Source organism: Prionailurus viverrinus, chromosome X (assembly GCF_022837055.1).
Source record: "Prionailurus viverrinus isolate Anna chromosome X, UM_Priviv_1.0, whole genome shotgun sequence".
Lineage (NCBI taxonomy): Eukaryota > Metazoa > Chordata > Mammalia > Carnivora > Felidae > Prionailurus > Prionailurus viverrinus.
The window spans coordinates 32,826,620-33,114,977 of NC_062579.1; the positions used below are offsets into that span (position 1 = coordinate 32,826,620).

Below are 288,358 nucleotides of genomic sequence, written 5' to 3' on the forward strand. Positions count from 1 at the left end.
AGTTGGTTGCGTCCGACTCCGGCTCAGATCATGATCTCACAGTCCGTGAGTTCCAGCCCCGTGTCGGGCTCTGTGCTGACAGCTCAGAGCCTAGAGCCTGCTTCCGATTCTGTGTCTCTCTCTCTCTCTGCCCCTTCCCCACTCACACTCTGTCTCTGTCTCTCTCTCTCAAAAAATAAATAAAAAAACATTTAAAAATTTTTTAATTTGCCTTTCTATTATGAGCAAGGCCAAGCTTTTTCCATATGGTGAAGAGTCATTTGCATTTATTTCTCTTAAATTGATTGTCCGCATCTTTAGCCTGTTTCTAGAATTTCTTAGTCTTTTTCTTCTCTATTTAAATGTTTGTTTATTTATTTTGAAAGAGAGAGAGAGCGAGCAAGCACGTGGGGGAGAGGGGCAGAGAAAGAGGGAGAGAGAGAATCCCAAGCAGGCTCAGTGTGGAGCCCGATGCGGGGCTCCATCTCATGACTGGGAGATCACAACCTAAGCCAATACCAACAGTTGGATGTTCAACCAACTGAGTCACCTAGGTGCCCTCTTCTCTATTTTTAAAAGCTTATCAAAAAAAAAAAGCTTATCAAAAAATTTAAAAAAAAAAAATGGGGCGCCTGGGTGGCTCAGTCTGTTGAGAGTCTGACTTCAGCTCAGGTCATGATCTCATGGCTCATGAATTCGAGGCCCATGTTGGGCTCTGTGTTGACAGCTCGGAGCCTGGAGCCTGCTTTGGATTCTGGTTTCTCCTGGTTTCTCTGCCCCTCCACTGCTGGTGCTCTGTCTCTCTCAAAATAAATAAACATTAAAAATTGTGTTAATAAATAAATTTTCAAAAAAGCTTATCATATATTAGGGATAGTCATCCTTTATATGTGATACAAGTTGCAAATATTTTTTCCCATTTTGTCATTTATCTTTTTCTTCCATTAAAGATGTTTTTGGTTGTTTGGTTTTGGATCCAAGTCATTTTAAGGTAGCCACATTTACCTATTATTTCCTTGTGGCTTTGGTATTTTGAGTCATAGTCGTAGAAGTTTCTCTTTCTGTCAGCCTTGCTCCCTAAGCGCAGTCCTCAGATCAGCAATGTTGGCATTACCTATATTCTGTTAGAAATGCAGACTCTGCTTTTTAACAAGGTCACATTAGTTAGTTAATTTGCAGATTACAACTTGAGAAGCACAGTTTTAAGGAATTTCACCTACATTTTCTTCTAGAACTGGTGAGGTGGGTGAATGGTTCTTAATTGGAAGTCATTGGTGAGCTCTCGTCCACAGCTATGAGGAAAAACAAGGGAAAAAATGAGGCCAACACCAGCAAAGGGCATAAATTGAAGGCTGTGTGGAGCACCAACTTTATTAAATACAGATATGGGAATCGTCTATTAAAATGGTCTTTAAAAGTATGTCTTTTGCAGTGCTAAGATTATTTGATTGATCTGTCGAGCCATCATTTTATACACATCTATGGACGATATACTAGTGAAAACTGGGCTTTGGTTCTTTTCCAAATGAATAGCACTATCTCCTGCTGTTAAGCTTTTCATGATTCTCGTAACCATGGACTTTACAGAGGAAAAAATAAACCTCTTTAAGTCTTGCTGCACTACACAAGCAAATTCTCTTCCTCTGTCACAGACTTCAAAGATGGTCGCATGAACTCTGCTCAATGATTTGGTGGGTAAAAGATCCCACACAAAGATTCTTGTCAGACCTTTGCTTTAGTATCTTGTAGCTGTTTGTTGGTAATTTTCATTTCTGCCAGAATGTTATTTAATCTCCCTTGCTAATAGGTTATGTAGAACTTAATAAGAACGAACATACTGGAGAATTAGATCTTGACTCAGCTGTTTGTAACAGCTTTTTGCATTTTTCATTGTCTTGGAATGCAAAAAGGTTTTGCAGGAATGATTAAAGCAGGAATCAGCCACCATAATATGGTGCTGTCATTCATTTTTAATACATGGGCTTGGATTCAAGAGGCACTGAGAATTCCAAACACTATTAGAGGAAAAAAAATAACTGCTTTGAAATACAGAACTGGGCCTGTCGACATGAGGAACATGCCGGTATAAATTTGACAAATGATTTCTTGCTCTAGTTCTCGTTTGACTTTCCTAGTGTTTCTGAAGCCAAGTTCTTGAAATTTAGTACAGCACTTTATTTTATTATTTTTTTTCCCACTCTCTCCGTTTAGTATATCGTTTTCGACCTAGATTTTAGATTCGGGAAAAGGTAGGTTTAAAAATTCTGTGTGGGAAAACACTTCATAAACTATAAAGCAGCAGCCTTATTCTGGTCATCGTAGTGGGATTATGATTCACCTTTTAGCTTATAAAAAGCAGAGAATGTAATATTCCAAATTATAAAGATTTCTTAGTTAATGAGCTTCCCTAAATAAAGTAGCAGCTTTCTCCAACCTCATGAAAGACGTGAGGCGTCTGGCTTTGCCTTACCTGGTGACCTATGCTTGTAGCAACTGTTTCCATGAACTGTTTTTCCGTAGTCATAGCATCGGCCTTTCCACACAGCGAAAATACATAGTTAAAATATTTAGTTGCTAGTTGTTCTCATAAATTGCTAGTGGGAGCCTAAATCGGTATAACCTCAGAGGTTAATTTTGCAAAATTTATCAGAATTCCTAATATGTAGAGAATAAAAAGGCCAGAAATAAACCCATGCCTAAATGGTCGATTAATCAAAGGAGACAAAAACACACAGTAAACGGAGGGAAAACAAGCTCGTCAACAAATGGTGCTGGGAAAAACTGGACAGTTACATGCAAAAGAATGAAACTGGACCACTTTTCTACACCATACACAAAAATAACTAAAAATGGATTAAAGACCTAAATGTGAGATCCGAAACCATAAAACTCATAAAAGAAAACATAGGCAGGAACATCTTAGACATCAGCCATAGCAGCATTTTTCTACAGACTGCATTTCTTTTAATTGATTAAAAAATAAATCTGTATACTCAATATGGAACTCAAACTCACAATCCGAGGTCAAGAGTCACATGCTTTTTACTGTCTAAGCCAGCCAGGTGCCCACAACCTTTTTCCAGATGTGTCTTCTCAGGCAAGGGAAACAAAAGCAAAAAATAACACTACTGGAACTACACCAAAATAAAAGCTTTTACACTGCAAAGGAAACCAATAACAAAACAAAAACACAACCTACTGACTGGGAGATGATATTTGCAAATGATATATCTGATAAGTGGTTAATATCCAAAATATATAAAGAACTTACTAACCCAAACCAACACCAAAAAAAACCCCAAACAATCCAATTAGAAAGTGGGAAGAGGGGTGCCTGGGTGGCTCAGTCGGTTGAGCATCCGACTTCGGCTCAGGTCGTGATCTCACGGTTTGTGAGTTAGAGCCCCGTGTTGGGCTCTGTGCTGACAACTCAGAGCCTGGAGCCTGCTTCGGATTCTGTGTCTCCCTCTCTCTCTGCCCCTCCCCCCACCCCTCTCACTCTCTCTCAAAAATAAATAAACATTAAAAAAAAAATTGGAAGAGGACCTGAATGGACATTTTCCCAAAGAACACATACAGATGGACTATAGACACAATAAAAGATGTTCAGTATCACTAATCGTCAAGGAAATGCAGATCAAAACCACAATGAGGGGGCACCCAGGTGGCTCAGTGGGTTAAGTGTCTGACTTCGGCTCAGGTCATGGTCTCATGGTTCGTGAGTTCGAGCCCTGCGTTGGGTCTATGCTGACCGGTTGGAGCCTGGAGCTTGCTTCAGATTCTGTGTCTCCCTCTCTCTCTGCCCCTCCCTCTCTCTCTTTCTCTCTCTGTCTCTCTCTTTCAAAAGTGAATAAACATTAAATTTTTTTTTAAAAATGAGATATCTATCACCTTACACCTGGCTAGAATCAAAAAGCCAAGGAGTAACAAGTATTGACAAGAATTTGGAGAAAAAGGAACCCTTGTGCACCCGTTGGTGGGAATGCAAATTGATGCAGCTGCTGTGAAAAACAGTATGGAGGATGGCGGTTCCTCAAAAAATTAAAAATAGAGAAGTGCCTGGGTGGCTCAGTCAGTGAAGCATCCCAGTCTTGGTTCCGGCTCGGGTCATGATCTCATGAACTGTGAGATCTCTCTCCCTCTCTCTCTGCCCCTCCTCTGCCCACACTCTCTCTCAAAATAAATAAACTTAAAAAAAATAAAAACAGAAATACCATATAATTCAGTCATTCCATTACTGTTTACTTACCTAAAGAAAATGCAAACACTAATTTGAAAAGATATATAAACCCCTATGTTTATTGCAGCATTATTTTTTTTTTTAATGTTTACTTATTTTTGAAGGAGAGACAGAGAGTAGGCAGAGAAGGGGCGGAGAGAGACACACACACGGAATCCAAAGTAGACTCCAGGCTCTGAGCTTCAGCAAAGAGCCTGTTGCAGGGCTCAAACTCATGAACCATGAGACCATGAACTGAAGTCAGACACTTAACCGACTGGGCCACCCAGGCACCCCTATTGCAACATAATTTACAATAGCCAAAATATGGAAACAATCTAAGTGTCTGTCAATAGATGAATGGATAAAAGAGGATGTGGCATATATATAAATACACACACACACACACACACACACAATGGAATATTATTCAGTCATAAAAAGAATGAGATCTTGCCATTGGCAACAACATGGATGGACCTAGAGGGTTTAATGCTAAGTGAGATAATTCAGTAAGAGAAGGACAAATACCATATGATTTCACTCTTATGTGGAATTTAAGAAACAAAACAAGGAAACAAACTAAGAGAAAAAGATACAAACAAAAACACTCTTTTTTGAAATGTTTATTTCTTTTGAGAGAGAGAGAGAGAGAGAGAGAGAGTGGGGAGGGAGGTGGAGAGAGAGAAGGAGATGGAGAATCCCAAGCAAGCCCCATGCTGTCAGCGCAGAGCCCCATGTGGGGCTCGAACTCATGAATCGTGAGATCATGACCTGAGCTGAAATCAAGAGTCAGATGCTTAACTAACTGAGCCACCCAGGTGCCCCCCCAAAACAGACTCTTAAACACAGAGAACAAAATGGTGGTTGCCAGATGAGAGGTGAGTGGGGAGATGGGTGAGATAGATAAAGAAAAAAAATTACAAATACATAAATCATTTGACCCATCAATTCCACTTCTAGAGATTTTTACTACAGAAATACTTACACATGTGTGAACTAATATTCATGTAAGGCTATTTTGAACACCAAAGATTAAAAACAACTTAAATATCCATCAATGGGAGACTAGTTACACAAAATATGGTACATCCATGGAATATCATGCAATGATGAAAACAAAATGAAGAAGCCCTCCATGTGGTTATGTGGAAATATATCCAAGGTATATTGTTAATGGGGAAAAAAACAAGGAGTAGAACAATATAGTATGCTAGCATTTAGGTAAAAGGGGGACATTATATATACATACACAAACACAAAAGAGAAAATATATATACATAAAGAAAAATATATACACAAAAAGCGAACAGAGGTGCCTGGGTGGCTCAGTTGGTTAAGCATCTGATTCTTGATTTTGGCTCAGGTCATGATCTCACGGTCATGAGATCGAGCCCTGTATTGGGCTCTGCTCTGAGCATGGAGCCTGCTTAAGATTCTCTCTCTCTCCCTCTGCCCCTCTCCCCTGCTTGCTCAGTCTCTCTCTCTAAAAAAAAAAAAAAAAAGTACATCTCTTATTGGAGGGTCTTCTGTGCCTCTGAAATTTAGTGTGCTTGTAGTTTTTTTTTAAATGTCTATAATCTCTCAGTTACTCATTGGTAACATACACATTTAATGGAGGCTTAAAATTTCAACTTTTAAAGACAGTGCCAAGAAATAGATTAACTATAATCACTTACCACCGAAAGAGATTAGCAGAAGCCATAGAAGGCATTACAGTGGCTTAGAACAGTGGTTCTAAACTTTAGTGAGCATCAGGAGGGAGGGCTCATTAACGCACAGTGTTGAGCCCCACCTCCAGGGATTCTGATTCAGTATGTCTGGAGCGGGGCCAAGAATTTGCACTTTAAGGAAGTTCCCAGGTGGTGTCGATACTAGTGGTCTAGGTATACTGGTTAAGATGAGAATACCAGGGTAGAGAAGGATTATGTGACTTGCCTAAGATCATATAAGTAATAAGTAATATAGTAATAAGTAATATAAGTAATAAGTAATGGAGCTAGAATTTTGAACCCAGGTATTTTTACTCCAGAACCATCAGTACACCATTTTATTCTTTTTGGTAAAGACAAACAAACAAAAATGACAATATAAACACACTTAAAGTCTAAAGAAAAACATGGTCATTTTAGAACAATTATTGTGACTTAGCATTATTAAATGTATTGATTTTTTGGTAACATCTATTTATTCAGCAGCCTGACGTTCTCCACTAAATGCTAATGCTGTTAACCATTAAACATGTTTCCTCAAGTGTTTTAATTATTTTCACCTCAGAAGAAAAATATTTAGTGAGCATCTGATATGGTAATCAGGAATCGTAATTGTCAAAACTGTAATTAATAAACAACAGACCTCAGAAAAGCCTTTACTCAGAACGATCACCAATAATTTAAAATTTTTCTAGTTGGATTTTTAATGCAAAAAAAAATAGCCTAATGCAAAGCTATAATTTCACTGACAAGGATTCTGTTGAAAATATGTTCCTTAGTACCCTTTCTGCACTTTTCACAGTGGAATCTTTATGCATTTGAAAAATTTGGAGTGAGAAAGGCAAACAAGTCAGCAGTTGTCCTTACCCTTGAAATCATGTGTCTAGCCGGGTAGTTACTGTATCAATTACATGATTAAAAATAGTAAACTATGATTCCTTCCCCTACAAAAGTGCCAAAGTTATGGTGCTCTCACAAGCAGAGCAAAAATCATTCAAAAATCACTACATTTTGCTAACATGTGGCCAAATGAATCATCTATGCAAATAACATGAAAAAATATGTAATTATCTCATGTTTGAAGACAATCCTTTATTGATTTATTACATGTAATTCCAACTGACTTACTCATACATGCAGCTAGGAAATGGCCAATTATTAATCCATCTCTGCCATAGCATTTTATCTTTACCTTACCATCAAAGGTTCCAGAATCCTTTAGACTGAAAACCAGCAAGCTTAGAAAGCATCGGGAAATGCTCTGGACACAGCAGTGAACTATGGAGAGGCTCTCTGTGCACATACTGGCTTTGTTTCATTCCAACAATGGAAGCAGCAGTAACATGTAACAAGTGTGCTTTTTGGTGACATGGAGATTGTGAACCACTCAAAGTAATTTTCCCAGTAAAGTGATCTGGGAATACCAATTACATGTTTGTGTTCATATTTTCATCGTACTGTATAATTTGGCATAGTAATGCTTGGAACACAAGACCTAAATGAAAATGCAAAGCTAACAGAATGATTTATTACTGGAGAGGTCATTAGAATAGAGATTAGATCATTTAGAACATTCGTGGAATTTCACCCTCATTGTCGTTCAGGGCACCAAAATAAAATTTGCAAAACAAAATTTGTGGATCAGCACCATGAAATAGTAGGCATAATTCTAGGAGTTCTAGAAATCTGCAATAAGGTCCCACAGACCTAGAGTGAAACTCTACGTGGCTGGATAAAGAACTTCCCCACAAAGAACTACCAGAAAGTTGTATTAAGTTGATTCCCAGGGTTAACACAGGACGAGGTATCTTCATGTTCTTATCAACCTGAGAGACCCTGATCCCAGAAATGTCACACCTTAGGAGTGTAGTTAATTCAGCCCTGCAGGGAAAGCTACTCCAGACCTACCCTAAAAAATTCTTGAAAAGAAGTCTTGAAGGGATCAAGATGACCTAAAAAATAACATAACTGCCTGAAGAACAAAGTCCAACAGTATTTAAAGTAATATGGCAAATTCTAGGACTCAACTATGTAAACTTCTTAATACCTGACATCCAATCAGAAATTACCTAGCAGGCAAAGAAACAGAAAATATAACCAATAAATAAAAAATAGTCAATAGAGGGGCGCCTGGGTGGCGCAGTCGGTTAGGCGTCCGACTTCAGCCAGGTCACGATCTCACGGTCCCTGAGTTCGAGCCCCGCATCGGGCTCTGGGCTGATGGCTCAGAGCCTGGAGCCTGTTTCCGATTCTGTGACTCCCTCTCTCTCTGCCCCTCCCCCGTTCATGCTCTGTCTCTCTCTGTCCCAAAAATAAATAAACGTTGAAAAAAAAAATTAAAAAAAAAATAGTCAATAGAAACAGACACGGGAATTACGAAGTGCTAGGGATAACAGACAAAGATGATGAAGCAGCTATTATAAATATTCTCTTAAAAACAAGAAGCTTAGTGAAAGAAAATAGGAACAAATGAAAATAGAAAGGGAAGATATGGAAAAAAAAGAGCCAAGTGGAAATTCTAGATATGAAAAACACAGCACTTGAATTTATAATTTCACTGGATGGATTTAACAGAAAATTAAACACCACAGAAGAAAAGACCAGAGATCTTGAAGATATAGCAACAGAAACTATCCAAAATGAAGCACAAAGAGAAAAATGGCTAAGAAAAGAATACACAGAGCTTCAATAATCTATAGGAAAATATCAAATGTTTTAACATACGAACAAATTTGAATCCCAGGAGAGGAGAAAGAAGGGAACCCCAAAATATTTGAAGAAATAATGGCCAAAATTTTTCCAAAAATGATTTTTTAAATCTGATAAGCCTCAGTAAGTGAATGGATAAATAAACTGGGTACATCCTGACAATGGACTATTTATTCAGTGGTAAAAGAAGTTAGTTATCAAGCCATGAAAAGACAGGAAGGAATCTTAAATGCATAGTAATACGTGAAATCTGAGAATGCTATATACTGCATGATTCCAACCATATGACATTCTGGAAGAGGCACAAGTGTGGAGACAGTAAAAAGGTCAGTGGTTGCTGGGTAGGAGCAAGTGGTAGGAGTGGGGATGAAAAGAGCATGGAGGGTTTTTATGGCAGTGAAAATATTTTGTATGATATTATAATGATGGATATATGTCATTATACATGCATCCAAACCCACTGAATGTGCCAAGAGAGAACTCTAATGTAAACTATAAACTTTGGGTGATTATGTGGTGCCTGGGTGGCTCAGTCAGTTAAGCGTCCGACTTCGGCTGAGGTCATGATCTTGTGGTTTGTGGATTAAGCCCCGCGAAAGGCTCTGGGCTGACAGCTCAGAGCCTGGAGCCTGCTTCAAATTCTGTGCCTCCCTCTCTCTCTCTGCCCCTCCCCTGCTCGTGCTCTGTCTCTCTTTCTCTCTGAAAAATAAACATTCAAAAAAATTTAAACTTTGGGTGATTATGATATGTTAATGTAGGTTAATCCTTGACTTTAAAAAAATGTACCATTCTCGTAAGTGATGTTGATAATGGGAGAAACTGTATATATGGGAAATCTCTGTACCTTTGATTTTATTGAAAAGGCTAAAACTGCTCTAAAAAAATAAAGTCTTTTTAAAAATCCTATAAACTCACAGTTCCCAATAGCACAATGAACCCCAAGCAAGATAAACACAAAGAAAACCACATCAAGACACATCAAAATCAAATTGTTAGAAAAGCATGATAAATGGGTACCTGGCTAGATCCGTCAGAAGAATGTGTGATTCTTGATCTTGGGGTCATGAGTTCAAGCCCCATGTGGGCTATAGAGATTACTTAAATAAATGAAACTTTTAAAAGAGACTGATAAAGAGAAAATCTTGGCAGTTGTCCAAAAGCAGACTGTCTATTTCATGAAATGCTAAATAAAGTTTGTTTGTGTCACCTAAAAAGAGAGAGAGACAAAAAATTTTAACAGCAGCCAGAGAAGAAAGCCACATTATGTACAGATGTACAAGGTAAAAAATCAGTATAGTGTTTTCTTCAGAGACTATGAAAGACATAAATGCAGGTCTTTACAGAGCTAGAAGGAATTTTTTAAATTTTTTTAAAAATGTTTATTTATTTTTGAGACAGAGAGAGACAGAGCACGAGTGGCAGAGGAGCAGAGAGAGAGGGGGAGACACAGAATCTGAAGCAGGCTCCAGGCTCCAAGCTGTCAGCACAGAGCCCGATGTGGGGCCCGAACTCACAGACTGTGAGATCAGTCCTGAGCTGAAGTCAGAGCTTGATCAACTGACCCACCCAGGCACCCCTAGAAGGAATTTTTAAAAAGTCAACTTAGAATTCTCTACCCAGAAAACACCCTTCGAAAGTGAAGGTGAAACAAAATTTTTTTCAGGTAAATAATAACAGAGAATTTGGCACAAAGTGCACCTGCACTACAAGAAATGTTAAAAAAAAGTTCTTCCAGGGGCACCTAGGTGGCTCAGTCAGTTAAGTGTCTGACTCTTGATTTCTGCTCAGGTCATGATCTCACGGTTTGATCAAGTCCCACTTCTGGCTCAGCACTGATAGCGTGGAGCCTGCTTCGGAGTCTCTGCCTCTTTCTCTCTCTCTGTTAAAAAATAAACTTAAAAGAAGAAGAAGAAGAAGAAGAAGAAGAAGAAGAAGAAGAAACAGAAGAAGAGGAAGAAGTTGTTCCAGCAGAGGGATAGGATACCAAAAAGAAACTTAGATCTACACAAAGGAATGAAGAGTGCTAAAATGGCATATATGCAGTTAAACATCAAAGTCACTTTCTGGGGCACCTAGGTGGCTCAGTCAGTTAAGTGTCAGACTCTTGGTTTTGGCTCAGGTCATGATCTCCTGGTTTCGCGGGTTCGAGCCCTGCATCAGGCTCTGTGCTGATGGTATGGAGCCTGCTTGGGATTCTGTCTCCCTCTCTCTCTGCCCTTCCTCTGCCTGTGCTCTCTCTCTCTCTCTCTCAAAAATAACTAAATAAACATTTAAAAAATTTTAAGTCATTTTTCCAATTGTCTATTTTATGAGATAATTGTTTAAAGCAAAAATAATGATGTAAAGTAGGGTTTATAACGTGTAGAAATTAACACATAGGTCAGGAGGGAGAAAGGGAAGCACATTGTTGAATGGTTCTTACACTATATGTGAAATGGTACAATATTAACTGAAAATAAGTTGTGAGGAGATGACAAATTTCATAAAACCTAGAGCAACTACCTCAAAACAAAGAGGTACAGGGAACAAATCAATAGTGGAAATGAAATAGAATACAAAAGTAATCAATCTAAAAGAAGACAGGAAAAGAGGGAGAAAGGAACAAAAAACAAATGGGCAGATAAAGAGCAAATGTTAGATTTAAAACTAATCATACTAATACATTAAATGTAAATCATCTAAATCTTCCAGTTAAAAGGCAGAAATTAACCTCAAACTAAAAACCTTTTGCATAGTGAAGAAAACCATCAACAAAACAAAAAGGGAGGGCATGCCTGGGTGGCTCAGTTGTTTAAGCATCCAACTTACGCTCAGGACAGGATCTCATGGTTCATGAGTTCAAGCCCCATGTCAGTCTCTATGCAGACAGCTCAGAGCCTGGAGCCTGCTACCGATTCTGTGTCTCCCTCTCTCTCTGCCCTTCCCCCACTCACACTCTGTGTGTGTGTGTCTCTCTCTCTCAAATAAACATTAAAAATTTTTAAAACAAACAAACAAAAAAAGGGAACCTACTGAATGGGAGAAGTTATTTGCATCGTACATTCAATAAGGGGTGAATATCCAAATTATATAAAGAACTCACACAACTTAATATCAAAAAACACAACTAACTTGATTTTAAAAATGGGCACAGGACTTAAATAGACATTTTCCCAAAAAAAGACATACAGATTGGGAACAGGCCCACAAAAAGATACTCAACATCACTAATCATCAGGGAAATGTAAACTAGAATCACAATGAAATATCTCCTCACACCTGTCAGATTGGCTATTATAAAAAAGACAAAAACCAACAAATGTTGGCAGGGATGTGGGAAAAGGAGAACCCTCATATACTGTTGCTGAGAATGTAAATCAGTGCAACCATTATGGAAAACAGTACAGAGGTTCCTTAAAAAATTAAAAATAGAGCTACCATATGACCCGGGATTTCACTTCTGGGCATTAATCTGAAGAAAACCAAAACACCAATCTGAGGAATATATGCACCCCTATGCTCACTGCAGCATTTTTTACAATAGCCAAGATCTAGAAGCAACCTAAGTATCCATGAATAGATTAATGAATAAAGAAGTGGTACACACACACACACACACACACACACACACACTGGAATACTATTCATCCATAAAAACGAATGAGATCTTGCCGTTTGTAACAACATGGATGGACCTAGAGGGAATTACACTAAGTGACATAAGTCAGACAGAGGGAGACAAATATATGATTTCACTTACATGTAGAATCTAAAAAACAAGACAAAACAAAACAAAACAAAAACAGATGCATAGATACAGGAAACAAACTGTTGGTTACCAGAGTGGGGAGGGGTAGGGGGGCAGGCAAAATAAGTGAAGGGTGTTAAGAAGTACAATCTTCCAGTTATAAAATAAATAAGTCATGGGGATGTAATGTACAATATAGAGAATATTGTCAATAATATTGTAATAACTTGTATGATGACAGATGGTAACTAGACTTATTGTGGGGATCATTTTATAATGTATACAAATATTTTAAGTTTATTTATTTACTTTTAGAGAGAGTGAGTGAGGGAGGGGCAGAGAGGGAGAGAGAGAGAATCCCAAGCAGGCTCTGCACAGTCGGCACAGAGACTGATGCAGGACTTGAACTCATGAACAATGATATCATGACCTGAGCCAAAATCAAGAGTCAGATGCTCACTGACTGAGCCACCCAGGATCCCCTTGTAATGTATAAAAACATTAAATCACAATGATGTACATCTGAAACTAATAGGATATTGTATGTCAATTATACTTTAATTTTAAAATGGCAGAAATTATCAGACAGGGTTTAAAAATATTAAAAAGCAAGACCCAAGTATATGCTATCTACAAAAACTAACAGAAGTGAAATAAATAGATAAGGCCAAAATTATAATTGGAGATTTCAACATAATTCCCATAGTAATTGCAAGAAAAGCAGACCAAAAATCAATATGAGTAAAGAACACAACACGATTGTTCAACTTGACCTAGTTGCCATTTAAAAATACTCCACACAACTACAGAATACACATGTTGTTTTTTCAAGTGCACATGGAACATTCAGCAAAATAGACCATAAGCTGGGTCGTAAAACAAGTCTTAATAAGTTTAAGAGGATTATATCATACAGAGCATGCTCCTTAACCACAATGGAATTAAATTACAAACCAATTAGAGAAAGATATCTGAAAAATGCCCAAATATTTGGAAATTGAACAGTACACTTCTGAATAACACATGAGTCAAAGAAGAAATCACAAGGAAATGTTATAACTTTAAATACATTAGAAAAGAAGAGATGTCTACAGACAATGAGCTAAGCTTCTACATTAAGAAGCTAAAAAAAAAGAACATATGAGATCCAAAGTAATTACAAGGAAGGGAAAAGTAAAGATAGGAACAGAAATCAATAAAATAGAAAATGGACAGATAATAAAGAAAATCAATGAAACTAAAAACTGGTTCTTGGAAAATATCAATAAAATTGATACACCTCTAGCTAGATTGATCAAGAAGAAGAGAGAGAAGATATAAATCACCAGTATCAACAGGAATAGATCATGTAGATCATACAGGATATATATATTATATATAATATGTAAGATAATATATATAATATATAAAATAACTTAATACCAACAAGTTTAAGAACTAGATGAAACGGACAAATTTCTTGAAAGACAAAAATTACCAAAATGGACTCAACAAGAAATAAAAAAGAAGAAAAGCCCTATATCAATTATAAAACTTGAGTTCACAAATAATGACCATTCCAGAAAGAAAACTGTGTGCCCAGATGGCTTCACTGAATTCTACCAAACACATAACGAAGATATAACTCTAATCCTACTAAAATCTTTCAAAACATTGAAAAGAACCCTTCCCAACTCATTTTATGAGAAGAGCATTATCCTGATGATACTCAAACCTGGTAAAGACATTACAAGAAAATAAAACTACAAAGTGGTGTTCTTCATAAATGTAAACACACAAGGGGGCGCCTGGGTGGCTCAGTCGGTTGAGCGGCTGACTTCGGCTCAGGTCACGATCTCGCAGTCCGTGAGTTCGAGCCCCGCGTCGGGCTCTGTGCTGACAGCTCGGAGCCTGGAGCCTGTTTCGGATTCTGTGTCTCCCTCTCTCTGACCCTCCCCCATTCATGCTTTGTCTCTCTCTGTCTCAAAAATAAATAAACGTTAAAAAAAAATTTAAAAAAATGTAAACACACAAGTCCTTAATAAAATATTAACAACTCAAATCCAGCAATATATAAAAAGGATGATACACATGACCACATGACCAAATGATATTCATCTAAGTTATATAGATTGGTTCACCTTTTGAAAACCAATCAATAAAATTGGCCATATTAACAGACTAAAAAAAAAAAAAAACATATTATCACCTCAATACAACAAAACAAGACCATAGTTGACAATATTCAACACTCATTCATGATAAAATCTCTGAGAAAGTTGGGAATAAAAGAGAACTTCCTTAACCTGATAAAGAATGTCTGTGTTAAAATACAGCTAACATTATATTTAATATTAAATTATAGGTGTTTTCCCAGTAAGACCAGGAACAGGACCAAAATGCCCATCTCACAATACTGTACTACAAGCGCTAGCTAGTGTAATAAGTCAGGGAAAAGAAATAAATGGCATAAAGTTTGGAAAATAAAAGGTAAAATTGTACTTATTTATAGATAACATGAGCATATACATAAAACATCCTAAAGAATCTACAAAAAAGCTACTAGAACTAATAGGTGAGTTTAGCAAGTTAGCGAGATACAAGGAAAAAAATACAGTAATTTATTATATGTCTATATACAAGTAATGAACAATGGGAAATGGAAATGTTTAAAATGCCATTTACAATAGCATTCAAATACATGAGATAGGAATAGGTTTAACAAAATATGTTCAAGACCTATACACTAAATATTTCAAAATATTACATAGAGAAATTAAAGAAGACCTAAATAAATGGCAAGAGATACAATATTCATGGAGTAAAAGGTTCAATATTGTTAAAGTATCAGGTCTCCCCAAATTTATCTATAGATTCAACACATTCCAAATGAAATTTCCAAATAAAAATTCCACAGTGTTTCTCTCTCTCTTTTTTTTTTAAGAGACTGACAAACTGTTTCTGAATTTTACATGGAAATGCAAAGGAACTAGAATAGCCTAAATGATTTTGAAAAAGAATAATATTGGAGGATTTACATTACCTGATTTCAATACTTAGTAAACAATAGATATTCATATGGGAAAAAAATGAAGCTTTACTTTAGTTTACACCATACATATAAAAATATTAGCTCAAAATGGGTCATAGACCTAAATCTAAAACTGAAAAATAAAACTTCATAAGAAAACGTGAGAAAATTTTTGTCATCTTGGACTACGAAGAGATTTCTTAGGACACAAAAAATGTGAACTATACAAGAAAAAAATAATAAATTGCACCTGATCAAAATTAAAACTACAGCCCATTGAACATCAGTAGTAAGAAAGTGGAAAAAAACAAGATTGAGCACAAATATTCTCAATACATATGACAAAAGATTTGTATACAAAATGTATAACAAACTCTTAAAACAATAAGATAAACGATTCCCTAAAATACAGGCCAAAAATTTAAAAAGATACTTTAAAATGTTTTTATGTTTATTTCTTTATTTTTAATTTTTTTTTCGGTGTTTTTATTTATTTTTGACACAGAGAGAGACACACAGACAGACAGAACACAGGTGGCGGAAGGGCAGAGAGAGAGGGAGACAGAATCTGAAGCAGGCTCCAGGCTCTGAGCTGTCAGCACAGAGCCTGATGCAAGGCTTCAACGCATGAACCATGAGATCATGACCTGAACCAAAGTTGGACGCTTAACCAACTGAGCCACCCAGGCACCCTTTAGCAATTCCACTCTTAAATATTTACCCCAAAGAAGTGAAAACATACAAAAACTTGTGCACAAATGTTCATAGCAACTTTGTTTGTAGTAGCCAAAAATTAGAATGACATGAAAGTCTGTCAGTAGAAAAATGGATATACAGATTATGGCATATCCATATGAAATTATACTTTTCAGCAATAAAAAAGAACAAGCTACATATACAACATAGAGGAATCTCAGAAACATCATTAGTAAAAGCCACACATACTGGAGGATTTAATTCATACGAAATTATGGAGCGAGCAAAACTAATCTACAGTGAGAGAGAGCAGATCAATGGTTGCCTGGGGTTGGGGATGAAGGTAGGCATTGGCTGAAGAGATCAACAAGGAGACTTTTTTTGAAGGGATAGAAATGTTTTCTATCGGAGGTTGGTAAGCTACGCCCCCATGGGCCAAATCTGGCTCACTGTATATTTTCGTATGATCAGCTAAGAATGTCTTTTGCATTTTTCTTTAATCATTGAAAAAAGCTCAAAAGAAACACGTGAACATTACACGGAATTTGAATTTCAGCGTCCACCAACAAATTCTACAATAGTTACAAGAGGGACTGTATGGCCTTCAAACCTAAAGTATTTACTATCTTGACCCTTTGCAGAAGAAATGTGCTGAGCCCTGGACTAAGCCATAAAATGCCATGCAGTTCCACCTTGCTCACTAGATTACCCTCGTTTTGAGCCCTGAGCTGCCATGGAAGAAGTCCAACCACCGTGGAACTACTATCCTGGGATAGCCCACACCATAAGGAGAAAGGCACTGTGGTAGATAATCCAAGCTGACCCTAGACTTTGAAATATCCCATTCCAGGCACCAGACGTATAAATGAAAAGCCTCCAGGTGATTCTTTTCTCCAGCTGTTCCGAGTTATCCCCAGACATTTCAGTCCCCCAGTGAAAACCCCAGATATCATATAGCAGAAACAAGCCAACCTCGCTGTATCCTGCGTGACTCCCTGCTCCAACTGTAATAGAATACCAGGGTTTTTTTTTATGCCACTACATTTGGAGTGGTTTGTTATACAGCAATGCGTAACCAAAATAGATAACACCTACATTAATCAGAAAAGGATGGATAATTATGAATCTACTTTTAACAAGCACACACACACACACACACACACACACACACAGGCACACATACACACTCACTCACTCAAGAAACAACCAGTAAATCTTTTTAAAGATTTTTCCCATTTAGGTTATTACCTCTTAGAGAATACACTTTCCACAAAATTCCAGCACAAAACACCAAGAAACATTCAAAGCTCTAGAGGGCTGCCACTGTGAGTCATCATGACGCAGTCTGGGTAGAACTGCCAAAGACTGCCTTTTTATTTTTATGGAAAAGGATATGTTTATTTCAGAAATGCAGGATGGGTATGCAGTTTGAAAATAAATGCTAGTCACCATGTTAATAATAACAAGGGGCAGAATTAGGAGTATTTCAAGATGCATTAAAAGCATTTAATATAACATCCGTTCATGATAAAAATTCTTAGAAAGCTCAAAATAGAAATGGGCTTCCTTAAAGTGACACCAAGAAAACCCTACAGCGAGTGTCACACACAATGATAAAATATTTAAGGTTGTAAAATTGGAAGAAGACAAGGATGTCCACGCTCATCATTTAACCCCCGTTGTAACATAGCCAGTACAATAATAAGGCAAGAGGGGCACCCGGCTGGCTCAGTCAGTAGAGCATGTGACTCTTGATCTAGGGGTTGTAGGTTCAAGCCCCGCGTTGGGTGTAGAGATTACTTAAAAAAGAAATTTAAAAAAAAATAAGGCAAGAAAGAATAAGAATGCATCACGTCTAGCAAAAGAGAAATCAAATTGTCACTACTTGTTAGCAGCATGATTGTGTCTGTGGAAGGCTGTATATGAGGAAGGTCAGCAAGGTGCAGCATAAAATGTCAAAACAAAATCAGTTGCGTTCATAAAAGTCATCAAAAAATAATTAGGAAAAAATTAGAAAATGAAACTTTAAGAGAAGTCATTTATATTAGCATCACAAAAACACTAAATATGTAAAATAAATCTAGCATAGTTATGCCAGGACTCTGCAAAGAAAGCTATAAAATACTATTAATATTATTGATAGAAATGCAAGGAAACCTAGACTGGAAGAATTAACTAATTGCAAATATATCAGTTTCCCACCAATCACCTAAAGGTAAGCATTTATATGGTATTGTATCTATAAGAGCAGATTGTCTAGTTTATCCTTTCTTCCTTATGTGAATTTTAATATTTCAAGTTAGTGGTGCCCTCATTGAGAATATTAAGATGCTTTCATGTTGAAATTATTAAAATGATATTTGGAATCATGAATGACACAAATATCTCCCACACACATTTTTTTCTTTTTTAAGAAAAAGTTTAAAAATTATAAAGTATAAGGGAAAGCCTTCAGAAGCATTCTTCTGGGAAACTCAAGGTTGGGGGGCCATAAACAGAGGGTCAGTAGGTCCTAGAGGGTGATCTACTACAAGACTTGGAGGCTCACTACCTACAAAGAACCATACAGAATTCCTGCCCCCAGTAAATGAAAAGGAACTTGAACTACTCTGGAACATAGTATCATTTTCCTCCTACTTGTTCAAAAGCTAAAGATGCCTGTTAAAATAGATCTTTATATCTAGTATGGAGACTTTGCCAAGGTTGATTTGGAACCCAAATACTGCCTAAGCACTTAGGGCAGAGCTCCAAATGGAGTTGGCTTCTCCGCCCTTGCCAAAATTGCATCAGGCCCTTTTCAAACTACCTTAATTCCATTTTCCCAGCAGTATAGGTCACACACAAAGCAGTGCTTTTGGCTTTTGCAATCAGAACAAAGGTACCATCCTGCCCTAGAAGGGAGTCCCTATGGGACGGAAGGTTAGCTGAGCCCAAGCCTTGGCAAGGAACTCCTTCCGGTGTCATGGCAGCTCAGCCTGTTGGCCTGGAAATAGCTTTCCTTGAGTACCAATATAAACAGTCATCAACCCACCATAACTCCTGAGGGAAAACTCCAAGGAAGAGCTTTGCAGATTCCTCTCCCTGCCCTCACCTCCAATGCACCCCAAAGCAGCAGGATGAACTACGTTTCCTTGGGCAGAAGGGTCTATGTTAGCTCAGGAATAACCCTGGCATACAGTGGAGATGCCTCAACTCTCACTCCCTCATGGCACCCCCATCAACCTTTCATTTGCCACCAGAATAACCTTTTTGTTGCCTTCCTGTGGATTGCTTGAACATTTTTTTAGAATCCCATTTTGAGGAGCACCTGGCTGGCTCAGTCAGTAGAGCACGTGACTCTTGATCTGGGGTTGAGTTCAAACCCCAGGTTGTATATGGAGATTACTAAAAAGAAAAGAAAAGAAAAGAAAAGAAAAGAAAAGAAAAGAAAAGAAAAGAAAAAAAGAATCCTATTTTGATTTATCTATAGTGTTGTTGTTGTTGTTGTTGTTGTTATTGTTTTAAGAGAGAGAGCTTGAGTGGGGGTGAGGGGCAGAGGGAGAGAGAGAGAGAGAGAGAGAGAGAGAGAGAGAGAATCTCAAGCAGGTCCACACTTAGTGCAGAGCCTGATGGGGCAGGATCTGGGATCATGACCTGAGCCAAAATCAATACTTGGACACTCAACAGACTGAGCCACCCAGGCGCCCCTCTATAGCATTATAGTGTTCTTTGAATGTATCTCTTTGTAGATCTTTTTGGTGGTTGCTCTAAGAATTACATTATATATATATATATATGTAACTCATCAGTCTACTGTTGTCAGCATTTTACCAGTTCCAGTGAAGTGTAGAAAGCTTACTTCCTTTCCAACTCTTTACTGTCCCCCCATACATAATATAATTGTCTTAAATGTTTCCTTTACATAGAGAACTACATGAGTCAGTGTTATAATTTTGTTTCAGCCATCAAACACAATTTAGAAAACTCAAGAAGAAAATGGAAGTCTATGGTCTTTACCCATATATTTGCTGTCATTCTTTTTCTTCCTCTCTGATGGGCCAAGATTTCTTCTTTTATAGTTTTCTATTTAGAGAACTTCCTTTAGCAATTCATAAGGGTAGATCTGCTGGCAACAAATTCTCTTAGTTGTTTTGTCATCAGAAAATGTCTTGGTTTCCCCATTCATTCCTGAAGGATATTTTTGCGGGCTATACAATTCCGTGTTGAAAGCTCTTTGCTTTCAGCACTTGAATAATGTGCCTTTTTTTTTTTTTCTGGCCTCCACAGTTTCTGATGAGAAAAAAATCTGCTATTATTCTAATTGTTTTTCTCCCCATAGGTAATGTCATTTGTCTCTGGCTTTTCGCAAGATTTTTCCTTTGTTTTAATATTCAGAAGTTTGACTATGATAGGCCTTGGCATGGATTTCTTTAAATTTATCCTGTTTGGGGTTTGCTCAGCTTCTTGAATCTGTATGTTTATATCTTTTGCCAAACTTTGGAAATTTTTAGCTGTTGTTTCACTTCCACCTTTTTCCTCCTCTCCTTCTGGGACTCCTATGATCTGAATATTAGTTTTTTTGTTATAGTCTCACATGTCCCAAGCTCTATTCATTTTGTTCTTCAGTCTATTTCCTGTCTGCTGTTCACACTGGGGATTTTCTATTCTAGCCTCAAATTCTCTGATTCTTTCTTCTGTCTTCCATATTCTGCTCTTGAGTAAATGCATTGAGTTGTATTTTATGTACTGCAGTTTCTACCTCTAAAAGTTCCATTTGGTTCTTGCTTATATTTTGAATTTCTTTGCTGAGATTTTTTTTCATTTCTTTCAAGCATGTTTGTAATTATTCACTGAAGCATTTTTTTAAGTTTATTTATTTTGACAGAGAGAGTGGGGGAGGGGCAGAGAGAGAGAGAGAGGGAGAGAGAATCCCAAGCAGGCTGCATGCTGTCAGTGCAGAGCCCGACATGGAGCTCGAACTCAGGAGCCATGAGATCACAACCTGAGCCGAAATGGAGAGTTAGAGGCTTAACCGACTGAGCCACTCAGGTGCCCCTCACTGAAGCATTTTTATGACAGCTGCTTTAAGTCCTTGTCAGATAATTCTAACAATTCTGTTGCCTTTGTTAATTGTCTTCTCTCATTCAAACTGAGATCTCCCTGGTTCTTGGTATGACAACTCCTTTTTGATCGAAACCAGGACATTTGGGGCATGTTGTTATAAGATTCCAAATGTTATTTAAATCTTGTGATTTAGCAGACAACCAGTAAGTGAGAACCCTGCCTCACTACTGCCAGATGGGGGTGAAAGTCCATTTTCTCCACTCAGCTTTTGTTGACATTCGTGGGGAGGGGGGTGTTCCATGTTACCGCTGGGCAGTGGTGGGAGATCAGGCTCCCTACTAGGCCTCCACTGGAACTACGTTGGCTGCGGGGGCTAAAGGTGCTTTATTGCTGCCTTCACTGTGGAGTGGGGAGTAAGACAGTGGCTCCATAACCAGTGAGCGGTGGTGAAATCCTGATCCTCCACCCATGTCCCTACTGATATCACCCCGGAGAGGAGGAGGAGGGGCACCTTGCTACTTCCTGGTGTCAGTGGAAGCCCAGGCTCCCATGTTGTTTCTACTGACACCAATTGGTGGGGAGCTTGTTACTATGTAGCAGGAATGTTAAGTCCCACCTTCCCACTAAGCCTTCTGATACCACCTGGATGGGGAAGGTGTGATTTGGGGCACCTCCTTATAGTGTGGCAAGGCTGGAAGTCTAGGTTTCCCACTTGGCCTTTGCTGGCAGAGCGGGGCCACATTTTCCCCCCTGTGATGTTTGGCCAGAGTAAAGCAATTATTGATTAAAAGTTTTCTGTCTTGGGGTGCCTGGGTGGCTCAGTCCATAAAGCATCCTACTCTTGATTTCTGCTCAGGTCATGATCTCACAATTTGTGAGTTCGAGCCCTGTGTCAGGCTCCACGCCAACAACACAGAGCCTGCTTGGGACTCTCTCTCCCTCTCTCTCTGCCCCTCCCCTGCTCTCTGTCTTTCTCTCTCTGTCAATAAGTAAATAAACATTAAAAAAAGTTTTCTGTCTTGCTGGGCTGTCCTTTTCCTGGCCTTTTGGCTAGAAAGAGCAGGCTTTGCTTGGATTGTTTTTTCCTTGTTCTTATTGTTGTTGTTGTCTGTGCCTGTTCATGTTTCTGAGTTGCTCACTTTTCCAGCACGCAGTTGGAGAGTTGCTTGGTCCTGAGGTCCCTAATTGGTCTGATGTCTTCTCTCCACCTTTCAGTCTTCTTATGCTTATTTTACATATGAAATCAAGGAATAAGTACATTTACTGCATCCTCCTGAAAGCATCCCAAAGGTTGCTTTTTGATATTTAGCCATAGCCAGGAAACTATTGCTCCATTGCTCTATATTTGGGTTTGGTGGGTTTTTTCTACCATAAGAAAATCCACATATGGATGTGGAACGGTCTTTTTTTTTTTTAAGTTTATTCACTTATTCTGAGAGAGAGAGCACAAGTGAAGAAGAGAGAGGGAGAGAGAGAATCTCAAGCAGGCTCTGCACTCAGTGCAGAGCCCAATGTGGGGCTCAAACCCACAACCATTCAGATCATGACATGAGCCAAAGTCAGACACTTAACCAATTGAGACACCCAGGTGCCCCAAATGGAGAACAATCTTAGGTAATCCCCTGCCAAAATTTTTCTGTCTCCCTGTTGTCAAGATTATGTAAGACAACACAGATCCACTGTTTTGGGGTAGAGAAAAGTAAAGAACTCAAGTCTGGGCATGTCTTTGCATGGTTTTTTTTTATCTTTTTCAAATAAGCTATTTATTTATTTATTTATTTATTTATTTATTTATTTATTTATATTTTGTCTTGAGAGAGAGAGAGAGAGCACATGAGCAGGAGAGAGGGGCAGAGGGAGAGAAAGAATCTTAAGCACACTCCATGCTCAGCTCAGAGCCCAGTGCAAGGCTAGATCTCACCACCATGAGATCATGACCTGAGCTGAAATCAAGAGTCGGGTGCTTAACCCACTGAGCCACCCAGGCACCCCTCTTTGAATGTTTTTATTGAAGTATAATTGATAACACAAAAATCTGCACCTATTAATGTATAATTTGAAAACTATATATATATATATATATATATAATGTATAGTTTTATATTAATTGTATATAGTATATACCCATGAAATCATCACCACAATCAATATAGTGAAAATACCTATCACTCTCAAATTTTTCTGGTGCCCCTTTGTAATTTCTCCGCCCCTTCCCATACCACCCCAGCCCCAGGCAACTGCTAATCTGCTTTCAGTCATTATAGGCTATTTTGCATTTTTTCGAATTTTATATAAATGCAATTGTGCAGTACATACTCATTGTCTGGCTTCTTTCACACAGCGTGATTAGTTTGCAATTCATCCATGTTGTTGCATGTATCAATAATTCATCCCCTTTATTTTGAGTAGAATTCCAAAGTATGTATACACCACGATTTGTTTATCTGTTCACATGTTGATGGTATCTGGGTCGTTTCCAATTTTTGGCTATTACAAATAAAGTTGTTTTGAACATTCATGTGTAAGTCTTTGTATGGATATCCACTTTCTTTTCTCTTGGGTAAATACCTAGGAGTGGAGTAGCTGGATCATAAGGTAAGTGTATATTTAACTTTTAAGAAATTGTCAAATATTCTACAAAGTGCTTGTACCATTTCTACCAGCAGTGAGTGAGAGTTCCAGTCTTCTGCATCCTGGCCAATACTTGGTATAGTCAGTCTTTTTTAATTTTTCCAATTCTAATAGGTATATAGTGGTATCTCATGGTTTTAATTTGCATTTTCCTACTGATATTAATGGTTTGAGCATTTTTTCAAGTGCTTTTTTGCCATCCACATATCTTTTTCGGTGAAGTGTCTGTTCAAATCGTTTTCCCAAATGTTAGTGGGTTGTTTGTTTTCTTATTATTTAGTTTTGAGAGCTCTTTATATATATTAATACAAATCCTTTATAAAATATATGCTTCATAATTAACAATAGAATTATCACATAATCCAATTCTGCTTCTGAGTGTAGACTCAAAAAAATTGAATGAAGGAACCTAGGGGTGCCTGGGTGGCTCAGTTGGTTAAGCATCTAACTCTTGATTTCGGTTCAGGTCATGATCCAGGGTCGTGGGATTGAGCCCCATGCTCAGCATGGAGTCTGCTTGAGATTCTCTCTCTCCCTCTGCCCCTCCCCCCTGCTCATGTGCTCTCTCTCTCAATCTATAATAAAAAAAAAGAAAGAAAGAACTCAAAGAAATATCTGTACACCTATGTTCATTGTATTATTTACAATCACCAAAAGGTGGAAGCAACTCAAGTTTCCTTCAATGGATATGTTATAGGTAAAATGTGGTCTACCCATACGATGGAATATTATTCAGCCTTAAAAAGGAAGGGAATTCTAACATGTGCTACAACTTGGATGAATCTTGAGGATATTATGCTGAGTGAAATAAACTAGTCACAAAAAGACAAATGCTGTATGATTCCACTTACATGAAGTACTTAGCGTGGTTAAATTCATAGAGACAGAAAGTAGAATGGTGATTGCCAGGGGCTAGGGAGAGGGGAGAATGAATTGTTTAATGGGTACAGTCTCTCTTTTTTTTTTCAGTATTTATTTATTCTTGAGAGAGAGAGGGTGGGGATGGGGCAGAGAAAGGGCGACAGAGGATCTGAAGCAGCGTGGAGCCCCATGCAGGGCTCGAACACACGAACTGTGAGATCATGACCTGAGCTGAAGTTAGACACTCAACTGACTGAGCCACCTAGGCTCCCCTTTTTAAATTTTTTTTAACGTTTATTTATTTATTTTAAGAAAGAAAGAGAGAGAGACCACACGCGCGAGCAAGGGAGGAACAGAGAGAGAGGGAGAGAGAGAGAATCCCAAGCAGGCTCAGCACTGTCAGCACAAAGCCCGATATGGAGCTCAGACACACAAACCGTGAGACCATGAACTGAGCCAAAATCAAAGGTCAGACGCTTAACCAGCTGAGCTACCCAGGCACCCCTAATGAATACAGTTTCAGTTTTGCAAGATGAACAATTCCAGTGGTTGGTTGTAAAACTAAATGAATGCAATTAATTCTATTTAAACTGTATACTTGGGGTGCGTGGCTTGCTCAGTCCATGAAGTGTGAAACTCTTGATCTTGAGGTTATGGGTTTGAGCTACACATTGTGTGTACCAATTACTTAAAAAATAAAATCTAGGGGCGCCTGGGTGGCGCAGTCGGTTAAGCGTCCGACTTCAGCCAGGTCACGATGTCGCGGTCCGTGAGTTCGAGCCCCGCGTCGGGCTCTGGGCTGATGGCTCAGAGCCTGGAGCCTGTTTCCGATTCTGTGTCTCCCTCTCTCTCTGCCCCTCCCCCGTTCATGCTCTGTCTCTCTCTGTCCCAAAAATAAATAAACGTTGAAAAAAAAAATAAAATAAAATCTAAAAGAAATAAAAATAAACTGTACACTTATAAATGGTTAAGATGTAAAAAAAATTTTAATTAAAACTAAAAAAATGATTAGGATGGTACATTTTATGTTATATGAACTTTGCCACAATTTTAAAAAGTTAAATGTGTATTTTTAAAAATTTTATTTTTAAAGTAATCTCTATACCCAGTGTGGAGCTTGGATTCACAACCCTGAGATTAAGAGTTGCATGCTCCACCAACCGAACCAGACAGGTACCCTTAAATGTGTAAGTTTTATGAATATTTTTTCTAAGTGTATGGCTTGTTTTTTCATTCTCTTATGTCTTTAAAAAGGCAAAAGTTTTTTTATTTTGATGAAGTTCAATTTATCACTTGGGGAAGGATTATACTTTTGGTATTATATCTAAGACATCTTTGCCTAACCCCGGGTCATTTTCCTGCCTCTTTGCATGCCTAGTAATCTTTGGGTGCCAGATGTTGTGAATTTTACCTTGTTGGTTGGTGGATGTTTTTGTGTTCCTATAAATATCCCTAAGATTTGTGCTGGAATGCAGTTTAGCTACTTAAAATAGTTTTATCCTTTTGGGTCTTGCTCTCATGATTTGTTAGGTGGGTCTGGAGTAATGATCAGTTTGGTGCTAATTATTCCCCATTACTGACACAAGACCTTTCTGAGTACTTGAGTTTCTTATACGCAGCATACAATTGCCTTTTAATTTAGGTGTTTAAGCCATTTATATGTAATGTAATTTTTTTCAACTTCTTTTTTTTTTCAGTTTAAAATTTATGGGGCGCCTGGGTGGCGCAGTCGGTTAAGCGTCCAACTTCAGCCAGGTCACGATCTCGCAGTCCGTGAGTTCGAGCCCCGCGTCAGGCTCTGGGCTGATGGCTCAGAGCCTGGAGCCTGTTTCCGATTCTGTGTCTCCCTCTCTCTCTGCCCCTCCCCCGTTCATGCTCTGTCTCTCTCTGTCCCAAAAATAAATAAACGTTGAAAAAAAAATTAAAAAAAAAAGAAAAAAAATTTGTTTTTTTATGGTAATTTTTTTTAATTTACATCCAAATTAGTTAGCATATAGTGCAACAATGACTTTAGGAGTAGATTCCTTAGTGCCCCTTACCCATTTAGCCCATCCCCCCTCCCACAACCCTTCCAGTAACCCTCAGTTTGTTCTCCATATTTATGAGTCTCTTGTGTTTTGTCCCCCTCCCTGTTTTTATATTATTTTTGTTTCCCTTCCCTTATGTTCATCTGTTTTGTCTCTTAAAGTCCTCTTATGAGTGAAGTCATATGATTTTTGTCTTTCTCTGACTGACTAATTTCACTTAGCATAATACCCTCCAGGTCCATCCACGTAGTTTCAAATGGCAAGATTTCATTCTTTTGGATTGCCGAGTAAAACTTCATTGTGTATATATACCACTTCTTCTTTATCCATTCATCCATCGATGGACATTTGGGCTCTCTCCATACTTTGGCTCCTGTTGATAGTGCTGCTATAAACATGGGGGTGCATGTGTCCCTTCAAAACAGCACACCTGTATCCCGTGGATAAATGCCTAGTAGTGCAATTGCTGGGTCATAGAGTAGTTCTATTTTTAGTTTTTTGAGGAACCTCCATACTCTTTTCCAGAGTGGCTGCACCAGCTTGCATTCCATGTAATGTAATTTTTATATGGCTAGGTTTGAGTCCATCATCTTGCTATTTGTTTCTATCTGACTCATCTGTTTTTTGTTCCCTTTTCCCCATTTTTCTCCTTTTTTTGTTGTTGTTTATAATTGAATATTTTGTATAATTCCTTTTTACCACCTTTGTTGGTTAATAGCAAAAGAGAAAGTCAAAGATTCAAAGCACCAGAAGGATTGATTGTGTTGTTGCTGCCTTAAAAGTAGAGGAAGCCATGTGTCAAAGAATGTGAGTGACCTCTAGGAACTGAGAGGTACCCAGAAAGGACAACTAGCAAGGAAATGTAGACCTCAGCTCAACAACCACAAAGAACTGAAGTCTGTCAGCAACAAGAATTAACTTGGAAGTGGATTTTCCCCCAGAACTGCCACACAACTTGATTTCAGTTTGTGATACATTGAGCAGAAAACCTAGCCATCCTGTGCCTGACTTCTAACTTATAGGACTACGAGCTAATAAATGGGTGTTGTTTTAAGCTGCCAAATTTGTGGTAACTTATCAAGCAGCAATAGAAAATAACTATACGTTATTTTTAAATGTTTATGATTGTCTTGGGGTTTATAATATACCTATTTAACTTACCAGTTTACTTTTAAGTGATATTATACCACTTCAATTGTAGTGTAAGAATCTTACAACAGTAAGGGGCGCCTGGGTGGCGCAGTCGGTTAAGCGTCCGGCTTCAGCCAGGTCACGATCTCGCGGTCCGTGAGTTCGAGCCCCGCGTCAGGCTCTGGGCTGATGGCTCGGAGCCTGGAGCCTGTTTCCGATTCTGTGTCTCCCTCTCTCTCTGCCCCTCCCCCGTTCATGCTCTGTCTCTCTCTGTCCCAAAAATAAATAAAAACGTTGAAAAAAAAAAATTTTAAAAAAGAATCTTACAACAGTATACTTCCATTTATCTCCTCTTGGTCTTTATGTTATTGTTGCCATGTTCTTTTTTTTTTAATTTTTTTTTAACCTTTATTTATTTTTGAGACAGAGCATGAATGGGGGAGGGGCAGAGAGAGAGGGAGACACAGAATCAGAAGCAGGCTCCAGGCTCCGAGCCATCAGCCCAGAGCCCGCCGCGGGGCTCGAACCCACGGACCGCGAGATCGGTACCTGAGCTGAAGTCGGACGCCCAACCGACTGAGCCACCCAGGCGCCCCTGTTGCCACGTTCTTAACTTCTATATAGGTTATCAATCTCATAATACATTGTGATTATTTTTGCTTAATCAGTCAATTATCTTGTAAAGAGATTTACATAATTAAAAAATCGTATATATTTACCCATGTAGTTAACTTTTTCTTTGTGTAGATCCAGATTTCCATCTGGTATCACTTTTCTTCTGCTTGAAGGATCTCTGTTAACATTTCTTGCGCTGCACGTGTGCTGGTGATGAAGTCTTTCAAATTTCATGTGTTTGGAAATGACTTCATATTCCTTTACTTTGAGAAAGATATGTTCCCAGGTATAGAATTCTAGTTTTTTGTTTGTTACTTGTGTTTGTTGAGTTTCTAGGACCTGTGGATTTATGATTTTCATGAAGTTGAGAATGTTTTGTCCGTTATTTCTTCAAATTTGTTTTTGTTCTTCCCTGTCAGGGACTCTAATTACCATGTACTAGACCACTTTAAGTGGTCAAAGATGTCACTAATGCACTTTTAATTTTAAAAAATTTCTTGTTCTCTATGCATTTAATTTTGGATAGTTTCTACTACTATGTCTTGAAATGAATTATTTTCCTCCTCCAAAATCACAAAGGGCACCTACCAAAAAATCCTACAGCTAACATTATACTTAATGGCAAAATAGTGAACATTTTCTCCTTAAAAGCAGGAACAAGGTAAAATGCCATTCTCACTACTGCTATTCAACATCATACTGAAAGCCTGCCTGACCCAGTGCAGCAAGCCAAGAAAGATAAAATGCATACAGATCAGAAAGGAGACAGTAAAACTGTCTGTATTTGCAGATGACACAAGTATTTATTTAGAAAACCTTAAGGAATATACACAACTACAACCTAATCTTTCAAAGTCACAGAATACAAAGTTAATTTTTAAATCTCAATTATATATATTTTTATTAAAAATTTTAATGTTTATTTTTGAGACACAGAGAGACTGAGCACGAGCTGGGGAGGGGCAGAGAGAGAAAGAGACAGAATCTGAAGCAGGCTCCAGGCTCTGAGCTATCAGTACAGAGCCCAACTTGGGGCTCAAACTCATGAACCGTGAGATCATGACCTAAGCCAAAGTCCGACACTCAAGTGACTGAGCTACCCACATACCCCCCTGCCAAGGCAATCTTTATCCATATATCAGCAGTTATTTTTGTAGACATTGAAAATCTAGTTCTAAAGTTATGATAATATAAAGAACCTGGACGACCCAAAGCATTTGAAAAAGAGCAAAGTTTGAGAACTTGCACTACTGGCTTCGAGGCTAATTTTAAAGCTACACTAATCAAGAGAGTATGACATGTAAATTGACAGGATAGAGAGCTAGAAATAGACCCACACTTACATGGGCATTTGATTTTTTACAAAAGCACCAAAGCAATCCAATAAAGAAAGAAAAGTTTATACAATAAATGATGTATAGTAACTATCTATCCATGTGTAAAAATACAAATGTTAACCTCTACCTCACACCATACACAAAAATTAATCTGAGATGGATCATACACCTAAATGTAAGTGGTAAACTATATATTTTTAAAGGAAACTTTAAAAGAATATCTTCATGATTTGAGATAGGTAAAGTTGGCTTAGCATGTCACAGGAAGCAGTATCATGAAAGAAAACATTGATCAATTAGATTTCATCAAAATTTAAAACTCTGCTCATCAAGACACCACTGAAAATACTGAAAGACAATCTACAGACTAGGAAAAAATATTCAGAAGACATTTATTTGACAGAGAACTGCTCCGTTAGAAATATAAAGAACTCTATAACTCAGTAGTAAAAAACAAAAAGAACCCAACTTAAAACAGGCAACAGCTGTGAAAAGACATTTCTCAGAAGAAAATAGCCAATTATCACATGAAAAAGTGATCAAGGTCATTAGTCATGAGAGAAATACAAATTAAAACCACAATGAAATACTGATGTGGGGTCACCCATTGAACAGTCAAGAAAGAATTCTTGACACATTTTCCACGCAAAAAAAGGTGCTTTTTTAATAGCATGGGCAGGGACAGAGCTGCACGGGGTTTGTGAGAAATGACTGATTATATACTTTTCAGTGTGGGTTAGGGATAACATAAGTCTCTGAGGAATTTGTGCATGTTAAAAAGCAAGGTCTCCAGGACCTTGGAGGGCTAGCTATTGTTAAGATAAGGTTGCTTTTAGTCTCTAATAAAACATCAACATTAAGGCAGCCATAAGTTCCTTGGGGAACGTCACACTCTGCACGGCTCAGGGATCTATCCAGGGGCTGCAAGTTGTAAGGAGATCTAGCTTGAGCTACATTGTTTTAGCTACATTTCTCTTGTGTTCTCCTCACCGATACCACTATACGTCTATCAGAATGGCGAAATTTAGGGGTGCCTGGGTGGCTCAGTCAGTTAAGCGTCCGACTTCGGCTCAGGTCATGATCTCACAGTCTGTGGGTTCAAGCCCCACGACAGGCTCTGTGCTGACAGCTCAGAGCCTGGAGCCTGCTTCCGATTCTGTGTCTCCCTCTCTCTCTGCCCCTCCCCTGCTCATGCTCTGTCTCTCTCTGTCACATAAATAAATAAAAACATTATAAAAAAAAAAAGAATGGTGAAATTTAGGGGCGCCTGGCTGGCTCAGTCCGTGGAGCATGTGCATCTTGATCTTGAGGTTAGTTATGAGTTCGAGCCCCACATTGAGTGGAGGGCTTACTTAAAAAATAGATCGAAATGAATTTTAAAAAAGAATGACCAAATTTAAATGACCGACAACCCCACCTTGTTGGTGAGAATGTAAACTTGTAGAACAACTTTAGAAAAAGATGTGGCAAGTTTCCTATAAAACTAAACATTGACTACCCTGTAACCCAGCCATTCCAAACCCAGCCATTCCAACCCAGCCATTCCAAATTCCATAGTTACCCCAAAGAAATGAAAACATATGTGTACACAGACTTCTACGTGAATCTTCATAACAGCTTTATTTTATAATAGTCAAGATGAGCAAATATCAATAGGAAAATGAGCCCAGGTGTCCATCAATAGGGTCATAGGATTGAGCCCCATGTCAGGCTCCACTCAGCACGTGGAGCCTGCTTAATATTCTCTCTCTCTCTCTCTCTCTCTCTCTCTCCCTCCCTCCCTCTGCCCCCTCCCCTGCTCGCATGTGTTCTCTCTCTCTCTCTAAAATTAAAAAAAAAAAAACTTATTAGAAAAAAAAAGATTCTCCCTCTCCCTCTCCCCCGCAGTGCATACACATGCCTGTGCTCTCTCTCTTTCTCAAAAGAAAATAAAAAGGAAGGAGTGAGCTATTGATACGTGCAACAGCATAAAGAATCTCAAACACATAATGCTGAGTGAAAGAAGCCTTACACAAAAGAGTAAATACTGTATGATTTCATTTGTATGATATTGTAGAATGAACAAAACCAATCTACACTGGAAAAAATAAGAGTAGTGGGTAGTGACAGGGAAAGAACATGAGGAAACTTTGACGCATGATGGAAGTGTTATACGTCTTTTTTTTTAACGTATATCTTTTTACTTTTTTAAGCTTATTTATTTATTTTGAGAAAGACAGAGAGAGCACACAAGCAGGGGAGGGGCAGAGGGAGGGGCGGCACAGACGATCTAAAGCAGGCTCTGTGCTAACAGCAGAAAGCCTGACGTGGGGCTCGAACCCCTGAGCCAAGAGATCATGACCTGAGCTGAAGTCAGACACTTCACCGACTCAGCCACCCAGGCGCCCCTTAACATATTTTTTTAAGTAAGCTTTGCACCCAACATGAGGTTCAAAGTTACTACCCCGAGATCAAGAGTCACATACTCCACCACGTGAGCCAGCCAGGTGCCCCTGGACGTGTTGTATATCTTGGTAAGGATTTGGATCACATGTCATTGTCAAAAGTCCGTGAATATACTTTTGAAATTTGTGTCCTGAGGTGGCCGGCTGGCACAGTCAGTGGAACATGTGAATCTTAATCTCGAGGTTGTGAATTCAAGCCCCATGATGGGTGTAGATTACTTAAAAAATATATGTTATGTATCTAATTATAGATAGATTTTTATATCAAGTAAAAACTGTAAACAAATGTTCAATTCCAGTTAATTCTTTGCTTGCTAAAGTATTTTTGGGGTGTGCACCGATGTCTACAATTTAGTTCAAGGTGCATTAAAAATTAACGGATGGACAGAGGCATGGGTTAATAGATTTGTGATAAAAACAAGTCTAGTAAAATGTTGATGGTAAAGTCTAGGTGGGTTATACCAGTGTTCACTATCAAATTCAATTTTGCTGTATGTTTGAAAAAAAAATTAAATTTATTTATTTTGAGAGAGAGAGAGAGAGAGAGAGAGCATGAACAGTGAAGGGGCAGAGAGAGAGAGAGAGGGAGAGAGAGAATCCTAAGCAGGCTCCACGCTGGCAGCGCAGAGCCTAATGCAGGGCTCGAACTCAGGAACTGAGATTATGACCTGAGCCCAGATCAAGAGTCAGACACTTAATGGACTGAGCCATCCCGGGGCCCTGTTTGAAAATTTTCATAATAAGATGTTGAGAAAAATTAAAAGAACATAGAAAAAGATTTAGTAAAAAGTAAAAGTTCCCCTTTTTCTACCCCAAACTTTGCACCTTTCCAGAAGTAACCACTGTTCACAGTTTGGTAGATAGCTTTCCAAATCCTTTTCTTTGAGTTGCATATGTATGTATATTGAAATATATAAATATATGGTTATCTTTTTAAAACATGAAGGGGATTATACAATTAACATATTGAGTAATTTACTTTATTCACTTGATATTTTGTCTTGGAGATCATTCTATGTCAGCACGTGTACATTAGCTTCTTTTTTTTTTTTAACTGCCACCTACTACCCTGTAGAATGTGCCATAGTTTATTCATTCCCCAGTAGAAATTTAGGTTGCTTAAACTGTTTTGCGATTAAAAGTTACTCACCGGGGGCACCTGACTGGCTCAGTCAGTAGAACATGCAACTCTTAATCTCAGGGTTGTAAATTCGAGCCCCACGTTGGGTGTAGATTACTTTAAAAAAAATCTAGGGTGCCTGAGTGGCTCAGGCAGTTAAGCATCTGACTCTTGACTTCAGCCCAGCCATGATCTCGAGGTTCGTGAGTTTCAGCCCTGCATCGGGCTCTGAATTGACAGCTTGGAGCCTGCTTGGGAGTCGTCTCTCTCTCTCCCTCTCTCTCTGCCCCTCCCCTACTCATATGCATATGCTCTCTCTCTGTCTCTCTCTTTCTCTCAAAAATAAATAAACATTAAAAAATAATATTAAAAAAGTAGGTCTTAAAACAACTTAAATCTTAAAATCTTAAAAAAAAATAAAATCTTGAAAAAAAATTACTGTCCACAAAAGCTGGGCCAAATTACCTATAAAAGGCTGTTTTTTAGTATTACATATCGATGTTTGTATTGATATATAGTATTATATATCTTGCCATCATTTCAATTTTGTCTATCCAACGGCTAAAAAATGATTTGCATTTTCCTGAGAGTTGGTGAGGTTGCAAGTCTCTTTAATATTTCGTTGGCCATATATGATTTTTCTTTTGTGAATTGTTTTTCTTATTCTTTGCCCTCTTTTCTATTGGATTTGACTTTTTCTAATCAATTCTTTGTATTCTGGATACAGTCCTCAGCTATCATGTTGAAAATATAAAAATATTGCCTCCTAGTTTGTGGCTTATGGTTTCACTTTTTCATGTATGTCTTTTGATTATCATTAGGTTTTAGTTTAAGTGTGTTCAAATGTGTAAGTCTTACTGTCTGGATTGTACTTTTGATGTCTTATTTAAGAAATTTTCCACTATCACAAGATCATAAAGATAATTTTCCTATATTACCTCCTAAAAAATTCTCCAGATTTTTTTTTCTCTGCAGATATATAATTTGTGTAATAAGAAAACAGGACAACATCATGTGTAGTACTTTATAACTTGTTTTGTCATTTAGCAATACATTTTCTTCTTTTTTAAGTTTATTTATTTTGAGAGACAAGAGAGAGGAAACTTGAGCAGGGGAGGAGCAGAGAGAGAGAGAGAGAGAGAGGGAGAGAGAGAATCCCACACGGGGCCTGACTCAGGGCTCAAACTCACCCACCGTGAGATCGTGACCTGAGGCGAAAGCAAGAGTCAGACTCTTAACGGACTGAGCCACCCAGGCGCCTGGCAATATATTTTCAACATATTTTCATGTGAATAAATGTATCAGTAGTGTTGTGGGTGGGGTTTCCCAGGAAACAGACTCAGATAGAGATTTGGGTACAGGAAGTTTATTGGGTGAGGCTTTCAGGATCAACATGTATGGGGGAGAGGAATGAAGTAGGATTTGAGAGGACAGCAAGTTAGGCCACAGCGCAGCTGCAACAGGGGCTCCAAGTTCATAGTTTATAGGGCCTTGTAAGTCCTAAAATGAAGAGACTTGGCCTTTATTAGGTGTTGTTAGGTGTGGCTGCCTCACTGAGTAAGGCAGCTGTCTTCAAGGGAACACAATTCCTGGAGATAGCTAGCAGATGAAGGCTGTTAGCCTCTAATACTCCCAACAGCTGGAAGTCCTGAAGGGGTATCTGAGCAGCACATCACAGAATCCACCATAGTTAGGGACAGTTTTGACTCTGAATGGCAGAAAACCCGGCCATTCGGCTTAATAAATAGGAGTCTGTCTCACTTAACAGAATGTCTGCAGTAGATAATTGCGGGCATCAACAGTCTCTGTCCTTTTTATCTGGAAAGCAAAAAAAAAAAAAAAAAAAAGACCCCAAAAAACAAAACAAAAAAAACCACAAACCGTTCTCAGAAGTCCCCAGAAGACCTTCCCTTAAAATTAATTGGCCAGAACTGGATTACAAGCCCATCCCTAGGCACAGGGGAAGCTGAGAAAGTGGGAACAGGACTGTCAAACGATTTTGTGCCTGGAGCAGTGAACATTGCCCCCCGCCCCCCGCCCTAAACAATCCCTGGGTCCCGTTAGCATAGAGGAATAGGGGAAAGGATATTAGGTGTGCACTTAACAAAGCCTGACACAAATAGACGTCTACAACATTATTTTGAATAATTGCATATGGATATAGCTTACTGAAACAGTATCCATATTGCTAGACATTTGGTTGTTTCCATCTTTTTGCTATTATTCACTGTGCTGCAATAAACATCCTTGTAATTTTTCTCTGCCGGTATCCTCAGTTATCTCTTCAGAATGAAATGCTACATATGCAATTGCTAGGAGGAGGGAATGTACCTTTTAAAGAATCTTGATGCAGATTACCAAGGTGTACCTTAGAAAGGCCTCTAAGCCCTTCAAAAGGCCTTTTGTACCTTTGCAAATTTATGTCTTCCTTGAGCAGTGAATGAAGAGGCCTGTCCTTACTGAACACTGGATAGTCACATTCTCATTAATTTTTATCAGTTTTATATTTTCAAAAAGTACCTAGGTTTAGTTTGCATTTTCTATTGATTTTTACTGTCCATATTTGCTAATTTCTGCATTGTGGTTTTTTGGAAAGTATTGAGATGTAATCAGTGTTTTGCTATTGTGCTGCGGGGGTTAATTCCAGCAGGCCTGAGTTGTTTTGCCGGTCAAGGCATGAAACATACTGATTAACAATGTTTCCATTTAACCGCTGCCCAGAAGAATTTCAGTACATTTCAACCCAGTTTGTTAGACTTGTTTATTGATAACAGTGTGATAATTTGCAGGTGGTCTTGGTGTTAGCGACTCCCACCCCCCACTTCACCCCCTGGAGGGCTCTGCTGCTGAGTCTGGTTACATTTCAGGAAAATGGCTACGTGTTACGAATACCTAAATATATATTCATAATTAGTATTCACAGCAGCAGCAGCAGCAGAACTATGCAAGAATACTTTGTAACATGAATATTTTTATGACCTATAAATTGTACTCTGTATAAATGCCAAAAATATTTTTAAAATATCACTCAGAAAGGTAAAAGGAGAAAAAAATCATTGTGCTAATTAATCCAGTGAAGAATGATGACATGAATTTAGAAACATATGCCATCGGTATCTTAATGAGAAACATGGCAGTGCTGTTTTAAAAACATTTACTGAATATGTAGTTAATGAATAATAGATCTCTTACTCCAGTAGATATTTTCTTCCTGAAAAAGGGTTAACATCTATGTTTATAGCAAAAATTAAACCATAGTGCCACAAATCCAGCAAAATGACTTGAATATTTTACAATCTCTGAATGTATGAATATATTCTACTAAAAATTGCTGGAATAATTTTTATTGCATTTTATATTACTTGTGTGATCATTATTGCCCTTTATAATTTTTGCACACATTTATAGGCTTGCATGTAAGTACTAAATATTTACTAGCTCAGAAAAATATCCTAGAAGTCCACATGCACTTCAGGTTAAAGATAGAGAAAAAGAAATTTAAATAGTAAAAAATGAACTTTGATATAATATAGTTTCGAGATTAGTCAGCATTATCTTTGAAATACAGAGTAATAAAGTAAACTAGCTTAGTACTAAAATATCACATGAAAATACATGGCCACTACAAGAATATACTTAAGTATATCTGTCAATCAAATTAGTAAAGATTAAAAAGAATTAGGCTACGCAAGTCAGATAAGAAGTGCAGAGAAAATGAACACACTATATACATTGTAGGTAGAGATGTAATGCAGTGTAGCTCTTTTGTGAACCAATTTTGCAGTACACAAACAGAGCATAAAAATTATTCATACCTTTGACTTAATAAATATGTGAGTTTAGTAGTCTAAGGTAAGAATCTTATATGCAGAGAAATCTGTATACACAAAGATATTTGTTGCAGCATAATGTATAATCATGAAAATCATAAGCAACTTAGACATCCAAAAATTGGAGAAGAATTAATAAACAATGGAGCCATTAAAATGTTATTTAAACTATAGGATATCTATATAATGAAGTTTAATGAAGCTGTAAAATGGAGTGAGGAAAATCTCTGTGTTTTGGTTTAAGGTGATCTTTAGAATATGGCCTTAAATGAAAAAACAAGGTGCAGGAAAGTTGTGGTACAGAATATATTTTGGGAATATAAATACAGGTATGTATTTTCTGGTATTTTCCCTCTTTTAAAAATACTTATTTCTTTTTGAGGGACAGAGCACAAGAAGGGGAGGGGCAGAGAGAGAGAGAGAGAGAGAGAGAGAGAGAGAGAGGAAGACAGAGAAATGAAGCAGGCTCCAGGCTGCAAACTCAACTGCAAGCTGAACACAGGGCTTGAACTCACAAACGTGAAATCATGACCTGAGCTCAAGTCAGACGCCCAACTGACTGAGCCACCCAGGTGCCCCTTTTCTGATATTTTTCAGTAGAAAACAACAGAGAGATAAAGCAAGGAATAATAAAAGTGGTTCCCTAAAGGGGACTCAGGCAGTGTGGAAAGCACAAAGATGGAAGCTAGACCTCTCAGAATATATCTTGTTTTATATTTTTGTTGTGAGTAAAAAATGGCCTCCAAGGATTCCTCCCTCCTGGTATTTACATCCTTGTGAAGTTCCCTTGACATTGTAGCAGGGTTGTTCTGTGTGACCAGTAGAATTTGGCAGAAGTGATAGTATGTAACTTCCAAGATTAAACTCTAAAAGACAATAAGGCCTCTGTTTTATTCTTTCTTTCTTTTGGATCACTTGTTCTGGAGGAAGCCAGTTGCCCTGTTGTGCAGTCCCACATGGTGAGGATCTGAGGTCTGCCAACAGTCACGTGGGTGAACCATTTTGGAAGCAGATGTCCAGTTAAACCTTGAGCTGACTGCAGCCCTAGCTGACATCTTGACTGTATTTAATGAGAGACCCTGAACTAGAACCACCCAGCAAAGCCGTTCCAGATTTCTGACCCTCAGAAACTGTGAGATAATAAATCTATGTTATTTTAAGTTAGGTTTAATTTGTTATGCGGCAATAGATCACTAGTACATGTTGGAACCATAAGATTATCTAAAATAATTTAAAAACTGAATATAATCCTTAAAAATGGAAGACAGACTGAAACAAATGAACCTGAGTGTATATCAAGTTGGTGGCAAAACTACACAGACAATAATTATTTCGAGTGACTTGCAAACACAGTATTTTTACAGTATATCCCTAGTGAGCTAGATCCACAGGACAGTAAGAACTGCAAATAAATCTTAAACGGCATTCAGTGGTGGTCTGTCAGCAATAACATTGACAGTGTTACCCTGATGCTACTCTTTCCATATAGTAGAATCAAGCCAATGTGTCATTATGGTAGTATCATTAAGAACCACGGTTTTATATGTGAGAGAAAGATACAAACGCAGAATCAAAGACATTAAGTAAAAACCCTTTCATCTTTAATTTGGATGGGAAATGGCAGTGTGAATTCATCGTTCATTTTTCTTTTTCTAAGAAATAGGTCTTTCCTAGCTGTGTGCACTGAAAAGACCTAAAGGGAGTGACAACATGATAGTAATAAATACCCAGCATCCAGATTACAGTGACTAAATAGAATTTAAAACAAACATGCAGAGCTCCTTAGGGAAATAGCTAATTTCAATTCTGAGACTGTAATGTAAAAGATGAACCTGGAATATTCTGTCTTACTAGAAATTAAGGACTACAAGGGTTGTATTAAAGGACTAGGGAACCAACTTTTTTAGGGGTTCTCACTGGCCCAAGATAGAACACTTTAAGCATTGAAAGGCAGAATGACTGCAAAGTAGTATATATATTTATGTATCAAATATTTTAGAACTCCATGAGTTCATAGGGATACTAAAAGATAGAACCTCATTGGTCATTTTTTGGAGGCTGCTAGGACACCAACTTTGTCATAGAGTTGACAAAGGAAAAAAAAAATTAAACATCCTGCCAGGCCATATTCCAGAGCATTCAGAATTGATGACAAAGTTCTTCATTAAAAAAGAATTCAAACTCTCAAAGGATAACAGAACTGGAAAATCACCATTTATGATGGAATGGACTGGGTTACGGAAATGCTTATAATATATTGATCTGAGTGGTGGTTACATGCATGCATAATCTGTAAATATGCCTCCAGCTGTTTACTTAGTTTTTATGCATTGTATTATAGATAAAGTATACCCCAATTTAACAATTTTACCTCTATTTTATTTCTTTAAATTTTTTAAACATTTATTTATTTGAGAGAGAGAGAATTTGAGAAAGCAGAGGAGGGGCAGAGAGAGAGGGAGAGAGAGAATCTGGAGCAGGCTCCCCACTGTCAGTGCAAAGCCTGATGTGGGGCTCAAACCCACGAACCATGGGATCATGACCTGAGCTGAAGTCAAGTGCTCAACCAACTGAGCCACCCAGGTGCCTCTATACTTCAGTTTAAACAAATGACCATAGTGGGGGCACCTGGTTGGCTCAGTGGGTTAAGTGTCCGACTCTTGATTTTGGCTCAAGTCATGATCTCATGGTGGGGAGTTGACAGTGAGGAGCCTGCTTGAGATTCTCTTTCTCTCCTCTCTCTCTGCCCCTCTCCTTGTTCATGCTCTCTCTCTTTCTCTCTCTCTCTCTCTCTCAAAATAAATAAATAAACTAAAAAAAAAAAAAATGACCATAGTGTCTTCCAATGAAGGGTAATAGGAAGTACACAGTAAGCTATGAAATATCCTTGCCAAAAAATTGAACTTGAATCTAACCAGGTCTCCAGATGTTAACTATCAGCTTACAGAAAATACAAGGGACAGAAGAACATGTTGAATGATACCAACAGGATTTGCAGGATTTGGCCAGACAATTTAGAATATGGGACGTTTCTACAGGACAAATGACATGATTTCTTTGGTGAATTAAAATGATATATAGAAAACAGGGAAGGGGGAAGAAAGGATTATAGATTAAGAGAGACTTCAGACATACATTAACAAAAACGATACCTGGACATTGTTTGGGTCTTGACTCAAACCAACTGTAAAAAGCCATTTTTTAAAAGTTAATTTACTTATTTTGAGACAGAACCAGCGGGGAAGAGAGAGAGAGGGAGAGAGAGGACCTGAAGCGGGCTCGAACTCACAAACCATGAAATCATAACCTGAACTGAAGTTGGATGCTTAACCAACTGAGCCACCCAGACACCCCAACTAAAAAGGCATTTTTGAGACAATCAGGAAAACTTGAACACATTTCTTATATTAAGAAATTAGTGTTAATTTTATTAGGTGTGATAATGGTATTGTATTCCTAAAGTCTGTATCCTATTAGACACTGAAGTATTTATGGGTGAAATTATGTCATTTGCTCTATAACACTCCAGGGGAAAACTATGGAGGGAAACAAATGAAGCAAGAAAGCCAAAGTAGTAATAACCCTTGAGGGTGAGTGATAGATGAACTGGGGCGCAGTAAACTATTCTCTACCTTTGTGCATGCCATTAAGTTACGAAGCTTCAAACTCACCCTCCTATACTCTGCCTTTTGATTCTGGGGATGGGATTCTACCTTCTACATTTCTGCTTTGCCAGCGGCTTCCTGCTAGACTCTGCCTATAGGGGGCGATAGAAGGAGACTACAAGGCTGGAGGGGTCGAAGCCGCTTAAATTGCTTCCTGTTTTTCTGTGTTCCCTCCTGTTTCTTGTTTCTGTCAAAATCCCCCAAGGAACATTTCTTCCAACCCCTCCCCCACCTGCTGCGCCTTCCCTTGTCTACTGCTGAATCCAATTTGCGGTTTTCCAGCAGTTCCAGAACCAGTCTCATCACCCTCCCCATCAGAGACACCAGCCTCAGGTGAGCAGCACCCCATCCTCAGAGGGGAGCCCTTCTTCCAAGCTTCTGGGTTGTAATAATTCCGTTCTCTCTCCTTTCTACCCCATCCCTGGGGGTGGTGGGTGGGGGGGTAGCAGCTTCTTGCTATTACTTTCTTTATCAGACCTTAGAGTTCTCTTTTCACCCCTTGGGGTACCCACTTAACAACTTTATGCCTAGTTAACAGTTTTTTTTGGTTTTGTTTTGTTTTGTTTTTCAATAGGAAATCCTGTCTGTCCAAATAACTAATGTGGCTTCTTCCTCCTGACTGGTCTCTAATGAGAGGTACGGATAGCACCTCCCATCAGTCATTGGTTGAAGGCTGTGTACAGGGAGCTTATTCCCCAGCATTTCTGGTGGGCCGCAGGCGTAGCAAAGCCACCCCCAAATCCTGAGCAGGTTCCGGTGGCCAGAGAAAGCCCGTAGGCAAAGTAACGCAGGCGCTACCAACTGGAAGTTGGGCCAGCCTGAGCTAAAGTGATAAAAGAGAAGGTGAGGGCCGCAGACAGTTTTGCTACACAGCCAAATGCCCTTTATAAAACATTCATTTCTAATTACAGAAGCATTAATTGTTCTTGAAGGATGGTTATTAAGAAAAGGCTAAAGTCCTCTGCATCACCAGCCCCCATTCTGATTCCCTTCTCTTCCCTCCTACCCGAGGCAGCCACTGTTACCGATTACCATGTACATGTACTCTTCTAGGTATGTATGTTTATTAAAGCGTATACGGCATTGTTTGTAGATTTTTCAATTTTTATTTCACAGTGTACATATCTTTTTGCAATTTGCTTTATTTACCAATTTGTCTTGGAAGTCACCTGCTGCGTCTGTTCTTTAGTGTGCATATACCGTTGTTTATTCCGCTGTTGCCCTATGTTTACTTTAAGTTTGTTTATTTTGAGAGAGCGCGAGCAAGAGCGAGCACGAGTGGGGGAGGGGCAGGGAGCTAGGGAGACCGAGAGGATCCCAAGTAGGCTCCCATCTGTCGGTGCAGAGCTGGTCCTGGGGCTGGATCCTGGGAACTGTGAGATCGTGACCTGAACCGAGATCAAGAGTCAGAAGCTCAACCGACTGAGCCACCCAGGTGTCCCGCCCTATGTTCACTCTTAATCAAATTCTATGATGAATGTTAATGCCCCTGCATCTTTGTACCTGTTTAGGAGTGTTTCTCTAAAGTAGAGTAGTGGAAATGCTAGGTCAGAGAGAATGCATATGTACAACTTGCATCAGGTGTTAAAAATATGTCCTCCGAAATGTAGTTCCAATTTACAAGCTGCGATACTGTGATTTATAATAAGGAATATGTATTTGGCCTCCATTTCATTTCTGGCATAGAGCTCCTAAAACCCTTGGAATTTCCTAAGCGAGGAGAGCTACAAAGGTGTCTTTTGTTATGTTAACGAGTGACTTTTGGGCTGCACCTAAAGGCTGGGGGCTGGTTGCCAGGGGAACTAAGTGTGAATTGAGAGTTGGGACTTCCAGTCCCACCCTCTGACCTCTGGGGAGGGGAGAGGGGTTGGAGGTTGAATCGATCACCAATGGCCAATGATTAAATCAATCATGACTATGTAATGAAGCCTCCATAAAAACTGAGAGGACGGGGCCCACAGATCTTCCAGGTGGTCCAACACGTGGAGTTTCCGGAGAGTGGCGCGCCTCGAGAGGGCACGGAAGCTCCTCATCCTTCCCCTGCACCTCGCCCTATGCATCTTTTCCATCTAGCTGTTTCTGAGTTATATCCTTTTATAATAAATAGGTGATCTAGTAAGTAAGATGTTCTCTGAGTTGTGTGAGCCACTCAAGCAAATGAATTGAACCCAAGGAGAGGGTCATTGGAATCTCCACTGTATAGCTTGGTCAGTGAGAAGCACAGGTAACAGCCTGGGCTTGTGGTTAACATCTGAAGTTGAAGTAGGGTGGTGGGGGAGGGGACAGTCTTGTAGGACTGAATTCTTAACCGGTGGCATCTGATGCTCTCTCCCGGTAAGTAGTATCGGAATTGAGTTGAGTTCTTGGGACTCACTGCTGATGTCAGGAATTGCTTGGTTTTGTGTGGGGAGCCCTCCCCCACCCCCGAGCTTTGGGTTTGGGTCCGGGAACCCAAAAGAGTTGGTGGTCAGTGAGTTGGGATTTGCTCAACGGTCCTGGCTCACAGAAACATGTGGGTTGGGAAGAGAAGGTATGAAGGGAGGTAGGGTGGGGATGAGGAACCTTTGATTCCTAGGTGTGCGTGTGGTCATCCAAGGTATGGAACGGCAGCTGGGCCGTGTTGTTACTAAAGATGGACCCAACTCCCCGGCAGTTGGAATAAGGAAATGCATACTAATAAGAAAAAGGCAAAATATTCCATCCCTTCGTCATTGTTCTCTGTAATAGCTAAACTAAAAGGGAAAGTCGGTTGGACTTTGATGCTAGTCCAAAGTCCGATTTCAGTGAGTCTGAGCTTTGGCCATTAGCCTCAAAACCGCCCCCCCCAAAGGTAATAATCACCATGGGGGAAGGGCAAAACCAAGAAACTATTGAACCTACGGGGATTAGTGTGAAAGAGTTGTTTTCGTCTTGTAGATCGGTATCCTCAGCTTCCTGAGGAAGCCTCGCCGAGCTGGATTGGGGAGAGAAACTGATTGGGGGCGGTGTCTTCGGTCTGAACGCTGCTGGGGGGAAGGGCATGTTTGGGCTGGTGCGGGACCCACGGCTCGCTGTGCCACAGCCACAGGCGGCTGTACGTGATCCAGACACTCCCGAGGGAACAGCCAGCCTGGTGGACTGGGCAAAAGCCACCCGAAGGCTTTCTAATCCTTAGAGAGAGCTCTGTCCTTAACCCCGATAAATGCCTAGTGGAAAACCCCGGATGAAGCAGCTGCGAGGCTTCCTGGCGTGTGGGACCGGCTTTATGACGACCCAGATGTTAACCCGCCGAATATGCCCGTTACCCAGGTCACGGTAAATGCCAGGGTTGAGGGGGCCCCTTTCAACTGGGCGCCCCACGTAACCTCATTGTTACAAAACCAAAAAAACATCTCTGGAAGCCTCCTCGAGTTTGCAGTCTCCGCTTCACCTCAGGGTCTTACAGATGCTAATAGAAACCTTAGGTTAATTAACAAGCCAATGGGGAAAGTCACAGGACGCTCGCTTCCGAACCAGGTGGAAATTTTTTGTTATTAAGAAATCTGGTGAGTAAAGTGACTTATTGATAGGTGCGAAACAAAAAGGAAACAGGAAGGGGATTCGTTCCGGTGGGTGGAAATTTTTACATGATTATTAAATGGGTAAACTGGGTTTTTTGTTTAATATATATAAGTTGCATAATTTAAAAAAAGTATAGAAGGAAACAGACATTGATGGGGTTATGACAAAGGTTTTAATAAAGCACTACATGAGGTTGGTCAGGTCAGATGGATCCCTGTTAGTCTCCCAGCATTAAAGGGCCCCAAACAATTCTGTTTCATTTACCCCTATTTGGAGAAATTTTACAAGCTGGAAGGCAAAAAATCACAATTAAATACCTGACCAGCAAGTGCTTGGGCCAATAGTTAGGCAGATTAATCAAGAGAAGATGGACCCCCCTCACTGGGGATCCAAAGCCTTTAGGATGAGAGTGGGTAAAATGGTCAAAGAAGAGGTTTCCAGGACTCTTTGTCATGGGAGTCCCATGAACTATGGTAACAAAGCCCATTGGTGAAGCCCTAACTCTTGCTTCAATAAGATTGAGAGATTGTAAACACCTAGGGTTGATAGGATTATGAAAGTTGGAATGTGTAAGCTGGTATTCTCTAAAGAACTTGTATTACCTTTACCTGAATGTTTTATAGGAATGAATATTAAGTGTGGTTGAGGAACACTTCCTTTACCCTATTGTAAAACCATAACCTGTTGATGAAGTCCTAACAAGCTACAGCTAGGAACAGAAGAGTTGATGGAATTACTGTAAAAGTTTGTAGGAGAATTTGTATGTTTGAATAGACTTTATGTGAAGTGGTTTTCTTTTCTCTGATTGTCAAAAGGCAAAATATTGGGGGATCGCTAAGGGGTAGATGTTATATATCTGACTGGGGCACACTACCCCTACCTAGTATTGTAACACAGAAGGCACGTATGCCTGCCCTTCAAGCAAAAGTAATTAGACATGCTAAATGGGAACCAGTGAGACGCCTGCGCACACATGGTGTAGGGTAGAAGCAGGAATGCTGGTAGAGACCAATTCTCTGCAATAGCCCTTTTTAGGGTGTAGACTGGGGTTTATGGCAAGAGCCTGCGAGCGCCTCCCAGTGACCACTATTGGGACTCTGGAGAAGATAATTTTGAGGGGCATTTACTATCTTGCTATTGGATATTATTATTTTAGTTTTTAGTTTATTTTAAGAGAAAGAGAGCAAGCAGGGGAGGAGCAGAGAGAGAAGGAGAGAATCCCAAGCAGGCGCTGTGCTACCTGGCTCCAACTGATGAACCGTGAGATCGTGACCTGAGCCAAAATCAAGTTGGACACTTAACCAGCTAAGCCACCCAGGTGCCCCGCTATTGGATATTATTGATTGAAGCCAGTCCTGTGACTGAAAGACATACGTGATCTTGAAACCTGAAATACCCACAATGTCTAGGATGGTGTTAGAGAAACACCTTTATGGGGATGGCAATGCCTGGAGAATGCAAGGGGGAGCTTGCTCATAGGCAGGGAGCCCCATTCCCCCTGGGACTCATTCTGGAGCTTTGTGAGTTGCTTACTGGATTCTGTCCTCACTTGGTCAATGCCCTATAAACAGCTCTTGACTAAGAGCTGCTTGATGTGTAGACAGAAATTCCATGGGGAAAGGACCACAACTTGCTTGGAAGGCCTCCATTCTGCCTGGAAAAAGTAAAAACCAATCAGCTCAGTGGTCTGAATTGCATGCTATTTTGCTAGCAGTGATGGAAGAATTGAACAGGGATGAAAAGCCTGTAGGTTTGACTTTTTACTGACAAATGGTCAGTGGCTGGTGGTCTGGGCTTATGGTCAGCAGGAGGGTAACAGACACGTGGCTTATTAAAGGGATGTCCATGCATGGCATAGCCCTATGGAAATTTGAGAGGTGCATTACAGTGGGACATATCAATGCCCATCAGAATCCCCTTCCAGGTTTGGCAGGGGATTGGAACAAACAAGCAGATACCCCCTGGGTTCCCTTCAGGTATCCACCTGGGTCCCCGAGATGAGTGGACACGGGGGGTCTGCAGCAATGCAGAGATGGGCTGGTTCCAGACCTATTCCTCTTTGCCTCTTCTGAGACACAAAATATCAATAAGACCTGCTCCATTAGCAGAGGAGACAAAGCCTGCAGATGGCTGTGTGGCAGGTTCCCTGGTGGGAAGGCCCTGAACATAGCTGGCGAGAGAGGCTCATGCTGGCAGTCCTGGGGCTACAAGTGGGTCCTGATAAGAATCGTCACTGACTCTAGACTGAGCTTTGCCTACCCAGCCCAAGGGGCAGATGCTCGGAGTGCTGTGAAAGAGCCAGATCCGAAGATACTGTGCTACTTTGGACGGCCCATTGTCATTTCTTCAGACCAAAGAATATACCTTATAGCTGATGACGTCCAACAGTGGGCAGGGGTATCCTCCTGAGAGTATTGGTTTCACAGAGAATGGAGTGGGGAATTAAACAGTGGTTGTCTAGGGTGGGTGGCTGGATGGCTCAGTCAGTTGAGCATCCGACTCTTGATTTCGGCTCAGGTCATGAACAGGGCTGTGGGGTCAAGCCCCACATTGGGCTCCAAGCTGAGCATGAAGCCTACTTGAGATTCTCTCTTCCTGTGCCCCTATCCCCAACTTGCGCTCTCCTTTCTCTCTCTTTTTTTTCTTTTTTTTTTTTTTTTTTTTTTTTTTTTAATTTTTTTTTTTTTTTTTCTCAACGTTTATTTATTTTTGGGACAGAGAGAGACAGAGCATGAACGGGGGAGGGGCAGAGAGAGAGGGAAACACAGAATCGGAAACAGGCTCCAGGCTCTGAGCCATCAGCCCAGAGCCTGACGCGGGGCTCGAACTCCCGAACCGCGAGATCGTGACCTGGCTGAAGTCGGACGCTTAACCGACTGCGCCACCCAGGCGCCCCTCCTTTCTCTCTCTTAAAAACAAAACGAAAAACAGTGGTTGTCTAAAAGTGGAGGGGCAGGGGGGACCAGGTGGGAGAGAAACCCATTTAGGAGGCTGGCTTACGAGGCCTTCACGAGTGTGTGCTCACTCGACAGCAGCACGAGGGGGGCTGCAGGAATGTCCCCACTGGATAGATTCTTCTGTTTCTCTGCTGGATCTGGAGAAGAGGAGGGGTGGAAGGTGCTAGTATTCTTTGCTTTTCCACATCACCTCAACCTTCCCCCCCCCCCCCCCCCCCGCCCCGACTTGATGTAGTGGTCACAGGACCCAGGACCACGAGGGCTGGATTTCTAAGCAAGAAACCGTAACTGTGTTTTTAACCTTTATGTCAGGATTCCTAAGGGCCTGATGGGGCAGGATGGCCATCGTCCCTTCGGGCGAAATTGGGGCTGACAGTGAATGCAGCTATATTGCCTGGTGGCAAAGATAGCCCACTAGTTCTGCACGTGTGTAACCTTACCTTATCTGACTAGAGCTGGACTGAGGGGAAGTGACTTGCTAGACTAGTTTTGTTGCATACAGTCTACACCAGCACAGTGAACGAACCCAATGTCCCTTCTAAAGGTGGAAATGTTTGGGTATAAATGGAGGGATGGAAAAATAGTAGCTGAGGGTAAGGGAATGAATACATGGGTTATGTAATGGGGGGTGGGGGGAGAGTCCAATATTACGTTAACATCTCCAAAGAGGCTCAGGGCAGGAGATGATCTTAGTTCTTAGCTTGAGTGTACCAGATGCCTGAGAGGGTGAAGACCACTCTTCATTTGGGAACCTGACAGGATCGAATGGAAGCCTGCAAACCTGAGTGGCCTCTGCCTGGGAGACCTTTTCAAAATAGGATATGATGCTGGACATGTAGTTATTAATGACTGGATGAGATTCTAGTGATGTGCCAGTATCTTTTGACTTTTATGATTGCTTTGCTGTTAGGGATCCGTGTTCGAAAACCAGGGTTTCTGGTTTGTGGTTTATAATAAGTATATGTGGTCTTGGACCCGTTTCTGGCACAGAACTCCTAAACCTTTTGGAATCTCCTCCTTGTAGTGAGCCCTAAATGTGTCTTTTGTTATGTTAATGGTGACTTGGACTTGGAAGGCACCTATGGATGGGGGCTGGTTGCCAGGGGAACCGACCTTGTGATTGGAGGGGTGGGAATTTCATTCCCACCTCTGATGGTTGGGGGCTGGTGTTGAATCAATCACCTTTGGCCATTGATTTAAACTAAAAGTCCGAGGTTCAGAGAGCTTCCGGGTTGGTGAGCACCCAGAGATGTGGGGAGAGTGGCGGGCCTGGAGAGGGCATGGAAGCTCCCCTCTCTGTTCCCCTCTTCCATCTGACTGCTCCTGAATTATATCCTTTTATAGTAAGTCAATGATCTAGTAAGTAAAACGTTTCTCTGGGTCCTGTGAGCCATTCTAGCAAATGAATTGAACCCAAGGAGTAGGTTGTTGGGACCTAGCCAGTCAGAAGTACAGGTTACAACGTAGACTTGCAACTGGTGTTTGAGTTGAGTTACCAAGAACTCCTATCTAGAGACAGTCGGTCAGAAGGACAGGTAACAACCTGAGCTTGCAACCGGCCTCTAAACTGAGGTGTGGGTGGGTGGGTGGGTGGGAGGGGGGCAGGTAGGTAGAGTCAGGATTGAGTTGAATTCTCAGACACCCTGTTGGCTTCTGAGAATTGTTCATCAGTGTGGGGAAACCTGCCCCCCACCCCACACATTGGAAATTGTGTTTCAGAATACCCTAAAGACAAGAGTACTAGGAGGGTGCCAGTGTTCTTACTAGAGGACTCACTATAGCTGCCCTTATCCTACATTTCCCATCTGGCACTGCTCTGGGCAGCTTTCCCAGAAGATAACACGGCGAGAGAGGTGTTCACCCTAACCACTCCACAAACCAGTAGGCGCCTTCTGCACCCTCCTCAGGGTGCCCTCGGGCTACCAAGGCGGTAGTGTAATTGAGCTGGAGCTACCAATACTCCCAAGGGGGGCTTCAGAGTGGCCCCCATGTCTGTGGTATCCAGCTGAGAGTAGTAGTGTGTCATGGGGTCTGTTGGATTGGACTTGTTCCTGAGTGCATGTGACAACCCCTAGCAAGTCCTGGAAATAATCAGGTACGTCTTCTGGGGCTTTGAGGTCCTTGCACGACCAGGCGGCCAGGCAGTTGGGTTAGGCCTGGCTTTTGTTTTATGCAACCGACGGTGGACCTGGTTGCTGTGGAGTGGCAACTGCAGGAAGAAAAAGCTAGTTTCTTTCAGTTCCTCCTTAGTGTAGCCTGGGCTGGGGATCCATGATGGACCTTGTGAATATATGAAATGCCTAAAAACGAAACACTGTAAATATCTGAAAAGAAAGGTTTGTCAGGGACAGGAAGGAACCAGCGAAGGCCAAAGATCTGAGGTGGGAATGTGCTTGTCATGTTCAGGGAATGGTCAGGAGGCTGGTCGGTACCGAGAGTGAGGGGGGCAAGAAGGAACTGACCCTAGAGAGTTAATGATGGGGACTACGTCTGCTTTCCCAGATCGCTTCCCGCCCAAGCATTGTTTTAAACCTCACAGCTTTTTCAGACCGGGTCTTGGTTCCTTTGGTGATTCAGTTCCCTTAATACCTTAGTAGTCCTCTGATCTGTTCGCTTCGGATGTTGCCAGAGTTCTTTTCTGGACATAGTTGTAAAGTCTGCTTTGCGTATTTGCCTCCTCGTTCCTGTGCTGCTCCCTTTTGCAATGAACGGTGGCTGCCTTGGTGCCATCGCAAACAGCAGGCCCAGATGAGAAGGACCCCACCTCTTTCAATCTACTTTTTTATTTTTATTTTTTTAATGTTTATTTTTGAGAGAGAGAGAGCATGCGCGCAAGTAGGGGAGGGGCAGAGAGAAAGGGGGCAGAGGATCCCAAGCAGGCTCCGGGGACAGTGAGTGGAGCAATAGAGTTATTTGACAGAAAGTACTAAGCTCTCAAGAGTGAGAGGGGTCCCAACTGGGTAGCCGCCGCCGATTTCTGTCCCTGACTTTTGGGATCTTATGAGAAAGTTTGTGAGAGACTACGCATGGCACCTAGCCTGGGCAGGTCTGGAATACAAGTATCCCTCCCCTCCCCCGCGTTTTCAGCCTCCTACTTGTAGCTGCAATGTGCCTTCCTGAAGTTCTCTTATCTCTCCCTGCCTAATGTGAACCCTCAAGATCAAGACCTGAGCCGAAGTCAGACGCTTACCCAGTGGAGCCACCCAGGCGCACCGAGTCCCCCTATTTAACTAAGGAGTCTTCTAAGTCTTTGTGTCAAGAGGTGACACGGTCCCTGAGCAACGGCAGGGTGGCTGACCCGATTATAGCTGTTAGGCTGGTATGAGGTAATGAGGCCAAATAGTTTTTAGATAGCATATTACTTACAGAGACAACATAAGATCAGATCAGCACGGTGTCATCTCCCCATGTCCCTAGCCCCACAGGGTAACACTGAACATGAAGAACCAAATGACAGACCACCAGAGTGGTAAGCCACTCTGCTGTGGAGCCAAGCTGTTTTATAGAAGGCCACAGAAGCTGCCAGCTGGATCCTAGCAGGGAGGTGGGGAAGCTAGAAAGCATTGCTCTCCCCCAGACCAGGGAGATGGATAAGAAACAGCCTTGTGGCAGTCTCCCACAAGATAGGGACGAAAAACAACACTGTATGTAGCAGCTGCCTGTTCTTATCTCCCCTTGTTCCAGGAGGAATCACAGAGGATTCTGCCCATGGGTTGAGTCAGACTGCAGACACCTTGTTTATGTGGCCTACATGGAGATATGCAGAGTCATCGCTCTGTCACGATGGAGCTGTTCCCTTACACTTTCGTTACACAAAGCCTTTTTCAGTATTCTTATTTGGGAGACAGAGGCGCAGTCTGCTTTTCTAATCTCACATCCCCAAATTTCTTACTTCTGCACCTTAACCAGCCAATTCTTGCCTGAGCTTTTGTCTTTCTTGTAACGCCTTGCTTAAATACAGCAAGTAACCGTCAACACACGCTAACATCACTTTCCATCGTCTTTTCCTAAAGCTGTAGGCTCAGAAGGCACTTGGCCTGACTTCCTTTTATTATAGGTAACATCTGCTATTTAACAAGACTCTCCGTCTTTCTTTTTTTTTTTTAGCTTTTTTTTCTTTTTTTGGATTCTCCATCTTTCTAGCCTCCAATATCATTTTTCTCGTCGTTCACTGGTTCAAACAACAAAAATTTCTTTATTGCTTATCCTATCATACCTGGTGGGTGAACAGGTCATTGGGACAGCCCTCCATGCTTTCATTCTGACAAGAGGCTTTGTCTTCAACACATGGCTACCAAGGTCAACCTTAGGGTTAAGGTTCAGAGCCATCTCTGTTACAGCAAGCTTCAAGTGGAGAAAAGCACACAGGAGTATGCTTGGTAGGTTCACGTAGGCTGAAACTGGTACATGGAATCTATTCTCCCATTCCATGTGGCCACACCTAACTGCAAGGGAAGCTGGGAAATGTCTGTCCAGGAAGAAGAGGAGACCATGGATTAGGTGAGTGGCCAAGAGTCTCTGCCACAGCGTGTTGTGGAATAGTGTTTTGGTAGTGCAGGTGGTGAGCAGTGGCTGAATTCTGGATTTCTGTAGAAGGTAGGGACCCCAGAATTTGTTGACATCAAGGGTTTTGGCCTGAAAAATTAGAAGAATAGAGTTGCTGTATGCCAAGATGGTAAAGGCTATCGAGAACTCAGTTTTAGGCATGTGAGTTTTGAGGTCTCTGAGCATCCACGTGGAGACATTAAATTAGCAGTTGGAGATGCAGGTTTCCATTTCAAAGGAGTGATTGCGACTGAATATATAATGTGGGGCCCCTCAGTACATGCATGGTATTTAAAGCTATTAAACAACATAACTGCAAAGCTATATATAGTAATACTGAATTTCATTCATTCTACAAAGTACATTTTTTTTTTTTTACATCTAAAGATCTTTGAAATTGGAATGCATCTTACAACACTAAATACAGCCTTCAATTATGATTGACAGTGTTTTCTTTGTTAGTAGCATTTTAAATAGTGATGTGTCAGGGCACCTGGGTGGCTCAGTCGGTTGAGTGTCCGACTTGGGGTCAGGTCATGATCTCGCAGTTTGTGAGTTTGAGCCCCACATCAGGCTCTGTTCTGACAGCTCAGAGCCTGCAGCCTGCTTCAGATTCTGTGTCTCCTCTCTCTCTGCCCCTCCCCTGCTCATGCTCTGTCTCTCTCTGTCTCTCTCTCTCTCTCAAAAATAACGTTAAAATTTTTTTTTGAATAATAATGTGTTTTATAATTGATGGCACCCCAGATTCAATGAAACTAATAATAGTAAAGATGATGATATCAAGCACTTAATAGTGTGCATCAGACACTGTGTTAAGCTGCTTCCCTGATTATCTTTACATGTTGTTATAGGAACGTTAAGAACTCAGATACTGGGGCATGACTGCATGGGTCTGAATTCTGGCTCTGACATTACAAACCATACGCCCTTGGCCAAAGGCTTAATCTGTTTCTGCCCCCTGGGTGTCGTGTGTAAGAGATCAATCACTGGGTTCTACTCCTGAAGCCAAGACTACAGTGTATGTTAACTAATTTGAGAATAAAAAAATCTGTGCCCTAGTTTCCTCATCTCTAAAATGGATGATAATAGTACCTAATTTATAGGTTTGTTATGAGGATTAAAGGAATTAGTACATGTGAAGTTCTTAGAACAGTGCTTAACACATGGTAACTGCTAAATTATTAACATTAACAAAATTAACATTGTTACAACTGTGGAAATTGTATGTGTGTATGTAAAAATTCATCAAGCGTGAAATCTTGCCATTTGCAACGACATGGATGGAGGTAGAGAGTATTAATGCTAAGCGAAATCAGAGAAAGATAACAATATGATTTCACTCATGTGGAATTTAAGAAACAAAACAAACAAGCAAAGAGAAAAAAATAGAGAGCAAACCAAGAAACAGACTCTTAACTATAAAGAACAAACTGTTTACCAGAGGGGAGGTGGGTGAGTGGATGGGTGAAATACATGGTGAGGATCAAGGAGTGCACTTGTGATCAGCACTTTGTGTTGTATGGACATGTTACATCACTATATTGTATACCTGAAACTAACACTGTATGTTACCTAACTGGAATGTAAGTAAGTTTTTATTAACGAAAAAACAAATGAAAAAACAAAAGAACAGGGGCACCTAGGCGGCTTACTCGGTTGAGCATCCAACCCTTGATTTGGGCTCAGGTCATGATCCCAGGGTTGTGTGATCGAGCCCCTGGTTGGGCTCCACACTGACATACTGAGTGTAGAGCCTGCTTGATGTTCATTCTCTCCCTCTCTCTCTCCCTCCCCCGTCTGTCCCTCTCCCCCATTTGTGCTCTCTCTCAAATGATAAAAACGATTAAAAACATTAAAAAAAAAAAGTTTCAAGCAAAACAAATCATCAAGCTGTACTGTTTCATGGATTTTACCCACATTATGGTGTGTATTTTACACCTCAGTAAGAAGAAAACCAAAACAGAAAAGTTTAGAGAAAAAGAGATCATATGTCTTATAAATGAGAAAAAAAAGTTATGTGTACAACCATATTCATAAAGATATTTTTGTCTGAAATTAATATAGTTACTCTAGCTTTCTTTGAATTAGTGTCAGCATAGTACATCTTTTTCTGTCCCTTTACTTTTAATTTATCTGTGTCTTTATATTTAAAGTGGGTTTCCTATAGACAACAAGTAGTTTGGTCTGGTGTTTTTTGTTTTTGTGCGCTCTGACAGTTTCTTTCATTTGATACATTTAAACCATTGATGCTTACTGATACAGTTGGGTTAATATTTGTCATATTTGTTCCTGTTTTCCATTCACTGTCCTCATTCTTTGTGTTTTGTTTTTTGTCTTCTACTCTTTTTCTGCATTTTCTTTTCTTTTAAATGAGGTATAATTGACCTATAACATTGTATTAGTCTCAGGTGTGCAACGTGAATCACTATTTGCGTATATTGTGACATGATCACCACAGTTAATCCAGCTAACTTACATCACCATACAAACTGAATTTTAAAAAAAATTTTTAAGATTTACTTTAACTCTCTTCAAATATCCAATACAATATTATTATTATTATTTAAAAAAAAATTTTTTTTTTTCTTTTCAACGTTTATTTATTTTTGGGACAGAGAGAGACAGAGCATGAACGGGGGAGGGGCAGAGAGAGAGGGAGACACAGAATCGGAAACAGGCTCCAGGCTCTGAGCCATCAGCCCAGAGCCCGACGCGGGGCTCGAATGCACGGACCACGAGATCGTGACTTGGCTGAAGTCGGTCGCTTAACCGACTGCGCCACCCAGGCGCCCCTATTATTATTATTATTATTATTATTATTTTAGACAGAGCATGAGAGGGGGAGAAGGGCAGAGGGAGAGAAAGAGAATCTTAAGCAGGTTTCACGCTCAGAGTGGAGCCCACAAAGGGCTTGATTCCAAAATGCTGACATCATGACCTGAGCTAAAATCAAGAGTCTGACACTCAACCGACTGAGCCATCCAGGTGCCCCTCTAATACAGTATTATTAACTGTAATCTCCATGCTGTAAACTATGTCCCTATGCCTTATTTATTTTCTAACTGGATGTTTATACCTTTTGACCCCCTTCACCCATTTTTCCCAGGTCCCCACCCCCCTACCTCTGACAATCACCAATCTATTCTCTGTATCTATGGGTTGTTTTTTTTTTTTTTTTTTAAGATTCCACATGTAAATGAGATCATATGGTCTTTCTCTTTTTCTGTCTGACTTATTTCACTTAGGCCCTCAAGGTCTATCCATGATGTCACAAAATGGCAAGATTTCATTCTTTTTATGGGTGAATAATATTCCATCGTGTATGTGTGTGTGCATGTGCGTATCACATTTTCTTTATTCGTCCATTAATGGACACTTGGGTTGTTTCCATATCTTGGCCTTTGTAAATAATGCAGTGAACATGGGGGTGCTGTATTCTCCGGTTATAACAGGACTTTTTTTTTTTTTTTTCAGTTTAATTTTAATTTAATTTTTTTAAATTTACATCCAAATTAGTTAGCATATAGTACAACAGTGATTTCAGGAGTAGATTCCTTAATGCTCCTTACCCATTTAGCCCATCCCCCCTCCCACAACCCCTCCAGCAACCCTCTGTTTGTTCTCCATATTTATGAGTCTCTTGTGTTTTGTCCCCCTCCCTGTTTTTATATTATTTTTGCTTCCCTTCCTTTATGTTCATCTGTTTTGTCTCCTAAAGTCCTCATATGAGTGAAGTCATATGGTTTTTGTCTTTCTCTAATTTCACTTAAGCATAATACCCTCTACTTCCATCCATGTAGTTGCAAATGCAAGATCTCATTCTTTTTGATTGCCGAGTAATTCTCTCTCTCTATATATATGCCACATCTTTATCCATTCATCCGTCAATGGACATTTGGGCTCTCTCCATACTTTGTTGTTGATAGTGCTGCTATAAACATTGGGGTACATGTGCCCCCTTCGAAACAGCATCCCTGTATCCCTTGGATAAATACCTAGTAGTGTGATTGCTGGGTCATAGGGTAGTTCTATTTTTAATTTTTTGAGGAACCTCCATACTGTTTTCCAGAGTGGCTGCACCAGTTTACATTCCCACCAGCAGTGCAAAAGAGATCCTCTTTCTCCGCATCCTCGCCAACATCTGTTGTTCCCTGAGTTGTTCATGTTAGCCATTCTGACAGGTGTGAGGTGGTATCTCATGGGGTTTTGATTTGTATTTCCCTGATGATGAGTGATGTTGAACATTTTTTCATGCGTCTGTTGGCCATCTGGATGTCGTCTTTGAAGAAGTGTCTATTCATGTCTTTTGCCCATTTCTTCACTGGATTATTTGTTTTTTGGGTGTTGAGTGTGATAAGTTCTTTATAGATTTTGGATACTAACCCTTTATCTGATATGTCGTTTGCAAATATCTTCTCCCATTCTGTTGGTTACCTTTTAGTTTTGCTGATTGTTTCCTTCGCTGTGCAGAAGCTTTTTATTTTGATGAGGTCTCAATAGTTCATTTTTGCTTTTGTTTGTCTTACCTCCAGAGACGTGTTGAGTAAGAAGTTGCTGTGGCCAAGATCAAAGAGGTTTTTGTCTGCTTTCTCCTCTAGGATTTTAATGGCTTCCTGTCTTAACATTTAGGTCTTTCATCCATTTTGAGTTTATTTTTGTGTCTGGTTTAAGAAAGTGGTCCAGGGGCGCCTGGGTGGCGCAGTCGGTTAAGCGTCCGACTTTAGCCAGGTCACGATCTCACGGTCCGTGAGTTCGAGCCCCGCGTCAGGCTCTGGGCCGATGGCTCAGAGCCTGGAGCCTGTTTCCGATTCTGTGTCTCCCTCTCTCTCTGCCCCTCCCCCGTTCATGCTCTGTCTCTCTCTGTCCCAAAAATAAATAAACGTTGAAAAAAAAAAAGTAAAAAAAAAAAAAAAGAAAGTGGTCCAGGTTCATTCTGCTGCACATCGCTGTCCAGTTTTCCCAGCACCACTTGCTGACGAGACTGTCTTTATTCCATTGGATATTCTTTCCTGCTTTGTCAAAGATTAGTTGGCCATATGTTTGTGGGTCCATTTCTGGGTTCTCTATTCTGTTCCATTGATCTGAGTGTCTGTTTTTGTGCCATTAACAGGACATTTTGTATGATTCTGTTTTCTTTCCTCTCAGCATACCAATTATACTCCTTTTTTAAATGATGGCCCTAGAGGGTGCAATATACATTTGAAACTAGTCCATATCCACTTTCAAGTAACACTATATCACTTCATGATAGTTGCAAGTACCTTAGAATATTCCCAGTTCCTCCCTTATATTCCTTATAACATTGCTGTTGTTTATATCACTTATCTGTAAGCTTATTAAATGTTGTGATTGCTATTATTGTTGCTAACGTTGTCACTATTATTATTTTGAACAAACTGTTATCTGTTAGATCCATTAAGCATAAAAATATGTTTTATTTTACCTTCATTTATTTCTTATCTAATGTTCTTCCTTTCTTTGTGTTGGTCCAAGTTTCTCACCTATATATTCTTTTTTTCTGATGCACTTTTAACAGGTCTGCTCTCAACAAGTCCCCTCAATTTTTGTTTGTCTGAGAGTGTATTTATTTCCCCTGCACTTCAGAAGGATAATTGGCTGGATATAGAATTCTGCGTTGGTGGTTTTTTCTTTCAACACTAAATATTTCACTCCACTCTTGTCTCTTCTCATTTGCTTGGTTTCTGAAGAAAACTCCAAAGTAATTATTATTATTATTATTATTATTATTATTATTATTTTTGCTCCTCTGTTAGGTAGGGTGTTTTTCCCTCTGGCTTTTAAGATTTTATCTTTGATTTTCTATAGTTTGAGGAGGGTATGTCTAGGTACACATTCATTGGCATTTATCATGCTTGGTATTCTCTGAGCTTCCTGGATCTGTGGTTTGGTGCCACTAACATTAGAGAGTTCTCAGCCTGGGACGACTGGATGGCTTGGTTGGTTAGCATCAGACTCCAGGTCAGGTCATGATCTCACAGTTCATGGTTCCAGCCCTGCATCAGGCTCTGTGCTGACAGCTCAGGACCTGGAGCCTGCTTCAGATTCTGTGTCTCCCTATCTCTCTGCTCCGACCCTGCTCACGCTCTCTGTCTCAAAAATAAATAAATATTTAAGAAAAAAAAATTCTCAGCCATTATTACTTTAAATATTCCTTCTGTTCCTTTCTTTCTCTTTTTTTTTCCTTCTGTTATTCCCATTGTGTGTATGTAACACCTTTTGCAATTGCCTCACAGTTCTTGGATATTCCATTCTTTTTATTTAATTTTTTCTCTTTGCATTTCAGTTTTGGAAGTTTATGTTAACTTATTCAGGCTCACGCATTCTTTGGCCATGTCTGATCTATCAATGAGCCCATCAAAGGCATTCTTTTTGTTAATTTTTTAAAATGTTTATTTGTTTTTGAGAGAGAGAGAAAGCATGAGCAACGGGGGGGGGGGGGGGGGGGGGGGTAGAGACAGACGGAGACACAGAAACCGAAGCAGCTTCCAGGCTCTGAGCTGTCAGCATAGCTGACACGGGGCACGGGGCTGGAACTCACAAACTGCAAGATCATCACCTGAGCTGAAGTCAGATGCTTAACTTACTAAGCCACCCAGGCACCCCTTCTTTTTTTTTAATGTTTGTTTATTTTGAGAGAGAGAGTGGGGGAGGGGCAGAGAGAGAGTGGGAGAGAGAGAATCCCAAGCAGGCTCCACACTGTTGGCTCTGTTGCAGGGCTCTGTCCCAGGACCGCGAGATCATGACCTGAGCCAAGATCAAGAGTTGGACCCTTGATAGACTGAGCCACCCAGGCACCCCTCAGAACCATTCTTCATTGCTGTTACAGTGTCTCTGTTTCTAGCATTTCCTTTTGATTCTTTCTTAAGAGTTTCCAACTCTATGCTTACATTACTTATCTGTTCTTACATGTTGTCTACTTTTCCCACTAGAGCTCTTAGCATGGTAATCCTAGACTTACAAAATTCCTGGTTTCATTATTCTCACATCTCATCCAAATCTGAGTTTGGTTCTGATGCTTGCTCTGTCTCCTCATACTGTGGCTTGTGTGTGTGTGTGTGTGTGTGTGTGTGTGTGTGTCTTTGGTATGCCTTGTAATTTTTGGTTGAATGTTGGAGATCATATACTGGGGAAAAGGAACTGTGGTAAATGGACCTTTAGTGATGTGGTAATAAGTGGGGGGCATTCTATAGCCCTATGATTAGGTCTCAGTCTTCAGTGAGCCTGGGCCCCTGAGCTGTGCCCTTTATGAGTGCTTCTCATTTCTTTCCTTTCCCTCCAATTGAGGTGAAACACAAAGGCTAGAGGGGGCTGGTGCTGGAGTTAGAGATACCCCCTCACCCCCTTAGGCTTACTTTCCCTTTCCCCCTACTGACAGGCAGGAGGCGCATTTCCCTTGAAAATATGGTGGAGCTCCTAGAGGTCGAATTATGGAGTTCCTCCCCCATAATTGGACTGGACCTTCCCCCAACTCTAACTCCCTCTCTCTCTCTTTCACACACACACAGACACACACACACACACACACACACACACACACACACACACACACCCCTGGTGTCTTGAACTCTAGCTTGTCCACACTGAGCCTCCAGTGATTCATCATTATAGTTTAAATTTTTTTAGCCTGGTACTGGTTTCCAGCTTTAGGCTTCGGTTCTAAGGCTTCTGCTGTAGTAAACTGGTAATTATCTGTATTTGCCTGTCTCTCGATTTTGGGAGTCCACAGCTCTGTGACCTTAAATTGCTGATGGATCTAAGAAGAGCTGTTGATTTTCATCTGTTCAGCCTTTCTGGTAAGGATGCCGGTAATGACTTCCAAGCTTCTTACATGTTGGGCCAGAAACTGGAAGTCAGCATTTTCTTATAACAGCAAATGATTAAAAACATGCCAAATGTGTATCATACATCAGTAAAGGACGGGTTATTTAAATTCTCATGCATACACCCAATGGAATACTATGTAATCAAAAAGGTCAGTTCTGCATGTCCTGATACGGAAAGATTTGCAAGATATTTTAAGTGACAAAATGCAAGGTACAGAAAATAAATAGCATGAATGAATGTTCTTCGCTGAATGTTCTTTGAAGGGAAATAAATGTTTGTTTTAAAAAAGGATAGGGGCGCCTGGGTGGCTCAGTTGGTTAAGCGTCCGACTTCGGCACTAGTCATGATCTTGCGGTTCGTGAGTTCAAGCCCCACATTGGGCTCTGTGCTGACAGCTCAGAGCCTGGAGCCTGTTTCAGATTCTGTGTCTCACTCTCTCTCTCTGACCCTCCCCCGTTCATGCTCTGTCTCTCTCTGTCTCAAAAATAAATAAAAACGTTAAAAAAAATTAAAAAAAATAAAAAAGGATAGATACCCATACCTACTATCTTAAAAATAAGTAAAGGAAATGTAATTTCAGAAGATTAGCAGAAAATACACCAAAATTATAGCAATCACATTTTAGCATTATAGAGGTTGTTTTTATTTGTTTTTCAATTTTCCAAACTTTCTTAATTTGGTTACATTGTTTCTGTAGTTTTTTAGAGGAGTATTCATATGAAAAAATCTGGAAGATAATACACAAAAATGATAGTGGTTATTAGTTTTGGTGATGGAAGTAAGGAAAATTTCTCCCATTTGCCAGACATTTTGTAATTTTATATTACATATACAGTAATGTTTATTTGTGATACACATGCAACTTTTATTTTGTTTAAATATCTGGTGTCCAGGTTAGGCTTGGACCAGGTTGGTTATACCACCTGTTACACTAGCATTCCTAGCACACATTTAAAAGCTATTATAGGAGCTCCTGGGTGCCTCGGTCGGTTAAACATCCGAGTTCGGTTCAGGTCATGATCTCGTAGTTCGTGAGTTTGAGCCCCGGCATCAGTCTCTGTGCTGACAGCTCAGACCCTGGAGCCAGCTTTGGATTCTGTGTCTCCCTCTCTCTCCCTCACCTGCTTGCTCTCTCCCCCGCCCCCCCAAAAAATAAACATTAAGAAAAAAGCTATTATAAATCAGTATTTTGATATACAGTCCCTTATTTGTTGAAGGACTTGGTAAAGCAGAAAAGAGTGGCTGATTTGCAGACAATGTATTTTTTCTCCAGTCTTTGAGCAAATTGAGTGAGTGATACAGCCACAAATAGCACCTTCTGCAAATGGCTTCTTGAGTTTGCAAACCCAAGAGCAGAGCACTGATGTCCTCTCTATTACCTAGATCAACCCAAAAAGAAGAAGTCCTGAAATGGGCCCAAAAATAAAAAGAAGGGAAAGAATTGATGCTATTTGACAAATCGTCATTTGCATGCTTTCTAAAAAAAATAAATTTTATCTAAAAGAAAGAGGCAAAACATGTACGGAAGAGCCAAGAAAGAATAGCTGTTTCTAGCAGTCAAAAATGCAATGCTTAGACGACAAATGTAAACGAAAGCAAAAAACCAGAAACCTCACCAAATTTGGTTGAAAGAAAGCCTCTTTGTATTTGTGAAAAATTGGAATTGCAGAGTGTATTTAGAGAAATAGCATTTTATTGCATCTTCCATGTAGAACGTGTTTATATGTATTAGAATATGTACAAATGACAGTTGAACAATAGAGGTTTGAACTGTGCAGATCCACTTATACGTGGGTTATTTTTGATACAGTACAGCACCGTAAATGTATTTTCTTTTTTTGATTTGTTTAAAGTAACATTTTCTTTTCTCTAGCTTATGTGACTGTAAGAATCCAATATAAGCTGCACATACATATTATGTGTTAATTGTTTATGTTATCAGTAAGGCTTCTGGTCAACAGTAGGCTAAAGGTAGTTAAGTCTTTGGGGAGTCAAGTTTTATGTGGATTTTTGACTGCTTGTGGGGGGGTCGGTGCCCCTAACCCTATGTTGTTCAAAGGCCAGCTGTATGTTATATATTCCTAGCAGATGAATTCTTCCCTGGTCACCCTGGTGGGGGCACCTATTGATTCTTGAAAGCTCTGTGTGAAACTGAGCCCTCAAGTCATTCTTACGCTTTTCTCAGATGCCTTAGAGAAGCTGTGTTAATTGCTAAGAATGATTTAGGAGTTAAGTTGTTTGTTGTTGTTGTTGTTGTTTTGAGGGAGAGACAGATAGAGGGACTCTAACTCATGAAACTGTGAGATCATGACCCAAGCAGAAACTGAGTTGGATGCTCAACCAACTGAGCCACCCAGGTGCCCCCAGGAGTTTAGCATTTTGTTTTTCTAAGTTTGCTTACTTATTTTGAGAGAGACAGAGACAGCGTGGGGAGGGGAGGGGCGGAGAGAGAGAAAGAGAATCCCAGCCAGGCTCCACACTATAAGCGCAGAGCCAAACCTAGGGCTCAAATCCATGAAACTGAGATGATGACCTAAGCCGAAACTGAGAGTCAGATGCTTAACCCACTTAGCCACCCAGATGCCCCCCAGGAGTTTAGTATTTTAACAGATTTGTCTAAAATTTCAAAAGAACTGTACTGAGAGACAAGATTGTAAATGATTCTTACAATTTTGTTTATACTATTGATTTGATTAATGCCTTTTAAAAAAATCTAATGAATGATAGGGCAAGCATAGAATTCTAGACTGTTTCTGTCTGAATACCATGTTCTAATTTAGTAAGTTCCAAATTAATTATGTTGAAGTATATGAAGTAGTAGCAAATGAGGATATTTATGAGCTTGCGGTATTGTGATTTATAAGAAATACATATTTGCTCATTCAGATGACCAAAATATATTTCTCGTATCTTTGGTCTTTCTCCAAGGTTCCTGGCTCCTAGCTCCCAAAATCCTTGGAATTTCCTGAGCAGTAAGAGCAGTGGGAACATCTTTTGTCCTAATATTTGGCCTTTTGTCCTCCGTTCCTGAAACTTTATGGCTTCAGAGCCATAAAGGTGAAATGGGTGTCTTGTTATTCATAACAAGCGCCTCTCCACCACAACTGGGTTCATGTAATGAGGTGACTTCTGGAAAGCACCTAAAGATGGGGGCTCCAATCTTCAGGGAACAGAGAGGGACTGGAGATTGAATAGATCACCAATGGTCAATAAGTTAATCAACCTTGCCTGTGTAATAAAGCCTCCATAAAAACCCAAAAGTGAGAGGGTCCATAGAGCTTCCAGGCTGGCGAATGAATGGAGATATGGGAGGATGGCACGCTTGGATAGGGCATGGACTCTCCATGCCTCTTACCCACCTGTCCTGTCCCTATGCATCTTTTCTATCTGGCTGTTCTTGAGTTATGTCCTTTTATATAGTAGGTCAGTAATCTAGTAAGTAAAATGTTTCTCCAAGTTCTGTGAATTGCTCTTGCCAATTAATGGAACCTAACGAGGGTGTCACGGGAACCTTTGATTTATAGGCCATGTGGACGGAAGCATAGGTGACATCCTGGTTTTGCATTTGACATCTGAAGTGGGGTGAGGTGGGCAGTCTTGTAGGACAGAGCCCTTAATCTGTAAGGAAGAGTTGGTTGAAAATTTGCCTTTTTTTACAAAATTTCCAGGCTGGCCATGAGGAAATAGAGAGGGTGTGCTAAGGCAGAAAGCAAAATGGAGCTGAAGTTTCACCAGGCTGCAACCACGTAGAGAGAATGTAGTAAGAATTTGGGTTGGTGTTTGAATGACCAAATGGGTGGTCTGGGTGACTGCAGTGCAATTTTGATTGTAAAAATGGTTGAGAAAACCAGGTTGACTTTGTAGGTTCACTTTTTTTTTTTTAAGTTTATTTATTCGGGGCGGGGAGGGTGGGGGGAGAGTGCATGCTGACAAGCAGGGGAGGGGCAGAGAGAGGGAGAGAATCACTGGCATCATGGAGCCAGCCAGATGTAGGGCTGAAACTCATGAACCATGAAATCATGACCTGAGCTGTAACCAGGAGTCGGTCGCTTAACCAACTGAGCCACCCAGGTGCCCCACTTTTATTTTTATTTATTTATTTATTTTTTAAATTTTTTTTTTTCAACGTTTATTTATTTTTTGGGACAGAGAGAGACAGAGCATGAACGGGGGAGGGGCAGAGAGAGAGGGAGACACAGAATCGGAAACAGGCTCCAGGCTCTGAGCCATCAGCCCAGAGCCTGACGCGGGGCTCGAACTCCCGGACCGCGAGATCGTGACCTGGCTGAAGTCGGACGCTTAACCGACTGCGCCACCCAGGCGCCCCACTTTTATTTTTTTTTAATGTTTATTTATTTTGGGGCGCCTAGGTGGCTCAGTCGGTTGGGCGTCCGACTTCGACTCCCTTATCTATAGAATTTTGGAATTTGTAGCCCTGTAAGTATTAAATAGTATCAAGCACTTACCTAGGAAGTTCTGTTCTTTTTTTTCTTTTTAATTGAAGTGTTGTTGACACATAATGTTATATTAGTTTCAGGTGTATAACATGGTGTTACACAACTCTACATTTTGCTATGCTCATCACAAATGTAGATACAATCTATCAGTGTACAACACTGTTACTGTACCTTGACTATATTCCCTGTGCTGTACCTTTCATCCCTGTAATTTTTTCATTCCATAACTGGAAGCCAGTTCCTTTCACTCCCCTGCCCCCCTTTTTGCCTACCCTCAGCCCCCTCTCCTGTGGCAATCACCAGTTTGTCCTCCACATTTATGGGTCTGTTTCTGTTTTGTTTGTTTTGGATTTTAGATTCCACATATAAGTGAGATCCTATGATATTTGTCTTTGTCTGACTTATTTCACATTGTGTCTGTTCCTGAAGATAAGTGTCCTAGTAAACAATGAGTATACTTATTAAGCATTTCTGGTTGGACAAATAAGAGTGCAATGGGAAATTTTATGAGGAAATGTAATATAATAAGGCTTTGCCCTATCAAGACAGAACCAGGAAGTAAAAAATTACAGTTTTAAAGGTAAAGGGCACGTGTTAGAAAAGAGAAACTAGGGGCGCCTGGGTAACTCAGTTGGTCGAACCCTGCTTCTGGGTTTCGGTTCAGGTTATGATCTTCAGGTCATGATCCCAGGGTTGTGGGATTGAGCCCCGGGTCGGGCTCTGCGTTGAGCATGGAGCCTGCTTGGGATCTTCTCTCTCTCTCTCTCTCTCTCTCTCCCTCTCCCTCTCCCTCTCCCTCTCCCTCTCTCCCTCTCTCCTTCTCCCCCCCCCGCCCCCTCCCCTGCTCATGCTCTCTCTCTAAAATAAAATTAAAAAAAAAATACTAAAAACAAAACAAAAGAAATAAGAAAGAATGCCTGGACTATATGGACATTAAGGAGCTTGCACTTTGGCATTGAACCTATTCTTTTAACTTGGAATTGTTCATTGCCTATCCCATTAACTGAGTGGATATCAGAGGTGTCAAAAGTGGGCAGTCCTGCATGCCACACACCTCCTGGGAGCCAAGGTGCATATGGTAGCTTCACAGAGCATAGGAAAGAGTGAGTTGCTGGTGAGTTGATAGACTTGATAAACTAAGTCCCCCTAGAACAGCTGGTGGGAGTGTAATTTATAGGCTAAACCATATGAAATTGAATTTTTTCCCACTTTTGAAAGATTGTGGTAAAATATATATATAACATAAATCATTTTAAGCATTTTAAAAAATTTTTGTTAATGTTTATTTTTGAAAGAGAGCACAGGAGGGGCAGAGAGAGGGAGACAGAAAGCCTGAAGCAGGCTCCACACTGACAGCAAAGAGCCTGATGTGGGGCTCGAACTCACGAACTACAAGATCATAACCTCAGCCAAAGTCTTAAGCGACTGAGCCATCCAGGCACCCCCATTTTAACTGTTTTTAAGTGTAGCTTTTATTGGCTTTGAGTAGATTCACAACATTGTACAGCCATCAACAGCTTTCACTTCCAGACTTTTTCATCATCCCAAACAGAAACACACCTTACCCATTAAACAGTTTCCCTTCCCTCCTCCTACAGCCCCTGGTAACCTCTGTTCTGCTTGTAGTCTATGAATTTTTCTGTTATAGGTGCCTTATTAAGTGGAATCCTACAATATGTGACCTTTTGTGTCTGGCTGCTTTCACTTAGCATGTTTTCAAGGTCCATTCATGTTGTAGCATGTATTGGAATTTCATTCCTTTTAAAGTCTGAATAGTATTTCATTGTATATACCACAGCTTATTTTTTTCACTCATCTATTGGTGGATGTTTGGATTGTTTCTCCATTTTGGCTATTGTGAATAGTGCAGCCATGAACAAGGATGAAAACGTGTCTGAGTCCCTGCTTTCAGTTCTTGTGGGTATATGCTTAGGAGTGGAATTGCTGGTTCATATGGTGATTTTATGTTTAGGTTTTGGGGAACAGCCAAACACTGTTCTCTACAGCAGCTGCCCCATTTTTCATTCCCACCAGCAGTGCACAAGTGTTCCAATTTCTTCACATCCTTGCCAACACTTTTTATTTTCCACTTTTTTTTTTTATTAAAGCCATCCTAGTGGGTTTGAAGTGGTATCTCATTGTGGTTTTGATTTGCATTTCCCTCTAGACTAGTGATGTTGAACATCTTTTCATGGCTTATTGCAAAGACGTCTGCTGGGATTTTGATAGGGATTGGGTTGGCTCTGAAGATCAAGTTGGGGATATTGCTATCTTAACAAAATTAAGTGTTCTAACTCTTGAAAGTGGGCTGTTTTTCCATTTATTTTGGTCATCTTTAATTTCTTTTAATGATTTGTAGTTTTCATTGTACCAGTCTTGTACTTTGTTAAATTCATTCATTAGTATTTTACTCTTTTTGATGTAATGATGTAATGGAATTTTTTCTTAATTTTATTTTTTATTATTTAAAAATATTTTAATGTTTATTTTTGAGAGAGAGAGAGACCCAGTGTGAGTTGGGGAGGGGCAGAGAGAGAGGGAGACACAGAATCCGGAGCAGGCTCCAGGTTCTGAGCTGTCAGCACAGATCCCACGCGGGGCTTGAACCCACGAACTGTGAGATCACGCCCTGAGCTGAAAACAGACGCTTAACTGACTGAGCCACTCAGGAGCCCCTTAATTTCGTTTTTAGATTATTGCTAGTATATAAAAATACAATTGGCTTTTTATTGATCTTATATCCTGCAACTTTGCTAAACTCATTTATTAGCTCTAACAGTTTTTTCTAGTGGATTTCCCAGGAGTTTCTATATATAAGATCATGTCATCTGCAAATAGAGGATAGAGATGGTTTAATTGCTCCTTTCTTACCTAGGTGTCTTCTAGTTCTTTTTCTTGCTGTGGTTTCAAACCACAAGTACAATGTTGAATAGAATTGGTGAGAGTGGATATTTTTTTAAAGGTGCAGTTTTGATAGGGTTAAAAGCACTTTCCAATCCTGACTGATCCTGGGTAAATTGCTTATCCTTTGTTTCTTTATCTAAAGTTAGTGATAGCAGTATATGTTTGGACTACCCCAGAGAGTTTATAAGGATTAAGTAAAATCGTGTATGTAGCAAACCTACAATGTAAAATGTGCTATGAATTATTAGGGCTATGAATTATTTTTTGGACATCTCATTAGATAATTTTTGTGGTGAAAACAGTCTAGTAGTGTATAAAGGATTTTAAAATTTAAGACCCTAGTAGTGTGCTGTCATCCCAAATTAGTTTGATTCCATTTTAACAACTCTATTACAAATTGACATAATTATAGCATAACTAAATCTGTTTCATACAAAATATAATAATCTTGTTTTGGTACAATTTTGCATTTAGTGCCCAGAAGCATTTTTAAGTCAAAATGAAATCTGTGGTAGATTAGGAACCACATTTCTTTTCTCTTCATTTGGGCATCCAAGGTGGACTGTATAGAATTGTTGCAAGCATCCCATTTATTTGAGATTAGCCTGATAACCTTCAGTTTGGAATATAAACATGTAGAAAGTCGTCCATGACATACATAGTGGGTCATGGGTTCTTAAACCCCTTCCGGGTTTTAACTCTGAATTGTGGTGATGATTGGGCAAAAGAGAATAATCTTGCTACATTTAGTACTGCTTAGTCGCTATGCCTTCCGTGGCACTTAATCATTTTTTCTTTGCTGTTCTAAGGGCTCTTAGGCTAAAGGGTGGTCGGTCATAGGCTGTGAGGGAGCCCAAGTGCTTTCAGCTACTGATGCTGCAGGATCATGTGAGTTTCTCAGAGCACCTGTTTCCTAGAGTGGGGAGAAGGCCCTCCTCCTCTTATTCTCCCCCCCCCTCCCACCCCGCAGGAGATAGCCACACCTTCCCACTATCGGGGCGGAGCAGGTGGCCAGGCCTTGGAGACCTTGCACCGCTGCCACCTCCAAGGAAACCGCCCAGTGGGTCTGGCTGGCTCACGAGCCAAGTGACGCGGGTCAGCTGCGCCCCCCGGGACCCCCACGCATCGCGGGTGCGACCGCCCAGCGCGTGGTCTCCAGATCTAGTCTTTCCGCTACCCCTCCCCCCACAATCCCGGAAAAAGGGGGAGGCTGGTGACGTCATCATCCGGGCACTCGCCGGCGGGGCCACGGTTCACAATGGAACAAAAACAAGCGGCCCGAGTCAAACTCTGAGGGACGCAGATGCGGCTTGCGCGATTAACCCTGTCCTGACCACACACTCTGCCAGTCCTGGTCTCCCAGCTCCTTCTCCAGCGTGGTGCGCCAGATCCTTCCGGGCTTCCCTTCCCCCGGTTTTCCCCGTCCTCGTGTCACCTCTGCCCTCACAACGGTCTTGACTTGAGGGGTTTGGAACACAGTTCCTGGTCATAGTGGGACCCTACAGGGGCCGGCCGGAAGCAACGGTTGTGCGTGAAGTGTCTTTACCGCATTGTGTTCCCCTCCCCCACTTTAGCTCTCCCGGTTCCAAGCGTCTCTCGCCTGGCCCGGCTTCCCCCGTGGCACGCGCAACTCCCCCTGGCTCAACGGCCCGGAGTGGAGGAGAAGGGAGCAGAAGGAGCAGCTGAGCGAGGGGGGGTGGGGGGGGTGGGGGGGGTGGGGTAGGTAGGAGAGGGAGGAGGAGGGCCAAGGGGTGGGTCCTGTGAGGGGCGGGACTTGACGGGGGGGCGGGGAACCTCACGGTTTTGGGCGGTGCTGGGGCTAGTGGGAGTCTGCGCGCCGCCGCGCTGCTGCCTCCACCGCCACCAGTGCTGCTGCCGCCGCCGCCACAACCGCCGCCACTGGCCGAGCGGTTTTTTTCTTTTTTTCTTTTTTTTTCTTTTTTTTTTCTTTTTTTTTTTTTTGGTTTGCCGGATCCGCCATATTGGCGAGGACGGGCGTCCGCGGCTGCGGAAGCTAGTCTCCGCCGCCGCCGGAGCCGCAACCTTACAGCACCCGGCCCGTCCGGGCCTCTGCCGTGCGGAGCCCCTCCCCGCGTTGCTCAGCTCACAGGCCTCGCGGGAGCCCGCCGCTGCCGCCTCTCTCTCGGGAGGCGGCCGCCTTAGCCCCCGGTGCTCCGGTCGGCGCCGGGAGCGAAGAGCAAGTCGCAGCAAAGCGACCAGGCCCGGAGCGAGGACAGAGGCGGCGACCAGGGAAAGGTGAAGCCGCCACTGCAGGAGGAGGAGCAGCAGGAGGTGACGCAGGAGAAACGCACCGCCCGGAGCCCCGTCTGAGCCGAGCGAGAGCCCCGGCCCGAGGGAAGAAGGGGGAAGAGGGCCGCCAACGCCGCTGGTGGAGGAGGAGGAGGAGGAGGCGGCGGCCGAGGCCACCGCTACCGCTGCTGCAGGGCGGGCGCGGCGAGCAGCGAATTCCGGCGCCCCCTGTGCAGCTCCCTGGTGTTAACGGACACTTTGTCGCCCGTCACCGTCGGGCCTGGGATGCACCCGGGGTCGGCCTTGTCCTAGGACTGAGTGAATCTCGCAGTTGCCTGCTGCCTCCGCCTGCCCTGGTTCTGAAGACAAGACGCCTGTGTCGTGCGGTTAGTAGCCTGCCGCGCTGGGACAACGCGCTTTTCCGGGGCCAACAGCTGGATCCGAGTGAGGGGAGGAGGGCTAGGGGGGTGTGCGAGCCCACGGTACCACCCCCCCCCCCCACCCGCGGCTGGCCGCCGTCGGGTCCGGGGGGCTTACCCGCTCCCCCTCCTCCGCCCGGGGCTGGGCGACGGCGCGTTGCGCGGGTGGGGGCGCAGGGCCCGGCTCCGTGCCGAGCCGGTGTCCCGGGAGCGTGTCTGTGTGTTTTGGACTGTGAGGGAAAATGGCTGACGGCTTCGTCCCTCCCCCTCCTCCCCCTTCCAGTCCTGTCTGGGGCCGAGTGGGAGGATGGAGTCTCCGGGCCCGGCGTGCGTCCCCCGCATCGGCGCCCAGGGGGCTCGGTCGGCGGCGGGGGGCTAGTCGCCCCCCCCCCCCCCCCCCCGGTCCCCGGGCTTGCAGCTTGGTCGGCTCGCGGCCGCTCTCCTCCCCAGTCTCGTTCCACTTGACACCAAACGCCATTACTGAGGTGGAGTGATTTGGAGCAGCAGAGCTAGGCCTCGGATACGCCTGGCTATCAGGCCCGACGACTTGTCCGCCGCCCCCCCACCCTCCCGCGATAACCGGCAGCTTCTCCTAGGCCGTGTGGCCTGGGAGCCTGAGCCGGGTTATCGGCCTGCTACACCTCCTTCCCCCGCTTCATTCGCTGAGGGCCGAAGCCGCGAAACATGTTTTGGATGCAAAAATCGCTTCCAAGCCAGCTTGGACCCATCACTTTTCTATTTTTAACCTTTTCTGCAAAAATACTAGCATGTGCGAGCTTGTTAATAATGAAATCTTCAGATTCTCGTGGTGTGAGGCTTTGGGTTTGATACATTGTTTATTTTTCATTCATTGTGAAATACTAAGAGGTACGGAGCAGGTGTATACACTGTTTTGTAATCTTTGTAGGGACTTCTGTGGCGACTGGAACTTACACGGGAATTTTTTTAGGATTTCCAATAGAACCTTCTTAAACTGAGAGTATTTTTTGAAAGTTCCCTAGTTACAACGTTAATTGGATTTTCCAGCGGACAGTTTACAGGTGTGAGTAATTTATTCGGACTGTCTTTGAATTTAACTGAGCGGGTTGTAGCTGTAAATATTCGTGCCTTATTTTGGGCGGAGGGAAATATTTGTAACAGTCTTTCACCGTGAATCCCCTGAGCCTCCAGAGTCCACATAACGATTGTATGCCTTCATTTCTGACGAAGAATCTGGGGTGTATTTATTGATTAGGAAACTTTTCAGCAGGTACTTAACCCCCTCTTGCTGCTCATGATCTACTCTTAGCGATTTATATGGTAAGGACTCGTTAACCACGACTAGCTTGGCTTTCTTAATCCCTACACTTGAATTTAAAAATAGAGACCGCAAACTCTGCTTTAGATCTCTCTGGTCTACTGATTCGGTGGGCTGCCATTTTGGTTTCAGCAAATGCCTTCCAAGTTCTTAAAGATTAAGCGTTATTGTTTAGAGTGTCTGCATAGAGTGAAAATCAGAAGTATTTGGAATTGGTGCACCAAAGGTGAACTCAAAATGTTTATTACGTTTTGTTTTCTCTATTTTGAAAATAAGGTATTTGGAGTATACGAATTTTTCCCCCTACAGTTTTTCCTATATATGTTTTTTTGCAAGGACATTTAACTTGTATTTTTTAACGTGTTATCTTAATGTGCTCACGCCATTTCTTCCTTTTGTTTGCTGACCTTGGTAGTTTCTGAGAGGGAAAATTTCTGGAGGTATTTAATAACAGCAAGAACAGTACATGTGAGAATCGAAATTCTTCAGAAAGTTACTTTACGGGCAGATTTTACTTTTCACCAAATTATTGTAATCTCTTTTTGGTGTTCCATGGTTCTCTTGTTAAATCAATGGAATGCTGAAGTAGGATTTACTTTGGATCTTTTTTTCTTCCAGGATCTTGAAATAAATTTTCTGGCCTCAAGAAGATGAGGGATTTCGTGGCTGTCTCTTCAAAGATAATTTTTTTTTTTACGTGGTATTAATAACGTTCCTTACAGTTTTTGAAAATGTTCGTCGTGAATTTGCTAGTCAAGTTCTTGATTAGTTAGACACATACATTCAGCTTATTTATTTGATAAGTTCACCTTTAGCGAAGTTTTTATATTTTAGTTTTAGAATTTTAATATTGAAACTAATCCTTGTTTAAATTAGGTTAAAGAAAATCGTTTGAAATATATGGAGGGAGGTGTTAAAGGATCAGTCCTCTTGTAAGTCTTCTGGGCAGTTAGGGGAGGGATCTTATTCTGTGGTTCTTGAGCTAGTTGGGTTGGTTTTTGTTTTCTTTTTTGAATTCTGAAATAATGTGATAGTTTCATGATAGATAGTCTGTGTTATATTTTGCTTCTTGCTAGTATGTTTTCCGAATCTTGGAGTTTTTTTTCTAAAAATTGGAAAAAAGGATTTTCGCTTTTCCTTTTGTTATTGTAGCTGTGCTGTCCTATTTGTTACTAAGTTCTTGTCTTATAGGCTCTAACATTAGTGTTTGGAAAGGGTTGATACGTTGCCCTCCGCCCTGACTGCACGTTGGAATCGCTTAGGGAAAAAAAATACTGATGCCTGGGTTTCACTCCCTAAGACCGATTAGGTCTGATACGGGTCCTGGGCAAAGGCTTACTTTAAAACCACTGTGGGTGATTTTCATGAGGTCAGGGTTGAACATCACCGTTAATGCTGTTAATATGTTCTCACTGAACTTTCAAGCAGATAAATAAAATGAATTATTTTGTCAAATGTTTTCAGTTATCAGCATAATTGTAATTTTTTGAGCATTAATAACCGGCCAGGACTATGTTAAACATTTGCCATTTATTACCTTATGTAGGTAGTGTTGTTTGTATCCTATAGATGGGGGACTGAGCTCTGTAAACCAGTGACGCTTCAACTACTGTGCCACATTAGTGAAATGACCCTGATCACTGTTAAAACAACAAAAAAATCAATCTTTGGTTTGTTTCCTGAACCAGGTAGCTTTAGATTAAAATTTTAATAAAAATATGGCAATTAGCTGCAATTTGGGAAATAACTTGGTTAGCCAGGGAGGTGCTAAAAGCTCTGCAGCAAGTAGGTTCTTCCTCTTCCGTGTGTCTCTCAACATATTCTGGTTGATAGTTTAGTTGGTGTGTGTGTTTATGACTAAAATAATGTTACGCGCTGTAACATTCCTAAAAGGTGCAAAATCCAGGCATTTGTCTCCCAATAATTTATTTAAATCATCTCATAAATGAACACTTAGTATCATGTGAACTTCTATTATCTCAATTAGAAAATTCTCAGTTTTATTTAGCTTAGTTTAAAATCAGTGTAATTTTTACAAAAAGTTTTCAAAAGTAAGGGTTTCATCTTGCATTTTTGTAGTATTGGTCAATAATGTTATGGAATAAATGAAGTACCAATAAACACCTTTATTTGGTGTTTATTTCTTGTAATTCTCTTGGTCCATTGTGTTAAATTCTATATTGAGGCTGCGAGAAGAGCCCGCTAATGTGGAATCTATGAGCTTTCTTATTGTGTGTGACACAAGATCTGTGAAAGACCTTTCTGTTAATGATCATGTAGTCCTATTTTCTATGCTACAAAGTGTCACAAGGAAAAAAGACTTTGTGGAACTTCTGATATTCATATTGGAGTTTGAATTCATTCAGTTGTTACTGTAGAATATAATGACACTGTTAATGTACTTCTAAGGAATAAGGTGTGAAAAAGTATACTGTTAGATATCTTCCCTAAATTTATTCTTCAAATGTGCCTGTTTTAGTCTTGTGGGCTCCAGTACACACACACACACACACACACTCACACTCTCTCTCTCTCTCTCTCTCTCTCTCTCTCTCTCTCTCTCTCTCTCTCTGTATGTGTATTTGGCAGCAGATGGGTTTTTGATTCTATTTCCAGTCACTAACAATGATTTTCTACCTCAGCTGCGTATCAGAATTACACGTAGAGCTTTTTCAAAATGTATTTTCCTAGATCTTACACTTTGGAAATTGTAGTTAAGTTTGGGGTGGAATCTAGGCATTTAAAAAACTCAAAAGAGAATTCTAATATGCAGCTAAGGCCTTCTTTGCACTTCATTTCAGGGAAAAGGGAGATTTGAGACTGAGTTCTGTGACCTATCACTAAGCAGTAATGTTCTTGCTCAAGCTTGATTTTGCCAGTCACATTGCCAAAAATTCCAGGCACAAAGTAGCAAAAAGTTCAGACACTAGGTTAATAGTTTGGAGAGACCAGGGTTCCAGAGTTTTATGTATATACGTACATACACACAGAAGACAATTCGTAACGTCTTTCTGAACATCTTGGAGTTACGGTCCCAGATCTAGTACTGACATTAATATCTGTTCTAAGGCGTTAGTTTGCTTATTATCCATTCGACAAATATTTATTGGGCATCTACTATGTGCTAGGCACTTTCTAGAGATTGCGATTTTCTAGTAGCTTATGTTGTATGAAGTGAGGGGCATGGGACTAGCTGATCTGTGAAGTTCTTGCAAGCTCTAATTTTGTCATTTATTGTGCCTCCTAGATGGAGACTGAATTTTGTTATAAGAAATATACCTAGTTATGGTATAAGCCAACGGAATTTTATTTTACATTTCAGTTTCTTTTAGTTAAATAGAATTTCATTCTGAACTCTGGTCTTCTCCAGTGAGCACGAATGTCAAGTACAGTAGAAATGGATTAGAATTGTTGCATATTGGGTTTAGGAGTAGCTGTACTTGACCAACGCTTTTACTTTTTGGCCAGGAATTACATACTCTGGTGTCAGCCATTCCTCTTGCCATTCCTTTTCTGTATTGATGCTCTGTCAGTTACCTCTACACCGTTGGTGTGCTTTTCTTTTTGCTTTACTTATTTTATTCAGATGCTTTGCTTGATTTTTGTCCTCCAAATTCTTTTAGGTTAGTGGCTTTCATTTGATATCAGACTCCAGACCCTAAGTCACTGATATATCTCTAGCACCTAGAAAGTGCCTGGCACATAGATGAATAATTATTTGTTGTATGAACAGTCAGTTAATCATATTATATTCTGGTATGATTTCTCTTTCTTTCTTTTTTTTTTTTTTTTTTTTAAATTCTCTTTATTGCGTGGAGTCCCTTACTTTGACCTGATAATTGTTTCATGATGAGCAGTCCTGGAAGGAGTCTTAGATCTACTCAGACTCCTTGCTTTTCAAATGAAGAACATGGCTCAAAAAGCTGCTGAAGTAACTTGACTAAGATAGTGTGTGTAGACTGCCTCCTGCATGAAGCTATTTCCGTATCTAACAAGACAGTAATTATTCTTGGGTTTCCATTACCTTTGTAGTCACTGTCCTAAAATCCACACTTAAATTCTCTCTGGTAATGGATAATAAATAAGGTCAGTAATTCTGTCCTTTACCTTTTTGTATTACGGAGCATGTAGAATAATCTTGTTTATGATAATTGCCTAAATGGCAAAATCTGGAGGAATATTTGACTCGCATTATCTGAAACTACATACAAAATTGATGGGTCATCATGTTATGGCTCCTTTCCGTTTATCCTTCTGTAAGTGATCAATTATAAAAGTTTTGAACACTTTAGACCCAAATTGATTGGGCAACCATTATCAGAGGAATTGTTTTCCTTGGGATGATTTTGAGCTGGTAGTCTTGGATCCCATCCTTGGTTATAGAGCCTATGAAGTGGGAAGAGAAGAAAATTTAGGAAGAAAAAAAAGGAGTGGGAGAAGACTCCCTTTCCTACCCTATTTGTACCCATTTCCTCCGTACTGACTTTGGTGTTTATTCAGAGTTTAGGTTGTTGGTTACATCTCTCATCTGGTCTTTTCTCTCAGCTGGTTACTTCTAAGAATTTCTAAGTATGTCTACTCAATTAACTTGGACACCAGAAAGCATGAGAATTATTACATGGTATTAGACCCCTTTGTATCCTAATAGAGTGTTTCATCTCTGATCAAGGTAGTGTAGAAAGATTTGGTTGGTCTCCTTGATAACACCTCCCGAATTTAAGTGTGAGATCAGCAAACTTTTCTGTAAAAAGCCATATCAGAAATATTTAGGTTTTGCATGCTAAGAGACAAAATTGAGGATATTAGGTCAATTCTCTGTTGATGAAATTCAAAATCTGATAATTGGTGCAATCATTTGTAATTCAGGCCTGATAAGAATAGAATGGGGAGGGGCTAATAAGTACAGTATTTTGCCTAATTGGGGATTAAAAAGTTAGTGTTCCCTGTCATCAAATTGATGGTACATGTTTCTGTGTAAAATCCATTCTCAGCACTGGATTTGGTCTGTGAACATAGTTTCCCAGCCCTGGTTTAGAGCAAGATTCTAAAGTCCAGCCCCCAGAGTTTGATTTAGTAAGTATGGAATGGGGTTCAAGAGTATACATTTCTAACAAGTTCCCAAGGATGGAAACACCCTTGGAAAATTACTGGTTTAGAGATACTTCTAGCATATCTTAGCTTTCTTCAGGCTTACCATTGTGTCTAATTTTTCTTGAATCTTTTTTATTTTGTGCTTTGTTTTAAATTCTGCAATTGATATGTTATAAATGTCTTAAATCCTGCAATTAGTATGTTAAATGTTTGTTATGTGGTAGGTGTTGTACCAGATGACAGGAATACAAGGTGAGCAAGACAATTGTTCTGTCATATATACCAGTTTGAATGAGTTTAAAAATCAATTTCTACAAACCATTAAGAGCTAGGGTCTATACCACTTTTTCTTTCTTTTTTTTTTTTTTTAATGTTTGTTTATTTTTGAGACTGAGAGAGACAGCATGAGCAGGGAAGGGGCAGAGAGAGAGGGGAGACACAGAATGTGAAGCAGGCTCCAGGCTCTGAGTTGTCGGCACAGAGCCTGACGCGGGGCTCGAACTCACGAACTGTGAGATCATGACCTGAGCCGAAGTCGGACGCTTAACCGACTGAGCCACCCAGGTGCCCCAAGGGTCTATACCACTTTGAAAGCAGGGCAGTGATGTTTGTTCGCTAAAGGAAAGCTAAATTGGAAGAGGAGGCATTACAAAATACTTCATTAATTTGATGTCTTAGGGGATATTGTTTTGTATAAGTGAATTTTTCATATCACCAAAGCTTCCTTTTAAATACTTTAAACCAGTTTGTTATTTGATGGAAAACTTTCTAAAGATGTTACTTTATAATTTTTCACCTGATTATGAAATTAATCTATTCTATTAAAAAGTTCGGGGAGCATGAGGGAATAAAAAGCAAAACACAAACCCCACCTCTGATAATTCCATCATTTAGAAGCAACAGTGTTGCTTAGATGTGTGTTATTCAAACGTTCTCATTGGTCACATAATTTACTAAGTCACGTATCCTCGTGTCTTCTGCCCTCTGCCTCTACTTACTCCTGCCTCAGGACTTGAGTGTGTGCCATTTGTTCATCCCGGCTAGGAGACAGTTTCATGTCCCTCCTCCCTCCCCGGCTCCTTTTTTAGATACTGCTTTTGTAAACACTGCTCCAAACTTTCATCATGAAATTGATTTTAATATAACTTTCCAACTTAATTACCTACCATGTTTTTCTTTATCTCCCCCCTCCACCCTTCATTTACTTGACTCTCCTAATGCTCTATACACTCCTTATTCTTTCACACTTCTATTATTTAACCCTTTAGTATCCTTTTTAGGGGTTTCCTATCCTTTGCATCAGCTCGAGGTCCCACACTTAGTATCCTTGATGGGGAACTGATTAGGGATATAAATCTTTAACATTACAGGGTTAGATTGTGCTCATTGGTTATGTTGGTTGACTTCATTCAGTGGTGACACAGGAAATCTTGGCAAATGTGTACTAAAGCTTGTATGTGAAAGGTGAGGTATAATTAAGGATTTTAAAATACTTTCCTGCACTCAGTTGGAAAAACTTCTAGGGAACATGTGAATCTGTAGTTTAGCTTTGTAATATTTGACTTCTGTCATATTTTCAGGAATGCATTCTGTATGAAAAGGAAGGGTACTATGTAGGCTCTTGTGAAAATGACTGCAGAAAAACTCATTTACTCCTACTTAATCAGTATGTATATATCTATTTACTGTGTCCTTTGTAGATCTGTATTAATTATCCAATGTTCTTGAGGGAGTTTGACTTGGAGCTTGTTGAGCTGGGGTGAAAGGGATTGTGATTCCAGGCTGAGGGTTGGAGGAGGAACCTAATGGTACTTCCTGCAGGTGCATTCCTTGTCTGACTGTGGATGTCATTATCTGAGCCACATAAATGTCAGCTGTCTTAAATTGTTCCTACTCAGGGATTACCTTAGTTATTCCCAGTGCATCATGGGAAAAAGAATCACGTCAGTGAAAGGAGAAATCATGGAAAGGTTCTCTGGCTTCTATTCATCTACAGAGCCAGAAGAATCACGTTCAAGTACCTCCTTACCTCTTCCCACTTTTTCTCCAAATACCGCTCAGAATTGGGGTGCCTGGCTGGCTCAGATGGTGGAAACATGAGACTCTTGATCTCTGGGTCGTGAGTTCAAGCCCTATGTTGACTGTAGAGCTTGCTTAAAATAGAAAAATGCTGCTTAAAATTTACCCTGCCAGTTCTACCCAAAAAAGGTCATTTTGACATAGTTCCAGTCTGCTTTTCCAAGTTGATTTGTTGTTCTCCCACCTAATCAAACAATCCATACGTGATGTGGGTGCTCCAGCCTTTTCTATTTCCATTGCTTTACTTCTTAGAGCCTGACCTCTCCCTTTATGGCTAGCCTCCAGTGTCTAACTCACATGCCGTATACATGAAGTTTTTTTTTTTTTTTTTTTTTTTTTTTTTTTTTTAGTCGGAAAGTGGTCTTTACTTTCTCTGAATTCTGGTAGCATTTTTCCAATGTTTTTCTTTTGGCTTTAACTTACTCTACTTCTTTTTGTGATTCTTCAGATACAGGCCCTGGAAGGTGGCTCTGAGAAGTTCCTGGGGCTCTGTCTTTTGTTAGGTGTTCAGAACCTCCCTCAGCCTGATTCAGAGAGTAGAGTAGTGGGTAGTAAAGAGCTCTAATCTCAGTCAAAAGGTTTACGTTGCAGTTGTAATTACTCTATCAACTAGTGAGCAAGTTACTTAACCTCCAACATGAAATTGTAAAGTGAAGGCTTTGGATTGGGTGATGGCGATCTTACAACATTTGAATTGAATTCATTCATTTAATACCATTCTGGCACAAGGGATACAAAGATGATTATTACCTTCTAAGTTCTATTGTCAAGTAGATCAGACAATTATGTGTGATAAGTGCTGTGTTACATATGGAAATCATTGTAGTTTGAGATTGAGTGAGGTTTGCTCAATCAAGTGTAGTTTTGTTGGCCGTGTGAATTAGAACAGGGACTTCTGGGCAGAGGGAGCAACTTGAGATCAGGATTTTTAACCTTAACATGATTGACAGTTTGAGCCAGATAATTCTTTGTTGTGTGAGGTAGCATCCTATTCCTCCCTGCCTCTACCTACAAGATGCCAGTAGTACCTGCTCCCCCCACCCCCCTGGTTGCCAACTCTGTCCTGGGGACAAAATTGGAGGACAACTACTTGAAACCTAGGCATGGAAGTCAAAGTATAGTGTTTTAGAGAAAAGTTAGTAGTAGAATGTAGGAGTGTTGGAGATAATTGGGAGAGAAGGGATTGTGGGAGGTGAGGCTAGATCACGAGGGCCAACCTTGAGTGCCACATTACGGCACTTATGTTTTTAGAGTAATGAGGTGGACCCTGAAATTAAGTGAGAGATGATTAGATTTGGGGTTTTGAAAGATAATACTGATGGCATCAGGCAGCCATGTCGGAGGAGAGTTGGGGAGCCAGGAGGAGTTGAGACAGTATTTTTAACACTGTGGATGATAAAGAGAATGGTTTAGAGAATGGAGTAAAGGAAGGATGATAAGGGAATGGTTTAGGGAATGGAGTAAAGGAAGTGTGACACCTGGGACTCCCTCGTAAGAGGGAGTTGGTGCTAATTTGACTTTGGCTCTGTCACTGAAGAGAAGGCTGAGCTGGAAAGCAAAGCACCTTTATTGTCTCTCGTTTCTTCAGCTCTTCCTCTGTCTCCAGTTTCATGTCTCCACTTGAGAGCTTCTGTCTGTTCTATCAAAAGGTCAGAGAGGAATCTGGGTTATAGGATGACTGTATTTTTATTTTCCCAGTGTGGCTGTATTACTTAAACAGTGGATTGTCAAAGTACATGCCTTTCTTACCATCTCCCTCCCCTAAAATGTAAGGGACTAGAATCTGGCATCCAGAGAGTGTTAACTGTTGGCTTTCCATAGTTTGTATAGGTGTTATTTTACAGCTTTTAAATTAGATTGATATACAGAAGTAGATTAATAATCTTACTGTTTAAACAATCGTATTAATTCCATTGGCTCCTAGTTGGGAGGTTTTTTGTTTCGAAACAGCACTCGTATTTGAAGTGAAAAAGGTGTAGTCAGTGGAAGAGTACTGTTTTAGTTTCACTTACTGTGCTTTCTTTGTGTTAACACTTAATTCTTGGGACCTCACTACTATTATCTGTAAAACCATGGTGTTGGACAAGAGATGACTTTAGCTACCTTTTTTTTTTTTTTTTTTTGAGTTAATTTTATCTTAAAAAAATTTTTTTTTTCCAACGTTTATTTATTTTTGGGACAGAGAGAGACAGAGCATGAACGGGGGAGGGGCAGAGAGAGAGGGAGACACAGAATCGGAAACAGGCTCCAGGCTCTGAGCCATCAGCCCAGAGCCCGACGCGGGGCTCAAACTCACGGACCGCGAGATCGTGACCTGGCTGAAGTCGGACACTTAACCGACTGCGCCACCCAGGCGCCCCAAATTTTATCTTTAGAGATGTGGAAGAAACTGGATTCCGGAGAAGAAAAATTTTTAAGTACAGGAGCATAGGAAAGGTAAAAAAAGGGTTAATAGATTTAGGAGTTGTTGAATTTGTATTGACTAGTAAAGGGAAGGGTAATAAAATAATTTGAGTGTTTCCTCTAACTTGTTTTTCCTTTGTGTGTCTTTGTGTCTGGATTTTTCTGGAGGGCTTTATTTTATTTAGATTCGTATGGGCTAATTGTGCTTGGCCAACAGCTTGTAGTATGAATTTAGGGACCACAGAGTTGGTAGCCAGGATATAATTTCTTTGCTGGCAGAGCAGCTTAAAGTTTGGTTAAGTTTTCATCTGAAGTCTAGCTTAAGCTTTAAGGACAAACTGCTGTTAAAAACTGATGTAGCTAGCTAGGGAAAATAATATTCAGGGGAAGTTGTTTTTTCTGAATCGAGGATGAAAGTATGCAGATAAATATAGTAGCTGTGATTTGTCTGGCGCAGATGGTTTCAGAGAAAATGTACCTTATTTTTCGTCACTACAAGAGAAGTAGCAAAAGAAGCTTATTTTCATTGTATATCATTTAGGCCAGCCATTCTCAAACTTCATGGTCTCAGGACCCCTTTATGATTGTGGAGGATGTCAAAGAGCTTTCGTTTACATGGGCTTATATCCATTGAAGTTTATTATGTTGGAAATTAAAATGGAAAAAAAATTTAAATTTGTGTACACATTTAGAAATAAAACTCCTTGCATCTTAATGTAAAGAATACTTTTATGAAAAAAAGCTTTTCCAAGAAAACAAAAATTACTAGTGAGCGGTATGGTATTCTACATTTTTGCAGATATTTCATTTGGCTTAGTAGAAGAAAGCTGGCTTCTCTGCTTCTGCCTTCAATCTCTTGTGATAGAATACGTCATTGTAGCCTTTGGAAGCACTGCACTGTATACTGGAGAGAGAATGACCGTGATGATAGCATATAGTGTCATCTTATTGTGAAAACAGTTTTGACCTCTTGGGTCTCCTGAAAGGGTCTCGGTGGACCACATTTGAGAACCAGTGTCTTAGACAACCAAAGGAGGTTTGACACTATCTTTTGAGTGGCTTGCCTACTATAAATTTTTATTTTTTTAATTGAGATATAACTTAGATACAGTCAAGTCCACAGATCTTGTGTATAGCAATGTACATATCTGTATAACTACCATTCAGATCAGTGTATCATTTCCAGCATTCCAGAAGGAATGCACCTTCCTGCTCTCTTGCACCTTCCTGCTCCCCCAAAAGAAACCCCAATACTCCTTCTTTCAGTGAATTAATTATGCATGTTTTTTGTGCTTCACATAATTGGAATAACACAATATAAACTCTTGTGTCTGGCTTCTTTTGCTCCACATAAGAATTTCTTCTTTTTGTTACTGGGTAGTTACTGTATGAAATACACCATGACTGATGTATTCATTGTATTGTTTGTGGACATTTGGACTGGCTGTGGTGTTTCCACTAATTATAAAGAATGTGCCATGATCATTTTAGTACGCGTCTTTTGATACACACCCAGAAGTGGAATTGCTGGATTGTAGGATATGTATCTGTTTAGTTTTTTTTTTTTTAATTTTTTTTTTTCAACGTTTATTTATTTTTCGGACAGAGAGAGACAGAGCATGAACGGGGGAAGGGCAGAGAGAGAGGGAGACACAGAATCGGAAACAGGCTCCAGGCTCCGAGCCATCAGCCCAGAGCCTGACGCGGGGCTCGAACTCACGGACCGCGAGATCGTGACCTGGCTGAAGTCGGACGCTTAACCGACTGCGCCACCCAGGCGCCCCTATATCTGTTTAGTTTTAATAGATACTGCCAAACAGATTTCCCAAGTAGTTGGTTGCACCAGTTTAGAATCCCACCGATGTAGTTCATACGGCTCTTCCTTAACAACACTTAGTATTGTCAGTCCTTTTAATTTTAGCCAGTTTAGTGGAGACTTAGGAATATCTGATTGTAGCCTAAATATTCATTTGTGTGTGTCTAATGATGGTTAGAACCTTTTCATATGCTTACTGGTATTTTGGCTATTTAATTCTTGCTGCCTGTAAGATTTGAAGTTTGGCTAGTAGACAGCTTGAAGTCTCTAGTGGCTCACAATCACTAGCTGACAAAAAATATCAGTTGAGTGAATTGCTGAAAATATGAGCTATTTTTTAATGAATTTATTAGTGATAAGGAAGTTAAACATTACTGTTAAAGCTATGTTTGGCTTTAGAGTATGTCTGCAAAGATCTTCGCTCTTGAAAGATTCAATACTTCAGATTAAAATATGGCCTTTAGAAATAAACCATGAAGGTAAGAAATAAGTGTTGGTAAAGATGTGGAGAAAAGGGAACCTTTGTGCACTGTTGGTGGAAAAGTAAATTGATGCAGCCACTATGGAAAACATTATGGAGGTTCCTCAAAAAAATTAAAAAATAGAACTACCATCTGATCCAATAACTCCACTACTGGGAATCTGAAGAAAATGAAAACGCTAACTTGAATAGATTGATGCACTTGCATGTTTGTTGCAGCAGCACTGTTTACAGTAGCCAAAATACAGAAAGAATCTAAGTATCCATCAGTGCAGTGGATAAAGAGATTGTGTACATATATTCCATGGTGTGTGTATGTACAATGGGTTGTTATTTCAGCCATAGGAAAGAATGAAATCTTGCCGTTTGTGACAGTGTGAATGGACCTGGAGGGCATTATGATAAGTGAAATCAGCCAAAGACAAACACCATATGATCTTTTATATGTGGAATCAAAAAACAAAAACCAAGCTCAGATACAGAGAATAGATTGGTGGCTGCCAGAGGTGGGTGGGCGTGGGGGAAGACATGGATGAAGGGAGTCAAAAAGTAAAAAGGGGGTGACGCCTGGGTGGCTCAGGCTTTTGAGCATCCATCTTTGGCTCAGGTCATGAACTCACATTTGACTTGCTACTTACGGTTACTCTTTCAGATGCAGCTCATAGGTTCTGAGAAGATTTTGTAGATATCCTCTGCCTTTGGAGAACTTATTTCTCTCTTTTCCAAGCTTTTTAAAAAAGTTTTTATTTAAATTCCAGTTAACATGTGGTGTAATACTAGTTTCAGGTGTACAGTATAGTGAATTAACACTTCCATATAACACCTGGTGCTCATCACAGGTGTACTCCTTAATCCCCATCACCTATTCAACCCATCCTCCATCCAACCTTTTTCTAAGGAAAGATCAAACATACAAAAATGTGAATAAACTCCCATTAACTAGCTTTATTTTTATTTATTTATTTATTTTTTTAAATTTTTTTTTCAACGTTTATTTATTTTTGGGACAGAGAGAGACAGAGCATGAACAGGGGAGGGGCAGAGAGAGAGGGAGACAAGAATCGGAAACAGGCTCCAGGCTCTGAGCCATCAGCCCAGAGCCCGACGTGGGGCTCGAACTCACGGACCGCGAGATCGTGACCTGGCTGAAGTCGGACACTTAACCGACTGCGCCACCCAGGCGCCCCAACTAGCTTTATTTTTAGCGCTGTTCTTTTTTTTTTATACCTTCTATGTTTAGAAGCAAATCCTGGGGCCCCTGGGTAGCTCAGTCAATGGTCTGACTCCTGCTCAGGTCATGATCGTGTGGTTTGTGAATTCGAGCCACACGTTGGGCTCTGTGCTGACAGCTCAGAACCTGGAGCCTCCTTCGGATTCTGTGTCTCCCTCTCTCTGCTCCTCCCTGCTCATGCTCTCTAGATCGCTCTCAAAAAAATAATATATATAGAAGCAAATCCCAGACAGAATTTCATCTTCAATATTTCTGTATATTCCAGTTGGTGCAAAGGACAAATGATGTCCTAGCACACCATGTCTACACAGTGATGTAGTAATTCAAGTAGGAGGGCTGAGTCTCCCACGTGGCATGTGATGGTGGTAGGATAGCTGTGCAAAACTCAAGAACAGTGCATGCCTTCCCAGTCAGCAATGTGCTGCCATCTGTCACATTCTATTATTATTAATTTTGTTTGTATTTAGTCTGTAGGAGAGCAATTAGCATAAGGAGTATGATTCTTAATTTCATAATTGCATATGTTTTAACAGTGTTAAAATAGAAAGGAATTTAGTTTTTAAAAGTTTTGTTAGGGTAGAACCAAAACTGGCAAACTTGAGCCAGCCATGGTGCTTGGAGTCCAGTGACTGGAACTGGGACTCTAATTCCATATTTACTAAATGAAACATGTACTTCTATTTCTACCTAAAAGGTGGTGGTTTTGTTCATTCTTTTACTTGACAGATAATTAGTAAATTGTGTAGCACCACAGAATTTTGATGTCTTATTACTGGTTTCCTTATTCTCCCTACTGTCACGTTTTCTTTAGAGGCAGCACAAATTCTGATAGGAATACTGTGCTATGCGTTGTATTATAAATGGTAAGATAATCTTTGATTTGAAACTTTTTGAAAAGTAGGACAAAATTTTGAAGTATGGTTAGGATTCTGCATTAAAGCAATACAATAAAAAAAAGTCAGCTATATTAGTATAAAACTGTTGAGGCTATTAATTTATTTTAAAAAGCAACTTGAGCACTTGTGATACATACATAAGGAGGATCGAATCCTGGTAATTTATAGTTGGGAGAATACTTTTTCTCTGAACTGATCTAGTGATCATATTTATAGGGAGCCTGGGAAGGTTAAAAAATGAGGAGTTGTCAAAAGTACATAATCATCTAATTAGCATCTCTAGGGAAAAGTAACCAGCACTTGTTAGAACACCTACTGTTTATTGGGTGCCTTCTATGTGCAAGGCAGTTAACATACATTTTTCCATTTGAGCTTCCCAACAATCTCTGAAGGTATTAGCCAACTTGAGGGAAAGAAAAAATGATACTTTGAGATTAAACAGTACCTGTTCTAAACATATTTGTTACATAGTAGTTGCTGACAAACCTCATGCTCTGCAAAATCACACCCCAAGATGTAACCAGATTTATGGGGAAAATAGGATTAAGAGCAAAGGGATCACTGAAAAGCTTATGTAACTTTGTAATTTAGAGCACTAACAGAAACAATAAGAATTCTAATAAAACAAACAGCACAGTTGAAAACATCTTGAATTCCTGACAAGCTATAGTAAATATGATTTTTTAAAAACAGGTAACCTAATGGAACCCTTCCGGATAGGGAAGGGTTGAGGTTACAGAGGTAGGGAGCACATGGGGGAAATAAAATGCACAAAGGATCAGAGAGAACAGAAATATGTCTAAGAGCGTGTAGCCAGAATGAGCCAAAAAGAATGTGAGGTGATCGCTGTCCCAGTTCAGACCTTTTTTTTTTTTTTTTTTTTTTTTAAATGTTTGCTTATTTTTGAGAGAGAGACAGAGCTTGAGAGGGGACAGGGCAGAGAGAGTGGGACACACAGAATCCAAAGCCGGTTCCAGGCTCCTAGCTGTCAGCACAGAGCCTGATGCAGGGTCCAAACCCACAAACCGTGAGATTATGACCTGAGCCGAAGTCAGAAGCTTAACCGACTGAGCCACCTAGGTGCCCCTATCCAGTTCACACCTTTGTGCCCCACCCTCATGCTGCTGCTATTTGGTGCAAGACATTATGCATTGAGGGAAAAATTCCTTCCAAATTAACATGACTTGCAAGTGTGTTTGCTGACATTTGCCGGTGTACTAAATGCCATTACAAAACGGCATCCTTTGTAGCAAAACAGACTTCATGTGGACCAAGTCTTTTGCACTTCAAAATCCACACTCCTGTTCCACCTTCAGTACTAAATTGCAAATAGTTGTCTTTAACATGTCTCCCTTCCAGTGGAATGTTGTTAGAAAAGGGAGCTAATACTTCACTGGAGACCTTCTGGCATTTAAAGATAATCATTACCTTACATTTAATCGTCACAACCATAGCCTAGTATCCTCAAGTGGGGAAACTGAGTCCCAAAGAGGTTTGGGAACTTTGTCCAATATCGTACAGTAGGTATTAGAGTAGAAATTTAAATCCATGTGTTTCTGGTTACAAATTTGCTTTTGTATACCCCGCTGCTTCTGGCAAAACAATTTTATCAGGCCATTAACAAGAGCAGTTGTCTAGCACACCTAATAGGGTTGATGAAGTCATTCTATTCCTTCCCACTGGTCTCTTAATAGCACTGCAAATAGGCCAAAAAAAAAAAAAAAAAAAAAAGTGATGGAGCATGGCAAGGGAATGGGCAGAGGCAATGGTTCCAAGGTGTCTGGATTTGAAATCTAGATTTGCTACCTTTTTCCCCCAATAGCTATTTCAAACTACCTCTTGGGATTGTTATGAATGTTAAATAAGCTAATCAAAATCCTTTAAATGATACCTGGCTCATGGTAAGTGCTTAATAAATGTCACCCGTGCCCCATTGCTTCTCACTTTTTGGTTCTTTTTCTGCTCTTAATCCATACTGTTCTATTTCTCCCCTTCCTCCCTATCTCTTCATATCATTAATTTGAAATAGATTAAATGTAGATAGTACTTAACTGAATATTGATGTTTTTAACACTTCCTAACCTTTCATTGATATTTTGGGTGTATATATTTGGATGCCTATTGTTTATGCAGGGCTGGACAATTTTAAAAAGTAGTGGTGTATGGGGTGCCTGATATGGCTCAGTTGGTTGGGCATCTGACTTCAGCCCAGGTCACTGTCTCCCGGTTTGTGAGTTCAAGCCCTGTGTCAGGCTGTCTGCTGTTAGCGCAGAGCTCGTTTTGGATTCTGTCTCCCTCTCTCTGCCCCTCCCCTGCTCACATTCTCCCCTCTCTCAAAAATAAAAAAAAATAGTGGTGTTTGAGGGTTTGTAATGTTTTAGTTTCCAGGGTACAAGCTGTGGAACTCAGTACATAGGTGTGCTATTTTAGTTTCATCTTTTTGTGTGCCTAAATTTCTGCATTTATTAAATATACGTGTGTAAATTTAACGTATAAATACACACATTAAGAATAACCAGAAGAACGGCTGCCTCGGTGGTTTAGTCAGTTAAGTGTCTTGACTCAGGTCATGATCTCCTGGTTTGGTGAGATTGAGCCCTGCATCTGGTGCTGAGCTGACAGCATGGAGCCTGCTTGGGATTCATTCCCTCCCTCCCTCCCTCCCTCCCTCCCCCCCCCCCTCTCTCAAATAAATATTAAAAAACAGAAGAAATAGTCCTCTCAAACATTAAAAAAAAAAAAAAAACTAGTCTTACAGTATATTTCAGTGACAAGATCATGCCTTTATTTTGTCTTTAAGGAGAATTCAGAATTTTTATTATTTGTAGATAGCAGGTTTAAAAAGAATCGAGGAAGTAGCAAATGGCTTGAATATGATCACTGTGCCAAAATAAATTATTTAATTTCTACATATTTGTGAATTTCCCAAATTTCCTTTCATTGAATTCTAGTTTTATTTCTCCATGTTCAAAGAACATAGTTTCTGTCCTTTAAATTTGAGACTTGATTTACAGCCTAGCATATGGTCCATTTTGGAGAATGTTCATGTGCACTCAAGAAGAATATGTATTTTGTTGTTGGTAGAGTGTTCTATTACATGTGTGATCTAGTTGGTGTAGTGTTGTTAAAGTCTCCTTCCTTAATCTTTTTAGTTGTTCTATGCATTATTGAAAGTGGTGAGTTGGAAGTCTATTTCCCTGTCCTTTTCTGTCTTTTTTTGCTTCATATGTTTTGGGGCTACTGGTAGGTTGCGTGTATATATATATATTTATAATTGTTAAATCTGGATGAATGGACGTTTTTATTATAAAGTGTTCCTTTTTATCTTTAGGAATTTATTTTTGTCTTAAAGTCTATTTTTTCGTGGTAGATCTATAGACACTTCACCTTTCTTATGGTTGCTATTTTGCATGATGCATATTTCCCCATCCTTTTACCTTTATTTTTTTTTTTTTAAAGCTCTGCACCCAACATGGGGCTCAAACTCAAGACCCCAAGATCAAGAGTTGCATGTTCTATCCACTGAGCCAGCCAGGTGCCACCCTCATCCTTTTACTGTTAACAGATTTGTATCCTTGGATCTAAAATTCTCCTATTGATAGCATGTCCTTGGATCTTCCTTTTTTAAATCCAGTCTATCTCTGCGTTTGAATTTTATGAGCCATTCACATTTAAAGTCATTAATCTGACTAGATTTACATCTGCCATTTTACTTTGTTTTCTGTATCTCATGTGGTTTTTTTATCTTTTTCTCTTACTGATTTCTTTTGCCTTAAGCAGATATTGTCGACTGTGGTATTTTAATTCCTTTTAATGATTTTTTTCACCACATTTTTTGTTTACATTTACTCTTCGTAGATGTATTGATATTTTCATATCCTACAATTCATCCATTTAAAGTGTACAGTTCAATGGTTTTGGGTGTATCATTTAAAAAAAATTTTTTTTAATGTTTTATTTATTCTTGAGAGAGAGAGAGAGAGAGAGAGAGCATAAGCAAGGGGAAGGGCAGGACGAGGGAGGGACACAGAATCCGAAGCAGGCTCCAGGCTCTGAGCTGTAGTAACACAGCTGTAGCAGGGCTGGAACCCACAAGTCTTGAGATCATGACCTGAGCGGAAACCAAGAGTCGGAAGCCCAACTGATTGAGCCACCCAGGCACCCTTAAACTTCACTATTCTACGTGCCATAAATAAGTGGAATCGTACATTGTTTACCCTTTTGTGACTGGCTTGTTTCACTTAGTGTAACATCACATGTTCCAAACATGTGTCGATTTCCTTTTTAAAGCTGAATGATCTTCCATTGTTTGTATATACCACATTTTATCATTTATCGATGGACACTTGGTTTACTTCCATCTTTTGGCTACTGTGAATAGTACTTGCGATGAACATGGATTTGCAAATACTTGTTTGAACTTCTGGTTTTCAGCTTTTTGGGTGTAGAATTGCTGGATAATGTTAGCAAGTCTATATTTACTCTTTTGAGCAATGGCCACACCACTTTCCACAGTGGCTACACCATTTTACACTGCCACCAGCAATGCACAAGGATTCTAATCTCTCCACATCCTAACACTGGTTATTTTCTTTTTTATTATAATCATTCCAGTTGATGGGAGGAATCTATCTCACTAAGGCTTTGATTTGCAGTTTCCTGGTGGCTAATGATGTGTTGAGCATCTTTTCGTGTATTTACTAGCCGTTTGTACATCTTTGGAGAAATGCCTATTCAGATGCTTTCTCCGTTTTTAAATTGGTTGTCTTTTTTTATTACTGAGTTGTAGGAGTCTTTTTGTGTATTCTAGATACAAGTCCCTTATTAGATTCATGATTTGTAGTGTTGTTTATTTTTCCTTCCATTCTCTGGGGGTGTCTGTCTTTTCAGTTTTAATATATACAATTTTTATTTTAAGTAGGCTATATGCCCAACGTGGGGCTCAAACTCATGACCCTGAGATCAAGAGTCACATGCTTCACTGACTGAGCCAGCCAGGTGCCCCTTCACTGTCTTAATATTACAAATGTCTTTTGAAGCAAACATTTTTAATTTTGGTGAAGTCCATTTTGTCTGTTTTGTTGCTCCTGCTTTTGGTGTCATACCTGTAAGAATCCATTGCTGAAATGCTAGGTCATGAAGATTTACCGTTATTTTTTCCCTAAGAATTTTCTAGTTTTTGATCTTATGTGTAGGTCTTTGATTCATTTCATGTTAAATCATTCAGTTATTGGGAAACATTTCTATATGAAATCCAATTATGCATTATGTACACTTTGTTTATACAGTGCTTTTTAAATCAGTTAAAAAAGGAGAAGAAAGGCCTTTATATTGTTCTTTATGATTATATTTTCCAGTGCTCCTTCACTGGGGATTGGGTCTGTTAAGCACCGTAGGCTGTCATGCTAGAAGTTGACCTCAGGCTTCAATTTTGAAACAGTTCTGGTTGACAGGCTTTTTTTATTTCAGTGCTGTGAATGTGTCATCCCACTGCTTTCTGGCCTCCATATTGTCTGATGAGAAATCAGCGGACAGTGTTATTGAGGAACCTATATATGCAATGATTGCTTCTTCCTGCTTCCTCATTTCTCTTTGTATTTGGCTTTTGACATTTTGATTATGATGTTTTACAGTCTGGTCTCTGAATTTATCCTGCTTGGAGTTTGCTGAGCTTCTTGGATGTGTAGATGAATGTGTTTCATGAATGTGGGGGAGTTTGGGCCATAATTTCCTCAAATACCTTTTCTCTTTCTGGACTCCATAACATATATGTTAGTATGCTTAATTGTATTCCACATTTCTCTGAAACTCATTTTTCTCTGTTTTTCAGAATGCTTAATCTGTTCATCTTCTAGTTTGCCGATTTTTTTTTTTCTGACAGCTCATATCTTGAGCCATTTCAGTTAATTTTTTCATTTTAGTTATTGTACGTTTTCTTTTAAAAATTTCTTAAGTAGGGTCCATGCCCAGCATGGGGCCCAAATTCATTACCCCAAGGTCAAGTGTCTCCTCCACCTACTGAGCCAGCCAGGTGCCCCAGTTACTATACTTTTGGACTCCAGAAATTTTCATTTGGTTCTTTTAAAAAATTTTCTAGCTCTTACATCTTTTTTTATAGTCTGTGTTTAAACGTGGTCATATTTTTCTTTACTTCTTTTAAGCATGGTTTCCTTTAGTTCTTTGAACATACTTGTAATAGCTGTGTTGAAGTCTTAGCTAACTAAGCCTGACATCTGGACCCTCTCAAAGCCAGTTTCTTTTGGCTGCTTCCCCTACCCCACCCTGGTGTATGGGCCACAGTTCCCCTTCTTCACACCTGTCGGGTAAACTTTTTTTTTGGGGGGGGGGGGCGGGGGGGGGGAGGCGGCTCTTTTATCTAATGTAGCAACTTTGGATACTGATTCCCCACTACCCATACCTGGGGACTTGTTGTTACTTGCTTGTCTGTCTCACTACTGGCCAAACTGCTGTAATGAAATCCATTTTCCTTGCAATGTGTAGCCTGTGATTTCATATTCTTCAGAGGGTACAGGCTTAGTCATATCTGTGTTAAGCTGTCTCCCTCTGTTGGTGTCACATGCAAATGTTAGTCTCCACTAATTGTTGGCTGATTGCTTTATTGTTTCAGGTGATGGCCTGGGATTTAATTGCCCCACAGTCTGAGCCAATTCAGTTTTTTTCTTTCTAGAAGGTAATGTTTGAGTTCGGTCTTTAAGGTTTGCTCTGACTTCAGGGAGGCTCTTAGCTGTCTCTTTCCCTGATTCTTTCTGGTAAACTGCTAGCTGGTTTAAAGTTTATAGCTTGTTGCTCTCATGAGATTAACCAGCGTCTTAATTGCTTACTGCCTTGCTCTCCATTGTTTTTAGTGCACTCTCAGGTTTGAACTTCCCTGTACTTTGTTCCAAATAAAGTCGGTTCACTTTGAGAGAAATTTGAAGCTTTTTGATGGCCTGCCTTTCCCCCTGGGCGAAACCTTTACATCATTTCTTCAGAACTGGGGGTGAAACAATGGCTCATTTCTGTCAGATTGACACGCTTGCTTCATGAGTAGGGTGCTGGGTGAGAACAGCAGCCTCTGGTGTTGTCACCTTGTCTCTCCTGGTGTGGAACCTCAGTCCTATGAGTGAGATGGAGTGAAGGCCATTAGGAGCACATTATTCTTGGCCTGAAGAACCTGGGGCCAAACTTCTCCACAAGTGGAGCTTGGATAGAAGAAAGGAGCCCCGGACATCCCAGCTGCTTGTGCCTGCAATAGAGCCCCTGCAAGTCACAGTTGGGAATGAGGAGAAATGCTAGCTGTTTTTCCTCTCTTGGGCAGATACCTTGATTGGGAGGTTGGAGGAGAAGAGCCCTGTATTCTTGGCTGCACCCACCTGGAATGGAGCTTCTGTCCTGCTGAGCTGGCCCAAAATGCCACAGACTCTGTTCTTAGTGAGATATACATTTTCTTTAATAAGTATTTCTTCATTTACTGTATACCCTTAGGACAATTCTGGGGACCTCAAAAAAATTTTTTTATGTAATCTTCACTGGTTATTGGTTTCACTGGGGAGAATATCCACAGAGGTTCTGATGCCAGCATTCCAGAAGTCATTTTTAATTTAAAATTACTCCTTGCCTGCAGCCACTTAAAAACTCCCACTTGAGAATGCCTTGGAAAGGATGCTGGAATTTATTGAAGCTTTAATGTACATATAAAAGCTTCCAGTACCCTAATTGTGTACATACGACTTTACAGACACTTAGCACGGAGGTTTGAATAAGAGTGTTTAGCCAATTACCAAGCATTTCTAGATGAATACGTTTTTGCTGCAATGAACAAAACTTAGAATGCAAGATATGGTTCTGTTGTGATGCCATAATAGGAAGTTATCCATAGGAGGCAGCAGTGAGTGTACGTAGTGATTTTATTAAAAAAATTTTGAATTTATTTTGTTATTGAAGTACAGTTTATCCAATGTTACATTTGTATATGGTGATTTGGTGACAAAAATTAAGGGCTGTGGGTGTTTAATAGTGGTGGTAATAGGATATGAGCATTTGAATTCAACAAAGATTAGACCTCTTCGTTTGTGTTAGCCTGAGTTATTGATTGAATGTGAAGCTGTCTAGAGTTAGCGTCACATTTGGGGGCAGGGGAACCTGTGCTTAATAATAGCTGCCTTGACTGGTTTTGTGTCTAATTTATCATAATTGTGAGAAGAATTAGGGGTCCTATGTTAATGATAATGGCAGTGCTGGTGGAACTAGGAGAAGAATGTCCTTTACTCTTGAGCAAGGACTACATTATAAAATTGCTTAGGGATATTTAGGTACATAACTGTGGACTCGGCTATATTGACAATATCTTGCTGCATTTTAAACTCCTGAAACCTCATCTCCCACTGAACAATAGTTTGTTATAGCATAGTTTTTGCATGCTGTATTTCTTAGGGATACAGTGCTAGTGTTTTAGAAGAAAATTCTGTGGCCATAGCTATTAGCAATGTTGTAAAAGAATAATCAACATGGGGAAATTTCAAATGAAGCAAAACAGTTTTATGAAATGTGTTTCTGCATCAAAAACATTTTGATAGAGTTTATCTTGGAGTTGGGGATATGGTGAAATTAATGGTAGCCTTTTCCTTATTTTCCAACATTATTGATGTATGGCGTGGTGGTTAAAACTGTAGAACCCTGGAGCTTGTAGTTGTAGTACGTGGGGTAGAATCCTGGCTGTACCACTTTGCCTATGTATTCACTCTGCCCTAGTTTCTTTACTCCTGAAAGGGGGCCAGTAATAGGCTTGTTCTGAGGATTAAATAATTATATATATATATAACTTAGAATAGTGCCTGACACAAAGTAAACACTCAAATGTTATTACCACTATTAATAAGAAAAAAAATTTTTTTGAATTTTTTAATGTTTATTTTTGAGAGAGAGAGAGTGGATGAGCGCATGCGTTGGAGAGGTTGGCAGAGGATCCAAAGGGGCTCCATGCTGACGGCAGAGAGCCTTATGCGGGGCTTGAACTCATGAATTGTGTGTGAAATCAGGACCTAAGCTAAAGTCGGATGCCCACTGACTAAGCCACATAGGTGCCCCTATAAGAAAAAAATTCTTAAATGTTTATTTTTGAGAGAGAGAGTGCATGGGGGGTAGGAGAAGAGAGAACCTCCACAAGGTTCCGCACTGTCAGCCCAGAGCCCCACGTCGGGCTTGAACTCATGAACTGTGAGACCATGACCTGAGCCGAAATCAAGAGTCAGACGCTTAACAGAATGAGCCACCCAGGCACCCCAGTGAGGAAATTTTTATTTAAAATCTGAGGTATGTCAACCTGGCTATAGTAGTATTGAAATTGGGGAATGAGAGAGGAAAAATAAGGGCTGATTGAGAATGACCTCGAATAGTACTTACAGAAAAGGTAGAGAGGAGGATGACACTAAAGGTTTTAGAGACTGAAAATGTTGGCTTAATTTACAGTTAATATGCTAAACAGATTGGTAGTGTGGAGATCAGCCAGGATGCTGTTAACATTGGAGTCTCTTAAAGTGGAGTGGGAATGGAAAAGATAATTTTGGACACATTATAAAAGAGGAATTGTTGGCGATGGGAAGGGAGACGGTTTGTTTGACTTTGTTACTAACCCCCCCCCCCCCCATTTTTTCTTTTGAGCACCTACCTGTTGTGTGTCAGTGAATCCTTGGGATACAACGATGACTACAGTTCATATAACTTTTACCCTTATGGAACTTTTGTTTTTGTAGAGGGTTTGATCATCACATAGATGCTTTAAAGGAAAGTGTAGCTGGCTCTCAGAGCCTCAGATAGGAGTACTTGATGAGTTCTTAGGTGAGTTGAGCACTGGTGAAGGTGAATTCTTATGGGCAAAACTAAGCAGACTGCTTGTTCAGAGGCTTCAGAGTCCTTGTGAGGGGAGTACGTTTGAAGGAACAAGAAGGCAGATTGAATGGGATTAGAACAGGTGGCTGGGGAATAGTTGCAAGGTGAGGCTGAAGTTGGGTATTTGAAGACCTTGTAGACTGTTAGAGAAGCATTTCGGTCTTTGTCCTGGTCTTTTAAGATTTTTAAGCAGGGCCTTATGGTATTGTACAGTTTGCATTTTAGTAAGAGTCATGGTGATTGTTTCTAATGCCAAAAAGGTAAAACATAATTGGAGGGATGGGTACAAGCTTGATAGTAACCATGATTTAAAGAGAAAGATCACAATCCCTTATCATTGTTCCCTCCGCATCCCTTTTTATTTTCCATCTTAATTCTCCCCCTTTGAATTCAGAGAGAACATGTTGGGAGCTGTGGAGAACCTTCATGGTTGAATGGAAGAGCCAGTGGCTTTAGAGTCTAACATATGTTGGCATCTGCCATCTTAGACAAGCTCAAGTCACTTTTAATCTTTTAGCTTCTGTTTGTTAAACTGGATTAGTAGCCATATGGGATAGGTGTCATGGTGATTACATGAGTGTATAACAATAATTTATTTGTATAACAATAAAGCACCTACTATTGTGCCTGATACATAAGTGCTCATAACTTTCCTAGAGTAATGTATAAATTAAGATGGAACTGTAAGGGAGCCTGTGATACTGTAATTTATAATACATATTGAGTCGTCTCTCCAGTTTCTGGCACAGAGCTTCAAAAACCTTAGGAGTTTCCTAACTAGTGAGAGCCAAAAAAGGGCATCTTACGTTACGTTAATGAAGTGACTTTTGGAAAGCCCCTAAGGATTGGGGGATGATTGCCAGGGGAAGGGACCATGTGACTAGAGTGTTGGAACTTTCAGCCCCTTCTGCCTCCTTGGGCTGTGCGGAGAGACTAGAGATTGAGTTCAACCTTCAACAGTCAATGATTTAATCGTCATGGCTGTGTAATGAAACCTCCATAAAACTCCAAAAAGACGGGGTTCAGAGAGGTGCTGGATTGGTAAACATCTGGAAACCTGAGGGGAGTGGTGGGCCCAGAAAGAACACAGAAGTTCCTTGCCCTTTCTCCATGCTTTGTCTTACGTATCTCTTCTATCTACCTATTTCCGAGTTATATACCTTTAATAATAAACTGTAATCTAGCAAGTAAAATGTTTCTCTGAGTTCTGTGAGCTTCTCTAGCAAATTAATCAAACCCAAGGCTTAGGGGTCATTGGAACCTCCAGTCTATAGCCCGTTAGAAACATAGATGACAACTTGGACTTGTGACTGGCAACTGAAGTGGGGGACAGGGAGTAATCTTGTAGGACTGACGGAGCCCTTAACCTGTGGGATCTGATGCTATCTCCAGGCAGATGGTGTCAGAATTTTAGCTGAATTGTAGGACACCCACCTGGTGTCTGAGAATTGCTTGGTATGAGGGAATCACACATTGTAACTAAGTGCAGAATTGTAGAGTCACAGAGAAACTTTGAATGGAATGGAACCAAAAGTCCACGAAACAATTCCTTGGGTAGTGTAAATACTGAAACCTTTTTTGCCTTTACCCACTAGAGTGGTTATGGATCATAGTATCTGAATATAATTGATTATGAGGTGTGTCACAAGAAATAATAAGTAGATAATTAGTTAAAGCAAATATAATAGCAATGCTTGCAAATGAGGTTACCTAAAAATTAGAGTCAGGAATATTACCAGTAATTATTTTTACTCACATTTCAATGTTTTCTTAGGGATTAAAAAAAAAGTCCTGGAAGTCCAGCTATTGGTGTAGATAATTAACTGTGTTATTACTATTTGTTAAAAGTGTTTGCTTTTATTTTGTGTTCTTTTTGGATTTTGGCATTCTCTGTGTGTGTCAGTGGAAGTGTATAAAACCTGCAATAGCTATTTATGTCCTTTCTCATGTAGTGGAAAAACTTCTACGTAGGATAGGATACATTTTCTTCCAGCTAACAACGCATACATAAAAAGTTTGCATTTAATATTGAATCTGTCATAGCGATAGAAATTCCAGTTTAAAATTCAAAAAGTTCTAAATACTATTGGCCTAAATATGAGTATCTTTGTACTCAAAAATGGTGGTTTGTAGTTTTTTTAATGCTTATTTTTGAGAGAGCGCAAGAGGAGGAGGGGCAGACTAGGGAGACAGAGGATCCAAAGCAGGCTCTTCCCTGACAGCAGCAAGCTTGATGTGGGACTTGAACTCACAAACCACAAGATTATGACCTGAGCCGAAGTCGGACACTCAACTGACTGAGACACCCATCTGCCCCCAAAATGGTTATTTTGAAATAAAGCTTAGTACTAAAAAGATGTTTCGCAGTGGATTATAATGAAGATAGAATAATTTTTACATTTCATATTAACATTTTAAATATGTATAATTTAAGTTCTGCCTTTCCTCTATATGGTAGTGTATTAACTGCAAAATAATAGTTTGTCTAAGACCATTGTAATTAAGGTTTTCATTTTGTAGTGATCAGTAGAAGTAATGAGGTCTAATGCCTGGTGAAGGCTAAGTACAGCTTGTTTCACAGTTATGTCTCTCGCCTCTGGTGAGTCAAGTATTTTAAGAAGGGAAAAACGAGTTATGGATGTCAGTTAAACATAGAAAGGCATTAGAAAAGAAAAATAATTGAGTAATTTTCCCCTTTGGTTTTGGTACATAATAGATAAAATTCACAAGCTAAGATAATTTCCAAGGATGAGTTTAAGGATCTATCACATTGGTTTTTCTTTTCTTTTTTTTTTTAATGTTTATTTTTGAGAGAGAGCAAGGGAGACAGGTTCTGAAGCAGGCTCTGCACTGACAGCAGAGAGCCCGATGCGGGACTCCCAACTCACCAACTGTGAGCCAAAATCGAGAGTCAGGCACTTAAACAATTGAGCTACCCAGGCCCCTCTATCATGTTGTTTTCTAAGAGACTCAACTCCTTCTGATGTCCAGTAAAGGAAATAATTTGTTTGACTGTTGGGCTTGTTTTTGCTTGTTTATAAGGCTCTATCCTCAATCTGTTAATGCTAATTCCAGAGAGAGAGATTTGCCCGCTGTGCTCTGCCATATTCCCTTATGCTTAAAACAATATGTGGCCTGTTGTAAACACTTAACACATATTTCTTGAATAAATAAGCTTTGAGTTTTTGTTTAATTAAACTTTTATTTTTTGGACAAAAAGTTTCAGAAAGAGAAGGAACTCTAAGTATATTAGGATCATATACATATGTGGAATTGTAGAGAGTTTCAATGTGCTGTATAAGAGAGAGATTTTGAAATACAGGAAACGTTTCAGCAGAGGTGGAATAATGACTGGATAGAGAGTGACCATTCTTTGTCTTGAGGGTTTCTCTGGTATTAAGGCCCTCCCATTTGAAAGCTGTTGTAGAAATTCAGTTCTGCAAGCTTTAAAATGAGTATGAATGGTTGCCGCTTATGAAGTACTAGCTTATTAAAAGGAATGACGCCAACCTTTTTCCAGGTAAAGGTGTTGCTTCTCCCATCTTGGAAGATATTGAGATGCTGAGTTTGGATATGAAAAAAATGCTGTCTTCTAAAGACAATCTAATACTATCATTTTGGTTACATGTTGCATTGCAGAAAATCCAACATAATTTCTGGTAAAACCTGAGTGAAAGGGAGAACAATGACCCTTACAGTACTTTTGTTTTTCTGAAATAAAACTTGACACTTTATGTAAAGCTTGAAACTTTACACAGTACAGTTGCACCTTGGATTTGTTGAATTTGAGCATTTTTTTTTTTTAATGTTTGTTTATTTTTGAAAGAGGCAGAGCATAAGCAGTGGAGGGGCAAAGAGAGGGAGACATAGAATCTGAAGCAGGCTCCAGGCTCTGAGCTGTCAGCACAGAGCCCGACGTAGGGCTCGAACCCAGGAACCGCAAGATGATGACCTGAGCCGAAGTTGGGTGCTAAACTGACTGAGCCTCCCAGGCACCCCTGATTTGAATAATTTTTGAGTTGCTCAGTGGATGACATTGCTGCTTTGACTTTGTAGAAAGCTTGTCCTAGCCTTGCTAGGTATGCCTAAATATCTCCTGGAAAACAAGTTCTGGTAGAGTCTTAGGACTGTGTCTTGAAATCAAGTAAAACAGTGTGATTCCCATCTGTTCCTCCACTTAAATGGGATTTGTTTTTAAGAAAGGTAGCAGTGTTGGGACTCCTGGGTAGCTCAGTCAGTTGAGAGTTTGACTCTTGATCTCAGCTCAGGTCTTGATCTCTGGGATGTGAGTTCAAGCTCCCACATTGGGATCTGTGCTGGGCATGGAGCCTACTTTGAATGAATGAATGAATGAAATGAATGAATGAGAAAGAAAGAAAAAGGGAGGAAGAAAGGTAGCAGTGTTATACTTAGTTGTAATATATCTTTGATATTTTTTTTCCCATTCAAAGCTTTTCACATTATCTGAAAACATTATTTTCCAATTATTACCTCAGATATTCAAGAACCCTGCCTGCACAGTACATTATAGAAAGGGAAAAGAAAATTACATATTTTGAGAATTGTGTTTTGGATTTGCAAAAACACCTTTATTAAGATTATCCTTGTGGCATTTTTATGGGTGGCATTATCATTTTTAAAGACTTGCAAAAATAGAGTGGATGTTACTGGCCTTTAAGATAGGCAGCTTGTAGGGGTTCCTGGGTGGCTCAGTCAGTTAAGTGGCTATTTCAGCTCAGGTCATGATCTCACAGTTGTAAGTTTGAGCCCTGTGTTGGGCTCTGTGCTGACAGCTCAGAGCCTGGAGCATGCTTCAGATTCTGTCTCCCCTCTCTCTCTTCCCCTCCCCCACTCGTGCTCAGTCTCTCTCTCTCTCAAAAATAAACATCAAAAAAAAAAAAAAAAAACAGCTTGTAAGTGGCAGAGGTTGGATTTTGTGTTTTTTAATGTTTGTTTATTTTTGAGAGAGAGAGACAGACAGCACAAGTTGGGGAGGTACAGAGAGAGGGAGACACAGAATCCGAAGCAGGCTCCAGCCTCCAAGCTGTCAGCACAGAGCCCGATGCGGGGCTCCAACCCAGGAACTGTGAGATCATGACCTGACCCGAAGTCAGACATTCAACTGACTGAGCCACCCAGATGCCCCGGGATTTTGTTTTAATCCAGAAGATACTTTTCTTTGCTCCATACCTATTTCTTGCTCTTCCATTTGTTGATCCTAGCATACTGAGGAAAAGGTATCATCAAATTCTTAATGTGGTGGTAGAGAGATGGCTGTTAAAAATGCCAGAATACAGCAGAGTATGCTATGCTGAGCTCTGTCATACCTGCTCAGCAGTACTGGGAATCTTGAAATGTGGAGGACTTGACAGAGGTAGAAGACAGAAAGGTGAGAAGAACTAATAGAGCGGGATGGCAGGCAGCTTGAAGCTTTGTCAATGGGTTATTCTGCCAGAAGCAGAAGATGGCTTAGTTCTGTGGGCAGAGTAAAAGGTACATTGTTGGCGGAAAGGTTACACTTCTCCCTTTTCCGTTTACTTTAAAGTTACTTTGTTTAAAGAGTTCTTGGGGCGCCTGGGTGGCTGAGTGTGTTGAGCATCTGACTTAAGCTCAGGTCATGATCTCCTGGTTTGTGAGTTCAAGCCCAGTGTGGCGTTCTGTGCTGACAGCTCAGAGCCTGGAGCCTGCTTCCGATTCTGTGTCTCCCTCTCTCTGCCCCCGCTTGTGCTCGCGCTTGCTCTCTCTCTCTCAAAAATAAAACACACACACAAAAAAAGTTCTTTAGTAATCCACACAATACTTTGTCTAGAATAATTTATGCCCTGACTTTTGCTAGATAGTTTTGATTTATCTATAGATGGAGGGTTATTGGGATACATAATTGATAGAAGGATAGTGAGTGTAAACAAAACAACATGAGGATATAATTTTAAGATATTTTAATTCATATGATCTCCATCTGTTAAAAGGACTGCAAAAGCAAGACAGCAGTTAGTGTTTTATATATATAATTTTATTGTGGGAAAATATATATAACCTAAAATTTGCCTTTAAGCATATTTTCATTGTGCAACCCATCATTCATTTCAAGAACTTTTTTTATCTTCCAGGCTGAAACTGTGAACTCCCCAGTCTTCTCTCCCCACCACCATCCCCCTTTAATCCCCTGGTAACCACTTTTCTACTTTCTGTATCAGTGGAATCATAGAGTATTTGTTTCTTTGTGACTTATTTCACTGAGCAGAATGTCTGCAAGTTTCATCCATGTTGTATCATGTGTTGGAATGTCTCATTGTATGTACACACCACATTTTGTTTATTTTTTTGTCCTTGGATTGCTTCCTGGAAAGACTTTTTAAAGAGAGAGAGTATTGGGACACTTGGGTGGCTTAGTCGGTTAAACATCTGACTCTTGGTTTCTGCTCTAGGTCATGATCTCATGGTTTGCTAGATTAAGCCCCACATTGGGTTCTGTGCTGACAGCATAGAGCCTGCTTGGGATTCTCTCTCCCTCTCTGTTTGCCTCTCCCTTGTTCATGCTGTTTCTCTCTCTCAAAATAAATATTTTTTCAAAAAACAGAGATAGTATTGGTTTAATGGACAAGGTAATAGAATTCTAGACTTGTTAACTGAATACTTGTGCTTTGGTCAAGTCACTTCTTAGATGATTAGTTTTCTATTTATGGAAGAATACCACAAATTGTGTGTAAATGGTAAAGATTTGCCTTAAACCCACTTTAATTTTGGTGTGTCTCAGGATTCATCATCTCTCCTTGATTTACCTGACACTTGGGGTATATAGTCTACTTCTTAACACCCCACAAGATTGTGGCCCCTTTACTCTCAGAATGAGGTAGTAGTTGTGTGGAGGTTGTGTTTATGGGTGGGTGGGAAGCTCATAGGTAATACTGTTAACTAATAAGTCCATCTCCCTTTACCCTTTAGTGAATAATAGACTTTATATTCAAGACCCCAAAGTTTTGGTTCAGTTCCAGACTTGGAGAGTCAACTGTCTAGTGGATGTTTTCAACTCTGTTTCAGTATTCAAAACCATACTCCTCACTGACGTCATTACTACCTGCCACCATCCCCTTTAAAAAGAAATAGAAAGGAAGCCTGGAGTCCAGGATTGCGTGAGCCTACGAATCTCAGGGGCTCAAAAAGGGAGGGTGGAAGAGGCCAACATGGTGAACAGCAAGAAGCAATTATTTGATTTGTCAGTAGAGCATTGATGATCTGTGAATTAGAACGTCTCTCCCCACCAAATGCACACATTCACGAAGCTTTGTGTGTAGTTTTAGGAGAGTTGCTCTTCAAATCTATCCATAGACCTCAGTTAAAACCCGGTGGCTTAAAAGCAACTTTGGTAGCTTAGACTTAGCCAGATGACAGAAAATGGAAGATGTAAAAGGAGACGAGACATTCTTCTTAAGATTTTTGGGAAAAGGGAAGGGCAGAAACTGGTCATTTTTCAGTAAGGAAGATACAAGCATAATATTTATAGGCTAAGATCTAGGAAAAGAGTGAGGAGATGGTGATGGGAACATCATCCTTTGGGGGAGAGTATACAAGCGGATTATGAACCCAGGTTGGGAAATAAAAGGAAGAGATTGGAATAAATTTGAGTTGGAAAAGAATCAAGTGAATTGATCAGCTGATAATTTTGAGTGGTAAGAGAAGACAGTTACTCAAGTAATCTGCTAGCCGACTCAAAATGGCTAAGGAAAATTATAGGCTAGTTTCTCCAGATTTTTCAAATTGTTTACTTCACATGAAGTTTTTTGTAACGTAGGGTGTTTGAAAATGGGAAACAAAAGTGAAAGAGAGCCTGCTCAATCATTTATCTTTTATATTTTTGCTTTACATATTAAACATTTTTCTGTGTTTAGTCTCACCAGTGGCTAGATCTTACTGGTCTTAAACTTCTTTGTTGTTGTTATACCAATTTGACAAGTGAAACAGAATCTCGTTAGAAACCCATCTCTGGGTTAAATGATTGTATTTAAATTGGAGGTTAATAAATAGGTAAACATGGATTGTTCTGGACTAATGAAAAGTATGGTCACTTTATAACCAAATACCTAGAACTCCTCAGCTAAGGTTCTCAATCTGATGGCACAGTTCTCAATCTCCAGGGGAGAATTGTTGGAATGTGTTGATGCCTAGGCTTCACTCTCAAATGTAGTAATTCATTCATTTTGGAGAGGAGTGTGCACATTAGTGTTTTTCAGAGCCTGTCAGATGACTTTAGTATGCAGCTAAGGATGAGAGCCATTGGTCTTAATGAATATAGATTTGAGGGTTTGGTGGCATTCCCCTATATTCCTTTGCTGGTCAGGTAACAAAGAATTCCATTGTTAAACAGTTGTCCATAATCCTGTCCTGTCTTTCGGAATGCCTGTGACCTAAATCTTGCCAAAAGTGGAGAGTCAGGGTCACTTGACAAATTGGGTTCTTTTGGAGTAGTAGTATATAGCTTGAGCTTTTTCCAAAGAAAATTTCCCCCAAAGTTTTTAAAAGTTTCTGTTAAAACCTTTCATAAGCTTGTTCAAAAACTACTGACAATGCTCTGGTACTGGTGATAAGCTTTAGTTAGGCAATCTTTCCTGAAATGGTTTTAAAAATTAATATTTTGTTACCTGGTTTGTCTTGAGTATACATATTTTTTGCAAAGTATTTATGGCATTGGCAAGTCGAAGACAGTTTTTGCCATTCCGTGATTGAATCAAAATGGCAACTAAATAAATACCTTTATAATAATGTCTTTGGAATCCCAGGAGAAAACTGAAATCTATCATAAGGTTGTGCTTTGATGCAAGCTGATCTACAGTTACCAGTTTAAGTTGAATGTGGTATCAGTGTGACTTTAGCTTTTCACTTTACCCTCCCATTGTATAGCCATCTTCTCTTGACTAGATTCACTGGTAACATTAAGCTGGAACAGTTCCTTGGGGTCCCTGGGTGGCTCAGTCGGTTGAGCGTCCCACTTTGGCTCAGGTCGTGATCTCGCGGTGTGTGGGTTCAAGCCCCACGTCGGGCTCTTTGCTGACAGCTCAGAGCCTGGACCCTACTTTGGATTCTGTGTCACTCTCTCTCTCTGCTCCTCCCCCACTCACACTCTGTCTGTCTCTCTCAAAAATAAATAAACATTAAAAAAAAAAAAAAGATGGAACAGTTCCTTCATGGTTTTTAAATCTAAAAGAAATGTACTTTTTTTTCTTGTAGGTTATGCAATGGTCTCTGCAAGATGGTTTATTCTTGAATTGGAGCTTTTTAAGACTGACAAATGCTGGTACTTCATCTTCTATAAGTGGACTATAATTTCTTTTCTCAAGACAACTACATAAGCAGACAAAATTGCAAAGATCTGCCCTGTGTCGAGTATGACAGCCACGACTCGTGGCTCTCCAGTAGGAGGGAATGACAGCCAGGGCCAGGCTCCTGATGGACAGTCTCAGCCCCCCCTCCAACAGAATCAGGTAGGACATTTAACTTACTAGTTAAAGTTACATTGGTTTGTCTACCATGAGATAGTAAATAATGAAGCATGTTCTGAATGGTTTGTGAAGTAACCATAAAACAGTTATTTTAAGAAAAGTAGACCGTAATAAGAAAGCTCAGGTGCTGTAGATGGTGATGCTTGAGCATATGGTGCCTCTTTTGCTGGTGTCTTACTTACACGGTCAGTTATCAGATGAAGTATTTAAGCCCTGTGTCATTTCCATAGCAAAGCCTGAAGTCATTCAGTGTAGCCTCTGTTACAGAGCATGGACTCCAGTCATGTTGTGTTCAAATTTGTGCTTTTCAGCATACTAGTCTATGACTGGGTAACATATGTAACCTCTGAGCCTCGGGTTTTCATCTGTAAAATGGGGATAACAGTAATAACTATTTCATAGGATTGTTACAAGGATTGAGTGAAATAATGTTTGCAAATAGTTTAAAATAGATTTTAGTATCAAGATTTTATGCTGGCCTTAAAACTCAGGGTAATATTTTTTTCTTTTTTTCTATTCTGTGGATGAATTTGTGTGAGATTCTGTTACTTCTTTCATATCTTTTTCATGTCTTAGACTCGTGGTAACATCTCGTCTTTCATTTCTGACAATGCTAATTTGCATTCTTTCCTGATACTCTTTCCTAGGGATTTATTAGTTTCTTTAAACTTGGCCCAGAACCAGCTTTTGGCTTCGATTCTCTCTCCCTTCCCTATGTGTGCTTTTACCCTCATGTCTTTGTTCCTTTCATTTCCTTTGAATTTGAATTGCTAATACTGTCATTTCTTGAAGTGGAAGTTTAGTAATTAATTTTCAGCTACTTTTTCTAATATATACAGTTTTAAGTTGGGAAATACCCAGGTAAGACATACATAGTAAAATTTGTGACGCGCAGCTCTAACGGCACTTACGGGTGAATTTATAACTGAGTTGCGTGCACGTGAACCATAGACCTGCTGCTTACAGTTGGTACATGTTTACATAGAATTCTGTATGGATGAGTTTTTAGGCAAAAATACTGTTACCGTGGGATACTTAAATTTGGCACTTGGGGATAAGTTCTTATTGTCCAGTTATTATTAGATTAGTCTATTACAAGTATGGTAGAAAAGAGACACACATGCACTCCCTTTGCCCCTCCTCTCTTCCTCTTCCTCTGCCATTTTAGAGAAGCAAGCAAGTCAGGTTTTAATTTTATTTTTCCAAATAAGTGTGTCAACGTCATTCCTTTTCCTCCCCAGTTCCCACTTTTAGGCCATAAAATACCGAAGTACATGGTCATAGATATTGGACAGAGTTGTTAAGTCTTCTTGTGTCATAAATTTGTTATCCACTATTTAGGTTTCTTTAAACATAGTCAAAGGTTGTGTTGGATGCCCAAGATGCTATTTTTAAACCAGGAACTAGTAGAGATTCGATAGGTTTGCTCTTTTTTGTTTGTTTTGAATTTTACTTATTTTTGATATCCAAATATAATTACCATACAATGTTATATTAGTTTCAGCTGTATGATTCAACAATCCTGTACATTACTCCGTGCTCATCACAAGAAATGTGGTTTCATACTTGTCTAGTAATTCCTGTTGTGACAGGGCTCACATAATGGGAAATGTAAGTAGAGGAGCAGTATACATCATGGTTAACACAAACCTGGATTCAAATCCTGACCATAGAGTTGGAGCTGTGTGACCTTGGGCTAATTTCTTACTGTCTGAGTTTGTTTTTTCATCTATAAAATAGCCGTCTAATACTTTCTTAGGCTCTTGAGGATTAGGTGAAATTACAGCACACTAGCACAGAGACTTCCTGAAGCATCATAAACTTACTATGATTTTATCTTTAAAGTTTTACTCTTTTACTCTAATCTGTGTTGGTGTTTGAATTATTAAACGTACGTATGGTATAGAAACCTAAATCTGGAATATCTGATTTTTAAGACTTCATCGCCTGATTCTTCCAATGAAAATTCCCCGGCAACTCCCCCAGATGAACAAGGTCAAGGTGATGCTCCACCACAGCTTGAAGATGAGGAACCTGCATTTCCACATACTGACCTGGCAAAGTTGGATGACATGATCAATAGGTGAGTTAATTTGTTTTGTTTTCTTAATGTGTGTAATACACAGGAGAACCAATGGTTTCTTAGCACAGTGATTAGTAGTAAGTAAGAAAAGAGGAAGAGTGGACAGAAATACCACAGTTAGCCACGCTGCCTCCTTAATAGCCTTAACATCTTGGTGAATACCAAGTACTTTGTAACCCATGGTTCTTAAAGGATTTGAAAAACGAAAGGGAGTAACAGTGTCAGTAAAGTTTTTAGAATTGATGACCCAAGCTGGTGTGTTTCTGAAGTAGAACCATATGTATGATTTCCCTCTTTGAATGTTTATGAAGTTTTTTTTTCTTTTTGGTATCTTGGTTGTCCTGATTGCTGGGTGATTTTCATGATTTTTACATGGTCCTGAGGTAAGCCAGGTCACAAGAACATGAGTTCCTCAGAGCCTGCCCCTTGCGAACCCTTTACTTCCCTGAGGCATTTAACCATCTCTGCTATTTGTTTCTCTTGATCTTCATTTCAGGGGCAAGTTTAGAGTATAATTTTTTGTACTTGTAGTGGAAGACTCCAGGAGAATGTAAGTTTAAGGCTTGTGTGCAGAGGAAGAAAAAGATTTGAAGAAGATAAGGGAGTGGGGTACCTAGGTGGCTCAGTAGGTTAAGCATCTGACTTCAGCTGAGGTCTTGATCTCACAGTTTATGAGTTCAAGTGCCTCGTTGGGCTCTGTGCTGACAGCTCAGAGCCTGGATCCTGCTTTGGATTCTGTGTCTCCCTCTGTTCCTCCCCCTCCACCCCCAAATAAACATTAAAAAAAAAAAAGATGAGGGAAGAGTGTGTTGGGGGGAACCACATATGGCTGTGGTCTTCACCAGGCTGTGGGGTCAACAAATGAGTGCTAGGGAGGTGTGACACATCCCTTTAACTCCTAAAAAGGAAAGTAAGGAAAATACACAAGACTTAAAAGCATTTGCGTTACTAAATTTTCTTTATTCTTTGACTTTGTAAAAAAATCCGTTGATACTTAATATATATAATAGCAGGGGAAATAGAACCCCCCCTTTTTCCCCCCAAAATCTTGATTACATAAGTAATAGAAGTATGCATTGTTATACGTGGAAATACAGTGTTGATAAAGTTCTCTATAATTTCCTTCTTCTGTATACACGTCTCAAGAAAAAATTACTAACAATAGGGGTGCCTGAGGGGTGCCTCAGTCGGTTGAGCATCCAACTTTGGCCCAGGTCATAATTTTACAGTTTGTGGGTTTGAGCTCCGCGCCAGGCAGGCTTTGCTCTGACAGCGGAGCCTGCTTCAGATTCTCTGTCTTCCTCTCCCTCTCTGCTCCTTCTCCACTCTCACTCTTTGTCTTTCTCTCAAAAATAAATAAGCATTTTAAAACATCTTAATTACTAACAATAAGGAGTAGACTCTTCAGATTATCTTTGTGTTTACTATGATTTGTATTGATTTTTCTACAAATGTGAGATTTCTTACCAAATGTCTTGCTTTTCTCACTTCATTTATCTTGAAAAATTTTCTATTAATACATTTTTTAACTCATTTTATTTAATAAGTATATTTGAAAGAACACATTAGCTGTGATTCTGGTAGTATACAATATATACATTGAAATTGTATAAAGTTATTTGTTTTGTCCCTGGTTATTCTTTCTCTGTAGCAGAGACCTAGCAAAAGGTTTTATTGTTGCGTTTTGATCTTTGTCTGGTGATTGTTATTAAAGGGTACTTGTTATGCAGACTTGAAGACAAAAGTTTGCATATATTAGTCATGGAGCACTCCCCCCCCCCCCCCAAAATCAAGGGTTTTTGGAGCAGTGAGAAGGATGAGGAAGAAGGGGTAGGAAAAGGATGGACTCGCAGATGGTTGGGCTGCCACTGGGACCACAGAAAGCACCACCTGGGTGTGCGCTGCATCCTTGTTGGAGGGAGGAGGGTACCTATGGAGGCAGAGAGGCCTGGAGACCCACATCCTTCAGGATAAATTGATGAATTATGTGAATTGAGGCAGAAAACCCTCATTTTCCACCTAAATTTTTTTCTTTGTGAAGAAATTGAAGTCAACTAAGAGGTTCATCATAATTCTGAAAGAGCTCTTTCCTATGAACTCAAACAATAAGTATCCATTTAATTGATACTTGGTTGTTACGGTAGTTTTATATTCTTTGTTATTAAAATAATTTCCTTTTGGGGCACATGGGTGGCTGAGGTCATGACTGAACAGTTCAGTTTGTGAGTTTGAGCCCCGCGTTGGGCTCTGTGCTGACAGCTCAGAGCCTAGACCCTGCTTCAGATTCTGTATCTGGCCCTCCCCTGCTCTCGCGGTGTCTCTCTCTCAAAAAATTAAAAAAATAGTTTTCTCTCCCCTCCTTGCTATCTTTTGTTTGACAATTCTTTAAAAAATTGTAGAGACAACAGATGGAGCTTAGTTTCACAAAGCAGATACTCTGCCAGCCTTGTTTTAAAATTTTAATGTTTTTTAGAGTTAATATTTAATTTTTTCGTGGTGAGGTGAATAATTATAATTGGTAACTCATTTATAGTGCCTCTTTTAGAGTGCAGCCAATAAACATCTTTTTATATTATTAAAATCCTTAGGCCTCGATGGGTGGTTCCAGTTTTGCCGAAAGGGGAATTAGAAGTGCTTTTAGAAGCTGCTATTGATCTTAGTAAAAAAGGTAAGTTTAGATGTTCTTATGCTTTTCATAATGTATGTTACTAGATTCACTTTCACTTTATCCTCAAACATTTGTTTTCCTCTCTTATGAACATTTAACTGGGTATTCCTAGACTAGAACATCTTAAGTTTTCTTGCTGTGGCTTATGATATATACCTAGAACAAGGGTTCAGGTCCTTTGGTCAGCCTTCAGGGGTATTCATTAACTAGCTGAAGTTATGCATAAAATTGGTGTATATTCATTTTTAAACAAAACTGTTCAGCTTACATGTTTATTATTTTTCTTAATACACTAAAAAGATTTGATTTTTCTCTAAAAGAAAAAAGGCTTGAAACTTTCTGGTCTGGTGTTTTTACCTTGTCGTCTAGAAGTGAAACCTCAGTGCCTGAATTGATCATTTTTTCTAGTGGCTTTGGTCTGCTCTAGGTGTAGTTGAAATCTCTTAGCAAAGGACTATAACATTCTTTTAATTTTAAGGCATTGGATATTAAAATAAATGACATTTTAGTTTTTGAAATAGGGTAGCCATGGATGTGTTCTAACTATCAATAGGCATTTATCACCATTGAAGTTGATCATTATAAAAATTAATATGCTTATTTGTCTCCATGGCAAGGGTAATATTTTGTTTTATCTTAAAATAGTTTCCTTCCTTCATTTAAAGAATGTCTCTCCACATCTTTTTAATCTTGAAAAATAATCTAATTATGAAAACACATTTCCATATTATAATTATTTTCTACTACCCAAATTTCTTTTGTTCGTTTACACATTTATTGAGGAAATTTTTGAAGACATTTGTAATATGCATGTTCTAGGTCCTGACTCTACAGTGATAGGTAAGAACACGTAATGGTATCTCATTTAATATTCCTTGAGATTCACTGGATGTAGAACCCCCTGCCCCCCCCATGGGACCATGGTTTATTTTAAGCAAGGTTCAGATTTTTAAATACAGTACTGAGTTTAAATGTTCTCTTTTCTGCAGTCAAAATCAGAGAACATTTTATATACAGATTGAATCACTTTTCATTGTGTTATCAAGAGTTAAAGATTTTCTCTGTGTTTGGCAGGGCGAAGCATTCAGCTCTGTTGCCTTTCTGAAATCAGATGAAACTCAGCAAAAATACAAAGAAGCATAAATGCTGGGACAGTGAAAGAGAGACAAAAACAATTCATCTTATTTAATCAAACACTTATGTAGAATAGTATGAAGATACTGATGTCTAACGGATCGTTTACAACCAAAATAAGATTTTAAAAATAGTTGTGAAACCTCATTTTTTAAGTTTTAAATTTTATTTTCAGGGAGTAAAACGCTCTGAAGCATTTAGATTCCTTCTCAGTGGCACTGATAATCTTTGTGTGGTTAAGGTCTAGTGTCATAATTTGAAATGTTTTCAATTCACCTATTACTTGATTTCATGTACTTTTATACAGTTAAATAATTTTGAAATTCATTGATTATTTTGGTTTCTGAATCTGTTACCTTCTTGACACATAGGAACTTTGATAATACTTGTAGTGTATTTGTCTTTTTTGACCTTTTACGATAATGTTTTTTCCAAAGCTAGTCTGAATTTCTTACTTATCAGTGAGTAGTTTATTACTTTTTATCATGTAATCGGGCATTGTGAGACAATCAGAAGAATACTTTGTTCACATTTATTTTTCTTCCCTTAGGCCTTGATGTTAAAAGTGAAGCATGTCAACGATTTTTCAGAGATGGGCTAACAATATCATTCACTAAAATCCTTACAGATGAGGCAGTGAGTGGCTGGAAGTTTGAAATTCATGTGAGTCTTGCATGTGACTTTAAAAAATCAGATTTCCACAGTGATGCCTATGTTGAGTGTTTTCTCCTATGTATGTGAAATACATATTTGGTTATATATTTGATTCATTAATTGAATTAAATTCAAGGGTCTAAAACTGAGAAACTTTAAAAATATTTCTTATAAGTTATAATTTCTATAGAAGAAAGCATGATCATTTTAGTGTGAGATTTAGAGACCTTTGGTTTAATAATCTGTCTCCTGGGTTCTCAAGTGCCTTTATGACCACGTTCATCAGTTTTGAGATGTACCATGTACTCATTGTATGTACCACTAAGGAAGAAAAACAGCTAAGATTAGGGAGTCTAGCTAGTATCTGGGACATAAAGGTCAAAGCAGAGAAATAAAGTTACCACACAGAAAGGGATGCAAAAAAACCTGTATGTCTCAACCGTGGCATCTTAGAGGAGGTAAAAATCACCTGAAAATTTAAACCACAGGCCAGTATTCAGAGTTTTGTAGTCTAAATTCAGATTACGGCTATGAAACAAAAAAAAATCCTCAAATGGATAAAGTGGTCTCTGGTTCATGGTATGCCCAAGTGACCAGAAGAAGCAAATGCAAGTTTTCTCTATACCGTCAGTCTAAGAAACTAGTATGCATTGATTATAAGATATAATCACATTCCAGAGATTTAAAAAAAAGTAAAAAAAAAAAAGTGCATCTTCGATTGATGAAATGCCATCCATGATTACTTCAAGTTTTTGTTCCATATTCATACTGTGGAAATGTCATAAGCTGTGAAGCAGATATTTTTGTGCTCTGTGAACTATTTTTCAAATGTAACCATAGCACAAAAATCGCAAAATCTTCTAATTCAACATGTAACTTTGTAAGTAAAGAAATGGAAACTTTGGAAGTGCTATTAGACTTTTGCCTTGAGGCTTAGGTAGCAAATCTACTCCATCTTGGGTACTTACTGTATTGCGTAGATGTTAGAATTGCTGCCTCTAGTGTATAAATTGCAAAGACAAAAAAAAAGGTAACTTGCATCTTGTCTATGGACATCATAGGCTTGGGCATTGCCTACTTCATTTTGTAAGCCATTACAAATGGCTTTTTTCAAGTAGGTACTATATAAAGGATAGTAAATGTTAATTCATTTTTTAAATATATCTGTTTGATCCCAATATTAAACAGTTTAAATGATCACGATAGAAAAATGGAGAGATGGTAATTAAAATATAATTAACATGGGAGGATCTTTCTATTTGGAGTTGCAATGATCTGATCTTCTAAATCACCTTTCCCCCTTATATAACAGAGGTGTATTATCAACAATACGCATCGCCTGGTGGAGCTATGTGTGGCCAAGTTATCCCAAGACTGGTTTCCACTTCTAGAACTTCTCTCCATGGCCTTAAATCCTCATTGCAAATTCCATATCTACAATGGTACACGTCCGTGTGAATCCGTTTCTTCAAGTGTTCAGTTGCCTGAAGATGAACTCTTCGCTCGTTCTCCAGACCCTCGATCACCAAAAGTGTGTTGGTTTATTTTCATAATTAATGGTTTTGCTCTGCCTCATAGCTGTCAAAGATCTGAACCACCTGTTAATGTGAAGAAGCGTAATTTCATGTTACTATTAAAGGGATTCTGCATTATTTTGTAGTTTGGATTCTAACCAGCCACCCCCCAGCTTTATTGAATTATAAGTGACAAAATTGTTTGGGATTATGGTTTTGTTTGTTTTAGCCCTCTCCACGTAGTTCGTCCCCATTGACTTCTGCCAGCCTTTTGGGGAATAGTCATAAATTGGGTTAATGTGAAACAGGCCTTAATTGTCCTCATAAATAAGAGTAGAATAGATGAGATGACTTCTTTGACCAAGGCCATGATCACTGTAGACATTCTGATGTTTTGACTTCAAGACCAAGTATATCCTATGTCTAGTAATGTATCACAAAAGTAAAATTAGAGAAATTATAAATGAAAGCAAAATAGTAAAACTTAGAACATGTCATACATCATCGTAAAATTTCTCAAATGTAAATTTTCTATATTTGCATAGACAGTATGCAAAATAAAAAAAACTACATCCCTAACTGTACATCTTTTAATAAATACTATATAACAATACATAGTTTTTAAATTTTAGAATTTAGGGAAACTTTAATATTGTGAGCCTTACAAAAAGGAAAACCCAGCATGGAAAATTTGAATTTATACATAAAATTCTTGGTTTATTCATTTAAAAGTGGAAATCCTCAAAATGTGTTAAACTTAGAGCTGGGATTTTTTATATTTCCCAAGATTCATATTGTTTCCACTTCGTGCCTTTTTTTGTTTTGGTAAATCAAATTAATGACCAAACAATGACAGTCTCCAAAATATATCTGTATTTCTTTCTTTAATTTTTGCTCTATAGGTCAATGATCATCTTTACAGACTCCCAGGAAACAACTTGATTTAAGATGGCTTCTGGTTGAAGATCTTTTTATGTCTTTCTTTGAAACCTAGCCCTGCTTGAGTATTACTAATAACAGAATGTTCCTAATTGCTTAAACATACAGTATAGCTGAAAACCTAGGATTAGCTTTAGACTGATTATTTTACTGTGTGCATGCATATGCTATTATAGGGGGGTGTGTGTGTGTGTGTATATATATATGTATTTATAATACATAATGAGTATGTACTTTCCTAGAATTGCTGAATGCCGAAAGGGACTGGTGGATTAAAATGCTCAGATTTTTAATTGTTCTGGAATTAGCTTTTTAAGACCAAATAACAAGGCAGGAAAATACTATAATGAAAACTTACATAGAGAAATGGTGGTTAATTTTGTAGAGAATTTAATTGATTTAGACTTAAAGGTAGTTTTGACAGGATTTTAGGTACTCTATTGTCTCTTTAGAGCAATTACCTTATATTTCTGTTTTCCCTTTGTCCTGGACATGGTTTTTATGTTTTTGTTTTTTAAGTAGCTATAGAAATTATTTTTGCTTAAGAATCAGTAAAGAAATTACCTTTAAGTTTTACATATTAGGCATGCTTTTAACTCCACAAACCATTGGCTATCCCAGCTGCATTGTACTTTTGAGTATTGCTATCCCCTAGTGAAGAGGTTGAAAGACAATCCATACTATTACATCCTGGTTATCTCTAAGGTGAGAATTGGGGCATTCACATGAGCCAGCAAAAGTATCAACCAGCATGTTCTAGTTAGGAGCAACAGATACAATACCAGGGGTTTGTATTTAATAGTTCACTCTCAGGCTTTAAGATTATTGTATTTATAGGGAATTTTTAATTATTCACAGCTACAATAAAAAATGAATTCAAATATTGTCTTATGTCATCAAATACCTTTTTCTTATTTAAAATTTTTTTTTATCCTCTTAAGTTTAAAATTTTTCAGGTAATAAGGTATTCTCATATAATGAGGTCTCTGAAATAGAAACATGGCTTCTCGTTCCTGTTCAGCGATAATTGGTACGAACACACAACTGTGACCTAGTGATTTCACTTGTACTGCCATTCATGCTTCTTTCTCACAGAGAGGATTACTATGAATAATATGTCCTATTTTGTTTTATTTCACAGATGATATTACATAATTTATTGAGTTTCCTGTTTCTAGTATTTTTCAATCAAGAAATTATTTCAGATGGTCCTTTTCTTCCCTGAAAGCAGGACGTTAACCTTTTTCATTAACTGTATTGCAGGGTTGGCTGGTGGATCTTCTCAACAAATTCGGCACTTTAAATGGGTTCCAGATTTTGCATGATCGTTTTATTAATGGATCAGCATTAAATGTTCAAATAATTGCAGCCCTTATTAAGTAAGTTACATTTTTAAATGAATCTTCAGTGTATTATAGGAATTCCTATTTAATTGCGTGATAAAACTTTTCTTCTTGCAAGTATGGTTTCCACTTCACCTGGTAACTTGGATTTTTTAAGTATAAATAAATCTGAGTTCAGTCCTAGTTAATTGTAAGAAAGTATAAAGCGTGTTTGTTTGTTTTTGTTCTTTCAGACCATTTGGGCAATGCTATGAGTTTCTCACTCTTCATACAGTGAAAAAGTACTTTCTTCCAGTAATAGAAATGGTCCCACATTTTTTAGAAAACTTAACTGATGAAGAACTGAAAAAAGAAGCAAAAAATGAAGCCAAAAATGACGCTCTTTCCATGATTATTAAATCTTTGAAGAATTTAGCTTCAAGAGTCCCAGGACAAGAAGAAACTGTAAAAAATTTAGAAATATTTAGGTTAAAAATGATACTTAGGTAAGATGTTTACCTCTTGAAATAAATGATTATATGGATGTTTAGAATCTTACTTAACACTGAAATTCTCTTCTAGATTACTGCAAATTTCTTCTTTCAACGGAAAGATGAACGCACTGAATGAAGTTAATAAGGTGATATCTAGTGTATCCTACTATACTCATCGACATGGTAACCCTGAGGAGGAAGAATGGCTCACAGCTGAACGAATGGCAGTAAGTCCGTTGATTTTTCTTCCATGGATAAGAATCTGCCCCAAACAAAAATTAGAATAGCTTTACTTAATATTAGCAATAACATTTTAAAGAAACCTTAGAACTGGGAGGTGTTCAGATTGATTTAGGACTCTTAATCCTCAGAACTTTTTGTAATAACACAATTTATTTGGTAGTGATCTAGGTAGCTTAGCACATCTTTGATAAACTTACTGCTGAATGTAGGTATTCTGAATTAATTAGCTTGTCTGGGGGGTTTGGTTGAAATGGAACAGATAACGGTGATGTTGGGATTAGAGCGGGTAGTATCTGGTATCTGATGCATGAAGTGGCCTGTTGTTCATTTGACCAATTCCACTTACAGATTTTAATATTGGAAATATAATCACTGGAATAAGATATACACGAATTGATGTTTTATCGTGTTAAGAATTTAAACACTTCTATTTATATTGTTCTAGCATTGAAAGTTTAAGAGACTATTTACCATAGATACTTCAGTATTTTGTAGTTTTAAAATGCGTAAGTATGCCATTTAGGAAACATTGGTTGAGTAACTTCAGTGCATACTGTCTGGTGCAGTAAATCTGTAAAAGAACTGTCCTTACCCTCATGGTGGCCTCAGTTTAATAGGGGAGACAATAAATAGAATGTGGTAAAAGATGTGGAGGATTCATAAACATTGGCTCTGTGTTTGGGGGCAGGTGTTAAACCTCTGATTTTGTGTATGTGATTTGTCTGTCTGCCTTGTTGGCAGGTTGAACACCATGCTTCTCAGAGTGTAGTCTGAGGTCTGGTTCTGGTTCTTGAACTGTTGCCAGTCCTGGATGAGTACAGAAAATGGCATCAAGTGTTCAGAAACTGTTGTAGCAATTTGAAGTTGCCACATGTTTATTTTCACAGACATACCTGCAACAGATTAGAAATAAAAATGGACCTTTACCACCTAGAACTCTATTTCTGTAGCACATTTTGGGGCTAAATACTTCTTATTCTCACTAGGTTGAATACTGTGAAATTTCACAGTATGAGCTAGTACCTATTTGTATACTGAGGGAGTTTTCTTCTATTGGTATAGGTATTAAATAAATGCCAGTCAGCAACATAGCATAGTGTTATAGAAACACAGACTTGGGAAGCATGCAACGTTGATTTAGATTCCAGTTCTAACCCTTCTGAGCCTGTTTACTCTTCTGTAATAGGGTAATATATTCCCTCATTAGGATTGTTCAGAAGATTAAAGAGCTAATGGATAAGCAATAATAGCATAATTGGTTAATAAATAAGAGCAAGAAATAAAAGGGCATATTTTCACCCAAACAAAACTGACGTAAGGAGTCCAAAGACCCTAAAATGGGTCCCTTCTCATTACCTAAACCTTGGTGTTTGCTGCACTAAAATAATACTTCTCTGCATAAATGCTGAAGTAGAATCTCTTTAATGATTTCACTCTTTTCTGATTGGTGGAAACATTTCTGTGCAAAATTCAGTTTCACGGAATTACTGTTTTTCATAGTTTTGAGTTAAAACACATAAACCTATTGCACTAGTATATTTATTTTGTATTTTTTAGTCCCTACTACTGTTGTTTAAAAGTATTAACAATCTTTCGTACATTTTAAAAGCTTCTGTGTTTCAATTTCTTTCAAACAAGTTTTTGAATTATATTTAGGAATGGATACAGCAGAACAATATCTTATCTATAGTATTGCGAGACAGTCTGCATCAACCACAGTATGTAGAAAAGCTAGAGAAGATTCTTCGTTTTGTCATCAAAGAAAAAGCTCTGACTTTACAAGATCTTGATAATATCTGGGCAGCACAGGTAAGGAATTTCAGATGGTGGCTATTCGGATTCTAAAAAGAGCTACTAAAAACTAATAGTAGTCGTTCTAAAATGAGATATGAAGGCTTACTTTGTTTGATTTGTACTGTGTTTAAATGTTCATCATTTATAGAAAGCCTGTCAAGAATCTAGTCAACGATATTTTAAATATATTCATCATTTACTGTATGTTTGGCAAAGGTTGGCAATTTGTACGTGGTTTTGTTTAGTATTTACTACAAATTTTTGAAGTATTTCCCCCCCCCTTTTTCCCCCCCCCCTTTTCTTTTTTTTAATATATATTTTTGAGAGAGACGGAGACAACATTAGCGGGGAGGGACAGAGAGAGGAGGAGACGGGAATCCCAAGCAGGCTCCACACTGTCCAGCACGGAGCCCAGTGTGCGGTCTGAACTCATGAACCGTGAGATCATGACCTGAGCCAAAATCGAGTCAAATGCTTAACCAAGACTGAGCCACCCAGGCACTTCATTATTTCTTTTATTTATATGATATTACATCACATAATATAGGTGGTTTTAAATGAGTCAAACAGTAAATTAATATAAGGAATGTCTCTTGCAAGAATATAAGACATCTGTAATTGGTTTTTCATAAACTTTTAATGCAAAGAAAACTTCAATAGGAGAGTTAAATCACTATTTAAAAAGACCTATAATAATCTAAAGGATTTATAGCTTTTCTGAAGGATAAGTCACTTTTTTGGTTTCAGAGCCAGAAACTAGGTGATTTGATTATCTTAAATGCAAGTTTCTATTCAGATCACTTAGGAAGTATTGTTGAGTTTTAGATTACAAAGCTTTGTTTTTTGAGTCTGTAGAAACCAAAAAAACTTTGTTTTCCTTTGAATGTTTAAGTTTCCAGTTTTGAAACAAGATCATTGGTGTACCTTGTTGTTCTACTTGCAATGTTAAAATTGGCACGTTAAATTCAATAAACTTTAATAAAGGCTCACATGAATTCCCAAAGTACACATTAGCCTTGTATATCAAGGAATTAAGTTGTCCGGTTTTAGAGGGCAATTCTAAAACATTTAAAATGTTACGAGTTTTCTCATGGTACACACTTAGGTGAAGATGATGGGAATAGTTTGTCAATAATAGCTGTCAGACAGTATATACAACTTATCTGCTGTCCAGATTCTAATATGCTGCTTGCTCTTTGGTTTTTTAATAGGCGGGGAAGCATGAAGCCATTGTGAAGAATGTACATGATCTACTGGCAAAGTTGGCATGGGATTTTTCTCCTGAACAACTTGATCATCTTTTTGATTGCTTTAAGGTAATAGCATAGTAAAGTAGTGCCGCTTCATTTTTAATAAAATTAATTCATTAGATCTTTGAGTTGCTCTTAGCCAGTAAATACAGAAGTAGAAATTATTAAACAATTTCAGGTGTGAAGGAATTGGTAATTTTTTTTCCCCAATAAGAACTTAATGTTCATTTTTATATTAATAGCCCTCATAAATAATTAAAAAAAAATTTTTTTTTTTCATGTTGATTTTTGAAAGACAGCATGAGCAGGGGAGGGGCAGATGGAGGGAGACACAGAATCCTGACCTGTCAGCACAGAGCCCGACACTGGGCTCAAACTTGTGAATCACGACATCATGACCTGAGCTGATGTCAGATGCTTAACCGACTGAGCCACCCAGGCGTCCCATAAATAAGGAATCTTTTAAACTCAGATTGTCAATTTGGATTCCTTTCCGCTAGCAGTTTGAATTTCTATTAAAATGCTTAAGTGCACTGTAGGACTTCAGGGAAGGATGATTAGTTGTAATAAAAAATAAAGCGTCAATAACACGGATTACCAATACCGTGGTATTCTGTGGTGAAATGCATAGACAAGTGCAAATACAACTCATAAGGTATTCCAATTGCCCCTGTAGTGCTATCTGCATTGGTACCATCATGTATCTTTTAAGGCCATACTGGGTAGTGGTCTCTCTACAGTTGGCTGGTGTTGGGTTTGTAAAAACCATATGATTGGTGAATTTGTGGATTTAAGAACATGTGACCTTATGGCCATGTTAATAAGGGGTGTTGTATTAACAACTGGCATTAGATGACCAAAGTATCATAGGGGCACCTGGGTGGCTCAGTCGGTTAAGCATCTGACTTCAACTCAGGTCATGATCTCCTGGTTTGTGAGCGTGAGTCCCACTTTCTTTCTCCCTCTCCCCCTCTCCCCCCTCCCTCTCCTTTGTGGGATTCTCTCTTTCTCCCTTCCTTCCTGCTCCTCGCTCACTTGTGCCCTCTGTATCTAATTAATTAATATAAAATAAAATAAATTCTGATTGCTGGTGGTACATAAGTTGTTACAATCACCAGATTGATATTTCTCAAAGTGTAAGATTCTCATGACTCATCAGTTAGGTCTTCTAGAGAAAGGCATATGTGCACCAGGGTACACATTTAACATTTGTAGCAGAATTATTTGTAATAGCAAGCAGAATTATTTGTAATGGATAAATTGTGGAATGTTCATATCCTGAAAGATCTCACAATGAGAAAAAGCAAATTTGAGCAATTCAACCATATGGATGGGTCTAATAAAGTTGAAGAAAGGAATAAAATCACACAAGAAGTCCTACATCTTGTTTGCGATTGCATTAACATAAACTTCAGAAATAGACCCAGCAAGCCTCTGGAGTGCTGCTTGCCATGTGTTATTTTTGACCTGAGTAATAGTTACATAGGTTTTTACATTATGTATTGTAGTAATGCTGTATACTTGTACTACCTTTCTTGATGTGTCACAATAGAAGAAAAAAATGTGAATTATTGGTTTCTACCTCACAGGCAACTAAATCTGAATTGCTAGGTATGGGGCCTGAGAAGCCTGTATTTTAAGCAGCATTCTCAGTTGTATCTTAGGCAACATTAAAGTTGTAAATCATTGCCTTATGGAAAAATTCAGTTTGATATCTTTCAAAGGCAGCTGAGGAAATAATAGAGTCCATTATCATGGGTACTCTAAAGTTAATTGCCATTCATTTTTAATCTTGAGATGACTTCTGAAATACCACAGTGCGTGACCAAGGATGGCCATGATGGAAGAAGGAAAGAGGTCAATTGTTACTATAGCCCCTGGACCCTCCTCTTTTGAGGATGGTCTAAATGCAATAATAGGCTAAATGTAAACATGGTTCCATTTGATCTTTTTCCCCGTTGGCTTAGCAGGTATTTACTAAGCACTTACTGTTTGATAACAAGCACTGTTTTCTGAGCTCTTGTAACTTTCTACAAAAGATGGTTCAAAGGAAACATGAAGTCCAGGTCAGTTTGCAGTTCTTCGTGGACTGGAACCAAATGATTTCAGACTTGTTAATTAGCCTGAAAGTACCTATATATTTGTGTATTTGCCCAGTCTAGTTTTTAAATGTTTTAGTTTTAGGTTTTTTTAGTTTATTTATTTATTTATTTATTTTGAGAGAGAGTGACCGACCATGAGCTAGGGAGTGACAGAGAGAGGTGGGGAGAGAATCCCAAGCAGGCTCCATGCTGTCAGCACAGAGCCCAATGCAGGGCTCGATTTCTCGAACCTTGAGATCATGACCTGAGCTGAAATCAAGGGTCAGATGCTCAACTGACTGAGCGATCCAGGTGCCCCTCAATCTTTATTTTTGAAGTTTGTTTGAACCAGGATTCTTACTTTGTATTTGGTTGTGCACATCTTCTAAGTCTCTTTGAATCTACACTTTCCCCCTTTATCTTTTTCTTTCCTTGCAGTCTATTTGTTGGAAGAAACTGGATTGATTGTTGTGTTTATATCAATAGCATAAAATAGAGGCTTGGGGGTTTTTTGTTTGTTTTTTTTCCTTTTGCTAGAGTACATACATCCTAAGTGGTCATGTGCTCTTTATTCAGGAGGCATGTAATGCCTAGTTATCTTTCTTTATAAGATGTTCTTAATTATAATATCTAATGTTTCAGTTTTTTCCTGTATCCTTAGCAGTTTCCAGGTGTCTAGGAGGAATCAGAAGTATGCATTCAAGTTGTCTTCGAAGACATCCTTATTTATCTCATTGTAAATGTGTAATAATTCCGTTGAAAGGATCTGCTGTAATTTACATAGCTATCCTTCTGTTGTTTGCCTTTAGGTTGATTTCACTTTATTTTCCTATAAAGACTCATTGGCAACTTTATGCATAGAGCTTTTCTCATTCTTTAGCTGCATCCCTGGCCTTTACCCGTTAGATGCCACCATCATACACATCCCACCCAATCCCTATTGTATAAACTGGGCATTTGTAAAAATACCATTTTCAGAGGTTCCCTCCCCCTCCCCACCCCCCATCGTATAGATTTAAAATTAGCATTATATCTTCTAAATGGAAATGGTGCTGTATCATTTCTGCATAAGTTAGAAATTGTTTTTACTGGTTAATAACAGACTTTGCTACAGCTGTTTGTTTTCATATGTATAATGCACAGTGCTCTCTTACCAGCTTTTCAAATTTATTATGAACATCTTTGTATGTCAGGTTATGTTTGCCATCTTTTAATATAATTTTAAAGTCACAAATAACAGACTGAATCTACGGCAATGGTTTTCAACAGGCCAGTTCTGCCCCTCAGCCCACTCTTCAGAGATACTCAGCAGTATATGGAGATAATTCTGGTTCTCACAGCTGAGAAGAAGAGTGTCTACTATCTTCTGGGTAGAGGCCCAAGTATGCTGCTAAACATTCTGTGCACAGAGCAGCCCCACAACAAAGATTTCTCCAGCCTCAAATGTCAATTCCAAGGTTGAAAAACCCTGGTCTTAGGTATTTAACTGTAAATAGAGACTTTTTTTTGTCCTCATGTTTAAGTCTGCCCTATCTTATTTCTCATATATCGCTAGAATAACTCTGTGCTCAGCTGCGTTTTCTGATGAACATAGTTAATCCCATGACACGTCATTTAATCAGTGATGGGCAAATGTGTTGTTTTCATGCCATATAAAATTTTTTTCTAGGCCAGTTGGACAAATGCAAGTAAAAAGCAACGTGAAAAGCTACTTGAGCTGATACGTCGCCTTGCAGAAGATGATAAAGATGGTGTGATGGCACATAAGGTGTTGAACCTTCTGTGGAATCTGGCCCATAGTGATGATGTACCTGTAGACATCATGGACCTGGCTCTCAGTGCCCACATCAAAATATTAGACTATAGTTGCTCACAGGTAAGGTGTGCTTCCTTAGCACACTTTTTCTGACCCTTCTTCCTTATCAGGATGGCTTAGGAACAGAATAGTTCCTGATTTTCTTGACATTGTTATTTTTGAAATTATCTTCAAGAATTAACTCATTTTCTTCATCTAAGTCCACCTTCCTCTTCTCAGGTCTCTAGGTCAGAATTTTGTTTCTCATCTGAAAAGCATTTAATCTCCTTGGGAGAAAGACAGTATAAAAAACAGATTATATAGTGGTAGAATTGTCAAATGCATGGTGCTGAAGTGTAAGTTTCAAATAGATCGTAAAATACTGAAGGTGATGAGGGACTTTAGAGGTAAGAGAATTTGGGTTTTCTTTGCTCATGGGGAAATTAAGAACAATTAATAGAGTTTCCTCAATAGTAAAACACTTCGAGTCTTGCCTGTGAGAAAATCACACAACAGCTTCCCTGCATTCTGACTTGTGGCATGTAAACTGTTAACTTGCAGTAAAATGGAAATTGCTGAATAATTTTCAATTTGTGAAAACTATTTGCTACACCAGTGAACTGAAATGTAGATGAGAGCTAAGAAATTAAGTTCAAGTAGGTATATGTGATTCAGATGCTATTCAGGTTTTTACTATACTTGCTTGTGACAGTTCATTAAATATTTATTCAGTATCTTCGATACTGATAACTTTCTTTTTCTTTTTTTTTTTTTTTTAAACGTTTATTTATTTTTGAGACAGAGACAGAGCATGAACAGGGGCGGGGCAGAGAGAGAGGGAGACACAGAAGGGGAAGCAGGCTCCAGGCTCTGAGCCATCAGCCCAGAGCCCGACGCGGGGCTGGAACTCACGGACCGTGAGATCGTGACCTGAGCTGAAGTCGGACGCTTAACCGACTGAGCCACCAGGCGCCCCAATACTGATAACCTTCGATATAAATTATTTCAATTAAACAGAGACTCAATGTGCTCAAATAAGTAATCAAACTTAAAATTGTTAGGTACAGAAAACTGCATTTCTGATTACTATTGATTTAGGGGAAGGAATAAAGTAAATAAGGTATGGGAAGTAAAATATCATTGAAATAATTAGTTGAGTTTATAATACTTTTGTAACTGTTCTCCCTTTATCTTTTTGTATATGTGTTATGTCCTTAGTTTGATTTTTGGTGAAAAATTTTTTAACTTAGTTGCCATACCATTTTTTTGGGTAAAATATAAATTTTCAGTGTTCTTCCTTCATTGTTGCTAAAACAAATCTATATAGAATAACACTCAGGGTTATGTGTTATTGCTGAATTTTGTTTTATGGTAGAATCCTATAAAGCATTTCACTTTTTGTAGTTTTGGTAGTAAACGTGAAATAAAAATGGACTCAATGCTGCTTTTGTTTATTAAACCCTTTACTGCAATTATTACGTGTTTCTGAGGATAATCTTAAACCCTGTTTTATAATTGAAGCTGGAGTTTTTCTGAGTATGACCTACCTAAAACATTGAAATTGTTCGTTTAAGGACCGTGACACACAGAAGATCCAGTGGATAGATCGCTTTATAGAAGAACTTCGTACGAATGACAAATGGGTAATTCCTGCACTGAAACAAATTAGAGAAATTTGTAGTTTGTTTGGTGAAGCCCCTCAAAACTTGAGGTAAGGCTTTTAACAGAAAATTTCAGTATTTTTGTTTTTGTATTTTATTGAAAAGAAATTACATTGTCACTTGGTAAAAGCAAACTTTTCAAAAGAAAATTAGAGTGGGGAGGGGGTGATAGGAGGCTGAGGGAAGTTTCAATTTGGAACCAGAAATTCATTTATCATATCCACATCCTTGACTTTATTGAGAACGTAAGCCACAATTAAATGATACGCATCAGAATCTGCAGTATCCTGTATTACTCATGAAAGACAACAAGATCTGGTTTAAAGTATTTTTTTTATTGATTTTAGTGAAATTTCGATTTAAATAGTGGTCTTTATATTATCTTACATGCTGAGTTCTTACTGGAATCATATTTTCTAGCATTTTCTGTTTATAAAAGTTAGAACACATGATGTGAAAAGTTAAAAAATAATATGCAGGGAATGAAAGCCAGGTGTAGTACAAAGAATATTTACAGTGAGGTCAGGATTCCTGGGTATGGCCCTTACGTCTAACCAATCCATACTATCTTGTAAAGATTTACTAATCAAAAGAAATGTGTTTTTCTTATGTGTAAAGTTAGATGATTGCCAAGGTCCTTTTTTTTTTTTTTAATTTTTTTTTTTCAACGTTTATTTACTTTTGGGACAGAGAGAGACAGAGCTTGAACGGGGGAGGGGCAGAGAGAGAGGGAGACACAGAATCGGAAACAGGCTCCAGGCTCCGAGCTACCAGCCCAGAGCCTGACGCGGGGCTCGAACTCCCGGACCGCGAGACCGTGACCTGGCTGAAGTCGGACGCTTAACCGACTGCGCCACCCAGGCGCCCCTGCCAAGGTCCTTGTTAGCTCTAGATTATTATGATCATGCCTAGGACAGAATAGGCCATATATGTTTTGGTTTTAATGTTTCAACTTTGTCTCATTTTTTTTGTGGAGTCTTAAAAAGTTATGAAATTTAAAAAGCTATAAGGATAAGCCTTGGAGAAAATCCAGATTTATGTCTTAGTAACTAACATTTTTTTCAGGGAGATATTTTGATTTGGGAGCCACTGTACGTAATGCCTTTTTGCCTTTCTCAATTGAATTAAATTTGTTGCAGAATATTTTACATACTCTCCCAGGGTACAGTGGCTTCATCTCCACTAGAATAGTAATGGCTCTAAGAGTTTATTGGTTTCAGTGAAGGTGGCAGAACAGGTTGGAAAGGAACTAGATGTTTTGTTGATGATAACCTGTGGGCAAACATGGCTACAAACCAAGTGACCCAGAATGTACCTTGAATGGCTAATCAGATTTTTTCTGAACGCATTTTCTTTGTTCAAATTTTTCACTCCAACCATAGCATAATCTTGTGGTGCTAATCTTGCAAGGGTTATGTTCCCGTTTTACAATTTTGGAAATAATCCTGTAAACTGACACAAGTGCTTTGGTACTGCTATAGGACAGGAGTGGAAATTGGTCATTGAAGTAGACTCCCATGGTGTGAGACGGGAGAATATTAACATAGTGTCCACGTAAATGAGAATAACAGAATAAGTGTCTTTTTGAAACAATATTTTATTTTAAATTGCTTGATCTTGTTATTGAAGTAAATGGCCAAGAGAGTGTAATTCTGTAATGACGGAGAAACCATTTTAAGATTTTAAATTAGTAGCTAAGAATTTAGATTGTATAAGCTCTTTTGATTACAACAGAGTTTAATTGCCTAATTATATTGTTAAGTTCTTCTCGTTTCAGTCAAACTCAGCGAAGTCCCCATGTATTTTATCGCCATGACTTAATCAATCAACTTCAGCACAATCATGCCCTAGTTACTTTGGTAGCAGAAAACCTTGCGACTTATATGGAAAGCATGAGACTGTATGCTAGAGGTATGTATTATACGCTAACATGAAATACGGGAAATAACAGCAACTTCTCGGCATTTGTTCTATCAATTACCTTAAAGATGACAACACCTATATTTTAAATGATGCAAGATAATTGGTTTTATTAGCTGTATTCTTTATGAGCTTATGTTCCACTTTTACTCTCAACTTCTATTCACCCTAAATTCCAACCCAGCATTGCAAAGCTCTCCTTATTAAATTGATTTACTTTTCTTCTTTGGGACTTCTGCCTGCCTGTACTGTAACTGGTTGCTACTTTCTTTGGAATGAACTTAACTCATTCTCAACCTTTGTTTCCTTACTACCACTATCTTTATTTTTTTTTCCTCAACAAAATTTGTTTTGTCTGTGTCTATTGTACATATTATAGTTCCTTTATAATCCTAAGTCCACATTTCACAAGTGTTTCAGACTCTGAATTAGAAAATGCACAAGAATAACCAAGTGAAGCTATACGAATCTTCATGTTTATGTTGGTTTTCAAAGTGTGAATTTGTTTAAACGTGTCAGGGTAGAGTTTCCTGAGGTTTCAACAGCCAGTTTTTAAGTTCCTGCCATATGTAAAACTCGGTTTCAATACTCTTTTCCTCTCTGACAGCCGTGTCTATCTGTGCTCCAGTACAGATTGGTTTTTAGTACGTATTCTACCGTCATGTAAACCAAACTTTGTTCCCATAGCCGTAGATAGAAAATTTTATGCTACTACCAGTGCTAGAGATTGAATTGAACATAATGGTTACTGAACATGCTACTCATTTAACATGTTATGCTAGATAAGAGTTTGCAGAAGCCAATAGTATATATTAAAAATGATTTTTTAAAGTTTATTTTTCGGAGAGACAGAATTGGGGAGAGACTGAGAATCTCAGGATCAGCACTGTCAGTGCAGAGCACAACACAGGGCTTGATCCCGTGAACCACGAGATCATGACCTGAGCCAAAATTACGAGTTGGACGCTTAACTGACTGAGCTACTTAGACACCCCAAAAATGATACTTCTGATACTCCTCATTTGAAGAGTAGATTGGGTTCTTGGCATTCTTGAATAAAATCCTAAGATGCTTATAAATCATAGGATTTCTTTAACATTTACAGGATACATATTCCCATATAAAATTCAGATAAGCATAATAGAAAAATTAAGCAGCTCTTCAGGTATGCCACCTGATTGTGTTGGCTGTTTATTCTTCCGTGTACCCCACCCTCTGGGCCAGCTGAGTCCTCCTAGGCAGTAGATTGTAGAGCTAGATAAGCAGTCTAAGCATCAGGAGGCTGTTAGGCCCCAGGCAATGATCTTTTATCATTTTAGGCCCGAGTTCCTTCTAAGCATGATAGACTAATTGGAGCAGTATAGACATGTGACCATGTGATTTATGTTCTGTACCAAATGCAACCAAAATCTGAGAGAAGCACCAGAGGTTTGCATGTAATACACCCAGTCACTGGGAGCCTCTGGGCTCAGTTTAGCATAATGTAGATTCTTTGTTACGATCTCCTCTCTTCTTGCTGGTACAAAGTCCTCACATATGCCATTGCAGGCCTTCCCCCAAAATGGAGCCATATAAATCATACGTGCTGCAATGCTAATTTTGCTTACTTCATTTGTATGTGATGTTTTAATTTATTTCATTGCCAGAAGTTGAGTACTGTGCTGTCGGGACACTCAGGAGATGATGTTGCATGTGCAGTTCAGCCTCACTTGGGTTTCCAGCTTTGTTTTAGTCCAGTTCCATATAAGTCATTGCCTCTTCTCAATTTCATTGTCAAAAGAATGTTTTTCAGTCTTTAGTTTTCCCTCCTTAAATTACCTGTAGTTCCATAAAATGAGAGGTATGACTCTTCATAGTCAGATTGTCTACTTGTGAAAAATGACCTACATTAGCTAGGCGTATGACCTTGGGCAAGTTATTTATGTGAGAACAATGCCTAGTACATATTAAGCACTTGAGTTTTTGTTGCTATGGATGTTCCCTTAAATTCATTGACACACCTTATGTTTTTTTCCTAATTCTGATAACTTTTCCTCATTATGGTACTCCTCTGATTAAGATCTTAATCCTTAAATATGGCGTGGGGGGTGGGGGGAAGTATATTTTACAACTAGTAAGATTCTCCTACACAATAAGCTTTTTGCAGCATTAAGTGACTTCTGTGATAAGGTCAACCACCAATTTCTGAATTTGAAATTCTAAAGTAAATTACAGCCTTTGTCTCTGTATAATAGAAATGTTTTATAAGATCTCATTAGGTATGAGACCTGTTATCTAGCAGGATACATCAAGGCTTCAGAATGTACTGATAGTCTTAATTTCTGGTAACTATTACATCAGCGTCACATATCTGTCCTGCTCATGTTTCATGTCCACTTGTGTCTTTTGCTTTGGAATAAAATGTTTTCACAGTACTTAGGTCAGCTGATTCTACCTCCTGTTTTGTTATTATTTAGATAAAGTTAATGAGTTTATTAAAATTCCAGTATTTACTCCTGTATTCTTTTTTTTTTTTTTTTTTTTTAAATGTTTATTTTTGAGAGAGAGCGTGAGCCAGGGAGGGCCAGAGACAGAGGGAGACACAGAATCTGAAACAGTCTCCAGGCTCTAGGCTGTAAGCACAGAGCCTGATGCAGGACTCGATCCACAAACCATGAGATCATGACCTGAGCTGAAGTTGGCTGCCCAACCGAGCCACCCAGGCACCCCTCGTATGTTCTTACTAGTAGTAGTGCCTTCGGATAATGGTGCTTACCAAGTCATCCTTTAAAAGTTTTTTAATGCATACAACAAAGTAAAAAACCACTTCTAATTTTCACTCAAGTTTTGCTTTATGATAGGATTATCATTGTACTGACTTGAACGCTAATTGATAGTTTTATTTACCGTTTTTCCCTGGCTTCTAGATAGAAGAGCCTGCCATGGGGCTCGAACTCATGAACTGTAAGATCATGACCTGAGCCAAAATCGAGTCAGATGCTTAACTACTAAGCCACTCATGCACCCCTGCATTCTATTTTCTATAGACTACCACTTCCCCATGACTTCTTCCCAACCTCTTATATCTAGTACTGGCAATTTTTAGGAACGTTTTTCCACGTAAACAATTTCTTCATGAGTGTCATTCACCAACAGTGCTGTGGGTTAAGGTCAAATCCTAGGCTAGACTTTCTCAGCTCTGGCTCATTCCTACACAACAGCCATGAAATATGGCTAAGTCTGTGTGGGTTCTTTGTGACTTAAAAAAAATTAATTTAGTATCCATTTTATGAATGGCTTATAGTTCTCTAGAGTGATGGTTATTTCCAAGGTCTGTGTAAGAAATTTAGAAATTGTGTTTAGAAATTGAGAAAGGGCTTAAAGAATCTTGTCGACATGTCAAAAAAAAAAAAAAATAGGAGTTGGCTCTTACTGGTGAAAATTAGGCCAAAATAAATAAAAGTAACTAAACCGTTAAATGAAGTACAAACTCTTCAGTCTATGCTGAAAGAAAGGGAAGTATCAACTAATATATGTGGAACATGTGATGATCATAAAAAACCAAGGGATGAGGGATTTAATTTTTTGAATGGTGGGAGTAAGATGCTCAGTGGATCTCCTCAACAAAAGAACCATTTCACTGAAGAAAATTTTAAAGTTTTTTTTTTTTTAATTTTAATGTTTGTTTAGATTTGAGTGAGAGAAAGAGAGCATGAGCAGAGGAGGGGCAGAGAGTAAAGGAGACCCAGAATCTGAAACAGGTTCCAGGCTCTGAGCTGTCAGCACAGAGCCCGACGTAGGGCTCGAACCCACAAACTGTGAGATCATGCCCTGAGCCGAAGTTGGATGCTTAACTAACTGAACCACCCAGGCACCCCATGATTTGTGAGAGACGGGCTGTGAGGATGAAGAGCTCAGCAGTTAGGCTTCAAGGGATTCACCTTATTTGGACAAGAGCATGCCATTCCCAAGAGCATTATTAAAATTTTGGTGAAGAACAATTAGGAGGGTGCTTGCAGCTCCGTGTACTCATATTGGTAAATGAAACAGCAGAGCAACCAGGAGTTTAACAGATTTTAGATCAAGAGACAAGATGAGCCCTCCTGGGAGTAGTCAGCCCTAGAGGGTCACATGTGTTAGGTTGCACCCACTCAGAAGCAATCAGAGCAAGACCGGGACAAGTTGAAAACATTAAGTCCACGCACCATTCCATTAGCAAAGGTTTTGAGCTTCAGTGGCTGAAGTATTTAAATTGAATTTCTGATCAAACCCTGGGTGAATAATAAGCTACCCTTACCTGGGGACAACTCTTAGGAAGCCAGGCTTAAAAGTAAAATTTGATCCCTTTTGAAAGTAAAAGGAATAAAACGTATTCCTTGTAGTCAAGAAGACTATGCATCATGCCTAAGACTGCACCCTCCTGAGTGAGTGGGAAGAAAAGATCACAGCTTTGTCATTGAATGTGGGGCATAAACAAACTCCTTGAACTGGGATGGTAGCTTCCAAGCCACTCACATCCACTGGTAAAGGGTAAAGGGTAATAATCTAGCCAAAGCGGGACTTAATTACAGCATTTCACCAATAAGGGGCTTATGTTGTAAGTAGCAGGAACAGCTTACATATAGCAAGGCTGAAAGGTAAAAGGAGGAAAAATACTGTGGGTGAGATAGACCTCAGAGAGTTCAGACTATTCACTAAACAACCAAGCAAACAACACCAACCTGGGTGTTGGTGGGTGGTGTCAAAATTAGGTTGCAATAATATATTTAAATACCCAGATTTCAACCAAAAAAAAATTAAAGGTGTCACCCATATATATACAGACCACAGAAACTGCCTCTGAATGGGCCCAGATGGTAGACTTTGCAGACAAAGACTTGAAAGCAGTTACTACAAATATGCCCAAGGAGCTGTATGAACTTGTGTCTAATGAATTAAAGGAAAGTATTGTGACAGTCAGTTGAGAATAATGTCAACGAGATAGAATTTTTTCTTTAAAGAGTAGGAATCAAATGGAAATTCTGGAGTTGAAAACTCCAACACCCAAAATGAAAAATTTGGAACAGGGGCTGAACAGAGCTTGCAAGCTTGCGGAAGACTCAATCTGAATTTAAGATTGATGAATAGAGATTATGCAATCTGAAAAACAGTGAAGAAGGAATGAAAATCCTATAGAAATACTGGACATCGTTAAGAGTACCAACATGCATGCAGTGGGAGTACCGGAAGGAGATGCAGGAGACAGAAGGGAGCAGGAAAAAACATCATCACCGAAGACTTCCTAGATGGATTTAGAAACCTTAACCCATATACCAAGAAGCTTAAAGAATTCCAAGTAAGGTAACGTTAGACCCAGATGCAGGCACTTCATAGGTGTAAGAAAATTTGAAAGTTGTAAGAGAAAAATGAACTCTTCATAAGGAAACACAAGTAAAATTAACAATTTGTTTTGTAGAACATTGGAGACTAGAAAGTATTAGGATAAATGTATATGAAGTGCTAGGGGCAGTGGAGGGACCTGACAACTAAGTAACATACAGCAAAACTATCTTTCAAAAATGAAGACAAAATAAAGGCATTCCCAGATAAATGCTGAGAGAATTTATTGCTAGCAGACTTGCCTTGCAAGAAATACTAAAGAAAGTAATTAGACTGACAGGTGACACCAGTCATTCAAAGCCTAAGGGGGGGGAAATACAGTTATGCCTTGTTTTACTGCTTTTTGAAGATAACTGCATATTTTACAAATTGAAGGTTTATGACAACTCTGCATCGAGCAAGTCTATATCAGTGCCATTTTTCCAGTAACATTTGTTCACTTCATGTCTCTGTCACATTTTGGTAATTCTCAGGATTTTAAACTCTTTTATTGTATTTGTCAAGGTGATCTGTGATTGGTGATTATGACTTGAGCACTCAGTTACCATTTTTTAGCAATAAAGTATTTTTAAGGTATTTACGTTGTGTTTTAAGACATAATGCTATTTCATGCTTAATAGACTATAGTACAAAGTATACCTAACTTTCATATGCATTGGAAAGCCAAAGACTTCATCTTACTTACTTTATTGCAATACTTGATTTGTTTTGGGGGTCTGGAACCAAACTTGCAGTATCTCTCGTGTGCCTGTAGAAATTTTGAACACTATAAACCCATTATCCATACCTAACAGGCATATAAGGAATACTCCATCCAACAAGAGCAGAATGTACTTTCTTCTCAAGTACAAATAGAATATTTTGTAGGACACACCATATTCTAGGCCATACAGAGTAGGATTTTTGTCCACAGTTGAATTAAATTGTAAATTAAGGAAACTTGGGGATTTCACAAGTTCGTGTCCATTATATGCTCCTGACTAATCAGTGGGTCAAAGAAGAAATGACACCTGTGAAATGAGAATATACTGAGATGAATGAAAACACAAAATGCGGTAACTTTGGGAGAGTTGCTAAGTCAGTGCTCAGAGGGAAATTTATACCTCTGAGTGTTCATAGTAAAGAAGACAGTTACCAAATCAGTAACCTTCAGAAACTAGGAAAGAGCAAACTAAACCCATAGAACAAAGGAAGGAAATAAGATTAGAGTTGAAATCAAGTAAGGTAAGGGAGAGAAAACTTAGAGATCAATGGAACTGAAAGTTGGTTTTTTGAAAAGGTCAGCAAAATTGACAAACCTGTAGCTAGGCTAAGAAAATAAGACTCAATTATGAAAATCAAAAGTAAGAGGCCATCTCTACTGATCTTACAAAAAAAATAGAGTACCAAATTGCTGAAATTGGAGAAGCAATTAAAATTTTGAATAAATTTAAGTGAAAAAATTGAATGAGTAAGAAACCACAAAGAAATTCTGGGACCAGGTGGTTTCATTGGTGAATTTTATTGAACATTTGAAGAATTACCACCACTTCTTCACAAATTCTTTCAGAAAATAAAAGTACACTTCTCAATGCCTTCTGTGAAGCCATTATTACCCTGATACCAAAACAATACAAAGACATCAGAAGAAAACACGGACCAGTATCCCTTATGAGTAAAGATTAAAAATCCTTGAAAAAAAAAGGTGGGGGGGGGGAGGGCAAATCAAATTCAGCAACATATAACAAGGACTATGTATCATGACTAAATAGAACATATGTCTGGAACACAATGTTGATTTCACACCCAGAAGTCCATTGTGATACACCAATAGAATAAAGGACCAAAACTGCTTCTCAGTAGGTGAAGAAAAATTATTTGACAAAATCCAATACCTTTTCATTTTAAAATCATTGAACAAACTAAGAATAGAAGGTGACTTTATCAGCCTGATGAAGGGCATCTCAAAACTCTCCTAGCTAACTTCATACTTAATGGTGAAAGATCTGCTGCTTTCCCCCAGGATCAGGAATGAGATAAAGATGTGTATGCTAATCACTTCCATTTAACATTCTGTGGAGGTGCTAGCCTGAGCAACTAGGCAAGAAAAATGAGCATCCACATTTGAAAAGAGGCATAGCTATCTGTAATTACAGAAATCAACACTTGTATATAGAAATCTTTAAGAATCCACTAAAATCTATTAAAGCTAATAAGTGAGTTAAACTAGATGGCAGGAATTAAGATCAGTGTACAAATGTCAGTTATATTTCTGTATGCTCAGTAATGACCAACCTGAAAAGAAAATTAAGAAAATAATTTTATTTACAATAGCTTCATAAAGTATGAAATACTTACAATTGAACAAAAATACAAAAGTTGTTTGTACATTTTAGTTATTTTTTTAAGATTTTTAAAAAAGTAATCTCTACACCCAATGTGGGGCTTGAACTCATAACCTTGAGATAGTCACATGCTCCATTGACTGAGCCAACCAGGCACCCCCAAAATTTGTACATTTTAAACTATGGAACAGAATTGTGGAAAGCAGTTAAAGATCTAAATAAATGGACAGACAGCCCGTGTTCATTGAATGGAAGACTTAATATTGTTACAGTCATTGTACTCTGTAAATTGATCTACAGATTCAAAATAATCCCTATAAAAATCCCAACTTACTCTTGTACAGAAATCGATCAGTTGATCCTAAAGATCGTGGAAATGCAAGGGACCATTGGACCATATAATAGCCAACATAATCTTATTTGCTGAAAACCAAAGTTGGCTGACCTATATATATAATAATTCCTGATTTCAAAACTTAATACAAAATAACAGTGTAGTACTAACATGAGAATAGATGTATGCATCAGTGGAATAGATAGTCTAGAAATAAATTGTTAAATTTGTTAACTGATTTTTGTGAGTGGGAAGAATATTCGGTGGGAAAAGAAGTGATTTTTTGATAAATGTTGCTGGCAAGTTTGTATATGCACATCTAGAAGAATAAAGTTTGATCCCCTACCTCACACCATACACAAAACTTAAAATAGATCATAGACCTAAAAGTATAAAAGTCTTAGGAAGAAAACAAATTTTTGTGGCCTAAGGAGGAGAAAAGGTGGTGTATTGGAACACATCAAAGCTTAAAACTTAACTGCTTCAAATGATTCAATAAAGAAAGTAAAATGACAGTCCAAGAATTGGAAAAAAAAAAAAATCTAAGTCCTATGTCTAATAAAGGACTTCTATCCAAAATATAGAAGAACTCTTAACAATTAAAACACAACCCAATTAGGAAATGGGCAGAGGATATTGTATTTCTCCAAAGGCCAAAAGCACAAAAAAGATGCTCAGTATCATTAGTTACTAAGGAAATGTGAATCAAAACTACATTGAGAACCTACTTCACACTTAGGATGACAAAAATAAAGATGGCAAACGTTTACACAGCTCAGACTATACTAAAAATCACTAAATTGTGAATTTCATGGTATTTGAGTTATGTCTTGATGCTTTCTCAAAACTGAGCTGCTTTTATGAGTTATTAAACAGTCTCTAGGCAATTTGCATTCTGTAATGACAACCAATTTATGTTAGCCATAGCCACTTGGATTTAATTTTGTCTGATTTAATATCTCCTGCTCTCGTCAGTTGGATGCGACAAGAGTCACAAATGCATCATCGTCTTTGGCTGCTAACTAGAGCTGAATGTTTACAAGGAAGACCACCAAACATGCTGTTTATGTTCTGGCAGCCCAGAATCTCCTCTGTAGTAACGTGTCAAGTCTCTCCCTTTCTATTTAGCAATGAGGGATCGTCTTATTTCTCGACTATTTATTCTTGATTATTGACATTCGTTGAATATTTTCAAAGTTCTAACCTGTGTTCAGGTTCTCCAGGAGTTTTTTGTGTGTATTTTTTTAAAGGAGGCTTTATGCCTAACATGGAGCTCAGACTCACAACCCCAAGATCAAGAGTTGCATGCTCTACCAACTGAGCCAGCCAGCTGTCCAGGGTCTAGTTCTTGATAAAATGCTGGCACCTAAAAAGGGATGCGGGTATTAAAACTAGTGGGTAAAAGTTTAAGAAGCAAGATACTTACATAGTCTGAAGGCATCTCCCCACTACTTAAGAAGAAGAGAAAAATAGTAAGTTTACACTGCAAAATCCTAATGGAAACACTTTGACCAAATGATCAAAGTTAACTTCGGTATTGTATCAGTGTTAATTGTAATGTGTTTATTTAAACAAATGTCTTCGTTATTTGGAAATATTTAAGTATCGGGGTAGTGGGGGCAGGTACAGAGCTATGTCTTCAACTGACTGTCAAATGGTTTAGAAAAATTACACTTAGGTTATATGTGGCAACTAATGAAATAGATGCAGCGAAATGTAAACAACTGGTCAATGTGGGTGAAGTTGATAAGGGAATTCACCCATTATTTTTGAAACTTGTGTTAGATGTGAAATTACTAAAATATAGAATTTCCCCTAAAAAGGAACATGGCAGGCGAACAAAGCTGTGCATAAACTCCTTGTTTAGACAATAACAAAAAAGGCAACTGAAGTCCATTGATGATTCAGATATTTCAAGACTAATTCTCTGAAAAAGAAAAGTTCTACATAGTTGATTAGAATTTGATCTTCTATCCAGTTTCTTGAGAAACTGCTTTAAGTCTGCATCTTGAGGAAATGGACTTTGATGGAAGTTGAGAAAACATGTTTAGGACTTTTGGTAGATGGCAATACATGTGGAAGTAGAAAGCGGTTCTAATATATTTTGTTTGCTTTTCTTCCAAAAACATTAAAGGCAGATTTTATTTGTTTAAAGTTTATTTTTTGAGAGCCCGCGCACACAGCAGGGCAAGGGCAGAGAGGGAGAGAGAGAATCCCAAGCAGGCTCTGCACTGTCAGCACAGAGCCCGATGCGAGGCTCGAACTCACAAACCATGAGATTGTGACCTGAGCCGAAATGAAGAGTGGGATGCGTAACCGACTGAACCACGCACGCGCCCCGAAAAGCAGATGTTTTTAAACACTCTATGTTCCATATATGTTCCATCTTTACATCAGTCCCAAGATTTTCTTCAGAGAAGAAACCCTAGTTTTGAAGTTTTTTACTATTTCTGGAAGGTCTCAAACAATTAGAATTCTTTGGCAGTAGGACACACGTACCATAAAGTCCATGATCTGGTATGCAAATATCAGTAATTAATGTTAAAGGAAAGCCACACAATTTCTTGTTCCTCCATACTTTGTACAACTTGCTGGAAGAAATGTCAATGATTTCCTCATGTTTGATAGCACTTGTCAGCATTTGCTTCGTGTCTCTTTAGCCCCAAGCCACAGATGAACTTGACCATTTCCAGGTCACACCACTTTTTCCAACGAAGTCAAAACAGAAAACAACTGTCCATAGTGTTTTCAGTACAGTGGGTTCTTTTTAAGATTTTTTGCTGTGGCCTTTCATTCCAAATAGACTTTTCCACCCATTGTATATTTGAAATCAATGTAAAACCAAAGAGTTTACTACTAGCTTTTTTTTTTTTTTTTTTTTTTTTTAAGAAGGAATTTATGGTTTAAGCTAGGCTTAGTGACCAACACTTACCCATGGTCATGATTGAAGGGTAAGTTCTTTTGAATTTCTATGAGACTGTTCTAGACTTTTGTAACATGCTACTGATAATAACTATGATAACTGTACAGAATGGCACCTTATGTTTTTAGGTAAACATGAGTAATATTTTAACTAATTTTTCTCCATGAAGGTAGTTGTTAGTAGAACAGGAAGGAAGTTGAAACAGTTTTGTCTTGGTAGCTTATTTTCACAGATCACTCGGGTCAGTCTTAGGCTGTAATCAAAAATTGCTTGTGTATACAGATAAGGCAAAAGGGCTGTGATCAAAAATTATTTTTGATAGCACATATAAAAGATCATTTTCTTTGGTTATGTAAAAGAAAAGGTTATTTTTGTAGGGAAGGTAGGAGATGGGTAGAAGCCATCAATAATTAGTAAACTTCAGGTTGCCTTTTAATAAAGAATGGCTTTTTAACTGACTTAAATTTCTATTGATTAAATTTGGTGATGTGGATATCCATGTGTGTAATGCCTGATTTTTCTTAATTTGCAGATCATGAAGACTATGACCCACAAACTGTGAGGCTGGGAAGTAGATATAGTCATGTTCAAGAAGTCCAAGAACGGCTTAACTTCCTTAGGTTTGTTTTAAATTATCAGTGTTCCTCTCTTTAAGACCCAGATAAGGAATGCTTAGTTAATGTGCTGTATGGTTAGGTCTTTGTTAGGTGATCTTTTCCCCTGCCATCTCGTATTTTCCCACGTGGAAACGATTACCTGAAAGTCCCAAGGACATTTCCCTATGTGTTTATTGTTAAATACTTTAAAATTATTGGCTGATTTTTAACTCTTATTCTTTGCAATATTTGAACACATTTTCAGCTTTTGTATATACTTGTCCTTCATGTTTCTTTATGCTAGAAATAGGTTTATTTTTAGAGAATAAATTTCCATACTTTGACACAACCAGCTAGAGAATCGTATTGACCTTAATGGTATCCTAGTCCGTAGGGAAATGGAGTCAAAAGGCTGCTGGCCCAGCACCTCGAAAGAGTGGTTTGCATCCAGTGGTGTCTTGTTCATCCTAGCAGTGGCTGACAGAGGCCATCTGAATGAATAACATTATTCTGATGGGGATGAAGAAAAGAGGTTTATTCCCTTGAGCCAAAGCTAAATGTAGTCCATGGCTGAATTTGAATTTGCTCAGGGATAATTAGCCTTTAATGATCATACATTTAACAGATTTGAAATTGTTAAAAAGTTTTGTTGATGAGCGGTTTCTTGTGAATTCAGAAACCGCAGGCTGCAGAAGTGCTTATTCAGTTCCTAAGTGTGCTAAGAGAGATGCCCAGATTGTCAGTGCTTTGGGAAATCTATTGCGTTTATTATTTTGATACATTGGAGAATTTTCTCCTAAGCTCAGTTAATTAGGGACTTGTTTATTGAACTGTGTGCTTATTTACTGGAAAACATTTACATAAATAGTTACATAATGATTGTAACTTGAGGAAAAACTCTAGCCACCAAATTCCAAGAAATTTAGCATTGGTTTAAAGTGAAATGTTTTTTCTGTGTGTGTTTTGATTTTCAACCACCTGGATAGAAGGACCTGCCTCCCCAGATTGAGAATCACTTCCATAGTGAGTCATCGTTATTGATGGGTTTGTGTTGTATCCCATAGGTTTCCTAGAACAGAAAAATGGTTATGAGTCCTACTGTATTCAAGTTTGGAATCAGAGGACCTATTCTGCTCGTTGTTTTGTTAGTACCCGTCTTCATGACTTGTAGCAAAACACACTCAAGGGAAGAGAACCTCACATTACTTACAATATACTTGGCCTGTGTTAAACAGTTTACACTTAATCCTCAGAGCAATGCGGAAGGCAGATATTATCCCCATTTGATTCATAAAAAAATGGAGATTGACATGGCTTAATAGCTTCTTTGATATCTGGAAGCCCATACATAATGGCATTGCACTGCTCGACTGGATCTGTCTGACTTCAGGGTCGGTGCTCTTTATATTAGACCAGTGATTTTTGGAAATCTGTCTTGGAGCCGTAGGGCTTCTAAGGAGCTTCCTCCAAGATTTCTGAACAAGCGGTGGAGATTTGGTCCCCATTTCTTCTTTCTTTCCTCCTCTTCCCAACAACTAGGGCAACCCTGCTTTTATATATCAGACTTGAGAATAGAATTTTTGCTTTAAGAAAGTTTTCTGCTTGTTGTACTTTAAAAAAACAAACAAAAAACTTTGAAAACAAATTCATGTTACCACACAGGACATTGCATATCATATCTATAAGTTAGAAGTAGCAGGGTTAGGTAGGACAAGGTGCTAGATACCTTCTTTAAGCTCACCAATGCTTTTAAAATATCAAAGACCCTAGAGTTGAGATCCCAAAATGCTTTGAGATAATGAGAGAACCTACTCCCATGAAATACATGCACCTTACTTTTTAACTGGGCAGGGAATCATCATTATGTGAGCTAAAAATTATGTGCTACTCAGAATAAAGTGTCTCGTTTCCTTTCCTTCATAGATAGGGCAGTCAGGGTGGGTGGAGGAATGCTGAAAGAAATCTAAAGCTATGATAGAAGAGACTGCCACTGTCCCAAAATTCACCTTCATTGTCTTAATAACCAGTAGTCACAATACTAAAAAGACCCTAGAGAGCATCACTGAATAATTAATAAGCATTCTGTTAGATACTGACATAAAAAGTTTAAGTCATATGTAGATTATTCTGTTTAATGTGGCGAGGTACTGAGTGATGCATCTTAGACCATCAGGAAGCATTAAAACTTAAGTAGTTTTGACCTAAAATTCGTTAATGAAATGGTTATCTGTGAAAGTCACTTGGGAACTACCTCATTTTCCAATAATGGCATATTAGCAGAATGGTAAAAGTCAAACAACCCATTAAATATAGTTTTGAAATGGCTAGATTCAAAGACCAAACTGTTTAAGTTCAGGAAACAAATACTTAATTCAGTTTAAGTTCAATCACCTCACAGAGTTCCTGGCACATTGTAGGTGCCCAGTATGTGCTTGTTAAATGAATGAATGAATACCTAAGGGTTTCTTACTACAAGATGAAAGTTGAGGAATAAGTAAGCTTAAGATGTCAATAAGAATTGACATCTTTTTATCTGTAATTAATACGTAATTATGATATATGGATTATTTCTACATATACTGCTAGATTGCCTTTCAGGATAAAAATTATGTAGATCTAATTGCTAATTTTCTATGTTTTTCCAAGATTTTTATTGAAGGATGGCCAACTATGGCTATGTGCTCCTCAGGCAAAACAAATATGGAAGTGCTTAGCAGAGAATGCAGTTTACCTTTGTGATCGTGAAGCCTGTTTTAAGTGGTATTCCAAGTTGATGGGAGATGAACCAGACTTGGATCCTGATATTAATAAAGACTTCTTTGAAAGTAACGTGCTTCAGCTTGATCCTTCCCTGTTAACTGAAAACGGAATGAAATGTTTTGAGCGATTCTTCAAAGCTGTGAATTGTCGAGAAGGAAAACTAGTAGCAAAAAGGAGGGCATATATGATGGATGATTTGGAGTTAATAGGATTAGACTACCTTTGGAGGGTAAGTGAAAAGTAGGAACTTTGTCAACATTCTTTCTGATGAAATATTTCAAATAGAGAAGGAGTCACAAGTTTGCATGTAAATTACATATATATGCTGATCTGATGCTTGTCTAGAAGGTAGTGGTAGTTCACCTTTGTCTTATTGTATCATTTGTCATTAGATTTTTTTCTTCTCTCTCTCCCTTCCCCTCCCGTTTTGTCACTGATAATCCTTTTTGTCTTGGCTTAGAGTCTGATCATTCCAGGTGCATTTAGAAATATACTTACCATATAGATTTTTCATTCCCCTGCTCCCCATAAAAGTCATTGTTCTTCCTTTTGTTTCATTCATTGTAGATCCTGTTTCTTCTCCTTCATTGTTTTTTGTTGTTTTTTTTAACGTTTATTTATTTTTGAGACAGAGACAGAGCATGAATGGGGGAGCGGCAGAGAGAGAGGGAGACACAGAATTGGAAGCAGGCTCCACGCTCTGAGCCATCAGCCCAGAGCCTGACCCGGGGCTCGAATTCACGGACCGTGAGATCGTGACCTGGGCCAAAGTCGGACGCTTAACTGACTGAGCCACCCAGGCGCCCCTCTTTCATTGTTAATTTTACATTATTATACATGCAATGCTAAATAGAGGACAGAAGAGAAGACTATTTAGAATGGGTTACAAATGTATACTTTATTGGCACAGTTTTAACTTGTGATGTTTTTAAACACCCGAGGGAATGAAATATTACTGTCTTATTTTTCCACCGTTGTATTTTTTTTTATTAAAAATTTTTTTAAATGTTTATTTATTGATTATTTTTTTATTTTTTAAAATTTTTTTTCAACGTTTATTTATTTTTGGGACAGAGAGAGACAGAGCATGGACGGGGGAGGGGCAGAGAGAGAGGGAGACACAGAATGGGAAACAGGCTCCAGGCTCTGAGCCATCAGCCCAGAGCCTGACGCGGGGCTCGAACTCACGGACCGCGAGATCGTGACCTGGCTGAAGTCGGACGCTTAACCGACTGCGCCACCCAGGCGCCCCTTAAATGTTTATTTTTGAGACTGAGACAGAGCCTGAAGGGGGGGGGGGGCGCAGAGAGTAAGTGAGAGACAGAATCTGGAGCTGGCTCCAGGCTCTGAGCTGTCAGCACAGAGCTGGACGCAGGGCTTGAACCCACGAACCATAAGATCATGACTTGAGCCAGAGTCGGACACTCAACCAACTGAGCCACCCAGGCGCTCCTCCACCGTTTTAGTATTAAAATATATATGTGCTTGAGATAAAATGGATACAACATCATATTAGTTTCAGGTGCACAGCATAATGATCTGATGATTGTATATATTGTGAAATGATCACCACAATAAATCTAGTTAACAATCATCACCACAAGTCATTACAAATTTTTTTCTTGTGATGAAAACATTGAAAATTTAGTCTCCTAGCAACATTCAAGTATGCAGTACAGTATTAACTGTAGCCACTGTGTTGTACATTACATCCTCAGTATTTGTTTTATAAATGGAAATTTGTACCTTTTGACCACTTTCACCCATTTTGTCTATTCCCCGCCTCTGGCAACTGCCAGTCTGTTCTGAGTTGTTTTTTATTTGTTTTTAGATACCACGTACACATGAGATCATGCAGTATTTGTCTTTCTCTGAACTTTTTTCACTTCGCACAATGTCTTCAATGTCTCTCCATGTTGTGCCAATATAGTATTAATATATTATTTTTACTTTTAAAAATCTGACTTGTTCATAGCAGTTTATATTGTTTTTTGGATATATTTTTCTGCAAACTGTAGACTCTCTACTGTGTCATTTGATTTTTCAGACTTTTTCATTAAGTGGGTTTCAATATTTTTAAACAGCCAGAACCTTTTTTAAAAGTAAAAATTTATAGGGGCGCCTGGGTGGCTCAGTTAGTTGAGCATCCTTCTTCAGCTCAGGTCATGATCTCATGGCTCGTGAGTTTGAGCCCTACATCAGGTTCTGTGTTGACAGCTCAGAGCCTGGAGCCTGCTTCCGATTCTGTGTCTCCCTCCTTTTCTCTCTCTGCCCTTCTCCCGCTCGCACTCTTTATCTCTCTCAAAAATAATAAACGTTTTAAAAAATTTAAATAAAAATATATACAGTACTCCAAAATGTAAAACTGGTTGGACAAGGGAGAGCCAGTTTTTTTGTTTCTGTTTTTTTTTTTCTCTGCTCATTCTCCCTGAGAATTCTCCCTCATTCACACTCTTTGTTTCTTTTTAACTAATTTTCACACTCTTTTAAAATTTCTTTTTAACTAATTCTTAACGTATCTTTTATTTCCTTGTAACTAATTTGAATTCCTCCTTCAGTCTCACAACTTGGTTACCAAGTTGATTTGCAGGGTTCACTAATACTACTCAAAGCATATTTTATTCTTAGTAAAATGTGTCTTCCATTCTTAAATTGCTTTAGTCAAAGACTTGAGTTTTGCATTTTATTACTCTTTTCAGTCTCTTAATTTTACTTGACTTACTTGATTATCAAAGTAAATATACCCTTAAATTATGGAGTACTATATTGAAAATAATGGTTTTTCATGGATATGAAATATCCATATTTCAATGGATATGGTTTGAATTGAAATGTCCACCTAAAATATGTCATAAAAGTTGTTTACACTTGAATCTTTTTGAACCTAGGTGGTGATTCAAAGTAATGATGATATTGCCAGCAGAGCTATAGATCTACTTAAAGAGATATATACAAACCTTGGTCCAAGGCTGCAGGTCAATCAGGTGAGGATTTACATTCACTAAAATGTCCACAAAGTAGAATTCTAGTAACGAACTCTTTTGCTTATAAGAATTTTTTGAATTCTGAATTAACTAAGTTGTTTGTTTCAACTCTGATTAAATGTATACCTACAATATTTGTCTGTATTATCATTCCACAAAATGCTATTTAGACAACATGAATCTTGATGATTACTTCAAGTGATGATTTTGTGTATATTTATGGCATGAGATATCAACTGAATTTCTTTTGATTTTACTACCTACTTTGAAGCTCATTCTTTATCTAATTTATACTTGTTAACTTACGTAACTCTGGCTTCCTTTGACAAAATGTAGTGTGTTTTATTATCAGTGTAGACATTGGTTAAATATGATGGCAATGAAAGTATCTTGGACTGGCTTTATTTGGCCCATTATTTGTAGGTGGTGATCCATGAAGACTTCATTCAGTCTTGCTTTGATCGTTTGAAAGCCTCTTATGACACGTTGTGTGTTTTGGATGGTGACAAAGACAGTATTAATTGTGCAAGGCAAGAAGCTGTTCGAATGGTTCGAGTGTTAACTGTGTTAAGGGAATATATAAATGAATGTGACAGTGATTATCACGAGGAAAGAACAATTCTACCTATGTCAAGGTTTGTGAATAACTGATCTACTAATTAATTACTTGGTATTTTTCCTAGACCTTTTTTCCCAGGATCTTTTTTTTGTTGTTGTTGTTGGTAGGGCATTAAGTCTAGTTTTCTCCATCTATTGCCGTTCACTTTATTGCCTTTTAGTTAAGTCTTGTCAAGGATATTTTGCAGTTGGAAGTATTTTGATGCTGTTTATTTATACGGTTAAAAATAATTCATAGATTGGAGAATTAACTGGAAATAACTCTTAAAAGCTGCTTTTGACAGATAGCTGATACGTCAAGAAATACTTCCAAATGATGTACTGGTATTTTTGTTAAAGTCTCACCATTGAGTAATTCAAATAGTATTTATAATTTAGAGATGTTTATAGAATGAATGCCATCAGTATTTATTTTAAAAGAGTTCTCATTGTTAACCATGAAACTATATTAAGTTGCCTCTTGAATGTGAATTTTAGTTTTTGTCTTATCTATAAGAAGATATTATCAACAAATATTCGGCGTCTAAATTTTGATATTAATAATTTTTCACGAAATATTTACATCTTTGCATTTTTGTTAATATTCTCAAGCTAAAGTATCTTTCACATTTAAAAATAGTCTTAGTGAGTTGCATTTTCATTGCATTACATAGAGTGTTGTTAACTCAGGTCTCTGATTTAATTTCTTAAAACAAGACCTCTCATTTTCTGCAACCATAGGTACAAGAATAAAATGACATAGGATTGTTGTATTTTTAAAGATTGCTTAAAATATTTATAATTAGAGGGCAGTAGGGGCACCTGTATGGCTCAGTCGGTTGAGTGTTCAACTCTTGATTATAAATTTTTATTTTCAAGATCCTAGAAATAAGTATCCTTTAACTCACTTTTTCTTATTTAATAAGAAGTTAGGAAATTCTGATGAGGGTGATTTTTTTTTTTTTTTTTCTTTTCTTCCCCCCCAGAGCTTTCCGTGGTAAACACCTCTCTTTTATAGTTCGATTTCCAAACCAGGGCAGACAAGTTGATGACTTGGATGTATGGTCTCATACAAATGATACGATCGGTTCAGTACGACGATACATTCTCAATCGTATTAAAGCCAATGTTGCCCATACAAAAATTGAGCTCTTTGTGGGTGGTGAACTGATAGATCCTGCAGATGACAGAAAGTTAATTGGACAATTAAACTTAAAAGATAAATCAGTAAGTATCTACAGTTGCCATCCTTTTCAAGAAAGCCAAACCTGAGACTGTTTTTCATTTCACTAGTTAATATTTCATTTGACATGTTATGTGTGAGGCTGTATATTAGTTACTTGGATTACAACCCTACATAAGATTGGCATTATGGTACTTACAATATAGTAGAAGAACGGATTTCTAAAAACAAAACTATTTAAGTGGTTATTAGGCAACACCTATAAATTGAATTTCTAGAAGTATAGCCTGTAGGTTTTTGTTTGTTTGTTGGTACGTTACTGACTTCTGTTTTGCATAGTTTTCCTGGTTTTTGATATTAACTTAGTGTATTATTTTCAGCTAATTACAGCCAAACTTACACAAATAAGTTCCAATATGCCTTCAAGCCCTGATAGCTCTTCTGATTCCTCAACTGGTTCTCCTGGAAACCATGGGAATCATTACAGTGATGGTCCCAATCCAGAAGTGGAAAGCTGTTTGCCTGGGGTGGTGAGTAGATGGTTTTGAGTTACTGTATGCAAGGCATTATGTGAGGTTCTTTGAGAATAAAGAAATAAGGTTTGACCTTGTATCAACCACCTGCTCCCTGCCCCCCCATGCAGTGGAAAATTCACATATAACTTAAAAACTCCCCCAAAACACACATATTCATAGCCTAGTGCTGACTGGAGGCCTTACCAGTAACATGAACAGTTGATGAACATGTTATTTTGTATGTTACAGGTATTGTTTATTGTGTTTTCACTGTTTTATACTGAATGTATGTATTATATACTGTATTTTTGCAATAAGCTACAGAAAAGAAAATGTTAAGAAAATCATAAAGAGAAAACATTTACTGTACTTCTTGGGAAAAAAATGTGTGTAAGTGAACCTGTGCAGTTTAAACCCATGTTGTTCAAGGGCTCTAGCTATATACAGAATAGTTCTTTTTTGTTGAGAAGCTTAGTTTAATGAAGCAAAATATCAAAGAACTGTATAGTGAACTATCGGCTTCAGAATAGATCTCTCTCCCCTCCTCCTCCCACTCATGGTTGCGCTCTCAAAATTAAGTAAACCTTAAAAAAAATTTTTTTCCCTTTAGATACAATAATATGTTTACTATTATACAGCGTAATTATAACTATTGAATGTATAAACTTAGAAAACTGCCACTGTATTTTGTATTTGTACCACAGAAACGAACCCTTTCTTCACAACTGTTTCTGTAGGAAAATGTCTACAATCTTTCTCAAGTCAGTTACATATCTCGTATGTTAAGAAACCCTGATTCCTCTCTTACTTCCCCTCCCCAAGAGAATTTTAATGGCTATGGTGATAACCAGCCACTCCAGTGTCAGAATTGGCTCCCTACAACAATTGAATTAGGAATTTATTAGGCATGACAGCCTTTTGTATGTATAGAGTCTAACTTGTAGGTATGAGAGAAATAATGTAACAAAATAGTAAAAGAGCTGTCACACAGAAATTACCGAAGATGGCTTGGGTAATATATTCAGTCTGCATTGTGAAGGATTTATACAGGCGGGAAGATGGGTAAGACAGGCCTTTTTAGAGAGTAGAAATGAAATAAACAAAACTGGAAATTAATTTATTTGGGGGTTCTTTTATTGGGGGACGTATAATTTATAGGTCGATATTTTGTGTTGTGTATTCTAGATTATGTCACTACATCCCAGATACATCTCTTTCCTTTGGCAAGTTGCAGACTTAGGTAGCAGCCTAAATATGCCGCCTCTTAGAGATGGAGCAAGAGTACTTATGAAACTTATGCCTCCAGGTAAGAATTTTTTTTTATATGTATAATGTTCGTGAAGTACATGCTGGACAATAATGTATATTAATAAATTCTGTTTCTAGATGGAACATACTTTGTGGTATAGAATGCCATGTCAGGAAATGGCATAATACAGCCCACTGCCTGCTTTTGTACAGCCCAGGAGCCAAGGATGGTTTTTACATTTTTAAATAGGTGGGGGGAGAAAATTAAGAGAATACCATTTTATAGCTTATGTAAATTGTATGAAATTTACATTTTAGTGTTCTAAACAAACTTCTATCAGTGTACAGCCATGCCCATTCGCTTATATACTATCTGTGGCTGCTTTTGTTTTAAAACCGTAGAGCTCAGTAGTTGTGGCCAACATGCTATGGCCTGCAAAGCCTTAAGTATTTACTATCTGGCTCTTTACAGAAAAAATGTGCTGACCTCTGCACTGTACTATGGGCCATGTGTCTTCTGTGGCACTGCTCCTTTTTTATTCCTTAGAGACAACCACTTTAACGTGCGACTCTTTTCTTGTATGTGGATATTGCTATTCTGTCTATAAATCTCTTAACCTGTATGTGTCAATTTTGGGTACCTACTGAGTTTTTTACGGAGATGAAAACTTTATTCTCACATCCTCCCCATTTTTGCTTAAATTCTTATCTAAAATTGACACTAAAGGAGCATCTGGCTGGCTCATTTGAGAGAGTATGCAACTCTTGATCTCAGGGTCACGTGGTCGAGCCCCCCACTAACTAGGACACTAAAATGTAGATTTACATTTGGTGAAAAGTAGTTTGCCTGGATTACTGACAACTTTGTTCCTGGATTTAATGATTTCCCCTTTTCGTTTTCTTAATTTTCTGTACACCTATTACTAGTTCATCCCACATATCTTCTAGTAACTTCTCAAAATAAGTTCCCATTATTATTTGCATTATATAATCTGTTAGGTTTCACTATTTTCTAGAGCTTTTCCTCCTCCTCGTCTTCCTCCTCCTCGTATGTGGTTGTTTCTTTCTCTGGCAGGATCCCTATTCTCAGGTTGCTATATCTTGGGCCTTTCTTGATTTTTTCTTATTTTTTTTTCTCGCCTCCCCCATGAATGTCTTCCTCACCCTGCTTGGGCTGTAATATCCTAGACTAGGCAGCCCTGTCACATAGAGTTTAAATAGCACGAGTAAAAATAATTAGTATCTTCAGAGATAACTTGAACAGCCCACCAGGTAGTTGAGTATGGCTGAAGACTGCCTCAAGAGTCTTCATAAAAGACATGGGACCAATAGAAATTGATGAGTTGATAGTGCTGAGATTATAATAAAGATGGAAGTGGAGCTCAGAGACAGATGAGCTACCATTAAAGTGGGCACAGAACAAAGTAAAGCCTGCCTAGAGTCGTGAAAGGCCGGGAGTGTACCGGGGAAGGTGCTCACTTTTCATTTTCCTAAAAAGTTAAAAGGGCTTCGTCCTGCACAGCTGCCAGGCCAAGGGGTTTTTGGTTAGTTGGGTTTGGGTTTGGTTTTGGTTTTGGTTGTTCTTAAAAGTTACACTTCTTCTCCTGCTATACTGGCTCATTGGGAGAAATCACGTATGAGCAAGCTTACCTTTCACATCATACTGACACCCTTTTGTTTGCCATTTGAATGTGAGCTAATTGGGGTTTTAGAAAGAAGTGTTACAACTTAACAGACTGTACTTAACTACCCTGAAAGCTATTACTGATAGATACATTATTCTGTTCCCTGCTTGTCTCTGCTTTTTGTAGAGTCCCTTTTTCCTATTAAAAACTTTTTTTCTGGGGCCTCTTGGTGGCTCAGTTGGTTAAGCATCCAACTTCAGCTCAGGTCACGATATCACAGTTAGTGAGTTCAAGCCCCGCATTAGGTTCTCTGCTGTCCACGCACAGCCCACTTCAGATCCTCTGTCCCCCTCTATCTTTGCCCCTCCCTCCCCTCAAAAATAAACATTAAAGGGGTACCTGGTTGGCTCAGTCGGTTAAGCTTCTGAATTTGGCTCAGGTCGTGGTCTCAGCATTCATGAGTTCAAGCCCCGCTTCGGGCTCTGTGCTGACAGCTCAGAGCCTGGAGCCTGCTTCCGATTCTGTGCTGCCTCCTCTCTCTGCCTCTGCCCCTCTCCCACTCATACTCTTGTTTCTCTTTCAGAACATTGAAAAAAAATTTCTTAATAAATAAGCATTTAAAAAACCTGTTATTCTTATTGAAATAACTTCAAACTTACAAAGAATAGTACAATCTTCCCTTCCCCAGATTCAATAGTTAACATTTTGCTATAGTTGTTACATCTCTCTCTCTCATCTGCATCAGAGATTGATGATCTCCTTTGGAGAACAAGTTGTAGATACCGTATCTTTTTATCCCTGAATACGTATTGCTTTCTAAGAACGACATTCTCTTAATACTACCACAGTATTAATCAAAATCAGAAAATATATAGCACTGATAATTTATTATAATTTACAGACCTTACACACATTTTCCCAATAATCAACCTTACAACAGTGTTTTCTGGTTGAGGGTCCAATTCAGGTTCTTATATTGCATCATTCATTGGTATCTTTAATCTGGAGCAGTTTCTCAGTCTTTGTCTTTTATGACTTAGACGGTTTTGAAAAGCATGGATCAGTAGTGGTGTTGAATGTGTCTGTTTGGGGTTTTGTCTGTTTACTGATGGTTATATACAGGTTGTACATTTTGTCAGAGTACCACTTATGTGATGCTCTGTCTTTCTAAGAGCATTCTATCAGGAGGCACATGTCCATTTGTCCTTTATTGGTGACATTATCCAAGATCACTTAATTGATACCTGTCAGGTTTCTCCAATGTAAAGTTATTTTTCCCTTTTTTGGAGAGATGTTTTGAGACCCTGTAACTTTTTCCTCATCAAACTTTGACTCGTTTCACCATTCTTTGTGATGATTGCCTGAATCCGTTCTTCCTGTGATGGTTACAACATGGTGATTTTGTTTTACTTGATCTTTCTTTCTTCGTTTATTGGTTGGCAAAGTAGAACCCCATTTGTTGTGTTTTATATGTTTATATAACCCTGTTGGGTTATAGCTGTTTTAATCATAACTGATTTTGATGTGCAGTTGTCCCAGATGTGGTCAGTGGATGGACCTAATGCCTTGTTCTATAGCCTCATCATTATTTCAGTATGTTATTACTTTCTGGTAAAAGATGTTTGCAGCTCATCTAGTACTTTATCCTAGCCCTGTAGTCAGCCATTTCTCCTTTCAGTGATGATGGAGGATATTTAGGAACAAAATCTGAGAACTAAATTGTGTTCAATACTGGGGTATCTTGTTTCTAGGCCTTTTCATTAAATTGAGGAAGTTAATGCACATCTCTGTCAGTTTCTGTGTCTGTCTCTATTAGGAAAAAACACGGGTTCATACTGGTCCTACTCCAGCTTCTTGGTCTCTCGCCATTTCATATTTGTATCTGTCTCTACATTTCCAAGCTGTTTTCTTCCCATTTTCATCAATTTGTTGTTGGGTTGGGGCATGGCTTATGTATGCAGACTTCAGCAACTTTTGTTTGGTACTTTCCCAACTACCTATTGTTTTCACATTCTTAGCTTTTCTAGGATTCAGTGGGGGCATTAACTTACTAAGTACCCTCTTCCCCTCCCTCTTCCCCTCACAAGTGCTTCCTGGTTCATCGAAGCCAGATTATCTGTCTCCCATCTCCTCTATACCTTCAATGATTTGTTCATATCTTTCTAATGTTTCTTCATCTCCTATTTGTATGTCCTTTTGATATTGTATATTTTGTAATCATTCTCTTTGTGGTGTGGTTTGTGGATTCATTGCTGATAAAAACAGTTCAATAATTGTCCCAGGTAATTTTTAAAACTGCTTTGTGTTACCATTATCTCCTTTTTCTAAAGCAAACATCATGTTGACATTTCCCGTCTTCTTTTCTGACTCCTATGGGACAGAATCAGTTCAAGTATTTAGGTTCTTATCTAAAGCTTCTCTCAACCATTTAATTTAATCCTTAACCCTTACCTGTTGTATTATTTAGGATTTGTATTGTCTTATTTACTAGTGTTTGAGTAACAGTTACTGTTGCTTTATGTATGCAGAGTCCTCCTTCACAGCGTACTTGAAAACACCTTAGAATCTCCAATCTCCTGATTTGCGCATAATGCCACCACATAGAGTGAGCTCTTGCCAGAAGTTCAAGCAAGAGTGCTTTTTTCATATTTCAAAGTATAGTACCTAAATTTGAAAAGGCCAGTAGACCTTTTCATATTCATATTACAGTAGACAAATCAGGCTTTGGACACAGATGGACTTGCGTTCAAGTTCTGATTCAAGTTGCTATTCCATGCCTTCAACATGTTTTCTTTGTCTTTCAAAACTTCCTTATTTATGTAACTGGGCTAATAACTATTTCATGGGATTACAGGGATTATATGAGTGGCATATGGAAAACCTATTGCCTAATGACTGATACTAAATGAGTATTCAACAAAATGTTAAACTCACTGTGACTATGGTTGCTACATGCACATACACACCTGCTTGTGCACGTGCTCTCCTTCAAGAAAGGAAGCAGATAATCATTTAGTGTTTGTACACACTTGCTGCATATATTTTAAAGGGGGAGAACACCAAGATGGAATTAGTAGCTTTTTTCCAAGCCATCAACTTTACCTCTCTTCATTCATTCTGAATCTGCCTGAAGTCCGGTGCCTCCGGTATGGGTTGCTGTTAAACTTAGAATGTTGTCCAGTCTTCTCTGTGTAGGTAATTTAATCTCTTGTAATTTAGACTGTACTCAGGAGTTCCTGTGTCCTTTCCCTACATGCACCAGGAAAACAGATTCTTCCTTCATACTAGGTGGTTAAAATGTATACAGCTTTACCAAGCACAATGAGTTGCTTTTCCTATTCAGTGCTTCCTTTTTCCCACTAGTTTGGTCTAATTAATATCTTAAAATACGTCAGAATCCATTATAAGCACTTCATATTTATTAGCTCATTGAAGCCTCACAACATCCCTATGAAGCTATTAACTATTTTTAATCTATATTGTAAAGATGAGGAAACCGAGACCCAGCTATTAAGTTACTAGACTAGGGACACGTAGCTTAAACGACACTTCTAGGTTTCACATGCAGGCGGTTGGCATTTATACTGTTATAACTCTGTGTTACTGTGCGTTTTCTATACATTTTAATAATCCACTGCAACATATAATTGATTAGGTTTAGGTATCTTTTTGAAAGACAAGGGAATAAACTAAACTCTTAACTATATCTGGATGACAAGATTGTGGATGGTTTAAATTTTCCTCCGTTTTCCATGTTGTGTGAAATGAGCTTTGCATATCATTGGGCATCTGAGATCATTTAGATTGAAGAATGCTATAGTTGGAATAGCCACTAATGATCATTTGGTTTACATAGCACAGGTGAATAACATAATGCAACATTAAATGATTTGCTTAGTATTCACTGCTTTTTCTTAGCTTGTTTTTCCTCCTACTCCCTTTTGCCTTCATCCTTCACTCAATATTTTTAAACCAAGCAAGACATTCTCATACAGCATATGAATTTGTTTTTTAGAAAGCAATTTGATGATATATGCAGAGGTCTTGGACGTTGGTGATTCTGCTTGCAGGATTTTTTCCTGATGAAATAAATAATTGCAAGATTTAGCTGCTAGGATCTTGAGTGTTTAAAAAAATATGTATTGGAAACAACCTAAATGCCTAATAATATGCAACTGGTAAAATGACACAATGTCATTTTACTCACCAATTAAAATAATACAGGGGAAGGGGCACCTGGGTGGCTCAGTCAGTTAAGCTTCCAACTCCCGATCTCGGCTCAGGTCATGATCTCACAGTTTGTGGGTTCGAGCCCTGCATCGGGCTCTGCACTAACAATGCAGAGCCTTCTTGGGATTCCCTCTCCCTCTCCCTCCCCCTCCCCCCCCTCCCTCTCTCCCTCTCTCCCTCCCTCTCCCTCTCTCTCTCCCTTCCCTGCTCACGCTTGCTTGCTCGCTCTGTCACCAAATAACTAAATAATATTTTTTTTAAATAAATCTTTAAAAATAATACAGGGGATGACTATTTAATGACCTGAGAAGCTATTCACAGATGTTTGATGATAAGTTAATATTTTAGTTACATTATATGTCAGTATCTCTTCAGAAAAGGGAAAACCATCAGTTGTAAAACAAACTGAAGATTTTTTTTTTTACTAAGATATTTATTTCTAGCCTATGGAAATTATAGTAGTATATCTTTATTCTTCAAAAAAGCTTTTAATTTTTTTAAAGCAATCTTACCAAGTGGTGTTTTAATCATAGCACATTTAATTACTTGGGAGATAATTTGATCAACAGAGTACTTCTTAGCAAACCGTAAGAGACTCTTAATGATAGAACAAACTGTTGATGGAGGGAGGTGGGTGAGGGGTGGGCTCAATGGGTGATGGGCATTAAGATGGACACTTGTTGGGATGAGCACTGGATGTTGTATGTAAGTGATAAATCACTAAATTCTGCTCTTGAAACCAATATTACACTGTATATTCACTAGAATTTATATAAAAATTTGCAAACAGTAAAGTACTTTCTAAAGTTGATGGACTATTCTTAAGTGTGAATGTTTGGTAGCTAATGCCAAATTGTATCATGGGATTTTTTTTTTTTTAACTGTCTTTTCACTATGACTTAAAAGAAACTTGTATTTTAATACCATGAAGGGAAAAAAAAAAAAGCTGTGCTTGCTTTGAGGTGAACATTAATCACTACAGGTTTCTCCTGCTACTCCAAAGTAGAGTGTTCCTATGAAACCTTTTATAAGCCAAAACTGGTATAAAGCAAAGAGGCATTTACCATTTATGTGGAAAAATTTTTTAGTGTTTCCAGTTAACCTCTTAGGCTTTTCTGATACCTAAGGGCACATCTTAACAGATGCACAAATTAAGAAAGAGCATAGATGCTCACTCACAGAGGCAGCTCGAAGCTCTGGCGGCTTGATGCTGAGATGCTGAGTGTAGTTCCCAGGGAAGGAGCTTGGCGTGGCCACTCTCGCTGCTCAGGGCTGTGTGCTGCCTCTTTAACAGTTCTCTGCAGAATAAACACTGAGTGCTATTTTTGCTTTTTGCCTCTTTTCATAAAGGTGAAGTTGTGTTAGGTGGAGGGTCCCTATGTTCCTTTTTTTTTCTTCCCATCTTTCCTGTTAAAGTTCAGTTTCTAAGGTAACCACTAGGCCCCTTTCAGGAAAATAAACTAGTTAGCGCATAGTGTCATAAAGGTTAATAATAGAGAAGTTGGAAGGAAGGGCTTCTCATTTTTTATCTTGTTCTTTTCAATAAGAATTACTTCCTTTTGAAGTGTACTGTATTTTTTAGGTTTCCACTGGCTGAAGAGGCATGTTGATTTGAGATCTTTTAGTGGAGACTGCCTCATGTTTGGGTTGACTGATTAGAGAGTCCTGGTTCATTGTAATGTTTATTCTTATTTTTTAATCCAGATCTGGCTATTTCTTGAGAAGTATGAGTCTGTAATTCAATGAATTGATTGTTATGCCATATTAAAGTAGTCTTCAAAATATCAAAAGTGAAGTACTATGAATGCATGAATTATGTTTTTAGACTATATCTCCTGTTTTCTTACAGATAGCACAACAATAGAAAAATTAAGAGCTATTTGTTTAGACCATGCCAAACTTGGAGAAAGCAGCCTTAGTCCATCTCTTGACTCGCTTTTCTTTGGTCCTTCAGCCTCACAAGTGCTATACCTAACAGAGGTTAGTTTTTTCCCTTTTGAATTTACTTCATGTTCTTTGAACTTGACCTTTTACATGGTATTGTGAAGAACGTGGATAAAATTTATAATGAAAATTTTTTCGAATGGTCAAGAATTTCTTCACAATGATGATAGGGAAAATATCTTTTTAAACCCTTTTAATACAGTTCTTTTCTTTTTCCAGGTAGTCTATGCCTTGTTAATGCCTGCTGGTGCACCTCTGGCTGATGATTCCTCTGATTTTCAGTTTCACTTCTTAAAAAGTGGTGGCCTACCCCTTGTCCTGAGCATGCTAACCAGAAATAACTTCCTACCAAATGCAGATATGGAAACTCGAAGGGGTGCTTACCTCAATGCTCTTAAAATAGCCAAACTGTTGCTAACTGCCATTGGCTATGGCCACGTTCGAGCTGTGGCAGAAGCTTGTCAGCCAGGTGTAGAAGGCGTGAATCCCATGACATCGGTAATAGACTTTTTAAAAATGTCTTATTTATAGTAATAGTAATAGTAATTTTTAAAGTTTGAGTTCAGAGGTGATTCAGAATGTTTCAAGTTCCTTTCCAGTGGTACCCTATTTTAAAGGTTTTCTTCTATTAAATGATATTTGTATTGAAAGTGAAAGTGCTTTTTACTGACTATCCTCTAATTTTAAGAGGACAATTCCTCCCTGTCCCTTTAAACTTTTTTTTGACTTTCAGCTATTTTAAACCTGATAAAAACTGCATATGAATCTCTTATTAATTTGTAGCTAGCAGATATATGAAGATACATTTGGTAATAAGAAAATTGTAATTGGCTTAGCCTGTGGCCAGCCTTTCTTCCCATCTTGATAAGCTTAACCTTCAGGTCTGAGCTTATTCTTAATCTGTCTTTCCTTGGTGGTATCCTTGCTCCACTTCATTCTGACTAAAATTTGAGGTTTTCTGTATTCATCATAAGTGGCCAAAGAAGATAAAAGCTTCAGGAATATAGATTCTCTCTTTTGTAAATGGCTTAGGTCTTAATCAGGGAATTGGAATGTTGATTAGATCAGTAATATGATAAATCTGTGATACTGAATAATATATATCATGAAAATAGCATTTATAATTGTTTTAGGTGTGATAATGATATTGTGGTTATGTTTTAAAGGAAGTGCCCTCCCTTTTTGTTTTTAATAATTGCTGAGGAGCACCTGGGTAGCTCAGACCCTTGAGCCTCTGACTCTTGACTTTGGCTCAGGTCATGATCTCATGGTTCATGAAATCCAGCCTGGTGTTGGGCTCTGTGCTGAGCATGGAGTGTGCTTGGGATTCTCTCTCCCTCTCTCTCTGCCCCTCCCCTACTCATTCTCTCTCAAAATAAGCATTTAAAAAAATAATTGCTGATATATTACAGATGAAACTATATGATATCCAGGATTTGCTTCAAAATAATTCTGGTGTTGGAGGGATTGGAAAGTGAGAGGGAGTGGCTAGATAAAACACTCTTGGTCCTTCTTTCATAATTATCGAAGCTGGGCTGTGAGTATGTGAGAGTTTATAATACTGTTCTCTCCCCTCTTGTATATGTAAGAAGTTTTACATTAAAACAGTAAAGAAAAACAAATGGCCTAAGTTTATATTGGTTTTTAGGGTCCCATGTTGGTTGGGATAAAAAATAGTGCTTCTATATCAAGATAAACAGATTCAAACCATGGTCCTTCACACACAGGTGCTTATGAAGTACGCAGAAAGTGATTACATGCTTTCCTCTTTCACTTTTCTCCAATATTTATTCAGAAAATATGCCACTGTAGATACAAAGGTTTATAAATAATAGTCTCTAATCTCAAGGAACACACAGTTTATTAAAGAGATAAAGGCAAACTTAGTAAAACAGACATGTCTTAAATACTAAGTATTTCCTACAACATAGAGAAAAGGAGTTAACTTGAAAGGCAGTCAGAATGGCCTGGCTAATAAGTACGAGGTTTTTTTATAGGTTTAAAAACTTGGTTATACTATTAAATAGAACAGTGGTACCTTTCATACATTGGTAATTTTATTCTGTTACGAAAATTCCTTAATGTTTCTCCTTTTCAAAGAAGATAAATGATGACCAGGGGAAATGGGAGCAGGGTCTCCCAGGAGCATGCACGTAAGAGACATGGAGTAATTTATTGAGCCTCTAGATAGGGTTGTGGAACCATCACTTCAGTTTATCACTTACCTCTACAAGTTACACTGAGCCCAGATGTAGAGATACAAGTTGAATTGAGCTAGAATGGGCGTTTGCAGAGGGACATGTAGCACTAAGCACAAGAAAAAGTGGAAGCCCACATTGTTTGCAAGATGGACTTTTTGTGTAAATCCCTGTGGTTCTCCAGTGTGTATGTATATATGGAAGGGGGGTCATCTTGAGGGAGTGGTGATGGGTGGGAGCTCTGCACAACTTACTTCCCAGGTAAAATGGTTCTGTTTTTTTCAGGTCAACCAAGTTACTCATGATCAAGCTGTGGTGCTACAAAGTGCCCTTCAGAGCATTCCTAATCCATCATCTGAATGCATGCTTAGAAATGTGTCAATTCGTCTTGCTCAGCAAATATCTGATGAGGTTAGTATTAAAGTTTTTAAGCTCTGAAATCCTGCAAGGTTTGTTTCTTCCCAGTTTTGACCCTCTGTTTAAGAAATAACCCTTATCACAATTTAGGGCTCAGTTTTCCTAGGCCCACTTTAGTCACTGTCTCACTCTAGAGTTCCCGTAATATGAATTTTATCTAATATCAATGTTAGTACTTTCCAGTTAGAATCCTCTTCATGTGCAATAAACAGCATCCTTAAAGTATGTAATTCAATTTTGACAAATGCATGTATGTTTAAGTCCACCATCATTTCCATTGCTCTGTATGCCCCTTTGCAGTCCTTCTTCCCTCTACTCCTTAACCCCAGGTAACCAGTCATCTTTTGTCAGTATAGAATAGTTTTCATTTTCTAGAATTTTGTGCAGTGTGTGTTCTTTCATGTCTGGCTTCTTCCACTCCGCATAATGACATTGAGAATTGTCTGTGCTGTGTGGACCATTGATTAGTCCATTCCTCTTTACTGCTGTGAGTAGTATCCCATTGTGAGTATTCCACATTCGTACACTTGGCGAGGGACTTTTGGATAATTTCCCTGTTCTGGCTGTGAGTAAAGCTGCTGTGACTATTCTATACAGGTGTTTGTGTGGACTTGGTTTTCATTTTTCATGGGTTAAAAAAACGAGGAGTATAATGATGTGGGTCATCTTTGTAGTCATTTTAAGATTCTTCTGAAAGTAGTATAGGGCCAGATAATTTCTCATATTGCTGTTAAATTGGGGGGGGGGGGGGGGGAAGGAAAGGATAAAAGCAATTTGGGAACCTAAAAATAATAGTACTGCTTTATAGCCATTCCTATCTCCTTTATAAGGAGAAGCATTTTTTTTCTTGTTAATATCTTACTTTAATACTCTATCAAACAGTTTTTTTATTATTTATTGTCTTGCAGGCTTCAAGATATATGCCTGATATTTGTGTAATTAGAGCTATTCAGAAAATTATCTGGGCATCAGGGTGTGGGGCCCTACAGCTAGTATTTAGCCCAAATGAGGAAATCACTAAAATTTATGAGAAGGTAAGAATTATCTCAAAAATGTTTTCCTTTTAAATAAGTGTTGTTTAATTGTGCACGAGGCCCAAATTATTACATCTGCTACCTTTAAAAATGCAATCATTTGCATCTTAATGGCTGAAAATTAGAGGGTAGCTATAGGTAAGATGAGAATACAGTAAAATTTTACTTTTGAAATAACGTACTTCAGAATCCTGCCATGAGGCTGCTTTTTTAAAATAAGAAACCTTTTCTACTTCTCACTAAGGTGAGCTATAATAATCTTGTGTTGAATGTGTTTTTTCCCATTCTCTCCATTCTTCTTTCATCTTTCTGTCCTAATGTTTCTGTCCTAAATATTTGTTTAGGTAACTGTCAGCTGTGGTATCCTGGTGCTTAAATATTTTTGATTCTCTTAAAGCCGTCAAAAGTAGAAAGTGTCAGCCAATTTAGGTATCATGTCTGACCTTCCCTTAGATTAAATTAAGCAAATTGTTTACAGAGGCAAGTCTGTGTTTGACTCTTTGATTTCCTGTCCTATGTACCTTGCCTTTGATAACCACTATGCATATTTAGAAGAGGAAATTAAACTGTAGGACCTTCGCAGCTCGGTAGAGCTTCCTTGTTATGGCCAATATAACCCTGTTTTTCCCAGGATATATGTTGGAGTCCTATAGCATCTGTCTGGTACAGTGCGTGGGCTAGTATTTGAATGTTTATTCTATTTTAGGCATGTAGTGTAATTACTACTTTTTGATAGATTAGAATTTAATAACTACCTACCGAAGCATATTTTAGATTGTAAAACCTTCCTGAATGATTGGCCAAGACAGTGGCTTTCAAATAAAACGGCACTATACGTACACTACGCTTTGGAACTAGTCCTAAGTTCCTAACTCTGCAGTGCTAGAGTGGTTCTTGAGAAAGGAATGATTATTCAGAAGGTCCTGAGAAGCCTGAAGGACAAAAAGGCAGGTGGTATTCTCAGTGTCCTCCTTGGATGATGTAGAAAAATACTCCCTCCTTGGGATGTAGAAAAATACTGGAATTAGACTTCATTGTCTATTGTAGTCATTTCCATACTATTCTAAACTGGTCTCAAATTGCAGGTAAAGAGACTGAGGCCAAATGGTTTAAGTGAGTCGGTAAGTTTTAAGCACTATCTTGAAGTTGTATGAGATTTTTCTTAAGTGCATCTCTAGGTAATTTGCCTCTGACCATAATTTTACAGACCAATGCAGGCAATGAGCCAGACTTGGAGGATGAACAGGTTTGCTGTGAAGCATTGGAAGTGATGACATTATGTTTTGCCTTGATTCCGACAGCCTTAGATGCTCTTAGTAAAGAAAAGGCTTGGCAGACATTCATTATTGACTTACTGTTGCACTGTCACAGCAAGTAAGTATCTTTTTTAATTGTAAAAAACTTGATCTTTTGTTAAGCAGAAATGTATGCTGGCAGGATTTATCCCAGATATAAAATATTTATTGTCTCTACAGCATGGTAATGTTCAGGGAAATTTTGTTTAACTATGTTTTTGCCTGGACCTAAATTTGTTTGGTTTTAGTCTCGCAAAATGGCAACATTAAATCTCAGAGTACAATTAATTTTTCTCTAATTTCAGAATTTAGTCTTGCCTAAGTGAGGTACATATTTTATCCTCTTTTAAAATCTGGTTTACAGGGGCGCCTGGGTGGCGCAGTCGGTTAAGTGTCCGACTTCAGCCAGGTCACGATCTTGCGGTTCGTGAGTTTGAGCCCCGCGTCAGGCTCTGGGCTGATGGCTCAGAGCCTGGAGCCTGTTTCCGATTCTGTGTCTCCCTCTCTCTCTCTGCCCCTCCCCCATTCATGCTCTGTCTCTCTCTGTCCCAAAAATAAATAAATGTTGAAAAAAATTAAAAAAATAAAAAAAATAAAATCTGGTTTACAGGAATTTTTTTTTTAATGTTTATTTTTGAGAGAGAGACAGAGCATGAGCAGGGGAGCGGCAGAGACAAAGGGAGACACAGAATCGGAAACAGGCTCAAGGCTCTGAGCTGTCAGCACAGAGCCGGACATGGGGCTCAAACTCCCCAACCAAGAGATCATGACCTGAGCCAAAGTCGAACACGCAACCGACTGAGTCACCCAGGTGCCCCTCGTTTATAGGATTTAAATTAAATAGGGGAGCCTGGGTGACTCAGGTGGTTAAGCGTTTGGTTCTTGATTTTGGCTCAGGTCATAATATCTTGTTTCATGGGCTCAAGCCCCTGCATTGGGCTCTGCACTGATAGTGCAGAGCCTGCTTGGGATTCTCTCTCTCTGCCCCTCCGCCACTCATGCTCTCCCCCTACATCTGTCTCTCAAAATAAATAAACTTTAAATCAATTAAATGGGACATTAACATTCTGTCTTGGATACTTACATGCCAGGTTTTTTTAAGAGAAATTGTTGATTCGGTATGAAATTCACAAAGTAGGGTTATGGTAAGAGCTTCTGCATTCTATACTGAGAATAAAGACCAACTTTATATAAAGCCCTCGTTTTCAGTTCAGGATCATTTAATCATTGACATAAACTTTGTTTCGGACTTCTTTTTGTGCAAGTCAGTTAGATTTGTAGAAAATACTGGTTTCCATCCTCTTGTGTCATTCTAATCCTGACGTTCATAAGGTGATTTTTTAAAGTCGAGCTCTAATTTGTGTCCCTGTTCTATGTAATTAATCTGTCTTGCATGCATTTTGTGAAAAGACCAAAAATGCTCACTTTTATTCTCTCAAATGCCATTCAGCAGTGACAGAAATCACTGATTAATGTAAAGTCAGAATAAACAGTTGTTGAAATAAAACCCAGTGATAAGACTTTTTAAAAAGTGCTCATTCCATAGGATGCTGTAATGTGAATTGAGAATGTGTACTATTTTAGAAGTTCCTTGGTAATTTCCTTGAAGACCTCTATTACAGCCTATTCCGAAAGTCCTTTGACAGGACCTACCGTCGCCCCCCCCCCCCCCCCCCAATAATACTGAGCTTGCTATCTGCTTGAGAAGACTTGATCATCATTGGACAGCCCTGTATGTTAAGAAAAATAGGTTGAGTGACTTTGGTTTTATTTCAACGTTTATTTATTTTTGGGACAGAGAGAGACAGAGCATGAACGGGGGAGGGGCAGAGAGAGAGGGAGACACAGAATCAGAAACAGGCTCCAGGCTCTGAGCCATCGGCCCAGAGCCCGACGCGGGGCTCGAACTCACGGACCGCGAGATCGTGACCTGGCTGAAGTCGGACGCTTAACCGACTGCGCCACCCAGGCGCCCCGAGTTTGGTTTTATTTAATAATGCATTGGGTGGAGGGAGGAGAGGAAAGATGATTGGCCAAACAATTATAGTGAAGTCAAACCTAGAGGTAGCAAATTTTTCATTCTATGTTGAATTTTAAATCTGAAACTAAATTTGGAACTTACTTCACTTCCTTGGCTGCTAAGTATTAAGGAACTTGGTTTTGCACGTTTTTCTGCTCTCTATCCTTTATGAAAATTCCCCCTTATAGGAAATTAGAACCATTTCCCTCTTCCTCTTCCCAAAATTTCACACAATGAAGTAAAATTCTGTAGACAGCACTTCATCTCAGTTCTCCTCTGTCACTTTGTCTTCAACAACACAATAGGTCTTGTAGGGTCAAAATCTCTTTGAGCTTTAGGTATCTGATTTTCTGTAGTACTGGCTCTCCTCTTGCCCTGAGTTTTCAATTATTTTATATATAGCCGAGTACTTATGGTAGGTTCAAAATCCCTTATTTCCAGTTTGTAAGAATTTGACAGCAAACCTGACTTGACCATAATTTTTTGGCATTACCTTTCTAAAATCTGAATCCCCAAACATATCTGGCTCCCAACAGTTTCAGTTATGGCATTGTGGACCTGCCTACATGAGGCTATTCTTCAGATCAAATTTATAGGTATACCAGTATACCTATATACAGTGCATTTCCCACATGTGTTTTCTCACTTAATTCTGTAGCAACTCAGAAGTAGACTGCTGCTAAAGGGACTAAGGCTGAAGTTCTGTGACAGTGTCATACCTCTTGAGATCTAACTTTCTGCTACACAGTTGTATTCGGTGTAATCATAACCCATGAGCAAATTAATGTGAGCCCCTACTATGTGCTTGGCAATGAAAAGTCCAAAGTTGGGGCGCCTGGGTGGCGCAGTCGGTTAAGCGTCCGACTTCAGCCAGGTCACGATCTCGCGGTTCGTGAGTTCGAGCCCCGCGTCAGGCTCTGGGCTGATGGCTCAGAGCCTGGAGTCTGTTTCCGATTCTGTGTCTCCCTCTCTCTCTGCCCCTGCCCCGTTCATGCTCTGTCTCTCTCTGTCCCAAAAATAAATAAACGTTGAAAAAAAAAAATTAAAAAAAAAAAAAAAAAAAAAGTCCAAAGTTAAATAAGATCGGTTCCTTGTACTCATGAAACTTTGAGACAGAAATTAGGTTCATAAAAGGCAAAGTACTCTGGGAATTAGAAGAGTAACAATTACTTTCTACCTGGAATGAGCAGAAGTAAAGGTTCTTTGCAGAACATAACGTGTGAGTCTTGGGTAAGACTTACGCATACATACAAATTGAAGATGGGCATTGGCAGTGCTCCCCCTCAACCTCACTCCCCATTATGTTGTTTTTACTTCTGTATTGTTAGACTCCATATACTTTTCTACCTCCTCCATATTGCTTTCACCCTCATCTAAGCAGCCAGCACCCATTGCCTGCACAACCACAGTATCCTTAATCTTCCCACCCTAGTGCTGCACCACTAAAGGATTATTCTAATCTGGTGACCACACTTCAGACAGTGTGATCTTTGCCAAGCATGATCATGTTTTCCTATTAAAGTCTTTCTGTGCCTTTCCATTGCCTTTGAATGAAGTCTAAATATTTAAATTTGATTTATAACCACTCCACAGTTTGGCCCTTGCTTCTACTCATGTTTTAACTTAAAGTGCCACACTTTCCAGTACGTTTTCTGGAAAGCCTCCCAGACCTCTGTTCATATTAGATGAAGTCTGTTTCCACATCATAACACGGAATTTATTGTAATCACTCACAACTGGGTTTAAATTCCTTTAGGTGGCTATGTTTTTTCTAGCCCCTTCTAGCACCTGTTGCTTTATACCCTGCCTATTTAACTCCTTTATGGTACCTCTGATTGATGAAGGCATTTGAGTTTGCCACCCCTGGCATAGTGCTTTCAGGAAAAAGCTGAGTATTCTGGTTTGATGTGTGAAGGAGGAGTACAGGATAATATTGTAACGGGGATTAGTGGGAGTTGGTTTACAGAAGGTCTTTGATGTTGAGATCTAAGTAGTGTTTAATTTTAATACGGTAGGCAGTCTTGTTGGTGAATAATTTCTCAAGTACCTATTGTGTATCAAGCACTATCGTAGCTACTAGGGACATATAGCACTAAACAAAACAAACCATCAGCCTTGTTAGAATATAAGAACTAATGAGGATGGGGAGTGGGAAGGACAGACATGCGAAAATATATAGTATGTTAGATAGTAATAAATGCTATGGAGAGAAATAAAGCAGGGAAGGTGATAAGGAGTAGTAGGGAGTCCATTGAGTTTTCTTTTATATAGGATAGAGAAGGCTGCCTAAGAAAGTGACATATTTAAACAAAGCTCTGAAAGAGTAAGGTAGTGATCCATGTAGGATAATGGGGCAAGTGCCTTTTAACCATAAGGAACAACAGATGTAAATGTCCTGAGGCAGGAACATGCCTAATGTGCTAAAGAACAGCAAGGAGACCAGTATGGCTGGAGCAGTGAGTGAGGAGTAGGCAGTTGTAGGAGGTGAGGTCAGAAAATTAACAGGCAGCCTGTTAAGATTTTATAGATGATCGTAACGACATGGATTTTTTGTTTTGTTTTTTTACTATAAGTGAGATGGGAATCCTGTTTTACGGTTTTGAGGAGAAGAATCATGTGCTCTGAGTTATTAACATTTTGAGTTTATTCTGGTTGCTTTGTTGAGAATAAGTTCTAGATTGTCAAGAAAAACAGATTTTTAATCCAAATAAAACATTGACAGTGCCTGGAGGGTGGTAGTATTAGAAATGGTGAGAAATGAATTTTTGAGTAATTTGTAAAGGTATGAGCAACAAGATTTGTTGATAGGCAAATGTTTCTTTGGAAGCATTACAGAAATCTGCATGTATGTGAGAGGTTACATCAAGAAATGACAAATAATCTGTATAGATCCCTACTTTATTTGGGCTGTATACCTAACTTTTTAAAAAAATAAACTAGGATAGTGCGAATGACCTATACTTTTGAAAATCTAATAAAAGTTTCTTTAGAAGCATTGCAGAAATCTGCATGTATGTGAGAGATTTCATCAGGAAATGACAAATACTCTGTATAGATCCCTACTTTATTTGGGCTGTATACTTATCTTTTTAAAAAAATTAACTAGGATAGTGCAAATGACATACTTTTGGAAATCTAATAAAAGTTATGGACTTTCTCCCCAGAAAACTTAGGTACTCCTGACTTCAGTTTATTTGTGTTCCACCAAACTCAACCCACAAATCTTCAGAAGTCCCTCTGGTTTATAAGATCATATACAAGTTTCTAGAAACATTCAGGCGGGAGGTTAGTACACAGAATATGTGCTGTCAAGTCCTTTACCTTGAGCTAGAAATTTGGTTCTAAGCTGTCTGTCAGCACAAAGAAATATGATAGTTACTCACAAAATGTAGTTTGCAGTGTCTGTTAAGATACACAAATGCTTGGCAGATACTTGTTAAGCATCTTCCATATGTCAGACATTGTTCTGGGTGTCAGAAACTCTGGCATCTGTAAAGCAAAGCCCTCCACTTTCTAATGGAGACAAACCACTGTTTTCTAAACAAACAACATTTATGCATGTGGTAACTGAACTGGTTCTCAACATCTGTATTATGTCGGACACTATTCTAGGTTCTGGAGGGACAACGGTAAACTATATGATGTCTCTACTCTCTTGGACATTTACTCTAGTGAGATCTATATAGTATATAATTTTTTTTAATGTTTATTTTTGAGAGAGAGAAAAAGCATGAGTGGGGAAGAGGGCAGAGAGAGACAGAGACACAGGATCTGAAGCAGGCTCCAGGCTCTGAGCTGTCAGCACAGAGCCTGATACGGGGCTCGAACCCATGAGCCGTGACATCATGACCTGAGCCGAAGTCCGATGCTTAAACAACTGAGCCACCCACATATTAACGTCACTTGAAGGATTTGTTAAAATAACAGATTGCTGGGTACCACCCCCAGTATTTCTGATTCAGCAGGTCCGGGATGCGACCTGATAATTTGCATTTTCAACAAGTTCCCAAATGATGCTGATGCTGTTGATCTGAGGACCATGTTTTGGGAACCACTAGTATAATATAAGGGACATTGCAGCAATATCCTTACTGTCATTGCAACAGAATTCCTACAGAGTTCTTTGCTCCAAAGTGCAGTTGAGTAAAAATTCTGTGGACGGCCAAAAAGATGTGTAAGATTCCCTATGGAACATCTTGTATCTAGCGGACCATTTCCAGCCTTTTTCAAGAAACTGGTGTTACAGAACATCCCTTAAACTCTTCTGTGACAATTTGAGGTTCTAGTTCTTGGCATACAGCCTACTAAGTTGTCTGTTTTATGTTGCCTTCTTAAGGGGGTGTTACCTTGTATCCTTGTATTTTTACTTTTCATTTACCCTTTATTCCACCCCACCCCCTTCCCCAAAGAAAAACCAGTGTTGGAATTTTGTTATTTTTCTTCATGCAAATAACATATTAAATATGAAACATTTTTATTTCAGAACTGTTCGCCAGGTGGCTCAGGAGCAGTTCTTTTTAATGTGCACCAGATGTTGCATGGGACACAGGCCTCTACTTTTCTTCATTACTCTGCTCTTTACCGTTTTGGGGGTGAGACATTTTTTAATATGCTTATATCAATGTGATTAATTCTGTAAACAAAGCATTCAGGAATTTATGGTTATAGGTTAAAGTTAGAACAGTCTATATTTATTAAATAAATGATAATTTCCCATACTAATTTAGTATCTGCTCTGGTTAACTCTAGGTTTTTAAAAAGTAGATTCTGAGCTTGGACATGTAAATTCACATTATTCTCTTTTATTGTTTCAGAGCACAGCCAGAGAGAGAGCTAAACATTCAGGCGACTACTTCACCCTTTTAAGGCATCTTCTTAATTATGCTTACAATAGTAATATTAATATACCCAATGCTGAAGTTCTTCTCAATAATGAAATTGATTGGCTTAAAAGAATTAGGGTAAGTTGCTTCTAATACTGTGTTCATTATATCAGTAAGAGTGTTTTATAAATAGTTTGTAGTTTTGAGCATTTTGGTTAAGTGAAAAATATCGAAGAGTAATAGAAAGAGCTAAAGAATACCTTAGTAACTCATGAGTCACAGAATGAATGCATAACTAGTTTTATAAAATGCTTTGTTTTACCTGAAACTTGAAATACTTAATTTCAGCTTCTTGCATTTTAGAATCTTGAGCCTTTTTGCAGATTTTTATCTTCTAAAAAGTTTGGGTTGTTTTCATCAAAAATCAGTCTGTAGACTAGCACTTAACTTTTGATTTTAACACTAGATACTCTTTACTCAGAATTGTGTGAGAAATTTATTTCTAAAGAGATTCATAGCTTTTGCTTGTAGCCTTCAGAAAGTTCTGAAAAGAACTTCCATCTTGCTTAGAAGGGAACAATTTGGCAAGAAAGGGAGTCTTAATTTTAGAGAACAGATGGTTACCAAAGGGGAGGTGGATGAGGGGACCAGGGAATAGGTAATAGGGATTATTAAGGAGGGCACTTCTTGTGATAAGCATTGAGTAATGTGTGGAATCACTGTATTGTACACCTGAAACTAATAGAACAAACACTGTATGTTAACTACACTGGAACACACACCCACACACATATATATTTGTTGATTTATTTTTAAAATTATTTTAAAAGAATGGGAAGGTTTAGGGGAATTATCTCACATATGTCCAGTTCACTCTTGTCTGGCTCCTCCCTCCCTTTCATAAGTTAGGCATTTGGGATTTTCTCTTTGGCAGGATGATGTTAAACGAACAGGTGAAACCGGTGTTGAAGAGACGATCTTGGAAGGCCACCTTGGGGTAACAAAAGAATTACTGGCCTTTCAAACCCCTGAGAAAAAGTATCACATTGGTTGTGAAAAAGGAGGTGCTAATCTCATTAAAGTAAGTTTTGTCCTAAGCTAGATATCATAACCTAAATGTTTGTTACCAAGTGTGTTGGTTTATAGTATGTCTTTGGTGTATTGTCTTAATTTTTTCTCTCTTCTACTTTTTGAGAATTGTTAGAGGTTACAGTAATTTTTTAAATACAGTTTCTAAATTTTGTGTATAAATAAAATGTGAGTAAAATAACACATATTTCATAAATAAGCACTAATTTTTTTACTTAGAAAATCTTTTTTACTTCATCGGACTATATAAAACAAGACAAACCTATTTGTCAGACTATGCATCTTGTTTATCATTTTTAATGAGTTTCTTTACATATGTGTAGTTAAAGGAAACAAGAAGTATCAGTACATGTTATTTTTATTCAAAATGAGCTTTGGGGGTGCCCGGGTGGCTCTGTCATTTAAGCGTGTCAATCTTGATTTCAGTTCTCCGTCTCTCTCTTTCTCTCTCTCTTTCTCTCTCTCTTTCTCTCTCAAGCTCAAATAAAAATAAATGAATAAATAACCAAAATGAGTTTTGGTATACATATGATTAAAGGAATAAACTTATTTAAAATGTAAATTTTGTTAAGCGCTACAGTCAACCTGGGGCTTAAAAAATTTTTTTAGCCTGAGAAATTGGGTATAAGTTGTAGTAAATAGTGGTTTGACGTGGAATCTTTTTATTAGAAAATCCAAGTAAGTTTTCTCGGATGTGAGGATACCTTTAATTATGACCATTAATTTTAGCACTGTTTCCCTTCCAAGAGAGATTTCTTTCCTTAAAAAGGCATATATATATATACACACACAACTTTGTGTGTCATACGTATAAACATTATATAAATATAGCTATACATATATGTAAAAAATATAACAGACATCTACAACTGCTAAATGTGTAATCCTCTTTTCATCTCTTGTAGGAATTAATTGATGATTTCATCTTCCCTGCATCCAATGTTTACCTGCAATATATGAGAAATGGAGAGTTGCCCGCTGAACAAGCAATTCCAGTCTGTAGCTCCCCAGCTACCATTAATGCTGGTTTTGAGTTACTTGTAGCATTAGCGGTTGGCTGCGTGAGGAATCTTAAACAGATAGTAGATTCCTTGACTGAAATGTATTACATTGGCACAGCAATAACTAGTAAGTATAGTAAAAGACAGTGTTGTGCTGACAGGTAATTCTCTGATGTGTTCAAATTCTGTTTTCCTATTTTTCTTTTAGTAAACATCTTCAACTCCTGTTTTTCTTTCAGGAACTAGCAAATGGATGTGTAATTTAACACCATTACAAGCAAAGAGGCTTGATGTAGAAAAAAAATATCAGTTGTTTATTAAATGTCTTCCTGTAAGGGGTTTGAGTATTTAGCAAAATAAATTTTGTCTCAGCAAATCTGGAGTAAAACCCAAACTACAGAGTAATAACTAGTCAAAATAAGTGCCAGAGTTCAAAGCTAAAACTCAAGTTCCGGGGGCACCTGGGTGGCTCAGTCAGTTAATCATCTGACTTCAGCTCAGGTCATGATCTCCACAGTTCATAAGTTAAAGCCCCACATCAGGCTTGTTGCTATCAGCACAGAGCCTGCTTCAGATTCTCTACCCCTTCCCTGCTTGCACTGGCTTCAAAAACAAAAAACAAAAACCTCAAGTTGCATGACTTAGAAAACCTTTCAGGCCCTCCTCACTTAGAAGCTCTTTAATACTGTTTTCATATGAGCTTGAAGGAAATCTGGTTTTAAAGATTAGAAGATGAAAAGATAACCTTCTAATGCACCTTATGTTCTCAGCTAATGCCCACATGAAGCCCTTGAAATTAGTTGTGGGCTCCAGATCTCATGGATGTGGAACTGAGGCCCCAAAGGGATTGGGGCAATAATCAGTGACCAAAAAAGCAGAAATAAATCAAACATAATGGAGGCTGTTTTGATTTGAGAAAACCAGTGTTTATCTACAAAGCTTAAGGATGTGTCATTGATTGTAGTAAATCTTTAAAAACATCAATTTATTTTTTGATATATTGTATTTCATAAGGACATTTTTAATAACATTTTCGGAGGTTCTAATTAAACTGCTTAAAAGGTTAGACCTGGGACACCTGAGTGGCTCAGTCGGTTAAGGTCAAGATCTTGTGGTTTGTGGGTTCAAGCCCCAGATCAGGCTCTGTGCTGACAGCTCAGAGCCTGGAGCCTGCTTTCAGATTCTGTGTCTCTATCAAAAATGAATAAACGTTTAAAAAAAGTTTAAGTTTAAAAAAAAAGAAAAAAAAAGGTTAGACCTTTAACTATTCTAGCAAATCCATGTTCAGTAAGGTGCGGTTTTTGTTTTAAAGAAGGATCTTTGTTTTTAATAAATTCACACATTCATTTAATTTTCAGTAAGTTGAAATCCTCAAGGGGTACAGTATCATAGATTCTATGTCCAGTGGCTTTGTCCAGATTCCAAGTCCAGGAAGCTTGCTTTGGAATTTGGCATGAACCATACCATGGCTTCCATGAGCGTGGGTTACCTTTCCTCAGAGTACTCTGGTTTTGTTCAGTTTCCCCACCAGGAGTCACTATGTTGTTCTTTGCTTTGTACACATGAGCACATCTCTTGAACCCAGATAGAATTAATTTCATCTTGGGCGTGAACACCTTCTATTTTAAGATGAGCTGTGTGCTCACTCTGTTTTTGGAGGACCCCATGTCTAACCAGCAAAAAGGTAGCCTTGGACCGCAGCCTTCCAGATAGATTTGCTGTTTTAAAAGTCCTATTCTGAGTACCCCTTCACAGGCTTGAAGATGGCAGAAACAGAAAGGTTACTTGTTTTTTAAGTAGTACGTTTGCATGGTAAAAATATGAAATACCAAAGAAGCTACATACTAAAAAGTATGTTTCCTGCCCATTTTAGTCCCCAGCTGCCCTTTAATAGCTTAACTGTTATTATCAGTTTGTGTCTGTCCTTCCAGCATCTCTGTCTGTATGGAAAATCCACATTGAAATTTTTTTTTTGTTTAGTTTTTTTTTTTTTTTTTACTACAGATTGTCATGTGTACGCCGTGTCTTCACTTTCTTTTCTTCTTAATATATCTGCAATTGTTCCCTATCAACACATACATATTTGCCTAATTCCATTTATTGGCTCTATGTTGTGCAATTCAGTATACTGTGATGTATATAATGAGTCCCATGAACAGTGATAATATTTACATTGTTTCCAGGTTTATACTAGTTAGAGGGAGACGTACAGTGATTTACAATTCTCACAGAACTTTCAAACACTATTTTGTTACTTCCTCAAAATAACATTGTGGATACAGGCAAAGCAAGTGTTCCTCTTACATTAATAGTAAGAAAACAGAAGCTTACCTGAAGGGGAAGGAGTTGCTAAGCATCAGAACCTGGATGTGAACCCAGTGGTGCTAAAATGCTTTAAACCTGAACAAGCTATAAAATATGTGGATGGATTTATGTTAACGTGTCATGTCAGAATGAATTTGAAGACCCTTTAAAAAAACCTACAAAAGTTGAAAGTTCACAGTGACTAAATAATAAAGTGAGCACATAGAAATCAGCATTGTACAATCTCATGAAATGGTTTGTGACACTTCTGTAGAAGCAACATCCAGTGAAACACGGGATTCTCACATAGTGGGGTGTAGGAATCCCTACAGTGGTGGAAATGCACTCTCTGTGCTGCTTCAGCTACCTGGAGCAGTAGTGGGGTTGTTGGTGATGTTAACTTATCAGCTTAATAGAGCTAATCGTGGACAAAAAGGCTATATTCCTGCTACAAGAATCTTTTCTCCTTTCTCAGCTTGTGAAGCGCTTACAGAGTGGGAATATCTGCCACCTGTTGGACCCCGTCCACCTAAAGGATTTGTGGGGCTGAAAAATGCCGGTGCTACTTGTTACATGAATTCTGTGATTCAGCAACTCTACATGATTCCCTCCATCAGGAACGGTATTCTTGCAATTGAAGGCACAGGTAGTGATGTAGATGATGATATGTCTGGGGATGAGAAGCAGGACAATGAGGTAAATTTTATTTAGCATTTTCCTTTCTTGTTTGAAATTCTGATACCAGATACTGTCATTCTGTCGTATGGAGTGTTGTACTTTCACTGGACTTGTTGACTTAGATTTAAAAATAAAGCTGGAGTCTTCCCAGCATGGGCTGCTGTGTCTTGACATAGTCTAGTGCTCACTATCTACCAGACTTAAAACTGCAGTTAATGTTCATGGTAGTTTACTTTTTTAGAGCTGCTGTTCACATACTCCGTTTTTGTATGTGAAAAGTGTTTAGTATAATTTGGAGTGTGCATAATGATAAGGATTTTCATTTTTATAACAGTTTCAATTATATTTTCACTTTTCTACTTGATATTTTTAATTATATCTCCATTAATTTATGCCAAGTTATATACTATGCCAGTTTCATTTTGTGTGCTTGCTTTTAGGTTACTTTTACATTTGCCCCAGATCATAGCTCTTCTTACTTAGGAAACACACTTCTCTGTACTTTAAATATTACATGGTCTTGTGACAAAATTTATGCTGCTTTCCGAGTATCCAGTGCACAATAAAGCTATGCAGAAGTTAGGTTGTAGTGACGGATCAGGTTGGACATAATGGTGGCACGGCTCTGTAAACAAGAGAATATTGCAAAACTTAAGTTGTGGTCATGTTTATATATCCATTCTGTATTTCTTTGCTTTTATTTGATCTTTTCCTGTTCATGGCATTGGTGAGAACTGCAGAAAGAAACCAGAGTGGGTTTTTTTTTTTAATTTATTTTTGATAGCACAAGTGGGGGAGGGGCAGAGAGAAGGGGAGACACAGAATCTGAAACGGGCTCCAGGCTCTGAGCTGTCAGCACAGCTGAGACACGGGGCTCGAACCCACGAACCGTGAGATCATGACCTGAGCCGAAGTCGGATGCTCAACTGACTGAGCCACTCAGGCACCCCGAGAAACCAGAGAGTGTTTTAATTGTAGTTCATGTCTTTAGTGGTTCTTCCCTCATTCCCTGTCTTCAGTCACCAGAACTATTTGCTGTGAGGTAGTTTAACACTTACAGGGCTTCTGAAACATAGACTTGTCCCAGTTCCTTCCCAAATCCACCAAACCACATCATCCAGGGGTTAGCATCTGCACATTTTTTACTTTTTATTTTTATTAAAAAAAAATTTTTTTTAATGTTTATTTTTGAGAGAGAGCATGAGCAGGGGAGGGGTAGAGAGCAATGGAGACACAGAATCCGAAGCAAGCTCTAGGCCCTGAGCTGTCAGTACAGAGCCTGACATGGGGCTCAAACTCACAGACTGAAATCATGGCCTGAACTGAAGTTGGACGCTTAACCGACTGAGCCACCCAGGCGCCCCCATTTTTTACTCTTTACAAAAGCTTTGTAGTGGGAATGCTTAACACCTCTACCAGATTAGGAACCACTGCTTCAAGTGGAAATTAAAATTCTAGTTCAGAATTTTACAGCCCATCACATCTCTGGGATGATGAGGGTAAGCACGGGGAGAGATAGCTGATTATATTCGCAAAGAGTAAATAAGGCAGAAAAGATAGGATAAGATTTCAATAAGGTGTCCTATCTTTGCTCTCGTGGGACCTTCTGCTCTGTGTTGTCTCAGCTCTGTACTGCACTTGTGGGGTTTTGTGGTTCTTTGCCTGTTGCCTATGTTCTTTCCTTCCCTAGACTGGGAGTTTCTCATGGGCAGGGACTGGATGTTATCTGTTTCTGTATCCAAGGTCTATGTTGCCACAAACTTCTTTCCATCTCCTTAACCATGGCTGTTCTGGGTACCTCGTATAAGTGGAATCGTACCATATTTATCCTGTTGTTACTGGCTTATTTCACTTAACATAATGTTCTCAAAGTGTATCCATGTTCTAGCATGTGTCCAGATTTTCTTCCTTTTTAAGGCTGAATAATATTCCATTGTATGGATAGACCATGTTTTGTTTATTTGTCCATCAGTGGACGCTTGGGTTGCTTCCACCTTTTGATCACTGTGAATGGTACTCCTGTGAACATGGGTGTACAAATATCTCATCGAGGCCTTTTAGTTCTGGGTATATACCCACACATGGAATTGCTGGATCATGTGGTAATTCTGCTTTTAATTTTTAAGGAACTGGTCCACGGTGGCTGCACCACTTTACGTTTCTGTCAACAATGCACAACTATTCTAGTTTCTTCGCACCACAGGTTTTCATTTTCATGAGGTCTAGTATGTCTCATTTTTCTTTCATTACTTGCGCTTTTGCTGTCATATCCAGTAATCATCACCAAATCCAGTGTCATGACGTTTCTGCCCTAAGAGCTTCATAGTTTTAGCTCTTGCATTCAGGTCTTTGATCTGTATTGAGTGAATTTTTGTATCTAGTGTTACGGAAGAGTCCAACTTTATTCTTCCGCATACGGGTATCTACTTTTTCTGGCATCGTTTTTTGAAGAGTGCTCCTCTTAATATGCATACTTTATTGACTGTTTATAGTTCTGAGTGAGTACCTCATAATCCTCACCACAGCTGCATATCCCCAGGAAGAAACTGAAGCTTACACAGGTTAAGTAGCTGACTTGCTCAAAGTTACCTGGCTTCTAAGTGGCAGCGTCTGCATTGGGGTCCAGTTCAGTCTAACTTACACCCAACGCTCTACTCCTCTGTGTTGCCTTTATTATCGGCCTTTCCCATACATGGTCAGCATCATTCTTTCATGACAACTACTCTGTGAAATGGTGGGGATGAACACTAACTTAATTAAAATTTATAAATTGGAAGTTAAGTGCTTTGGATATAAGAAATTAGAAGTACAAATGATTAATCATTTGTTCACTAACTGTTGGGCATTTGTCTCAACATATTCTACTGTACTTTAAACTTAGATTAGCTTATTGATGACATTTTTTTTTTTAATTCTAGAGCAATGTTGATCCCCGAGATGATGTGTTTGGATACCCTCAACAATTTGAAGACAAGCCAGCATTAAGTAAAACAGAAGACAGGAAAGAATATAACATTGGTGTTCTAAGGCACCTTCAGGTCATCTTTGGTCATTTAGCTGCTTCTCGACTACAGTACTATGTGCCCAGAGGATTTTGGAAACAGTTCAGGTAAACTATAAGTGGACAGAAATGGGGATACTGCTTAAGCCTTTATGAATATCTCTGTACCCTAACATTAAACTTCTAAAATACATGTTGAAGGTATCTTTATGTTGAATATTTAAGCAGTAGTACACTTGACCCTGAACAACATGGGTTTCAACTCCACGGGTCCACTTACACACAGAAATTCCCACCCCACCCCCACGCCCCAATGAATACAGTACTTCCAATATATTTTCTTTTCCCTCTGGTTTCTCAATAGCATTTCCTTTTCCCTAGCTTACTTTATTGTGAGAATACACACAATACATAAAACATAACAAAATATGTGTTAATGGCCTATTTATGTTGTAGGTAAGACTTCCGGTCAACAGTAGGCTATGAGTAGCTAAGTTTTGGGGAGTCAGAAGTTCTAGGCAGATTTTCAGCTGCATGGGGTTCGGCACCCCTAGCCTTCATGTTCAAGTGTCAGCTATAATATTTAAAGCTTCTTAGGTTTTTTTTTTTCTCCTTGTCATTAGAGTTGGAGGTAGAAAGCGTCCTACTTCAGAGAGACAGCATTCTTTTGTCTCTTAAGATGTTAGTAATTTTTTTTATCTTGAAAACTTTAATGTACAGAAGTAGGGACAATAGTGTGAACCCCTATGTATTCATCATCCAACTTCGGCAGTTGTCAACTCAGGCCCAATCTTGTTTAATCTACATTCCCCATCTGCTTTTTTCCAAATTGTTTGAAGCAAATCTCACACATTTTCACCTATAAATATTGTAGTATTTATCTCTGGTTTTTTAAAAACATAACCATAATACTATTACCATGTTTTGTGAAAATCCTTAACATCCTTGTATTTTTTTGAAATCGGGATCCAAATGAAGTCCATATACCTCAAATGTTGCTCTGACTCTTCTCTCTTCTAATCTTTTTTCACCCTTGAGATTTGTTGGAAAAAAACAGGTAGTTTTACCCTGTAAAGTTTCCCACCATCTGGATTTTATTGATGGGCTCTCTGTGGTATTTTTGTATTTTCTGTTTCCCTCGGTCTACTGTATTTCCTATAAATAAAGTAGCAAGATCTAGACACTTGATCAGATTGAGGTGGTATTTTTCTCTTTTTTTGAAATGACACTCAAAGCTACTTTATAGGTGGTAATGTTTACCTCGGTGAGAATTACATAATGTCTGTCTCCCATGATAACAGCCATTAATCGTCATTGCCTAAAGTATTTCATCAGGGTTACAACATGGCAGTATTCTAATTTTATCATTCTTTGATTTATTAGCTAGAATACATCTATAAAGGGATACTTTCCTCACCAACAACATGACTGTCCTCATGTACAATTTTGTAGGGACGGTGGAATACTTTTTTTTAATTAATAAAATTCTCAATTGTATCTTGGTTTTGTTTTTTTACTTCACTTATTTTAATTTCTTTTTTTAAATCATCGCCTACTATGTGTCCTGCACTGTGCTAAAATACCACAGTACAACCACCTCACTCTTTGGTGTGTATGAAAGAGGCTGTACTCCTACACAGCAGTGGGTTTTTTAACACTCCTCAGCATTTCTTTAAGGTCTCGCACACAGCTGAGAACAGGGGAAGCGAAGGGTCACCCGACACTCCTGCCCCCATCTTCCTTGCTTCTGTCAGAGCAGCTTCCCTTTTCCCTACAAGGACACTGTTTCAGTTCCTTTTGAAACCACTGCTTCGTAGTATGATGGCTTTCCTGTGACTCACCATACAAATTTCTCTGATTCCCCTAAGCCCCCTGCTTCGTCCGTACTACTGGCTTGCATGCTCCACCCTCCTTCCCAGCTCTGCTTTTACTCTTTCCGTCCCATCACCTGGCACACTACACACCCTCCTCTCTGCCTACCCCAGGTTTTTCGTTCCCCAGCCTGTCCCATCTCTGCCATAAGGCTTTTAGCATTTCTGTTCTTCCTCTTCCAGATTACGCTCACACTTCTCATGCTTCTATTTTAAAATTTATCGTTGTTATAAATCATTTTCTCTCTTATAATATGTTTGTGTGTGTGTGTTTGTTTATTTTGAGAGATGGGGAGAGAGAATCCCAAACAGGCTGCACCCTGGCAATGCAGAGCCCGATGCAAATCTGCATGTCATGAATGGTGAGGTCATGACCCGAGTCAGGCGCTCAACCAACTGATCCACGCAGGCACCCCTCTCTTCTAATACGTTTGCATTTTGATTTCTAAATTACTTCCTATACTAGTGGAACTTCCAGTTTATCTAGACTAGCACTTCTGGATTATTCTCTTTTTAAACATGTAATATACTCCTCATACATGGTGGTTAATCACATTCCCCACCCCATGCCCAATTTTTTATTTTGGAAATTTGAAACCAACAGAAAAAGCGACAAAGTAGTATAATGACCAGCTTTATATTCTCTACCCAGATTTACCAACTGTTAACATTTTGCCATGCTTGCTTATGTGTATACAGTTAGCCCTTGAACAATGTGGAGGTTAGGAGCATTGGTTCCCCTCACAGTTGAAAATCCGCATATAACTTTTGATGCCCCATAACTGGAAGCCTTTACTGATAACATAAACAATTAACATTTTGTATGTTCTGTGTATTATATACTGTATTCTTATAATCAGGTAAGCTGCAGAAGAAATATTATGAAAATCATAAGAGAAAATACATTGACAGTACACTATATTTATGGTGAAAAAATCCATGTATAAGTCCACGTTACTTCAAACCTTTATTGTTCCAGGTGTCAGCTGTACGTGGGTTTTGGTTCTTCTAAACCAGTTGATAGTAAGTTGTAAGCATGATCCTTTATCCCCTCACACACATACATGTGCTTCATTGTATCTGCCAAGAATAAAGACATTTCCTGGGGTGCCTGGGTGGCTCAATTAAGCGTCCGACTTTGGCTCAGGTCACAATCTCACAGTTTGTGGGTTCGGGCCCCTCATCGGGCTCTTTGCTGACAGCTCAGCCTGGAGCTTGCTTCAGATACTGTGTCTCCCCCTCTCTCTCTGTGCCCTTCCCCTGCTCACACTATGTCTCTCTTTCTCTCTCAAAAATAAACATTTTAAGAAATTAAAGAAAAAACCTTTCCTACTTCTATATAATACCATTATCACACTCAATGAATTCAATTATTAAATTTAATACTGATTTAATAATGCCTAATATGGGGTACCTGACTGGCTCAGTCAGTAGAGCCTGCGACTCTTGATCTCTGGGTTGTGAATTTGAGTGCCACATTGGGTGTAGATCTTATGAAGAAAGAAAAGGAAAATAAATTATCTACCTTTAAATATTTTTTAAAAATAAAAATGATGCTTAATACTCATCATTATGTATTCTGATTTCCCCCAAAATATTCTTTGTAACTTTTTTTTTTTCAATGCCAGACTGGTATCCTGGAAGCGAACCACAAGAGGTGATTACCTCTTTAGTTTTCTTTAAAATAATGTCCCCAACTTGTGATTTTATGGCACTGAAATTTTTGAAGAGTTTAGACCGGTTGTCTTGCAGAATGTCTCTCACTTTGATTTGTGTGATTATTTCCTCATAATTAGGTTCAGGTTAAACGTTTTTTGGCAAGAAAACTACAGTAGGTGGTGTTAAATGCTTCTTATAGCATTATATTGGGAGATACATGGTATCAGTTTATCTGATTATTGGTGATACTAACTAATTGTCTTAGATCTATTCATTATGAAAGTACCTTTTCCCTTTTGTAATTAATGGTTGACTACATGTTTGAAAGTTAGGGGAATCAGTGATAATTTGAAATTAAGTACAATGGATTGGTGTCATTTCCAGTGGTGAAATAAATTGATTTTTTATTTTAAACTCAACTGTATCAAATGTGTTAAATATAATTGGAATAAGATTATTTACTATGTAGAAAAAATGTTACGAATACTATATCAAAAGACAATTCCTCTACCATATTTAAAATACATTTGTCATAATTCTTGCTTAGAATGCTTTCATACTTCTATTCTCTATGTATGTCACTCTGTAAATACAAAATTAGATGTCATTGATATTTTCCAGCAGTGTATAGGTTTTTAGCAGTGTCTGGTCTCATTTTTGTGAAACACCCAATCGAAGACTTGTTTTCTCAAGATTGATTTGCATACTTTACTCAGATTACTCAGACCATGTCAAACCTTTCTCTTTTCACTTGGAAAAAGCAGTTTAATTAAGATTAAAATAGGGATGGGCGCCTGGGTGGCGCAGTCGGTTAAGCGTCCGACTTCAGCCAGGTCACGATCTCGCGGTCCGGGAGTTCGAGCCCCGCGTCGGGCTCTGGGCTGATGGCTCAGAGCCTGGAGCCTGTTTCCGATTCTGTGTCTCCCTCTCTCTCTGCCCCTTCCCCGTTCATGCTCTGTCTCTCTCTGTCCCAAAAAAATAAACGTTGAAAAAAAAAATTAAAAAAAAAAGATTAAAATAGGGGTGCCTGGGTGACTCAGTCAGTTGGGTGTCAGACTTTGGCTCAGGTCATGATCTCACAGTTTGTTAGTTCAGGGCCTGCATCAGGCTCTCTGCTGTCAGCTCAGAGCCTGCTTTGGATCCTCTGTCCCTCCCCCACTCATTCTCTCATGCTCTCTCTCAAAAATAAACATTTTTTTCAAAAAGTAAATTAATCTTCGCACTGTACCTATAACATGAAATTTAAGCAAAATGGAAGAAATAGTAATTTATAACCTCTACCTAAGAGTGAGATCCACCACATGCTGTCTTCAAGTAGAATCAGAATGAATGCACTCACCATGTTACCTGAAGCAGCCAGCTTTGTTGGATCCTGTCATACCTGTCAGCCACACTGACAGTTTACAGTAACTCCTCTTGCACATGAGTGCACTTTCACTCTGAGCCTCAGTTTCTCTCCCACTACACTCTATACATAAAGAGCATTTATTTTTTTTTCACTTCTGTAGTTGAGGGGGGAAAATGTATTTATGTATTGTCATTTGTGGTGTATCCCTTCTTTTCCCGTGAAAAAAGATTGCATATGTTGTTAGAGTATGACATGTTACATGTTTTATTCCATTTATTTCTTAGGCTTTGGGGTGAACCTGTTAATCTGCGCGAACAGCATGACGCTTTAGAATTTTTTAATTCATTGGTGGATAGTTTAGATGAAGCTTTGAAAGCCTTAGGACATCCAGCTATGCTAAGTAAAGTCTTAGGAGGTTCTTTTGCTGACCAGAAGATTTGCCAGGGCTGCCCACATAGGTAAGTGGCGATTATCTATTTAAATTGTACTGTTGATTTACTAACGAAAATAAAACCTTGATTATGTACAAGAGTGGAGTATGCCACCAATTTATATGCCTCAGACTGGATGAATTACAGTGTGGGTACCTCACTATTGTGGGTTTCGATTTTGTGTGTGGTGGTGGTGGTGGCGGTGGTGGCTTCATGGAGGTTTTTGGTTCCTTTTGTTTTATGTGTGGTCATTCCTGGGGAAATCAAATAACATTTTGCATGTAGCTACAGGTGTTACTTATAAATTTGTCCTTGGGGCACCTGGGTGGCTCAGTCGGTTAAACGTCCGACTTCAGCCAGGTCACGATCTCGCGGTCCGTGAGTTCGAGCCCCGCGTCAGGCTCTGGGCTGATGGCTCAGAGCCTGGAGCCTGTTTCCCATTCTGTGTCTCCCTCTCTCTCTGCCCCTCCCCCGTTCATGCTCTGTCTCTCTCTGTCCCAAAAATAAATAAACGTTGGAAAAAAAAATTTTTTTTTTTTTTTAAATAAAAAAAAATAAATTTGTCCTTTATGTTAGAATTAAAGTAAGTAAGCTTAGGAAATGACAGGCATGGAGTACTATTTCCTCTGTAAGTGAAATACTAATTTTTAAAAAAAATTTTTAAATGTTTATTTTTGAGAGAAAGAGAGCGTGAGTGGGGGAGGGGCAGAGAGAGAGGGAGACACAGAATCCGAAGCAGGCTCCGGGCTCTGAGCTGTCAGCACAGAGCCGGACGCAGGACTGGAACTCACAGCCCGTGAGATTGTGACCTGAGCTGAAGTTGGACACTTTAACCAACTGAGCCACTCAGACACCCCTAATTTTTAAAATAGCATTGATTATGGTGGGGTACCTGGGTGGATAAGTTGGTTAAGCGTCCAGCTCTTGATTTGGGCTCAGATCATGATCTCATGGTTCATGACATCAAGCCCTACATCAGTCAGGCTCTGTGCTGACAGTGCAGAAACTGCTTGGGTTTCTGTCTCTGGCCCTCCCCTGCTTGTGCTCTGTCTCTCTCAAAATAAACAAACATTTAAAAATTAAAAAATAAAACAGCATTGATTATGGTGTGAATATCCTTAAAGTATGTTTCCAGTAGAAAACAAAGCAAGAGTTGACTGAACAAATTGTGTTTTTGACTTAAAAGGGAAATTAAGGTCTCTTACTGAAAATAGTTAAACGACTGTTACAGTTCACTCTTGTAGGTACACATTTATCCCTGTCACATGGAAGTTTTACTTCGGAACTTCTCTTGCATGTTATTGATTAATGTTGCTTTCATATCACTTCTCACCAAAATATCACAGTAAGACAGTGTTTTCTACAAGCCCAAACATTATTATATACAGTGTTGTGTGTGTATATGGCTGGTGGGAGTGCTTCATAATTTTGGTCAAAGGGAAATGATTGATGGAGAGGTAATGAGAAGTTTCTGTGAGGTTAAACCGTTCACTCAGAACAAGACCCATGTATTGTTCATGTAGCCTGGACAACTCTTGGTCCTTTTGGAAGACCTTTTGCATTACGTGGGCAATAAAACTGTCATTTTAACCTTTTGTTTTTTTTTTGTTTTTTTTTTTTTTTAATTTTTTTTTTCAACGTTTATTTATTTTTGGGACAGAGAGAGACAGAGCATGAACGGGGGAGGGGCAGAGAGAGAGGGAGACACAGAATCGGAAACAGGCTCCAGGCTCTGAGCCATCAGCCCAGAGCCCGACACGGGGCTCGAACTCACGGACCGTGAGATCGTGACCTGGCTGAAGTCGGACGCTTAACCGACTGTGCCACCCAGGCGCCCCAACCTTTTGTTTTTAAAATAGCCACCTTTTTCGTCATTTATTCTAATCAGTCCTTCTTGGTTTGTTTTAAACTTGGTTTTGTTATGTTTTCAAAGTTATTTGGATATTATTGCTTTTCTTTGCTAAGTGAAAATGTCCAGAGAGCATGATCATAGGTAAGATCCCTAAAGTTCAGATATCTGCTCCACAACTAAGCTAGTCTTGTTATTAGTACATGCCAGAAGGTTATATAAAGCATCCCAAGTCTGTCTGTTTTAGAGTATTATTTGTGTAGGTCACAGGTTAACAAATTGTGCACCATAGGTCAAATCCAGCCTTGCATCTGTTTTTATAAAGGGTTATTGGAACATACCCATCTCTGTACCTGATCTCCGGCTGCTTTCCCTGTAACAGCACAGTCACAGAGACCTCATGGCCCAAGAAAAACTTGTAATCATTACTTTTTATAGAAAAATGTTGCTGGCTTCTCATCTTCAAGTGCCCTACTTTTTAAGTGAAGTCATAAGTTTTGACTCCTTTTTTCTCTTTTATGGGTGGTTCGTTCATTATAATAAGTAGCAGTATGCTTAATATCTACTTCATATTCCATTTGTGCCACTTAAAAATACCTTTGTCTACCTTTTTTCCCCTAACTAAACTGAAAAGCCCTAAATATAAGGGACTGTCTTCAACAGTGGCTATTCCAGAGTACTTTTATCAAAGGCACTTTGAATATATTTGTCGAATGAATTTGATGGTTGAGAGTGTATTCCCCACATCCCATGTTCTGAATTTATGGAATGTGTCTCCTCAGAAATCTGAAAATCCCCTTAGTAGAAAATTTCCACACGGTGAGATTCTATCTCTGATAGTTGACCTTTCCCGATGTTTCCAGATGTTGATGAATTCATGCTTTGGTCTTGGCACGTATTTAACCACCTAAACAGGTGACGGTGGAAGCAGCCCAGTAGACTGTAAAGACTTTAAGCTGTGAAGCTAGACAGACCGGCTTCAAAACCGTTTTGCCTAGTCATCTTGACCAGATTAACCTTTCTGAACCCCTGTTCATCTCTGAAATGGAGATGGTGCAGGTTTGTCATGAAGACCAAGAACCTGGTGCATAGGTAGTGTATAAACAACTTAATGTGGTGCCCAACACTGGATAAGTGACCCAAAAACATGTCCTTTATTGCTGATTTTCTGTGACTTACGGGTTTCATGTTACAAGTATCACAAATTTAGTTTTCATTAAGTCTGTAACTAAAAATGTTTAGAAAACTAAGAAATCCTTTTTGATTATTTCTTAAATGATACCTTTAGATACGAGTGTGAAGAATCTTTTACGACTTTGAATGTAGACATCAGAAATCACCAAAATCTTCTTGATTCTTTGGAACAATATGTCAAAGGAGATTTATTAGAAGGTGCAAATGCATATCATTGTGAAAAATGCAATAAAAAGGTATGATTTATCCAGGTTTTTAAAGTAATTATGATTACCATTAATGGATTTGAAAGTTGATTGCTTTTGTCATCAGAGTTCACCCTGTTTTTATTCCCTACCCTGCTTTGTTAGGGTGGTAACAGAAGGTAGTTAAGATAACTGATATAAAGGTTTTTAAGGGATACAAGATTGAGAGAAACTAGTGCCAGAAGGGCTAGGGAAATGGGTGAGAGTGAACATTTTAGAAATCATAATAGTTTAATACCACATTGTCTTCTTGGAGTTCCACATACTCTTTCCATCCATGTCCAGCCAAACTGCGATTGAACCCCTCAAAGCTATAGAGCTGGTGGGAAAACATTTCTCCTATCATATCTAGTTATTGTAAGGACCAAGAAGTTTACTGAAACCTTCATTAATTTGGTCACATCAGATTTTTAGGCCCACCTAATAAAGTTTTATCTCTGGGCACTTACAATGTGTATCTTTCCGGGCTCCCAAATTTTCTCACGTCCCAGTCACCTGTATTGTTTTGACATTTGCACACCACCTAAGGAGATCCTACAGTCTAGAGGTGGAGACGAGAACTGTAAAAACCATACTGCCTGTCACCCACGCTCTGAGGCTTGAGGCAAGTGACACCATCTCTGTGCTGCTCCTGATCCCCTCCCCACTCTCCCCACTCCCATTCAGTCGTTCCTGTCTGGTGGGCTGTTAAGATTAAACGTGCTACTGCTCAGGCAGTACTGAGCATACTATCTGGCACTTAATGGCCCAGTAAATACTAGCTGCTATTACATTTCTTCAGTTGGCTCAAAACAAAGCACACCTTCATTGGAATAAGTGTCAAACAAGTAATGATGATTAGATGGCAGTGACAATATAGAAGCCAGGCAGGCAGTGAGTAATGTCTGCCTCACTACTGTTTGCAATTTGTAACAAGTGGCATCAGCTATTTCCATATTAGTGTTAGCATTTTTTGAAATACCCAGTGTGACAGAATCACCTTGATTATATTCATTGGCATGTGTTTTCATTTATAACCTCAGATTTGTCTTAAAGATAATTTAATGCTATAATTTTCTAGGTTTTTTTTTTTTGCAGCAGATTATAAAAGAACATCTAGTAACTTGCTCTGTTTATTTTAGGTTGATACCGTAAAGCGCTTGCTAATTAAAAAATTACCTCCTGTTCTTGCCATCCAACTGAAACGATTCGACTATGACTGGGAAAGAGAATGTGCAATCAAGTTCAATGATTACTTTGAATTTCCTCGCGAGCTGGACATGGAGCCTTACACAGTTGCAGGTGTCGCAAAGCTGGAAGGAGATAACGTGAACCCAGAGAGTCAGCTGATACAACAGAATGAGCAGTCTGAGAGTGAGACGGCAGGAAGCACGAAATACAGACTCGTGGGTGTGCTGGTGCACAGTGGTCAAGCAAGTGGGGGACATTATTATTCGTATATCATTCAAAGGAATGGTGGAGATGGCGAGAGAAATCGCTGGTATAAATTTGATGACGGTGATGTAACAGAGTGTAAAATGGACGACGACGAAGAAATGAAAAACCAGTGTTTTGGTGGAGAGTACATGGGAGAAGTGTTTGACCACATGATGAAGCGCATGTCATACAGGCGCCAGAAAAGGTGGTGGAATGCTTACATACTTTTTTACGAACGACTGGATACCATAGACCAGGGTGATGAGTTGATAAGATACATATCCGAGCTTGCTATCACCACAAGACCCCATCAAATTATTATGCCATCAGCCATTGAGAGAAGTGTGCGGAAGCAGAACGTGCAATTCATGCATAACCGAATGCAGTACAGTTTGGAATATTTTCAGTTCATGAAAAAACTCCTTACATGTAATGGTGTTTACTTAAATCCTCCACCAGGTGAGTATCAAGAATTTAGCTTCTTAGGGGTGCCCGAATGGCTCAGTCAGTTAAGCGTCCGACTTCGGCTCAGGTCATGATCTCACAGTTCAAGCCCTGCGTTGGGCTCTGCACTGACAGCTCAGAGGGTGGAGCCTGCTTCAGATTCTGTGTCTCCCTCTCGTCCTCTGCCCCTCCCCCTGTTTTACACATAAGCATTTTCTCAAAAATAAGTATTTTTAAGAAGTAAGCTTTCATTTAAAAAAGAATTTACCTTCTTAGTGATGAAGCAGAACTCTTAATTTACTTGCAGGATTTCCTACGGGCGTCAACACATTTGCATTTTTACTTTGGGCTACTTTGAAGCCATATTTCAGATGACTTACCTTTGAGCAGCATGTATTTTCTTGCTATTTGGAAAGAGAGGAGCTTTTGTTTATTATACCAATTTGGTTTTGACTCCAGCATTAGTTTGAAATACCCTTTACTGAAGTAAGAATTTCATAAGTAGGTGGGTGGGGTGCAGTTTGCAAAGTTAAGACTTCTGGAAATCAATGGAAATGCAGACTTGTTTGAAAATGGAGCTTAGACATAGAAATTTGCTTGTTTGTTTTTAACGTATCTGCATTTTTTTATAGGGCAAGATCACCTGTTGCCTGAAGCAGAAGAAATCACTATGATTAGTATTCAGCTTGCTGCTAGGTTCCTTTTTACCACAGGATTTCACACCAAGAAAATAGTCCGTGGCTCTGCCAGTGATTGGTATTACTTTGGGCTTTCATTCCTATTATACTTAGTTTGGTTCTTTAATATATGGCTTTATTTTTTTCAAATCATGATAATGTTTCAGATCTAGAATGCAGAATACAAAAACTCTTGGTAGCAGTAGTGAGAGAAATCATACTAAAATAATTATGTGGCCTTTTTATTCAGAAGCTGGCTTTTGCTTATGTTCTCTTGTGTCATATCTTTGACATCCCTGTACAAAATATTACAGGATGATGCTTCAAAGTCTAAGCTATTTAATGAAGAAATTACTAGTTTTAGCTTCCCTAGATTAAATTCTGCCATAGATTAAAAACATAAATAAAATGAGTCTCCTAAATTACAAACTGTGAAAGTATAGAGGCCATTATAATACCTCGATTTAACGATTTTTATGTGTTCATCTAGTGGTAAGATGTCAAGGGAAGGTTGGGGGAGGGATTGTTTTTGTCATCGAACCTAGGAATGGTTTGGTAATGAATTTGTAGCTTTCATTTCTCTGTGTTGTCACTTTGTGAGAATAGACCAAGTTGTAGTAATCCTCTGTCATTTTCATATTGGTACTGGAAGCAACCGTTGCTGGTTCTCTCCCTCCAGTAGTAAAAGAAGGTCTTTGATTTTTATTGGGTTCATAAAGACCCAAATCTGTACTATATATGAGACACATCATTGAATTGGTATTCATAGATTTTTGTGTTTTGTCTTAGGTATGATGCATTGTGTATTCTCCTTCGTCACAGCAAGAATGTACGATTTTGGTTTGCTCACAATGTCCTTTTTAATGTTTCAAATCGCTTTTCTGAATATCTTCTGGAGTGCCCTAGTGCAGAAGTGAGGGGTGCATTTGCAAAACTTATAGTTTTTATTGCACATTTTTCCTTGCAAGATGGGCCGTGTCCTTCACCTTTCGCATCTCCTGGACCTTCTAGTCAGGTAATTGCCGGGTTTTCTTTCTAATGATTAAATGCTTACAACTCTCTTTCCTGGAAGTTGAAGTCACAAGTATATGTACATCTGTTTCATATGTTTGCCTAACAAATGTGTGTGCACACACACCATACCACTGATGTCTAGGAGTTCCATTAAAGGTACTTCGCAGCAATGAATAGCAATTATTGACTGTTCATTCAGTTACAAACAGTGGCTTAATTATACGTATTGTTATGTAGGTTATTTCTAAAGCTTCTTTTTTTTTAATGGACTTGCATTTATTAAAAATTAAAACAGCATGGAAGGCTCTATAATGAACTCTACCTCAGATCTTCATTCCCTTTCCTAAGAAGCATCCCTTTTTAATCGTCTCTTGTGTGATTGTTCCTTCCAGAAATTTCTGCCTGGATTGAACTTACTGTGTGAACACACGTGTGTGAGTGCACGTGCACGTGTATCCCTTTTTTATGCAAATAGAAGTACATTGTACCTATATCTTATCACTGAAAAATAGCCAATGTTTTATCCTTTACAGGCTTATGACAACTTAAGCCTGAGCGATCACCTACTAAGGGCAGTTCTAAATCTCTTGAGAAGGGAAGTTTCAGAGCATGGGCGTCATTTGCAGCAGTATTTCAATCTGTTTGTAATGTATGCCAATTTAGGTAAGAATTTAAGTTTTTATAATTGTTTTAATCTTTTAACTGGCAGAGTCTTTTAAGCCAAGTAATGAAACCTTCTTTACTGCACTTTTCACTTTGTACTTTATTTATGTGTATCTCTGCAATAGACACAGGTCAGGATCTGTGTCTTAGTCATATTTTTATGTCTGGATTTGAAAATACTGATTCCTAGGCCCCATCCCACACCAACTGAATCAGAATTCTCAGAGCTAGCACAAGGAATCCACCTTTTCAAAAAGTCCCCAGAGGGTTGTGAATAGTCACCCAGGTTTGGGGAAAGGACTTACTCTGTACGTAAGTTTTTGTTGAAGTAAAGTAAATTAAAGTTAGAGATAACATAAATGTTCTGTTACCCTATTTATGTTATTATCTCTGTTTAACAAGACTTTTCAAAGCAACCTTTCTAACATCACCTGATTCAATAATACTTACCTTAAAAGTATGTTATCCTATCTTATATTTAGTCTCTGTTGTTTTTGATTGTATTCAAATTTTGGTGTTTCTCCCCAACTCGATTGCAAAACTGTGCACTAGCCTCAGTAAATGTTGAACGAATAATGAGAAATATTCAAAAATCCTTCCATTGTCATTTTGGTGTTTGTTAATTGGCTTTGTATGAGGTAAATTTCCTATGGTTGAGGTCAAGAGTCGCATGCTCTTCTGGCTGAGCCAGCCAGGTGCCCCTAAAATTATAAAAATTTCTTACCGACCAAGTGTTAGTGCACTGATCCCCAAATGATTTATTGAGACATTCCATTTAGAATCTTAGCAATGATAATATTTGGCCAGATTGGGAACTGATTCAAAGACTTAGGTGATTTTTTAAATAACTTCTTTAAAAGTTTAAAAGAAAAGGGGCGCCTGGGTGGCGCAGTCAGTTAGGCGTCCGACTTCAGCCAGGTCACGATCTCGCGGTCCGTGAGTTAGAGCCCCGCGTCGGGCTCTGGGCTGATGGCTCAGAGCCTGGAGCCTGTTTCCGATTCTGTGTCTCCCTCTCTCTCTGCCCCTCGGCCGTTCATGCTCTGTCTCTCTCTGTCCCAAAAGTAAATAAACGTTGAAAAAAAAAAAAAATTTAAAAAAGTTTAAAAGAAAAAAAAAACATATATCCAAAATTAAGTTCCAGAAATAATCAAACATCCCTGTCATTCCATGTTTGTTTTGTATGTGAACCTACTGATCACCAGTTGATCTCTGGCTCTTTTAACATAAGCAACATTCTACTTTTTGTCTCTGTAATTGGTTTTTTCCTTTATCTCTCCATACTAGAGATGCTTGGTTATTTGTAGTTGAGAAGGGAGAGAGTATTTATGACACAAACAAGCAAGTGGAATCTATTTCAAACTATGAAATATCAAATTTAGGCATTCACAAAAATCCTATTTTGTTCAACTCTCTTTTTTAGGTATTGCCTATTCACAAACCATACATCATTGGTCCATAATGTAATTAAAATTTCCCTGCTAAAATACAGATCCGTAAACTTTAACATGAAATTCTTAAGACCACATATGCTTTCGGGTTCAGAATTATTTAGATTTAAGAACGGTAAGGCGGTATATATATCACGCATTATGTAACATCCCTATAGCAGGATCCAAGACAGCACCTTATAAACATACACATTAATATTTCTACAGTAAAACACGAATAGTGTTAATTCGTGGGGATAAATGAAGACTAGAAATAGCCTCTTGTCACTTCAGGCTAGCTTTTCCCAGCAAACACATTTTGGCACCCAACTTTATGAAATAATTTTGTTTATATTTATAATAAGAGCTTTTTGAATCTCAGGATTTCAGATAAGGGATTGTGCACCTGTATTCATTATACCTTTTGGAATGTGACAATTAAAAAAAGTGTCTTGTCTAATGGGGTATAGAAGCAAATAGAAAGATAACTGCCATAAAGTATGTTAATGGTTATAATAGGGAAAGTACAAAGTGCTGTGGTAGTATATCACAGGGTTACCAGATCAGATTTGGGGAGTTTAGGGGACTTAATGGAGAGGTTGATGTGGGAATTGGTTGCTGAGTTTTCCATCCAGAGTGAACAGCAGATGCAGAGACTTAGCATAAACTCAGTTTGGATGAGGTGAAAGTTATTCAGTCTAGAATTGATCTAAGGTGGTGATGGCAGAGCACTGGACAGGATTCTCTGATCAGGCTATTGTGGCAAGCCTTGTGAGGGATTCTGGACTAAATCCTAAGGGCATTGATGAACCATGGTAAGAGTTTTTAAAGGACATACCTTGTAGAAAGATCATTCTGACCACAGTGTGGGATGGATTGTAGGGAAATGAGACTATAGATTGTTAAAATGATCTATAGCAGAAGATCGTTGTGGCCTGTACTGGGGAACGGACAGTGGAGTGGGGGGGATCCAAGTGGACAGATTCTGGTACTTTGCAAAGTCAGTAGAAATCAATGATTGGATATTAAGGAGAGGGGAACACAGAAGAGATGTTAAGAGTGATGCCAGTTGGGAATTTACCCAAGGGATATAGGAGTGCTGATGCATATAGGGACACATGTACCCCAGTGTTCCTAGCAGCACTTTCAATAATAGCCAAATTATGGAAAGAGCCTAAATGTCCATTATTGGCGAGTGGATAAAGAAGATGTGGTTTATATATACAATGGAATACTACTTGGCAATGAGAAAGAATGAAATCTGGGCATTTGCAGCAACGTGGATGGAACTGGAGGGTATTGTGCTAAGTGAAATAAGAGAAAGACAGATACCATGTTTTCACTCATGTGGATCTTGACAAACTTAACAGAAGACCATGGGGGAGGGGAAGGGGGAAAAAACAGTTACAGAGAGGGAGGGAGGCAACCCATAAGAGACTCTTGGATAGTGAGAACGGACTGAGGGTTGATGGGGGCTGGGAGAGAGGGGAAGGTGGGTGTTGGGCATTGAGGAGAGCCCTTGTTGGGATGAGCACTGGGTGTTATTTGGAAACCAATTTGACAATAAGTTATATTTTAAAAATTTGCCCAGGATTCCAACTGAATAGATAGTGGGGGCCATGTATGGCGGGGGGGGGGGGGGGGACTGGAAAGACATGGATAAGGGGAGTGAACGTTCAGTTTGGGCAAATTGAGTTTGAGCCTATTGGATACCCAAATAGTGATGTTCATTATTCAGTAGAATACTTAAGATATTTGTCTGTAAGTCTTCTGGAATCCTCTGGGTGAAAATAGCTGGAACATGAAGCCATTAGTGTGGGTTTGATCATTCAGGAAAAGCATACAGAGGGAGAAGATAGCCTCGTGTGGGAACTTTGAGGCACATTGATTTTTCAGAGACAGAGGAAGGAGGACTCACAAATGAGACCGAGGAGAGGAGGTTGAAAGCAAATGTGAGAGGAATCCAAGTAGGAGAGGAAGTAGTTACAGTTTAGAACTATTCCTTAGCTTTGCTCCAAGAAAGGGGGAAGAAACCAAATTTAGGCATGGTTTTCAAGCAGCTTAGCTGTGGAAGAAATTGGAGAGGCAGTTTACATAAGAATTCTTGTTTCTCACTTAGTTTTCGTCATCCTCCCTAACGATGAGGATGGCACTGTAGGTTAGTCCCCCTAGATGCTCAGGCCATAGAAGGTGGTCGTTTTCTTTATGCCTGGTTTGACTGGAATGTCCTGGTCTTTATTTCACCATCTTAAAACTTAAATCCAATTATGTGACATAGCTTTTCTGTTTGGTTAAATAATTCTCTGAGTGCTAAGAGTGGTCTCGTGATTATAAAAATTATTAAAAAAATATTTTATGTAACTACTGTTATTACGAAGCCCTTACCATCTGAATTCTTTTCTCTTTTGTAATTCTTCCCGCTTCTTCGTCTTTCACTGTAGGTGTGGCAGAGAAGACACAACTTCTGAAATTGAATGTACCTGCTACCTTTATGCTCGTATCTTTAGATGAAGGTCCAGGTCCTCCAATCAAGTACCAGTATGCTGAATTAGGCAAACTGTACTCGGTAGTGTCACAGCTGATCCGCTGTTGCAATGTCTCTTCAAGAATGCAGTCTTCAATCAATGGTAAAATCAAATGCCCCATTCTTTACATTGGGTTTTAAATACTGCTGGCCATATGTAGTGCCCAGTTAATTACTTTTAATTCTGAAGATGTTTATAAAAACAAGAGTCCGACTATCTGTGCTTTGGAATATTTTGTAATATTTTGGGCTCTATACCTTTTTCACATGTTTAAAGGGGATCTTTGTCTACTTGCTACTGAGGTTGATACCTTATGAAGTAGTTTACGAATTAACTTTTTATACAGGAAAATGGCAGTGTTGGCATTTAAAGTTTGCATCTTATCATCTTGGTCTATCTGGTTATTGTAATGCCTGATACTCCTTTCTTCATTGTTTCATTGTACTTAGGAATATTGATTTAAAATGTTACTTTTTGAAAATACAAACTTCATAAGCTGTTTTCTGTGGCGAAACCTGTAGATTATTGTGGAGAAGCCTATTCGTTTTTCATTGATGACAAATCTGTATTCTAGGTAATCCTCCTCTTCCCAATCCTTTTGGTGATCCTAATTTATCACAACCTATAATGCCAATTCAGCAGAATGTGGCAGATATTTTGTTTGTGAGAACAAGTTATGTGAAGAAAATCATCGAGGACTGCAGTAACTCGGAGGAAACTGTCAAATTGCTTCGTTTTTGCTGCTGGGAGAATCCTCAGTTCTCATCTACTGTCCTCAGTGAACTTCTCTGGCAGGTTAGGAAAATAAACATTCATACGTCTCTATAATTTGTCATTTGTCATTCCTTTAAACAAGTTATCTCACCGTGTCTTTCCTGATTTTAGGTTGCATATTCCTACACTTACGAACTCCGGCCCTATTTGGATCTGCTTTTGCAAATCTTACTGATTGAGGACTCCTGGCAGACTCACAGGTTTGAGCCTCTTTTTTACTTGCCCAACTTTTAGACTAACTGAAATTGCCAGTCAGCACTTTTTTTTTTAATACCTCCTGGAGATCTAATAAATGTGTCCTCTTAAAAGCTTAAGAGTGAATAAAAAGTTGCCCGTGTTGCGTGCTTACCACTAGCTGTCAAATTTTTTTTTAATTAAGGAAAACTAGCATAAGCTTTTGGTAAATATGTTAAGTTCATTAATGACATGCTAGGGTTCTTTTAAAATTAGTCACATGAGGTAAGGTAACATTTGGTTATCTAAAAATAGTCCTTAGGTAAGTTAAGCACAGTGAGTTCTCATTATTCATGGTAGTTACATATTCTAAAGTTGCTGTGAACACTGAATGGGGGAGTGCTGAACCAGTGCTCCTGGGGGAAATACGGGGTTGGCTTCCTGCAAGCCTCTGGTTGTGTTCGTGTCAACCAATCTATACGTAACCTTTTTTAAAGTGTGCTTTTTTTTTTTTTTTTTAAGTTTATTTCCTTATTTTGAGAGAAGAGAGCAGGGGAGGGGCAGAGAGAATCCCAAGCAGTCTCCACACTGCCAGCGCAGAGCCCGACATGGGGCTCAAATGCGCGAAACTGTGAGACCATGACTTGAGCCGAAACCAAGAGTCGGTCACTCCACTGACTGAGCCACCGAGGTGCCCCCTTCTTTTTTTTTTTTTAACTGAGGTTATCCAGCATAACTATCCCCTCAGGCTTTCTCCAGAATTCCTCCGTTTGTTCTTTCTGTCCTAAAGTTTAATGTATTATCTTTAATCCCAAGAATTATACAGATGATGGTGAAGTATGGAATTAGTTGACAGAAACAGTTCAAAATCTATATAATGGACCGCCTCCTATCTGTCAATATAATAATTAAAACAGCAACTTGAAAACAAGTTCTATAACAAAACACTTAAAGAGAAATTACAATTTTGAGTCTTAGTGGGGATTGCAAATGCCAGAATTCATGAATCCATATTTCCAGATTATCTCCAAAATTACCATCGTAGATTCAAGTCATATTACTGTTTGTAAAAATAGCATTAAACCAAAAATCAGTTTTCAGGAGACAAAAAAAATCAGTAGTTCCAAAACTATAACCGTGTATTTTGAGCACTGTCCAGTACCCTTCTCAGCAGGATTCTAGGATTTGACATTTTTCTTAAGAATTGTTTTTAATGGGGGGCACTCGGGTGGCACAGTTGGTTAGGCATTGGACTCTTTAGCTCACGTCATGATCTCAAGGTTCATGAATTCAAGCGCCGCATTGGGCTCTGCAATGACAGCATGGAGCCTGCTTGGGATTCTCTTTCTCTCTGCCCCTTAACCCACTGTGCTATATCTCTCTCTCAAAATAAATAAACTTTTTTTTTTTTTTTTTTGAAAAAAGGTGTTTTTAATGGAATCTTTCACTCTTTTCATTTAAAAATATCATAAGCATGTATAGCTTTAAAAGAGTTGGTTACATCTTAGTTCTCTTGAGTTATTGAAGCAAGCAGGAATGGGAAAGTCACGTGTGCTGGAATAAATACGGACAGTTGAGTTTTGTGTAATGAGATTAGTAAGGTATTATTACTATGAATCACTGGCCCAAGCTTGAAAATAATTTTCTCATAGTGAGCTTTGAGTTCATTCGGTAAGCAGTGTATGAATATTTACGGAGTATCTGTCTACCATGTGCCTTGCACTAGCAGGCATTGGGGAATAAAGCAGGCAAAGATAATATTGATCAAAACAGCATTTGAGAGCAGTTAATACTAATGGGAAGAAGATGTGATGTGGTAGAAATAATGCCTTATACTTCATTATCACTTGAAAAAACTGAAGGCAAAAACAGTATACACTGAAGTGTTTCAGATTAAACAGCAAGAAGCCTGTACATGATTGATTAGTCTGAAATTATTAAACCTTGCAAAATTGCTGAAGTCATGATTTCCAAACAAAAGATTTCAGGAATGCATGTAATGCAAAAACAAAAACCAAACTTGCGTTTTTATCTACTAAGTAAAATTTCTGGTTTATGTAAGGTTTTTTGTTTTTTTTGTAATTCCTGACTATACAGGTAGTGTTTCTTTATGGAGGTTAAATTCACCATTTTAACTGGTTTAAAGTATACAATTCAGTGGGTTTTAGTACATTCACAGTGTTGTACAATCATTACGACTATCTAATTCCAAAACATTTTTATTCCAAAAGGAAACCCCATATGCAATTAAGCAGTCACTCCCTATTACCCCCCATCCCCCAGTAACGACTAACCTGCTTTCTGTCTCTGGATTTGCCTGTGTGCTTCATATAAATGGAATCCTATAAAATGTCCTTTTGTGTCTGGTTTCTTTCACTTGGCATAATGTTTTCAAGGTCTTCTGTGTTAGAGCATCTATCGGTACTTCATTCCTTTTTATGGCCAAATAACACTCCATTGTACGGATATACCACACTCTTTATTCATTCATCCATTGTTAGACTTTTGGTAGTTTCTACCTTTTGGCTGTTGTGAATACTACGGTGAACATTTGTATATGTGGTTTTTTTTTTTTTTAAACCTCTGTTTTCAATTCTCAGAGTAGAATTGCAGGAAGGTAAATTTTTTATTTTACTGTTATTTTTTTAGTTAAACTGCAAAGTATTCATAACATAGGATTTACCATTTTAACCATTTTTAAGTTACAATTCATTGGCGTTCACTCTGTTCATAATGCTGTTACCATTACCACTATCCATCTCTAGAACTTTATCATCCCAAACTGAAACTCTGTGCCTATTAAACCATAACTCCCCATTACTTCATGTCTTCACGACTCAAACAGGTTGTAGCATGTGTCTTAATTTCATTCCTTTTTAAGGCTGAATAATAATCCACAGTGTGTATACACCCCATTTTGTTTACTGGTGGGTGAGGTTTTTAACACAAACAGGGTGCTTTTTTGCCGCTATAATTTTTTTAAGTTGCTTATTGAGGTAGGGGGGAGAACAAGAAATCATTGACTGTATATTGTTCTTTTGTGACTTGGCACAAACTGAAATGAAACCACCCATCTTTGGCAAATCAGCTAAATTGTAGTAGTATTGTTGAAAATTACTTTGTCGTATAGCACCTCATGATTAGAATTCAAGGTCATTTTGTACTTCCAAATTATATCACTGTGTCACAGTCACTGATTTCTAACTTCCTAAAGAAATGCAGCTTTATAAAAGGGACCGACTTGAAGCAAACTCTTAAGTGTGTATTGCTCTTAGTGTCCTAAATTCACTTCCAGTAATGTATTTGAATTACATCACAAAGTCATTTTCGATTGGTAACAGGTTGGTAAGAGCACAGACTGCTAGGTGGCTGCCTGATCTTGGGCAAGCCGTTTAACCTGTCAGTACCCCTTGACAGTAATGACCTGCTGTCTAGCATTAGTACATTCAAGGAATGTTAGCTGCTGTTTGATCTTTCAGGTTTTTATATTCGGTTCTTTTTCAGAATTCATAATGCACTTAAAGGAATCCCAGATGACCGAGATGGGCTGTTTGACACAATCCAGCGCTCGAAGAATCACTATCAAAAAAGAGCATACCAGTGTATAAAATGTATGGTAGCTCTTTTTAGCAATTGTCCTGTTGCTTACCAGATTCTGCAGGTGAGGGTTGTTTCTTACAGTTTTGTACAAATCGGAATCCGAGTTAGGGATTCCATTTTTAAAAAAAGGAATAGTGGGAATTTGGAGTTAAATTTTAACTTTGAGAAATATTCCAGAGCCTTTTACATACATGGTTTTATTTTCTTTTGAAGGGCAACGGAGATCTTAAGAGAAAGTGGACCTGGGCAGTGGAATGGCTCGGGGATGAACTTGAAAGACGACCATATACTGGCAATCCTCAATACACTTACAACAACTGGTCTCCTCCAGTGCAAAGCAATGAAACATCAAATGGTTATTTCTTGGAGAGATCACATAGTGCCAGGATGACACTTGCAAAAGCTTGTGAACTCTGTCCAGAGGAGGTAAAAAAAAAAAAAAAAGAACAAAAGAAAGAAAGAAAAAAGAGCCACAAGTGTATAGCAGATAGAAATGAAAGAAAGCAATTTTTTCCTTTATAGGCCAGTGTAGTCTTCAGTTAATGAGGGGAGCCGCCTTCTATAGAAATTTCTGAAATGTAGTCTCTCTCAGAGAATCCAAATCAGGTTTTTTCATCTGCTTTACATTTGTTGCTCTTCAGTAAAAGGAAAGTTGTGAGTCCGTTTTGTAGGTTAAGTTTTTATTTCAACTAGAAAAAAAACAATTATGTAGGCAGATTCAATTTTATTTTTATCTTTAAATTTTTAAAATTAGGAGCCGGACGACCAAGATGCCCCTGATGAGCATGAGTCGCCTCCACCTGAAGATGCCCCGTTGTACCCCCACTCACCTGGATCTCAGTATCAACAGGTAAATGGGGGGCCGGTTTTTGTTTTCATCCCTAGAACCTACTTTTATGCTTTATTTAAACGATGACTAAATTTTTTGTTGTGACTGCAAAGGAGTAAAGACTAGACTACCTTTAGGGCATGATCAAAAGAATAATCGTTGGGACAGGGTCACAGTATGATGTGTTTCAGCTCCTCCCTGTTGTGTTTTCCTGGTCAAATATGTGCCCTTCTTTGTACTCCTATGTTACTAAAACTGTGTGACAATTGATGTCCACATAAAATGATACTTAGTAAAAGGGATTATGACATTTCCTGTTAGAGACTACAAATGGATTCCAAAGACATTTAAGATGCGGCAATGAAGGAAATTGTTCTTGGTTACTTAGCTTAACCAAGACTTCAATGACAGTAACAACTGTTTAAAAAATACCAAGGATTTGACCGATTTCCATAAAATTTCCTATAAGATCAGTAGCTAAATAACATTTAAATGATGAAATTTTCTAAACGAGAACTTTTCCTTCTAAACCAGGTGTGACTAATTCACATCTTTTGAGGCAGTGATGCTCAAACTTGAACAAACATCAAAAATTTTTCCCCTGGGAGCACCTAGATTGCTCGCCAGTTAAGTGTCTGTCTGACTTCAGCCCAGGTCATGATCTTGTGATTCATGGGTTCAAGCCCCACATCAGGCTCTCTTCTGCCTCTGCTGTCAGGACAGAGCCTGCTTCGGATCCTTTGTCCCCTGCTCTCTCTGCTCCTTCCCCACTTCTGTTCTCCCTCTCAAAATAAGTACATTAAAAAAAAATTTCCCCCCTTGGTCAGAGGTGGGACGCCTGGGTGGCTCAGTAGGTTGAGCGTCTGACCCTTGATTTCGGCTCAGGTCATGATATCAAGGTCTTAAGGTCATTGAGCCCTATGTGAGGCCTGTGCTGTGGAGCTCTGCACTAGCAGCAGGGACCCTACTTGGGATTGTCTCTTCCTGTCTCTCTGCCCTTCCCCTACTAGCTCTGCTCTCTCTCTCAAAATAAATAAGCTTTTAAAAAATAAAATCTTTAAAAAAAAAACAAAACCCCCTGCTGGGCTTGTTAAAAATTTTTTTTTTTGAACATTTATTTATTTTTGAGACAGAGACAGAGCATGAACGGGGGAGGGGCAGAGAGAGAGGGAGACACAGAATCCGAAGCAGGCTCCAGGCTCTGAGCTGTCAGCACAGAGCCCGATGCAGGGCTCGAACTCACGGACCGTGAGATCCTGACCTGAGCCGAAGTCGGCCGCTTAACCGACTGAGCCACCCAGGCGCCCCCCTGCTGGGCTTGTTATAGCACAGGTTGCTGGGCCCCCACCCCAAGCTTCTGATTCCTTTAGCTCTGGGGTAGAACCAGAAAAATCTACATTTCTGACATGTCCCCAGGTGATTGATGCTTGGTGCTAGTCTGGAAACCAGTTATATTTTCAGACTATATTTCAGGCTGGAAACAGAAGCATACTGAATAGTTAGAAAATGCATATTCATAATATTTATTTTTGTAATCCAAATTCTAGAAAGATCTAAAATCTTCTTGGTTGGTGGGAATGTACAGAAAAATGAGGGTTCATGGGTTTAAAACGTTACAAAACCAAATTCACGAGGAAGAAAGTTCCTTTCCTCAGCCCTGAGAAAGCTCCTGTATTACTCATGCTTGGTTAATCCAGATCTTTAGCCTTGTTTTTAGTGACACCATTCTGTGTTCAAGGTCGCTGCTAATGCAGATGTCCTGTGATCAGATTCATCATTATCCTATAGAAGCTTCAAGGTGCTTGGAAGAGTCAGAATAGATGTATTCTGGCTCAGAAATCATTTTTTGTAAATGTTTTTTGACGATAAATAGGCTATAATCTCTTTATTTGTCAGACTTTGGTCTAAATAATTTGGGGCACTAAAAATCACTTCAGCTAAAACTTTACACAGACCTACATTGCTTTTATTTGGGGCTCGGGGGGTTGCAGTTTAGGTGGTGTGTGTTTTTTTGTTTAAAAAAATTTTTTTTTAAGTTTACTCGTTTTCAAGAGAGAGAGAGAGAGAGCGCGCACACACAAGCAAGGGAGGGACAGAGGGTGAGGGAGACACAGAATCCGAAGCAGGCTCCCAGCTGTCAGCACAGAGCCGGACTTGGAGCTCGTGCCAACAAACCGTGAGATCGTGACCTCAGCCAAAGTCGGCCAGTTAACTGACTGAGCCACCCAGGGGCCCTGGGTTTTTCTCTTCCAAACCATTTTTTTCCCCTCACCATTAGGCCCAGCATATTGACTTTTTGTAAGTCCCAGGAATAAAAGAAATGTTTTCAGCCCATGATTTTGAAAGTTTAATATGTGAAAAAGTCTTAACGTAGATCTCTTCTCCCCTCTCAGAATAACCATGTGCACGGACAGCCATATACAGGCCCAGCAGCACATCACATGAACAACCCTCAGAGAACTGGCCAGCGAGCACAAGAAAATTACGAAGGCAGTGAAGAAGTGTCCCCACCTCAGACGAAGGATCAGTGAAATGCACATACTTAACTGGTTCCATCAAGACTGTGCACCCAGGCCTTACAGTCCAACCTTTTTCTGTGTCTGGCTAATATTTAAAACTAGAAAAACTATTCCTAATCAACTTGGAGTGGAGAGTTTATTCACTGTCTTATCTGCAGAAATTTGCTGTCCATATATAACCCGCCTGCAGTGGAAAGTGTATAGTGTTTTGTAATAAATGGCCTGATGCTAATGTGTAAATGGCAAAGGTGTATATAGTATATTAATGTTTGACTGTTAATTCTTAAGCAAGAAACTTTTCTTGAGGAGACTCACAGATCTACAAAAACTACAAAAGGTAATTTTCTTGTTCTACCCATTGCACTCTGCAACCAGTGTTGCCTGCCTCATGGCAGTTGGATCTATTCCTTTACAAAAAAAAACAAAAAATACACCACCAACAACAAACCAGAGCCCGTCCATGTCAACCACACCAATCGTTTCATGTTCATTCTTTGCCACTGGAGGCAGTTTTACTATGAGCAATGTAAGGCTGGTAACCTTTAAATTATTTGGTTGATGTGGAAAATTGGTGATGTAACATTGTGTCTAGATCTTTTTCATTGCCTTTTTATTCTGACATTAGGTTAATCACTTTGAAGCTATAGTTAAGCTGTAACATTTAGCATGGCTTCACACCAGGTTAGTGTAGCCAATGAGGAAAAAATTACCATAATGACCGCGGTTGTCCCAGTGTGACAGCTGTATCGCTCAGAGCTTTGCCTTCTCACACCTAGACTATAAATATAAAACAAGGGGAGACGTGATTAAACAGGCGGTTTTCAGTTACACATAGGTTGCTTATGTCTAATGTTGGACAGTTCAATCTCTGGGTGGGATAAAGAAATCTATGAGTAATGGGAATTTTTAAAGATTTAAAACAAATATGCAAAAATTTGCTATGCCAGGATGCTTGGAGCATAATAGAAGACTGTATTTGGTGTGCTTGTTTCGTTTCTTTGGTAGAGCTTATTAGGTGAATCTTCTAAAACTTTCCTTCTGCTGGACCCCAGTGAAGTGGAAGTCACCAGAATCCCACAGTACTTGGAGCACCACTTGCCCCAAGACGTCTGGCTGAGTTTTCTGCTCAGTCACAGTTTTACTTGAAAGCAAGACTTGTCCTAGCTCCTTGTCCATGATTCCAAAACTTTCCATGTTCGAAGCAGGGTCTAATTAAAAAGGAAACTACTGGTTAGTTAATTGAGGTATCATAATTGCAGCATAAACATTTAATTAAAGATAAGAAACTCATCAGTTAATACTGTATTTAAAAGCGAATTGGTAACTTGAATGTGTGTACTTTTTGGAACCTGTCTAAAAACCAAATACCCCTTCAGATACAGTCCACCCTCTTCTATTTAAATATTTTGCTGTTTTATTTTATAGAAATTATTTTGCTGAATTCACAAATAGAATTTGATTTACGAAGAACTTTTTGTCCTGTGGTGTGTTTTTGTTTTTGGGTTTTTGGTTTTTTTTGTTTAATTTTTTTCTTTTTTTTTTTTTGTCCATTTTTGTTTCGTTTTTTTTGAAGGACTGCATATTAAAATTCTGTGCATAGCATGCTTAGGCATGACACTGAATTCAGGAGTTCAGTCACGTTAAGTTTTTGTGCACAGAAAGATTCAACCTTTGGCCCTTTACTAAAGATTTAGAGAAAACAGGATGTTGACGCTGTAAAAGTTTCCTAATCAATCTTGTACTTTTTGTATGTTTTTTATATACATGTATATTTAATGAGCACAAGCTTGGTTGTATTTTTTACAATTCAGTTAATAGGAAAATGTTTTGTCAAAAAGGCTATAGTTGGAACTGAACAAAGCAGAAACAAAAATGAGAATTGCTTTATTTTGTGATTAAAAGGGGCAGGTATTTAAGATAAAGCTTTGGGTATCTTATTTGCAGCACTCCATAGTTCCATCAATGCCTCAAGGTTTTCTGTAAAATTAGGAAATTTTAACACCAGATAGATCCTGTTTTTCACCTTAAATATATTATATCTGGATTTGTTAATTTGAGCAAAAGTCCTATACACTGTTTGCAGTTCCCAAGTGGTAGCTTTAATGTAAAAGTTGCTCAATTCCAGGCTTCCTTAACAGTGAACAAGCAGAATAGGTTAACCTTATTTGGACAAGTTGCTGTCGTTAAATACACCCATCTCACCATATGAGAGGTGGGTTTTGCATTTCCCACTCCTTAACAAAGTATGTGATGTACTTAATTTAAAAACTTTACTGACTTCCTAGACACAAAAAACTTGACATTTGAAAAGGCTGTGAATTTTTCTCCTTGGAGGGAGGATACCACCTTGGTTGCTTTGAAACCGCAATCTCTCCTTGGTGCCAGGTGAGGGCTTGTGAATCCCTATTCCCCTCCCATTCGAGGAAGAGCTGTCCGTGTTGTGACCAGGATCCAGGGAAAGTGAACAGGGAGATTTCTTTTCGTGCGAATTATTTTCTCTATTTAACTTCTTAAGCATTAACATGTAAGCGGAAATGTTAAGACGCATGTTATTGTAAGAGCAACATATTGGTGACGTTGAGGTCTTTTTCTGAACATAAATGGCACATTTTAAACTTCAAGTCTTCAAAGTGCCTGAAGATTATTTACTTCTCCCTCAACTGATTTCTTGAGCCATATATATAATTCCTACTTTAAATGTTTGTTTCAGAATCACTACTCTTCCTTTCAAAGTACCCCCAGGATTCTAAATGGCATGATTACTTCATAGAAGACAGTCGGATCTGTTAACGTAAAGACTGAAGATATTTTTGGTCATCTGTGAATGAGGGCTTCGCTCTGTTGGATCTAAGTATTTCCGTGCACAACTTGGTAAAAACCATATTGCTGCTCTAAGCCCTCCACCAACCAAATTTTCATGCTCAGCATTGTAGAGGCAGAAATAACAATAATCATTTGAGGTTTTTGTCTTTCCTTGATTTTTTTCCTCTGATAATTTCCTAACCTTGTGTCTTTTAGCTGTTATATATACAAATTTAGAATTAAAATGTTTTATATTTTTTTCATGATTAACTTTTATTAGTGAATGATAAGTATTTAATCCTAGTACTGGTTAAAAAGTTGAGGAGCCTTTTTTATTGAAATTACGTTTGTAAATGAAAGCAACGGTCTGTGAATATTCAGATGACTACTCCAACAAAATCGTTCTTGCACTTTTTTTCTTAGTATTTCTCCAGCTTCTGTTGCCCCATGAACTCTTATTTTGCTGAATTTTGTGGTTAATTTGCTGGATCTAGCCTGCCTTATTTAGAATTCTAAGTGGGTAAGAAAATTGCCTTTTCATTACAAGTGCCCAATTTTGGTCTCTAGTTGGAAGGTACTACATTTTGCAGAGAAAGGAAAACAACATCCTTCCCACCCCACCCCACTTTTGTGTTTCTGGGAAAAAAAAAAAAAACAAACCCCATTCAGTACTGGTTTCATAGTAGTGCTCAACCTAAATTGGTCCCGAACCTACATGAGTGTTTAGTGTTTGAAAATAAGATTTTGGGTGTGATACATCACTACAAAAAGTGCTAAATGTATTAAGAACTTGATGCCGACTGTATTTATAACAATTATTTTACATTTGCAGAAATGTAGCGCTTTTCCTCCAAATACATAGGTGTAAGAAAAAAAGGGGGAAAGGTGCACCATGTTTTAAACTTGCAAATGAGTGATTTTTTTTTTTTTTGAAATCCAGATTCCCCAAAGGAAATTCACACACTTCTCAGCCTTTTACAAGCCAACACACTGACTGAAGATTGTCCACAGTTCCTAAGATTTAGCACATATACAAAAATAAAACTTTATAAATTAAATTTCGGTTTTTCCTTTTATTTATTACAATAAGATCTCTAAATGGAGGTAAATTAGAAGTGTGATAGGTTAAAAGGAAGGGCTTAAATAGCGGAATTTGGCCCTTTTGGCCCTCATTTTGTATATCCACAGTATATTCACATCTAAGTTCAAAATTTGAGTTGTGATCTAATTACTGGCTTAACAGTTCAGTCTAAAACCGAGACACGGCAAAAACCCTCTGGTGTTTCAAAGTTCATTTAAGTATCAGAAGTGCAGCAGGTCACATGTTTCGAGGGGAGTTCTAGAAGTGAAAACTCAGTTATCCAGCAAATTTCATCTGCTCTTTTTAGTGTCTGAAAAGTGATTCTTTGTTGCAATGTTCCAAAGAACTAGAGCTTCCATAGGAGCCTGTGGTGTGTCCTCCAAGTTGGAGTACTAAAAAGACTAGTGACAGGGACCTAGCCCAGATTTGTATATATTTCTGAAAAATAAAATCAGGAGACTACTGTTCTGCAACTTGGAACACTCCTCGGACTAAACCGTTAGCATTTTAAGTATTTTTAGCTACACAGAACACAGCCACCAATGTTGCGAACTGCTTCATTGTAACCTGACAATTTACAGGTAGGTAAATTGGCAGTTAAGTTTCTATGATCGCTCTGCCTCAAAAGTTCAAAGCTGGGGGTTATGGAAGCGGTTTTACTAACTCATTTTCTTTAGAGATACAAAGTCTCAGGAAATTCCTTCGGCCACACAAACTTTCATCTATAAAACAAGTTTCACACCCATGTAAAAATCACTTATTTTAAAGGTATTTCATTTAAATGTACAAGACTCCACGGAGCACAGTGGGAGTGCTTTTAACTGTCCTCTGAAAACCAGAGGTCCTCCTGTGCTCCGTCAACATTAGCAAGCATGTACCACACTTCAGCCGAAGATGCCATCTTCCAAGGTGCACCAGTAAGCAAAAGGGCCAACTTTCAGGCCTAGTAAAATGTGGGGAATCCCATTTCTTAGTAGTCCACAGCAAGTACTTTTTTTGTAGTATCTGGAAATAGAAGTTTTTCATTGTGTTGAGTTTCTGTTGTGTGGCTTATTTTTCCATTAACCTGGCAGAGCACAGAATCCCTGTTTTTGTGTGTCCTGAGTAACAAAGCTGGCCAACTGGCAAGTTTATGAAGAAAAAGTCTGATGGAACTGAACCTTCTGAGGGGTCCTCAGACTATTAATGGAGTGCCCTATAGAAGCAGTTCTCTGGCCTCCAGTTCTCTTTTCAGGCACGCTACAATTAAGACGCAGTCAAGACTTTTTGGCTCCACCGGTGGTCTCCGGCTGTCCAGAAGGGCTTCCTTCTGTGTCTGTCAAAGCACTCCCTGTGTTAGAACAGGCGTAGCAAGCCGGTCTCCCTGCCCTCACGACTCTTCCTCCCCAAAGGTGAGGTGTGGTCAGAATCACCCACAAGAGAGTAAGGATCCTATTCGTTTTCTATTTCCTTTCAAGCGTACTGATGTTAAAATACTCAAAATGGATGTTTTGGATGCCGAAAGGGTTTCCAGCAGTCCTTTGGAGGGGTCCGCTTGCACAAGGATTTAGAAACATGTTCGAGCGTTGGCTGTACATAGCCCGCCTTTCTGTCAAGTTCTCGTGTAACTCCTTACCCGATAAGACCTTGGGTATACCCTTGCAATTTAGAAGTAAAAATAATTTGGGGTCTTAAATCTGGTGTCTTAGAAGCCTTGCATCATGAAGGTTTGGAATCATCTTGCCTTTGGACCTAACTACTGCCTGCACCACGGCCATTGGCACAAGGAAGCATCTATTCGCAGGGTGCCAAGGCAACAGGTCGACACTTAGGGCTCAGAGTGTACCGAGGAAAAGCCCTTCCTAATCCATTTTCCTAAGGTCTCTATATGTTCAGGATGTGTCCCTGACCTAGTATTTTAAGTTTATTTATTTAGAGAGCACACACAAGCAGGGAAGGGGCAGACAGAAGGAGAGAGGATCCCAAGCAGGCTCTGCACCACCAGTGCAGAGCCAATGTGGGACTTGAACTCACAAACCGTGAGGTCATGACCTGAGCCGAGATAGAGTCAGGCACCCAGCCAACTTCACCACCCAGGTGCCCCATAGTTCTTGATGTTAAATTAGTGTGTTCTGTTGGGTGTATTTGAAAACAAATCTAGGGGCACCTGGTGGCTCAGTCAGTTAAGCATCCGACCCTTGATTTTGGCTCAGGTCATGATCTCAGGTTCATGAGCTCGTGAGCTCGTGAGCTTGGGATTCTCCTCTCCCTCTCTCTCTCTCAAAATAAGTAAACCTTAATAAACGGGCGCCTGGGTGGCTCAGTCAGTTGAGCATCCAGCTCTAGATTTCAGCTCAGGTCGTGATCTCACGGTTTGTAGGACCAAGGCCCACAACGGACTCTGCGCTGACCATGCACTGCCTGCTGGGAATCTCTCTCTCTCCCCCTCCCCATGTTGCTCGCTCTCTCTCAAAAAATTAAACAAGTTTTTTTGACTAAATAAAATCAGAAATCTAGATGACTGCTTAACTTAGGCGAGTACCTTCCCTTATTGAAAATATTAATTGGTAGTACCAATTAGTTCTTTCAGCCATCTACTTTCAGAGTCTCCTTAAGCATTTAGTATAAATCTTTTTTTCAGCAAAACAGGCCTTATACAGATTCCCAAAAGGCTGTTCTAACATACCTTCCTTAAGAAGTCTTGCTCAAACACTAACACCATGAATGTGCTAAAGCTACCGAGTCAGTTTTAAATACCGAGCTCTTAGGTTGCATTAGCTTTCTCTTTTGCCCCAGGGTTGGGATTTCTAATTAAAAAGCAAAATCCAAAAATTCAGATTTGCAATAAAATAGGAACAGATTTGCCTAACGTAGCCACTGAAACGTGGGTTAGCAATTGTCACCAATAACATAAGTGCTAAATTGGATGTTGAGTTATTGTTTAGCACATATTGATACAACATTAGACACTTGAAATAGGCTTCTTGGGGTGCCTGGGTGGCTCAGTCGGTTCAGTGTCCAACTTTGGCTCATGTCATGATCTCACAGCTCAGGAGTTCAAGCCCCGCATCAGGGTCTGTGCTGACAGCTCAGAGCCTGGAGCCTGCTTCAGATTCTGTCCCTCTCTCTCTGCCCCTCCTGTGCTCACTCGCGCTCTCGCTCTCTCAAAAATATTTTAAAACATTTTTCTTTAATTGAAAACAAAGGAATAGGCTTCTCACACTAAGGTTAGCAGATACTCCATTTGTATAGGGAAGAGAATCCAACATACTGTTTTGGAAGGAGTGCAAGCTGGAGAAGAACGTAGTGTTAAAAACATCTTACCTCCCATGGTAAAACAAAAATGGCTATAGGATGTCTCTCCTCTCATTTTGTTTTTGTCTCTAGAAGAGCGCAGTGCTGAGTAACCAAGAGTAACACATTTTCCAGTGCTTTTGAGCAGTAATAATTTATCAATATTCAGTTCACATTTAAGCTTTTAATTGCTGTTCCACTATGAAATATGATGGGCAATAGTCATTACAAAATCAATTTGAGGCTGAGAAACAAGAAGGGTAATAATTTATATCATAGGAAAGCTGGTTTAACTCTAGAAAGTTTATATCAAACTGCTTTTTTTTTTTTTTTTTTTTTTTTTTCCAAGAACGAACTGAAAATATAAGGCTAGGGCCAAAAAAGACATAAATAATGCCATACCTGAATCTCCAGCTAAATACTGAAGTACGGTGTTCGGTTGGTTTAAAAGCAGTTGTTAAAACCCAGCCTTCTAAATGTGACTAGTGAGTCTGGAAAGAAAAAAAACTCAAGGTTGGTTTTTTGGTGTTCTGAATTTGTTCACCACTGTATATATTAAATCTGAAATGCAGTGCGGCATTTTGTGTCTAGATTAAAAGAGGAAATATAGCTGCCTAAGATACTATATTATCCCATACTTTGGGGTGTCTGGGTGGCTCAGTCAGTTAAGCGTCCGACTTCAGCTCAGGTCATGATCTCGCGGTCCGGGAGTTCGAGCCCCATGTTGGGCTCTGTGCTGACAGCTCAGAGCCTGGAGCTGCTTCAGTTTCTGTGTCTGCCTCTCTCTCTGCCCCTCCCCTGCTCACACTCTGTCTCTATCTCAAAAATAAATAAACATTAAATTTTTTAAAAACAAAAAAAAAGGTTGTTTATTCACATGAAACCCCACCACGGTAATTCTGATTAAAGACACACCTCCTTATAAAGCTTTCTGAAATGGTCTGAATTTAAACTGCACACTGGTAGCCTCAGGGCAAGAATTATCCTCATTTGCATTTCACTCTGGTCTTTGTTAAAATGAGTTTTCATGAGACATTAATTTTGCTGTAGCAATCACTCAGGAATAACGCTTAATGCTGAGAACAAGTCACGGGGTGCTGAAGAAGATTACCATAAAGAAAGCAGGGGAGGGTGAAGATCAGAATTGAAGCCCAAGTTCTAAGTGGGAAGTGCACTTCTCACTCAAACGCATATAGTTTTTAATGTTTTTATTTATTTTTGAGAGAAAGAGAGTGTACATGCATTGGGGAGGTACAGAGACAGAGGGGGGACAGAGGATCCGAAGCAGGCTCCAGGCTCTGTGTTGGCAGCAGAGAGCCTGACACAGGGCTCGAACTCATGAACTGCGAGATCATGACCCGAGCTGACGTCAGACAACCAACTGAGCCACCCCGACGCCCATTCGAACACACATTCTTTTTTTGATAATGCCTAAAACTGCACTCTGTTCCAGTTGCTCTCGAGTTGAGTATGGGGGATTGGGTCCCAGCTTGGTCTCTGGAAAGCTCTGGCTTCTGGTTGCCAGGTGCCCAGGTATACATCATGTGTAAAGTCATATGTTCAGTGTGGAGAAATGCTATTGTCAGGCACATCCTTGCTGGGGTTTTGCAGATGTACTGGTGTCTTTTCTTTAAAAAAAAAAAAAAAAAAAAAAAGCCAGTTTTCTTTACAGTCAATGCAAATTTCATGTTTAAAGAAAGGCAACCAATAAAATTTCTCAGCTTAGAATTAAAATCAAACACTTAAAAAGTGTAGGATTACCTGTAGATAAAATCATACGTTGAGCCTGGTTAGCTGGATAGGCTAAATACGACCCAAAGAGTGGTTTGTCTGTATTGTCAGCTTTTTCGTTGCTTTTTTCTTTCATATCTTATTCAGATTTTGAACATATATGCGTTTAAGGAATATAATTTTGTCCAACTCAGGCCACTTTGTATTTGGTAGAATGAATTTTCACTAAAAATGATTGAACTCTGCTGTTTCAACACTCCTGTAGATTCAACCTTGCCCTCCTTTTTTGTTTTTTTTGTTTTGTTTTTTTTTGGTAAGGCTTTTTTTTTTTTAATGTTTATTTATTTTGAGAGGGAGAGAGAGAGCACGAGTGGGGGAGAGATAGAGAGGAAGAGAGAATACCAAGCAGGCTCTGCACTGTCAGCACAGAGCCTGAGGTGGGGCTCAAACCTAACAACTGTGAGATCATGACCTGAACCGAAATAAAAAATTGGACCCTTAACTGACTGAGCCACCCAGGTGCCCCTTGCCCTCCTTTTTTTAATGCTATAAAGTCAAGGAACTAGCAAAAGCTGCAGTGGCCCTTAGGAGAGGCCTGGAGCCAGGCAAAAAGAGCAGGGACAGTTGGCCCAAGTACCAGTAGACCATTAGGTCTCTGGCTCTGTGCTTAGAGTACACTTTTCCCTATGGATGAAGCTGTAAACAAGTCATAGACTAAGAGAATTTTACATCGAGAAAAGGGCAATCTCCTCAATCTTGGCTATTTGCTCAAGTGTAGGTGTGACATTATTGGACACATGACAGGTGGCCCAGCAATCCTGGGTGATTTCCACTGAGTTTGGTGAAGAAGCCTCACTGCCACGCTCATTCCAAATACAGTCCTGAAATCCAGGGCTGGAGGACCCCTTTCTATGCAGAAGTTATGACCTGTTCCAAGCTCGATCTTAAATTTTAAAAGAAGAAAAACACAGCCCAGTCTTAGCTGTCATGATGGAAGTCAGGCATAAAATATACTTGATAGAAAACCATAGGTGGTCATAAAATTTTTCTGGTTTTTATTGGTTTTGGCTACCTGGTACCAAGCTGCAAAAAGGACTATTTAAATTTGCTTTCTTAGGACGCCTGGGTGATTCAATTGGTTAAGCGTCCAACTCTTGATTTTGGCTCAGGTCATGATCTCCTGGTTTGTGGGTTCGAGCCCTGCATCCAGCTCTGCACTGACAGTGAGGAGCCTGCTTGGGATTCTCTCTCTCTCTCTCTCTCTCTCTCTCTCTGCTCCCACCCCTGTTCATGCTCGCTTTCTCTCAAAATTAATAAACATTTTAAAATAAATTTTCTTCCTTGTTTCACTACTCAACACTTGATGAAGGATGGGGGTGATTAGCAAAAAAATAATAATACGAAATAAGAAGCAAGAATGAAGCAAGGGGAGGAGGGGGCTAAGATGCCGGAACAGCATGGAAGTTTATTTTTTTGCATCTCTCATCCCTAAAATGCAGCCAGATCAACACTAAACCACCTTGCACACCTAGAAAACTGATTTGAGGATTAACACAACAATCTGCACAAACTGAACCACAGAACTCAACAGGTACACGGCGCAGAGAGGTGAACTGGGGGAGAGAGAAGCCACGGAGGGCAGGGAGCTATTTTTGCTTGTGGAGAGAGGATGGAAATGGGGAGAGTATGGGAAAGGCATCCCCCCCCCAAAAGCAGCTGGACAGAAAAAGGAAAAGTGGAAACAGCCATAAGGGCCTAAACAAAAAAGGGAGAAAGGAGAAAGGAGAGGGTTTAAATTCCATTAACACTCTATAAACAGGGGAGAGCAGAGTCTGAAGCTCTGCAGCTCGATACCTGGTAGTGCTCTTGTGGGAAGGGCGAATCCCTGGGATCAGAGTGAAGTACGGAGGTCTTCAGACCACACAGGGAGAGGCGGTTCCCCTGCTGGGAGGACATTTGGTAGAGGCGGTGCAGCCTCCCCACAGGCAAAGGTCCCAGCAGACCCTGGAGAATGGCTACACTTGTTGGTGTTGGAACAAGGACATTAAGAGATGGTAAAGCCTGGTGCCAGATGTGTGTTGTGATTTGCCATAAACTCTGAAACACTGCTACAACATGACTGCACAAACTTTTTCTGGGGCGGGCTGGCGCCTGGCTGCAATCTCTGGGAATTGGCAGTGGCACGGTCTCGCAAACGTTCCTGGGGGCAGGTTGGCACCCGGCCATTGCTCAGCAAGACCCTCTCTCAGAGGGTCAGAATGGGTCAAAGCCACAGTCCCTCAGAAGTAAGGGGTTGGGAAACAGTCCCATCTGAGATAAAACTCAGGAAGGAAGTGCCACCTGGCAGCCTGATGGCTTGGTCATGGACAGTTTATAAGCGGGGAGTGGACAGAAGCTGAAGACAAAGGAGGAGTGCTTGATTGCCAGTCCAGGAGAGCACAGAGTTCTGATACTAGAGACTGGGTAGCTGTGTGATGCCATTTTCACCCCTCCCACGCATGTGCATACACACCTACAAGAGCGACAACAATCCACCCCAGTAAACTAAGCAGCACCATCTAGTGGAGAATGGAGCCATTATACTAATCCCCGCCTGCCCAACTGGGCCAACCCCGCTCTTGAGGAACACCACAAGTCTCTCCTCCTGCTTAGTTTACAGACTATACAGTGCTTCATAGTTTGACTTCTAGGGGAAACAGGATGTAATTTCAATCGTATTTGATTCTGTTCACTGGTCCATCTATTCAATTTTTTTTCTTTTACTTTTCCTATTCTTGAATACAGAAAGGAAATTTATTTTTATTTTCCATTTTCATTAAGTATTTCCCTTTAATTTTTTCTACTATATTTTTTACTTTTTTGTAAATTTTTAAAATTCTATTATACTTCCATGATTTCATTTTATTCTATTTTATTGTATCCATTTTTTCAAATTTTCAAACATTTTCCTCTTTTTTCCCCTTTTCTTATCTTTCCCTTTTTTCCTCTAATCTATCAAGTTTTTTTTTCAACAACTAGACCAAAACACACCTAGGAGCTAGCATCTTGTGTTTGATTTTTGTATATTGTTTTCAATTTTTAAAAAATTTTTTAAATGTTTATTTATGTTTGAGACAGAGACAGAGCATGAACGGGGAGGGTCAGAGAGAGAGGGAGACACAGAATCCGAAGCAGGCTCCAGGCTCTGAGCTATCAGCACAGAGCCCGACACGGGGCTCGAACTCACGGACCGTGATATGATGACCTGAGCCGAAGTCGGATGCTTAACCGACTGAGTCACCCAGGTGCCCCTGTTTTTAACTTTTTAATTTTAGTTTGTTTTTACTTTAATTCCATTTCTTCCTTCTAAATGACAAAACGAAAGAATTCACCCCAAAAGAAAGAACAGGAAGAAATGACAGCCAGGGACTCAATCAACACAGATACAAGATGTCTGAATCAGAATTTAGAATCACAATAATAAGAATACTAGCTGGTGTTGAAAATAGATTAGAATCCCTTTCCACAGAGATGAAGTAAAAACTAGTCAGGATGAAATAAAAAACGCTATTAACTGAGCTGCAATCTCAAATAGCTGACACAGCAGCAAGGATGGATGAAGCAGAGCAGTGAATCAGCGATATAGAGGACAAAGGAGACTAATGAAGCAGAAAAAAAGAGGGAGACTAAGGCAAAAGAGCACAAAATAAGAGAACTCAGTGACTCATTAAAAAGGAATAACATCAGAATCATAGGGGTCCCAGAAGATGAAGAAAGAGAAATAGGGGTAGAAGGTTTATGTGAGCAAATCATAGCAGAAATTTTCCTAACCTTAGGAAAGACACAGACATCAAAATCCAGGAAGCACAGAGGACTCCCATTAGATTCAACAAAACCCAACCATCAACAAGGCATATCATAGTCAAATTCACAAACTACTTGGGCAAGGAAAGAATCGTGAAAGGAGCAAAGGAAAAAAAGTCCTTACCCTACAAGGGATGACAGATCAGGTTTGCAGCAGACCTATCCACAGAAACTTGGCAGGCCAGAAAGGAGTGGCAGGATATATTCAATGTGCTGAATCAGAAAAATATGTAGCCAAGAATTCTTTATCCAGCAAGGTTGTCATTCAAAATAGAAGGAAAGATAAAAAGTTTCCCAGACAAACAAAAATTAAAGGAGTTCGTGACCACTAAATCAGCCCTGCAAAAAATTTTAAGGGGGACTCTTTGAGGGAGAAGAGACAAAAGAACAAAAACCAAAATCAAAAAAACCCCACAAAAAGACCAAAAGCAACAAAGACTAGAAAGGACCAGAAAACACCACCAGAAATTCCAACTCTACAGGCAACATAATAGCAATAAATTCATGTATTTCAGTACTCACTCTAAATGTCAATGGACTAAATGCTCCAATCAAAAGATATAGGGTAACAGAATGGATAAGAAAACAAGATCCATCCATCAGGGTCCCTGAGTGGCTCAGTTGGTTAAGTGTCCAACTTTGGCTCAGGCCATGATCTCACAGTTTGTGAGTTCAAGTCCCACATGGGGCTCTATGCTGACAGCTCAGAGCCTGGAGCCTGCTTTGGACTCTGTGTCTCCCCCTCTCTCTGCCCCTCCCATGTTCATGCTCTGTCTCTTGATAATAAACGTTAAAAAAATATTTTCTTAAAAAAAGAAAACAAGATCCATCCATATGCTGTTTACAAGAGACCCATTTTAGACCTAAAGACACCTTCAGGTTGAAAATAAGGGGATGAAGAACCATCTATCATGCTAATGGTCACCAAATGAAAGCCAGAGTAGGCATACTTCTATCAGACAATCTAGATTTTAAAATAAAGACTGTAACAAGAGATGAAGAATGGCATTATATCATAATTAAGGGGTCTATCCACCAAGAAGATCTAACAATTGTAAACATTTATGCTCTAGATGTGGAAGCACCCAAATATATAATCAGTTAATCACAAACATAAAGAAACTCATTGAGGGGTGCCTGGGTGGCTCAGTCAGTAAAGTATCCAACTTCAGCTCAGGTCATTATCTCACAGTTGATGGGCTCAAGCCCCGCGTCGGGTTCTGTGCTGACAGCTCAGAGCCTGGAGCCTGTTTTGGATTCTGTGTCTACCTCTCTCTCTGTCCCTCCTCTGCTGGCACGCTCTCTCTCAAAAATAAATAAAAATGTTAAAAAAAAAAAGAAACTCATTGATAATACTACCATAATAGTAGAGAGCTACAACACCCCACTTACAACAATGGATAGATCATCTAAGCAGAAAATCAACAAGGAAATAATGGCTTTCAATGACACACTGGACCGGATGGACTTAACAGATTTATTCAGAACATTTCATCCTAAAGCAGCAGAATATACATTCTTCTCCAGGGCACATGGAACATTCTCCAGAATAGATCACATACTGGGACACAAATCAGCCCTCAACGAGTACAAAAAGATCGAGATCATACCATGCATATTTTCAGACCACAACGCTATGAAACTCGAAATCAACCACAAGAAAAAATGTGGAAAGATAACAAATACTTGGAGACTAAAGAACATCCTACTAAAGAATGAATGGGCTACCCAAGAAGTTAAAGAGGAAATTAAAAAGTACATGGAAGCCAATGAAAATCATAACACCACAGCCCAAAACCTCTGGGACACAGCAAAGGCAGTCACAAGAGGGAAGTATATAGCAATCCAGGCCTTCCTAAAGAAGGAAGAAAGGACTCAGACACACAACCTAACCTTACACCTTAAAGAACTAGAAAAATAACAGCAAATAAAGCCCCAAACCAGCATAAGGCAGGAAATAATAAAGATTAGAGCAGAAATCAATGCTATCAAAACAAAAAACCAAAAAACCCCAGAACAGATCAATGAAACCAGAAGCTGGTTCTCTGAAAGAATTAACAAAATTGATAAACCCCTAGCCAGTTTGATCAAAAAGAAAAGGGAAAAGACCCAAATAAATAAAATCAAGAATGAAAGAGAAGTCACAACCAACACAGCAGAAATAAAAACAATAATAAGAGAATATTATGAGCAACTATATGCCAACAAAATGGGCAATCTGGAAGAAATGGGACAAATTACTAGAAACATATAAACTACCAAAACTGAAACAGGAAAAAATAGAAAATTTGAACAGACCCATAACCAGTAAAGAAATCTAATTAGTAATAAAAAAAAATCTCCCCAAAAAACAAGAGTCCAGGGTCGGATGGCTTTCCAGGGGCATTATACCAAACATTTTTTTTTAATTTTTTTTTCAACGTTTATTTATTTTTGGGACAGAGAGAGACAGAGCATGAACAGGGGAGGGGCAGAGAGAGAGGGAGACACAGAATCGGAAACAGGCTCCAGGCTCTGAGCCATCAGCCCAGAGCCCGACGCGGGGCTCGAACTCACGGACTGCGACATCGTGACCTGGCTGAAGTCGGACGCTTAACCGACTGCACCACCCAGGCGCCCCTATACCAAACATTTAAATAAGAGTTAACACCTATCCTTTGAAGCTGTTCCAAAAAATAGAAACGTAAGGAAAACTTCCAAACTCATTCTATGAAGCCAGCATTAACTTGATTCCAAAACCAGACAAAGACCCCACTAAAAAGGAGAACTACAGACCAATTTCTCTGATGAACATGGATGTAAAAATCCTCAACCAGATCCAACCAGATCCAACAATACATTAAAAGAATTATTCACCGCGACCAAGTGGGATTTACACCTGGGATGCAGGGCTGGTTCAATATCCGTAAAACAATCAATGTGATTCATCACATCAATAAAGGAAAGGACAAGAACCACATGATCCTCTTAATAGATGCAGAGAAAGCATTTGACAAAATACAGCATCCTTTCTTGATAAAAACCCTCAGGAAAGTAGGGACAGAACGATCAAACCTCAAGATCATAAAAGCCATATATGAAAGACCCACCACTAATATCATTCACAATAGGGAAAAACTGCCAGCTTTCCCCCAAAGGTCAGAAACACAACAGGGATGTTCACTCTGGCCATTGTTATTCAACATAGTATTGGAAGTCTTAGCCTCAGCAATCAGACAACACAAAGGAGTAAAAGGCATCAAAATTGGCCAGGAGGAAGTCAAACTTTTACTCTTCATAGATGACATGATACTCTAAGTGGAAAACCCAAAATATTCCACCAAAAAACTGATAGAATTGATCCATGAATTCGGCAAAGTTGTAGGATATAAAATCAATGCACAGAAATCAGTTGCATTCCTATGCACCTATAATGAAGCAACAGAAAGAGAAATCAAGGAATCGATCCCATTTATAAAACCATAAAATACCTAGGAAGAAATCTAACCAAAGAGGTGAAAAACCTATACACTGAAAACTATAGAAAGCTTATGAAGGAAATTGAAGAAGACACAAAGAAATGGAAAAATATTTCATACCCATGAATTGGAAGAACAAATATTGTTAAAATGTTGATACTACCCAAAGCAATCTACATATTCAATGCAATCCCTATCAAAATAACACCAGCATTCTTCACAGAGCTAGAACAAACAATCCTAAAATTTGTATGGAACCAGAAAAGACCCCAAAGAGCCAAAGCAATATTGAAAAAAAAAAAACAAAAAAACAAAAACCAAAGCTGGAGGTATCACAATCCCAGACTTCAAGATGTATAATAAAACTATCATCATCAAGGCAGTATGGTACTGGCACAAAAACGGACACTCAGATCAATGGAACAGAATATAAGATGGACCCACAAACGTATGGCCAACTAATCTTTGACAAAGCTGGAAAGAATATCCAATGGAATAAAGACAGTCACTTCATCAAATGGCACTGGGAAAACTGGATAGCGACATGCAGAAAAATGAACCTGGACCACTTTCTTACACCAGACACAAAAATAAACTCAAATGGATGAAAGACCTAAATGTAAGACAGGAAGCCATCAAAATCCTAGAGGAGAAAGCAGGCAAAAACCTCTTTGACCTCGGCTGCAACAACTTCTGACTCAACACATCTCCGGATGTGAGAGAAACAAAAGCAAAAATGAACTATTGGGACCTCATCAAAATAAAAAGCTTCTGCATAGCGAAGGAAACAACCAGCAAAACTAAAAGGCAACTGATGGAATGGGAGAGGATATTTGCAAACGATATATCAGATAAAGGGTTAGTATCCAAAATCTATAAAGAACTTATCAAACTCAACACCCAAAAAACAAGTAATCCAGTGAAGAAATGGGCAAAAGACATGAATAGACACTTCTCCAAAGAAGACATCCAGATGGCCAACAGATGCATGAAAAAATGTTCAACATCACTCATCAGCAGGGAAATACAAATCAAAACCAGAATGAGATACCACCTCACACCTGTCAGAATGGCTAACATGAACAACTCAGGCAACAACCGATGTTGGTGAGGATGCGGAAAAAGAGGATCTCTTTTCCACTGCTGGTGGGAATGCAAACTGGTGCAGTCACCCTGGAAAACAGTATGGAGGCTCCTCAAAAAATTAAAAATAACACTACCCTATGACCCAGAAGTTACACTACTAGGCATTTATCCAAGGGATACAGGTATGCTGCTTCGAAGGGACACATGCACCCCATGTTTATAGCAGCACTATCAACAATAGCCAAAGTATGGAAAGAGCCCAAATGTCCATCGATGGATGAATGGATAAAGAAGATGTGGTATACATATACAATGGAGTATTACTCGGCAATCCAAAAGAGTGAAATCTTGCCATTTGCAAGTATGTGGATGGCACTAGAGGGTATTATGCTAAGCGAAATTAGTCAATCAGAGAAAGACAAATATCATATGACTTCACTCATATGAGAACTTGAAGAGACAAAACAGATGAACATAAGGGAAGAGAAGCAAAAATAATATAAAAACAGGGAAGGAGACAAAACTTAAGAGACTCTTAAATATGGAGAACAAACAGGGTTACTGGCGGGGTTGTGGGAGGGGGGGATGGGCTATATGGGTAAGGGGCATTAAGGAATCTGCTCTTGAAATCATTGTTGCACTGTCGGCTAACTTTGTTGTAAATTAAAAATAAATTAATTTTAAAAAAAGAGAATGAAGCAAGAGGCTTCAAGCATGCAGGCTGGGGCTCCAGTCCCAATGAGTGACTGTGTGTGCATGTAAGTGTGAGCACTCACATGGTGGGCTTAAATTCGTTACCTTCAAAACACAGAAAAGATCATTTTGAGTGGACGTGGGTGAAGAAAATTAAAACTGAAATGAGGACAATCAGAAGGAAATCTTGTGTGCAATCTGTAACATCCAATCCTGCTGTGAAAAAGATGCCATCGGCAAGTTGTATTGCCCCACACAGGCTCGCAGGATTAAAGCTGCAGAGAAAGAAATTCTGAGAAGGAAATTCATTTATATTGAAATGCCATTCACAGATTGTGTGGTAATCTAAACTACTAAAATTTAAAGCCTTAGCTTTATTTTTTTTTTTTTTTAATTTTTTTTTTCAACATTTTTATTTTTGGGACAGAGAGAGACAGAGCATGAACGGGGGAGGGGCAGAGAGAGAGGGAGACAGAATCAGAAACAGGCTCCAGGCTCTGAGCCATCAGCCCAGAGCCCGACGCGGGGCTCGAACTCACAGACCGCGAGATCGTGACCTGGCTGAAGTCGGACGCTTAACCGACTGCGCCACCCAGGCGCCCCTAAAGCCTTAGCTTTAAAACTGCATGAGGATGATAGCCGGTATATTGTCAAGTGAGTTTTGACCTAGTTTTCACATCTAGAGATTTTGCAGAGATCTTTTCTGTCGTTCTTATTATAGTAATGATTTCTGCTGGACACAGACGATTGAATCCCCACATGGACAGATAACACTGCTGGTTTTCTGGTTTTTAAGTGAGTTAAGGTGGTTTTGCGTGTTGTACAGGGTGAATTATAAATATATCCAGAATGACTTTTGCAAGGCAGTTCTGCTTCTAAGCTGCTCTAAGGGCTGGTGTGAGACTGGCTGAATGAAGAACAACATCTGGGGAGCTTGTTGAAAAACCCAGTTTCTGGGTCCCTCTCCTGGAAACTGAGCATGGAGGTGGCGTGTCCAGGAGTCTGTAACTTTTTGTTTTTTAAGTGCCACATGCGACCACAGTGGAGTTTGAAAAACATTTGCACAGTGCACTGTTGTGCTTTGAATGGAAACTGTGGCAAGGGCGATTGCCAAACTTTAAAACTATAGACAGGAATACAGACAAACAGTGGCGCCTGGGTGGCTCAGTTGGTTAAGCGTCTGACTTTTGATTTCATCTCAGGTCATGTGTTAGAGCCCCGAGTCAGGCTCTGCGCTGACGATGCAAAGCCCACTTGGGATTCTCTTTCTCCCTCTCTGCCTCTCCCCTGCTCATGTTCTTTCTCCCCCCAAATAAATAAACTTAAAAAAAAAAAAGAATACAGACAAATATAACACCCATGTACCTACTACTCTGAACTGCCATATTTGCTTCAAGTATTACTTCCATCAAAAGAAATCTGGGGGGGGGGGGGCACCTGGGTGGCTCAGTTGGTTAGGCATCTGATTTCGGCTCAGGTCATGATCTCACGGTTCGTGAGTTTGAGCCCCATGTCGGGCTCTGTGCTGACAGCTCAGAGACTGGAGCCTGCTTCACATTCTGTGTCTCCCTCTCTCTCTCTGCCCCACCCCTGCTCGTGCTCTGTGTCTCTCAAAAATAAACAAACATTTAAAAAAGGGAGAGAGAAATTGGTATTATGATAAAGTCCCTCTTTCCCCAGTGTTCAGCCCCATTCTCTTACCCTGCTTCACAGGCCACCACAGTCATGATTTGGTGTGTGCCCTTCAGGCACAGTCTGTAATGGTGCACAACCTTGCTGACAGGTGGCCAGTTCAAGAGGCCATGGCAAACCTAGGGTGGCAGTTTCACAGGAAGGATGGGCAGGGATGTTTCTCCAGAGAAGGGCCGGGAGGATCTTAACCAATTCCAAAAAGGAAAACATCCTGTACATTCAGGAACACTGAGGATGTACTGTGTGAGCAAAATGACCACAGCATCGCATTTTCTAGCAAAGGCGCCAGGGTCCAAAGGAATGGATGGTGTTTCTCCAGAAGTGATAATGGGGTTCTGGGTTAGAAATGGCATTCTCCACAAAAATATTAGGAAGTGGTAGGGCACCTGGCTGGCTCAGTCAGAGGAGCGTGCAACTCTTGACCTCAGGATTGTGAGTTTGCGCCCCACCTGTAGAGATTATTAAAAAAAATAAACTTGGGGCGCCTGGGTGGCGCAGTCGGTTAAGCGTCCGACTTCAGCCAGGTCACGATCTCGCGGTCCGGGAGTTCGAGCCCCGCCTCGGGCTCTGGGCCGATGGCTCAGAGCCTGGAGCTTGTTTCCGATTCTGTGTCTCCCTCTCTCTCTGCCCCTCCCCCGTTCATGCTCTGTCTCTCTCTGTCCCAAAAATAAATAAACGTTGAAAAAAAAATTTTTAAAAGAAATACATTTAAAAAAAAATAAATAAACTTAAAAAAATAGGAAATGGTAGAGCATAAGAAGTTATTATGGTCACCAAACTACTTAATTTGTAATTGATCATTTCTAAATTGTGTTAATTAGGCATTAAAATGTAATTTACTTTAATAAAGCCACTTAAAAAAAAAAAGAAATGGTGTTCTCCACAGAAGTGGGGTATACCATGACTGCCTTCCATCATTTGTGCAAACAAGATTCCTAGTCACCTGCTGTTTCTCACCTGTGATTAGAGTCTCAGGAGTGAGAGGAGAATGGTTTCTGTCAAATTTTCCTTTCAGGAAAGGAAAAGTACTGAGCCCTAGCTTTGCAACTAGGGAGCTTTGATTCTGCCCAAGACAATTCCTCTTAGCTTTAAGTCTGCAATCCCTGCAGCCCACTATGCAATAATATTCCCCGGACAAATAATGACAAATGAAATAGCACTTTAAGCCATCTGTTCGAGTTGGTGCATTTTGCCTCTGGTGTTTATAAACCTGCTGCAGTAAAAAGCAAAAACAAAGCCCTGCGTTTAGCAAAAGGCATGGCTGGGTGAGCAGCCAGAAGTAATTTCCATCTCAGAAAGAAACACGACTTAATTTATTTTTATCCAAGATGTTTCAGGAGGTGTGTTTTGCTTTAGAGCAACAAATGCAGTATGCTCTGGTATTGCCAGTCTGTCCTTTTCCAAACGCAAGGAGAATGTGGGGGTGTCACAATGTTGGGGTCATGCTTTTATGTCTAAATTTGGCTCTGTTGCTGAAATTAGCACTAAGAATCTTATGGGACATCTGCCTAACCAGTTCACCAAGTGGTTCCTGATGGTGCCTGGGAGATGATGTTCATGGATGATCATCGGAGGTTGCCTTTGTGTTTTGTTTGCGTTGGAAAATCCCAATGGGGACTTCTCATTATTGCTTGGCTCAGGAACCTCACAAGCTAGCATTACATTTATTTGGTGTTTTCTACAGAACCGGACGACGTGAAAAGGTTGGATTAGCTAGTTCTCAGTGAGCTGTAGGGCAGCTCTAACCCATGTCACCTTTCGAGGAAGGTCAAATGTCCCCCAGAACGGGGGAAGCAATTTGGGGTCAGAATGCTTACAAGACTTTCCTGGGTTTGGTTGCTCGGCAGGGAGACGGAAAAAACAAAAACTCATTTTCTTTGTCTCAAACTATTGGTCAAATAAGTAAAACAAACAGGAGGCAGCATTTCAAATGCACGTGGTGGGGGGAAGGGTTCGGGAAGAGCGCTGACAGGGTGCCGCTGTGTCACCTGGCAATGTTCAACGACAAAATGTCTCACGTGCAGCACCGGGGACAAACGAGTATGGTTTTATGGGTTTGAAGAGATCACTGGCACTCACAGCAGCTTGGGCACTATTTTGTAATCAGTTCTACCCCCCACGGGACAACTGCTGCGTACCCAGAGGGGAGAACATGAAAGACGTTTTTGTCCAGAAACGTCTTCCTCGCTCTTTCGAAGAAAACAAAGGAGCGGCTGCGCTTTCAGTGTGTGCGGTGGTGCGTGTCGGACACAGTTCGACAGAAGGAAACGGACTTGCGATGATTGAAAGTTATTAATACATATTAATGAATAAACGCCAGTAACTGTTGGGTTTTTAAAAGATAGGTGATCCTTTTTCTTCTGCTTTCTTCATTTATTACCACAGCAGAAAATGTAATGAAACTGCATAAAACTGGAACTGCAGAAAATAAGTGCAGAGCAGCGATGTCTAGAGCAGCAATGCTGCAGCTTCTAGAAAAGCCTCCCCACCACCACTCCCTTTCAGATTTTTTTTATTTTTTAATTTACTTTATTTATTTATTTTTTTAAGAAGGCTCCACTCCCAATGTCGGGCTTAAACTCACCACTGGGAGACCGAGAGTCACATGCTCTACAGACAGAGGCGGCCAGGCACCCTCCTTTCAGGACTTTTTAAATCATTTTTTAACAATGAAGAGCCACTTGAAAATGATGGCCCGGCGGACGATTCTACGCTCTGGTAAAGAACACCCTTGCCTGAAACTGCAAGCATAAGGAAATGAATATTGAAGCGTGTCCTCAATCATGTGATTTCTCTCAGTTTTCTGTACCCTGTGTCTGCTCCTCCTCCGCTGGGTCACTAAGTCCCCGTATTTGACGTCTTGTTAACTCCCTTACACTCTACTGGTCCTGTTTGCAAGTCCCTCCGCATGGGGTTGAGCGGTGACTAAATTAGTTAACAATGCTCCCCCGGAATCGAACCAATTGAACCCTCACGGTTTGACTCCAGAGTGTAAACGCCCAGGGATCAATTGGACCACATTCTTTGTCACAGCTTTGGTCAGCTGGCACTGGCTTGATTTAGTGAATAGATGCTTCAACCACATCAAACTTGACTTATGATCTTTATGTAAAATCTGCCTGATGACACAGAAGCGCTTTTTGTAATTTTTTTAAAAATTTTTTAAATGTTTATTTTTGAGAGAGAGAGAAAGAGAGACTGGGAGGGGTGGGGGTGGGGACAGAAGATTGGAAGCCGGCTCCGCATTGACAGCAGAGAGCCCCGATGGGGGGCTCAAACTCACTGAACCGTGAGCTCTCGATCCAAGCTGAAGTCCGATGCTCAACCCACTAACCCACCCAGGCACCCATGTAATTTTTTTTAAAGCCTTCATGAACAGCGATTGGTGTAGGTTCGCTCTGGGCTTCCTTAAGAACCTCTTACAAAGCCCTTGCTACCCTCGGACAGCAGCTGTTTTGAGCACTGGCGGCTATCGCTACACCTTAGAAGCCACGTGAGTTCCAGCTAAAATGTACAGTGTACAATGTACCAAGGACAAGCACAAGTCTTAATAAGTTGGTTTCCTGTACTGGATCCAAACAAGTCTGATTGATCAAATGGGGAGAAATGAAGCCTCCTCCTGAAAAATGGTTTTGTTTCCTTCTATTTTCCTATACCTTCAGCCTATTAACGAATTTTAGGGTAAAAAATTAGAAAGCTGCCCCTAAGTAACTAGTTTTCAACTATGCCAGATATTAACAGTGCAGAAACTGGAAAGCAGCACCAGTCTCTCATTAGCATAACTCTCCTTGATTGCCCACGCATTCTACCCTGGAAGAAAATACATTCCCCCCCCCCCCATGGGGCTCAAAGTTATTTTCGTTTGAAATAAAAATAAATGCAACCCACAAGCATCATTTTCCCCCTAAATTGATCTGTGAGGGGAGATAAAGGTTGCTCACCGCTAAGAGATTCCTAGAAGCTACAAGAGATTCTGATTGAACAGTGTGATTTCTAATTAGCCAAAGACCCCAAGGCACCTGGCTGGCTCAGCAGAGCCATGCTCCAGATGAGAGTTCGAGCCCCTCGTTGGGTGTGGAGATTACTTAAAAATAAAATCTTTAAAAAAAAAGAAACATAAAATAAAATCTTTAAGAAGTTCCAGGATCTAATGTACAATATGGTGAGTATCATTAATAATATGGAATTCTAGACTTGAAAGTTGTTGAGAATAGGTTTAAACATGCTCACAACACACATGCACAAGAGCTATGTTTTACATATGTGAAGTGATGGATTTGTTAATTATCTTGATCTTGGCAATCATTCTACAATATGTATGTATATCAAATCATCATGCTGTACACTTTAACTATATACAGTTATATCTGTCAATTATTACTCAATAAGATTTTAAAGTTTGGGGTGCCTGGGTGGCTCAGTCAGTTGAACGTCTGACTTCAGCTCAGGTCATGATCTCACAGTTCGGGAGTTCGAACCCCACATCAGGCTTGCTGCTGCCTGTGCATACATAGCCCGCTTCAGACCTTCTGTCGCCTCTCTCTCTGTCCTTCTCTCACTTGCACTCTCTCAAAAATAAATAAAACATTAAAAAAATTTTAATAAGATTTTAAAGTTTGTTTTTAAGTAATCTCTACACTCAACATAGGGCTCAAACTCATGACCCTGAGATCAAGAGTCACATGCCTTCCCAACTGGGACAGTCACATACTCTCCCAGCCAGGCACCCCAAAGATTCTTTTTTTTTCTTTTTAATTTTTAAAGTAATAAATAAAGTTTTTTAAAAGCAAACTGAGGGGCACCTGGGTGGCTCAGTCAGTTAAGTGTCTGACTTCTGTGCTGACAGCTCAGAGCCTAGAGCCTGCTTCGGATTCTGTGTCTCCCTCTCTCTCTGCCCCTCCCTCACTCAACCTCTGTCTCTCTTTCTCTCAAAAATAAATTAAAAAAATTAAAAAAGCAAACTGGGAAGAATAATTAAGAAGGAAACAAGATAACTAGATAAGAATATCCCAGGGGCCCTAAGGGAGGGATCTATGGAGGGGGTTTCTAAACACTGGGCTGGTCCCCAAACTTCATACTCTGAGGATTTGTCTAGTCAAAATGAGACAAATGTGGGATGCCTGGGTGGGCTCAATCAGTTAGGCATCCAACTCTTTTTTTTTTGTTTAACGTTTATTTATTTTTGAGAGTGCGCACACAGGGGAGGGAGGGGCAGAAAGGGGAACAGAAGATCCAAAACAGGCTTCATGCTGACAGCAGAGAGCCCAATGTGGGGCTCCACTCAGGAACTGTGAGATCATGACTCAAGCTGAAATCAAGAGTCAGATGTCTAATTGACTGAGCCACCTAGGTGCCTAAGCATCGAACTCTTGATTTTGGCTCGGGTCATGATCTCATGGCTCGTGGGATGAGCCCTGCATAGGGCTCCTCGCTGACAGTTTGGAGCCTGCTTGGGATTCTCTTTCCTTCCCTCTCTCTCTCTGCCCCTTCCCCACCCCAAATTTTTAAAATGAGGCAGATGAGGGAAATCAAGACAATACAGTAAGATTTTCATAACTGAATTTGTTCCATTTAGGACTGTCCTATGAGATTATAGGATCTTTGGATCTTTCAAAATTCAAATGTCTATCCTTATATGATGATGATACTAATGGGTTGTTGTTCTTTTTTTAATTCTCTAACTTGCTGAAACGCAAAGCTGGCAAACCAATGTTGGTCTCCTTAAAGAAAAAAAAGTGATTCAGACCTAAAAACACATGCACATTGAAAGTGAAGGGATGGATGGGGTGCCCATGGTTTGTGAGTTTGAGCCCCACGTCATGCTCTGCATTGACAGTGCAGAGCCTGCTTGGGATTCTCTATCTTTGTCTGCCCCTCCCCTGCTCTCTCTTTCAAAATAAATAAATAAACATTAAAAAAATAATAAAGTAGGGGTACCCGCCTGGCTCAGTTGGTTAAGCATCTGACTTCAGCTCAGGTCACGATCTCGTGGTTCATGAGTTCGAGCCCCACATTTAGCTGTCTGCTGCCAGCACACAGCCTGCTTCAGATCCTCTATCCCCTCTCTCTCTGCCCCTCTCCCCTCCCTTGCTCATGTGTGTGTGTGCATGTGCGTGCACATGCGCACATGCACACACTCTCTCTCAAAATTAAACATTTTTTAAAAATTTAATAAAATAAAACAAAGATTGTAACGAGACAAAGGAGGACACTATATAAACATAAAGGGAACAATCCAACGAGAAAATATAAGGATTGTAAATATTTATGCACCCCACATGGCAATACCCAAATACATAAAGCAGCAATTAAAAAACATCAAGGAAGAAATCAAGAGTTATACAATAATAGTAGGGAACTTTAACACCCCCTTACATAAATGAATAGATCCTCCAAATGGAAAATCAACAAGGAAAGAGTGGCTTTGAATGACACATTGGACCAGATGGATCTAACAGATATATTCAGAACATTCCATCCTAAAACAGCAAAATACACGTTCTTTTCAAGTGCACATGAAACATCCTCCAGAAAAGATCACGTTAAGGCACAAAGCAAGTCTCAACAAATTAAAAAAGACTTATATCATGCATCTTTTCTGATGACAAGGCTATGAAACCAGAAATAAACTACAAGAAAAAAACTTGGAAAGAATAGAAATACATGGAGGTTAAATATCATGCTACTAAACAATGAATGGATCAACCAAGAAATCAAAGGGGAAATAAAAAAATACATAAAGATGAATAAAAATGAATACACAATGGTCTAAAATCTTTGGGATGCAGCAAAAGGTGTTTGAAGACAGAAGGTTATAGCAAAACAGACCTACCTTTCCAAGAAGCAAGAAAAATGTCAAGGAAACAACTTAACCTTATAACAAAAGGAGTTAGGAAAAAAAAGAACAAACAAAAGCCAAAACAAGTAGGAAGGAAATAATAAACATTAGAGCAGAAATAAATGAAATAGAAACCAAAAAACCAAAAAGAACAGATCAATGAAACTAAGAGGTGGTTCTTTGTTTTTTGTTTTATTTATTTACTTTTTTAACATTTATTTATTTATTTTTAAGAGAGCACAAGAAGGGGAGGAACAGAGGGAGGAGACACAGAAGCCAAAGCAGGTTCCAGGCTCTGAGCTGTCAGCACAGAGCCCGATGCGGGACTCAAACCCATCAACCATGAGATCATGACCTGAGCCAAAGTCAGATACTCAACCGACTGAGCCACCCAGGAGCCCCAGAAAATAGTTCTTTGAAAAGACCAACAAAGTTAATAAACCTTTAGCCACACTCATAAAAGAGAGAGAGAGAGAGAACTCAAAATAAAATCAGAAATGAACAGGAGAAATGGCAACCAACACCACAGAAATACAAAGGATTGTAAGAAAATATTATGAAAAATTATATGACAACAAATTGGATAACCTAGAAGAAATGCATAAATTCTGAGAAACACAACCTTCCAAAACTGAATCAGGAAGAAACAGAAAATATGAACAGACCAATTACCAGCAATGGAATTGAATCAGTGATCAACAAACTTCCAACAAACAAAAGTCCAGGACCAGATGGCTTTACAGGGGAATTCTACCAAACTTTTAAAGAAGAGTTAATACCTATTCTTCTCAAACTTTTCCAAAAATAGACAAGGAAAGAAAGCTTCCAAATCCATCCTATGAGGCCAGCATTACCCTGATTCCAAAACCAGATAAAGACACTATAAAAAAAAGAGAACAGGCCATTATCTCTAATGAACATAGATGCAAAATTTCTCAACAAAATATTAGCAAACCAAATAGAACAATACAATTAAAAAAATCACTCACCACAATCAAGTGGATTTATTCCAGGGATGCAAGAGTAGTTTAATGTTCACAAATCAATCAACATGATACATCACATCAATAAGAGAAAGGATAAAAGCCATATGATCATTTCAATAGATGCAGAAAAAGCATTTGACAAAGTACAATATCCATTCATGATAAAAACTCTCAACAAAGTGTAGAGGAAACATACCTCAACATAATAAAGGCCATAGATGAAAACCTAAAGCTAACATCATACTCGGTGGTGAAAAACGGAGAGCTTTTCCCCGAAAATCAGGAACAAGATAAGGATGTCCACTCTCACCCCTTTTATTCAACATAGTACTGGAAGTCCTGGCCACAGCAATTAAACAACAAAAAGAAATAAAAGGCATCCAAATTGGTAAGGAAAAAACAAAACTTTCAGTATTTGCAGATGACATGATATTATATATAGAAAACCTTAAAGACTTCACCAAAAAAGTATCAAAACTGACAAATGAATTTAGTAAAGTCACAGGGTACAAAATCAATATACAGAAATCTGCTGCATTTCTTTTTTAATGTTTTTTTTTTTGAGAGAGAGAGTGAGAGAGTGCACACACACGTACATGCACACAAGCGGGGGGGGGGGGGGCAGGGGGAGAGGAGGAGATGCAGAATCAGAACCAGGCTCCAGGCTCTGAGCTGTCAGTGCAGAGCCCGACCCAGGGCTAGAACTCAAGAACTGTGAGATCGTGACCTGAGCCGAAACCAAGAGTTGGACGCTTAACCGACTGAGCCACCCAGGCACCCCTGTTGCATTTCTATATACTTGTAATGAAGTAGCAGAAAGAGAAATGAAGAAAACAATCCCATTTACAATTGCACCATAAAGAACAAAAATGCCTATAAATAAACTTAACCAAGGAGATGAAAGCCATGTACTCTGAGAACTATAAAAAACACTGATGAAAGAAATTGAAGAAAACACAAATGGAAAGACATTCCATGCTCATGGGTTGGAAAAACCAATATTGTTAAAATGTCCAACCCAAAGTAACCTACATATTTAATACAATCCATATCAAAATACCAACAGCATTTTTCAGAGAACTAGAACAAACAATCCTAAAATTTATGGAACCACAAAAGACCCTGAATAGCCAAAACAATCCTGACAAAGAAGAACAAAGCTTAAGATATCACAATCTCAGATTTCAAGATATATTACAAAGATGTAGTAATCAAAACAGTACAATACTGGCACAAAAACAGACACATAGATCAAAGGAACAGAATAGAGAGCCCAGAAATAAACCCATGATTATATGGTCAATTAATCTACAACAAAGGAGGCAAGAATATGCAATGGGAAAAAGAGAGTCTTTTCAACAAATGGGAACATTGGACAGCTACATGCAGAAGAATGAAACTGAACCACTTTCTAATACTATATACAAAAATAAACTCAAAATCAACTTAATTGTGAGACCTGAAACTGTAAAAATCCTGGAAGGGAGCATAGACAGTTACTTCTTTTTTTTTTTTTTTTTTTTAATTTTGTTTTAACGTTTATTTATTTTTGAGACAGAGAGAGACAGAGCATGAACGGGGGAGGGGCAGAGAGAGAGGGAGACACAGAATGGGAAACAGGCTCCAGGCTCTGAGCCATCAGCCCAGAGCCTGATGTGGGGCTCGAACTCACAGACTGCGAGATGGTGACCTGGCTGAAGTCGGACGCTTAACCGACTGCGCCACCCAGGCGCCCCGACAGTTACTTCTTTAATATTGGCTGTAGCAACATTTGTCTAGGGATGTCTCCTCAAGCAAGGGAACCAAAACCAAAAATAAACTACTGGAACCACATCAAAAGAAAAAGCTTCTGCACATCAAAGAAACCAGTCAACAAAACAAAAAGGCAGCCTACTGAATGGGAGAAAATATTTGCAAATGACATATCTGATAAAGGGTTAGTATCCAAAATATATAAAGACCTTATACAACTTGAAGAACATTATTTACAGTAAACCACCATTTTGGTAAAAAAAAAAAACATATATATATATATATATGCCCACACACATACATGGTTTCTTATTCCTATGACATCTTCAGAATAATTTTTTAAAAACTGGTAACCTCTGAGGGGGAAAAAATGTATGTACATGAACTGACAATAGAAACGACACACTTTTCAATATAAACCTTTCATACCTTTGCTTTTGTAACATGTCTATATTATTAACTCAATAATAAAATATAAAAATAAATTACCGTCACTAAAATGACAGAACTATAAAAAACATATATACACCAAAAAAAAAAAAAAATCCAAATCATCCAATTTAAAAATGGGCAGAAGACATGAACAGACATTTCTCCAAAGAAAGGCATCCAGATGGCCAACAGACACATGAAAAGATACTCAATATCACTCATCATCAGGGAAATGCAAATCAAAAGCACAATGAGCTATCACCTCACACCTGTCAGACTGGCTAAACTCAAAAACACGAGAAACAACAGGTGTCAACAAGGACGTGGAGAGAAAGGAATGCGCACTGTTCCTGGGAATGCAAACTGGTGAAGCCACTGTGGAAAACAGTATCGAGGCTCCTCAAAACTTAAAAAGAGAATTACCATGGGGTGCCTGGGTGGCTCAGTCGGTTGAGCGTCCGACTTCAGCTCAGGTCATGATTTCCTGGTTTGTGGGTTCGAGCCCTGCATCGGGCTCTGTGCTGACAGCTCAGAGCCCGGAGCCTGCTTCGGATTCTGTGTCTCCCTCTCACTCTGCCCCTCTCCCATTCGCACTCCATCTTTCTCTGCCTCCCAAAAATAAAGAAAAGTAAAAAAAAGAATTACCACTAGATACAGTCACTCCACTACTGGGTATTTACCTAAAGAAAACAAAAACACTAATTAAAAAAAAGGGGCACCTGAGTGGCTCAGTCTGTTAAGCATCTGGCTCAGACTCTAGATCTCAGCTCAGGTCTTTTTTTTTTTTTTTATAGCGGTATGAGGGAGTAGGGGTGGGATGGGGGGACTGGTTGGGGGAGGAGAGGCTCAGGGAGAGCCCCACCTGCTGGAGTGTTCAATCCCATGACCCTGGGATCATGATCTGAGCCGAAATCAAGAGTCAGAGGGTCAACCGACTGAACCACCCAGGTGCCGCTCAGCTCAGGTTTTGATCTCAAAGTCATGAGTTCAAGCTCTGTGTTGGGCTTCATGCTGGGCATGGAACCTACTTTTTTTAAGAAAAAGGATATATGCACCCTTATGTTTATTGCAGCATAATTTATAGTAGCCAAGATATAAAAACAACCTATATGTCCATCAATAGATATAAATGGATAGGGAAGATGTGGTATATACATACATACACACACACACACACACACACACACACACACACTGGAATACTGCTCAGCCATAAAAAAGAATGAAATCTTGGGACACCTGGGTGGTTCAGTCGGTCGGCTGAGCATCTGACTTCAGCTCAGGTCATGATCTCGATGTTCGTGAATTTGAGCCTGGCATCGGGCAAGCTGCTGTCAGCACTAAGCCCGCTTTAGATCCTCTGTCTCCCTCTCTCCTGTCCCTCTCCTGCTCGTGCTCTCTCTCTCAAAAATAGATAAAAATTTTAAAAAAATAAAAGAGAATGAAACCTTGGCATTTGCAACATGGACAGAGAAAGCATAATGCTAAGTGAAAGAAGTCAGAGAGATACAAATACCATATGATTTCACTCATGTAGAATTTATGAAACAAATGAACAAAGAAAGAACAACAACAACAAAACCAGACTCTTAAATACAGAGAACTGGTAGCTACTAGCGGGGAGGTGGGGGGGGGGGGATGGTTGAAACAGGTGACGGTGATTAAGAGCACACTCATTGTGATGAGCCCTGGGTGATGTATAGAATTGAATCACTATATTGTATACTTGAAACTAATATAACACTATGTTAATTATACTGGAATTTAAAATAAAATAAAATTTTCTTATTTAAAAAAATTTTTTTTAACTTTATTTTGAGAGAGAGAGCAGGGGAGGGGCAGAGAGAGAGGGAGAGAGAGAATCCCAGGCACTCTGCACTGTCAGTGCAGAGCCCGATGTGGGACTCAACCCATGAACTGCGAAATCATCACTTGAGCAGAGATCGAGAGTTGGATGCATAACCGACTGAGCCACCTGGGTGCCCTAAAACAAAAAATTTTTAACGTGGAACCAGAACTCTGAGGGCAGCTCAGCCATGGTAGGTCAGTTAGTAAATGCTGAATTCCAAGTGACGGGAGTTGGAATGGGGCTGCTTATGTTCACTTGAGCAGCCGATTTACAGTCCCACAAAGGGCAGGGTGGGACAGAGAGGACTGAGGCTGGTTTATCTTCTGTAACTAGAAGACTTAACAGGTCAGAGGACTCCAGGCCACTCAAACCCTACCTTGACATCATTGTTTATTGATCCACAGACCCAAGGAGGATTCCCTGCATGTGGATTTGGAGACGGATTCCCCCACCCAGAGATTTCTGGAACTAAAGGGGAGATTGGCTATCTTTCCTAGAACTGGCAATCACAAAGTGCCCGTCTGCCTTGGCAAAGAAGGACCACGTTGGTCTGCTCGTCCATGGCCTCCATGGCCCTCATTGTCCCGCCCTCCAGTCATTTGTACAAGTTGTCATCCAAGGGGGTATTTGAAGATGAAAATGTGCAGGACCATACTGCTGAAGTGTTACCTTTGTTCCCCCTTCCAGCATTTCCTATTATCCTTGGCTCAGCACAGCACAGCCAGACCAGTCTTGTTCTTTGCTTTAAGGATGTATTAGGAGAAAACAGAGAGAAAGGAGCTGCTTCGGGCATGTGAGTTGTAAAGGCCTGGCGCCTGAGAGAAAACAAAATAACTCCAGGTGGACCTTGTCTGAGTGCCTGATGGGCCCTGAGTTTCCCTGAGCTACGGAAAAGCGCAGGTGCTAGAACACCTGCTCACACCCCAGCATTAGCAGAGAGCACTGGACCCAGAGGAAGTCCCGGATGAGGGATAGACACATAGACACACACACACACACACACACACACTAAAGGCATGTGTGTCTATATTCAAAATCACCAAAATATGGAAACAGCTCAAGTGTTCGAATGGATAAAAAGAACGCAGGACAATTATATCCACACGATGGAATATTATTCGGCCACAAAAAGGAATGAAATCCTGGCACAGGCTACCGCATGCATGAGCCTTGGAAACATTATGCTGAGTGAAAGAAGCCAAAGACCAACTATTCTATGATTTCATCTGTACGAAATATCCAGAATAGGCAAATCCACATGGACAGAAAGATCAGTGGTTTCCTGGGCCAGGGGAGGGGTAGGGCCAGGGGAGGGGTAGGGTCAGGGAGTGACTGCCAGTAGGTACTGGTTTCCTTCTGCCCTGGTAAGAATGTTCTGGTTGCACAACAGCGTAACGGCACTGAATGCTACTGAACTATATACACTTTAAGATGATTAAAATAGTGACTTTTGCGTTATGCTTATTTTACCACATACACACACACACACACACACACACACACACACACACACACAAACCCGTGTGCCTTTCCTGCCTGTGGCTATAAGGAACCCTCTCACCTGCTCATCCCCTTCTCCCAACACACGGGTTCCACAGATAATCTCCTGTACCTTCTCTTTTGACCAGCCCTTCCTGTCACCTACCCCCCACCCCCACGCCCCAGGTGCCATGCCCACAATGGGTCAGGCCCAGAGGCCTCCCACCGGAACCGGGGCTATGGGGTGTTCGGCTGTGAGGACTGACAGTCATGTTCCTCAGAGTGATTTTCTCACCTAAATCCTTCACTTCTGCCTCCTCACCCCAACCCCCTACTCAGACACTTAAGGACAGCTCTGGAGTAAGGGAAGCTTTGGACAGTCTCTTGGAGACCCCTGGGGCGGGGGGGGGGGGGGGGGGGGGGGAGGGCTGGGTCCCAGGGGTCAAAGACAATGCCTTGTTGAAAACATTAGCTATTCCCATGGCTCCAAGGCCGCCAGCCTCTAAGGGGGCCACGGCAAGGCGGGGGGGGACGGGGGGGGGGGGGGGAAGGTGGGGGGCAGCCCAACCTGCAAACAAGAGCTGTGTGAACCCCATCAGATCATGGGCCCGGCTCAGGGCGGTGTCACGGACACAGGCCCTCCAAAACCCTGAGCCTTCGTGTCCAGCTGGTGTGCCCACCCTGACTCGTGGTCGCGCCGGGTCACAAGCACCCCAGGATCACCTAAGCCCCCTCCCTAGTCCCAGACACCCCAAATCACGCTTTAGGAGCCTGAGGGGTGGCAAAGCCCCATGCTTGAGAGGACACCCACCTCACAGACCTCAGCGGACGGCACACCCCCGAGGGGTCCCGACCCTTTGCCCCGGGGGCCTATGGGTGACGAAAACTCTTCTGTACACCTGAAAGGGCCCCCGGAACTTTAGTGGGGAAGCTGGCCCGCTTCTGAGCCTCCTGCCCCAACTGGCGGGGTCCGCGCGAGCCCCTGCCGGCTTTACCTGGGTTCTGCCGGCATCTACGGTCCACCGGGAGAACTACGGCGCAGGGCACCGGAAGTCCCCGGGAGCGAGTCCAACCGCGAGACGCTGCGGGCCGCTGGACGAGCGAGCGCACGCGGCCCGTGCCTGGGGTGAGGATGTGGTGCCCTCTAGAGGCCGCAGGGCCGTACGGCCGGGGACCGGGTGGGCGCTAGAGGGCCTCTGCGCGCGCTAAAGGCTGGCAGGTGCGGGACCTAGGCGGACTGAGAGGCGAGCGGTTTGTTCAAGGTCATAGGGAGACACAGATCCGAGCCTTCTGGAGTTGGGCCTTTGGTATTCCGCTGCCGCTTGTTAAAGAAAACAAAAAACCCTCGCACACTCATGCCTGCCCGGAGCAATGAAGCTCAAGTGTCAGGGCACTTCATTTGCCAAGGGCGCTCTTCAGGGCCCCAGAAATGTATTCACATGGTCGTGTTTGTTTCTACGATTTGCAGAAGTGAACCATTTGAGCTGTAATTGGTTAAGATCGCTCTCTTCCCGCTCTCTCTGTCACACTTCCCCTCCAGTCCTGGAGAGGCCAAGGGCCTTTGGGGGCTGGCTAAGGGGAAGTTGAGTTGAGGATACATTTAATGTGCCTTTAATGAGAACTGTTTACATATGTAGTTATTACTGGCCATCCTGGGGTAGGAATGACTTCCGGGAATAATCCCACCGCCCACCTGGCATCATGACATCGAGCACTACAGCAGCTGGGGTGTGGGAGGAGGAGAAATGAGGTTTAAAATGTACAGAGCCGGAAGCTAGTCTGTGGAAAATTCTTCCAATCACCAAATACCTAAACTTGTGAGATCAAAACAGAAATTTTTCCTCCTAAGAATATCATCAATAATGCAGTGAATACAATTGCAAACCCCCTATAAAATGAAATTATTTTTCAAGTATGCCCATATGTAACCAATAGAAACAATTCTGGCATGGAAAAGTAAACTGTAACAGTTTTTCTTTTTTTCACATCATACCAAAAGGGAAAGCGATACATTTTGAATAGAGCTAACATATGGGTTCTTGGTTTAATAACCTACTCAATGAAAAGAAGTGAAGTATACGAACACAGTGGGAAAAATATTTAACTTTCTTGCTGATTTGACCAAAACACTGACATTGACAAAGATAACAAATCTCAGACCTGTAAAAGACATTGAGGTCAAGTTGGCTGATGAGAATTGTCAATTCAGAGTATTTAAGATTGCTCCCTGAACATGAACCCTTGATATGCTCTGAAAATGTACAGCTTTTCATAAAAGAAACTCAATAGAGGTTCCCCCATATTTGACAGCAGTCCCCTAAATGAGTAACAAACTCTGAAGTGGAAAGTTTTCTAAACTATAAATAATGAAAACCAAATCTCCATCAACTATGCCAGAAGAAAACCAGAATGAATTATCTTTCTATCCTCTTGCTAGAAAATGATATTACAAAATTGTTGTCACACAAAACGGTGCTGAAAGAGTCTGCAGCCAAAAATCGTAGGGGAAAAAAGGCTTGTAGGGGTTTGTCGGGCAGTTAACAAAACTTTATGTCAGTTTTCTGAATTAGGCGAGATTTGAGGTATTTCTCAGCCTTTAAAATGCTATATGTTAGGCGCCTGGCTGTCTTGATCTCTGGGTCGTGAGTTTGAGCCCTGCATTGAGTGTAGAGATTAGTTTTTTAATGTTTATTTATTTATTTTTGAGAGAGAGGGCGAGAGTGAGCGAGCTTGAGCAGGGGAAGAGGGCAGAGGGAGAGACAGACAGAGAGACAGAGAGAGAGAGAATCCCAAGCAGGTTCCATGCCACCATCTCGGAGCCCAACTCAGGGCTCAATCCCATCACCCTGGGATCATGACCTGAGCCGAAATCAAGAGCCAGACAATCAACCAACTAAACCACCCACACACCCCTTTATAGATTACTTAAAAAAAAAAAAAAAAAAGTATGCTGCGGTGCCTGGGTGGCTCAGTTGGTTAAGTGTCCAACCTCAGCTCAGGTCATGATCTCGTGGTTCATGAGTTTGAGCCCCACATCAGGCTCTGTGCCTGGAGCCTGCTTTGGATTGTGTCTCCCTCTCTCTCTGCCCCTCCCTTGCTTGTGCTCTCTTTCTCTCTCTCTCAAAAATAAACATTTTTTTTTTTAAAGTATGCTATGTATTGTGTTTTCTTTCTGAATCTGCATAACATTCTTCTCCTACCTAATTCTGTATCCATAATGTTCTGTTCTTTTTTCTCTTTAAGGGATCCCCAAATCATAAAATAAAAAAACCCACAAAACCTGGATCTACTCTCCCACACATGTGCACACGCACGCCCATGTACACACACACAGACACACTCATATACATGAAAACCAAGAAGAACCACAGGCTCATTGAGTAAAAAGAGGCACAAGACCCCTTCCCTAGACACATTTGTGTGCTTCGGAGTCGCTCTTTTTATCGGTAAAAAGGTACTGGTCATCAGACTTCTACTCCAGAAAATATATAGAATCATAAAATGACCATAGATTTGTTAAAAGCTAGATCCAGTGAGAATTATTTTCACTAAGTAAGCTCATTTTACTAACAAAGCTAATTTTCCTGGGGCACCTGGCTGGCTAAGTCGATGGAGTGTGTGACTCTTGATCTCGGTGTTGTGAGTTCGAGCCCCATGTTGGATGTAGAGATTACTTAAACATAAAATCTTTTTTTTTTTTTAAAGCTAATTTTCCTGTTGGTTTCCCCGATGCCTTCCAATCCTTTAATGTCACCCCCAAAGGAATTGCAGAGGACAGCTTTGGGCCATTATTTCACCATTCCCCTTAGACAGAAGGAGTGGTTTTTCTTCCTCGTTAGCCTGTTGGGTATTTTAAGATTGTCATCATCTGTTATGCAAAAGAGAAAAAAAGAAAAAAGAATCAAAGGAAAATCAAACTTATGTTTTGTCTTAATATTTCACGAGCCAAACTTCTTTCATTTTGTTCAACTGACATTTGTAGAAAGAGGTTCTTTTAAAGTCTGCTGCTCGGAGTTAAGCAGTCACAACCTGCAGAGAGGTACCTCGTCCATCTGAATGTGCAATAATATCCTCGTTGGTCGGGAGCTTCTAGTCCCATGGTGGTTTTTTCCTGTCAGGCTCTACTAGAAGAAGAAACATAAGAGGCATAAGGGTATGCCAGATGGTGAAAAATAGGTTTACGGCACCAAAATAGTGTTGTTTTTTTATTAAAAACTAGGCTAGTATTGAATGCCAGAAGGTGTGAAACCCAGCTCTGAGTAAGAATCTCCACATTTAGCATTGATCTTGGCCCGTGTGAACCTCCCACCAGGGGAAGCAGAGTGGGCCCACCAGCCTGCCTGGGGACATTGTTGCCAGGCTACCTGCACAGCATCCTGGAGGCCCAAGAGAGAGCAGGTGAGCTTGCTTCTTGGGAGGGTCAGCTTGGCTCCCCAACCCCCCTTCCTACGCTCATGCCCATTACCATCACACCAGAAGTTCTTTGCTAGATGCTCTCTGAGTCACCCACATCTCTTTCCTATTGGATTCCAAAATCTAAGAACCCGTAAGGCTGGAAACTTGACCTCCAAGAAGTTTTAGGCTTCTGCAGCATCAGTAAAGGTAACAGCTGTCTCCAAAAGTGTTCCCCAAACCCTTAGCGGCCCATGTCCCTCAAACACTCCAACTTAAGGGAAACCAACATCCCAGAGGATTAGGCTCCTCACTTGGAAAGTCCTTATTTACCTCCATCACCATAGTCTGAGTTGGTTAGTGTTTGCTGCAAAACAGTCCACAACCAAGCTTAGTGCCTTACGACACCAACTCTAGATTTAGCTCTTGATTCTGTGGACTGGTAAGCTGGGCATAGCTCCACTGATGCACGTGGCTCACACCCACATGTACAATATCCACTGCCAGGGTGGCTGGGGACAGTCTGGTCTGCGATGGCCTCACCTGATCAGATCGTCTTTCTCCCATACGGAGAGCAAGCAGAAACAGCAATGAAGCCCAAGTCTTCTTGAGAGGCCTGGACCAGGCACGATGTTTGGTATTCGGATTGGTCAGAGCAAGTCCCAAGACCAGACCAGGTTCCACTCTGATGGGAAGAGCCGCTCTGCATTGAAAAGGGAGGGTAATAATTGTGTCTCTCTGTTTTCTTTAAAAACTTTGTATCATGGAGCACCTGGCTGGCTCAGTTGGTAGAGCATGCAACTCTTCTTTTTTTCTTAAGTTCATTTATTTATTTTGAGGAAGAGAAAGAGAGTGGGGGGGTGGGTGGGGAGGAGCAGAGAGAGAGGGAGAGAGAGAATCCCAAGCAGGCTCTGTGCTGTTAGCTCAGAGCCCAGCCAGGGGCTCGAACTCATGATCCATGAGATCGTGACTTGAGCTGAAATTAAGCGTTGATGCTTAACCGACTGAGCCACCCAGGGACCCTGAGCGTGAAACTCTTAATCGCAGGGTTGTGAGTTTGAGCCCCACACTGGGTGTAGAGCTTACTTAAAAAAAAAAAAAAAAAATTTTTGTATTGTGGTAAAATATGCATAACATCAAAATTACTCTTCTATCCATCACTACCGTCCATTTCCAGAACTTATTAAAAATAGATTTTTTTAAAAAATTTTTTTAATGTTTATTTTTGAGACAGAGAGAGACAGAGCATGAACGGGGGAGGGTCAGAGAGAGGGAGACACAGAATCTGAAACAGGCTCCAGGCTCTGAGCTGTCAGCACAGAGCCTGATGCGGGGCTCGAACTCACGGACCGCGAGATCGTGACCTGAGCCGAAATCGGCCGCTTAGCCGACTGAGCCACCCAGGCGCCCCAAAAATAGATTTAAAAAAAAAAAATGCTACCTTTTATTCATTTAGCACTTTTACAGTTAGTTCAGGACCATTTCTTTTCATTGCCTCAAAGAATCTTCTGTGTTCTGCCTATTCATCCCTCCCTCTAACCCAACCCCTGACAACCACTGGTCTTTTTACTGTCTCCATAGTTTTGCCTTTGCCAGAACATCATATGGCTGGAACCATACAGTAGGTAGCCCTTTCAGATTGGCTTCTTTCACTAGTGGCATGCATTCACGTTTCCTCATGTCTTTTTGTGGCTTGACAGCTCATTTCTTTTTAGTGCTGAATCATATTTTACTGTGTGGATGTACCACTGTTTATCCACTCACCTACTGAAAACATCTTGGTGGCTTCCAAGTTTTGGCAATTATGAATAAGCTGCTACAAACATCTGTGTTCAGGTTTCTGTGTAGACATAAGCTTTCAACTCCTTTGGGTAAATACCAAGGAACACGTTTGCTGAATTACATGGTAAGCCTATGTTTAGTGGGAGCTGTGCTGGGCTTTTTTTTTAACTTTTTTTTTTTCTTTTTTAAAGTAGGCTCCATGCCCACTATGGGCTTGAACTCACAACCCTGAGATTAAGAGTTGCACGCTCTACCGACTGACCAGCTGGGTGCCCCTAATGTTTTTTGTTTGTTTGTTTGTTTGTTTTTAAGTAATCTCTACACTTGGGGCGTCCAGTTGGCTGAGCATCAGGCTCTTGGTTTCGACTCAGGTCATGACCCCAGGGTGGTGGGATCCAGCTCTGCATTGGGCTCTGTGCTGAGAGTGGAGCCTGCTTGGGATTCTCTCTCTCTCCTTCCCTCTTCCCCACTTGCACGCTGTCTTTCTCTCTCTCAAAAATACAATACAATACAACGTAATAAAATAAAATAAAATAAAATAAAATAAAATAAAATAAAATAAAAGTAATCTGTACACCCAACGTGGGGGGCTTGAACTCACAACCCCAAGATCAAGAACCACATACTCTACTGACTGAGCCAGCCAGGCACCTTGTTTTGAAGAAACTATCAAACTACTTTCCATACTGGCTGTACCATTTTGCATTCCCACCAGCAATGAATGAGAGTTCCTGTTCCTCCATTCTCAGCAGCATTAGGTGTTGTCGACTCCAGAATTTTTCATCATCCCAAACTGAAACTCTGTACAATGACTGCCCCTTCCCCCTTCCTCAGACCCTGGTACCCCTATTCTACTTTCTGTTTCTATGAGTTCAACTATTCTAGATACCTCATAGAGGTGGAATTGTGGCCATTTTTTTTTTTTTTTGAATTGTGGCCATTTAAAAAAAAATTTTTTTTTTAACGTTTATTTATTTTTGAGACAGAGAGAGACAGAGCATGAACGGGGGAAGGGCAGAGAAAGAGGGAGACACAGAATCGGAAGCAGGCTCCAGGCTCTGAGCCATCAGCCCAGAGCCCGACGCGGGGCTCGAACCCACGGACTGCAAGATCGTGACCTGGGCCGAAGTCGGACGCTTAACCAACTGAGCCACCAGGCGCCCCTGTGGCCATTTTTGAAAACAATCTGTCACCTACTCTTAACAGGTAGATTTTATGGATCTCCAAACTTTTTTTTTTTTTTACAATTATTTATTTATTTTGAGAGAGAGAGAGTGCATGCACACACAGGAGAGAGGCAGAGAGAGAATAAGCAGGCTCCATACCATCAATGCAGAGCCTGACATGGGGCTTGTATCCACGAACCGTGAGAGCATGACCCGAGCTGAAACCAAGAGTTTGTCACTCAGCCAACTAAGCCACCCAGGCACCCTCCAAATTCTTCATCATCTACTTCTGTCCCACATTCTGGGTACAGCCATCCTTCCCAGTCACACGTACATAGAATCTCTAAGATGCCTGGTCTCCAAGGGTATGGTAGTGGAAGATCTTATTCTGCCTGAAGTTCAGGATTCAACTTGGACTGGGGAGTGGTGGTCAGTGCCACAGGCAACTTAGCACAGACCTGCTCAGGTCTCCTCTCTCTGTCCCTTTTGTGTCAGTTCCCTCACACACCAGGGAGGAGACATGATGCTTCTGACATGTCCCGGCTGGCTGGGTGGTGGGGGGATCAGGAGCCCCTCTAGCTACCAAGACCAACTGTGCTCTTTCCGCACCCCTGTCCCTTCTCCCTGAGCTCAGCTAGCAGGAAGCAATGTGGCTGCCACTCAGCACCCTGGGCACAAGGGTATGGAGACCCTGGGGAGGGAACTAGTGATGTGACCCATCCTTTTCATTGACCTTCAAACCGCTTACAATAACAATGTGACCCCCCACACCAGCCTAGGACAGGACAGGTAGAAGAGAAAGGGATGTGGAAAAAGGAGAGAGAGGAAAAGCAGAATGAGAGGTATGTGGGAAAGAATGAACCTTGCTCAAAGAAAGGTGTGGCCTTTGTCTTCAACTCCTGGGAGGTGATGTCTATATCACCTGTGGAATGTCTTGCCAGATAAGAGTGTCTTTGTTGGGATCTTAGGTGGCTCAGTTGGTTAAGCATCTGACTCTTGATTTAGGCTCAGGTCATGATCTCGTGGTTCATGAGTTCAAGCCCTACATCGGGCTCTGTGTTGACAGTGCAGAGCCTGCTTGGGATTCTCTCTCTCTCTCTCTCTGTCAAAATAAGTAAATAAAGTTTTAAAAAATGAGTGTCTTTGTTTACAAGGGGGCCTGGGACCACACCAGATAGTGTAACAATGTGGTTGATGGTAGGGGCTTTGTGTCACAAGGTTATCAGCTCAGCCTTCACAGAGTGGGCAACGAACCATGTCTACATGACTGAGCTCCAGCGGAAATAGGCCACCGAGGCTCAGGTGAGCTTCCCTGGTTGGCGATACTCTTACATACTGTCATACATAGCTGCTGGGAAGAGTTAACGCTGTCCATGACGCCACCAGGAGATGACAACTGGAAGCTCTGTGTTTGGACCTGTCTGGACTCTGCCCCTTGTGTCTCTTCACTTAATTGATTTTAATCAGTATCCTCTCTCTGTAATAAACTGTAGTGGTGAGTATAACAACTTTCAGTGAGTTCTGTGAATCTCTCTAGCAAATAATTAAAACTGAGGGTGGTCTTGGGGACCCCTGAACTCTGCAGTCGGTGTGAGAAGGGAGAGTGGTCTTGTAGATTGTTGTCTAGTTTTACAAGGGGGTACACAGGGGTGCCTGGGTGGCTCAGTCGGTTAAACATCCAACTCTTGGTTTCAGCTAAGGTCATGATCTCAGGGTTTATGAGCTTAAGCCCTGCATTGGGCTCTGTGTTGACAGCGAGGAACCTCCTGCTCTCTGCCCCTCCCCTGCTCACACTCTCTATATCTCTCAAAATAAATAAATAAACTTAGGGGCCCCTGGGTGGCTCAATTGGTTAAGTGTCCGACTTCGGCTCAGGTCATGATCTCACAATTTGTGAGTTTGAGCCCCACCTCGGGCTCTGTGCTGACAGCTCAGAGCCTGGAGCCTACGTTGGATTCTGTGTCTCCCTCTCTCTCTTCCCTGCCCCGACTTGTGCTCTGTTTCTGTCTCTGTCTCTGTCTCTCTCAAAATAAAAAAAAAAAACATAAAAAATTTCTTTTAAATAAATAAATACACTTAAAATAACAACAACAACAACAAAGAACCAAGAAGGTACACAGATGGAGAATGCTATCATGTTAACAGTAAATCCAAGAATAATGGTCATAGTGCCCTCAGTCAGATGGGGCACAGGGATGCTTCTGGAAGCCACCTAAGGAGAATCACAAGTTCAGTTCAAACTTATATTGGTTGGTGATGATTGTGCTGGAAAAAATGGCATTTGTGAAATGTCATTTGAGTGCTGAGTTGAAGAAGTATGTGACTACATTGGAGGTTGAGGACCATTCCTTTCTATTCCACACCAGCAGAGGACCTGTTAAGTTCAATGTACAGGATATAACTAGTCATAAGAAATTGGGTAGATTGAGAGATGGCTGTTATATCCAAACAGAGTGTGCCATTATGATGTTTGATGTAACATTGAGTGTTACCTCCAAGGATGTGCCTAACTGGCATAGGGATTCGGTACAAGTATGTGAACACATTCCTGTCACATTGTGTGGCAACAAAGTGAGTATTAAGGACAGGAAATTTAAGGCAAAATCTATCACCTTCCATTGAAAGAAGCATTTTCAGGGGCGCCTGGGTGGTTCAGTTGGTTGAGCATCGGACTTTGGCTGAGGTCATGATCTCACGGTTTGTGAATTCGAGCCCCACGTGGGGCTTTGTGCTGACAGCTCAGAGCCTGGAGCCTGCTTCAGATTCTCTCTCTCCGCTCCTTCCCTGCTCATGTTCTGTCTCTCTCTCTCTCTCTCAAAAATAAATAAACATTAAGAAAAGAAAGAAAGAAGTATGTTCAGTCTTAGACATTTCCGCTAAAAGTAACTACAAACTTTGAAGAGGTCTTCCCTTTGACTTGTTGGAAAACTAATTGGAGACCCTAACTTGGAGTTTGTCGCCATGCCTGCTCTTGCCCCACCAGAGGTTGTCATGGATGCAGTTTTGGGAGTGTAATATGAGGCTGGTGGAGTGGGGCCCCCACAGCATGCCCAGAAACACCATCTCCACGGGTATCAGGTACCTCTCTCCTTTTGTGGCTGGTGCACAGTTTCACGGTGTCCACGCCAACCGCGGGTCTGCTGCTAATGAGTGTGCCTTCCGCAAATTAGACCATTTTAAGTACCTAATAGGAAAAGATACATTGGCTTTCAAATTCCATTTGCATTACAATAAGAACTTTCAACATGTCATCTGTCCACTAAAGGAAGAGCTGCCAGAGCCTTTAAATATAATTTCAACTGTTGCACAAGTTTAAGTGGATGATAAAAGATGGCAGTTGTTTACCTGTGCTAATGAAATTTCTCCTTGATGGTGACTATCAAGCATTCGAAGTGTTCATCGATGAATTACGTGTGGCCACGCTTGATTTCGGCTCAGGTCACAGTCTCAGGTTCATGGGACCGAGCCCCACATGCGGCTCTGCACCGACAGCATGGAGTCTGCTTGGGATTCTCTCTCTCCCTCTCTACCCCTCCCTTGCTCACTCGCTCTCTCACCCTCAAAATAAACACATAAACTTAAAAAAAAAAGTTACATTGATGAAAACAAACTGTGGTAGATTGGTTAAAGGCCACCAATCCCTCCCATGCTGGTTTGCACTGTGCAATGTGTCCCCCCACGTCTTCTTCCCATCCAAGGGTGTGTCTTTTTCTCCACTTCCTTACCCGAGTCTGGGCTTGCCCTGTGACCTGCTTGGGCCAATAGAAAAGGATGGAAGTGACTTGGGGCTCCCATGGTTAAGTCAGGAAGCTTAAGGGTTCTGCCTTGATTCTCTTGGAAGGTTCTGGTTGCTATATAACAATCCATCTAGCCTACTAGAACACGAGAAGCCATGGAAGAGAGGAGACCTGAAGTGTCCTAGTCCACAGCCAGACATGCAAGTGAAACCATCTTGGACCTTCTAGCCCAGCTGAGCCTCCTTCTTGAATAATTCCAGTCAACACCCACAGAAGAAGTGCCCAGCCAACCAGCACAATCATGACAAAGCATAGAGTATTGCTGTTTTAGGCCAGTACACTTTGGGATGCCTTGTTATCTGGCAAAGGCTAAAACACAAGGTCAAGTTATCATTTAAAAAAAGTGAAAGGGGGAGCCTGGGTAGCTCGTTGGTTAAGCATCGGTTCAGGTCATGATCTCATGGTCTGTGACTTCAAGCCCCACATGGGGCTCTGTGCTGACAGCTCAGAGCCTGGGGCCTGCTTCAGATTCTGTGTCTCCCTCTCTCTCTGCCCCTCCCCTGCTGGTGCTCTGTCTCTCTCTCAAAAATAAACATTAAAAAAAAAATTTTTTTTAATGAAAGGATGGGGTGACGGGGAGGCTCAGTTGGTTAAGCATCCCACTCTCGATTTCAGCTCAGGTCATGATCTCCCGGTTCATGGGATCGAGTCCCAAGTTGGGCTCTGCACTGACAGCATGGAGCCTGCTTGGGATTCTCTCTCTTTCTCTGCCCCTCCCCTGCTTGAGCTGTCCCTCTCAAAATAAATAAACAAAACAAAACAAAACAAAACAGGATAAGAACAGGAGGGGAGTAATGAAACAAAATTGGCCATATCTTGATCATTGTTGAAGCTGAAAATTATCTACTCTTCTATTTTTGTGGGAACTTTTCCATAGTATAAAGGAGAAAATAAAGAAAGGGTTGTAAAGATTTCATTTAGGAAATTGTATTTACATAGTGGGTATTTCACCTTTTGTAATCGTTTATATTTCATTTTCTTTACATGATTGCATAATATAGAGAATGAAATAATTTTTTTTTTTTTTTTTTTTTACTCACCAAGCCCCATTTGGACTCTCCAAATACTCACCAGTTCACCCCTGAAAGTCACGGGGACATTATATAAATTTTCTGGGTGGCTCATGAGGTGAACAAGGATGAGGAGCCCGGTCTGACCCCACATCCATAAACCCTGCCAAAAGCAGCTGGCGCCCGCACCAGGGAAGGTTCCAACAGGGCAGGAGCCCTTCCCCCCTCCCCCACCCCCCGGCCGCGCTCTCAGGCGTGGGAGGAGACGATGAGGAAGTCCAGCCTCCTGGAAAGCCAGCTTGGCCCTCCTTCCCTCCCTGCTGTCCGCTCTGTGGCTCCGTAGTGGCTGTGCCCAGGCCCGCCTGCCCGATGGCGCGCGCCCCGGCCTCCGGGTGGGGGTGAGAGTGCTGGGAGGGGCCGGAAAAGGCGGGTCAGCCTGAGTTACGAACCGCTCCAAACCATCCGGGGAGGGGCCAGAAGCTTCTCTTTCAATGATCGGGCAAAGGCTGTCCTTCGATCTCCTCCTCCTTCCTTGCGAGGGGACGGGTGGCAGGCGCACCGCGTTAGGTTCCCAGTCGCTCTGGGGCGCCCCGGCTTTGGGAAGCGGGGAACCTCTGCCCCTCCGAGTCACACTCTCTGGGAGCCCCGGCATCCCTAGGCTCTGATCCTCGACGGCTGTACACCCTCACGCAGCCCCAACGTGAAGGGCTGAAGGGGGGCCGCGCCGAGGGCCTGGGCCGGGACCTGCGCAGTTCCCAGCGGGGCACCGGGCGGCCGGGAAGGTGGGGGGGCGCGGCCCGGGCTCAGCGGTGTACGCCCCCCGAGGCAGTCTGGAACCCGACTTTCCATCGCCTCATCGATCCCGTCCCGCTTCCTAACGACGTTTGGAATGACTGATGCGAGCTCTCGGGCCTCGAAGCCACCCTCCCAGGAAGCCCTCTTTCCTTGCAAGGGCGCGCAGACCCCGCGGAGCAAGCGGGGACGGAGGCGGGAGCATGGTGGGGGGGGGGGGGGAGGGGGCGGAGGAAGGAAGCCGGGGAGGAGGAGGGAAAGAGGGAGAGAAATGAATTGCATTGGCCGGTCGCACCCGCAGCGGATGATGCTGACACCCTCCATGCGGTCCCCTCCCAGGGGGGCCAGCGCTCCGCTCCCCCACGCCAGGCTGCAGACAAATGAACACAAAGCACGCGGACTAGAACATAAACAAGGGTATTTTATGACTTCCTTTTTATTTATTTATTTATTTAGCACACTAATTAATAAATAAACTCCTGCAACGCGGGGGGGGGGGAGGGGGGGAGAAGCAAGCAAGCAGAATCCAAACATCCTCTCTGTTGCCATTTGGTTATGTAAAAAGGAGGAATTAAGGCAAGTTGGTGGTGAAGAATTCCTCCAATGCCACGCTCCAAATCAGAGCCCCTGCAAGACCTGAAATCAAAAAGAAAGCGGGCACCAGCAGCAAGCACAGAAAGTGGGGCAGAGGTCTGCCAGCAGCTCACATATTGTTCCTGCTCCTAAGGGGACGATTGTCACATGTCACAGAATTAGGCCCAGCTGTAAGCCACCAGCCCTACTACACACCACCTCCTAGTAACAACCCCTGCCTCCCCATTCACTTTCTTTCTGAGCAGGGATGGGCTCCGAGGCAGCTTCCATTGTACCGGGTCCCCACCTCCACCCATCATGGCCAGAGGTGCTGGGGCAGGGAGTGGACACCTGCCCCAAAATACTGGGCCACAGGAGTCCCCTCACCCAGGAATTTAGGACTGGATGGAGAAAGAGAAAATAGTGTTTATGAAGAGCCAGACGCCATTTGGTGTAAACAGGGGAGCCCTGGCGGGTTGTAGGTCTGGGGAGACAGAGGGAGCAGTCTGGGAGAAAAAAAGGCCAAGGGAAGGAGGAAGAGAGGGGGAGACAGAAAGAGAGAGACAGGGAGAGATGGAATAAAGAGCTGCTGGCACAGAGGGGCAGGATAATGCTCCCTGCTGCCTTCTAGGCCTTTCTGAGGCCCTCGGCAGCATCCTCCTCCCCCCATATTTGGTAACAATAATCCCTGTCTTCTGGTTCACCAGGCGTCTGTGACCTGTAACCTGAAGTTCAATGAGCTGGAAATTTCTGTTGCTTGTACTCAACGGGTACAAATAATAAATTAGGCATTTAGCTATGCCTAAATAACATAGCTTCAAATCAAAGCTTCCTTTATCATTTTACTTTAAAATTTTTTGATTGATTTATTCTTTAAATGTTTATTTATTTTTGAGAGAGAGAGTGAGAGAGGGTGAGCACAGGTGGGGGAGGGGCAGAGAGAGAGGGGGACAGAGGATCCAAAGTGGGCTCCATGCTGACAGCAGAGAGCCTGACACAGGGCTGGAACCCACGAACCTAGAGATCATGACCTGAACTGAAGTCAGATGCTCAACCAACTGAGCCACCCAGGCGCCCCTAGATTTTATTTTTTAGAGCAGTTTTAGGTTCACAGCAAAATTGGGATGAAGGTACAGAAAGTTCCTATATACCCTCTGCCCCCTCCACATGCACAGCCTCCCCCGTTATCAACATCCCACACTAGAGTGCACATTTGTTAAACCGATGATTCCACATTGACATGTCAGTATCACCCAGAGTTTGTAGTTTACCTTAAGGTTTATTCTTGGTGTTGTACATTCTATGGGCTTAGACAAATGTTTAATTTTTACTGATCGATCTATCATAGACGCTAACTCAGGAAATGAACAGATTGAGCCCTGGCACTGCCCCAGCCACCTGCTCCATCCGGGGGGGGGGGGGGCACCAGGGAGGTAGGGGGCTGGACAAGTGGAAAGCATAGCTCCTGGTTAGGTTTGCCAATGCTGTTGCCAAACTCAGGTACAACTCATCATAAGAGAAGTCAATAACTCAAGAGATGAAGGTTTGGAAGAGAGAAAGGGAGAAATTTATTTTGGGTGCCGGCAACTGGGGTTGGTGGCAGGCTCAAATGACCTCTCAGCCTGTAAGATGGACACCTAGAGTTTTAAAGAGAGGTTTGGGGGTATGTGCAAGAGAGCCGACAGGGAGCGCATGATCACAGGTGGGGGTCGGTATGTGTTCAGCCCATCATTATGGGCAGGGAAGGGAACATGTCGGGTGTGGCCTTCTAGGCATTCCGTTGGTATCAGAGCTTTTCTGGTCTGGTGGTTGCAATGTTCCGGTCATTGCAAAACATCTTCGTCAATGCCTCAAGAAAGTGAGATAAGAAATTAACACAATGGGTTTTAGTTAGAGCATGAGTTAAGCGGGCTTGTCTATTTCTGGTTTTAATTGTTGGGGTCTATAGTTGAGCAAGAGGGCTGCCGACATAATGACATGTATCCACCATTGTAAGCAGCATACAGACTACTTTCATTGCCCTGAAAATCCTCTGCACTCTGCCCTTTCTTCCCTCCCCCTAAGCTCTGGAAACCACTGATCCTTTTCCTGTCTCCATAGTTTGGTCTTTTCCAGAATGTCAGATAGTTGGAATCATGCAGTATGTAGCCTTTTTGGATTGGCTTCTTTCGCGTAGTAATTTACTTTTATGGTAGAAGTTTCCTATTTACATTTTCCCAATCCTTCTCTCCTTTGGTGGACACATTATCTAATACCTTCCAATTGAGGGAAAAAAAGCTTATTTTGGGCCTACCAATACATTGGAAGCAAAGGTTTTTTACTTTGGGAAAAGGGAAAAATGACACTTGCTGCCCTGGAAACTAGAAGTCCCAGCATTTCTAATTTCAGCCACAATCCAACCTGCTGCGGAAGGACCACAGTCCAACCTGCCTAAAGCGTTCTCAGACTTCCGAGAGTCCGGAATGCCCCCCAGCCCGGCATCCATGGAACCATCCTAAGGGCTGCCTTTCCTCACTCCGGGCAGCATGGTCCCATCTGCAGTAAGTAGAGGCTGGTGATGCTCTGCATCAAGGCAAAACCATGGGGACCCCCTTTCCCTGGAGGTCAAGAGCATCGTGCTACTGGCAAACTCAATCCCCACTCTGACTCTGTGGCAGTCTCCCATCAGCTACAATAACGACAGCAATAGCTGCTAATTATATGCCAGGTCCCTTGTGAAGCACTTTACATGTATTTATTTAATCCCCCCAACCTAATGAGGTAGGTAATAGTAGCATCCCCTATTTTATTTTGTTTTTGAAATGGATTTATTTTTTTTAGTTATCTCTACACCCAACGTGGGGCTTGAACTCACGACCCCGAGATCAAAAGTTGCATGCTCTTCCAACTGAGCCAGCCAGTTGCCCATATCCCCCATTTTATAACTGAAGAGGCTGAGTCACAGAAGAATTGTCACATGCTCAAGGTCACAGAGCTTAGAAGTGGCCTAACCAGGATTTGAGTCCAGATAGTCTAGTTCCAGGGTTCAGCTGTGAACCACTGTGTTGTGATGGGGAAGATATTAGTTATATCTATTGCTGTGTAACAAATGTCTTCAAAACTTAGTGGCTGAAAACAATGGACTATTACTATCACACACAGTTTCTGAGGGTCAGGGATCTGGGTGCTCTGGCTCAGAGGGTCTTGTGGGGAAGGCTCTCCCAAGACTTGACTGAACCCAGAGGATCTGCTTCTAAGCACATTCATGTGACTGTTGGCTGGAGGCCTCAGTTCTTTGACACATCGGCTGCTCTGAACAAGGTTCCCCCAGTGCAGGTAATGAGGGGGAGAAAGGGACAGATATTGAGAGATGAGCCACTCTACCTTTTATGACCTAGCTTTCCAATCACATACATCACTTCTGCCTTATTCTATTTATTAAGCCAACCCACAACTCAACAAGAGAAGATTACACAACATGAATACAAGGAAGCATAGATCACCGGAGGCCATCTTGGAGGCTGGCTACTACGAGTAGAAGACAAGCTAAGCCGAAAAGGACCTTGCCCTCAGAAAATCCTAAAACCTGCTTCAGAGGTGATAGCAAAAAGCTACTGAGCCCCGTGCAAATGTTTGTCGCCACTCAACAAGCCCTTCCCCTGTGCCTGACACATTTCACCAAGCACTATGGAGAGAGGTGGACTCATCTAGAACATGAGCTCTGTGAAGACAGGCTCTACATCTTAGATGACATATCGTTGTCAGTCTTCCATGAATATTTTTAATTGGCTGACACTAAAGAAGTAAAAGATGCACTCACTGCTTTTAGAAAGTTAACCGAGTTTTAAAACAATATTAATTACATTTTATTTGCATACCTTCTGTGGTAAAATATACGTAACCTAAAATTTCCACTTTAACACATTTTTCAAATGTCCCATTTAGTGGCATTTAAGTATATTCACATTGTTCTGAACCACTATCACCACCATCCAACACCAGAACTTTCAAATCATCCTAAATTGAAAAAAATCTGTGCCCATTAAACAATAACTCCCCAGGGCACCTGGCTGGCTCAGTCAGAAGAACATGTGACTCTTTATCTCAGGGTTTTGAGTTCATGCCCCACGTTGGTGTACAGATTACCTGAAAATGAAATCTTTGGGTGCCTCGATTGGTTAAGCATCTGACGCTTGATTTCAGCTCAGGTCATGATCTCACGGTTTGTGGGATCCAGCCCTGAGCCCTGTCTCACGCTCTGTGCTGACAGCATGGAGCCTATTTGGGATTCTCTCTCCCTCCCTCTCACTCTGCCCCTTTCCTGCTTGTGTGCTCTCTCTCTCAGAATAAAACAATAAAATAAAATAAAATAAAATAAAATAAAATAAAATAAAAACTTTAGGGGGCCTAGATGGCTCAGTTGGTTAGGCATCTGACTCTTGATTTCGGCTCAGGTCATGATCTCAGGGTTCATGAGATTGAGCCCTGAATTGGGCTCCTCCCTGACAGTGAAGAGCCTGTTTGGGATTCTCTCTCTCTCCCTCAATCTCTGCCCCTCCCCCACTTGTGCTCTCTTTAAATAAACATTAAAAAATTTTCTTTAATTTATTTATTTTTGAAAGAGTTAGAGACACAGTGTGAGCAGGGAAGCACAGAGAGAGAGGGAGACACAGAATCCGAAGCAGGCTCCAGGCTCTGAGCTGTCAGCACAGAGCCTGACGCAGGGTTCGATCTCACGATCTGTGAGATCATGACCTGAGCCAAAGTCGGACGCTCAACTGACTGAGCCACCCAGGCACCCCATAAATACATTTTTTAATGAATAAGTAAATAAATAAATAAAACAGAAAAATAAATAAATAAAAATAAACAATAACTCCCCATTTCCCTCTGCCCCACCCCGCCCCTGCCAATCACCTTTCTATTTTCCATTTAGGAGTTGGTAAACTCCCGGTACCTGATACAACTGGAATCGTACCATATTTGTCCTTTTGTGTCTGGCTTATTTTACTTAGACTAATGTCTTCAAGGTTCATTCATATTGTAAAATGTGTCAGAATTTCCTTCCTTTTTAAGGCTGACTGCTATTCCACTGGATGTGTAGATCACATTTTTTTTATCCATTCATCCATCACTGGACATTTGGGTTGTTTCCTCCTTTGGGCTATGGTGAACAATGCTGCTATGACCGTGGGTGTGCAAATCTATTTGAGCCCCAGCTTTCAATTCTTTTGGGTATATCCCTAAAGTGGAATTATTGGCTCATACGGTAATTCTATGTTTAATTTTTTTTAATGTTTATTTTATTTTAGACAGAGAGAGAGAGAGACAGAGAATGAGTGGGGGAGGGGCAGAGAGAGCGGGACAGAGGCTCTGAAGTGGGCTCTGTGCTGACATCGGAGAGCCCCATGTGGGGCTCAAACTCACAAACTGCGAGATCATGACCTGAGCCGAAGTCAGATGCTTAACAGACTGGGTCACCCAGGCGCCCCATGCCTTTTTCTTGATGGTAAGTAGTACAGGGTGTTCCAACTTGTGTTTCATTTTGGAAGTCGCATCCCACTGGCTTCCTAAAAAATTCGTCCAAGTGATGGAAATTTCCGTATGGAAATAGTGAATCAAGTTTTGAAGTGGTGATCAGAAAGGCAGATGAAAGAAGAGAATGGCCATTTGAGGCAGAATAAGGGCAGAGACACCATGATACAAACAAGCAGATTACAAATGATTTACCAAGTTGATGTATGAAAAGAGAACAAGGAAGGTCATAGGTACGAGGCTGGAGACATAGAAGGAAAGAAGGGGGCAAGGGGGCAGAACAGGACTTGGTGAGCTTTCTTTTTTTTTTTTTTTTTAATTTTTTTTTTCAACGTTTATTTATTTTTGGGACAGAGAGAGACAGAGCATGAACGGGGGAGGGGCAGAGAGAGAGGGAGACACAGAATCGGAAACAGGCTCCAGGCTCTGAGCCATCAGCCCAGAGCCCGACGCGGGGCTCGAACCCACGGACCGTGAGATCGTGACCTGGCTGAAGTCGGACGCTTAACCGACTGCGCCACCCAGGCGCCCCGGTGAGCTTTCATATATGTATTCTTTGTGACCCAGCAAGTCCCCTCATGTGTCAGGGGTCCCCAAGACTGTCAACAGCTAGAACCCAAGGCTTGACCTTTATTGCCCACCCGCTTGTACTCACTGACCTTTGTCTCACATTTTTTCTTAAGCTCTTCTTCCCAGCTTATGTTTAACTCAGGCAAATGGAAAGCAAAACCGCCCCTCAAACAATAGCGACTGCCTTGCCAAGACCTCCCGCTGGCCCAGACCACGCTGACCAGTTTGAGCATAACCCCTGGCTGGAGGCTGGTGCCTGAGCAGATGGACCATGGAGCTACCTCTAGAATGATTGACAATTACTTTTACCTCATTATAATATTAAAATGTCTGCTCAAGGAGGAGCAGAAACCTCATTTACAAAACATACAATGTATGGGTAGGCATGTTTCCTTAAGGCGCATGCAAGACCTTATGCCCGCCTCTCCATATGATGACAAGGATCCCCTTTTAAAATATTCATCCTAACCATAATGAAAAGAACCCATCTGCCCTTGGTCAGAGAGTCATGGCTTTGGAAGTTATTCCCTGTGATCTCTTTATTTGCCGCAAATACATTTTCTTTGTGCAACAACTCCACCTGGTGTAGTTTCTATCTGCGACTCGCCAAGGAGTGAACTCACATTGGCTTGGTTACCAGACCACCCCCAGATTTGATGATTCAGCTGGAGGGCTCTCAGGACTCAGGATATAGTTGCCCTCATGGCTAAGACTTATCACAGTGAAAGGACATAGAGCACAATCAGCATAGGGAAAAGGTGCATGAGGTCAAGTCCAAGGGAGACCAGGCATAAGCTTCCAAGACTCCCTTTCCTGTGGGATCAAACAGGATGTGCTTAACTCCTCCAGTGATGGGCCGTGATGACATATGGGACATGATGTCTTACTGGGGGAGTCTGTTAGAGACTGAGCACCCAGGGTTTTTACCAGGGGCTGCTCATGGAGGCACACTTTGCCTGGGCACATACCCAGATTCCAGCCTCCCAGAAAGAAAGCTGGAGTTCAGCACAAACCACACTGTTTGCATCAATAGTCTAGGCACAGTGAACCACTCTTATCAGGTAGGGAATGGTGAGAATCATCTACAAATCCTGATTCCCAGGCACCAGCCAAGGGCCAACCTGGACAACAGGTGTTTCTACGGATAAGCAATCAGGCCTGCTGTGTTAACCCCGTTTTGCACAACATGTGTCCTGCAGAACTGCTCAGACAGGTCCATGAGGGATATTCACAAGGTGTTCATCACAGTGCTATTTGTGATGATGGGGATTCCCAGGAAATCTGGGCGTTTGGCACAGGGACATGGTTCATGGTTCAGTATGGTGGAGGCATGCCCTGGAATATCATGCAGCAATTAGAAGCAATGGATTATGTGTACATGTACTAACAGGAACAGATCTGAAAAACTTAATCTTTAGTGAAAAAGAAGATAAGAAACTGGATGAAATATATAATCCAATACTATTAATGTTAATTCAAAATATATACAGGTGCCATTTATAGAAATTTCAAAAACAGCAAATGTAATCTATGCTGTTAGAAGTCCAGATACAGGGGCACTCAGGTGGCTCAGTCGGTTAAGTGTCCAACTCTTGATTTCGGCTCAGGTCATGATCTCACATTCATGAGATAGAGCCCCACATCAGGCTCCTCACTGGGCGTGAACCTGCTTAAGATTCTCTCTCTCCCTCCCCTGATTTCATTCTCTTTGTCTAAAAACAAAACAAAACAAAAGTCCAGACACAAATTACCCTTGGAGAGGTAGTGACTGGAAAGGGGCATGAAATGTTTCTGGAGCACTGGTCTGTTTTTTCTCTTGAGCTGGGAGCCAGTCACAAAGGTGTGTCCATTTTGTGAAAATGTACCCAGCTGTGCACTTATGATTTGTGCATTTTTCCATGTGTATGTTACATGGCTATACAATTTACATGAAAACAAAAAATACATTCATTGAAAACGGCAAGGGGCGCCTGGGTGGCGCAGTCGGTTAAGCGTCCGACTTCAGCCAGGTCACGATCTCGCGGTCCGTGAGTTTGAGCCCCGCGTCAGGCTCTGGGCTGATGGCTCGGAGCCTGGAGCCTGTTTCAGATTCTGTGTCTCCCTCTCTCTCTGCCCCTCCCCCGTTCATGCTCTGTCTCTCTCTGTCCCAAAAATAAATAAAAAACGTTGAAAAAAAAATTAAAAAAAAAAAAAGAAACAAAGAAAACGGCAATACCCATCTGTAAGCGCCCATATGAAGGAAAAATAAACATTAAAATGTCCATGGAGGGGGAGCAGGAACAGAGATAAGATGTAAAATACATGCACACGCCCATGAACGCGTACACAAAACAGGCTTATGGGGATCAATGCTGTTAATATGCCACGAACAGAGGAATATTATTAATTTACCCCTCTGCACCTGGGGTTTAAAGAAAGAAAAAAAGAACGATGCTGAGAAGCTCACCTTGTGATCTCACCTTTCAGAGGAACTCGATTTCTTTGCAGTGTTTATGAGCCCATTTCTGTCTACCCAGTTTCCTAAGAGATTAGTGACCTCCACGCCCACACTGTCCCCAACCTGGAAGAGCTCCTGGGGTTACCTAGCAGTGCTGAGATCCCAGAGGGCCCACCAGCCTAGCTCCGGAACCCCAAAGGCTGCTCACGTCAACACCACTCTCGCTGAGTGATTTAGTAAAGAGGAAAGATACGCTCTAATCAAATCCCCGGAAAGACTTAAGAGAGCTTTGCAAGTTTTCACAAGAGCTGCATCCGAATCCCCTGGAGGGCTCATTAAAGCACCGAGTGCTGGGCCCCGCCCCCAGAGTTTCTGATTCAATAGTCCAGGGGAAGGCCAGAGAATTTGTATTTCTAACAAGTTCCCGAGTGCTGCTGTTGCTGGTAGTCCTGGAACCTCACTTTGAGAACCACCGATGCTCCAACAGAGAAGGAGGAAAAGTACAGCTACCAGTCATTTCTGATTAGCAAGCCTTGCTCCCTCAGGGCTACCCCAGGCTGCAAAACAAACCTCAACCCCGACTGCCATCTAACCAGATGGCATGACCCAAGAAGAGCTAATTCCACAGACACCACAGGAAACTCAGGAAGAGAAGATCTGTGGGCTTGGAGACATCAACAGGCCACTTCTGCAACCAGCCCCATCCTCCATCCTGCACAAGGGGTGGTCGTCTCTGGTTTCAGATGAGAAGTTTGGGCCCTGGCCAAGTTCACTAGAGTGGTGGTCTCAGGGAAATGTGGGTGCACGTCCAAGAAGGTAACTACATGATGAGCCCACTCAAGGAAAGAAAGTGTTACAGAAGGAAGTGGTTAGTAGGGTGTCTAGACCAGGACTTCCTAACCCCTTTGCACACTGAAAATGATAACATTTGCATTATTCATTTCAGAGTGCCTGTAAGAGGCTTGGCAAAAAAGAAAAATGATTACATTTATTTTATTTTATTTTATTTTTTTAATTTTTTTTTTAAATTTTTTTTTCAACATTTATTTATTTTGGGGACAGAGAGAGACAGAGCATGAACGGGGGAGGGGCAGAGAGAGAGGGAGACACAGAATCTGAAACAGGCTCCAGGCTCCGAACCATCAGCCCAGAGCCTGACGCGGGGCTCGAACTCACGGACCGCGAGATCGTGACCTGGCTGAAGTTGGACGCTTAACCGACTGTGCCACCCAGGCGCCCCAATTACATTTCTTTTATAGTATATAATTATAATAATAAAAAGGGTTTGGGGGTGCGCCTACGTGGCTCAGTCGGTTAAGCGTCCAACTTCAGCTCAGGTGGTGATCTCCTGATTAGTGAGTTCGAGTCCCACGTCGGGCTCTGTGCTGACAGCTCAGAGACTGGAGCCTACTTCAGATTTTGTGTCTCCCTCTCTCTCTGCCCCTTCCTTGCTTGCACTCTCTCTCTCTCTGTCTCTCTCAAAAATAAACATTATAATTTTTTAAAAAGATTTGGTGATGATATAAAATATAGAATTTGAATAAATTACAATAACGTGTACAGCCATCAGTTCTTGGGGCGGACCTGCTGCTCATTCCCAGCACCTAGGGAACCATGGCACTTTGACTGGGAAGCTTTGCTCTAGAGCCCACTGGTCCACAGAGCAGGAACCTGGTAGTGTTCCACCTGCCAGAGGCAAAAGACAGTCTGACTGAGAGGTCCCTGCATGGTGGTGTATTGGTTAGCTATAGCTGTGTAACAAAACTTGGCAGCTTAAAACAACACAGGACACTTATCACCTCAGTGTCTGTGGGTCTCCCATGAGATTGCAGTCGAGTCTGGGTTGCAGTCTTTGAGGACTTGACTGGGCTGGGGCGTCTACCCCCAAGATGGCTGACTCATATGACTAGCAAGTAAGCAGTGGCAGAGAATGAATAGCCCGAGGCCAACATCCAGGGTCATCTTTGAGGCTCCTGCCATAGGTGGCCTCTGGGGTGAACCGCTAGGGCTCTGTACTCACACCCTGGCCTGCAAGAACAATTCCTCTGGGCAATTCTCCTTCCTAAACTCTGATTTTGTGCTTGCCTTATCAGTTAGGATTAGGAGTGGCTGTTAAACAAAACACAAGTGGTTTAAACAAGATAAAAGTTTATTTCTCTTTCATTTAAAAGAAGACCAGAGATAAGTGAACCAAGGCTGACAGGGTGGCTCCACAGGCACCCGGGATGGGATTCTGTCTATCTTTCTACTCCTTCAACCTTGGGGCATGGCTTCCATCCCTCAGATCACAAAGCAGCTGGAAGTCCATCATCATACCCACATTCTAGGCAAGACGTAGGGGAAGGGCAAAGGACCAAAGACCTTTCCTAAGAAACCTCACCCTCCAACTTCCACTCACATCTCAGTGGTCATCCCTGGACACAAGGGAGTCTGGGAATGTCATTTCCTATCTGGCATATTGCTGCCCCCAATAATATCAGGGTATTGTTGGTAAGGGGGAAGAGGAGAAAGGGGATTGGGTAGACATGTCTGTAGTGGAGTTCAGGGGTACAAGAGCATCTGGCTCCGGGGGTCCCAAACAGACCAGGTTTGGCCACTTGCTGCCGACAAAACCCAAAGGCAGAGAAATGAGTGGAGGTGAAACAAGAAAGGAGTTTATTTCAGGGAGGCCAACACCAGGCAGATGGCGGACTAGCATCTCAAATACTGTCTCTGAAGTGTCAAAAATACTTCCAGGTTTATACAAGGAAAATGTGGGGGTGGGGGTGCCTGGCTGGCTCAGTCAGAAGATCTTGAAACTCTTGATCTTGGGGGTCATGAGTTCGAGCCCCATGTTGTACGTGGAGATTAGTAAAAAAATTAATAAATAAAATAAATAAATAAAGGCACCTGGGTGGCTCAGTCAGTTAAGTGTCTGACTTGAAATCGGCTTGGGTCATGATCTCACGGTTGGTGAGATCAGGCCCCACGTTGGACTCTGCACTGGCAGTGCAGAGCCTGCTTGGGATTCTCTCTCCATCTCTCTGCCCTCCTCCCCCTATTCTCAAAACAAATTAAAAAAAAAAAAAGGAAATTTCCCCCAAAATAATTTGGCCTCCCAATTTCCTTTATCCAGAGTGGGGGCGGGGGGCTGTTAATGGGAAACACGGGTATTTCTGGACCATGTAAACTTAGGTTCGGTGTAAAGAAACATGTACTTCTTAAAGTCAATATACTGGAATCCAGCCTACATATCAGCTTGGGAGGCTTTGCCTATTCCAAGACAGTGCTTGGGTTGATGGTAGGGGCTCTAGGAATCATTTTCTGGCTGGCAGTCCCAGAGCTTGGAGTCCAGCCCTACAGGTGCAGCACCTAGTCAGCTCTCTTGGGTGTGGCCACTTTCCCCAAGGCACTGCCATGGAGCAGAGCACCCCCACTGCTTGCAGGCTGGCCAACCTCTACTCCCCCCCACCTCTGTGCTTGGGATTCTCTGCCCCCTCCCACCTGCCCTCCCGGTGCTGCCCCTCCCTCCCTGCTCCTCCCTTGTCACCCAGCACAGGACCTCTTCAATCAGCCCAGGCTTTCCCTAAACACCTGATCCAGGACTTGCCTCAGTCAAAAGCTGCTCAGCTTTTGCCACCCCTGCCAAGGCCCTGAGGCAAGGGAATACACAGTCCTGGCTGGGGCTGCCCTAAGAGGGAAATGCCAGGAGAGCTATAAAATAATAGCCCAATACATTATCCTGCCTCAAGTGGTAGGTAGGGACCAACCTGGAAATACTATGGAGCTTAAAGTTTATTCTGTAGGCTTTGGAAACTACTGGAATTTTTTTTAAGTTTATTTATTTTGAGAGAGAGTGAGAGAGAGCACGTGCACGAGCAAGGGGAGGGGCAGAGAGAGAATCCCAAGCAGGCTCCTCACTGTCAGTGCAGAGCCTGACATGGGGCTCCATCTCACAAACCGTGAGGTCATGACCTGAGCCACGGAAATCAAGAGTCGGATGATTAACTGAGTGAGCCACCCAGGCACCCCCCTGTGCTCTTAATCATTACACTCTGCCATAGCATGTGACAGTCCTAGAGATGTCATTCATGATGTCTGCCAATCCTCAGTACCAAGTGAAACTGTCCCACCCATAGCTCCTGGGAAGTGTTTTTTAGTGGAACACCTGACTCCACCCTACACCCATGGCAGTAGCTGACTGGACCAAGGTGAGCACTGGACCTGAGACAAGTAAATCCACAGGTTGAATGGTATCCTCATATTCTCTTACGAGAGGATGTTTCCTTACACTTAGTGACTGAAACTAGGGCATGCTGGGGGATTCATCAGTTAATCATGGGAACAGAAGCTAAAAGGTCATGATGTGGGTAGGCCATGAGTAAGCAGAGATTATGAGGGAACAGAAAGGATGAATGAAATGAGTAAGCAGAGGATGTGGTCATCAGGGAAAGAAGACAGCAGATTGCCCAGGAGTGAGGGAGATCCCATGAGAAGGCAGCCTGGAGGGGTCTCAGGCTTTTGGTGCTTGGGCTCCTTTCTGCCTCTTTGTGGCCCAACGAGGCCCCAAGGCCTGTCTATCTGCCCCACATGGGACCTGCAGTTCACTTCATTGAGGAGTAACTGTTTCCTATAACCCCAAAAGTCCCAGTTGTTGTCAGCAGAGACAGGGGCAATAAGAAGGGGAGGGGCTAAGGAAGAAGATGCCCATAGGGGGCTCAGAAAAGTTCTGGCATATTCCTGGAAATCTAGAAGTCCACCTGCATGCATAGAGCTGGGCACATGCTCAGGAAAGACCTGAGGAGGTCCTAATCTCTCAGCTCCGGCTGACCTTGAGATTCTGTGCAAGTAGAAAGTGAAGGCCAAGGCAGAATTGTCAACTCCCCTGTTGGGTGTTGAAAGTGTGTCCTAACACACCCACAGAAGCCTCTGGCAACAACTGGGAGACTTACTGCTTCAGACACTTACTTACTTCCTTCCTCCTGACGCTTGAGATCTCTGTCCATTCATTAGCTGACCACTAAGCCAACAAGCAGAGACTTCAGTGGCTACTCATGACAAAGAATATACGGTGCAGAATTAGTTCAGAAACCAACAATGGGAATAAACAGCAGCCACGATTCACCTCGGAGAGGGGGAAACTCTGATTTCCAGAACTGTCACATTACATTATTTAAAGTGTCCAATTTTTAACACATTCATGAGAATTAAAAGACCCCAAAGTGGTGATGGTTACACTTATCTGTGAATATACTAAAGAGCATTGAATTGTATACTTTAGATGGATGAATTATATGGTATGCAAATGATATCTTAGTAAAGCTGTTTAAGAAAAATAAAATGCTTCACTACCTCATACTTTATGCTACATTTTCTGATTTTTTTAAAAAAAAGTTCATTTATTTATTTATTTATTTATTTATTTTTTAAATTTTTTTTCAACGTTTTTTATTTTTATTTTTGGGACAGAGAGAGACAGAGCATGAACGGGGGAGGGGCAGAGAGAGAGGGAGACACAGAATCGGAAACAGGCTCCAGGCTCTGAGCCATCAGCCCAGAGCCCGAAGTGGGGCTCGAACTCACAGACCGCGAGATCGTGACCTGGCTGAAGTCGGACGCTTAACCGACTGAGCCACCCAGGCGCCCCTCATTTATTTATTTTGAGGGGGGGGAGGGTGAGGGAAGGGACAGAGAGAAAGGGAGAGAGCAGGCCCGTGCTCAGTACACAGAGCCCAATGCGGGGCTCGATCTCACAACAGTGGTGTCAACAGTAGGACGCTTAACTGATGGAGCCACCCAGGTGCCCCTACATTTTCTGATTTCAAAGAATATGCTCACTTGGAAAAATATTAACCAAGAGGAAGCAGTTATTTAAAACTGAAATGTTGATGTTGACCGTCACTAAAATTCACCGAAATTTAGTAAGTGGTCAATGGCCAGCTTAATGAGATTATTTCCAAGGTCAAAACTAAATTCTCTCCTGGAACTTAAGATGTAGAAATATGACTGTGTAGCACATGGAATGCTCAACAGACGCTTGGCATAAAAAGAAATTTGGTCTGAGGCAATGATGGCAAAATGGTAACATCTGACAAAGCTAGGTGTTGGGTACATGGGAATTTGTTTTAATATTTTCTCTTACTATTTCATATGCTGCAAATACTTCATAACAATTTAAAAGAAAATAGAATGCTACTACACACCAATTAGAATGGCTAAAATGAAAAAGACTGACAATACCAAATGCTAACAAGAATGAGGACAACTGGAGCTCTTGCACACTGCTGGTGCGAATGGCAAATGTTACAGCCGTTCTGGAAAATGGCTTGGCACTTCCTTAGCAATTCAAACATAGAATTACTGCATGAGTCAGCTATTCTGCTTTTATTTACCTAAGAGAAAGGGGTAAATGAGAAATGAGTCCACACAGGTTCTCCTGGGTGGCTCAGTCGGTTAAGCGTCCGACTTGGGCTCAGGTCATGATCTCGTGGTCGTTGAGTTTGAGCCCCGCGTCAGGCTCTGTGCTGACGGCTCAGAGCCTGGAGCCTGCTTCAGATTCTGTGTCTCCCTCTCTCTCGGCCCCTACCCTGCTCATGCTCTGTCTCTGTCTCAAAAATAAATTAAAAAAAAAAACATTAAAAAAAAAGAAATGAGTCTACACAAAGACTTGTATACAAATGTTCATGGTAGCTTTATTCATAATAGCTTGATGAATGGATAAAGAAGATGTGAGATGTATATATCTAAATATATTTATACATATAAATATATTTAGATATATATATAAATATATTTATACACACACACACAATGGAATAGTACTTGGCAATGACAAAGAATGAAATCTTGCCATTTGCAACAACATGCATGGAATTGGAGGGTATTATGCTAAGCGAAATAAGTCAATCAGAGAAAGACGGGTATCATATGATTTCACTCATATGTGGAATTTAAGAAACACAACAGATGAACATAGGGGAAGGGGGAAGAAAAAGTAAGATAAAAACAGAGCATTGGGTGTCATACGTAAGAGATGAATCACTGGGTTCTACTCCTGACACCAAGACGACACTCTATGTTAACTAACTTGAAAAAATAAATCGGAAATAGCACAAATACTAATCAACAGGGGAGTGAATAAATAAATTGTAGTATATCCACACAATAGAATACTGCTCATCGATAAAAAGGAATGAACTGGGGGCGCCTGGGTGCCTCAGTCATTTAAGAGTCTGAATCTTGATTTTGGCTCCTGAGCCCCCAGTCAGGCTCCACTGGGTGTGGAGACTGCTTAAGATTCTCTCTCTCTTGGGGCGCCTGGGTGGCTCAGTTGGTTGAGCCTGGGACTTCAGCTCAGGTCATGATCTTGAGATTCGTGAGTTCAAGCCCCACATCCCCCGTGCTGCTATCAGCGCCGGCCCTGCTTCGGATTCTCAGATTCTCTGTCCCCCTCTCTCTGCCCCTCCCCTGCTTGCAGTCTCTGTCTCAAAAATAAAAATAAACATTAAACAAAAGGGAGTGCCTGGGTGACTCAGTTGGTTAAACGTCCAACCTTGGCTCAGGTCATGATTTCATTGTGCATGAGTTTGAGCCCCACACCGGGCTCTGTGCTGACAGCTCAGAGCCTCGAGCCTGCTTCAGATTCTGCGTCACCCTCTTTTCCTCTCCCCTGCTCTCATTCTGTCTCTCTCTCTTTCTCAAAAATAAATAGTAAACATTTAAAAGAAAAAAAAGATTCTCTCCTCCTGCCCCTTCTCCCCCACTCTTGTACGCATACGCACTCTCTTCCAAAATAAATAAATAATTTTTTAAAAAAGGAGTGAACTATTTTTTTAAGTTTATTTATTTTTGAGAGAGAGAGAGAGAGAGACAGAGCATGAGTGGGGGAGGGGCAGAGAGAGGGAGACACAGAATCTGAAGCAGGCTCCAGGCTCTGAGCTGTCAGCACAGAGCCCCACGCGGGACTCTAACTCAAAGACCGGAGATCTTGACCTGAGCCAAAGTCAGACGCTTAACCCACTGAGCCACCCAGGTGCCCCAGGAGTGAACTATTGATACGCCCTATGACATAGATAAATCTCAAAATGCATGCCAAGTGTGTAGAGATTACTTTTAAAAATCTTTAAAAGAAAGAAAGAAAGACGGAAGAAAGAAAGAAAAAAGGGAAATGGTAAAAGGCCTCATAGATGGCTGAGGAGGAGGATGGGTTCAAGGGCACAAGTCCTGGGTCAGGCTTGGGAAGGGCACTGCCACCCAGCCAGCCTCTGAATCAGGAAGCACGAACAGGCCAAGGAAGACACATGAGCTGAGAGCTCACCGGGCGTTGGTGGAGAAGGAGACCCCATTCTTTATGTTTCTGCCCAACTGCTGTGGGAGCCTGGGGCGTGGGGAGAAGGACACGGCTTTGAACCTGCTGTTGAGAAAAGCAGGAAGCCAGCCACCTGGTTCCAGTCCAAGGCTTGTCAGACATAAAGCTGGAGCTCATTAATCAGTAATGAAGCCAGTTGGTGTATTTATGGGTTTTACCCTAGCAACCTGGGGGCAAAGTGGAGGAACAAAAAATTTCAAATGCCAGTTCCCTCCTGGCCTCCTGGGCCATGCTGGCTTCTCCCACAAGGCAGACAGGCCTTGCAGAATCTGTAGATAGGCCTATCTCTGGTGTGTGGGGAGGCCGGTGTGCCGCCCCTGAGGCCTGGCCTGTGGCCTGTAGCCAGGTGCCCATGTCTCGGGGCCTCTGCTCGCGTGTCTGTCAGCGCCGTGCACTTGGCCACCTCAGACCCCTGGCTGGGGGTGTGCGTTTGCTCTGCTGACTGCCAGCCTCCAAGTCCTCTCTGTTCAGGGAGGAGAAGCATCAGAAGTACCTAGCAGTCAGCATCTCTGGAGCCCTACCCTTTTATTTCTTTTTTTTTTTTTTTTAAGTTTAATTATTTTGAAAGACACAGAGACAGTGGGAGTGGGGGAAGGACAGAGAGCGAGGGAGACAGAGAATCCCAAGCAGGCTCTGCACTGTCTGTGCCCAATGCAGGGCTCGAACCCACGAAACCAGGAGATCGTGACCTGAGTCCAAACCAAGAGTCCACGCTTAACATAGTGAGCCACCCAGGCGCCCCTGGAGCCCCAACCTTTAGTCTGTTCCCCGCCTCTGAGGCATCTCCATGGATTTAACGGGCAGTAGACCTACTCTCTCCTCCAAAGAAGGAAAACCCTTCTCTTGGGTGACTTTCAGCCAGAGCACATGCACTTTTCATAGTAATCCATTACATTGAATCCTGCTCTGTCAGAGTTTTTTCATCTTTAATTATCTTGTGATGACAAAATTACATGCTGTTCGGAAACAAACAATGTAGAAATGTATAATTCTCTGTGATTCCACCTTCCAGAAGTAACCCCTGCTCACTCTGGTTTGTATTCCTCAGGATATGTGCATATGTATTCTTATATATGAGAATGTATTAACTTTACTTTTATATTTTTTTACTGTGCTAAAATACACATAACATTAAATTTTTTATAACATTGTATAACATATACGAAGAAAAAAGTTTAATTTTATACAATTTAAAATAAAAATTTTAATTTACCATTTAAACTATTTTTAAGCATATAGTTGTGGCATTAAGCACGTTCACATTGTTGTGGAACTATTACCACCAACTATCTCCAGAACTTTCTCATCATCCCAAACTGAAACTCTGTGCCCATTAAACACCAACTCCCCATTCTCCCCACCACCACCCCAGCCCCTAGCACTCAGAGTGTCTCTGTGACTTTGGCTACTCTAGGGACTTCATATAAGTGGAATTATACAATATGTGCCCTTTTTTTTTTAAGTTTCTATTTATTTAAGTAGTTTCTTTGCCCAACACGGGGCTTGAACTCACAACCACAAGATCAAGAGTCACATGCTCCTCCAACTGAGCCAGCGAGGTGCCCCGTATTTGTCCTTTTATGTCTGGTTTATTTCACTTGGCATAATGTTTTCAAATTTCATTCATATTGTAGCATGTGTCAGAATTTCATTCCTTTTTAAGGCTGAATGATATTCTATTGTATAGACAGACCACATTTTGTTTATCCATATTCATCCATCAGTGGACATTTGGGTTGTTTCCACAAGCATGTATTCATATATATAAGAATACATTCTTGGAGTACCTAGGTGGGTCAGTCGGTTAAACATCTGACTTTGGCTCAGGTCAAGATCTCGAGTTTATGACCTTGAGCCCCACATCTGCTGTCAGCACAGAGCCCACTTTGGATCCTCTGTCCCCCTCTCGCTGCCCCTCCCCCCCCCACTGTCAAAAATAAAGCATTTTAAAAAACAAAAATGAAAAAATGAAAAAATACATATATTCTTGGGGCATCTGGCTGGCTCAGTTGGTGGAGTATGCAACTCTTAATCTCAGGGTAGTGAGTTCGAGCCCCATGTTGGGTGTAGATATTACTTAAAAAATATATGTTTAAAAAAAGAAAAGAAAAGAATATATTCTTATATGAAAGAATGTCAGTTAATCCTGTTGATTGTCTCTCAGCCCAATCCACTTTTTTACACAGAAGAGATCAGCAGGCATGTTTTCTCTCCTTCCATGTCCATAATCTCTAATCAGATGCCCGCCTAGGTCAAGCTCCTCTGATATTCTGTATCCTGTAGTGCTTTTTGCTTCTGTGCCTTTGTCCTACTGATCTTACCTTTCTTCTAGGAATTTCTATGCTCTTCCGCTTAGCCAATCCCTTCTTGGCCTCCCCAACAGTCCAACTCTCCCTATGTCCAGTGTTCCCTACTGTTTGTATCCACAGCAGCACTTTAGAGATCAGCACATAATTTACCTCTTTTTGTATTATTATTACTTCCCAACTAATTGTAGGCACACCTTGAAGATGTGGTTGTTGTCTTTATATTCTCCCTGCTCTAAATTCGATAGTGGGCACACTGATTTATGGAAGGCTGACTCCACAGAATCCTGAGATCCTTAGACTCAAAGAGGCATCTATAAGCATGCAGTGACAAAACAAAGACGTATTTTATGCAGATTTGTGTTTCTCATGGGGGAAAAAAACTAAACTAAATGTCCTTTGTAAGCTGTAAGAACTGTGGTTTTCTCTCCACATCTGGTTAACACTCCCCATCTCATCAATATATGGACAATATACATTTACTGTACCCTTGGGGTTGGCATTTGGAATCATGACTATGAAGTCATTTTGCAGGCCTTGCGGCACAGGACTTGGATAGGAACCAGCAGGGTGGAGAGGAAAGCGTGCTGGAAGAGATTTGAAAATCATATGCGATCATTATGAACAACTTTGTGCCAATAAATTTGGAAAATTAAACGAAAGAGACAACCTTGTAGATGTAAAGTAACAAAATCAATTCGATAAGATACGGAATGTCAGAATAAATCAATAACCTTTTAAAAAGATAAAGCAGAAGGTAAAAAATATCTCCCAGTGCCCACACTCTACCCTCTACAAAAGAAAGAAAAGGAGGAAGGAAGGAAGGAAGGAAGGGAAAGGAACCAACTTCAGACACTTTCATGGATGTGTTTTACCCATCTTCAGAAAATGGGAAATCCTACCTTATGTGAACTGTTATGTAAAATGGAAAAAAAAAGGGAAACTGTGCAACTTATTTTATGGGGCTATTAGAAGCTTGATATCCAAACCAGATAAATACAATAAAGAGAAAATTGACTAAACTCGTTTATGAGCACAAATTCAAGAATTTTGAATAAAATGTTATCAAGTTGAATCCAGCAGTGTATAAGACACTAAAACATCATGGCCAAGCAGAGTTATTGCAGGCATGCAAGGATGGTTCAACACCAGCAAATCTATTATGGAATTCAGTGTTGATAGAAGAAAAAAGATTTGTGTGGGCATCATGAGACAGACTTAAGTTCTATCTCTGTTCTGCCATTAACCAGTATAACCTTTGCCTCTCTCCAACCCACTTCCAAAGGGGCTCTCAGGAGGGGCTCTTCACTGAGAAAGGGAGCACAGCTTTGAGAAGTAGCCTGTTCCTCCCCCTGCTCCATTTTCTTCACCTGGAAAATGAAGAAAGAGTCTATCATTTTATAAGCCTTGTGAAAGGAACATGATAGAGTCAAATAAAATAAGAATGGAAAAATTGCCAAGTAGCTGGGCCCTGGCTGAGTAATTTTATCCAAGGTGCTGGTGGGCTCCTTAGAGGAGATCAGGCCCACATTGCCACCCTGTGGCATGTTGGGAAATACATAAAAGGTATAGGCACCACTATGGCCGACTGATTGCAGACAAGAAGAAACAAATTTGGACTAAATACAGTAGTGGATGAAGGCACCTGGGTGGCTCAGTCAGTTGAGCTTCCGACTTCGGCTAAGGTCATGACCTTGCAGTTGGTGGGTTCAAGCCCCGTGTCAGGCTTGCTGCTGTCAGCACAGAGCCCTTTTTGGATCTTCTGTCCCTGCCCCCGCCTCACCCTTGCTCGCACTCTGTCTCTCTCTATCTCCAAAAAAATATATCTATAAAAAACTTTAAAAATAAATAAACATTATAAATAAATACAGTGGTGGATGACGGAGGTACACACTACCACTTGAAGTACTTTCTTTCTTTTTTAACTGTTTTTTTTTAAGTTTGTTTGTTTGTTCATTTATGTAGGTAATCTCTACACCCAGGTGCCTCTGAAGTAGGTTTCAAAACAAAACAAAACTGAAGCAGATCAAGCCTCTAGATTTGTATTGTCAAAATACAGTAGTCACAGCTGTATGTGGCTATTTATATTTCAGTGAATTAAAATTTCATAAAATTAAAAATCCAACTCCTCAGTCACACTAGCCACATCTCAAGTGCTCAATAGTCACATGTAGCTAGTGGCTGCCATATTGGACAGTGCAGATATAGAACATTTCTGTTATTACAGGAAGTTCTATTAGACACTACTGGCCTAGCTCTAACTACCAATTTGCAGGGAATACAGAGGATAAAGGAACATGTCAAATCACACCATGAAGATGCACTCAGCAACATTCAGGCTATGGGAAATTCTTATGGGCAAATTATCCAATTGCTTCAACAACAACAATAGCAACACATTATAAGTAAAAAATGAAATGGAAGGTATACGTATAGACTAACAACTTAAGAAACATATCATCAGTAGGACTTATTTGCATCTTGATTCAAAAACTATTAATTTTGGGGGCGCCTGGGTGGCGCAGTCGGTTGAGCGTCCGACTTCAGCCAGGTCACCATCTCGCGGTCCGTGAGTTTGAGCCCCGCATCAGGCTCTGGGCTGATGGCTCAGAGCCTGGAGCCTGTTTCCGATTCTGTGTCTCCCTCTCTCTCTGCCCCTCCCCCGTTCATGCTCTGTCTCTCTCTGTCCCAAAAATAAATAAACATTGAAAAAAAAAATTAAAAAAAAAAAAAAACTATTAATTTTGTATAAAACCAGTTGGGGAAATGTGAACACGGAGTAAATAATTGATGGTATGAACTGACAATTGTTGCGGGGGGGTGTTATGGGTTATGTTTTTTTATAACATAAAAGAACATATGTTCTTTACATTAAACATTAAAGAACATTATTTTCTTTTACAAAAGCCTTTAACTCTTTTTAAAAAACTTTTTTAATGTTTATTTACTTTTGAGAGAGAGAGAAAGACAGAGTGTGAGCAGGGGCAGGAGGGGCAGAGGGAGAGGGAGAGACACAGAAGTCAAAGTGGGCTCCAAGCTCTGTGCTGTCAGCACAGAGCCCGACGCGGGGCTTGAACTCATGAACTGTGAGATCATGACCTGAGCTAAAGTCAGACACTTAACTGCCTGAGCCACCCAGGTGCCCCTGAAAGTCTTTAACTCTTAGGGGCACTTGGCTGCCTCAGTCATTGGAGCATGCGATTCTTGATCTCAGGGTCATGAGTTCAAGCTCCATGTTGGATGTAGATATTACTCAAAAAAATAAAATCTTTAAAAAAAAAGTCTTTAACTCTTAGAAATACATTTTGAAAAATTAGTAGATGAAAGGATATGCTGTCTCTAAGACTTGTTTCAAAACATTCTAGGGATGGGGAGTGGGTAAAAGGAACAGAGGGTATGAGACTGGCCATAAATTGATAGCTTTTGAATCTGGGTGATAAGTAAGTACTAAGGGTGCCCAGATATCTGGTCAAACATTATTCTGAGTGTGTCTGTGAATGGTTTTAGATGAGATTAATGCTTACATTGGCTGACTTCCTAATGTGGGTGGGCCTTATCCAGTCAGTTGATGGCCTGAGTTGAACAAAAAGGCTGAGGAAGAGGGAACTCCTCATGCCTGACTGCCTTTGAACAGGGATATTGTTTTTTTCTCGTCTTCAAACTGGAACTAAAACATGGGCTCTCTGGGTCTCCAGCTTGCAGACTGCAGATCTTGGGACTTGTCAGCCTCCATAACTGCATGAGCCAATTCTTTGTAATACATCTCATATATATATATATATATACACACATACACACATCCTATTGGTTCTGTTTCTCTGGAGAACCTTCAAGAATACACTGGATAAATACACCCCATTACTGGAGGGGCACCTCAGTGGGTCAGTCGGTTAAGCATCTGACTCTGGATTTTGGTTCAGGTCATGGTCTTGCTGTTTGTGGGTTTGAGTCCCACATCGGGCTCCTTGTCGATGGTGCAGAGCCTGCTTGGGATTCTCTCTCTCTCCTCTCTGTCTCTCTCTGTTTCTCTCAAAATAAATGAACAAACTTAAGAAAAAAAACTACTGGATAAATACTCCACTGGGCCCCATGAATTTTCAGCACAGTTGTAGGCAATTTATAGCCTTATAGACACTTAGAGTCACCAGTACAGCCTCTCTTCCATAATTAGAATATCCAGTCCAAGATAATCTTCATACCTCCTCCTCTCCCCACCCGCCCCCCCCCCCCCCAGACTGCTTCTGGTTGGAATCCTCTAGCAGTGAGTAGGTGTGGCTGGATTCCTGTCTATTTCTCTACCTTACACTTTCCCTCCCCTCCTCCAGCTCTAGCTTCTCAGAAGTAAGGTTGAGTGGAGGGAGGAGTTGTGTCTGTCCTGACCTGTTGCTCTCTCTGAGCCAGGTGTCTAAAGCTGATTCTCTCTCCCTTGAGAGTTTTCTTGGGCTCTTCAATGATTCTCCCTACTGTCGTCCTCTCCTGAGGTCGTGGAAATAGAGGCATGGGCATTGCTACCCTCAGCCCTGGGCATTGGGCAGCACCCTCCAGCTTCTTTATGTGTTCACACGCACACACACACACACACACACCCCACCCCAGAAGTCCTCTTGGACAGTCTCTAAGACAATCCCAAGGAGGCTGTCTCCTTTGGGACCAAGAAAACACTCAGACAACCATTCTCCCAATACGCTCTGGAAGGGTAGGTGGATGCAGTGTGGTAGTGCTCCTTCTCCTGGCCCCCATGACAATGAGCTTGCTGGCATTTGCTATTTATTTATTTATTTATAAAATGTTTCTTTATTTAGAGAATGAGTGGGGGAGGAGCAAAGAGAGAGGGAGACAGAGGATCTGAAGCAGCCTCTGTGCTGAGAGCAGACAGCCCAATGTGGACTCACACTCATGAACTATAAGATCATGACTTGAGCCAAAGTCGGACACTTAACTGATTGAGCCCTCCAGGTGCCCCATGCCTTTTATTTACTTATTTAGTTTAGTTTATTTATTTATTTTGAGAGAGAAAGAGACAGCACAAGTCAGGGAGGGGCAGAAAGAGAGGGAGAGAGAGAGAGACTCCCAAGCAGGCTCCATGCTGCCAGCACAGAGCTTAACACGGGGCTTGAACCCACGATCCCCGTGAGGTCATGACCTGAGCTGAAACCAAGAGTCAGATGCTTAACCGAGTGAGCCACCCAGGCACCTTCATCATTTGTTCTTTAGAAGTCTTGGGTGTGGGGGTGCCTGGGTGGCTCAGTTGGTTAAGCGTCCGACTTTGGCTCAGGTCACGATCTCGTGGTCCGTGAGTTCGAGCCCCGCATCGGGCTCTGGGCTGATGGCTCAGAGCCTGGAGCCTGTTTCAGATTCTGTGTCTCCCTCTCTCTCTGACCCTCCCCCGTTCATGCTCTGTCTCTCTCTGTCTCAAAAATAAATAAACGTTAAAAAAAATTTTTTAAAAGAAGTCTTGGGTGTGGAGCTGACACCTCTCACTCTGGTCCTGGGCTTCTTCATGGCTGGGTGGGGAGTGGGGGCTGGGGGAACCGACCGTGGCATTCTGACATGTGTGCAAACAGGCCAACCCTTGACCAATTCGGACTTGGAGCTCAGGCATAAACTCAGTCTTCCTCCATCCTCCCATGGATGATTCGGAGGCACCTTTTATGTGGTGCCTCAGAAAGTCCCCAAAGATATCAGGGCCCAATTGTCTACAGCATGGATGAGCTCACATTGGCATTCCCTCCTTCCCTGTTACTCTTTCCTGGCCCCTGCTCCCATCCCCTGGGACCACTCCAGAAAATAAACTATACAAGGAAGCCCCTTCCTCAGGCTCTGCTGTTTGTTTGTTTTTTTAAGTTTATTTATGTTGAGAGAGAGAGAGAGAGAGAGAGAATGAGAGAGAACTGGGAGCAGGCTCCACACTGTCAGTGCAGAGCCTGATTCAGGCTCGAACTCACGAACCATGAAATCATGACCTGAGCCGAAACCAAGAGTTGGTGGCTTAACTGATTGAGCCACCCAGGCACCCCTTAGGCTCTGCTTTTGAGGGTTGGTGAGGAGACAGGCTCATTAGGCTTTGGGTTAAAAGGCATCAACTCCCCACATACATATATCGTTCCCCAATTAACCTGTCATTTTTTGGGGGGTAGATGGGGTCTTAGACACAGCAACTACTACCCCCTCCTCCTCAAATCGCTTCAACTATTTTCCCCTTCACACTCTCAGACCTTTCCTGTCGCTGTCCCCCAGGGTAGCTGAACAGGTCTGACAACCATTTCCTTTGTAAATCTGGTGATACATGTCAATTTGGCACCTCACTCTGAAAATTCATACTTACTGTCACTTGGTATCTCTGTAGGAGCTTCCATTTTCATATACTGTTACATACTAAGCATTCAAACGAGAGTTCCTTTTCTGGAAAACAATGACATCTAGGTTGTGTGTGTGTGTGTGTGTGTGTGTGTGTGTATGTGTGTGTAATAGGATTTCCAGTTCTCCTATCATCCTGGTCGCATCCCCCACCAGCCCCAGGTCGTGTTCTGAGCTGGATTCCTAACGTCAGTCTGAAACTATGCCTGCTCTCTGCCCACTGCTAGTGACACATATGAGGCCGAAATACTCCACAGCTATAAATGCAGCCTAATATTGTATTCATTTTAGCAGCCACGTCATCTGGCTACTTCGGCAGGAGCTCCCAATCCCCATTTCCTAATGCCTTCTGGACACTTCCACTTGGATGCCTGTGGGCTCCTCAGATTAACAAGTCTAAGATGGCTGCTCATTATGTCCTCCCACTGGCTGCGTCGTGTGTTTGTGGTCTTGGTGGAGGGAGTCATCCAAGCAGTGTCCTGGGCAAGCCTCTTCAGAGACTTTCCTAAGGCTTTTGACTCCTCCTTCCCTGCTCACCTGACCCTGCCTATCCCCAGACTCTCTGTGTTCTAAGGCCCAAACATCTCTTGGTCTCTGCTGCTTCCTCTGACCTCCCTCTGATCTCTACTTAGCTTTTCTTTTTCTTTTTTTAAAAATTTATTTATTGGGGCACCTGGGTGGCTCAGTCGGTTAAGTGGCTGATTCTTGATTTTGGCTCAGGTCATAATCTCATGGGTTGTGGGTTCGAGCCCCACATTGGGCTCCAAGCCGACGGTGTGGAACCTGCTTGGGATTCTCTCTCTCTCTCCCTCTCTCTCTGCCTCTCCCCTGCTTGCTCACACATGCACTCTCTCTTTAAATAAATAAATACACAAGTAAATAAATAAAGTTTATTTATTTATTTTGAGAGAGAGAGAAAAAGCAGGGGAGGGGCAGAGAGAGGGAGAAAGAGATTCCCAAGCAGGCTCCCCGCTCAGCAGGAAGCCTGATACAGGGCTTGATACCACAACCCTGAGATCATGCCCTGAACCGAAATCAAGAGTCAGACGTTCAACCGACTGAGCCACCCAGGCGCCCTTACTTAGCTTTTTCGGAGTCAAGTCAGATCTCATCACTTTTCAGGGTTAGAAATTCTTGCGGCCTTTTTGTTGACCATATGATCAGCAAGCTTTTGATTCATCAGTAAAAGATACAAGCCTCCACAAACTGGCCTTCACAGCCTTCCTCAGCCTCAGTCCATGCCCACACACGGGGCTCAGGCAGAAGGCCTTCCTCCCAGGTCAATACCTCAGGTACAGTGTGACTGTGGTTTGAAGCTCAGTGTCCCTCTTCATTTCTGCCACCAAGTCCCTGGATTCCAGTCTCTGACAGTAACTCAGTGACTGTGGTTTTCTAGTCCTTTCCAGGTATTACTTCCCGCTCTCTTCATTTCTCAGGATCACGCTCACTGCGTCCAAATAACAGTCATCTGAGTACATATTCCCCAATCCCCTGGGAGCATCGAGTGGCCATGGCTCATTAGGAGGCTACACAGTGGACTGCATGCTTCACTCTCAGTACCCTCGCTTTGAGGACAGGATTCTGGAACACTGTGATCTTCTCCACACACACCTCTCTGTTGATGTCATCCTGAGAGACTAACCTTGGGGTGCTTTTTTTTTTTTTACGTTTATTTATTTTGAGAGAGAGAAGTAGAGCATAGGAGGGGCAGAGAGAGAGAGAGAGGGAGAGAGAGAATCCCAAGTAGGCTCCACCTTGTCAGCACAGAGCCCAATGCAGAGATCAAACCCACGAACCATGAGATCATGACCTGAGCTGAAGTCAAGAGTCAGACCCTTAATCGACTGAGCCACCCAGGCGCCCCACCTTCCAGAATTTTAATGCCTTAGATGACTTCATAATATTCAATCACTCAGGTGCCTTATTTATTGTACATTGCTTTCTGGGTTTTGTAGCGGTCTCTTTGTTTTGTTGTTTTGCTATTGTAAATAATGTTGTAATAAATATCCTCTTACATCCATTTAAAAATATTTCTCTGTTTTCTGGGGTGCCTGGGTGGCTCAGTCAGTTAAGCACCCGACTTCGGCTCAGGTCATGATCTCACGGTTCATGAGTTCAAGCCCCATGTTGGACTCTATACTGCCAGCTCAGAGCCTGGAGCCTGATTCAGATTCTGTGTCTCCTTCTTTCTGCCTCTCCCCTGCTCATGCCTCTGTCTCTCCGTGTCTCTTTCTCCTTCTCAAAAGTAAATAAACATTAAAATTTTTTTTAAATAAAAATATTTCTTTGTTTTTTTGTCAATACAGTCCTAGAAGTGGAATTTTTTTTAAGTTTCTTAAAACTTAAAAAAATTTTTTTAAATTTATTTTTGAGGGAGAGAGAAAGAAACAGAGTGTGAATGGGGTAGGGGTAGAGAGAGAGGAGACACAGAATCTGAAGCAGGCTCTGTGCTGTTAGCACAGACCCCTTCATAGGGCTCGAACCCACCAATCATGAGATCATGACCTGAGCTCAAGTGAGACGTTTAACCAACTGGGCCACCCAGATGCCCCTCGAAGTGGAATTTTTTTTGTGTTAGTTCATTTGTTTGTTTGTTTAAGTAATCTCTACACCCAACATGGGGTCTGAACTCACAACCCTGAGATCAAGAGTCTGCTCCGCGGACTGAGCCAGCCTGGCACCCCTACAAGTGGGAATTTTTGAATTAGGTATCAACACTCTTATTTCAGGAGTTTGATATAGATAAATTATTCTCCATAAAGGTTGGTTGTGATTTTATTCTTCTATAGCATCTTCTTGTGATCAACACTCATTGGGTGTTATCTTTCGGGGAGACTGGGAGGGGGATATTTGCAATTTGATAGATGGAATAATTGCATCTCAGGCTTTACCGAGTCTCATGTGGAGGCTGGTCTGTGCTCTACCTGTGGGTTGCACAGTTAACATTGCCTGAGAATTTTCTCCAGATTTTGGCAACCGTCTGACAGGCGCTATTCAACAGAAGATGGCTGCTCTTTGCCTATTTAGAAGACCTGACACACAGTGACGGCTTAATTTCCAGGCAGTGATGGGAGTCCATGCAATTGAATGGCAGCAGTATAAATATTTCTTGGCTCTTTCAAAAGATTCCCTCTCACGCCCCAGCTTAAGTCAAAATTTCAATGTCCTGTGACATTTAAGAATTGTAGCTCATTCCAAAGCCTTGCCCTCCCCCCACACGCAGCATGCCCCAATTTTCTGGATAATTTGAGGGGAAAAATGAGCATGTCTGAATAAAAAACATTCGTTTAACTGGCTGATCCACCCAGGCACCCCCAAAAACATTCATAACTAATAAAATCTGCATAAAGGCATTTCTGGTTTTACATAATGGACATGTGGGGGATTCTAGAAAGTTGTAACTGAAATCCTACTTCTAATTTCTCTAGGATTAACTCAAGGTGATTCTTTTTTTTTTTTTTAATGTTTATTTTTGGGAGAGAGACAGAGTGTGAGTGCAGATGGGGCAGAGAGAGAGGGAGACAATCTGAAGCAGACTCCAGGCTCCAAGCTGTGAGCACAGAGTCCAACATGGGGCTCAAACCCCTGAACTGTGAGATCATGACCTGAGCCCAAGTCAGATGCTTAACTGACTGAGCCACCCAGGCACCCCTAACCCAAGGTGATTTTCTTTGTAAAAGAAATAATAGCATCTCCATTTTGGCAAATCTTCTTTTTTGTCCAGCTGGAGCACCGAAAGTCAGTCAGTTAGCTTACTGTGTGAAGACTAGCCTCATGTGTGAAGAACATTGTACTGGGAGCTGTGGGAGGGACCAGTTTGGGTCTTGGGTCCATTACTGTCACAACTGTTCCCACTATCTCCTCAGCCTTTGGATACCAGCAGCTGGAAGGGTACAGCTGAGGGAAAGCAGATACATGTAGAAAATGACCCCAGAGGTCACCAGCCCATACAGTAGCGTCCCCGAATTGGCCAGCAATGTTAACTGACAGTTTCTGTTGAAACTGAAAACTGTTCCTACAGGGAAAATCCTGCCCTTCTCTGGTTTACAGGAAGGCTAAAAGTTTTGACGGATGGAGATAGCATGGCATGGAAACAAGCAACTTGGTCCCGAACCAACACAGAACATTCCTTAAATCCCCCATCAACTTTGCTTTTCAGTATCTTAATGTAATGCAACCAAACCCAAGTTCATGATATAATTCCGTGGAAGAAAAAAGCAAATGAGCAGGGATCCGATACAAATGGGACATGTCCACAAAATGCCATTTTGAAGTTTGCGGTTTGGCGATTGGAATGCTTTTTCCCAGGGAAAAACAGAGCAGTGCTTACAGTGGTTGTTAGATTCCTAGGCTAGACCTCAAAATTCTATATAATTCATACTATGGCTGAAATACCCGTCTTTTGCAATTAAGCATTAGTAGGAAACAATGTGATTTCGCAATAATATTTTTTTTTTATAAGTCCTATGCAACATCTAGTTACTTAGGTTTTTTTTTTTTTTTCTTTTTTTTTTTTTTTAATTTTTTTTTTTTTCAACGTTTATTTATTTTTGGGACAGAGAGAGACAGAGCATGAACGGGGGAGGGGCAGAGAGAGAGGGAGACACAGAATCGGAAACAGGCTCCAGGCTCTGAGCCATCAGCCCAGAGCCCGACGCGGGGCTCGAACTCACAGACCGCGAGATCATGACCTGGCTGAAGTCGGACGCTTAACCGACTGCGCCACCCAGGCGCCCCTCGCAATAATATTTTTAAGACACAATGAAAAACAATTTTGGAACAGAAAATAAAACAGGTTTTGTTCATCTGAAGCACTAGTGCTTTAAAAAACAAAAACAAAACAAAACAAAAAACAGACTTTCCGGGGCGCCTGAGTGGTTCAATTGGTTAAGCATCGCTCTTGGTTTTGGCTCAGATCATGATCTCAAGGTTCATGAGATCAAGCCCATATCGGGCATTACAGAGCCTGCTTCAGCTTCTCCCTCTCCCTCTCTCTGCCCCTCCCCTGCTTGTGGGCTCTCTCTCTCTCTCTCTCAAAATAAATACATAAACTTAAAAAAAAAACCCACAGGCTTTACTAGAAAGTAGGGAGAAGCCGTTCACTTTGGGGAAGATTTTAACAGGTACTTCTGGGAACTCTTAAAGGGTTTAGGACTTGAAGTCACCGGTTCTTTTTGCCTAATTTTACTTCACAATTGATGGCTTTCCTTTTTTATTGAATACAATCATAGCACTAAAGCCACTCAGATTGAACATCAGCCATGACGGGGTGGGCTCTGGGCTTGAATGTGAAATTCAAAGGGGGAGAGACTTTTTTTTAAGTTTATTTATTTATTTTTGAGAGAGAGCGTGAGCGAGACACGGACAGCGAGAGAGGGAGAGAGAGAATCCCAGGCAGGCTCTGCACCATCCGTGCAGAGCTCAATGTGGGACTCGAACTCACAAACCACAAGATCCTGATCTGAGCCGAAGTCAGGTGCTTAACCCAGGTGCCCCAAAAGGGGTAGAGATTTTACTGAAGTGACTGTGTACAAGATGGAGAGAGGCTCTTGGAGATAAAGGTACAAGGTAAAAGAGGATATAATTGAGAAAAGGTTGTCTGAGGTGGAGTTCCTTTGCCCGGTGAGGTGACAGATGGCAGTGAGAGTAAAGAATTGTGAGGGTAGAGAAGGCTGGGGTCCACCAGTGTCCTGGGCCAGCAGAATGGCTCTGTCAGCTTCTGAGAACTTGGGCGCTATATCTGCAGTTTTGGGTATAGATGGAAGGCACCATGTGTATCCGGCCATTCATTTATGATACCTGCTGTTTGAAACTAAAAGCAGGGTTCCTGGGTGGCTCAGTCGGTTGAGCATCTGACTCTTGGTTTCGGCTCAGGTCATGATCGGATCGTTCATGAGTTCAAGCCCCATGTCGCATTCTGCGCTGACACTGTGGAGCCTCCTTGGGATTCTCTCTCCCTCCCTCTCTGCCCCTCCCCACCAATAAGATAAATAAAAACTTAAAAAAAAAAGAACACCTAAGAGCACACCAGACTCTTAGAGCCCATTGCCAAAGGTGGTCTCCCTGGTGCACTGGTATTCGTGCTCTTGGATCCTGGCTGCCCCTGGGACTTGCTTTTTGGTTAATAGAATGTGGTGGAATGACCCCGTGTGACTTCTGAAGCTAGGTCCTAGTAAGTCTTGTAGCTACCACCCGGGTCTCCTGGAACATGTGCTCTAGGGGAAGGAAGCCAGACGCGATGCTGGCTTTGAGAAGCCCAAGCACTCAGAGGCTGCTTCGTTGTAAGGAAGCCCACAGTTGCTTCGCAGCCACGCCAACCCAGGTACAGACATGTGAGTGAAGAAGATTCAGGTGAGTGTAGCCTTATCACCATCTGACTGCAACCCAACTCAGAACCTCAAGGAAGAATGGCACATCTGAATCTGTTATCCCCCAGCACAGTGAGAAATAATAAATACATGGTTGTTTTAAGTCACTAAGTTTTGGGGTGTCTTTTATATAGCGGTAGGTAACTGGACCTGAATTAAGCCCAAAAACATGCTTGTCTATAAAGCACACCCACATTTCAGTTCCAAACTACCAATCTACTCCCATGAGGATGTGTTGACCCATTCTTCAACATGCTTAGCACAAGGGAACATCCAGGATCTCCCAGCATGTCAGCTATACTTCAATAATAATAATAATAATAATAATTTTACAGCATGCTCAGCTTTTAGACCTCAATTAATTTCTCCCTAGGTCTCACTTGTGGGATGTTTGCTAGGTTAGACATCTAGTGATTACAATTAAGGAAAAGAAATGAACCTCTTGAATGAATAAAGGTAACAAACATTAGCTTTTTTTTTAATTTTTAAAATGTTTATTTATTTTTGAGACAGAGAGAGACACAGCATGAGCAGGGAAGGGGCAGAGAGAGAGGGAGACACAGAATGTGAAGCAGGCTCCAGGCTCTGAGCTGTCAGCACAGAGCCCGACACGGGGCTTGAACTCATGAACTGTGAGATCATGACCTGAGCCGAAGTCGGAGGCTTAACCAACTGAGCCACCCAGGCGCCCCAACATTAGGTTTTTGTAGCATTCTGGTGGGGCAGACTGGGTGGAAATCCAGAAGTATCTCAGGACCAATGGTCCACAGCTTACTGGAAAAGCAGCTTCCTGTCTCTACAATTTCACTGCTGTAAGTTGAAATCTCTTACACGTTTCTCTATGATCTCTGAGAACTGGGTCCTTTTGGAGACACAGAACAGTGCAGGCATTTTTTCAGAGACTGGCTTAAGGAATTGAGTAAAGAAAGACCATCTGGGCCCCCTGCCTGAGATGCACCACACTGTTGAAATGACTTTAATAGAGCAGTCACTTTCTGGGTTGTTGTTTATGATGAGGCTGGTAGACTCATCGTTGAACAATTATACAAATTAAGGCAATCAGGACACCACAGTCATCGAGCTGGCTTTGAGATTCCAGTTTCTCCAATGCCTTCCTCTCAGAAGAACAAAGCCTGTGGTCATGTTAGAGGAGCTGATGGGACACAAAGAATTTGTCTGACAGACGAATGTCCCCAAGGTAGATAATCAACAGGAGTCGCTTTCCTCCCTCTACCTGGAATGCTGTCATGAAACAGACGGCACTGGGGGCGCTTGGGTGGCTCAGTTGGTTAAGCCTCCGACTTTGGCTCAGGTCATGATCTTGAGGTTCGTGAATTCGGGCCCCCCCCCCACCCCGTTGTGCTCTGTGCTGACAGCTCAGAGCCTGGAGCCTGCTTCACATTCTGTGTTTCCCTCTCTCTCTGCCCCTCCCCCGCTCACACTCTGTCTCTCTCTGTCTCTCTCTCAAAAATAAACATTAAAAAAAAAAAAGAAAGAAAGAAACAGATGGCACTCAAAAATGTCTGCCTAATGAATGAATCTATGAGTTAGAAGTCCTGAAACTGAGTAGCCTGGAGTCAGGTAACCCACAGGGATACTATAAATAGCGACTGAAAACAGTTCCATTCATGTTGTAATTGAGTTACACCCTACCTAACTATACAGGGTATTCGTCCAGGCTGGAAACAGGCAAAAATACAGAGTGTCATCAAGGACATCTTCAGAAAAAAAAAAACAAAACACCCAAAACCCTATGTTTCCAGACTTTAGGGATACCGTGTATATTAACATCAAACATTTCTGATCTTTTTACCAGGTTCATCTAGGAGGATATAACAAACCTTTTTTGTTTTGGAAGGCTTTGATCAGAACCCTGTGTGGCATAAACCCTATTGGCAAGGGGCCTCACACAGAGGAGGGACTCAGAAGTGACAAAGGTGCTTGTGAACTGAGCTGTGACAGTTGGTTTCTCTTGGGCTCCTGAAGGGCATCAAGAGGACATAAGCGGGCAGCCAGAGAAGCCAGGAGACAGCAGCAGTGGTTTACCTCACTCCAGTCCTTCCCTGGCTGTGCTGGGTAGAGGACCAATGGCCAGTCCCTTGGAAGCAATAATGGTGACAGTGATGGTGGGGAAGGAAGAAGCAGAACAAAAAGGGGCCTGATCCCACTTCCAGAGCCACCAACTCTCAGGTCTTTTTCGAGAAATACTTCCTCTAAGGGGACTTGCCTTTCTTTTCTCTTTGCTTCCCCATCCAACTGGTATTGGGTCCCCTCAAAATGGAGGATATAGGAGAAATGGATCTTACTGTGTATTGAAACCTTATCCCCTGTGTGATGACATTAGGAGGCAGGGCCTTTGGGAGGTGATTAGTTCATGAGGGTGGAGCCCCCATGATGGGATTAGCGCCCTTATAAGAGGCCAGGGGTGCCTGGGTGGCTCAGCTGGTTGAGCATCTGGCTCTTGGTTTCTACTCAGGTCATGATTTTGGGGTTTCATGGGCTTGAGCCCCACATTGGACTCTGCGCTGGCAGCTCAGAGCCTGCTTAGGATTCTCTCTCTGCCTCTCTCTCTGCTCCTCCCCCACTTGCACTGTCTCTATCTCTCTTAAAATAAATGAATACACTTAAAAAAAAGAAGAAGAAAAGAGAGACCCCAGACAGCTCCCTAGCCCCTTCTTCCCTGTGAGGACACTGCAAGATGATCATCCAGAAACCAGGGAGTGGGACCTCACCAGGACACGGAATCTGCCAGAGCCTTAATCTTGCACTTCCAGCTTCCAGAACCGTGAGAAATAAATTCATGTTGTTCATAAGCCACCAGTCTGTGGTATTTTGTTAGAGTGGCCAGAATAGACTAAGACTGTTCTCCAGTTGTCCCTGTGATGAGGTCAAGATATGATACAAGGACATTGTGATGGTCAATTAACTACCAAGTAAGGAGCCCTGCCTGCTATTAAAGTTAGGTTCATTGAAAAGCATAATTGTCCAATAAGCCTTTGGGGGAAAGGACAAAAGGAAAGTTCAGCATGTACATTGCTGACTAATTTACATCTCTGGACACTCTATTAGTTTTCCAGGATCCTCCGAAAATACGTCAGTCAACATCTGTCTGAAGAATTTACCAAAGAGGAAGGCGGTAAGATTCCAATAACCAGGAGGGAAGGAATTGGTATTGGGCCTTTAAAACAAATCTGTCAGGGGCACCTGGGTGGCTCAGTCGGCTAAATGTCTGACTCTTGGTTTCGACTCAGGTCATGATCTCATGATTCGTGAGTTCGAGCCCTGAGCTGGGCCCCGCAGTGTCAGCACGGAGCCTGCTTAAGATTCTCTCTCTCCTTCTCTCTCTGCCCCTCCACTGCTCATGTTCTCTCTTTCTCAAAATAAATAACTAAAAACTTAAAAAAGAGAAAGAAAGCTGCTCCTGCTGTTACCACCACAAAACAATAACAAAAGAATTGCAACTTTAAAGGCACATTTGAAGGCTGTACATATATTTTAATTGCCTCGAGTTCTCCCAAATCATGATGTAAGAAGCAGTATTTAAAAGAGAGGGCTCACATAAAGAAAAAACAAAGTTGCAAGTCAGAAATGCTGACTGATTTCTTTTTTTAAAAACTTCTAATTTTGAAATATTATAGATTCACAGGAGTTGCATAACTAAAGTACACAATGAAAGTGAGGGAATGTACAATCCACAGACATTATCCAGATTTCACCCAGTTTACATTCACTCATTTGAGTGTATGTGTATGTGTGGATGCATGTATGTATGTGTATATGTGTGTACGTGTGTGTGTAGCTCCATGCAATGCATGTAACTTTGTGTAAACCACCACTGCTGAGACCCTAAGCTCTCCCATCTCCACAATGCCCCTTCCAATTATTCCTTTATAGCCATACACACACCCTTTCCCTCCCCCTGGCAATAGTAAGCTGCTCTCCACCTCCAGAATTATGTTACTTTGTGAATGGCATACAAATGAAACCATGTAGTATTATCCTTTTGAGACTGGCTTAAAAAAAAAGCATTTATTTATTTTTTAATAATCTGTACACCCAGCGTGGGGCTCAAACTCACGACCCCAATATCAAGAGTTGTGTGCTCTACTGACTGAGCCAGCCAGGCACCCCTGGTGTCTCTTCTTATAAGGGCATCAATCCCATCATGAGGACCCCACCCTCATAACCTCATCTAAACCTAGTGACCTCCCAAACGCCTCATCTCCAAATGCCATCACATTGGGGTTTAGGGCTTCAACACATGAACTTTGTTGGGGGGGGGTCATAAATGTTCAGTGCATAACAATTGTTCGTTCCTTTTTATTGTTTTTTTTTTTAGCTGTACTTTTTTTTATTAAAAAACATTTTTTAAAGTAATCTCTACACCCAACGTGGGGCTTGAACTCACAACCCTGAGATCAACAGTCACATGCTCTACTGACTGAGCCAGCCAGTATGCCCCTCATTTGTTTTTATTGTTGAGTCTTATTCTGTGGTATGGATGTACCATAGCTTAGCTAGTACACTGAAGGACATTTTGGATAGCTTTCAGTCTTTGGCTATTACAAATAAAGCTGCTATGAACATTTGTGTAGAAGTTTACATGTGAAAATAAATTTTCATTTCTCTGGGATAAATGCCTGAGTGCAAGTGTTGGGTCATATGGTAAATTAATTTTTAGGTTTTTTTTAAGTTTATTTACAAGAGAGAGAGAGAGAGAGAGAGAGAGAGCACGCAAAGGGGAGAGGGGTAGAGAGAGAGGGAGAGAGAGAATCCTAAGCAGGCTCTATGCTCAGTGCCAAGCCCTATGCGGGGCTTAATCCCATGACTACGAGATCATGACCTGAGCCAATATCAAGAGTTAGTCATGGGGCACCTGGGTGGCTTAGTTGGTTAAGTGGCCGACTTTGGCTTAGGTCATGACCTCACAGTTCGTGGGTTCAAGCCCCGTGTCGGGCTCTGTGCTGACAGCTTAGAGCCTGGAGCCTGCTTTGGATTCTGTGTCTCCCTCTCTCTCCTTGCCTCCCCCCTCTGCTTGTGCTCTATCTCTCAAAAATAAGTAAACATTTTATTTTGGGGGCCCCTGGGTGGCTCAGTCGGTTGAGCATACGGCTTCGGCTCAGGTCATGATCTCCCAGTCTGTGAGTTCGAGCCTTGCGTCGGGCTCTGTGCTGACAGCTCAGAGCCTGGAGCCTGCTTCCGATTCTGTGTCCCCCCCTCTCTCTGCCCCTTCCTCACTCATGCTCTGTCTCTCTCTGTCTCGGAAATAAATAAACATTAAAAAAAATTAAAAAAATAAGTAAACTGACTGAGCCACCCAGGTGCCCCCCACCCCTGCATTGTGATTTTAATTTGTATCTCTCTAATGACTGATGATATTGACCATCTTTTCATGTATTTGTTGGCCATCCTCTTCAATGAACTATCTATTGATATCTTTTGCCCATTTTCTAATTGGATTGTTTCCATTGAGTTTTGAAAGTTCTTTATATATTCTAGACACAAGTCCTTTGTTAGATGTGTGATTTGCAAATATTTTGTCAGTCTTTAACTTGCCTTTTCATCCTTTTAACAGGGTCTTTAGGAGTACAAAGTTTTAAATTTTGATGTGGTTTTAATTACTCATTTATTTTAAATGTTTAATTTTGAAAGACAAAGTGAGAGAGAGAGAGAGAGCACATGGGCATGCATAAGCAAAAGAGGGACAGAGAGAGAGGGGGACAGAGGATCCAAAGCAGGCTCTGCGCTCACAGCAGAGAGCCCAATGTGGGGCTCGAATCCATGAACTGTGAGTTTGTGACCTGAGCCGAAGTTGGACACTCAACCAACTGAGCCACCCAGGCGTCCTGATGTGGTTTTATTTTTTACTTATATTTTTTATTTTAGAGAGAGAGAGAGAGAGAGAGAGAATGCAAGTGGGGGGACGGGGCAGAGGGGGAGAGAGAGAGAGAGAGACAGAGAGAGAGAGACACACACAGAGAGAGAATCTCAAGCAGGCTCCATGCACAGTGCAAAGTCTGACTCAGAGCTTGATCCCTTAACCCTGGGACCATGACCTGAGATGAAATCAAGAGTCGGACATGCAACTGACTGAGCCACCCAGGCAGCCCTGATGTGGTTTTATTTTAAAGTTAAAAAAAGTAATAGTAGTGATCTCCTAGCCTGCCCTGTATTCCATGCCAAATAAGGGCAAATACATATTTCACCCATTCATCTGTCCATCCAATGTTTATTGAGCACCTACTACGTTCTAGGTTTAATACCAGGTACTAGTGATCTGAAAAGGAGTAAAATATGGTTGCCCCCAGGGGCTCACAGTTTTGTGGGGAGAGGGACATGGAGCACAGGCCTTCCATCAGAGTGTGGTAAGGGATGAAAAACAGGCCATGGGAGCACAAGACAGGGCACCAGCAAGGCTGCTCCTTGCTTGTCTCCTTCACGCAGCTTCTGAGGAACTGTCAGTTATGGACCACTTGAAGTCCTAGCATTATTCTAGCTCTATACAGGTCATAGTGTATCGTGTAAAAACATTTCCATCCATTCTTTTCATCAAAATGACCGCTGGTTCATTTTCTAGAATATTCTTTCCATATCCTCAAATAACCAGTACCAAAACTGAGACCCTGTGAGATTAACAGACAATTCACCCCTGAATGTGATCATTTTTCAAAAATAAAGTAACAACTGTTAGTTCAACAGGTGGTCTTCAGTGTGAAGTACACGCATCAAGGAAAGGTGTAGCTGGGCCTGTTGCATAACAGTCCTTGGTCCTAATATAGCAACGTTCATCTGAGAAGCTTAAAAGACGACTCACATGACAAGCTGCCTCATTTTGCACTGACTCTTCGAAGAAGACAAGATGAGATTTATTACACAGTGGCCTATGTTCCAAATAGAGTATGATGTTCCCTACCCAGGTAAGTAGAAAAATATGTCCTGTGACACATTCAGGAGGAACCTAGAGATCCTTTGGTGAGAAGAAAAGAATGAACCCTTGGTTTAGGCCACAGTTCTGCTCCAAGAATTTTTAAAAGTGTAAGGCCTGATCTTGCTTATATAGGACTGATCAAATCATTACTATCACAAATAATTGAGGCTCAAAACCTGAGTGGTTTTGTGTTCATGCCTAATCAATGTCAGTTCTCACTGGGTGATGTCCCCCCCCCCTTACATTCTCTTTCTATTTTTTTTTTTTTTTTAGAATGAGAGACAGAGAGCGCGCGTGCATGCACTCAAGTGCACAAATTGGAGAGGGGTAGAGAGAGGGAGAGAGAGAATCCCAGGCAGACACCGCACTGTCAGTGAGACACCCGACGTGGGGGTTGACGTATGAACCCACACAATCATGGCCCGAGCTGAAGTCAGATGCCTAACCGACTAAGCCACCCAGGCACCCTTCTCCTTCCTTCTTGTTTCTACTGCAGTTTGGTCCAGAGACACTTTGACATCCAGCTATCCAGTCTCAGTTTCTTTCTGCCCCAAATCATCCTGTACATAACTGTGATAGATTAAATGTATCCCCTCACCACCAAATTCATATATTAAAGCCCATCTCCCAACTGATGGTATTTGGAGGAGGTGACTAAGTCCTAAGGGTGGCACTCTCATGAGTAGGATTAGTGCCCTTATAAAAGAGGCCCAGATAACACTCTTGCCCCTTCCATCATGTGAGGACAGAGCAAGAAGGTGTCATCTAGGAACCAGAAAGTGGGCTTTCACTAGACACCAAATCTGCCAGCATCTTGTTCTTGGCTCTCCAGCCTCCCAACACTGTGAGAAATAAATGCCTGTTGTTTATAAGCTATCCAGTATTCTAATATAGTAGTCCAAGCTAAGACAGCAACAAGGACAGACTTCCATCAAAATCGTGGAGAGGCATTTCCTCTTGTCACTCCCGTGCTAAGAAATCTTTATGGGGCACCTGGGTGGCTCAGTCGGTTGAACATCCAACCTCGGCTGAGGTCATAATCTCACGGTCCATGAGTTTGAGCCCCGCGTCGGGCTCTGTGCTGACAGCTCAGAGCCTGGAGCCTGTTTCAGATTCTGTGTCTTCCTCTCTCTGACCCTCCCCCGTTCATGCTCTGTCTCTCTCTGTCTCAAAAATAAATAAACATTAAAAAAATTAAAAAAAAAAAAGAAATCTTTAGTTGCTGCTCAATGCTTACAAATAAAGCCCAAATGCTTTATTCTCCATAATCTGTCCCAATCGACCTTTTCAACCTACCTTTTAATCTCCTGCTATTTTTCTAAACACACATTTAAACACCATGGTCAACAGATGGGCAGCCCCATGACATCCAGGACTGGTGCCTTGCTCATTCACCACTGTACCTCTGCGTTGTGGGTTTTCCTGAGTGAATAAATGAACCAGCCTTTCCAGCCACCATTTCCCAAACTCACTGATTCCAAAAGCTCCTTGGCCATTCCTACTCCCTAGGCCCCATATACCTACATACTAGGTGTCTTCTCCCTCATTCCCACCGCCAGAAACCATGTTTCCCTTCCTCTCTGATTATCTGAATCTTATCCGTGTCTCCAGGTTTGGCTCAAGTTCCAAATTTAAAGGCTTCCAGAACTTTCTAGCCCACCATATCTTCCTCCTTAGAAGAGCTACTGCACTTTTGGTACCACTCATGCATTTACTCCACATTTACTAAGATGGAACAGAACATGGGTCCTGCAGTAGAGGAGCTCACACTCTCATAGTCTAGATTTACTACATATTGCCTCATATTGGATTAATGATCCTTCTGTGTGTATGTCTTGTCTCCCAGTTCTGTGAGGGCAGAGGCCATGTTTTTTTTTTTAAACTTTATTTATTTTTGAGAGAGAGAGAGAGAAAGAGAGAGAGAGAGAGAGAGAGAATGAGCAGTGAAATGGCAGAGAGAGAGGAAGAGGGAGAATCCCAAACAGGCTCTGTGCTGTCAGCATGGAGCCTGATGTGGGGATCGATCTCACAAACCAAGAGATCATGACCTGAGCCAAACACTTAACCAATGGAGCCACCTAGGTGCCCTGGCAGAGGCCATGTTTTAAACTGATTTCCCACGCACCCCCCCCCCCCCCCCCCCGCCGCCAATGCCTGGCCCTTAGCATGGTGTTGAATAAACATCTTCTTTTTTTTTTTTTCTTTTTCCAATGAACATCTTCTGAATGACTAAACGAATGATTTGACTTGATATTTCCCCCTTCTGTGGTTTTCTTCCTCCACCCAGGTAAAATAATGTCCTGTTGCCCATTTGTGATACTTAGGGGATGGCTCTCATTACCCTTATTTTATCAATGAGGAGACTGAAACACAGAACGGTAAAGTAACTTGTTCCAGACTGCAAGTGAGTCATGGTTGCTTCATTCAAAATAGAGGCTGAACCGTTTTGGAACCAAAGACAGCTCTATTTCCATGGTGCCAGAATGTAGATCTCTCTTAGACGCTGAGCATCAGCTGTGCCCTATTACACACACATATAGACTTCCATCAAAATCATGGAGAGGAAGAGGTGTATGTTGGAAGTCATAGTTTGGTTTGTGCAGAATAATTAATATTATTCTATTCAAGATCAAGTTGTATGAAAGGTAATGTCTGATAGATTCCAACACATTCCAGAGAGGAAAGAGTGGGCGGCAGCTGGTGAGATGCAACATGTTTCTTTTCATAGAATAATTCTTGTGGAAGAAATGGCATTGCTGCCTTTTTCTATTTTCAGCACAAAGTAACACTTAACTAATCTAATTATTATTCAAGGGAAGGTGTGTAGCTGCAAACCTTCCTCTGCAAGTTTTGCAAAAGTAACATACAGTAGAGGATGGGAATGAGAAGGCGGCTGCAAATTTGAATTCACACAAAAGGTTTACAGCTTCAATTTGGAATATGGATAAAAGGATATTTACAACATATCTGTGGGGCACGAATACAGGAAAAGCAAACCCTTGTGTACCCATCAACCCAGCTTAACAAACTAGAAGAGTACCAATAGTCCTGAAGCTTTCTAGTCACACTCAGTGGCTAGAAACAATAGGAATGAGCTGTCAGCAGTTAAAAAATCAGGACATTCCACATAAAAACCTGGATATCCAGCTTCTTTTTTTTTTTTGTAAGTTTATTTATTTATTTTGAGAGAGACAGAGACAGTGCAAGTAGGGGAGGGACAGAGAGAGAGAGGGAGAGAGAGCATCCCGAGCAAGTTCTGTGCCATTAGTACAGAGCCCGATTGCAGGGTTTGAACTCACAAAGCTGTAAAATCATGACCTGAGCTGAAACCAAGAGTCAGACGCTTAATTGCCTGAACCACCCAGGCACCCCCATCCAGCTTCTCCTGAAAAACCTGCATTCCTGTAGGGACATAATGGATCGGGTCACTCCTCCAGTTCATCACTTCCTTCATCCACATGACCCACCTGGCCCCAAGGCATCTGAGTTCATAATCCCTGGTATGTGTGTTTGCTTTCCGGGTTGCCTTTCTCTCCTTTGACACAATTCAAGACCTCCCTTTCCCTAGTTCTTCTGCCTCTGCTCCAGGGCATTTCTTTTCTGGGTAGGGCAGGACCTTTAAGCTGCACTAGGCTCCTTGGAGATCCACAGATGAGAAGAGACTGTCTTAGCCTTTGCTGGATGCGAGCTGTGTACAATCGCATATTACGGAAGACAGACAACTTTGGGAATGGGAAAAGGGTGTAAGAGCACAAAGCAGGCAGAAAGTGTGTTGGTTAGGGTTCTCCAGAGAAATAGAACCACTAGATTTTAAGACATGGGCTCACATGACTGTGGGGCTGGCCAGTCTGAAATCTGCAGGGTAGATTTTGTGAGGAGGGAACACTGTGAACAAAGGATCAGAGGCAGGGTTAGTGCTGAGTATGTTCAAAGAATAATGAGCGGTGCAGTGGAGGAGCGTAAAGCATGATAGTGCTGGG

At 40.4% G+C, this 288,358-nt stretch overlaps 2 protein-coding genes and 1 pseudogene across 5 annotated transcripts; all 3 read left to right on the forward strand.

The window, feature by feature from the left end:
• The first annotated feature begins 65,972 nt into the window (after nucleotides 1-65,972).
• On the forward strand, nucleotides 65,973-104,211 carry LOC125156945 (serine/threonine-protein kinase LMTK3-like). The gene is made up of 6 exons (XM_047843244.1): nucleotides 65,973-66,021; nucleotides 67,975-68,432; nucleotides 68,579-68,700; nucleotides 68,828-68,906; nucleotides 69,023-69,640; nucleotides 104,081-104,211. The coding sequence occupies exons 1-6, from the start codon at nucleotides 65,973-65,975 to the stop codon at nucleotides 104,174-104,176; spliced, it is 1,422 nt and encodes a 473-aa protein (XP_047699200.1). The 3' UTR covers nucleotides 104,177-104,211.
• USP9X (ubiquitin specific peptidase 9 X-linked) lies at nucleotides 104,100-200,960 on the forward strand. 4 transcript variants are annotated; one of them, XM_047843207.1, is made up of 45 exons: nucleotides 104,100-104,334; nucleotides 106,290-106,435; nucleotides 109,024-109,103; nucleotides 110,788-110,900; nucleotides 112,204-112,422; nucleotides 114,608-114,723; nucleotides 114,921-115,172; nucleotides 115,249-115,387; nucleotides 117,060-117,212; nucleotides 118,409-118,513; nucleotides 122,198-122,404; nucleotides 123,898-124,034; nucleotides 125,747-125,895; nucleotides 137,376-137,463; nucleotides 140,086-140,428; nucleotides 143,088-143,183; nucleotides 143,607-143,818; nucleotides 144,767-145,007; nucleotides 145,344-145,493; nucleotides 146,664-146,784; nucleotides 154,431-154,561; nucleotides 154,745-155,023; nucleotides 157,009-157,134; nucleotides 158,049-158,174; nucleotides 158,980-158,982; nucleotides 159,382-159,548; nucleotides 165,973-166,081; nucleotides 166,304-166,450; nucleotides 167,247-167,393; nucleotides 168,307-168,529; nucleotides 171,182-171,402; nucleotides 174,303-174,493; nucleotides 179,548-179,721; nucleotides 182,832-182,973; nucleotides 184,104-184,857; nucleotides 185,475-185,598; nucleotides 186,309-186,534; nucleotides 187,067-187,196; nucleotides 191,065-191,250; nucleotides 191,723-191,943; nucleotides 192,034-192,122; nucleotides 195,601-195,757; nucleotides 195,910-196,122; nucleotides 196,451-196,546; nucleotides 198,919-200,960. In XM_047843207.1, exons 1-45 carry the CDS (start codon nucleotides 104,239-104,241, stop codon nucleotides 199,054-199,056), a joined length of 7,683 nt encoding a protein of 2,560 aa, XP_047699163.1. In that variant the 5' UTR covers nucleotides 104,100-104,238; the 3' UTR covers nucleotides 199,057-200,960. The 4 variants fall into 4 exon arrangements, with proteins under 4 accessions (XP_047699163.1, XP_047699165.1, XP_047699164.1 ...); XM_047843209.1 differs by having other exon boundaries at nucleotides 125,762-125,895; XM_047843208.1 differs by lacking the exon at nucleotides 158,980-158,982.
• Nucleotides 200,961-237,061: 36,101 nt separating this feature from the next.
• LOC125156946 (GTP-binding nuclear protein Ran-like) lies at nucleotides 237,062-242,551 on the forward strand (annotated as a pseudogene).
• The last annotated feature ends 45,807 nt before the right edge of the window (nucleotides 242,552-288,358 follow it).

Bases quoted from the DNA above. Each gene is read 5' to 3' on its own strand.
- USP9X (XM_047843207.1), top strand. From the start codon at position 104,239: ATGACAGCCACGACTCGTGGCTCTCCAGTAGGAGGGAATGACAGCCAG. The intron at 137,464-140,085 runs GTTTGTTTTAAA...TGTTTTTCCAAG, and splicing joins GAACGGCTTAACTTCCTTAG to ATTTTTATTGAAGGATGGCC. The intron at 143,819-144,766 runs GTTTGTGAATAA...CTTCCCCCCCAG, and splicing joins ACAATTCTACCTATGTCAAG to AGCTTTCCGTGGTAAACACC.
- LOC125156945 (XM_047843244.1), top strand. From the start codon at position 65,973: ATGAACAAGGATGAAAACGTGTCTGAGTCCCTGCTTTCAGTTCTTGTG. The intron at 68,701-68,827 runs GTGGGGGGGGTG...TGCTGGGGCTAG, and splicing joins GAGCAGCTGAGCGAGGGGGG to TGGGAGTCTGCGCGCCGCCG. The intron at 69,641-104,080 runs GTTAGTAGCCTG...TTTTTCTTGTAG, and splicing joins CAAGACGCCTGTGTCGTGCG to GTTATGCAATGGTCTCTGCA.